Below are 288,358 nucleotides of genomic sequence, written 5' to 3'. Positions count from 1 at the left end.
TTCTCCAGTCCAGAAAATGCATACCATTAAATACAACAACATATTTAATGAGCGACAGCTTGAATCTTTTCTTTTTAGGGAAGTGTAATGTTGATAGTTTATCTTCTTTTTACAAAAACGCAACATCAATAGTTTGTCTTCATTTTGAGAACATGCAACATCAAACGTGTCCTTTCAGGAAAGTGTAATATCGATACTTTGTCTTCTTAAGAAAAAGTACAGCAATAGATTTCTTCTTTTTGAAAAAGTGCAACATAAAAAGGTCTTCTTTTACACAAAGGGTAACATCAATGTCTTCCGTAATCCAATGTGTGTTCTTTTTAGAAAAGTGCAACATAGATAATTTGTCTTCTATTCAGGAAAGTGCAACATCCAAAGTGCTATATCAGTTTTTCTTCTTTTTTATCCAAGTTGGTCACCCTTCAAGTCTGACGTCCCTCAGTGCGATCCCAAAGAATGAATGACGGGAGGTGTGGTATATTATGTCTATGTGTCGTTTAAGTACAGTTCAGTTGTATTTAACTTTTAAATATAATACATTTGCATTGAATCATTCAAAAAAGTTGGTTTTCAAACCTTTGTTTTGGTTAAATTTTTATTTAAGTGTGCATAATGTTCCTTTTTTTCGGAAGAAATCTTCTGCCTTGTTTTTCAATGTAAAACTAGGGCTACTCCAGGTATTATTGATTTTGTATTGAGCTATTTTGTAGCGGGCAGGCGAACCGTGATCCAGCAGGGGAGCACCGTATACCCCCAAAACTTTGGACACCCCGGCATAATTTATAATTTATTTCCTGCCGCATGTAGGTCATAAGTTGCTTGTGTGTGTCGTGGGGGTAAAAAAAAAAAAAAAAAAAATTTTTTTTTTAAATGGCGTAAGGCGTCAAAGGAGCTATTTACCGCTGGGTGGATGGGAACAGGCAATACGGGGCGCTGGCATCCTGTGACCATCTGCACGGGGGTCACGGTCATTATTTACGCAGATGCTGGCTGTACAACGTGGACCTCTATGCGGACGTTTGGACGCATGACAAGACGCTTTAACGCCGCGCTTCACGCCACGTCAAGCCCATTGCTGACTGAACAGGTTTACTTGTGCCTTTCCAACTGACAAAAAAGGGGCTGCTTTGTGTCGCCGCTTAACGTCATCTACCCGGGCAACTTTCCAAGACGTCCGTGACGACGCCAACAGAAGTTAAAGAAAGTCAGACTTTTTCTGTGCATAACACGCTGCGTAAAGACGCTTAATTTGGGGATAAAGTGTCACGCCGCGTTAAACAGCCAAGTGAACATGTAGGGTGCACGGCAGAGGAAACCCGGGGGTTACGAATTCTCGGGTCTGTAGTCGCTAGTTTACTCTGTAAACAAATACAGTACAGCTCAGCCTCACAGCTCAGTTTTATGGCGGTTAACTTCTCCGAAAGTGGGGCGTGACTTTGCCACAATAGGAAAATGCATACAATACATAAAACATTATATACTTTTTTCCCCATTGAAATTGAAGTGCCATTCATCTGTCACAGCCCCCAAAAAGCGCCACCTTTTTTTTTTTTTTTGCACGAAAATAAACCTAACCACATGGCATGCCAACACTTTTTGCACCATGCCATTTTGTCCTCTGAATTTTTCCCCCCTGGGAATAATGAAAGTCCGTACAATATCATAGCCAGGCAAAATAAAGTGAGCTGTTTATCAACAATATGTCGACTATTTTTAACTTAACTGTTGAAGTGTAAATTACAGCTCGCGTGCTGTCTCAATTCACCTCACGTAACATCTTCTTTTCGACGGACACGTCACACATTCAAACTACGTCGCTATAGAAGAAGGCTCAAATCATCTTTCCAGCCATTTAGCCTCGTTTGGCTCAGGTCAAATGACATGGAAGGGTTTGTTTACTGCAATCAGTTTTTGACGTCCTCAGGTACATACTGTATGATATCATGATGAAAAGTTCTATATTTCAGTCGTTGCCTTTCCTTAGTTTCTTCGCATACATTTCAATAAAGAGTTTGCAGTGATGTAAAGCAAACCTAATGACAGTAATAACGCCTCCAATTACTTCACTCGTGCGGTTTGGCCGGACATGGTGTGTGTGTGTGTGTGTGTGTGTGTGTGTGTGTGTGTGTGTGTGTGTGTGTCCCCTCCCCCCCCCCCCCCAACACTCCTAGCCTCCGTCTCTCGAGCTGTGCCGCAGAGGACAGCGGGAAATATTTGACATGTCGACACGTCCAGGGCCAGAAGTAGGATTAATGGCCGCCCGCCTGCCTGCAAGGTCCTCTCGCGGTAATTGCAAGCAGAATCGGAGTCTGTGATCTCAGCAGCGGTATGCGATGTGCCAAAACAACCCAGCCTTTGACAGATTGCCTTCTCTTCAGAAATAACTTAAGCACATTTGTTCTCTGAAATTAGGTATCGGCGCTCCTCCCACGCCGCAAAACGGGAGCGACGGCTCCTTTCAAGAGCGCTCCGCTGAATGTGTACCCGCTCGGAATCACATCTGCTTTTATTCACCACCTCACCTAATTGCAGTGGACCCAAATAGGACGATTTGCTCTCTGGTACAACTACGATATCATTTTGACTCTTGGAATATCATGAAACAATCGACACGTTGGATGGAAATTATCAACAAATCATCTGATATAAATCTGGCAGGTATTACAAATTGATATACAGTATTGCCCCATGACAGGTAATGATACATACATTGGGACATTGGGATATTTTTTTCCACTGTCACTATCAATACAGTACGTCGTGTGGGATATTAATACACAGTGGACCGGTTCGGCGCCCGTGAAGTCACCTATTTGTGGATTTTATTTAAAGTTTTTCAAATTAAAAAGAAAATTCCAATTTAAAAAAAAAAAATTACAAAGTTGTTGTTTTTTATTTGCTTGTTTGTTGTTTATCCCACCTATTCAAGAATTTTGGGGGATTCAAAATAAAAATAATGCAATTATAATGGGTATCAGTGAGTCGCAGATTTTCACTATTCACAGTCCAGCCCAGTTAGAGGGTCAGTTAGAGTCGAACCCTAACCCTAATAACCATTGTATTCTTTTCACCCTTAGTATGGATCCTGTACGATGAGTGATAACAATACCATACTAATAATCAGGATACTAATGTATTTTATTTCACCATTGTAGTATCGATACCATACATCGCGAGACTGATATTTTGTCTCACCCCCAGTGCTCATGCTGTACCGTAGGAGATAGCAATACCTTACATAGCGTGCGATATCGGTATATATTTTTTTTCATCACTTTGTATCGATACTGTACAATGAGAGGCAACGATACCATACATCACAAAGCGATATTTTTTTTTGCCACCCCTACTATCGATACTGTACCATGCGACATACGATGTATGTACACTATACACCGACTGTACATCGCAAAAAATGATGTTTTGTCCAACCCGTGATATTGATACTAAACTTTGCAAGATAACTTCTCGATATTTTATCCCTCCCCTAGTATCGCTACTGAACCTCGAGAGAGATAATGATACGATACATCACAATATCGTTATAGCATATAGTGTGAGTGATAACGATACCATACATTGTGATATTGGACGAGTGATAACGATACAGCGTCAAAATTTTGAAGAAAAATGCCTTCGCAGTCTTCTTCAGGAGGCCCCCTCCTCTTTTTTTCCCAGCCACCGGGCCCGCGCTGGAATAAATCCCCCGTGGTTGTCCCGCCGCTCGCATTCTCCCGCTTGATAGTTTAGCGTCCCGCCTGAGGACAAAGGGATTCATTCTTATGCAGCCCGGCTCTGTGGCTGGGCCGCGTCCTCGGGAGCGGAGAGGCAGCCAGGCAGCCTCTCACCTCGTGACTGTCCAAACACACTTGACTCCCGGCAGCCACATCAAAATCTTCTCTCTGCGCTGACCCCTTTGGAAACCTTTTTACCGCAGGGGCGCTAAACCTATTTACTTTACACGGTTAAAATACAGATTGGAAGGGAGGGGGAAAAAAAAAAGAAGCCAAAATGTGCTCATTAAACCCGTTGGAGGCATATTTGAAGTTTTCAACACGCGAGTGAGTGAGAAAGGACAAGTTCATGAAAGATCCTTTCAGTGCACAAGGCGGACATCCATCCGTATTCTGGAGCGCTTGTCCTCGGCTGACTCCGGGGCGAGAGGCGTGGTACGCCCTGACATGGTCGCCAGCCAATCACAGGGAACGTACAGTGGTGCCTTGCGATGCTGTCGTGGATAAATACAGGAGATGGCTCAAATAAGGCCTTTCAAAAAGTTTTATTGCCATTCCCAGTTGAAGTTTACGGTCTAAACATAAAATGAACCCTCGGACGAGTTTAATGAGCACATTTTGGCTTTTTTTTTGGCTTTCCTCCCTTCCAATCTGTATTTTAATCGTGGAAAGTAAATGAATTGAACGCAAACGGTGCAGCAACCCATGTAGACAGACAATATAACAGTACTCAGTCATGGATTCTTTATCTTCTGCAAAGAACTACTAATATTAGTGCTGTACTGATGAGCTCATAGGAGTTGAGACATCTCAGTGAACAGCGTATCCATATTACTGTATGGGTGGCTGTGGCTCAGGTACAGTGGGTTGTCCAGTGACTGGTTCAAATCCCGCCTACGACTGTCCGCATGTCAAAGTGTGCTTGGGCAAGACACTGAACCCTAATTTGCTCCCAGTGGGCCTGGCAGGGGCTTGCACGGCCGCAGTCGCCCATTGGTGTATGAATTTGTGTGCGAGTGGGTGAATGTGAGCCTTTGTAAAGCGCTTTGGGCACTGTGACGGTGTAGATAAAGCGCTATAGAAGTGCAGTCCATTTACCATTAAAAAAAAAAAAAAAAAAATATTGCAACTGTTTTTTGGGGGGAAGACTGGAATGTATTAACGACATTTCCAGTTATTTCAGTGGGAAAAGAGGATTTGTGTTTTGAGTTATCCGAGTGGTTAAAAAAGAATTCAACTTGTATCTCAAGGCACTGCTGGAATTAAGACTTTGAAGACTTTGATCGTGTCAATGACTTCTCACAATAATAATCAACAATGATTTAACAAGGTAGGAAGCAGATAAATATCAATATGCAACACTTCAAGCGCAGTCAAAGGGACGAGAGAACAATGGGCACAACAACAGCAGTATCAACAACTTTGTTCTGTTTCTGTAAATCTCTTTGTAGATCTGTGTGTGTTTACATTTTCATCACTTGTACAACATTCCTAGGTAATCACAATGTCCCCTACGAACGAAGGTTTACCCATGTCTGTGTTGGATTTATCTTGCCCAACATTATAAAAAATAGACACAAAAGGAATGAAGACGCTGGTTTCTTTTTCTCATGAGGAGGGCGCATGGGAGATTGTTCAGATTACAGCCTCTCAACACGCTCTAAACAATCTCTCCCGTCGCTCCTGCATTTATTTGAAAATAGGGAGGTTTCTAAGTTTACAAGACATAACGTACTAAGCTACAAGACACAACTCACTAAGGGTAGGGTTTCAAGGTGAAAACATGGCACCTGCCACGTCCTTCTCTCAGATGATTCCTGCTGAGTCATCTTCTTGAAGGCGAGACATCTTTCTTTCTAAACATTGTCCATTATACTAATGCAAGCTAAGCAAATAAATGATCACTTCTACAATATATCTAACGGTCTGCTCTAAGCTAAGCTACCGTATATGAACAGTACTTTGCTGAGGTTTCAGACTTTTTTTCAGTTGCTATGAAATTAAAATGTGTGTTTTAAAATTAATCACTGTCAGTCCTCCATGTTAACATGGATATTTGACTTCAACAGCCGTCAATGGCGGTGAATGAGTTAAAATTGGAAAAAGTATCCAACAACATTCCCCGTCTGGGATACTTCATTCACCGCAGACTTCCCCGTGCATACAGGATGACAAAACCATTTTTGCCAACAGCTGAGGAGGAGGACGACAAGGTCGACGTCCTGGCTCGTAACAATAACGCAAACATCTGAACCGCAGCTGGCCGGCGACGCCGCCGGGGTCAACGCGCGGCCAACTCCGATCAAGGCCTCTCGACGGCGGAATGAACGACAGCGTGCGGCGTAAATGCCACAACTATAAATTTCATGACCCCGAAGCTCCTCCAAAGTTTCTTTAGATGTTTAGCCTCAAAGGGCAATGTCATCGCCAGATAGCCGTTCGCGGCACGCGTGCTCTACAGCAACCTGAAACGAACATTTGGCTCCAACACGGTGAATCGTGGTTAGCACATCTGCCTCACAGTTCCAAGGTTCGGGGTTCCATGCTAGGCTCTGGTGACCACTTCAGGATGAATCCCGCTTCTCTCACCAAAGTCAGCTGGCATCTAAAGAATAAAGTGTCCATAAATGTGAATGCGATTGTAAACACGTGCCCCAGGATGGACCGCAGTCCTCTCACCGAAAGTCAACTGGCATTGAAGATTGAGTCGAAAATGTCCTGAGCTAATCTGAGCAAAAGAAAAGTCGATTCATTATCCAGTCCTTTAATAATTATGTTCATTATGTCTGAATTTACACTGTCTATTTTTTAATCAATTTACCTGTTGAAATGTAAATTACAGCTTACCTTCTGTGTCCGTTCCGTTAAATGTACCTCAATTAACACATTCAAACTATGTCAATAGAGAAGAAGGCGAAAATCATAATTGAAGCCATTTAGCCCTCTTTCTCAATCGCTGGTGATGTCATGGCGAAAAGGTTTCTAAACACGAACTAGTGTTTGTAAAGACTTTCACAACCCCGCACCACCGACCACCGTCACACCTCTGACTTCTGTGTTGACCATCCACGAACAGGATGTGAGACGCATCTTCGAACAACAAAAGATTAACAAAGCGGCAGGCCCAGACCTTGTGTCCCAATCCTGCCTCAAAGTCTGGGCGGACCGGCTCGCGCCAGTCCTCACTCAGATCTTCAATAGATCTCTGGAACTGTGCGAAGTACCATCCTGTTTCAAACGCGCCACCATTCTCCCAGTCCCCAAGAAACCTCCAATCTCGCGTCCGAATGACTACAGGCCTGTCGCCTTGACATCTGTGGTCATAAAGTCCTTTGAACGCCTCGTGCTGGACCACCTCAAGAGCATCACGGGCCCCCTGCTGGACCCCCTGCAGTTTGCCTACCGAGCAAACAGATCTGTGGATGATACAGTCATCATGGGACTGCACTTCATCCTAGAACACCTCGACGGCGCGGGGACTTGCGCTAGGATCCTGTTCATGGACTAAAGCTCTGCGTTCAACACCATCGCCGAACTCTTCTCCTCCAAGTTTCTGCAGCTCAGCGTCTCGCCTGCCATCTGCCAGTGGATTTACAGCTGCCTGACGGGCAGGAAACAGCAGATGAGGCTGGGCGAGGCCACCTCATCCACACGCAGCATCAGCACCGGGGCACCCCAAGGTTGTGTCCTCTCTCCGCTGCTCTTCTCTCTCTGCATGAACAACTGAACCTCAACGCACCCGGCTGTCAAAGTCCTGAAGTTACATCGGCCTCATCAAAGACGGTGACGGGTCTGCGTATCAACAGGAAGCGGAGCGGCCGACACAACCTAGAGCTGAACACGCTCAAGACTGTAGAGATGATCGTGGACTTCAGGAGGCATCCTTCGCCACAGCTGCCCCTCACGTTGTCCAGCTGCCTTGTCAACCGTCGAGACCTTCAAGGTCCTGGGAATTATAGTCTCTCAGGACCTGAAGTGGACGACCAACATCAACTCCGTCCTCAAAAAGGCCCAGCAGAGGATGTCCTCGCCGCGGCTTCTGAGGAAGCACGGCCTGCCACGGGAGCTGCTGAGGCAGTTCTACACAGCGCTCATCGAATCGGTCCTGTGTTCTTCCATCACAGTCTGCTTTGTTGCTGCTCCAAAAAAGGACAAACTCAGACTGCAACGGACAATCAAAACTACTGAATGATTGTCGGTACCCCCCTACCCACCCTTGAGGAATTGCACGCTGCCAGAACTAAGACGAACTAAATCCTCTCGGACCCTCCGCATCCCGGTCACCGGCTCTTCCGGCTCCTTCCCTCAGGTAGGCGCTACCGATCGATGCAAACGAGAACTAGCAGACGTTCCAACAGCTTTTGCCATCAACTTCTTAAACAGCTAACCTACAATTCCATTGCAACATGCTGCCAATTTTTTTGTCTTGAGTTTGTTGTCACATTTGTGTGGGGCCAATTATACATTACTCGCGCACTCGCTGTAGTCGTCTCGCCACGCTGCACTATTTGCATATCTGTTGTTGAACAATCGACATTGTCCCAGATTATCGCACTACTCATCACATTAAACTGCATACATTTCTTGAAGTCTCGGGGCCTTTGCACAATGGTCATTGCAGCGGACTATTGTTCTCGTAGTCATTTCAAACTGCTCTAATTGCTAGAGGACAGCTTTTTCCACAATTGTCAAAAAAAAATAAAAAAAAAATAAACATTACATTACATGTAATGTAATGACATTACTAGATTACTGGCAACCTTTTTTATTGCTCAGTGACTTGTTTTTTTTTTTTTTTTTTTTTTTTTTTTTTCTTCCCCTCTCAATGTCTTTGTCTCAAAAGTATTCTGTCAATTGACTGTTGTTGTACTAGAGTGGCTCCAACTACCAACTACAAATTCCTTGTTTTTTTTGACATACTTGGCAAATAAAGATGATTCTGATTCTGCCACTGACCCGGGTGGCGACCGTGCCGCCAGCTGCGCTCCACTCCGCAGCGTGGCGCTCGCTCTTTAAAGGCAAATCAACATCGAATAATGTCAACGCAGCCTTCAAGTGCCAATTACATATTATAAATCGCTCCATTAAACGGCAATTGTGGCTGTCATGCTGCCGTTGGCTTCACTCAGAGGGCTGCCATAAACGCCGCAAAGAGTTTTATTTCTTTCATTATTAACAAACCAGTGACGGCCTATCAGGGAACAAAGACGGCTCTTTCAGCGAAAACTGTGTAGCAGTAAACTGCAAAATAGATTTCTATCCGGTTATCCGATTAATTGACTGAATAATCGATGGAATATTTGATTCTAAAAGTATTCGGTAGTCGCAGCCCTACTTGACATGGACAACATCTCACTTCAATGTTTATTTGCCTTTTTGGGGGCCACTCCCGTTATGTTGCATTTGCCAATGCTCTTGTCGTCGATATGGACCGATGTCCGCTGTCCCTCGGTGCCTCCTCCAGCTCGGGGCCCTCTCCTGACTCGCCTGCTCCTGTTGCGGCGTCTGTGTGTGCGTGTGTGCGCTCCAACTATTAATTTGTGTAGCGCCACCCCGTTTAATTGGTCTTAATCTGAAGTGAGCGGCTTTGATCTGTCTGACAGTTTGACTGCATTAGCGCGAGCACGGGGGCTAATCCTCGCCGTAGCTTGTTCTCGCGGCTCAGCCAGCGGCCTGTCCAAGCATAATATGTCAGCTGAGGGGATAAGCCGTCATCAAACAAGCGCGTCTAAGCTTCTGGAACGCGAGGGTTGAAGGCCACCGTCATGCTGCGCCGACACAACAACAACCGCTGAGACGTTGCATACACCTTTCGCCAACAAATTCCAAGTGGAACGCTTTCAAATTTGCAAAATTTTCATTCTCGGGATTCAGTTTTGAACATGTAGCTGTCATCATAAATGAACCGGCACACCGCACCACAGCAGTGTGATGTGGTATTTCATTTCATTGGTCCAAAAATTATTTACTATAAAAAGAAAAATGCATCTTCGTTCAACTATGCCAGTGAAGTATAGTGAGAGCCGAAAAAATAAAATCTCTTCCACTAAATGGCAGAAGGTACATTATTAGAAAACAGGTGGATGGATTGCAAAAGAAATCGCAAGCATCAAATGTCTCGAAAGGGATTGTATTGTCAGTGTACACGCATGTGCCTTTAAGAGGCGTGGCCTGATGGGGTGGCATGTGATGTCGCCAAGTGTGCGAGGGTCTGGGCATGAGCTGTGGTCCACAGCAGCTTCTGCATGTGTTTCTATGTTCTGCTGGTGTTCAATAAACGGCATTGGCGACTTTGTTATCGATTTATTTTCTGTACTTAAGTAAAATGTTTGTCTGCTTCTTCCAAAATCTTCATTTCCATCAGCGATGTTTCATGTGCAAAACCACGACAAGCCAGGCGCTCCTCGCTATCGCTAATCAAGCTTCGATAAAGTTTTTTTCTAAATAAATGAAAAGCAAGTTAGAACTAGTTGTGTTTCCTCTCTTGCAGCCAGAATCTCAATTTTAACCTCACAATCATGTGCCAAATTTCAGACTGCTCCCTTCTTTCACTTTGAACCTGACTCTTCAACACATAATTGATTTCCCTAACAGTCAACGAAAGCCGTGACCATACAATCGTGTGATGGACTGAACCCAGTGGTGGCTGGCGGAGTTTTTGCCAGTGACAAGTATTGGAGGATGTAAACATCATTAAGTGACATCATTCTATTACCTTTTGAGGGCAGTTATTACATGACTTTTCGAATTATGAAAGGGATTTCTACCCTTTTACAAAGTAAATAGTGTCCTCAACGGGATGGAAATCCCACTAGCAAAATCCTTGACTAGCTCTCAGTTAGCTTAGCTTTGGCACTAACCACTGGGCTAAACACAAACAAAATGTCTGCTTCACACTAAACTGTCACACAAAGAAACGTAGTACCAACATTTACAATCATGATTTGTTATTACCTTAAACAAGAGCAATGAATCACAACTTCACTCGTCTGTATTGCTCACGACCACACCGAGTCATAATCGCTAAGCTAGCAAGCAGTCTTAGCAAAATTACCTTCCGAATTGCTGCGATACGATGAGATGTAAAACGCCAGCGGCAGTTGACATGCCACTGAACAGGGGGCGCCGTGTGCTCGACGCCGAGCCGGGCTGCGACATGACGTAGGGCACCTCGGGGGCGCCGGAGTGTTCCGCCCCCCCGCCTTGGCCCCGCCCTGTCTACGGCGCATGTTACACTTTTAACGAGAGAGAATGAGTGAAGATTTCTGCGCCCCAGACTCCGACGGCAGGAATGAACGAAACAACTTTACCGATCGTTAACTATATACCCTTTATCCTGCTCAGCTAAAAATAGATATACAGCACAAACATTTGGAAATATTTGTATTTTCTATATTTGTATTTCAAGGAAAATAATGTGGTGGCTCTACTACCAGTGGTGGCGCTGCACACTCGCGACCTTTCGGACGGAACCTTGGATTTTGTGAACAGTTCCACCCCTAAGGGCTACTAAAACGTAAAAATAGCGTTCTTACGTAATCACGTATGCTTGTCACCTGTATACAAAAGTTGGAGTGTCGTCTGTTTTGACTGCGGAACGAATAATTCCAGTCAAGTGTTGTGTTGACACTCGGGTCCTGCGACCACACGCACTTGATGCCTGATAATAATAAACATGCTTACATGGCTGCGTCGCCCCCGAGCCGCCGTACAATAGCGTCTTTATCGCACATCTGCACAAACGCCGGCTTTTTTTATGCCACTTTTTTCTTTTTTTTTTATTTTTTCTTTTTTAAAATCCACGCCATCATTTCACATCGTGAACTCCGATTGAACTCTGATGAACCGCGATAGCTGTCTTGACAGTCAACAGTGAGCGCTTTGAGCACGGACGAAGCCGGGATAAAGAGAGAAGTGTTTCGAATGAAGAAAATGGCAACTCGTCAGCGATGCTATCGCGCGTCACGCTGTTTTAAACTGAGTCACTTTTTAGAACAGCCTTTGTTTATCATCCTGCCGCGAAGGAATGTTGACATTTGCACGCGGAGGAGCGATGGTGTCATTCACTGTTTAATTTACGGCAGCATTTCATACTCGGAAATCAACGCTGCAACACTTTGTTGCTGAGCGCAGCTGACATCTGACCTGAGAACAGTTTAAGGTCAAATTTAAAATGTTCTGAAAATTCACATCACACTTGTACTATCCCTTTGGTCGCCTGAAAAACAGGTTTAGTACAATTTATTACTTTTGTAACTTAAAAAAATGGTAACAAATAAAATGCATAACACAATAAAAAAAAAAAGGTTTTCCAGTTTTTTGATGGTTGCAGAATGTTTTAATTACACTCAAGGATATTTCAAAATAGATGTTCCAGTTTTGTGAAAGTTGGACATTTGTATTTCTATTTTTTCATGTTTTATATATATATATATATATATATATATATATATATATATATATATATATATATATATTGTTGTTGGAGATTTTTGGGTTATTTTACTTTATTACACTTTAGATATGGTGTGTGTGTATATATATATATATATATATATATATATATATATAAATAACTGTTCCAGTGTTGAGCTAGTTGAATCACATTTTGTTGATTTTATTGCACTTTATTACTTACTTATTACTGTCAATAATTACATTTTTTTTAACTTGCCCAATTTAGGAGTTTTTGAAATTACGAACCATCACTTCATTTTATTAAATTTTCAAAATTCTTTGTGTTTCAAGTCAAAATGGACTTATTAATGAGCAGCTTGAGTGAAGTTAAAAAATAAAAAGGCAGACCACACTCACTGATGCGCTTTCAGACATTTATTGAACGGGACAAGCAGTCAAACACACAAAGACAAAATGAAAACACTGGCAAGGAGCAAAGAATGGACCCTAACACATGGAAAGGAAAACTAAATGGAAGTGTAAAATTGCTAAATTACTCTTTATAAAACAAGTTTAATTCTGAGTTCTGAGTGCTATTTTTCTTGTTTTTAATTTCACACAAAAATATGGTGGTGTTTTCTTTCGGGGCTGGAACGGATTAATGGCATTTCCGTTCATTTCAATGGAAAGAACTGATTTGACGTTCAAGTAGTTTGAGTCACGGACCCAATTCAACAGGGAAGTGTTACCGATGTGTGTGTGCACTCGTCGGCTTGATCGCCACTTAGTCTCGCAAAAGTGCAGCTGTCCAAGGCCTGACAGCTCGAGCATTAGCGGGGCCATTAAGAGGTGTACAACATTTCCAGGCAAGGCATTTGAAAAATGACTGCCTCCCTGCACTGCCGCGATATTAATTATGCGCGGAGGCCAGCGGAAAAAACACGTGGAAACAGTTGGTGGGACAAAAGACGCCTTGTTTGTGCGTCAGGCGTTCAACTCAAACAACTGTGAGATAATTGTTTGTGCAATGCGCCGGCCTAATTAAACAACACTTGTGCGCGTGTTGGTAATTTGTGTTAGAGTGCAATGACTGTCAATTTTCTCATTATAATTTAATAGGCCAATAGATAATGAATTAAACACTACAATATGATATACATGCCGTATGTATGTGTATATGTATATACGTATGGGGGGGAGTGTGCATATCTCCAACTGTCACAACAATAATACAATTATTATTTTACTATTTGTATGTGAATGTGTTTAAAGTAAAATAAAATGTTTTTCAATACAGTTTACATTTTTCAAATACAGTTTATTCAAATGAAAAATGTAACTTAAAAAACCCTCAGAAAACCACAATGCCGGAATACTTATTTAACAATTTAAAACAATGTTTGTTACCAAATATAAGGTAGGTAGATGGATAGATGGAAGGGGTACAACAGAGAGGATCATAAAGCATCAACACCACACATCTCGCATTTACACAATCATGCACCCATGTTTCCTCTTTAGTAGTAACACAAACAAACCACCTTCATCAACAGTATTAACGAGCATCCATCCATCCATTTTCTGTACCGCTTTCTCTTCACTCGGGTCGCGGGCGTGCTGGACCCTATGCCAGCTATCTTCGGGCGAGAGGCGGGGAACACCCTGAACTGGACGCCAGCCAATCGCAGGGCACATATATACAAACAATCATTCGCGCACACATTCACACCTACGGGCAATTTAGGGTTTCCAATCAACCTACCGTACATGTTTTTGGGATGTGGGAGGAAAGCGGAGCGCCCGGAGAAAAGCCACGCAAGCACTGGGAGAACATGCAAACTCCACACAGACGGGGCAAAGGGTCCAAATTCTTGCTCAGAGTGCACCGCTTGAAGACCCTTGTAGCATAGTAAGAGTGAAGGTTATGAATGTATCATCATCACCATTTAATAACAATTACATTCTTAACTTGAGGCAAAAGCTAAATCTGCCTGTGATGCAAATGTGGGATTAATTTGCCATGTTTTCACTCAGACGCCACCGACGAGGATCCTCTTAATTAAAAGAGCAAATTCCCCAAAGAATGCGCTTTGCGAATGGGATTTCAGCTCCCGGGGTCCGATTGGTTTTCCGCGGGGGGGGCCTCGGGGTCGGCGGGTGGGCGATGACGGCCGCGTAACGTCTGCCGAGTGCAGCGCGTGTTTATCATCACCCCGCCCGAGCGAACCTCCGTGCCAGCGCTCGGAGTTACTTATGCAGAGAAATGCGGCGCCATTCATCATCACCTCCTATTCATAAATAGCCAATAAGTCATCGGCGCTCGCGTACGGCAAGATGAGACCTCGCGAATGTGACTTCAGCACTGTGAGTGTGCTCAAGTGCGTGGAGGGGAAAAAAACAAAACAAAACAAAACAAGCATGAGTGATGCTTTTGCTGGTGTTGTCTTATTCTGCATGTCATTTGCCTGCCCAGCTGCCATCTCCGTAAAGAATCACACTGGAAGCGTTTTATTTATGATTTACAGCTGCTATGTTTTTTAAAAATGATTTATTTCTTTATTTTGCTCGTTCTCGGGGAGGTAACGGCCACAGAAGTGCGCAGACCGATGAGGAAGGATGATATATGTTGCGCCCGTGTCCCTGCTCTCCTCTGGCTCGTTGTCATTAATCAGCGCCATTAGGCTGCACTCTCGTCTCCCTTTGGTCTCGTATCCATAAAGGGAAAAGGCCGGATGTATTTCCACCTGCTTCTGCCGAGACGCTGGCCAGCAAAAGACAAAAATATCAACAAAATAAGCCCGGCATCGTGGGCAATTGCAATTAGAATTTCAACGAGGTTGCGAACCAAAACAGGAACAATTTGTCAGATATCGAAGTCGCTCTTGGACATAATCATAGTCAATATATTTGATACTTACTGTATTGTAAGAGAAAACAATACAGTACGGCGGTACCGTGACTTACAAGTTTAATTTGTTCCATGACCAAGCTTGTAACTCAATTTACCCTTCTTCCAAATCAATGTTCCCATTGAAATGAATTGAAAAGCCATGAATCCGTTCCAGCCGCCCATTTGTCACGAGATACCAGGCGCCTTATTTCAAGGTATCGGGCACTCGCAAAGGCCGCCGATACCAGCCACAGTGGCGTTTTCCGTTCATTTGAATTCGTCGGTTGTTACCATTGAGCTAGCGGTTGTTTTACATACACAAGATGTAATTGTCTTTATTTTGTGCTTAGTTTGACAGTAAACTTGAACTGGGAGTGGCATTAAAAAGCTTGAAAGCTCTCTTTTTTGCTGACATTTGTTGGATTGAGTTGACTGCCGCCGAAAAAGCACTCGTATCTGAAGGCACCACTGTACTTCGTAGTTAAGTACAACTCCAGTCTGCTTAAGAAAAGGAGTGTAACGGATGACGTTTTCTTTTAGCTGATGTAACATTCTGCAGCCTTTCAGCATTTAATTCGGCGATTCTGCGCGTAGCACTCGTGTTCGACGAAGAATCGCCGCTTGAAGGCATTTTTGGAAATGACTTTTTTGAAACGCTGATGTTCATCTTCGGGCCTCCATTTGATCTTAAACAAATGAGCGTTGTTTAATGTGAGGGTGTTATCATCCATGTTGTCGCTAATCAGCAGTCGGTGCAGCGGTTAAGGCCCCCCCCACGCACACACACACACACACCTCGTCATCATCATCATCATCCGTGTCATCTAACCCAAGAGGTCTGATACGACGATAACGCGTGAAAGCAATTCACACGGTTTCATTCCCAGGCGCTCCGTGTATTTGATTTGCATAACTAGAGAAAATGATACTAGATGGGCATATTGATTTAATTTGGTCCGGGCGCGCTGTTAATTACGCTATCGTAAAAGTGTCACGGCTTTATTGGCTCAGTTGGGGGGGGCGCGGTGCTTTACGGCCACAGTCGTTGCCTGGCTGCCGCGTGGCGAGGTTATCGACATTATATTGCCGAGCGTAATTTTTACATTAGTGGGTCATCGTAGAAAAAGTGGGACATGTAATATCAGCGACGCTTTGAAAGATTAACGCGGGCTCGTCTGACTTTGTTCTCTGGTATCGCGCGGATTGGCGAGTGTTTTCCATCTGCCCGAAACCCCGTCTGCGCTGACGTCTTGAGTTCTAGTCGGCTTTTAGCAGGACTACGTTGTTTTGCGTCATACCCAAGAAGAGCAACTTCTCCTTTCATCTTGACTGGGAACACACGGCCAGAGTTGCACGCGTTCCGAGATGATGTCGGCTCACCCGTGGAACAGCGCGGCATGTCACGTGGCTTCGTTGTTAGCTTCTGTTCTAGCGTTAGCATTCGTTGTCTTCTTGATCTGTTTTGTTTTAAACGTGCATTACGTCATTCGAGAACGGAAAGAATGGCATGATCTTTCACGATTTTGAAGCCTTATTTTCAGACCTGCTGATTTAGTTTTGTATTCATTCCAATTTGGCAGGGTTCTTAACACTCTTCTCTGTGGTGCTTCAAAATTAGAAGACTAAATGTGTTCTGGTGGATTTTCTCCTTTTGCGAATACGAATCCCTCACGCGAAATTGTGGGTCGGCTGCATTTTGTGAAGTGGTGACAATTCCACCGCTGTGTCCAGATTTTATTTTCCAACGTTATGCGCATACTGTCGACTCAACGCGGTAATGGTAAGTGGGCGGATGCAGAGTGGATGACGTCGTCGTCCTCCAGCTGAATTTGGATATTTTCAAATGGATTGGCCCGGGCGCAATTCATCTAAATGAGTCGGGCTCATCCTTTGCTTTGAGGATCTCGTTTCTTTGACACTCAGCAAAGTAAGGACGGCCTGTCTGCTCGCTCCAATCTTCGGTTTTCTCTTTTGTCCCGGGCAACATAAAGCAGCGCATAATGTGCAATCTGATAAGTGCGCCACCCCCGCCCGACGTCCCATACATCAGCGGCCGGCTAATCTGGGCCGCGCGGCCGGGGACATTTGCTGCTGAAGTTGATGAATCGGCACGCCAGGGTGAGGAACTCCAGGGGCCGAGCCGCAAGTTAGGCCCCCCCCCGCCCCGACGATGCGCGACGTCGATGGGCCGCGTCCTGAGCGGACATTAAGATTAAGCGACACTGTCGTGTCGCCGAGAAGCGTACTGCCTCACGGCGGCGGGAAGAAGAAAGAAGGCCACGGCTGCGGCGGTTAATCGGCGATGACGGACGGCCAAAGATAACCCTCGGTAACTTCTGCTAAAGATCAGAAACTTTGCCTCCCATCTGTGCTCAATCCTCACTTGAAAATGAAGAACGAGGCTGAGCAAATGCTGGGAAACAAATAACGTCGGCGTGCGATACCGTCCGCCCTCGCGATTCGCTATTATGTTCCGCTCACAAGTGAAAATCTGCAAAATAGAGAGATTTGTTGCGAGATACTCCATACAGTGGTGCCTCGAGATTAGGGCCCGACCGATAGGATTTTTTTTTCCCCGATTCCGATATTTGGCAGAATGCAATTCCCATAACCGATTAATCGGCCAATTTAAAAAAAATAAAAAATAAAAATAATTAAAGGTATATAAAAACGCGGAACCTTACCAAAAACTTGTTGCTGTTTGTTTGAATGTCATCATCTTTGACTTTGTATCTCCTTCATGTGCTTATATATATATATATTTTTTTTTTCAGCATCAAAATTTTGGGGAGAAAATTTTGTTTTGAATGTCAGTATCTTTGTCTTATGTTGTAATATATTGTCTGCAAACCAATGATTTGAAAAGGGCTAATATTGGCCGATTAAATTAAAATGAACTGATTAATCGGCCGGGCCCTATTTGAGATACGAATTAAATTTGTTCCATGACCGCACTTGTGACGCAAGAACTCTTGTATTTCAAATCACCTTTTCCTATTGAAATGAAAACGGAAACGCCATTAATCTCTTCGGGCCTCCCAACAACAACAACAACAACAACAACAACAACAAATGTGGCGTTTTGCGTCGTTTCTTAGCATCGAGCTCAGCGAACTTTCTTAAGCTAAAGCAAAATAGTTGTTTTAGATGTGCAATGTGTAATTCTTGTTGTTTCATGTTGAGTTTGGCAGTAAACGTCAAGTGGGAGTGGCATTAGAAATGATTCGATTCAGTGCCACCATACAGCACTCGTATCTTGAGTTTCCGCGCACAAGTTAAAGCAGAAATTGGCCAAATCTCGCAAAGCTCGCAGGTCGGGTCACTTGTAGCTCGTCGTCACCGTAACTGGCGGCGCACGTCCAATCAACAAGTTCTGGTCATCCTTTTCAGTTCAGGTCAGTGGTGGTCACACGCGTTCTTCCACCAGGAAGTACCCTGGCACTTATTGTTTACAAACATTCCAAAAAAGGTGAGCGACGTGGATTCAAGGTGGAAAATTGTTTTTGTCTTTTCGGGGCTTTTAGAGACCAAAGAATGGCAACGACGCCGTTTGCATCCCCTCTGCGATCACTCTTCTTCTTCGGTCTGAGGCCAACAGACAGCGGTGTACTCAATCACACATCGCGGGTTACGGCAATTCCCGGCGGAGACGACGCATCTCGTTTAAACGGGCCGAGCTAAAGTGCCGGGTATTCACGCGTCCGCGCGCCACGTCGGCATATTTTCCGCTGCTGCCTTTGCGTGTTTGTTGTTTCCGCGATGTTGCTGTCAGGGCGTGATGGATGAAAATCATCACGTAAAGAGTAAAAGCTTTGGGAATGGAAAGACGTGACTGCGGGATCGCTCTCCCCGATCAACGTCCCCGTTTTACATTTTCCTCCCCACCTGTGCTCCGAGTATGCAAATTCACACCCGCCACCCCTTGAGACATCCAGTGGGGATGACATATTCAGCTTGTGCGTACCTAGAGCTTCGGTGACAGTGACATATTAGTTAAGGTGTCTCTCGGAATCGGGATTACTTCAAATTTGTCACCTTGTTAGCTTTTGATTTATGTGAAAGCGCTACCCCAAACCCCCCCACCAGCTCAAGTAATTGGCCCGGGCCCGTTGTAGGAAATAATCAGCCTGTGTGCAGATACGAATGCCGCTCCGATGCTAATGGAGCAGCACGACTGACAGTTATTAATGATTGTTATGATAAACTAAAGAATTGAGTTGTGGTGTGGTGAGCGGGGAAAAAGACCTGACGTGGATGCGTAGTAGGAAAAAAAAAAAAAAAAAAAAAAAAAGAAGAATAATGAAGTAATGCGCCGCGAGGGAGACAATCACGCGTTGTCAAGACGATGTGGAATTAGCCGGCAATCGATGAACGAATTGGCTCTTTGTCGGGGGACGAGAGCGGCGTGGGCTCGGCGTGTTCATCGGGGACGGTCGACTGACCCCGAAAGGGACGCAAGCCCGTGGACTTGGTCTATATACATCCGACGTCCCCTTGAAAAATAAACACACTCCTTGCCTCTTTGATTGGCCATTACTCACATACAGCGGCAACCTGACTTGGGAATGCGCCAAATTACAAGGGTTTTTTGATTTGATTTTTTTTTGCTTCGTGTTGTGAGACAAAATTTCAGGAGGAATTAAGTTGTTGTTTAGTAAACGGAACAAACAGCCAAACACACACATTCAGTACAAAATGAGAACACTCACAAGGAGCTGCTATAGACCACAACTCACATCCAGACGCTCACGTGCAGACTAACCGGCCAACCTGACTCCAGCTTCTGATGTCACTCATTAGGCCACGCCCCTGATTAGGCACACATGCAACACAAGGATACTACAGTTCGTACGCTACATATTGTTTACAAACAACATGATAAGCGATGCAACAAAAGGGTTGAACGGTGAACCAATAGCGGCGGTCCGCACACAGTTGCCATTTTGTTTTCCTGTCAAAACTCTCCTCCTTTGTTTGCCCACTCGAGAAAAGAAAAGAATTCAGCTCCTCGCAGCTGCTTGCTGTCGCTGCGTCCACCGAACACGACCCCCCCCCCCCCGCCCCCCCGTTCAACCTCGTTCAACCTCACCCGTCCCCATCCAGCCGAGCGCTCGAACCGCAAAGAGTCCCAGGCCCATCAAAACAAATTAAAGCCGAGGCTGCGGCGGTCGCGGCGCTGCTCAGTTGTCACGCGGAATTACGCTGACGCAAACGCTGACCGTCTTTGTCAGCTATTATTTCAATACACGAGTACGTCGGCCCTCGTTTGGCGGCCACGTCTTCGCCTCCGCCTGCTGCCGGACCTTCAAACGCCCTCTAAACGCACTTCGTGCACGCTGGACAGTGCGCTTTATGACCTCCACCGAGGAACTCGCGTTTCCCTGGGCTCGGCTTTATGATTTTTGACGACGCGCAAGCGTGCCGCATTATGCTGCTTCGTCTGTTTGTGGGAATTAAAATTATTTCAAAAAATATCGAGGAGCCCTAGATGAGACAAAATACGATTTTATATTCTCACAATAAGGAACAACAACTTAAACTACACTATCAATCATTCGAGCAACAAAACACATGCATCTCCAAATTTGCTTTTTAAATACAAAAACCCCCTCCCCAAAAATAATGTTAAAAATATATACAAAAACCAAAATAGAAGCAAGTATCTCCACTTTTTACAAAATATTCCAGAGCAACAATTTTTATTTGTGTTGCTGTTGTTTCGTGTTTTTTAAAATGATATTTGTATAAGGATCTCCATTTTTCTTCTCAAAAATTAAATAATAAACATAATTAATTAATTAAAACATCTTCATGTGTCTAGCTGTTTTAATATTTTTTTTTATATTTTATCCCTAAATCAAAATATATATATTAGCACCAATGTCCTAAAAAACGTTTTCATGCAAAAATCCCCTCCTCGAAAAATGCTTAAATATATTTTTCCAAAGACAACCAATGAAAAGCAAGTATTTTCATGTTTTATTTTGTATGTGAAAGCTGAACAGCTAATAGAAAGTTTCTTCCCAATACAGAAATTGTACTCGACCAAAGGAATTAAAAAAAAAAAAAGATCATTAAAATCTGTTTCGTAGCATTTTTGTACTTCATATGTACACAGACGGGGACAAAACGTTCCCCAGTTCTTATCGTAGGCTTTTTTTTGTTATTTTTATTTTTTTGTTATTTTTTTATTAAATACGTCATAAGCTTAAAAATGTCCTCTCAATCTCTACCCCCACCTCCATTTTGTCCATTTATCAAAAGAGACAGGCCAGTTAGAGCACAGTCAACTTCAAACTGGAGTAATTGGTTTTCATGCGGAATCGGTGAGCGGGGGCTGCTGCCGTGCGGGCGGGCGGGGGGGCTGATTAGCGCGTCTTTCCAGTTGCTTGCCAGACCGTTTTGACACCTGTCGAGCCGGACCAGGTCGCACTTCCACGGTGTCAGTGAATTGAATACACAAGACCATAATCACGGCGATTATGTGTCGTTAACGACTGCTCATAATCGGAGACCATAAACCACCGAAAGCGTTAACTTGACTGTCTTTTATTTTGTAATACCTACGCTCGCTTCCCAAGGTGTAACCCATGTTACGTCGATTCCCTCGTGACGGTATAGAAACTAGAGACGTCCGATACCACTTTTTTCAAATCGATACTAGTATTCACTGATACCACGAGTACCGATATTACTAGTAGTTTCGATACATACAATTTGAATTAACTCAATGACAGATAATTGTCACGCAAGACCTTTCTTTCTTTCTGACGCTTGTGATGATTCCCCGATGTAGGAAACCGCTGGAGTGGAGCGCCAACTACTGGCCAGGAGGACTTACTCCATGTCCGATTTTTAAATTATTTTTTTGCCTTAAAAATGGGTGGCTGGTATTGGCAGCCTGCACGAGTAGCCCATACCTTGAAAAAAAAAAAAGTCCCGTATTGGCCTGATACGTGGTATGGGTACTCGCCCATCCCTAATAAAAACAAGAGAGACTATAAAGAAATAAACTGATCTTAGCTAATGCCAAGAGTTTAAGTTGGGTCGTCTGGTCAGTCTGCGCGTGAGCGACTGTGTGTGAGTTGTGGTCTACAGCAGCTCCTTGCGAGCGTTCTCAGTTATTTTAATCAAATTATTGAAGATATTCTAGTCATCGTTTTAGCCCTAGAGCAGATGCTTACTTCCCTCTTCTTTCACAGGCTTCACACACGTTTGAAATGTCTAAATTACATATTATTATTATTACATAACACAGCACAAAATGTGTAAAAAGAGAAGCGCTGTAAATACTTTTACATTTGTAAAGTATTCACAGGGCTTCAATTTTTGAAAGTGTAATTCATAGTTGGCTTGGTGAGGAAATGCCGCATCCAGCAGTGTGGTGCGCGACACGACACGGATCCGCCCATAAAATCAGCCAGTTTCACAATCGCAAGAACTGTGCTGTAAAAATATGTCGATATTTCATAACACCTGGGAACGGTTTTCAATCGTGACAAAAGAAGTCTGCTTGAAAAATAAAACAAATAAACAAAGCACGTCAAAGGCGCACTCTCGGGTTTCACAGGCGTCAAATGGAATCGATCATTTTGACGGATGCCGCCTGTTATCTAATTGTTTCATCCATGAGTGTGGCGATCGATACCGATTGATTTACGCTCGTCTCACACTCGCACGCGCACACTTCGCTCGCTGTTCTATACAGGATGTCTGCTGCAAAAGGTCCTATATATGTTGACCAAGAAAAACATCCACATTTTGGGTTTTTTGTTTTATTTTTTTAAAGACGATTTATATATATATATATATATATATATCTAATTTTTTAAAATTTTTTTATGGAGGAGGCCGATCGCTAACAGGAGGCAAATGTACGACAGGACGTGCGGCACAAAGGTGACTTTTTGTTTCCGTAAATGCTAAGAGGTCTTCATTTCCTGCAGATGAGCAAGCATTTACTTTGTGTTGTCCTTCAATAAAAATGAAAAGCCGCTATAAAAGCAGGGGGTGACGCTGGCGGATGACGCGAGCCTGCCGTCATCAAGCAAAAACGCCAAACCCGCTTCCTGTTGTCCCGCAAACGACAAATTATAAGTCAGGAGCTCACGATGGCCATAAAAAGGTGGCGACGTAGACGCGCGTGCCTTTTTTTTGTTGTTTATCAGCGGAATGCGGATAATCGGCCAGGCGGAAGATGACGTCGGCCACGTCGGGCTGTAGTGCGACAATATCTCATCCGTAGCGTTCCATTAAGCAAATGAAGAGTCGGACAATAAACGCTATTGGTCACGCCGTTCATTGACAAGCGCGTCAGTCAACTCATATGTGGAATTACACGTTAGCCGCACGTTGGCGATGGGCCTTTGCCAACATTTCCTTCATCCACAGTAGGAAAATTAATTCATTTTAAAAATGTAGTCTTTTTGCTGTATTTATTTAACATTATTTTGGTCTGTAAGTGTTCATTTTGTCTAATAAAATGTGAAAATTGAAAAAAATTCAACAAATAAAGATTTATTTCAAATGGCATTTTTAAAACGCGTTGATTTTTCTACTGAAATTTGAAGAAAAAAATATTGATTTGTCTCCAAAAATCTGAAAATTAAAATACATATTTAACAATTGTAAAATGTGAATTTGTTGATACTGAAATGTGACAGATAATTTTCTCTCCTAAAATTAGATAATTAAAAAGTACATCTAAAAATGGCATCCAGAAAGTGCTACTACTTTCTCGCCTGATGGAACAAAGTGTTACTTTTGTGTACCAAAATCTGAAAATTCAGATACATATTTCATTTTGTGTCGTGAAGTGTACCACCACCACCACCACCACCACGGTCGGGAAGCACTTTGGCCTCCTCCCGAGTCGAACCCAATTAACGTGTTTTTGGGAAACAGTAAATCTCTGGTGAGCAAAGAGTGGATGTGAAATCACGGGAAAGGACCAAATTCCACACGGCGACACTTTCAATGTGTGCTGATGCCAACCGTGACTCAGCGTTTTCCACGCAAATGACATTTTCATTGTTTGTTTCTCAGCGTATCGCTGGCCAGATCCGGCCCAGCGCGTCATTTTTGTGGCTCAAGAAAACAAATTATGTGTGTCTGTTTCGTGTTTCTTGTTAAATAGATTTGTTCCTTTCATTTTGGCAGGAAATCTCGACCACAAATTGCACAATGTGAACTCATTGAACAATTTATATTTATATTTGGTTGTCACTATTTTTCAATACTTCTCATTTTCTATTTGCTGTTCAAAATATATCTACTGTAATAACAATTTTGTATACTGTGTATACTATATAATTCAACTTTTTATTTTATTTTTTTGCAAAGTTTTGTGCTTTAATTCAATGACGGGAATGGGAAATGCCATAGACGGGCTATCAAATAGCATTCATGTGGCGATGTTATAATGCTTTGAAGAATGGATATTTTAAGGCAAGTGGTGCAGACAGACAATATAACAATACCCTAATGCAAGTTTTTTTATTCTTTGCGAAGAACGACTCATATTACTGTACATAGACAGATTGTCATTTCCATTTGTTTCAATGGGGAAAGATGATTTGAGTGTTTTAAGTTGCGATGGCCACGAAACAAATTGAATTCAAGGCACCACTGTATATCGATTCTAGTTATGCTAGCCTTGTCTATGGGGCTTTGCATTATGTGTTAGCATTAAGCTAGCGGACTTTCGTAAGACAAAATTATGTGGTTTGGTTTAAAAAGACATGCAATTCTCTAAAACAAAAACTCCAAAATAACCGGGGGGTGGCGCCGCCTTGTAACCTTTATAACTTGTAAGTGAAGATAGGTGAATAAGTAAGTAAAATAGTCATAAACTCCTAACTACGACGTGGCCTGCGATAAAAATGCTTTTAACGCCCCTTAAATAATCTACTCGAAGGTCATTTTCTTGCCAGACGTTATGCGAAATTGAGGTTCCCTGACAAGCACCTGGGTGGGCGCAGCCTGATAAGAAGCTTCTATCGCTTGGCCCGCCACATTAAGCGGATCTGCAGTGGAGGTCGTCCCCCCACCCCCGCTCTTTGAACTCTTGACCTGCCGCCATGGTGCACAGTAGCCGCATTTACAAAATGCAAGCTGACTGCATGCCAGCAAAGCGCAATGGACGAGTGTGATAGCATCTCACACCCCCTTTTTGTATTTATGGCCCCAGTCTCATGCTTACCCCCCAGCCATAAATCATGTTAATTGGTTTACTGATAAAATGCCTGTCGGGGGGGTGTGGTGAGAGGGGGGGGGGGGGGGGGCATTCACATTGAGCCTGCTCGGCTCTCAGTTACTGTTTCATCTTTGCGCCACAATAGTTCATCTGTTAACACGCAGCCGAAAATCTACATGTACGGGTCGCACGTTTTTTTCTTGTGACATCACAAGTGCCACAAGTTTTGAGAAAAATCTATTCTTGTACCATCATAGGTGTTTGTCTCGTAACGTTAGACCTTTATGCCAAAAGAATATTAAAATGTCTATTCTCATCACATCACTTTTTTGTGGCATTGTGATTGTCATGTAACATTTTTCTCATAATAACTCAGTAATACATATTTTTGGAAATAATAATAATTATTATTATAATTCTTATTATATAATAACAATATTATTAAAAATAGTACAACTTGTAACTTGACAATTTTTCGTCTTTAAGATGTAAAAAAAAAACAAAAAACATCCGTTCTTGTAACATTACATATAATTTCTCGTAACATTACGTTTTTGCTAAATGTTACTATTCTCGTAACATCACTTTGTAACATGAAATTATTCATGAACGACAATATATCATATTAACGACTCTATAACAACTTTAGTCTTGTAACATTAGGACATTTTTCCACACAGTGTTATTCTCACAAGGCCGGCACGGTGTCCCACTGGTTAGCACATCTGCCCCACAGTCCTGGGGACCGGGGTTCAAATCCCGGACCCGCCTTCTCCTGGCACTCCGGTTTCCTCCCACACCCCGAAAACATGCATCAACATAGGTTGATTGAAGACTCTAAATTGCCCGTAGGTGTGAATGTGAGTGCGAATGGCTGTTTGTCTCTATGTGCCCTGCGATTAGCCCAGAATGTGGATAAAGCGTTTTAACGATTGATTTGAATTTATTTGTCAGGAAGATTATGTTTCAGCAAAGCTCCTGAAGCCCACAGTAACAGGTCAGCGCGAAGTTGCAGCGTTGCGCCCGCGATGAGTGTGCTCGCGAGTGCGCCGCAAATGATTGACACCTTCTGTCGCTGATTGGTTGTATTTGTCGGGCAGGATGGTTTCCCCAAAAAATCTAATGATGCTGTTTTGTTTTTTTTTGTCCCCCCCCCCCACACACACACATCATTGAATTCGTACTACTTTCAGGTCATACTGACAGTTTTAATAAATAGGATGATAAATATTTACAAAAAAATTACAAATACAAAATTATTAAACCCCTAAACCCCTTAAATATTGTACAAGAATCCTCAAATTTTAGCTGTAACTAAAATATGAGAGGAAAAATACAAATTGACAAAATACACGATTAAAATAAAATACAAACAGTAATTTGATGATAAATACACAAACATTCACTGAGAAATTCACCCCAAAAAAAAATCAAAATTGAAGGAAACTAAACTATTTTAAAAAATATACAACAAAATACTCGATTAAAATTCAAAATATTTGTTTAAAATATAAAATAATACACAAATGTTAGAAAGCAATTCCCAAATACTGCTGAAAAATCCACAAAAAGTAAACCAAAAAGTTGGATTCAAAATAGACCATCTATCCATCCATCCATTTTCAACACCGCTTATCTATCCGCGACGCTATCCCAGCTGACTTCGGGCGAAAGGCGGACTACACCCTGAACTGGTCGCCGGTCAGTCGCAGGGCATCAAGATAGACAGACAAATATTTGGAAAAAAAAATATGATATGAGGAGACAAGACAAAAAGCAAAACAACAACAAAACAGACAGCAATATTTGAAAATACTACAAATAAAGTTCCATTTCCTGCCCTCTGTTACGGCCACTAGTCGCCGTTCTGTTCGGGTCACGTAATCTCTTTAAAAGGCGCCACGGTTTTAGGATTATGGTATTGAAATATAAGTGGATCAACTTATTTTTTCCCCAGAGAAATATTGGATAGTTGGCACAAGTGGAAGTGAGTGCGTAAGCAGCGTCCCCTGCCGCTCAAGCTTTTTTTGTGAGACACATCGGGGCAAACACTCCAAATCCAGCAAGCCTGAGCCCGGCGAGGGCCGGCGACGGCGCTTGATTCACATGAGGGGTTGCCTTTGTGTGCACATGAAACCTTGTGATCATCTGACATATACCGCGGTGAGCCAAATGAGCCCAGTTCATCAGAATGACCACCGTAGTGCTAAAAGAGAGGAATTTGCTCAGTAGGACGTGGCAGGAGTCAAAATCTGCTCTGAGAAAAGTCCAGAGCAATCATACTCAAAATATTACAAAAAGATATATGTATTCCACCAAAAAAATGCCCAAATATTTTTAGAAGAAATACAAAAGACACATGTAGTAAGTAGGGGACAAAGGGAAAACATTAGATTAAAAGTAAATATAAAATAGGTCAAATGATATGAAGAATACTCTCATGGGAACAATATTTGATGGGAAATACATACAAAGTAGAGAAAAATAAAGATTCAACAAGATATGCAAATATTGTGGGAAAAAAAAAATATTCGTCGACAAATATAAAAGGCACAAAAATGTTCGGAAAGAATACGCAATTTGTTGAGAGAGGAAAAAAAAACAGAAGAATATGTTAAAAAATAATATATTCATGACACATATACAAATATTATATATATATAAAACAAAACAAAAAACAAATATGAGTTAAAGAAACAAAAAGTAAAGGAACACAAGACTAGGGTTCCTCGTTAAAGCGTAAAGTGTTGATTCCCTTGTTGTTTCTTTTTTCATACCAAGCTGCAACGCGCAAACGTCACCTTTGGCCAGCCACATTTTCATTCCCTCGGCTCGCCTTTGTTCCGACGTCATCTCACGCGACTCCGACTGATATCGGTCTTCCCCTCGCAGATTATTTGCGGCCTTTCGTTTGTTCTCTGACTAACAAATCAGCTGACGGCCATCGTTTGTTGTTGGGCGACGGGAGCGCCGAAGCGAGAATTCTCATTTGGACGTTGAAGAGAGCGATGACGGAGCCCATTTAGAGGCAGATCATTGCCAAAATGTCCGACTCATTAATAAGTCACCCGTCAGTGTCTCATTAGTGATTTCTGCGCAGGCAGTTGCAGGGCGAAGGCGGATAAATGCCCGTGCTTATTCTGTTAGCACCCGTGATATACTGTACAGTTGTACCCTGACTTACGAGAGCCATTGGCATATCCCGCGCAACAAATGCAGCTTCACTTTAGAGCCCATTTGCTACACGTGAAGACTTAAGTTTGGATTTATTTTCCAGCCTTGATGCGTATTAGCGAGTAAAAAGGGGCAAAGTGACAAAGCGGAGGTAAAACGCTCCCTTTCGTCACGTCTGCCGACGCTTTTTTTTCTTTTGCTGGCCTGTGCAATTGAAAAAAAACATTCCGTGTCAGGGGCTCCCCCGTCAGCCGATGCAAATGGGAGGTGAAAAAGCTGCCCGGTGGCAGTCGGGGGTCGAGGGGCCGGTTCTCGGATGTGATTGCCGCCGCCAGGATGAAGTCGGCGCTGACAAAGTGCGCCCATTGATGGATGGACAAAGGCAGGAACTGGATGCGAGAATGGATGGAGCTCGGGAAATTAACGCCGACAAACACGATGAAAGACCGAGAGAAATTACCTGTTCGGGCGTTCGGGCAAGACAAATCCCACAGCAATTTTCTTACTGCTAAGCGAGCACAGTTGGATTCTTTGTGATTTTTCCTGCGACCGTCTCGGAGGTTGCATCATTCAGTCTTGTGGTGGTCTCAGAAAAGATGAGCATGAAATCGATCACGAATGTAAATTAATCGACATTAAAACGTAACACTTATGAATAGGGTTGCAAAATTCCAGGAATTTCCAAAGTTGGAAAATTTCAATGGGAATAAACTAGGATTTTACCAAATTGAAGGTTGGCTTTTAATAGGGAACTAGTTAACAAACTAATTACCTAGCGAGCAAAGTAACTAAGTAGATGACAAATAACTCTCTAACTGGAAAGACAACTCACTAAATGAGTCGATGGCAAACTAACTAGTCAGCAAATTAACTTGATTGCAAGTTAATTAGCTAATGAAATGAGGTCGCCAGCAAACTAGAGCACAAACTAGCTAGCTAGCTAACGAACAAAGTAGTAACTAATTAGCTAGATAGCAAAATAACAAAGCTCGCAAACTAACTCACTAACTGAGAAGAAAGCAAACTCCATTGCTAACTAGCTAGTTAGCTAACAACTGAGTAAATTGCAAACTAATTAGATAGCTTACTAATGAACTCGAGCAGGTAGTAAACATACTACCTAGCTAGATAGCAAACTAACCCCCGCAAGTGTTGCATCATTCGATTCCCTGGTCTTCTGAGGGAAAGAATGAGGATGAAATCGATCGCCAATGTAACGTAAAACATGAAAACGGAAGCGCTAGGACGCTGCGTGGGGAGGCCTCAAGGCACCTCCAGATGATCGTAAGTCGTCCAAACTTTTATTTGCAACCTGCTACTGAGCGAAAAGGGGATCCTCAGCGGGCAGACAAATTGGAAGTGGGGATCACTGGTGCTTTCTGTTAGAGAGCTTAATGAGGAGGGTAGCGAGCGGCATGTGGAAACCCTCGGCGGCGACCACCGGGGTGACCGCCTCTGCCCCGCACTCTGAGATGACGACCGTGGCTTTAAATTGCTCCTATCGCCGCGACTGCGATGAATGCGAAGAGTTCTAGTCGGAGTTCCGGGGGTGTCATGTCACGCTGTCCACCTTGTGCCATAGCTACCCTGACATTTAATGCAGTACTCGTGTACTGAACTTCAGTGGTAATAAGAACTCTCCAGCTCAACCCTTTAAACCTTTTACGTATTATGTCAGATGTGTTTCTGGGTTGCAAGAGCTCAAGCGATCTTCAATTGCCCCACTACTAAACAAACAGACTCTTTTATGTCGTTTGCCCAAGGCAGAGCGATTGAGAAAACAGCGGAAATGGTTTGAATGATGATTTTAGCCTTTTTCTTTACCGCCGACATTTTTTAAATGTGTGAAGTTTTTCGTTCAGGTCACTGGTACACGCTCACGTTCTGTCGTCCGGAAGTACCCTGGTGCCTATTGTTGTTCTTTATAAGAATTCTCCAACTCACCCCGATAGTCCGTCAGTTGATTTCTGGGGTCTGCTTGTTCTCTTCGGGCCTTAAAGTACCTGAAATAGTTACTAGCTTACAGTACCTAGTCGACTGCTTGAGAATGCTCGACTACCACAACCAGAATTCTCAGCACATCTTGCTAGACCTCACTCAGCCAGATCAGAGGATTAACACTGCATGTGTCTTTTGAGGATATTTGCGACACTTTTCCTGAAAGGGTGACTGACAACAGTAAGAAAAGTCTCCAAGAACTTAAGTCCAGCATTAGCAGGTATTTTATCCTTCCATCCATTTTCTTTAGCGCTTATGTGGCAATCATTGGAAGAGATTATCTATTCATGGCAGGGCTCGGTCCCTAACCACTGGATCACCCGGAAAACTATTTTTTGTTGTGCAAGATAATGTGATGAGATGAGAACATGGCATTTTGATTGGCCATTAACATCTGCAATGTTGCAACGCTCTTCACCTGAGATTCAAATTTGGGATCACGGCAAAACTAGATGCGGGTCGTCAGCAGCTCATGCGAACTCGTTGCGGAACCTGCGCAATGCAGTCACGTTTGGCTGCATCGTGCTTAAGTCCCGCCTTCCCGCTGTCCAACTGTAGTGTTATTGGCTGAATTTTTCTTCACTGAATAATCATCATTGGCCGAGGGACATGCCAAGCAAATCGAACTGCCTTTTTGATTTTTCCTCATAGCTTCAGAGACCGAAATGCGTCCCCCTTGTATGATGTCACCTAGATACCGCTCATGTTTGGTTCAAAATTAGGTCCTGTCATTGGAGCTAAGCTACCGTGCTCTGACTATCTTTGACACTCAATAAATGGACCCCACTCCCACCCCCGAGCTCCATAAACGCTCCGGGGACCGTGGCAGTTCTTCGGAGGGGCAGTCAAAGTATTCTGTCAACACACGGGCCAAGCAAAGGAATCGCTCGTAAATCTTGTGATGTAGCAGAATAATTTCCTTCAGCTGACCTTGGCGAGGCTGTAGGATGGGAAGCCCGAGTGGTGGGAGAGGGGGCGGGAAGAAGCGTCATATGATGTATGGGCAAAGGGACCACGGGTCGCCATGAATCATGAGCACTGCGCCATGAAGATTTCCAACATCTGAACTCTCTCCTGGCCGTGACTCTTTGCACAGCTACTGTCGCGCTTGACCTGAACTTTGGAGTCTCTGCCGCTTGGAAAGCCTAAACACGGTGATCCGCTAACTAATGTTCATGAGCTCTGAAGACCTTTTCTAAACTGCATTGTTCCTCTGTCGTTGTTATTCTCAGGCCAACTGAAGTACAGTTTTGAGGCCTACTAGTGTTTGTTCATACAAATACTGTATTTACTGGAATTATGGCCTTGTGATGCATTATGTGGCTTTCTGACTTGGGCACATATTCGTCATCGTACGAACGGAACTCGGATGCAAACTGAAGACTAAGCAGTATTACGGACCGCAACTAATATATCCTATTGTCAGTGATTATCGTATTGCGAGTTACCGTGTAATTCCTAGCCCGAGCGCCCGTCTGTTATCCATGTGACAGCTCCAATCAAAATGGAGTCTTTGCAAAGCCTCTCCTGTGTATGTATCTTGCAGGAGCAGGGAGAACATTTCTCTCGCCCATATGCTTCTCAACAAACCGCGAAGCAATCAATGAGGATAATCTATCTGGAAGCCTGTCGATATGGTAATGACGCCGTCTCATCGTTATTGCCGCGTGGGCACATAAATCATAAGCCCCGCCGGAACGCTTTGCAGCTGTTGCAACAATCCGCCTTTCATTGTGCGGCGGAATAAAGTGGCCCCCTCTTGTGATTAATGCCCCCTGCATTGTGCTGTGCCGCACACTGATTGTTTTCAAATTCTCTGCAAAAAGCCTACAAGAAGTCGATGGGCTCCAGTGTAGAAGTGAAGTGGGACTCCATCACTCACACTCTGCGACGTATCGACTTGCATTTGCATCAAGACAACAGTGCCGGGATGAAGGATCGGCTTTTAATGATCGAGAATGCGTAATGGTGACGTTCGACACAAAGACACAAAATTTGACTGTAGATTTAGCTCGAAAATCGGTTTGCACCAAGTGATACAAATTGCCAAACTAACGTTTGGAAAAGCACGATGCAGTTTACGTTCCCACCTCCGGGTGTGTCGGCCCGCTCACGGTGTCAGCCACAGAAATAGATCTCATAACGTTTGTCGACAATAGGCGTAAATAAAATTTACGACTGCATCGACGTGTAATGCTTGAAGTCGACCCGTTTCTAATCAAGTTTTTTCCATCTTGTCTTCCAATCGGCCAATCTACAGACGGCTTTCGATTCACCCGTCTGGCGCCGTCGCCAGAGTATAACGCTCTGTGGAGCAGTGAAATGTCCAGCCAACAAGCCTTGACAAAGGCTTCTTACAGTCCATTTCGCCTCGCTAGCTTTGGCTGTTCTATCGTCACAAGAGAAGAAGGCTAAAATCGTCAATCAAGCTGTTTATATCTGCATTGGTCATGACACCCAAGCGTTTGTTTATTATGAGAACACTTGAGCTTTAGCTACCCGGAGGTATGTGTGACGTCATGATTAAAATGGTCTGCAGCTGAAAATTGTGATAAAAAGGACGCTGCTGTTGATTTGAACTCCTAAAAGATGGGAGATGGTAGGAAGCGCAACTGAGGCATGCGTGTCAGCCTCCTGTCTGTGGGAGGCAGGAAGGAGCTGCCCACAAAAAGACACTCCTAACTGATAGTGCCAGTGTGAACGGCAGCCCGGATGGAAGCAATTTATTCAAACAATCATCCAAGTACATGAAGTGCGCCCGTGCCGCCGCCGCCTCTTCAGCTTGGATGCAGGAAATTGTGACGCTTGTTCCCCCGCTATGAATCACCGGCGGGCAGGATGCAAAGTGGATTGTTGTGCGTCCTGATAACAATTTAAATCCTGTTATGGATAATGCTCAGTAAAGCCCCGCGCTGGAAATTGAACTTGACACTGGAGCGATTTATGATCCTTGTGTGTTCTTAACCTTGGATGTCAGATTGTTTGTCGAAGCGTATCCTCGTGATCCTGCGCGGAAAGTGCGCTCGATGAAAGAATGTAAGCGAAAAATGAGCGGTGATGAATGTATCTACAAGCAATTTACACGGACTAATGCCTTCACATAGCACACAAAAGCGTATTTACCAATAGGCAAATACGCCAGAAGGATTCATTCAACTTTCAGCATGCAGTTTATTATCCTAGCGAAGGGAACATTTCAGACGTGCAGATGTGAAACCGCTGGCGTATAAATCACTCTTTGGCGGGGGGGGGGGAGACGACCCGTAAGTCTGTAATCACGTCGGCTACGTCACCTCGTTAATGTCAAGTATGAGTTACAGTTTGGGAATAACAAACAGTTCGTCATGACCCTAGCTTGTGTCCAGCTGCTTTCACGAGGCCAGCTGCTACAAAGAGCTGAGGAAAAAAAAGCCCCACAACAAATAGGCCATCCTCATTGTTGCCGAGCGTTTCCTCCCCCGAGTGGCGGCCTGACAACGGCTCTGATTTAAGAGGCTGGCCTGCTGGTGACCCCTCTCTGTCTTTGGCTGCAGCTTAGCTCGACTTTGGGAAATGCTTGCTCATTCCCTCCACCGCTCATTAATCCGCCCAACATTGGAAGCAGCTGAGCACTCTTGTGTGTAATTCCTTAATGCGCAGATTTTTACTCGTGTGTACTTTTGTTTTACAAGGCCACCGCTTTGTGGATTTTTCCTTTTAGGAATTCTGCAAAGGGGCAATGATTGTGTTCTGAGAGGAGTACATCAATGGCCGAAACATGAAACCTCCTTTCTGCAGGATTTTCTGATTGGCGGATTTCACCTTGGTTAATAGCATTCTGCGAGAAAACTTTTTTCTCTCCTTCATTTTCTCCAAAAAGTCCATTTTGTGGTGTCGCGTTTCAGCAAATTGATTGATTTGAAGTTTGAAGGTGTCCGATTTTACGTCTTACAATATAAGGCAGTGGAAAACCGCCACCGCTGTGCGTAACCGTGGTTGCGATTTTTGCAGCGAGGAGGCAAAATGAAAGGCAAAGGGGACAGCAAAGCTGTTACGCTTGTTTAAACATGTTTGAAATGCCAGAAACCAAAAAATCTGGTGACATATTATCTATTCAGCAATGGAATTTTGGAGCATCTAGATGATCGAACAGCTAACTTGGAGCCAGTCACAAGAAGGAGTCGTGCCCATTGCCAATGTTTCAGCTCTGTATTTCCTTGCGTCCGGGTCATTTCAGCGCACTGTGTCAATTGGTGCCGGCCTCTCGCAGGGCACTTTTCTGGTCTTTTCTGAGGTCTTTTCTGTAACTCTGTAATATGCTTGTATGTCTTTCACTTCCAATTGTATCACTTCAAACTTCATTTTGTGCTTGCGGTGCTTTCCCATAAATTCCTTGGTTAAAAACCATCAGTGCTACATAAAATGTAAAAACCCTCTTTTATATGCAGTGCATTGGTCTCCGCCCCTTTTACGAATGCTGCTAACTGCATCACGATCTCAGTAGACCACGCGCACCGTCTGTTAGAGTGAAAACGCAATTTAGCGCCCGCAAATTTGGGATGTTTAAAAGAGTTTAGAGCACGTGAGGGGTAAAAGTATAAAAAATCAAGGGTCCACTGTCCACGTTTAAGTTGTCGCTGTGGTCATTATGAGGACAGGCCCACATTAGCTCCGCCTCGGGGCGCTTCCTGGTCGTCATGCATAATTTAAAAAAGTTAGACGAATGAAAGTGGCCGCGGGAAACCGAAGCGGCGTACATGAAAATGTATTTTATTTTCCCGGCAACTGACAGGAAATCAATTAGACGTGATGTATTGTTTGGTGAGCATGGAGATTGGATACGGCTGTTCACAATACTGAGCACGTACAGTGTTGTACAGGAGGCGTGTGTGTGTGTGTGTGTGTGTGTGTGTGTGTGTGTCACAAAATGGCTGAAGGCCATCAGGCAGGTGCCTCAGACAGTCTTTTTTTCTTTTATTGTATCATATTTATTAGTCACACCTGTACGAGTTGCAAAATGATAAGCGTCGAGACACTGACAATTGTTATGCAGTACAATGAATCACCATCACTTTATCTCTCAGAATGTTCAAATTGCTTCTTACTACTTTTAAGAGCCGGACACAACACTAAAAGTTCAAATAGAATTAAAAAGTGTCGTCATCAGACAGCATCTAAGAGCTCCCTTTACATTTTTGGTGCATGTTAAAGCATACTAAAGTAACCAAAATATTTGCTATAGTATTTGTTTTATTTATTTATTTAAATTGTTAGTTTTAACTCTAAATATTATAATTCCTAATCTTTAAATCTTCAAAATATGAATACATAGTTTTTCATTATTTCAGGGCATGACGGTACCTTAATTGTTCTTAAATGTTACATTATTTCGAACATGAATTATTTTAATTAACATGTCTAAAAATCAAGTTAAAAAAAAAATAAAAAAATGTAATTCTATGTTTAAAAATGATCAGTGGAAACAGGATCCACCTGAAATAAATTTTGAGCTTAATGGCAATGGCTGTAAATATTTATGAACACTTTTTTTTATAAAAAAATTTGCCCCAGAAAAAAAAAAATCACACAGTCATGGGGGATTTCAAATAAATAAATAAAATCGGAAAAAATATTGATTCCTTTTTCGTATAAGGCTGTAACTTAACAACATGAAAAGTGAATTGCTGTAAATGTGTTCCGGATGCACTGCGTAAGCTCCAATCACAATATTAAGAATATGGTTAAATGAAGATTTTTGTGTGTTCATTGATTGGATGCAACAACGTCACGACAAATGAAAGGCAGGAGGGCACGGGTAATCTTTGCTCAAGGGCACGTGACAATAAGATGGAGGGAACCCGTCCAGATTGATGGCGACATCCCGGCGTCGACGCCTGATGAAAACCTCCCTCTCATAACCTTCTCCCGCTTTGCTTTTTTAATGTCGAAATCCGCCGAGCCGCCACATCCGATATGAAGATAAGCGGGCGAGGCGTTCTCAAGGTCCCGCCCACCGCCCGGGTACGAGCCCGCCGGTGATCGACGGCGCCGGTAACGCTGCGAGACCGAGGCTGTGATTGAAGTTGCCGGAGGATGAAAGTCACAAACGAGGAGGAACGTCATGTTTGTTTTGACACTTGCTTACAAACCAACCAGCTAGCTAGCTAACAGACAACCCAAGTACCATAGATAGCAAACTAACTAGCTGGATAGATAAGTTACAAAGTAGATAGCAAATTAACTCACAAACTGGATAGCTAAGTAGATAGATAGCTAACTAATGAAATAAATAGAAAACTAACTAGGTAGCCAAGGTTTACTGTCGTGGCAAAAAAGTATCACGGGAAGTTTGTTTTGACATTTTTCACCGTTTAAGTATTGCGTGCAAAGGCCACGTGTCAGATATTTGTGATCGCTCGCTATGCCGTTGTCCTGGCTTGTCTCGACGGGATGTAACCCAACACGGGCCTCACAGGTCATTGATGATTTGACTGGTCGCTCATCCAATCAGGAGAAAATGTAAATCTTAGCATATCTGTGGCATTTTTTTGACAGCAGTGATGCTGAAGTTGCTAGCAAATTGTCAGAATACCTATCTTGCATTTCATATGAATTCTTACTAAATTGGATGGATGGATGACGGCGAGCTAGAGCTCACCATTACATCTGAAAGAATATGAAAACTAGAGGAGAGGGCTTACCTTAGTTTACCCATGGTTAGAGCTTGATGATGTCATTTCTGCTGAGTCATGTTGCTCACTATTTTTTTTCTCTTCTCGATGGCTCAAAAGGTTTCAGTAAAAATGTGTGCGTGTATGTTGAGAGACACTACTTCAAAGCATAATTTCTACTATTTTAAATATGTCTGTTGTAAAACAAAATGTTTGGACAATGATGAGACAAAATCCTACAAAAAAACCTTCTTTAAAAATTATTTTCTGTTATATTTGATAATGCAAATTGGTCATCAAGTGGGAGGAACTAGAGAAACAAGCCAAGCGGTTTTCTTTAGTATTTAAAATAATAATTAGCAGTCACGTTTAATACAGCTACTGTTACATTTTGTCTCAATAATAATTGACGTTGACATTGAAAGTAAATTTTTCAGTATTTTGTTTATTATTTGAAACAAAATCAGAAAATGTCCTCCAATTCTGTAATGATATATTTACACAGTGCATGCCTAGCTCTTATAATTGTTGCCAGAGGGCATGACAACCCGGCTCATAAGTCGAACGCATTTCGTCAACGCGACGTCGTCATGTACTGTACGTGCGCACAAGCCGTTCGTCATGCTGAACTTTGGCCGTCCCCCTGTTTCGAGGAGGCGCCATCTCTCGCGTGTCTTTGTTAATTGAGGCACCTAACGGGCGAGAAGTGACGTAAGTGTGGCGCTGCCACTGTCGCAAATAGGTAAGAAGAGGCCATGAATGTCCCTCAACATACAGCCTACGCTAATATATCCCACAGGGCTCAGTAGTGGACTCCCAGGTCGGTGTTTGTACCTTGTTTTTGGGACGGAAAGTTGCAGGTATGAAGTGGTACCATCCCAAAAACTCGCCATTGCACCTTGAAACCATCAATAATCTGTAGCGTTTCCCACGGTGCGTACGTTCCAAACCCACCCAGAGTTAGCGTCTGTCTATTAGCACTGTCCTCGGATAACCGTGCTAACGCGCTTTCGTAGTTTTCAATTAAATACTTTTTCTAGAAAACAAACTATTCTGTAACCTTTATGTTGTTTTTCTATAAACCAATGCTAAACGGTGACCGAATGCCATCAGTCGTAACTAACTAATCGCTGCTTGTTGATTTATTTGTAGCGTAGCCGGCTAACGTACGTCACGTCAAATCTCTATGTGCTCCAATTTCTTTAGCTCGTCTTGCTCCTCCCATACGCTTTAAACATATTAAAACACATTTGAACTTATTAAAAAAAAAATTTTTATCGCGCTGTTTTCCCTCAATCAATTTATTCCGTTTTGGAATATGTCTGTAACATAAGAAAATGTGGAAAAAGTGAAGCACTGTGATTACTTTCCGGATGCACTGTATCTAAGTAGCAAGTTAACTAACCAACCAACCAACGAAAATGAGAAATGCAGACACTTTTTGACTTGAGTTGGACTGAACGCAGGAGCACCTGCGAGCGAACATGTCGGGCCTTGCCCCTTGACTGACGTCTCCGCCTTGCAGATATAGATCGCACAACACCACGACGACGGCGCGTATCAGGTCGCCTGCCAGGAACTATTGAACTTTTCCTCGGCGGCAGTGCATCGACTGTACTTGACACGCCATTCACCACACGCTGTTCTTCTTCTGTGGTACCTGTCAAAGGAAGTGGGCCCGCGTTAGCCTGGGGATATCCTGAGAACGCCCTCCTCACACAAAGGCCGAGCCTCCCTGGCTCGGCGCTGTTTATTTTCACTCATAACAGGGAGCGTGGGTCAAGGTGAGGCTAGGACACTTGCAACAGGGGAACAACAAACAGATGTTCTTTGATGATAATTGCAGGGAAGGGAAAAGGAGGTAGGCGGTGCGGGGGCGGTATCGTAAAGGCCTCCCGCCTCCTCGAGCCCCGTGGCGGTATGTCGTTTGGCCCCAGGAGTCGGAGCAGGGATGCCGGCGCCAGTATCGGCCGCTCGCCTCTGGGTGACATCTGTTCACAGTACAGTGAAGCCACACCTACTCGACAATCTTTCTGCAGAATCGAAGGACGCTAGGACCACTTTGACAGTTTTGTGGTAAATAGCTGCTTCTTGTGTTTGCATTTCTAGGAAAGCGTAGTAGTAGTAGTCATAGTAGTTTTCAGGGGCGTCACCTTTTAAGTGTTTGATATATGCCGTGGTCTGCAAAAAAAAATGGATGGTGAGCTGCAAATGTGGGGCATAGTTTGCATAGCCCTAGTTAGCAAGTTAACATGCAAACAAATCAACTAACAAAGCTAGCTAGATAATGAGCCTATGAAATAGCAAACAGTGTTAATTTTATTTTGAAAATTGTGCGTACGCCTTCTAGGGAGCGCATTATGCTACAAGCTAATGTATAAACCAACTAACGAGATGATAGCAATAAAACAAAAATTAAAAAGCTAATTGAAATGGGGTATGCCATTTGATCCTGATAATTAACTAGCAAGTTAAATGACTAATTGATGTCGAGGTAAATACTAACTAATTAGCAATCTACATTACAAACCAGCTTTCTAGCTGGCACGCTAATGAATAAATGAAATGGTTAGCTAACAAACTAGCTAGATATCAAGCCAATTAAAACTGTGTATGCTGCTCAATGCTGTTAACTGGCCAGTGAGTTAACTAATGAATGCAAAAAAAAACAACTGACTAAAGGACTAATTAACTAGCTAGCCGCATAGCGAACTAACTAGCCAGATAGCAAACTAAGGAACTAAGTTGATAACTATCTAACTGATCAACTATGTCATTGAATAGTGTGTCCTTTATTTCTGCTAAAGAGTGAGCAAGTTATCTTAAAAACTACTAATGAACCGTGTAACTAACCAGCTAGCTAGCTAACTAATTTAAATGCTGATTGAACTGCGGTATGCTGAGTAATCTTGCTAACTAGCTAGCAAATGAACTTCGAAACAGACCCACCAACAAAGTACAAACTAACTAGCTAGATAGCAAATGAAGGGACTAAGTAGCTAGCTAACAGTCCAAGGCCTCACCTTGACCTGAGCCGCCTGAGGAAAGGTTTGTCATGCTGGATCTTTTAATCAAGGGTGTCTGTCAGCAGACGCCCCGCAAAAGACAGGTTGCCAGTGTTTCTTGCGCAACTGATTGATTTGTCGAGAGCAGCGCGGGGGAGGGTGAGGACGCCGTCATTGGATTAAGCGCCGCTGCTCCCGCGGGCCGCTGCGAGCTGCGGTGATTAATGAACATCTCGCGGCGTTGTATCAAATCACGTAGGGACTGATGAGGCCACGCAACATCAGCCGCAGCCGCCGCCGCTCGCGTGTCGGCTCCGCCGGCTGTCCGTCAGCCGCCGAGCGTGGTGACGTTTTGTTCGGGGAAAAGATAACGATAAATCAAATTGACTTTTGACATAACGTGAGGAACGAAACCTCTCTGAGGTATTTTTTTTCAATCAATCAACAAATCTGTCCGTCACATTTATGTCAAAAGCACACAAAAAAAAACAACAAAGTGCTGTCATCAGTATCTATCCTTCGTGCTACAGCCATGGCTAACAACTAGTCATGACTGTATTGTCTATTCTATATTTGTATTTTTAGAAATTCCGTCTCATTATTCTGGGCTTTAGCAAATGGAGCTATTTTTGGTCATCTTAATTGACCTAAAACAGGGCACGTTTAGTCTGATTTCATGTCAAACGGGGAAAAAAAGTGTCTTTTTTTTATTGTCATAGCCATGACTGTATCTATCGATCGATCGATCGATCAATTGATAGAAATGTTGTGATAGAAAATCACAACAGTTTACAGGTAACACAAGAAAAAAACTAAATCAAATGAGATTCCCCAGTGACCCTTCAAAACCAACAGGTGCGTGTTTCTGCAGAACCCAAATGTGGTGGGAACACAGACAGTTGTCGGGACAGTTTCAAGCTCCTTTTTAACACTCTTTAACATTTACAGTATGAAGTGTCACAGATTCAAGATTCCCTCGAGTTTCAACACATTGGTCATCTAAAATCCATTTTAGTAGACACGTAAACCCTTTTTAGCACCCGTACGAAAGAATGACATTTTCAAATACTTTCATTTATTGTATATTCTTGGAGAAAATTTATAAAAAAAAATTTTTTTCATTAAGTTTAAGGATGAAAAATGCCATTTACAGTATTTTATTTTTTTTTAATTGCCGCCGAATGTCAAAATGGGTCAAATTTGACCCCAACAGTATGTAAGGTTTAATATTTGGGTATTTGGATGTGTGCTATACCTCTTAATTCTCCGACAGTCCTTCTGTGCTTGTGTTGTCCTGCAACTCCTAAGATTGCCGAGCCGGCAGACGGCAGGGCAAGAAGCGGGAACATTTCCACATGTCGTGTCTCTCCCGAGAGGAGGATTGTGTTTCTCTTTTCCAGCGTTTATTTGAGCGCTATCATTTCCTGGGATTCATCGTTGGAAAAACGCCATCGATTGATATATGGCCGCTGTCCAGCTATCGACGGGCGTATCGACGACTCTTTGTAAGCTTTGCATCTTATTACAGCTCGGTTAAACGATACGCCTCGTTGAACGGCGCTGGTGGGAAGTAATCAAGTATAAACGTGTTATTACGCTACTTAAGTAGATCGTTCAGGTAGCTGTACTTTACTTGAGTAATTATTTCTCGGACGACGTTTTACCCCCTTCATTTGAAAACAGATATTTGTATTATTATCTGTAGGCCTTCTATTTCAAGACGAGCAGCAATCGGCATAGCCGACGCTAGCTAGGCTAACCGCTGTTGTCATTCCCAACCATCTTATTTCCGTACTCGGATGAAGACTGTGTCACCTTGTTGGCCGGACATTTCTCCGCTGCACCGAGTCGAAAAACCTCAACAAATTGGCGGATTTGAAGACGAGATATCAAAAACACGTGATTGGCGATTAGTGGACTTCAAACTTTCAGTGTCGATGCGGAGTAGTAAAGTTGACTAATCGGTGCAACCCCTAATATATGCAGTAGGCCCCCATATTCGTGGTTTGGTATTCGTAAATTCACCTATTCTCTGATTATTATTATTTTTTTTCTGGGGGGGGGGGCTATCCTCTGTTATTTGCTGAAACACGAGCCGTCACCTCAAACCACGTAAAACCAGGCTTATTTGCGTTTTTATGCTATTTGTGTTTGGGCTTGGCCCCAATCCTGCGCAAATGGCGAGGGTCCAATGTACAATCCTTCTGTAAATGGGATTTCTTAGTTTTTTTATTTTTAATTTAATTTGCATACATTTCCAAAAGACTCCTTTCATGTTACCCTAATAGGGTGTTGTGTATAGAACTTTGTGGTAACAAATGAATTTATTCAATTTTGGAATAAGGCTGTAACAACATAAAGCAAATGCAGTTCTTCCTGTTTAAACATAAACGCTGTGATTTATTGACAGTTTGTCTAGTTATATACATTATGGTTTATTTTAGTTGTCGTGATCAAGCAAAAAAAACGGGCGCGTACGCAAAGCTTGCTCTCTTATTAACAAATTCAACATGCTAAGAGAGGAAATAAGGTGTCTACAGGCTTCAAAACGAAGACAAAGAAGCGCTGCGTTGCATTCAGGAAGGTCATATGTTAATGTGAATGTTTCTAAATGCAATAACCCTGTCTGGCAACTTTGCTGTAGCGTGAAAATGACTTATGTGAAGCCCTAAATGTGCAGTGAAACATCTGTATTGTTTGCTACTTTTATTTGACTCCAAGTTTAGTGGGTCTTAATTTTCTCATTGTTGTAGCTGCAAGGACGCTAAGTAACGTTCCGCTGCCAAGCCTGGCTGCCGTCTCCATTTGTTTGAACAGTAATGCCCAATTGAACCTTCACGGGTGTAATTTTTCTAACAAACCCCCTCCACAATGTGATCCGATTGATCTCGTTTTCTAATAATGTGTCGTATTAATCTGCGGCGTCGTTTATGATGCATTACCGCCGCGGTGATCATGATTGACTTGTTCGGCCGAGGAGTATCCTCCTGGTTTTTTGGGAGGGTTTTTTTCTTTTTTTGTGTATGTGTGCGTATTTTGAAAGTAGCACCTTGCGGCTATGTCTGTCGTGACTTTTGTGGGTTTGTGAGTTTGTTGCTCTTTGGTCAGGAGGCTGTGAAGTGTTGTACTTTATGGAGGGTGAAATAGGCTCTTGTGCTTCGGAAACTTGGAAACGGGACTTCTCGTGCTTGATTGCTCCTTGTGATCCGTTTTTGTGGTGTACTTTTGTTTTTTCTTGTAGATCGTGAGAAAACGTTGCAACGTTCGTCACCGAAATAAGACGAGAACATTTTGTAAGTGCCCTTCGTTACAGCTGTAAGACGAAAAAAGAAAATCTCAAACCACTCTATAGCACAGAAGTAAAATGGAAAAAAAAAAGATGGCACAATCGTCGTCACAGATGTAAAACTACAAAACGAGGAAATGTCTTAGCTGTCTTAACTACAAAGCTGTCACTGAAGTTAAACTTAACTGTCCAATATCACAGCCGTGAGATGAGAAAATGTCATTACAGTCCATCCTCGCAGAAATTAAAGTGAAAAACAAGAAAATGCAAGTTTTTAAAGATCACAAAATGTTTTAACGGTCTATAATCACAGAAATAAACTGTAAAAACAAGACAACTTGGTAACCTCCAACCTAACTGTCCATCGTCACGGAAACAAAAGCAGAAAATGTCATTACTGATCAAATCTCTTAAGTATCTATTTCATGGCGGTGAAGCGAGAAAATGTAACCGTCCGTCATCACGGAAGAAAAAACGGAAAATGCGGCAGAAATATTGAGAAAGCAAAAAAAGGAACCGAACTGGAAAATCTCGTCCGTCATTTGGGGCACTCGCAAGCCAAGGTTGCACCGTGATCCGAGTTGCGGCTGCAAACACGTCGTGAAACTAAATTGACGTCATCCGAGTCTCGCTTCCCCCCCCCCCCCCCCCCCCCTTCGTCCTTCAGCCGCCAAGATAAACGAGCGGCGTCGAAATAATGCAGTACACTCTAATTCTCTTTGATTAGTCGCGAGCGGCACAACGACGACGACCCGACGAAATTGGTCATCAGCATAAATAACGAGCGAATGAACTGATAGAATGCAAAGTCCCGGGCCGCCATAAATCAAAAGCGTTCCGCCGAGCGTGGAAGTGGGCGGAATTAGAAGTGGGCGCTCCTATTAATTACGTTGCCTCGTGAAGGTGACAGCGTGATAAATCAGCACTGAAAGGCCCCTTCGCCGCCGCCACACTCGCAGCTCTTGGACTGGCTGCAAATTGCTTTGTGTATGCTCCTAATTGTTTCTTAAATAAGCCTCCGTTTTGGAGGCCAGCGGGAAGAGGAGTCGTCTCCCGCGAAGGGTCGTGGCGTCGCAGCCACCCTATATCACCGATAACGCGCCACCAATCCATCTCGCCGGAAAACTTGACGTCTCGGTCCTTTCTGTACTTCTGTCGTAGGTGAGAGACGCTTTAGCGATCTCGTACGGCACCGCTAGCAAACAAACCCTTCCGGGTCATGTGACCAAGGCAGGGCGGCTGCGAAAATGGCAGCTGGCTCGAATGATGATTTTTGCCTTCTTCTCCACCGCACCAGTTTGGACGTGTGAAGTGTTATTTATCTACATTTATGTACATTTACTGTGACTATGTTAGCAGATGTCTATTTTTACTTTAAAAGGGGAACGTTAACCGTATTTTGTTGTCAAATGTTTTTTAGGCTCCAAAGACACTGTTGTCATGTAAACAGCAGATGTCGTTTCAAGATTGTTTAGAGCCGATAAAGTCCAGAAACCCCTTAATTTTGAATAATACCTTCATAGCTAACATTTCGTTTGATTTCTGATTAAGTTATTTTTGTTTCTCCTTGAAAGTTTGGGGGAAATTTGTAGTTCTTCACTGAATCAAATATAATTTAAGAATTTGGGTCAGAAATCGTCCAAAAAGTTAACCGCTAAGGTATTGTTATAACCATTTTTATTGTTGTTGTTTTGGTTACGGTTCTTTTTTTTAATTTTTATTTTTCTCCTTCATATTTTAAGTTCTATGCTGAACCGTTCAATTTCTGAATTTTGATTGGAAATTATTTAAAAAAAAAAAAAAAAAAAAGCTACTTTTCATTTTGCCTTTGACCCTTTTGCATGCAAAACGCTTTAGGGCGACGTTAACCACTTGGGTATTATTATGGTTATTTTTGTTCCTTTTGTTTCCTTTTTTTTGGTTTGTATTTTAGAAAAAATAACCTGACCCAAAAACTCGATTAATCGCACAGCCCTACTTGGTAGCGTGTAGCATGCGTGTGTGTTAATACAATGTAGGGTGTACGCGTGTCCTTGGGGCTGACATTGAGCCCTTCTCTCGATGTTGAAATAACGCCGGTGTGAGGCGGCGGGAATAATGGCGTGCACTTTGATGACTTTGCGTCAGAGCCAAGGTGACTGAGTGGAGGAGGAGTGATGGCTGCCTCCCCAGCAGCCAGCCGTCAGCCCCTTCTCACCCTGTCAATAGCGAGCCTCTTGTCTGAGGGAGTCACATCAGGGCGCACACCTGACACCGCCGCCGTGTCTTTATTTCCTGCAGCCGTCCCTTCGCAGCACGCGTGGCTGGTGATTAATACACACGCACGCACACAGCTACTGTTACTGAAACTCACCCAGCTACACGAAGGGACACTCAATGGCCACCTGTAGCACACAACTCAAATACAGTCAAACTACTCTGCCTTTGAATACGCTTGACGGACGTCATTTTCACGATGACGCTGAGGCCTTACAAATAGGTCCAGGTGGACCGTGTTGGTGTCGGTGTCGCCTTGATGCATAGCAGTCACGGTGCTCGTTGGTTATAAAAATGAATATTGTGCCATTTACTTTCACTATTTAAACTGTCACCGTTGCGCCTGCCGGCATTGTTCATTTCCTAAAAAGAAGACAATGTTGATGTTGCACTTACAAAAAGTGAAGACAAGCTATTGATGTTGCACTTTACTAAAAAGAAGACAAACTATTGGATTTTGACTTTCCTAAAAAGAAGGCAAACACTTGATGTTGCACTTTCCCAATGAGAAGACAAATAAAAAATGTGGTTTCCTAAAAAAATAAGGCAAACCGTTGATTTTGTACATTCAGAAAATTGAAAACAAACTGTTGAAAAAAAAAAAAAAAAGACAAGCTATTCGTGTTACACTTTTAAAATATGAAGACAAGCTATTGAGTTTGCACTTCCCTAAAAAGAAGACAAACTGTTGATAATGCACTTTCATAAATTAAGAAAAGCTCTTGGTGTTTTGACTTTCTTCAAAAGAATGAAAACAATTGATGTTGCACATTTCTAAAAAGAAGACACACGATAGATGTTTTAGGTAATAAAAGAAAACGTATTTTTTCACACTGAACTGTGTTTTATTTTGGTCCTACAGTCACACTCATTGAGAAGTCTTTGCAACGAATCCAAGCCACGTGAGGATATCGAGAAGGGCGCCGTGTTGGTCGGCGAATGAGAAGACACTAACGACGCTAGCATGCTGCTTTTGCCATAATGCGTAACTGGTGAGTTCTTCCGGGGTGTTCCGACCATTAAAAGGTGCTGATGAGGTATAGTCGCAGTCGATTGGATATCATACGCACGAGGCGTGTCGACAATGTCGTTTGTAACCGCAATCGGCTCGTCGGGGCTGTTTAACGCGCACGCGGCACCCCAAGTGACACTACGTCTGCCGCCGTCTGGCAGATGAGACGTTAATGAATCAAAGTGACCAAGGAACTGCCGCGTATGTAAATCCCCGAGTGAAACCCCATTTAACGCGGAAGACCTTGGCTTTAATAACAAGTAGGTGCGGCCATTTGATTTAATAGAAAAGACATTTTGGAGCGGCGGGAAATCATCAAGTGCCATTGATCGGATATAAAGTGCACCGAGCTTGGCAAGCTGCTACATTTCTGCCCTTAGAATATACAAACACACACCGGCTACAGTTGTAGCAAAAAAAATAAAAATAAAATAAAATAAACTCAGTTGCCTCACCGATTGTTCAAATTCTGTCAATGCTGTATTCACTCCATGTCAAACAACTTTTAAATGACACACGCTTTCAAGGCGATGTCACATAGAACTGGGTTTACAGGTCCTCAGAATGGGGTGGGGGGGGGGGGGGAAGGACGCACAGAAGTCCTGAATCTCAAGACAGACCAAACGAAAGCTCCAGAAAGAAGAAACAAGAGCTGAAGTCTTGAATCATTACATTCAGCTCAAAGGCCATTTGTGTAATAGTCAAGTCTATGATGATAAAATGTTTATTATTTTTTTTTTTTTTTTATATATAAAACGACTTTTTTTTGCTAACTGTGGTAGGATGTAAGTTAGCATAATGCTAATCGGACAACGCTCGAGATCGCTTCTAATCCACTTCAGAGTTAGCAATTTATTTGACATTACAATGAGCTTTGTTAAATTGTTACTATTGTCATCATTTCCATTTGTTTCATTGTTTTGAGATTTTTCTTTGATATTGTATCACATTCGCTGTCTGTTTTGGCATTCACAGGTTCGACTTTATATTAAAATTTTTATTGGTTTTCAGAATGAGGATTCTTAACGTGTCAAGTCAATGGAAAACTCATCTAACCAACCATTGTTTTATAGTGTAATAGTTTTGCTAAAAAGTAAAAAAAACTAATAATAATAATAATTGTTGTGCTAATCATGTTAGCATGTCAATGGGGTTCCCCTGTAAGTTAGCATAATGCTAATCGGACAAGGCTAGAGATCTACTTTTTCATGCGTTAGTAACTTCCATCCATTTTCTGAGCCGCTTCTCCTCACGCGGGTCGCGGCCGTACTGGAGCCAATCCCAGCTATCATCAGGCAGGAGGCGGGGTACACCCTGCACTGGTTGCCAGCCAATCGCAGGGCACATACAAACAAACAACCATCCGCACTCACATTCACACCTACGGGCAATTTAGAGTCTTCAAGCAACCTACCACGCATGTTTTTGGGATGTGGGAGGAAAGCGGAGTGCCTGGAGAAAAGCCACGCAGGCACGGGGTGAACACGCAAACTCCACACAGGCGGGGCCGGGATTTGAACGCCGGTCCTCAGAACTGTGAGGCAGACGCTCTAACCAGTCGGCCGCCTAGTTAGTAACGTATCTTACAGAAAAATGTAATGTTAAACTGTGACACTTATCGTCATTTTTTTAGATTCACCTTGACATTTTGGGTCAAATTAAGGATTCTGAGGGCCTACAGTCTATTGAATTTTCCTGAGTGTGCACTGCGAGTGGAGTGGAACGTGCCATTGTGTCATTTATCAAGCATAAAAGACTCGCCTGCAAGGGATTCATTGCTGCGCGGCTACCTGCAGGGAGATGTTTGCTCTAAATGGCAAGTAATCGAGATCCAAAGCGTGGCCACTACTTCGCTGACTCGTGTATCAGCAGGACACGAGGTGGCCCAGTTGCGAGCAAATGTCACGCGGAGGGCGGCGGCGGCGGCCCCTCCAGTCGCCCAGCTGCTGCTCCCACCTCTCGGTCATTAATTCTCACGCCGAGCTTGTAATTAGGACTCCTGGCGGGCAGCGAGACACGTCGTGCATCGGGACACATTTCCCGAGCTGTCATTCTCGTGACGCGGGCCGAGCCAGGACGAGTCAGCCGGCGCCGTGCGTTGGTATCGATGTCACCTCGTCACGATGACACAGCCCCGAGACGCTCCCGACTTAGTCCGTCTGACCCCAACCTAAATTAACAAACACGGTTAGTTAGTTAGTTAGTTAGTAGCCTGTCTCACACAGAGACCGTACAAAATGGTAGCAGGACATGCAGACATTTTACTGTGCAGTGAAATGCGTACATACACATGCTACAAAGACGCTCCATAACTTCCACTAACAACCCGGGCGAAACTCATCTCCTCCCCGACGAGATGCAAAGATCTAAGAGCAGTCGAGATGTACTGTATCGCCGGAACTTACTTCCATGACGCCAATTACTACTTCCCTCGTCGCTTTGGCACCATCTTGTGGCGTCTGAGGGTTACAGCGTTACAGAAACGTTTATCACGGGGATATGTTCCAGAACTACCCAGAAGGGAAAATCAAATATGACAGATCATATCAAACCATTTTTAAACACATTTTAAATAATTAAAACTTACTTAAATTAAAAAGTTATTTCTCCGACCATTTCAAAATAATACATTTTAGAGCTTGAATTGTAATACCATGAAACAGCGATACATTTTGGAATCTGATATGGCCTACTCATAAGTCAAGGCACTTCTGTATTCTGTTAAAAAAAAAAAAAAACAATTTTCTTTTTTCAAAACATGATATAGCTCGGGAACACGATACTGTATATGCTTCCACGTGCAGTAGGGTTACTTGTATTGCATATCGTCAGAGCGGCGCAGCGAGTAGCGATTGCCTCTCAAGGTCGCCTCAAAAAAAGATAACAGGCTTTCTGGGAATTACAACAAGAGGGCCGGATTCAATTTGAATTGCATTCATAATAGGATGCCGTTGACAATCCAATTGCTCAAGTGTCAAATATCCCGTGTAATAAGGTCGGACCTGTCAGAGTGATTAATGAGTTGTCACGGGCAAAGGAAGCGCCGTTGCCGTTGGTGATTTGTACCCGCGGGCCGGGGCGGCGGCCCGGGCCCCGACACCGATTCCGCCGTATTCCGTCCTCTGCCCTGGACCCGCCGAGCAGGTCTGACAGGCGGATTCCTTTTGTATTGAAGGCACTTTTGCGCCGTGACAGCCCGCTCTGTTCTGCCACCTTCTCTGCCGAGCCTTCACACGGCGGCGGGCAGCCTCTGCGTCTTGACAGACCACTGTCACTTCCCATCACGCTCACGCCGCGTACCCTCCACCCTCCCCGCCTCCCCCACCCTCCGCGCTCTCAGACCCACTTTCCGAGCACTGCAATTATTTTTTTGACAAGCCATCCATCAGCTTTAACTTTAAAGCACTTTTCCAGCAATAGCCATTGTTGCACTTCTTTGCCTTTTTATGCGGGCGGTGTCGGTGGGGGGGGGGGGGAAATATGATACCAGACACCCGCGCTTTCCTGCCATGTACGTCTGTTTTTTAACTGTATTTATTTGTTTGCAATTTTGGCTGAATTTGTTGCTAGCAGCATGCTCTTGTCAGGTTTAAATAATATTGCTGAGCACAAAATGAAAGTTCACTCATGTCGGATGGCATAACTGTCAACTACAAACACAAACCGCCTTTATGCTGCCTATAAAAGATGAGATTTCCACCATTTTTCGCACTGTCACTGTTCTGTGTAAACGGCTCAGAATTGATTGGGGACAAAGTCAAGCCGGTATTTAAACCTGCACTATGTAACTACTTTGTGTTCAAATATACATATTTCGAGGAAATGACAGAGTGCTGATTAAGCCTATCGGCTCCTCTAACATCTTGCTGTATTTTTCACTAATTGATTTTGTTTTAATATTTAGTGAATGCCCGATTCATTTCCCACTTGGTGGCGCGCTGAAAATGCCATCTCATGACGTCACGGAAATGATGCAATTGGCGGAGCTCTGCCCTTTGTCTTTTATAAAAAATCTCATGAAACATGTTATTTTGCCTGCCTGTCAGTCATTTTTATTGTCCCTCAGCATATTTCCAGTTTATGGGCAATTCTACAAATTCGGCGGTAGGTGCATCGTTACTATTTGTTCACTATTCGCGGCAGGGTTAGGTCTCAATCTTGTATCCCGCTCCTTCACGCATCAGCCGTTTGATTGGAGGGATGACAGGCGGAGTGACCTCACCGAGGATCGACGGACAGCTAATAGATGGAGACGCAATTTAGCGAGGACGAGCCGTTCGCCGCTGCCAATACGACAAAGGCGTCGGCGGACGCCCATCGATCCGCTGGCGCGCTCACGCGCGACAGCTTCAAAATTCAGCAATAATCCTGACAAACGAGGAGCGGCACCGTGGCCAGAAAATCATCAATAATCTGCGCCGGAGACAAAATGCCAAGGTTGGAAACAAAAGGATAGTGAAGTTTTGGCCCATATTGATAAAGATATGAGAAGCAAGTTATTAATTAGGGTTTTGGATCCCAGTGGGATGTCCTCCAGTTATGGATTTCTTACCAGTCGCTCTGAATGCCAAGAGCAGAGATTCTGTTTTGTAACTTTTGTAACTGAAGGAGTTGATTGCAACTACTACTTACGATTTTGAGGCTTGTTAGTCCGACTTAACTCATGTTTGAAGTGGCCAAAGTACCCAATGGGGAAAAAAATCTTTTGGATCCTCTTCAAGTTGACCAACTGAATGATGAATCCGATTTCAAGTTGTAAAACTGTCAGTGTGCCTTCAATAATAAATCGCGTGACGAATTCGGTTACTCAAGCGATTGCAGTTTGTCTTGATCAAGAACGATAACAAAAGGTGGCCTGTGTGAAACCGGAATCGTGTGAAACCGGAACCGTGAAACTGGAATCCTGTCATGTTGTTTTCTGTCAGACCAATCGTCCGCGTCTTCCCGTGTTATGCGTCTGAACCATTTCCACGTACTAAGATATAAAAATACCTGTACGTGCTTCTTGGCCAGACCTTTGAGGGGCTGCATGTCTTCAAATTTTCGGAACTCTTTGCAAATATAATTAACTGTGCAAGTAGCCTTGTTTTCAACTATTTGATTTGATTCCGATGTTTTCTCTCTTCTTTTTGCACAACAAAGTCCTTAATTGCAGCGTACAAGGTAAACAAGCGATCGGAAGCTCCCCGCCGGTTGTACGACCTGACGCATTCCGAAAACGCTGACTCGGCGTATGGCTCGTGTTGCGTTTTTTTTTTTTTTTTTACTGCCGTGTGCCATTCACTCCATGAACTGAGTCATCTTGTCTCGCAATCAAGACGCACACTTTCTACTAAATACCGCGAGACATTCACTGTTTGAGTGTAAGGTGCCTCAACTTGTCCGACTTCCAAAGTATGAGTATTTCTCTCCCTCACGCTTGACGGGACAAGCCGAGATCCACCGCCTAATCTTGATCTTCTACTCAATAGCTGTGCTGATCTCAGATCCAAAGCGATGTAACGCCGGCATCTGCAGCGATATGTTTGTCATGACAGTGGTTTAAAAAAAACGAAATTTCACAGACAAGCTTGGACGATGCCCTCTTAAAAAAAAAAAACGCACTGGACGAATACATTTGTTGGTGGCAGTAAACGGTTGAATTGCTGGTGACAACCATAAACCCCCTGTTCACTATTAAACTAGTTGAGTATGTCTGTTGTGTAGCCAAGGTTCAACGGGTCAAGAGGTGAAAAAGCCGAGGCAATCGTTTACCCGCAGTGTCACGCCAGCGTGATGGAGTTGAATCCTGGCTTTGGACCTGCCGTATGGCCTCGCTGTGAAAAGTGCCGTGTGGCTGAAGGTATGCGCGCCCCTTTGGATGTACGCTTTCTCTCACCTCCGCTCCAAACTCGCACGCCGCGAACAACAACTCTGGTTATTAATCGTCGGCCGAGGAGAGAGCCTCGGCGGAGGTGCGAAGCAATTAAGCGTCACTCGATGAGGCGCGTTGGGCCTCGGCAGAATGTTGACGGCCCTTCACATGCAGCTGCGCCCTTTTTTTTTTTTTTTTTTTTTTTTTTTTTTTTTTTTTTTTTATAAAATAAATACCGCTAGCGTCACGCTGCCACATGTAGCTCATGAGGGATGACTGCGTGCTATTATTAGCGCTCCCACCAGTGGTGGGAAGTAATTAAATAACAAATACTTAGTGACTGTACTTTAGTAGATGTTTGAGGTATCTGTGCTTCTATTCAGAAGGGGACGGGGACAGAGCCTTGCCGCGAATAGAGACAATCTGTGAGTAAAACCTAAAAAGGTTTATACTGTGCTGTAATTGTGTACAGATGTGACCAGACGGCGGCAAATAAATATTTTTTGTCTAGATGAAGCTTCTCATTTCACTTCAGTACAAAGGTGCCACCAGATGGCGTGAAAATGGAGGATCGGTTCCCCAAAAATCTGCAAATAGGCAAATTCACGCATACCAAACCACAGATTTCCTGATGACTTTTTACTTTTACTCTGTACATTTTAAAAGACATAAGTACTTTCTATTCCTTACTTTGTCAAAACAGGCGCGACACTTTTTTGTCAGAGTTTGTACTTATTTTTTTGTTGGGTAAAGGACTTGATTTAGTCAGTACTTCTACATTTATCAGAGTACTTGAGTCCAGAGTGTGAGTACGTTTGCCACCTCTTGCACGCACGCGCACACACACACACGCGCTCATGCACTTCCTCTGCTGTAAGGATAAAGTGCAGTTCCTGTTTTTCCGCAACCATCTGTAAAGGAAAAACGAGCCCAAGGTAAAAGCGATGACCGCAACTTGGCACGAGATGAAACGGACGCACCGCAAAAGCCATTAATAATTCTCATATTTTGGAAAGAGAGCTTACATACAGAATCTGCACTATTTAATACCCTCGTGTATGGAGGATGGTAAGGGGGGCGGCCAGCTGATTCCTTCCTCCCCAGCCCGGAATGATGGGCCCTAGCATTGCCAAAGCAGCCCATTTGTCTGTCAGGGCCGTGAGCCTCGCCGCCGATTTAGCTAACGAAACTCACGTCGGCTTGACGATACCGCTCGGCTACAGGGAGAATTTGTCACCTGGAGCTTTGACGGGAAGATAATTGCTGATGGTTAGCGGAGTAATAGCATTTGGCCACATGCAAGGAATATTTGTTCCTTACCCGATACTTTGTTTTAGCGTGAGATAATTCACGTGAACATCAGCAATGACTTTTTCGGTGTGGCTTGAAATTCCAATAAATTGAAAAGACTTTTTAAGACACGCAAAGATGGCGCACCCCTTTTCCCTAACATCAACAATTTCAAAATAAAACCATCTTGTTTCCAGTAATCATCCAAACATGATCAAAAATGAGTTAAAGCCATCGTTGATGGCAAAGTATCATGATAATATCGTATCACGAGTTGTATCCTGTTGTCACTGTTGGCAAAATAAAGTACTACGGTAGCTCGGTTTTTGTATGCCCCAGTTATTGTATGATTCGTTTATTTTACGTATATATTTTGTCTTGGGTTTTTGTATATCTGCTCAGTTATTGTACAAAAAAAAAAAACCATAACTCAGCTAATCATTTCTCAGAATCGACATGCAGTCAAGAATTTGGTAAGTTGTGTATAAAGGTTTCAACAGACGGCAGTGCGTAATCCTCAGTGCAAGCTTTTCCTAACAACTCAAAGCAACATCAAAAGTCAGACTTTCAAAATAAAAGCACGCTGTATAATAACACAGATTCACCACACTTTCTTGGACCACGTGGCGGCTTACTTAACAGTCACACTCAATAAACGAGCGCAAAATCGTTTCAGTGCAACTGCTAAATAAACTATCACAGGGCCAAATGAAGTGTGGTGAAACTCTTATTATACTGGTGCGCTTTTATTTTGAAGGCCTGACTTCGGACACTTATGTTGCCCCGACTTGCCCAATTGTTGCCGAGCAGACCGGGAGGCTCGTGATTGCCTTGAGTTGTTGTTAAAAGCTTGTTTTGTGGAATACATGCGCCTTGCAGATCAGTTGAACCCTTTTTACGCTATACGACAGCAAGTTCCCGATGCTCGCCGATTGCTAAAGAAGACGAGAAGTCAAACTCAAAATCACAATGTGTGAAAGGATAAATGACTTGACCACAATATCCTGACGTACGATTGGACAGTTTTGCGGGAAGTCTCGGTCCCGCCCGATAAGCCGGCCTTATAACGAGGGCAGTTTGTGAAGTCTCCGGCGCGCATTGACGCATTAGCGATTAGGTCAGTGGAATGGCCGCTGGGCTGCAAATGATGGATGACTCGCTGGAATGACTTTCTGCCCGGCCGGCGCTGTTGTGAAATCTTTTCATTGTCACTGACGGTAGGCCAATGAAGGGGTGCTGATAAATGACGGGAGCAAGTGTGAGGAACGCCTGTCGTGACTTCCAACACAGACAAAGCCAGCCTCCCTCTCTCACCTCCGTATTGATCGCAGCCAGTGCCCAAAATACAATACAGGGGTGCCTTGACTTACAAGTGCCCCAGTTTAGAGGTTTTCCAGTTACGAGCTGTCGCTTGTTCAGTTTTTTTGCGCGTTTATTGAAGTTGAAGTTTGCTGTAAAACATAGAACAAAAAAAAAAAAGATTGCGTTGTGAATTTAACTAAAGCGCATAAGTTTGTCGTACGAAGGTCTGCGAGCTTAATGCTAACACATAATGCGAAATACCATAGACTGGCTAACAAAACTAGTATTGATGTTGCGGTAGTTGTAAACTTTTAAACAACTGCTATTTGAACACAAGCAGTGCTTAGCACATACTGACAGCACGTTTAACAATACTCGCAGGCAGAATCCTCGCAGCTCCAAAAACATCTTTTTTTTTTCTTCGTTGAGCCATTAACTTTAAATCGTCAACGTGAGCGAGCCAATTTCAACTATTACTGGTCGATAGTTTGTTAATAAATAAATAAAAATCAACCCCGAAAATGCTTAGTGGCGGTTATTCAATCATTTTGGGGTTTAAAAAAAAAAAAAAAAAAAAACACACACAAATTGTTTATTATTGTTATTATTATTTTTTTAAATACTTTTTTCCCCAATGCAATTATAATTTGCATCAATTATCTGCGAATTTTTGCTATTGGCGGTCCGGCCAGGTCTCCACTGTATTCACTGTTTAAACGTAACGAGTGAAAATCAGCTTTAGTTCAATAAGTTGTATTTGTTGACTGGTTGTTTCAGCACTACAAACATCCAGGAAGGAAATAACCTGAGTAAGGCATGCGTGCGATTATGCACACTTTTTCTTTATTCCTTCCCCATCCTTAAAGGATTTTTTTGGGGTGGGGTGGGGGCTCTGACCTTGCAGCTTTTTGCGCGGCCCATCCATCTCGAGCTGCTTAGCCGTTTCACTGCGTTCGCAGCGGCCAGATGAACACAATTCATCACCGCAATCATCCTCCATTCATCACCCCCCCCCCCCCTCGCCCGATGAATGTTTTGACGTCCAGTTAATTTTCAGATGATGATTTATCAAACGATAATTACCATACTCTGAAGGAGTCATTCGTTATCTTGATGAATGATAATGACGCAAAAGTGGATTGAATTTTAAGCAAGTTCTCTCTGATGGTAACATATGCGTTATTGTGAGTTATGGCGGACCGGGAAGGAGGAGGTGCTGCAAATTTTGAAATACAATATCATGATTTTGCAAATCTTTGCATTATAAATGATCATTTGTAAGGTATTAAGTCATTTTTCTTCTCTTTGCTCTTTCGCTGGCTAATTGGACAAGCAACCCGGATTAGCACCTATGCAATTATTCAATTGTTTTGTCAGGGTATTATGATTGTTATTTGCTAAATATCTCTAAAATATTACCAACATGTTCTATTGTGATGGCAGAATATAGCAAACAATATATAGCATTGTTTGTAACGTGTTTTTCATAAGAATTAACATCCTATTATGACATAATGAAATAGAATGTAAAGAGTTCAACAGTTTTTGCCACATTTCTGGCTTCATTTCAACATGCATTGTGCCGCTCCTTCTGGTGTGCATTCGTTGGCCACCTGGTGGCAGCGTAGTACAGACAGAGACACACAGAAAGAAGTGTTTCACAACTGACTCTGTAAGTTAGTCGTCTTTTGTGGAGGATAAAGAATATATGCCCGTGAGTATTGTTATATTATCTGTCGACACGGGTTCCTCCATTTAACAGTTGAAATGTAAATTGTGGCCGGCATTCCGTCTCCCTTCCAAGCAAATGACTTCATGTAAGATCGTCATGAACATTCAAACTACGGCTCAAAATGTCATTGAAGCCATTTCTCAATGGCTGTGCCTTGCTCAAATGACATGAAAGGGTTTGTTTACTAGCGGTGCCCCTCCTCTGACACACCACGTCCGAAGGAATTCACGGGCTTGTTGGGGGCTGCCGGGGTGGGCTTCATGACCCTTTTGAGCCCTCCCGTGTCCTCTGTGGGCTTGTCAGCTGCGATGTGCAGCCGCTTGCCGTGAGATTGCACGGCTTAATCCGGGCCTCTCGAGGTCGGCGGCTGGTAATTGATGTTGCTTATTCATCTGTTTCCTGTGTCTGTTCTTTTGCCCTTTCCACGCCGCTCCTTTGTTTGGCTAAATTATTTGAGGATTCTCTCCTCTGCTTACAAAAAGAAAAAGTCCCCCCTAAGAGCGCGAGAGAGGTTCCCCGGTTCTCGATGTGTCCCCTTCATCGCAGTAGGTTGAGCACAGATGACTCTTGTGGTCACAGACAAAGGCTTGTTTTTCTCCCCCTTTGCCTTCATAACAATGGAGACACAAAGTGAATGAGACTTCAAGTCACGCAGTGGACTTTGTACGCAATGATCACAGACATTTGCCCCATTCGGAAGTAACACAAGAAGGTAAAAAAGAAAAAAAAACGCTTCATCCCATTTTGACACGGCTTTGAAGTGACAATCTTCTCAGACCCCCGACTCATTGCACAAGAAAGACCACCTCGTATGTAACGGAAGGGGGCGGGGGGATAGGCCCTTTAATTTTAGGCACTTTGAACTCTGAAGGGAAAATTTGATCAGCAATTAGACATTCCTGAGCCGGTTTCACACAGCCATCCTGCAAATTGTCACTTTAGAGGCCTGACTCTTTCTCGTGTGAAAAGCAGTATTGCGATATCATTATCGTAGGCCAAATATCGTGCCAGCCTGTGAAGATTTATGTTAACATTGTTGACGGAAAAATATTTTGATAACGTCTCGATTTGCACCGTGATGTTACCGTTGTGGACGCTCGTGATATGAATCTAGATGGCAAAATGGAAAAGTACGGGGATGGTGGAACACAAGTTGCAATGTGAAATAGTCAAATTTGCGATATCATATTGAGTGTTGTATCGTGATATTGCCGTTGCACAAATATCTTGAATCGCAAGCTCTATCGTGATACTGAAACATTCCAGATGGCAAAATATCACAGCATTGTTCACTACTGTTGCAAAAAAATATTGCGATAATCAACGAATTGCATTGTGATATTATTTTCATTGTCAAAATATTGTGATATCGTAATATTATCGTTTTTGTTGGAAAAATATTTTGGTATTGTGATATCATTCTAGAAGGCAAAAATGGAAAAGTATCGCAATAGGATATCACAAGTTGTAATTAGATTTGATCATTGATAAATTGTTGGGATTTGTATCGTGATACTGTTGCGAAAATAGCGCTATCGTATTTTCGTATTAGCATTGGCAAAGTTTTGTGACATATCGAGACGGTTACATCATCATTTTAGTTTGAACGGCACCACAGCATACGTTTTACGATTGCTCTTTGTTTTCGTGTTCAAATATGTTCGACTTGAACTGTCGAAGGGTGAGAAACGGCCCAGAGTCAAAGGAGCGTTTGTGTCGGCGGTTTTAGTCCTGAGCGGGGATTACACTCCGCCACCTGGGTCGTTATCCTCGCGGGCCCCATTATCGGCCTCCTTATTAGTTTTTGACTCAGCAGAAGAAGAACGTGAGCGCCTCCCGTCTTTTTGATCTCTCACGCGCTGACACAAATCCCTTCTAGCCTGACGAGCCTTCTCGGCTAAGGTAATTAGCGCTAATTAAAAGGTTTCCAGCTGCCTAGTGTGCGTTTGTTGTCGTTGCGTTCGGCGCCGGCCGGCCGACCGACCGTCGCTCGCATTCCTGACTGCCCGTTCACAGTCGGAGATCAAGCAGATTAGGACTTTTGTTGTTTACAAAAGGAGTGAAACTTATTGGCGGTGGAAAGCCGTGAAGAGAGCTCGGCTTATCACACACACTGAAACCTTTTCACTCTTTACCTGCATTTTTTCAAGCGCTGATTTCTGGTGACTTTTCACAGTTTACACTGGTACCTTGACTAACGACGAGGGCCCAATCGATTATGGATGGTTCTGGACCGATGGCGATTCGGATTTTGGCAGAGTCAAATTCCGATAACTGATGAAATTATAAAATACATAATGAATAATAAATGTTTATGATCCCCTCATGCTTACAACATGATATGACTTACAGGGAGAACATTTCATTGTTTTATAACACTACGTGCTTCAGTATTTGTTTAACTTTGCATTGAGAAAAATCGGCAAATAAAATCGGCCGATATTTGCTGATTTGTTTGAATCTCATTAACTTTAACACATTACAACATCAGACAATGTGCCTCTCGCCCGAAGATAGCTGGGATGGGCTCCAGCACGCCCGCGGCCCGCGTGAGGAGAAGCGGCTCAGAAAATGGATGGATGGATGGATTATCACAGTTTATTGAGTCACTGAGAGAAGTGGTGAAAGATGCATTGCGATATGAGTGTTTTGAGTTACAAGTGTGTCTGTGGAACACATTTAACTCATATCTCAAGGCACCGCTTTACAGATTTTTTTTGGGGGGGTGCTGTAACGGGTTAATCGACTTTCAATTCATTTCAAGGGGGGAAATGTATGTGAGATCTGAGTAAAATGAGTTACCGGATCGGTCACGGAACCCGTTCAACGGTAGCACTGCAAAGGCAATTGTCATTTTTGGGGGGGCAGGGGGGCGTTCATCACTTCTTGCGAATGTTGGCTATCCGTACCGGGGCGAGGTCCCTAACCCCCGTCACCTGCGAGCGTTTCCCGTATCGAGGTTACGTTAGACTCCATTCTGTCCGGTATCAGCGAGTGCTCATGCGACGATTAGGTGAAGCTGTCAGGCAACAAGTGAAAAGTGGTGACTACACGAGCCAGAGGGTGCGTCGGCTTGCCAGTCACAAGCCATCAAGTCAGGCCGACGGTGACGGAGCGAGCGCAAGCGGGCGGGCGGGAGTTTTTTCCGCAGCCGGGTCAAATCCTGCTTAAAGTCGCTCCCCCGCTTTCACATCCAATTCTCCGTCACATTCTTACCTACCGGCAACCTCTGCCCAGCTCCGGTCATTAATCAAAGTGGAGTGCTTGTCCTGACCTCAGACGCCCCCTTCCCTCCCGCTTCCCTTTGAAGTGCTCTGTCCTCTGCGGCATGAGGAAATCATTTGCTGCCCGATTCAATGAGCCGTCAGTCCGGCCGGGCCACCTAATGACGTGAGAATATTAACCTCGTACCACCGAGAGTGCTGCTGCCTTCTCTGGGAAGCACTCGATTATTCATCGCAGTTCACAGGGCGGCTTCACTTGTAGTCATGTCAAGAGCTTTTCACGGTGACGTCACGCAAGCTTCCAGGCGACAAAAACTTCAGCGTGCTCACTGTAAACAAACCGCTCTATGGCAAGCTGGAATGTGTGAAGGCTCAGTCGAAAAGATGCTTACACGTGAGGTAAACCGCTCGGAAATGAGACATCATTTTCATTTCGACAGGTAAGTTGATTCAATAATAGACGCGGTGGGAATTTCCACATGCTCATTGAGGGACTGACTTATTAAGTGACATTTCTGTTCCGGATTTCTGGCATTTCTATTCATGACAATGTAGAATGTTGATTTGAGACACAAATGAGCACGGGCGTGAAACGTATTTCACTCACATGTCAAGGCACGGCTGTATTGTACTGTAGAAGAGGCTCGGTCATCCTGGAAGCTGTCAGACTCGAAGCGAGGCATCACGGCGAGCTTCCTCCTTGTCACGTACAGTAGCGCATACGTCCGGAGTGACGCGGCGCGCCATCCAGAGTGACAAGTGACGAAAAAGTGTTTTGGCACGCTCCGTGCCCGGCGGGCCGGCTCGGGCGCCCCGCGGTCGCAGGTTGAGGACATCCGACCTGAAGTGCACGCAAACTAATGGCCGGCGTGACGGACGGCTCGGCCGACGAGCGCCAAGTGTTCGGCGTTGTCGGCGGGAGCTTATCGATAGGCCGTCCGTCTCTGTCCGCTCGCCTCGCCGTCAACGTAGGCGTCGCTTGGCGTTCGCTCAGCTTGCGGGGGCCTCCGTTTGCGAGCCTTTCACCTCGGCGCAGGGGTTGTACGGTTATCGGCGCTAGCGAGAGCGTTCCCGCATAATGTAGTCAGCAAATAATAGATGCTTCAAGTCTATTAAACTCATGGACATTTTTTGTAGTATTTTCTAATAAATCTACGTCATCAGTAATGACAGCAGTGATTTGAATTGATTCGGGAAAACACACACGGAAATGTTTTCCCGGGCCGATACCGATTATTAATAGACAAGGAGGACGATATTTGGAGTCTATATTCATTTGCGCTAAAAGGGGAACTATTGCCCTCAAAATTCGGAATAAAACAAACTCCAACACTTCCTTTAAACGCCTTTAAGCAAACATTTATTCAAGGGGGAAAAAAACTAACGTAACCCTATCCGGAAAACCAGAGTTTAAAGAACAAAATCTGGGAATTGGTGTACATAAGTGCGTCACTGGGCCTGGGTCATTAAGTGACGCCACGTTCATCGGGCCTCGTTTGCGACTTTCGGCCCCGCCGGGACCGACGTAGCGTTTTGCCTTAATTGCAACGCGGCCCCCTCGTCCCTCCTGATCGGGCCGGCCGGCCGAGACGGAGCCGGGTGAGGATAAACGAGCCGCTTCAGGTCTCGTGGGGGCCGAGGGAGGTCTCGAGGGACGCGGGCGAACAAGATTGGACCTGCGAGGGACGGACAGGCCCTCGAGTCATTAGAGGAAACGCGCACACAGCTCATTGCTTGTCGGTGCCTAAGACGATGGGCAAAGTGTTTATTTCAATCTGGCTCACCAAGAATTGACATGATCAAGATTACTGTCATATTTGTTGCATTAATTTAGCCATTTTTTTCCCCAAAAAAAATTCACACGCCACAAAGACTCCTTGAAAATTGCGTTACGAAAGCGCGGCGCCAATGCGATGAACATCGCAGCTCGGCTAATCAGCGTTACACCGACGACGTGTAAATCGCGGCGATCGTGGCTTCGTTGCCACTTACCGGCCGCACGCGGCGCTAAGGCTAGCTCCCGCGGCGGTGAATTTAGCTGATTACATCACCGGGTGCACACAGCGGCTGTGACACCAAAACAACAATTAATAAGCTCGACCACCTCGGAGCACAGCGGCTCTATTTGAAGCAGGCCGCTAATAACGTTACAGTTTAAAAAAGCAAAAAAAAGCAAAACCATAATCAGAAAAGGGATTAGCGTGTTAGCACACAGGGGATGTAAAAACGAATGTACAGCACATCCTCAAACGGTGGCCTTGTGACCTTTTCATGTTGTTTGTAAACAATATGTGGCAGCGTACTTCCCAACCGCAGAAAAGTTAGTGACTACCGCTAACATAGAAAGCGATATAGATGATCGGTATTTGTCCGCCATGGTGGAGAATTTTGAGGAGAAAAATTTGCTTCATCAAATTTACAATCAGGATGCAACTTTAAATGTGGGAAAAGTGAAGCCCAGTGAATACTTTGCGAATAATGCAGTGCATCCGCAAAGTATTCACAGGGCTAAACTTTTAGAGACTTTTGAGGGGGGGAATAATTGAATCCATTTTGGAAAAAGGCTGTAACATAATATTACAAAAAGAATTTGAATGAAAAGAACTCACAGACGTAAATGTCAATGAAGTCCAAGTGGAGCGAGAGAGGGCCACATTATCTATCCGATGAGCTCGTCCGCTGGCGGCCATTTCATCAAGCTAACTTGGTGGCGCAGGGGAACCCGCTTCGCCATGTTCACAGCCGAGGTCCGAAACTCATTACTGAACGGGGGAAGAAAATTACACGGAAGGATGATGGATGACAAGTAAAATTTGCGTCCAGGGACTGAAGGTGAATGGTGAGAGAGGTATTTAGCTTGAGAAAGGGGGTCGGGGGTCAGACCAGGCGAGGACGTCGACAAATTTATCCAGCGCTCGAGCCTTTTTCTTTGTTTTGGAGCCCAAGCCGCCCACATCGCTCTTGCTGCCGCAGCGTGGGTCCGACGTCACCTAAACCACTGAATCGTTTTTTTAAAAGCGGTTTTGAACCTTGAAAACATACAGTGAACCCATGCGTATTTGCAGCGCACTCACCTGATGTATGTCGTATTTTTGTGCTATTGCGGTCACACCCCAACATGCCACAAGATGCCGCCAAAGTGTTGGCTAATACCAAAGTCGTACAGTGAACCCTGTTTATTGCAGATGACACGTTTCAGACCCACCCGGGTGAAAAACCAGCGATATAGGGAGACAAGTGATAAAATATCTTGCGAACAAATCTATTAACGCTCTTGAACACTTGAACTGTATGAGAAGTGTCGTAAAACTGCAGGAGCCGTGTGGAAGTATTTTGCCTATGAAGATTAGAAGTCTGGATGTTTTTGTTGGATTTGAGTAAGCCTGTTTTTGTGCAAAATGGGTCGCTGAAATGCTTCACGGCAGAAGGAATCCTCCTAGAAACGGGAGGCTCATATAGCATCACTTGAGGAAACGACGACTCTTGCTCACGCAGTTCTGCATGCGCGCTTCAGGCCGGTAATTTGGAACTCCAAGTTGAAGTTTACTGTAAAACCGACACGTAAAACCAAAGAAAATTCAATCTTTTTAACACCAACATGTTCAACGGAACTATACTGTTTATAATGAAAGTCAGCTCGCTTAACTTTGCAAACATATAACGCAAAATTCAATAATAGGGCAGTTATAGATACTGTGGCAATTAACAGCAGGGCAAGAGACAAAAAAAAAGTTCGTTTTTTTTCTAATAGATGCCACAAGATCGTGGCAAAGCACTACTTAGGTCTAAATGAAACTCCTCAACTCACATCAACATAAATCCTTGACACCAAGATAATTGGAAAAATAATTTTTTTCCCCTCATATTTTGAATTAATATGTAAACATAATTAGAAAAGAGTGGTACAGTCTGGTTGTTCGGACAACTTAAACAGCCCCAAAGGAAACGACGCTAATTAATATTAATGATTGCAGCCATTTGCATATTAGCGCAACGCGTCTGTGGTCTCATTTTCCAATCAGTAGCACGTCTGCGCTTGATGCCACGTGAAAACACTCGTTTGTTTTGGTGCTTTTGGAACAGGTTTTCCGAGCCTGTGTGACGGGCGAACCACTTAACCACGCGTCATCCATCATGTTGTCACCGCGCGAATGTTTTGGACCCACGCAAGCTCGGCGCAGACAAAACAGTTTAGCCGCGTCGGTGACACCACGACGTTTCAGATCGCGCACATTTTGTGTGTTTGCAGGAAATGCGCTCGGGGTCGATTTTGATCATCTTCCAGATGGAAATAGAAAAAAAAATTGCATTGTATTAACATTTTATCTGTAGAGAATTCTTATGGGGGGGATACTTGTTGTGATAGCTGAAACAAATACTTGAAGACAGTTAGTTTAACTTTGGAAAGTGTCGGCTTCACACCTCCACCTCTCGCTTTTGTTCTTGAGCAGGCGGGCTGGAGTCATTTCTTGTGTATTCGAATTAAAACCAAGAGTTGCGATTTGCTATTAAAGGTACAAAAACACAATAAAACAATAAAGTTTTGCAATATCAAATATGACATTTAGCATTACGGTATTTTCCAGCCAATCTCCAACATTTCGGGATCTGCGACACTGCCAAAAATATGGCATGTAAAAATGGAGGGGAGGATATGGAACATTTGTGAATGGCGTGGCATCTGTAAAGCTGATGTTTCCAGTGGTGTGTTAAAAAAAAACAAAAAAACCTGAATACAGCTTGGAACTTTTGGGAATGACATGGTATCTGTGAAGCTGACATTTCCGGCTGAGAATACAAACCGACCCCTGTATGCTACTTGCAACATGTGGAAAGGATGTGGCATCTGTAAAGCTGACATTTGCAGTGGAGAGTACAAAATTAGCAGCTCGGAATTTTTCAGGAATGTCATCCTTAATATGTTTTAGTACCAATTGCAAGAGTCCTCCAAAATTTCCCTCAACTTCATGTTTGTTTTATCCATCGTACTTGTATTTTTTTGTTTGTTACGTTGATTGTCCCTTTATTTTTATTTTTGTAATAAATGTTCTATTATAATAAATTGTATTTATTTCTGTACATATTTTGTCTTTATTTTTGAGCATAGGGATTCTCAACGTGTGGTACAAGTACCACTAGTGGTATGCAAGCTCCCTCTCGTGGTATGGGAAAGAATCACTGCATTAAAGACAAAATTGACATTTAAAACATTAACTAGAATCAATTATATTAGAATGAAGTTTGTAGTTATGTTTACAGCCTATTTGTTAACTACAGTTCAGTTAGGAAAAATGTTCTATTTAAGTTTTATGTGCAATACGTGTACACTTTTAATCGAATCGTAGTTTTTTTTTTTTAAGCAGTTTTTATTTTCAAACTGTGCATAATGTTACAGTAATGAATGTACCTTTGGGGAATAAAACTTCTCTCATTCTATGTTACTGTAGTTTCATGTTTATGTTGTTACTTGCGGAGCTAAGCATGTAAAAAGTTTGAGAATCCCTCTTTTGGGGGATGCCAGGTTAGATCCAGTCCAAGCGCTCCCCTTGCACGGGGCATTAATATGCTTTCAGACGAGCTTTTATTTCTGTGAAGCGCTGCCCCCTTAAGTGGCGTTTTGAACAATGCGCCCGCCGCCGCCAGTCATTTAGCGTACCGGAATACCTTAAAGGAATTGTTTGCTGCGGGAGATGTTTGATGCCGGCGGGATGACAGGCTGATGGAATATTTATTATCACGTCACGCCGGTGCGCGTTAGGCGGAGAACGGTTCATTGTTTTGTGGGTACGAGCGAGTCAGTCATTGTGAGGCCCGAGCAAAGAATAACCCTCGACGGTATTATCGGCGCACGCACGAAGGTGTTTCCTGTCTGTCGGGCCGTGTTTACATGCGAGTCGTGAACCCCATTGTGGGAGAGAGCCCCCGAAGCCACGTGAAATTTCTAAGGCACGTCTGTTACCAGGAGACCCGCTGAGAGGTCTCAAGAAGCCTTGCCTGAAAAGACAGGAAGTCTGCCGTTTTGGTTCGAAACTACCCGAAGACGACAAATGGGCTCGGCGTCTGGCTGGTGGACGTCAGGGTTAGCCGGTCGCCGCTTTTGGCGCCACGTCAAACTAGTGACAATGCAATTTCCTCAAAAGAAGCCAAACCATCATTGTTGTACTTTCTTAAAAAGAAGACAAGCACTTCCTAAAGTCAACACAAACTACTTTTCTCAAAACAAAGACGCACTATTGATGTTGCACTTTCCTAAACAAAAAGACTTTCCCAAAAAGAAGACACTTTTGATTTTGCACTTTCGTAGAAGATAAAAGTATTGATGTTGCACCTTCCTAAAAAGAAAGACAAACTAGGAATGTTCCAATTTCTTCAAATGAAAACAAACTCGTTTTTGTTTATTTTAACTGCCACCATAACTGTTCCTGTTTACACAAAACATAAGCACTTGCAAGAATGTCAGGCTGTTCAGCACGTTTGACGTCACTACATGCCATGAATATTTACGACAAGCTGTTATCATGACGGACTACAAAAGTGTATTTGAAGTCGTCATCAATTAAGAGTGTCAAAACAAACGTTTACAAGACTCGGCACGTCGGTCAGAGCGCACGTTTGGGATTCTAATTTGAGTCGCTCGGCGAACAATGACTCCTTGAGCTCCACCTGCCAGCTGTGAAGTCTTTGATCCGCATGCGTGACCTCCGCCTGCCCCCTCTGTGTCAACAACAGGCCGGCCGGCCGCCGTCCGGCTCCTTCGTTGTCGTTGCGGCGGCTCTTTGATGCCGACTCCCCTCCGACACGGTGGCCGCGTCGTTTCCGCTTGTTTTGCTTACGATAGCTCGCGAGTGTCAAGAGGACGCTTATGTTTTTTTTATTTTCTTTGCCTTGGTTCAAGCTGTTATCTAGTTGGTGTTTTAAAAATGCTTCATCGTTTTTGTTTTTTATTACTAGGTTCTTTGTAATAACTAAATTGTTTTTTTTTCCCCAATAAGAACTATATATTCTTAAAAATAACCAGGCATTTTTAATAAGTATGTTGGTTTTTTTTTTTTTTAAATAAGGAGTCTCTTTTTTTTATATATATTTAACTAGATAGTATTCATAACAATGAGGACTACATTTTCTATAATAACTAGGTACTTTTTTTATGACTAGGTTTTTCAATAAGAAATTGTTGTTGTTTTTTATAACTAGATAGATTTTAATAAATAGGGATTTTCTATTGGCCGACTGGTTAGCACATCTGCCTCGCAGTTGTGAGGTTCCGGGTTCAAATCCCGGCCCCGCCTGTGTGGAGTTTGCATGTTCTCCCCGTGCCAGCGTGGCTTTTCTCCGGGTCCTCCGGTTTCCTCTCACATCCCAAAAACATGCATGCTAGGTTGATTGAGGACTCTAACTTGCCCATAGGTGTGAATATGAGTGCGAATGGTTGTTTGTTTCTATGTGCCCTGTGATTGGCTGGCGACCAGTTCAGGGTGTACCCCGCCTCTCGTCCGAAGATTGGGGCTATAGGCGCCAGCACACCCGCAGTACAGAAAATGTATGGATGGGTTGATGGTATTTTCTAGTTGCTACACTTTTTAATAATTAGGTACTAAGTATTCTTAATAATAAACTCTCCTGAGTTCCCATGGAAAGTTTCCAACTCGGAAAATTCCTGAAATTTTGCAACCCTAGTGGTAAGTAGCAAGAGTCCAACCCTTTTGAACTCTCTTGCTAACCAATACATCCATCCGTCCATTTTCCGAGCCGCTTATTCTCACAAGGGTCGCACCTATTGAGGATATCAATATGTTTTCGGTGCAACGTGCAGTAGAGCTGATCACACAGCGCATGAGAGCATGAACGGACGTCATTCTTCTACATCCGAAACAAAACCAAGGGCGTGCCGATCGGGCCGGTTGGAAGCGTCGGAGTGCGCCTCGTAAAGCGCGCCGTTAAACATTAAAGCCGGCGCCAGCGCTCATAATTCATCCACGAGCAGCATGTGACGACTCATCAACAGGCAGATGCCGCGGCGTGTCGGTGGTTTTATTACGGGCGTGACACCAGATTAACCACATCTGCTGCGCTAACAATGTTGCATGTTAACCTTTACCCAATGTTTAAGGCACATTTTTTTTACCTAAATTTCATTCTTTCACCCTGAAATTTGATGAATTTTCGTCAGTGAAGTAAAAGACACAAAAGTACTAAAAAAAAAATAAAAAAAATGTAAATGTCATCCCCGATGTTCGTGCCTGATTCTCATTTTAGACTTGCGTGTATGCTAGCACTGAATAAAGATGTGGAGTGCCACGTCAGCTTTTTGCTAGTAACATGATTTTTATCAAAAGTCTAGCATGTTACTGTTTTACGTGACGTTAGCGCTTGATTTCATTTTTCTGTAGCGTAGGCTAGAACGAAATAAAGACGGCGACTGCTATGTTAGCTTCCCGTGCTACGCCCTTGCTAGCCATACAGTATGCTCACTTGTGATCCAAAGTCAACATACTGTGCGACAGGGTAAATTCACGATTGTCTTTTTTTTTCCCCCGCGTGAGAGCTAAATGATGCGGTCAGGACGCACTTCTATTTTAAGTTGTCATCCTTGAGTGTTTTTTCTCACTCCCGACATGTCCGGACTTTCCAGGAACAATTACAGAAAAGAAAGTAAATTGTTCCCAGCTACTTGGAGTGGCGTCACAGTGACATCTGCCCCGTTGATAGATTCCTCCTTCATTAGCCCGGGGTGTGGGATTACCCGTCGAGAGCACATTAATCACCGCTTTTGTGGCAGCCCTCGAATGTGCTGCTTGGGAGAAGGGACATTTTTTTTTTTTTTTTTTTTTTTTAAATAACTTTTTCCTGACGCGTCACTCTTCTTGCGAGGCGGGCCACAATCAATCATGTTGATTGGCAGCACTGATAGCTTACACTGTTTATACAATGTGGAATGAATGATGGAGTTAGCCGCTATTGTTGTTGGGGCGCTTATGTGTAGTGGTACACAAAAGAATCATTGGATTAAATACTCCAACGGTGTATAATGTTAAAGTGCTTTAAACTTTATTTAAATTCAGTTCAGTGCATTGGTTAAGTACAGTTTTTTTTTAAATCGCAGTATTAATGCTCAAACATTGCATATAGCATTACAGTTGTTGTGACTATGAGATTGTCCCATCAGGTTTGGTGCAGTTTTTTTTTTTAATATAATATTCGGAGATTTTTTTAACATCTCCATGAACCAAACATGAATCCTCACGACAAAAATGGGGAAATGCTGTGCATGTGTATTAAGGTGTATATGAGTCCACTTGAGTGACCAAATATGGTTCCACTTAATATGTTTCCAGTTAATATGCTTCCACTAAAATGACCAAATATAGTTCCGCTGAGTGAGTAAATGTTTTCACTGAAGTGACCAAATAGGATCCCATTTAAGTGACCCAATATGGTTGGCCTTAAGTGACCAAATATGGTTCCACTCGAGTGACCAAATATGGTTCCACTTAATATGGTTCCATTCAAGTGACCAACTATTGTTCCATTTAAGTGACCAAATTTGGTTGCACTTAATAAATTTCCACTTAAGTGACCAAATATGTTTCTAATAAAGTGTAGCCATGAAATAGGACACGGTGGGGATGCATTGTGTTCATGTACAAGCACGCATTGTAGTTTTAGGATAATATTTTGAGCTTGTGTTGCATAAAATAAATCCTCTTTGAATTTAATTTACCTCCATATTTTTTTCTGCCCCTCTCGTGTGACCTTGGAGTGGCGCCATCGCAGTGACATTCCGGCGGCGCCTAATGAGAACCATATTAAAATTTCAGCAGTTCCGTCACATAAAGCTCTCGTACATCAGTTTAATGCGGACATTTTGGTAATTGTGCTGCGGCAGGTGCTCAATCAACACCCGCCCCCACCTGGACTTAGAATTACACCCAATGACTTCTCCGCCACACACATTTTACTTTGGTAATTTCATCAAAATCTGAGGAATTTGAACCTTGGAGTCTGTGGGCCTCATTTCAGCCAGCATCAAATGATTAACTTGACTAACTTAGCTAGACATACGCTCGTCAATTGTAACACAAAGGTTGTATGCTAACGTTTCATTTTACACATCCGTATGCTAGCTCTGAGCAAAGATATAAAATGCTACGGTAGCTTCTTGCACTAGCCTCTTGTGCGCCATGGGCTCATCATTTGTGATCAAAGTGTAGCATGTTACCATTTTACTTATTGTTAGCACTTGATTTCATTTTGCACCCTTGTACACTAGCGCTGAGTAAAGACGTAGACTGCAGCGTTAGCTTCTTGCACTAGCCTCTCGTAGCCATATGCTCGTCATTTGGGATAAAGTGAAGTGTTAATATTTTACATGACATTAGCACTTGCTTTCATTTTATATGCCGTACGCTAGCACTAATTAAAGATGTAGACTGCTAGGTTAGCTTCTCGCCGCTGTCTTCTAGCTCTCCTTACGGTCGTAATTTGTGCTCAACAGGCCGTGGGTGAACGTTTTACATGACATTAGCGCTCCGTGTCACCCTGCCTTTGCCAACACTGAGTAAAGATGTTGACTGCTGCATTAGCTTCTTGTGCTAGCATCTTAATAATTTATGATCAAAAGTGTAGAGTGTTACTGATTTACATGATGTTGGCGCTTGATTTTAATTTACACCTTGCTAACCTTCACGGCCAATCCACCATCGTGAGTCCACTTGTGGACGCATGCTAGGCTAATCCCCTGACGCTCCAATCTGGTCTAGAGATCACGGTAGTCACACATTTGTGGAGTTCTCCTTCGCCACCGACGAGGGTTGACGCTTCCGGAGAGCAGTGAGACGAAAGCAAAACAGAACCATAAAGCTAAATGTTGCGTTCAGAAGCCGCTAAAAGAGATTTACACACGCAGTGAGTTCATCCCCGGGATGGAAATTCTTTCACAGCGCTCATGCAACGCTATTGATTAGCACCAATTGTTAACCCTTACATACTGCTCAGGTCAAATGGGAGCTGTTTTGACATTTGACAGCAATAAAACAAAAACTTTGTCATTCTTTCACCCTGAAATTTGATGACTTTTTCTAAACTGACTCAAAATGCATCAATGAAAATATTTTAATATGTCAAATTGTATTCATGGATGTCTTTTTTTTTAAATTATTATTGTTTGTCATCGTAACCAGCTTGGACATGGTGCATGATGCAATTGTTTCAAATGTTTTTAAACTTATGACAGTATTTTTAGGCTTTGATGGCTAATGACTCACACGGCGGTGAATTGTTTGTCAACGTCGGTCTTCATCCTGCGTATCAGAGATAGGCTTATGAGTATTTTCTTTATTTTAGTAGTGTCGTATTCTCAGGTTTACAGAAACAAAGTAGGTGTCCTTGGAATGGGTGGTGAGAACATTATCATGGACTTTATGTCGTGTATTTGGAATCTATTATTAGGCTCGTGAAGTTAACGCATCCAATTTTCATTACTTTGCTGCTTTCATGTGTTGACAGTACGACTTATTTTTAATTTTGAGTTGTATTATATACATTTCTGTCTGTTTTGTCTATACATACATAGTATGTATTTTCTATTTATTTTTTAATATGATCTATAGTTGTTTTATCTATGCACATATAGTATCTCTTTTTATTCATGTTTTTAATACATTGCCGTCCAAACAAAAAGTGTGTCACTTTTGTGTGCATGTGTTTATTTTCATATAATTGAACATATAATAATTCCATAAACTAAGGTGTGATCAGAATTAGGATTCAGCCAACCTCGAGTTGAAACAATATGAGGAGATCGGAGGTCCCGGTTTAAGCTACGATTAAGAAGTATGAACTCGCTCGAAGCTGGGAAACGTCAAGAAAAGCAGCCTTGATGTTCAGCAGTCCACCGCAGGACAAATTGTCTGCAAATGGAGCAAGTTCGTTAAATACAACAGCTTCAGTTCCGCCCCCTCTTTTGCTTAAAAGGGGTCTGTGTGCCTGTAGGGCCCCCATCGGTTACCTGCTGACAGGCCTAGCATGACTGATGCGCCGCCCGAGGCCCCCGCGCCCCCGATAGCCACCCGCCTCCGTGCTGTACTTTGTCAGGCAGCTCATCATTTATACATTTGATCAGAAACAAAAGGCAGAAACGCAAACAGAGACTCGTTTTTTGGCCGCCTGAAGTCGGACGATCCCACCGGGGCGGCACAGGCGAGATGTGCCGACCCGCTCTGCAGAGCCGTTTCGTCAGCCCACACCTCCGCCGCGTGAGTGTTGGACGTGGTTCTGGCACTGTGAGGTCTCTCTTGGTCTCGGGCGACAAAGACATGAAACACAATGTTGTCAACGCACGCTGACGCGCGTTGCTCTCGGCGGACAGTGGTTCTCAACCGGGGATCCGTAGACCCCTCGTGGTCATTGGTGTAATTGCAAGGCGTCTGTGACAAGAAAATATATTTTCCAAAGATCCTTGTTGAACATTGTGATTCGGTATTCGATTTTTCAAGCGAACTGAATCCGAATCACCACTCATTTGTTTATAGTTCTACCGGCGACCACTCCAGGACGTACACCGCCTCTCTCTGAAACACGGCTGGGATGTCGTTGCTAACGCCACGTGAGTGGCCTGAGTTTTGCATCAAAGTATGTCGATCACTTGGACGGTTGGCCCGTTCGTCGCCGCTTCGTCTTTAATTTCCGAAAGAAAGCTTGCTATGACGTGTGCGAACATATCGAAATGATCAACTTGCCAACGGTAATCCATCTTTCGCAGTCACACTGGATCAAGACCAGATTTCACTTATGCGTCGCGTTAACGACATCTCATTTGATTTGCGACGCGCAGTGTTACACAATGTTGTCAAAGTTTTGCTCGGAGGGGAGACGGCTTGCAGTGGACCCCGAGTGCCGAATTTGAGCCTGCTGGCAGGATATGAACGAGTGATACTTTGAGCCAAAATGCAAACAGAAAGTGAGCAGAAGGCCCGACGGAGTTCATGCTTGACTTTGCTTTTTGTATTGTACCTGTAATTCAACGCCTATGGCGCAACTGTATATCTTATTATTAGTAAAAACACATGTTCTTGGCGGTATCAGTAGAAAGCAGCACGAAACGGCGAGAAAACAGGCCGACCGGGCGGAAGAAATAAAGCGCGTAGCCCCCTGTAACACAAGCAATGGGCGCACAACTGGGATGTAAAGTTAGCAACGGAACACGATCACAAAAACTCGTGCTTAGGGTTGCGTTGCCAGATATACTTTACCCCAAAAGGTTGAAGTTTTTTCAAATGAATTTAAAAAAATATATATAAATAATCCAAATCATTCCAGTGTGTGTGGATGTTGTAAATAGATAAATAAAGTAAAAAGATCGCAAGACTGGCGGTTTGGCAGCCATTTTGAAGGCCCGCCGATCACCGCGCGATGCGACCGAACCCGACTGAAAAAAATGACAGTTGGCGACTCATGCATCGAGTGAGTGTTGTCAATATCTTTGCAACTGAGCGGCTGATGTCGAACTCAGCTTTGACCTGGCAAAACTCATTTACACATCTGTCGTTTCGGCTCGTCACAATTTTAGAAATCCTGAATAAAAATTCCGACTCTTCAAAATGTAATTCCGACGTGTCAGAAGACCTGGCTGACATCGATAATGTTGATTGAAGTCAAACTATGAAGATTATGAATTGTCTTATTGTTGTTATTCGTGACGGGTTCCCTGTATTTCATCTTGTTGAAAGCTAAACCGGAGATCATTTTCAAAGAAGGTGGGTGGTCAGAGAGCGATAAACCAGAACAAACACCCCGAGGATCCCTCGCCCCCAAACAACTGCCGAGGCCACCGTCCGTCCTCGTTTTCTTTTTCACGTTTTATCTGCAGCCGGCCCGTTAGACGGCCGCGCCGCTTCCTTGTTCTACAATCGCGCGAAGGAAACGAGCAGATGCTTGAACTCGGCGGCCTGATCCGTATCTCCGATTCTGGATCATCATCCGCTTCAAGAACCCGTGCGAGGGGTTTTGTTCCGACTCGGGCATGTTTGGCGGTGCGCTGATAGATATGATTATCCTTAATGTCAGTGCGCATCCGCGTCCTCGATAACAGATTCTCTCAGTAGAATTCATCGTGCTTATCTGCCGTCGTTGGGATGCGGGAGGTCCTTTTTTTGCTTTGTTGATCAGGATGAAAGATGCGTTTCTTTACCGCTGGGAGATAGTGGCACAGCACCGGCTGGAAATGTGCACTTCCTGATCCAGCTGTCCGGTACCGGGAGTTCCTCGGTTTACGACGTTCTGTTCCTTCTGGGCCGCAACACCAAGCAAAACCTCGACCGAGTGATGACTCGTGACTGGAAGAACTTGTTCAGGACAAGGTGGCCGAATGAGAGTGGCTACCGTGAACCCGAAATGAAATCAGTGACACAAAAGGGTCAGGTTTTTTTGCTTTTAATTTTCTTTTAAAAAAAAAAAAAAAAAAAAAAAAAAAAAAAAAAAAACAAAGACAAAGAAACGATAACTCGAGTAGCTATCATAAATATCCGAGGTCGGGTCGCGGGGGCAGTCGCTTCAGCAGGGCCGCCCAGACTTCCCTCTCGCCGGCCACTTCCGCCAGCTCTTCCGGGGGGATCCCGAGGCGTTCCCGGGCCAGCCGAGGGACATCGGGGTCTCCTCCCGGTGGCGCGTGCCCCGAACACCTCACCGGGGAGGCGTCGCGGTGGCATCCGAATCGGGTGCCTGCTCCAGTGAGAGTTGGAGATCACGGCCTGATGAAGCCAACAGAACCGCATCATCTGCAAAAAGCAGAGACGCAATACTGAGGCCACCAAACCGGACCCCTTCTGCGCCTCGGCTGCGCCTTGAAATTCTGTCCATAAAAGTTCTGAATAAGAAAGTGAAGAAATCTAATATTTTTTTCCCATGACTGTACACATACACAACATGCAACATAAAATGTAAATGAGTAGTAGTTCAGTAGTTCAATTATTATAAAAAAAAAACAAAAACAAAACACGACGCTAGTCAATAGTACGAGCTCGCCTTTGCTTTATGTCTGAATTTCCGCCACGTCTTTTATTTCATCAACGACCATGTTGAAATTTCGATTACGGCCGGCGTTACGTCACGTTTGCAAGCGCTTTGCCTCGCGGGACCTCAGTTTGACACTTCACACATCGAGAAGAAGGCTAAAATCCACATTCAGGTCATTTCGCCCGTTTTCTCAATGGCTCTGCCTCGGTCAAGTGACACCAAATGGTTTGTTTGTTAACGATGAGAATGCCTGATCTTTGGCCACCCAAAAGTCTGTAAACAAGTGTGTATCAAATGGACGGCGGGATATTGTGGCGGCGTGGCGGTGCACTGCGGGGGGGTTTGGTGGATCCCATTCGGCGCAACACTCGGCAGCCTCACCCAGCAGCTCTGAGGGTCGAGGGCCGTCTGGCTGTGAGAGCGGATCGGAGACGTGGGAATGCCGGCTGCCAAACGGTTCACCTGGCACGACGTCCGTCTCTCAGCGCCCACTGACCCGCTGTGTGAAGCCCCCCCTTCAGCATCAGCACGACCGAAGAGTTCATATCCTGTAGCGGGCTGCAAGATAAGTCATATCTCTGGAAGCCCTCCACAGGTGTTCAAGCCCCCCGAAGCCCCCCCGAGACACTTTTCCACACTCGTTCCTCCGTTACTGATTTGGCACGCAGACACTATCGCGGCCGCCATCTTTCCCATCCAATTATGGCACGAAACAAAAGCGACGAGGTGGAAAGTGAGGCATCAAAAGGGCCACCGTGAAAGTTGATGACACAAAAAAGCGGGATAATCTTCCAAGGCGCTCAATGCTGCCATCTATTCACACGCTTTTGATGTTGCTGTGGCGCTAGTGACAGACGGAAGCGTTCAAGCGCTATTGTTCTGCTCCTGATGTATAAAATGGCCCTCAGTGGCCCGTCACGCATTTCCAAAATCAAATGTTACATCCGGTGACAGCCAATAGCAAACATCTGCGATTCAGTGACGCCCGTCTTCAGTTGTTTATTGCATATAGATGCCACAAGGTGGCAGTGGAGCACTTAAAATGGAGAGGATCATCAAGCATCAGCACCATGCATCTAGCGTGAACACAATCGTGAACCCATGTTACATCAACAAATCCAAGTGTATTTAGTCGTGAAATGATTCAACACAAGCTGTTGCTGACGCTCATAATTCTATCCTAAGGGTTTCCATGACAACGCAGAAAATATGTGTAGTCTGTTTGATTTGGATGTATTTATGTGCATTATACTGTATGTACCTTTTATGCTTATAGTTTTTTGTGAAATCACATCGAGGGAGATGAGAGAATATGATCGTGCCGTGTGCGGACTTTAATGGAGATGCATTTTTTTTTGTTTATTTCTTTGAGCACTTGTGTCAAAGAAATCCGAATCGCTGTTGAAAAGATGCCGCCAATTAAGTAAACCAAACAATGACAAGCCAAAGTCGTACTTTTAAGGTGGACACGCGTATTTTCGCCGTTGGGAATTGGTGAAGTCACCTTTCTTGAACCTCTCCCCAGTTTTTGTGGAAGTCCCCGCTGACTTGCATTCTTCTTTACCCGATCCCTTACTTATTCATTATTTTTGACGTCGCTTATCGTGAACGTCATTTACCCGCGGATGCTTGCAATTTGCTACTTCGCCGGTACGAATGTGTTTGTATTTGTAAGTCTGCCCGCCGCTCGAAGTTCACCTCGGAAGGCCTCGTTTCCGAGCGGCGCTCTGAAAGCCGGCCTTTGTCGCATACGCATAATAGCGTTTGAACTACAAGGGCTCCGATCGCCATACAAGTGGCAAAAAAGGCAAAACAGAGCGAGCAACTTCTCAGGGGGTCGTCTTGTACTCTCCCCTTTTCCTCGGGGACATTATTTCATATTCTTTTCAAGTGATGCCAAGCTATTCTCGCAGCTTTGATCAGGACGATGATTTGTGGAGTTTTGGGGGCTCGTGGCTAAGGCGACTGCTGCGCCCCCCCCCCCCCCCCCGCCCCCCCCCCCCCCCCCCCCGGCCTTGCCCTCCCTCCGCTAATCACATGTTGTGAACACAAGACGGACAAAGGCGGCATTGTTTCACGTTTATCTGCGTTTACGTGACATCGCCGTGCCGATGTTACAGATGGCTGATTGTTGAATCGTGGCTATCGCTTAGCACGCGTTGCTCAAGCCTGCCTGGGGGGACGTTAAGTCTTTCAACTTTTTAATCACTCGATGAAGCAAAAATGACCATATTTTTCTGCAAAAGAATGTGGTGAAGGTTTAGGTCATGAGCATTTAAAAAAAAAAATATAGTGTTTAAAAATGTGTCTCATTCTCTGTGCGAAATGTGTTGCCATCATTATAACTGACACCAAAATGGCAGACTTTCTGTTTCTTTTCAGGCATGGCTTCTTGAGACTTTTTTGTGGGTCTACTCGGGCTTGACATGCCTACCAAATTTCATGTTGTTAAGTGAAACTAGCGTTGGGGCATAATTATTTTTATTTCTTTCCAAGGACCCATGAAAACATCCAAAATGTCCGAAGCACGGTTGTTTCAAACCAAAATGGCTGACTCCCGGCGCCTCTTTTTGCGGGTCTACTCACGCCCGACACGGCTACCAAATGTCATGTTGCTGAGAGAAACTGGCTTTGGCACATATTTCATGGAAATGTCCAAACTTTTCTTGAAACACAAAATGGCAGCCGTCCCGTGTCTTTTGGGGCCTGGCTTCTCGAGACTTTTTGGTGGGTTAACTTATGCTTGATGGGCCTGCCAAACTTCACGTTGCTCCCGGGGATGAATTTTCCAAAGCATCCCACTTTTTTTCCGAAATGGACTGTGCTAGCCACTGGTAGATTGTGCAGGTGTACCTAATGATGTGGCCACTCAATGTATGCGCGACGGTTAAAGGGAAAACATTGACAGAAGACAAAAAAGTCCAAAGGGATTCCCACAGTGAGTTTGCAGGAGGGAGCTGCCCGGCCTCGCCCGTGGGTGGCAGCGTTCATAATGCGGCAAGGCGAATTCCGGACAAGCGGCCGTATTATGAGGGTCTCGGTCGCGTCGGGCAATGGTGGTCGGCGGCGGCTGTGATCTGTGAGGCCGAGAGGAAATTAGTCAGGGCGGGGAGCGTCCTTTTCAAAAAGTGTACCCAAGAAAATGAAAGCGCTTCTCGAAGTGAGCAGGCGCCAAAAGGTTGACATTGTTGAGAGCGCTCCACCGCGTTAATGTTCACTGTCAACGTTTTTCACTGAACAACACGTCATTGTTTATTTTCTCATTGAAGCAGCTTAAATACACAAATGAGGTTGAATTGTTTGCTGTCAAGAGGGAAGGGGTGTTACGCCACCTGTTGGATTCTTCTCACATAGCAGCTGTGCTAACCTACTTTCAGGTTTTTATCTCATTTGAATTCAATTGGACTTTCTATTTCATTAATTTATCGCGGTAGCGTCGATGTTGTCGCACACAAATAAGCCGGCGAGGGTGCATTCGGCAGCAAAAAGTGTCAGCCCTCCGTCTTGACGACCGACGCGCCCGACCGTTATCGTCGCTGCCGCGAGTGCGCTTCTTCACCGCCTCGTCTTCATCATCGTCGCTCCGCTGCGAGTCTGTCACGCAGCCGAGCGCGAAATGCGCTGCGAGCTGTGCATCATGTCCAATTATGATTAGCGGTGTCGGGCCCGAGCCCGGGCAGTGCCATGCAGATGATGTGATAATAATACAGGAGTGCCCCAACAGCTTGGTCAATTTTGCAAGCAGAAAATTCCACTTTCGAGCAGTGGCAGTCCTAGCTTGAATGGTGTGCCCCCCCACACACCCTAAATCCTTGAAGACCCCTTGCAAATTCCCCATATAAACAACCGCGAGTACGTGTCTTGATGCCAGGAGAAAACTATTAACAAAAAACTAAACGTAGAATTTGTGTTGCCGCCCTGTGCGGCCGCACATATTGCACATACCGGAAACTGCCACTTTTTACGAGCTTCAGATACGCCGTCGCACGAGTGAAGTGGGGGGGGGGGGAGGAGAGCCACGGCCACCGCTGCACTTACGGCAACGGTCCCAACAGTCAAACACGCAAACGCGAGTCATTCAGAAGTATAAATGTCAACCGTTAATGCTAGCCAATAAGCGTCAAAGGCGTATTGTGCGACCAACATTTGTTTTCAGATGTCACAAGCTCACCCGGCTGCCGGCTCCCAGTTATTACGTTCATCTCGTCCCGTCTTCTCATGCTCAATAAGCGACTACCTGAGGGTCTCCGTCTCCCGAACTGTGATTCGAAGCGGCACGGAGACGAGGAAGACCAGAGAAGGGGCGATGAAGGCAGGAATAAAAAAAGAACAAAGGATTAAAAATAAGTGCGGCGGCCGGGGCGGAGCGGGGCCCATCGGTACCGATAAGCGTTAGCGCGTGTCACTGCGAGACGAGTGTCAAATCACTCAGGCCGCTGCCTCATCTGACCGGCGCGCCTCAATCACCGCGGCCGAATGCGCCGCGACGCGCCGGCACGGCTTCACCTGCGGCTCCCTCATTACGTTGCGTCAGTGTTACCGAAACCTCCCGCCTGTCAGGACATTTCCACATGCTTCTCCGCACTTACTTTTTTTTTTTTTACCCCCCCCACTTTTAACGTCCGTGCTGGCCGCGTGTGTTGGGTATTTAAGGTGAACTCGGCCGGTAAAACATCAGTAGAATTTAGTTAAAATTGAACAAAAAGTAATTCGGCGTATTTTGTAGGAAAAAAACAAATGCGGTGTAATCGGCCCCAAAAAAATCGCCCAAAAAAGTAATTTTTTTCTCAGTCCCTGTGCCAGGTGAATTTAGTATACGGTAATATTGAACTAAAAGTAGTTCTTTCCAGTCCGGGTGTCCGGCGGCGAGAGTTCCCGCTCCACAGCGCCTGAACGAATATTCAAAGTCGACACTGTCTTTTGTTTGACACGGGATGCCTTCAAGAGCCACCAAAGATGTCAATATCCGATGTTTAGGCTTCATTCGTGTTTACATATATCATATTTGTATCAATAAATGATTAACGTATTTCAGTTTTATCAGAGGACACCAGCCATAAAGAAAACAAAATGTGAACTAGTTGGGCTTCAAAGCATCACGTCATCCATCCATAGTTACGCTGATTCTCGCAGCATACACAGGAAGTCAGTTCACCTGTTTTCCGGGGTTGGTCACGTGATGTTCCGCTTATAGCGGATTGGTAGAAAAAGAGGATCTAACAAGCTGTCCGTGTCGAGCGTCACGTTTGGACGCTAACGCGAGGCGACGGCTCCTCGCAGTGTTCAGATCACCTCCAGTAGCTCGCGTATCGGGAAAAATGAGCACACTTCCCCGGCGAGGTGGCCAAACGCACGTTGACTCGGGGCGTCCGCGGGCCGGGTCGCCCCCGGTCCCGCCGCCGCCCTGACAGAACGGGCCTGCCGGTGACTGAGAGAGGGAAGTGTGGCGGAGACGCCACCCAAGGTGATGTCAAGTTAGCTTAGCATCACGCGCGCGCATTTGATTATGCCGGCCACTAATACGTCACCGGTGTCTCTGCTTCCCGTCGCCACGCACGCCGCTGCCTTGCGACGGCGTCCGCTGGCGGTTCACATTTATAGATTCATGTTTGTAAACAATTGCCGCCGAGGTACTTCCGGGTGGTAGAAAGACGAGTGGCTAACGCTAGCTAACCTGAACTGAAATGTTGACAAAAACGGACTTGTATATATAGTAGACCCCCGCATACTTGTGGTTTGGCACCTGCAGATTTATGTTTTTTTCAATTTCGTTAAAAATTTTAAATTAATTAAAAAAAAATAATAATAAATTATAAAATAAAAATTCTGGCTTAATGCTAACACACAATGCAAAACTCCATAGACAGACTAAATAAACCAGCATCATTGTTTTGGTAACAAGCGGCAGCAAAATATGGAGACAGAGCATACAACAATATTCACAGGCATATCTTCTTTATCCTCTGAGAAGAATGGCTACTATTACTGCAGCTGTGATTGTCTTCTTTGTGTAGCTACATATATATATATATGTATATGTACTATACTGCCCCCTGGTGACCAAAATGTACACACTAGAAGGAGAACTGCAATGCTCATTGAATGATCACGAAGCACAAAGTGTTTACAGTGGGGGGGTTAGGGACGGCGCTGGCCAGCCAATAGCAAGCAACAACTGTTCGTTGCAGGCCATTAGAATTACATTGAATTTTTTATTTTTTTTCAACCCAAGAAAATCTTCACTAAGCGCGTATACATCGCCAAAAAGCGTTTTCGGGGTTGGTTCTCCGAAACATCCTTCCATTTATTAATGTCAGACATTTTGAAAAAATCTCTGCTTGATAATTACGAGGATATTAATGGCCTCGGTCAAACGTGACCAAGAACACACTACTATATGGTTGCATGGAAAATGAATAATATTTGTGGGTTATAACAACAACAACAACAGCAAAAATTAAATAAAAAAAACATCCTTTCAAAAATGAGGTGGAACAATTCAAAATTGTTTCCCTCATTGTATCGTCCGCCGTCACGATGACTTGTTGACGTGGGCCCGTCGGGTCCTCGCTGGAACGTGCGACGTGTGCAGGCGGACGCGATCGGCTGCGAGCGCCGCATCTCAGCCGCTGACTCGCATCCACCACCGCCACGTCTTCCTCTTCCTCGTCGTCGCGGTGACAGTAGGAGCACCGTGATGGATCGGCTTGCCGAAAGTGCTGATCAGAGGGGGTTCAAAGTTCACGTCGCCTGAGCAAGTGCAATCACCTCGGATGTCCAGACGCACCCCACAATATTGCTGACGTTGGCTTCGTCATGATTTATTATTATTATTGTTCAATTGTTGTATCTATTTTATTTATTGTATTTGTTTATATAATATTGCTTGTCGTCGTTTGAGTTTGCATTTTAGCGCCACTTGTCAAACACGGCAATTGTACAACATTTCCCACCGTGCTCATCTCCTTGGGCTCCTTTTCAGCTGTACCTAAGATGTACCTGTCCACTGAGTGCTCACGTTCCGCCCGCCGACTCGCGGCCTCCGCTCTAAATTGGAGCGGCCTCGTTAGCTTCGTTGGCTAACACGACCGTTTCATTTTTGTCCACGTATCCGGCCGTCCGCCCCGATCAAGCGCGGCGCTGTGCCGAAAAAGAGCAGACACGTAAAAGTTTGTGACGTGTGTCACGGCGCCGTGCGCGGAGACGACGGGCGCCGCTGATGTAGGCCGAGCTGACAGGCGCAGATGGCTCTGGGACATCGCGGGTTTGGTACGCGTCAAGTCGCATCGGCGTCACCCGTTGGAAGCTGCGCAAATATGTCATTAAAAAAAGGACCATTTGGACTGGTTTGAAATACATTATAGCATTGCTTTTAGTACTCGATGCGGCGGCAGGTAGCGTACAAGCTTATTAGCTTAGCAGACTAAGCTTGTTAGCGCCACAGATTAGCATTTTGCTTCACCACCTCGGATAGCATTAATGTACAGACAATACCTCTATGAAGTTGTTGTTGAATTTTTTCTTTTGCTTTGTGTTACAAACAAAACTTGGACTTGTGCGTCAGACCCTCCGCCACTAGATGGCAGCAGCACTCTTCACAACATCCAGCCACCATCAGTTCACGTTGTTACGTCACAGTGAAAGTACAGTGGTACCCCGACTTGAGAGTTTTTCATGATATGAGCTGTCTCACTGCTTATTTTGATACACACTGCACTTTTTTTGCAGCAGTGAACTTCACATCCCCTTCCCGTGGGCTCACCACCTGCGGGAGGGGCCGTAGGGGTCGGGTGCAGTGCGAGCTGGGCGGCGGCCGAAGGCGGGGACCTCGGTGATCCGATCCCCGGCTACAGAAGCTGGCTCTAGGGCCCGGAAGCCGGGCACGTCCCACCGGGAGGAGACCCCGGGGAAGACCCGGGACACGCCGGAGAGACTTCGTCTTTCGGCCGACCCGGGAACGCTTCGGGATTCCCCGGAAGAGCGGGATGAAGTGGCTGGGGAGAGGGAAGTCCGCTAAAGCTACTGCCCCCGCGACCCGACCTCGGATAAGCGCTAGAAAATGGATGGAACTTCACATCCGTTTGGCAGGGACAACAATTCTTCCGCGGCTTGTGTGCGGCCTCGGCAGGGTCCGGCCCGACTCGCGTGTGCACACGCGAACGACGCGGCGACAGCTGAAGGTCACGTCAGCGTCTTTGTGCATAATGCATGAATCCCGGGGAACCTTGGACGCGGACATTTGACTAAAGTAAATCACCGCAGCACGCTGGCATTTCTATTAACCTCTAGTGTGCCGCAGACGGCAGACGGCGACATGAATCAAGTGTTAATCATGCGCCGCAGAGCGTAAATCACGTTGAACAGCGCAGGATGCGGGAGAGTTTGTACTCTGCGTAGAGGCCAACAAGGAAACAAAATGGTTCATTTCTTTTCATTTACGGTGAAGCCCCGATTAGCGCATTCCAGACCCACACATAAGTGGGGGAAATTGTTAGCATTTTGGGTCAAATAAAAAAAATCTAAATACAAAATTTGGAGATTTTGGTGCATTTCATCGGACAGTGAGACTGTGATAGGGTTCATCCAGCGGTCCAATGAAAAGCATGTACTGTACATCCAAATAGATTTCATTTTGCTGAGAAACATTTGGATGTTTTATGGATAGAAGTGCTCAAATTTTCTTTGGATTCTGAAAAACATGAATGCAATGAATTCAAGTTCATAACATCGTTTCCGGTTGTACAAAAATGCCATCAGGATACTTCCAGGGTGCTACCCTAACTCAAAGTGATTGACTATCGCTAACTTGAACTTCAATCAATGACAAAAAGTTGGTGTGTTTGGGGTTCCGCTGCTCAATAGTCCAAAAAGATTGTTTTGTTTTTTTCCCCAATTATTTCCCCCAAAATCCAGGAGAACCTGTGTAAGTTAGCTAACGCGACAGTTTTGAGACAGAGACTTGAAAAGCGCAGTTTACCTTGAAAGTGGTCACCAGCGCATAACTAATTGTGATGTTGCAACAAATGATGGAAGGCCCGTTGCTTTTGAATCATTCACGCTGTCATTACACGCCGCGCGCGCGAGCCCTCCTCCTCCATTTGCGTATCAAAGGGTAAACTCGTGCAAAATGCATGACGTGCCCCCGGCGCTAAAGATGGCGCGCTTAAGAGCTCCGAACATCTGTGTAAACACATGGCCTCGTTCCAAACGTGGAGACGGTGTTGTCGTAGCCCGCAGATAGATGTTCACCGAGAGCCCTTTGAACGCCACCGGTAGCAATAGCCCCTCTCCGCTTTCTTTCTTTTCAACAAAATTATGACAACATTCAAAATGAGCCATCAAAATGTTTCTTGGCGGGAATGAAAGTCGCTAGATTGGTCAGAAAAGTCGCTAACGCTGACTGAATAGATGGACTTTTTTTTTTTTTTTTTTGGCTGGTCCACTTTTTGTTGCGCTTCTTGTAATTCGCTTAATAGCCCAAGGTAAAGATTTATCCGCTCTTGTCAATTCACCTCAGCTTCAGTGGCCGGCACCAAGGTCACTTTTGTGCAGCCGGCCGGCCGGGGCCCACAGGATTAAACTGTCATGTCACTCTAATAGGCAGCGGAGGGAATCATTAGTCCGGCTCAGCTGGCTGACTGACGGGCATTTCGCTCCAATCATGGGAGTGCGCCGGCCGCCACGGGCCAGCCGCTATTGACACTCGTGTCAGCTGGCGGAGGGCGACGCCTTAATCAGCCAACATTGATTTGACAAGCTGCCGTAATGACTCCCCCCCCCCCCCCTCTCCTTGTTTTGCCGAAGGATCACCGTCGATCCCGGCTGGCAAGGATGCACTCGCACGGCCGTCGTCAGTCATGGAAACCGCTCGGGTTCCCCATTGCGTTCGACGGGATGGCGCCGGCTCGTTTATCCGTTCGCGGCGGTATGTTGTTGGTGTCGGGGAAACGGGAATTCTTCAGTGCGTCGGTCTGAAATTTTGTACGGTTGCCACGAAATGAAATCGTAGACGGAGGCGCTGATCGAACTTTGACCTGAAAATATTTTACAGATCATTGTGGAAACACGTGAGGGGTGGCCACCCTTGTGTCTGGTGGCACCGCTGCCACCCTCTGACTCCGCTCCTGCAATGGGAAACGAAGGTACTGTACATACAGTATAGTGCTACCTCGACGACTTCTCAGCACACACTTTCTTAGGACCCTTGATTCGAAAATAGAAATTTGGCAAAATACTTGATCCTAAAAATGAAGGCATTTGATGACACATCTGTCATAAAATGTTCCACTCCAGTCCAGCAGGTGGCAGAAAGTGCTTACCAATGTACTGCATCTCTGAATTTAGAGTTTTTGTTTTTTTAAATTATATTCTGGATAAAACAAAACAAAAAAGCTTTTTGTTGCCGCAAAACAGAAACGTGGAAGACTACTTGCAGAGTGATTAAAACTGAGGCAGTTACGTATTGCAATGTTTTTGTTGTTGCTACACTATGCAATGTCCACGTAGATAACAAAAAAGCTAAAGACATTAACTTGTAGTCTTATGATAAATTCTAAACATTTTTTTCATAATTGCATGGCAGGCCAGCTCAAACGCTCTGGCAGCCCGTCTATGGCCTACGCCCGGGAGGATTCCCACCCCTAACTAAAAAATGCATAAGAAGACAATAGATAGGTGTTTATTTAATTGAAAATACAAAAAAAAAAGTTTTGTGCTTGACAGTCAAGTGTACAGTGAAACCGTCCGTGCGTGTCGCGATTCGTCGTTCCTGCCCTTTGCTTTATCACCGATTTTTAAGAAATCGCTTGTATTGGGTTTTTACACGATACACGAAAGTCCGAATCTATCATTGAGTGGCAAGGCAGAGAAGGTCCCCCAAAAGCTCCGGTTCCCACAGAGCAGGGAAAAATAACTGGCTGTCAGTATGTTTGTATGTGTTGTGGAGAGTAGCAGTTGTTATTGCTATAGCATTTGCTATTAATTGTCTTGTGAAAATGGTTTTCATGTTATTTCACATTCTCATTCTTAAGACACTGTCATAAGTTGTTGAGGACGTATTTTACACTGCATAACAAAATTTGTATTTCTCTTCTTTATTTTAATCGTGCATCTTGTATGAACCTCAAATTTGAATTAAGATAATTAAAAATATAATCTACACTTTGGTTGAATATTTTTCTGTTTAATTCTCTTACTGAATGTGTAAATTTGACAGGAAACTTCAACTGGGAGCGACAACCAGCTCGAAGCTCTTTTTTGAAGAACTATCTGAATGAGTCTTCTTTTCATTTCCTCAAAGTGATGTTATCCCATTTCTTGACAGCGAGAAAGTGGGAACAGGCACTAAGGAGTACTTTTTAATTTGTGGTAAGTGTAAATGCAAATGGGAGGGGTAAAACGTGGTCTCTCTATGTCGTGTATTTGGTGGACGTGGAACGTATCCCCCGCGGTAAACGGGGGTTCAATGTGCTGTTCACTGGGTTGTCGTAGTCACAAGTTAAGAAGTACGGACACAAAACAGGAGGTCGAACACACTTGAAGCTTCAGAGATTTCCATCGGGGTCTCCTCGTGTTTTTTTTTTTTTAAAGAATTTTCCCCAAATACATTCCGAGCTGCAACGATGGGAGAAGAACATTCGAGAAGCCTCTTTGCGCAGCAGTGGGCACCTGTGGAGGTCCTCCGTCAGCTGAAGCACCGCCTGGCACCCGTTAGCGTAACGAGTGCTAAGGATGGGATGTAAAAAGCGGGTGGAGGATTATGATAGAGCTGGGTTTTTTTTCCGTTGTGTCGAAACGAGAGAGGGGCGGGGCTTGTGTCGGGCAGTGCTTCAAGCCAAAGGAGGACTTAGAGGCCCACTTCATGTGATATATGGCTTTAAATAGATTTGGATTTGGTTGTAAAACAGCTCTATCATATTTGGAAGAAAAATTTGTCAGAGGGGGTTGCCCCGAATATTTCTGATGAAGTAGAAGACAACGTAAGGCTTGCAGCCAAATGCCTCAGAGTCAGGTGGGCGTCACGGCTTTGAAACTCATCATTCCTAAATCGACTTCACACCATTCCACGTCGGCGCCTACAGAACATGGGGGGACGGGGGGGAATGCCGGCTTTTGTACGGGGTGTGAGGGGGCTTTGTGTGGGTGGACATCACACCCGTCACAAATGTTTTGAACAAAGCGCCGAACGGCGAAGTCGGTCGCCGCCACGGAAACGCCGGCGAATGCCGTTCGTCGAGAGCTGGCAAGGCATCTTTGATTTGGTGCTCAGACAATCGTCTTGTGACTTCATTTCCCAGAATGCAACAGCAGTTGATAGTTGATTGTCTCCGTGTGTTTGTTTCCTCGTCGTCTCGGAGGAGTCCCGAAGTCGCCGGCGTCAGCGTTCGTCTTGTGCTTCTCGGATGGGCGCCTTGGGTCAGCCGGCGGGTGTGTGCGGAGCAGCGTGGTGGTTGGAAGCGGCGGCGTGCGTATTGACAGGCTTGGTGTGCGTGGTCCTCAGGTGCGTGGCCCCCCGCTGCTCATCTGTAAACCACGTCTTTTCTGGAACACACCAACAGGCGACCGATTGAAACGCAATAGGTTTTTCGGCCATGACGTCATCATAAGAGAGTCCATCAACAAAAAATGAGTTGTCTGGAAAGCCTTCGTCGAGACGATTCATTTGGTTTTATATGACGAGTTTTTGAAAAGATTACTGGTGAACTGTGAAACGCAAAACAAAAGGGGTTTTGGTCATTACGTCATCATATGAGAGTACATCGACAACCTAATGAGTGATCTGGAAAAGCCTTCGTTGGATCCGTTAATTTGAGGTGCGACTCCACATGGTTTGTTATGACGACATTTTGAACTGATCACGGGTGAGCTTTAAAAGCAAATGAAAAAAAAAACGTTTTTTTGGGTCATTACTTTGTCCTGTGAGAGTATATCAACAAACTAATGAGTGAGCTTGAAAAGCCTTCGTCGGGACCGTTAATTTGAGGTGTGACTCGATGTGTTTTTTTACAAATAGCTTTGGAACTGCCTTTACGTACTTTAACTTGTCCCGGGGGTCCCTGCTCTTGTTTCGGTTGCCTCGGTTGATGGTGGCGATGGAGTGCACCGATGAGCTCTTCTTGCCGGAGGAGTGCGAGAGGCTGGTCCGCGACTGGCCGGCGTTGTGGTCGAACTGCATGAGGCAGAAGATGAGGTCGGAGGGCACCAGCTCAAAGGCGTAGGGCGGATTGGTGATGACGTATCTACGAAGGACACGGAAGGCGCAGATGGAAATAAACTGTGTTACACTTTTGGAAAATGTGGCCATTAAAGACAGAAGCCTCACCGTTTGGTGCATTGATTTTGCATGTTTAGATGCGCGTCACGTAGCCGATAGATGCCAAAGCAGAGCATGTTGTATGTTTTCAGGACTTTACAGAACAGGTCGCCATAGCAACCGCCGTCCTACAAAACAATAACAAGGCAACACTAGCGCGCTATGCTGCATTTTTATCACAGCACAGTGCAGCTCGCAGTGTGTGAATCCAGCCAATCCACACAACACACATTAGCCTACTTAGATACGGCGTATGCGGACATCAGCTTCTCACCCCGAGGTCGGCGAAGGGCCCGTCGTACAAGGCCAGCTGGGCCACGCGACAGCGGTCCCTGTTGGCCAGCGTCTGCGGCGTGCTGTAGCCGCCGCGCAGGGCGTTCTCCTCCGCCAGGAGGCCCTCCAGCTCGGGGGTGGCGCCGCCCGTCACCAGCGTGCGGATGAGGGTCAGGATGTTGTCGTTGAAGTACGTCTAGGGGCGTACAAATACGTTATGACTGTACTTAATTCAATTGCATATCTATAATACATTTTTCATGTACGTGTACTTGAGTATTTCTTTTTCTGATGACTTTTTAGTTTACTCCCCGCATCTTTACTTTCTACCCCTTACGTTGTTTCATTCCTTTTTTTCAACCTATGTGCCTGACAACATGATGTAAAGAATTTTTTGTTTTTGTTTTGTACTTCTAATTTTTCGAGAGACATGTTTAAACAAGGATCAGTAATGCTGCTTAAGTACAAAGTGTGAGTACATTTACTACATTTTTTTGACACACGTATCTGTACTGAGTGAGAGTATTTTTGTGTTGTGTGGGGAGGTGGCAGCGAGCGGAAAGGCCTTTTCCTTGCAGCGCGACACGCCCCCCGGCCGCTTATTGCCTGGCATGATGGATGAGGCCCGTCCATTAGGTGGCATTACCGCCGACGGACGGCAGCTTTGTTCCAACCTCGCTCAAATTGAAAGGCGGACAAATCGAGCCATCGGTCCCGCTGAAACCTCACCTCGTTCCCCCCACCCCTAATAGTATCAGAGAGCGTTTTATTTATTTTTTTATAGTTTCTGTCATGTGATGATTTTGTACAGGTTAACCTTAGGTTGTCCTTCATTTTCCTCATAGTCAATGAAGGAAATGCGGTCGAAACGCCACTAGAAAGACACATTACGACGGAAAACTTTCCGAAATTCGGAGTACTTACAGCGCTCATTAAGGAGTCCAGCACGCTGACGGCGAAGGCGGTGCCGCAGGCGAACGGCTGAGTCAGGTACAACTCCGTGTCGGGGTCGTCGTCGTCGTCTTGGTCCAGGAACTGGACGTTGGAATCGTTAACTACGAATGTTGAAAAATAAAAATGACAGAAATTTCTGATTTCATAATAATAATAATAATACAACATTGGGTTTGTTCTTTAATATACATTTAATATTTTACTTTTTGAACCTTTAATAAAGATTGTTTTATGGTTTTAGTAATACAAAAATGTTAACGGAAATGTGAAGCCCTGCATATCCGTGGTTCAGCATTTGCGAATTCGCCTATTCGCGGATTTTGGGGAAAAAATAAATAAAATCACCTATTCGTTTTTGCACTTAGGCCAAAGCAAATGTATTGCCTTGGTGCCATCTTGGTACCAAAGGAACGATGTTGAAGTGAGTTTAGGAGCTCTGACTTAGACAAAGGTAGCGCTTTAACGCCGTCTTGTGGCATCTTGGATCGTAGTAGTGGTAGTAGTGGTTCTGCGCCATCTTATGGCCCCTATAGGCAATTGTAAACCTTTTTTTGGGGGTACTGACAAGTTTTCACTATTCGCAGTAGGGTTCAGTCCCTATTTGAATTTGTTTCATTTTGCAATTAGGCTGTAACATAAGAAAATGGGGGGGGAGTGAAGCGCTGTGAATACTTTCCGGATGCACCGAGTAACCGTGTGTGCGCAAAGGCAAGAAGAAATGCGTCGTTTCTTACGCAGCTCGGTAATCATTCGTAGGCCGGTCCCGCCGCTTTCATCCTGACCGAGTGAAACGCCAGACACTTTTTGCTCGGCCAATCGCTAACGGGCGGTTGAGGGATAAACAACACGGCTTCCTCCGAGCAAGCCTACCCAGTTCGGTGATGATGGGAATGTTGGCCCCTGTGGTCACGGAGGTCTGCCGCACGATTCCGTGGATCGGGCTGTTCTCCGGGAACGATCGGTCCATTCCTGGCGGCGTGAAGCCTGCCGTGCCGAGCACATTGACGCGCGGTATTAGTACACATAGAATACTCTGTTACTTAAGTGGAAGCATATCAAAAATCGGCTTTGGTAAAAGCATAAGCGGCAAAAGTATTCACACTCTGTACAAGGGATATTCGATATCACTTTTTTTTTCTCACGGATACCAGTACGAGTAATCGTTCTTTAGTACTCGCCGATACCAATACAATGCCGATACCACTAGTACTTTTGATACATCCAAATTCAATTAATATAGTGACAGATATTGGTGAGCAAAAGTCTTTCTTCCCGATCCACATGATGATTTGCCAGTACGTTAAACGACCGCAGTGTAGCGCCAGCTCCTGGCATGGAGGACGTACTCCATGTCAATTGAATAATGTAATGCTATCGGCAGTCGGCACGTGGAGCTGTTACCTTGAAATAAGCCCGGTATCGGTCCGATTCCGATACTCGCCCATCCCTACTCTGTACTTAAGTAGAAGTACTGATAATTGTGTAAAGAAAGAAATAAAAATAGCGTTCAATGCAGAGGTCTGCAAAAATACTCACACTTAAGTAGAAGTACAACTACTTGGAACAGTCTGAATGTGGTTTTTAGGTCATTTATAAGACACTATAATAACTTGTTTTAAATTTCTAGAATAATGTTTCCAATGTATATCTAGATTTGATTTGATTTGTTTTCTTAATTTTATTCTCTTCATGAACCTTGAAAAAACCAATTGAAGTGAACTGAATAATCCTGTCCCGTAGTCCCTATTGTTGCAATTCTGCACTCCTTTTTGTCGCTGCGCGCCTCGCCCTATTGATCCCGGTTGCTACGGTAACCCGCCGAAGACCGCCGTGACCTTACCATCAAACACAGCCTTACCTTGGGAATTGGCCTGCAAGACGCCGATGCTGTCGTCAAACAGCATGGACTTGATGTTGAGCGACGCCAAGATGCACTCTTTGTCCTGCAGCGACGTGTCGTCAATATTGTTCTGATTGGCTGACAGGATGACACACATGTCGCAGAGGTTGATGTTGACAGCCCTCAGGTCGGCTCGACTCAGCGGCGTGCCCTTTTCAAGAAGGGGGGTGCAAATTCCGTTAGCACACCTTTTCCAGAGGAACATCTGTGCAGCTTTTTCTCCTTTCAATGGCGTTTCCTCGTTGGCTTTAAGAGCAGGGGTGGGCTGCAAGTAACGATTACTACAATAATCACTTCATCTGTGGAGTATTTTTTCGATTAATCGGACTAAAAAAACATTTTTAATTTCCATCCCTTTATTCAAAAACAGGACATTATTTCAAATTGCCAGTGAAGTCAATGCACAAACATGAATTGACGACGATTCAGTTCCTCGTTTGGTCTGTAACGTGTCAGAAATTAGGCAAAAATGTTGATCGCTGTTTTCCAAAGTAAAAGCAAATGTTTGCCAATGTTTTTTATCCAACACAAAAGATAATCGGTCTGCTTTCATGGAAGACCGCAGAATTTTCTGTTGAGGTTGAACTTCTGAAGATTTGTACAATTCTAAGTTAAACAATTAATCTTTTCTTAAAATACTTGATTCATTTGATAATTGATTAGTTGTTGTGCCTCTAATTTGTTGCGTTTTCCCCCTGAAATTGGTTAAAGTGGGTGTATTTAATTCATTCATCTCATAAAATAATTAGTTAATTGATTTATTGTAAATATCATTTCCTCGCATCTCCAAAATCACTACTTTTTCAGAAATGTGAAGAAAGAAAAAAAAAAAAACCGTCTTGTTTGAGTTGCCAAACTTGGTATCAATCAAGTTGGTGTTGTTATACCATGTATTGCTAATGCTATCATATGCCATAGCACACCAACACTTCTTTACTCAATCGACACTTGTTATTGTCGAAAGAAAATTATCCAGAATTTCAATCTTGAGGCGACATCATGCAGCACGGCTCCCATGAAGTGAGAGAAGAGTTTTGCAACACTTCTCAGACAGTTAAAGCATCCAAGATGTCTGTTATTTTAAAACATTATCAACCAATTTAAAGTGTCGAAAATACCTTGAGGACAAATAACATGGGGACCGACCAATAGTATGGATCTGTGAAGAAAATCTGAAATTGACCATATTTGGACATACGAGGTTTCTGCCGGACAGCAACGGCATGTTTTAAAAAAACTGAGCAGTGTGTGTGACTCACAGGCAGGATGGAGACCTTGGGGAAGTTGTGTAGCGTCTCCCACTCACGCTTGAGGTACTCGAGCGAGCCCACGAAGACGATGTGCTTGAGCTCGTGGTAGTGGAAGTTGCTGGCCCTCAGCGGCATGACAAAGTTGCGCAGGCCGATCACCGCCGACTTGACGTCACCGAAGATGCACACCACCACGTGACCGCTCAGCACCGTCATGGCCGCCTCGATGCGAGTCTGAGAAGAAAAGAACCGGGATGTGGATTGAAAATCACGTCTAGGCAGTGGGGGTAGGACATGAATCCCATTTGCAACGTTCTTCACACTCACAGTCCTGACAATGTAGTCAGCAAAAATCATTCAGGGTACCCATAATTTATTGTGGTGATGTTGGGAGTTGTAGAAAATCAAGCTCAGCGTTGCTCTTTACATGCATTTATTCCTGTGGATATTGTTATGTGTGTGTGAATGAGCTTCTCTGGCTTGTGTTTAAACGGATAAGGTAATCAGTCATGGAATTAGCATTAGCAATAGCCGCAGTTTTGCTCACACCGGTCAAAAGACCGTCACCGGAAAAAGTAATCACGTGACACAGTCAGAGGAGGCTTGAAGAAATTTCTCCTCAATGTAGAGTTACGTTTTTTTTTGTTTTTTTTTTTAAATTAACTTAAAACGGTATTATGTAACTGTGGTAGTACTGTGAAGATCGCAATTGTCTGTTTCGATACTGTATCGTTTTCCCCAGAGACATGTTTAAACAAGGATCTGTAATTCTGCTTTTGCTTTTTTACTTTTATTCTGGTTTCTTTTGCTGGCCGTTCCTTTTTTTTTTTTTTTAACCACTTTTGCTATGTTAAGGGCAATGTAATAAAAATTCTCAAGGGTGGGAATTCTTTGTCAGATTTTGTAATTTCAAACTTCAGCTCTTTAAATATATCAATAATATGCTGTTTACATTCAATTGTTCCTTTTGCCTCAATCAGGGCCACAAAAAAAAAAAAAGTTAAATCAGTACTTCTACTATTACCAGTATTTATGTATTTTTTTAAGGTGAAATCTGTACTTGTACTTAAGTAGTGCGTGTGACTACTTTTGCCACGTCTGCGTTTGGGACGCTCACCAGGACGACCTTCTCGATGTCCTTGGACGGGCACCAGTGGAACATCCCCGTGGAGTCGTACTTCTTCACGTTCTTGTCCACGCTTTCCATCTGCTTGTTGACGGAGATGGGGAGCGGGTCGTTCCTGACAGAGAAAGAGTTCATCGGACGTTCGTCGGTGTCCCGCGTAGCGCTCGACGCAACCGCCGCTGTCAAACGAATGCCGTAGAGGACGGCGACAGCCAGGCCGGGCGGAAATGACGGCGACGGTGTTGACTGGCACGAGCGCAAAGACAATTAGGGCCTCCTTTTGCATGCCCGCCGCGCCGCGTGCCGTAAAAGCTTTAACAGGCCATACTTTAAATATTTCAGCAATTTGCCCAATCGCGTTGACATCCAAACTGACGGCCCCCATTAATGTTTGAACAGGGCGATGCGGCTACGCCGAGCTAATGTCGCACTGCGAGGTCCGACAAAAGCAGCCGCGGGTTGGCCATCAACGGGGAAAATGTACAAAAGCAAAAGGTTAAAACAATGCAATCAGCCCAGACGCAAAGATTATGTATAAGAAATATTAGAGAATGTTTTTGGAAGTGTGTGGGACAAGTAAAACTATACCAAAATGTTTTCTCTGCATTAAGGCTTTTCACCTCATTCGGACGAGTGTGGAACGTTGACTGTAGCGGCAAGCCGATATTTGAAGCTACTCGGGTAAAAAGAGAACAGCGGTTATCGGCTGAGGGGTTGGAACGACGTCGGCCGCAACTGTCGGGACGACACGCTCCCATTTGCACTTCAAAAGACTCGAGACATCAAAGTAGGCGACGTTATCGGCTTGAAAGGCAAAGACAGCGGCCTTCTGTCTCTGTCCAAAACCTTTTAGAAAACGCCGAGTCCCCCTTGTCCATATGGGCTCTCCAGAAGAATGCGACGTTAAGTATGCATGAAAGTGCGTGCAGAAACGAGCGATCCCTTCAGGCTGCGCCGCAGCCGAGGCGAACGGGTCGCCGCTAGCCCGAGGCGACACCCGGCTGGACGGCCTCGCCTGACGCGCAGCTGCCACTTGGAACTACGACACATTTAATCAAGGGCCAAAAAGACAGAAGATTTCGAAGTATAATAATAGTAATAATAAGTCATTTCATCGGAAATGTGAAGAAAGATTCAAATAAAAGCGTTAACATCTTGGTAGGATTTCTGACCAAATTCAATTCATTCTAGTTGGTAACACATGATTTCCTACAGTATATCGTCTGCCTTCGACACGACGACTAATAAACGTCAAAGCATTTAGTGCCTCTACGCCCGAGCTAAATATTCCGACGTGCTCGCTGTCACTTCGGCTCGCCCGCCGGGACGGCCGTCGCTCACTATCAGCCGTCGCAACCCGGAGTCCCACCGAACGCACCGTGACACGCTAACCATCAGACGAGCTTCCGGAACGGCGTTGAAGGCGAACGACATCAAACGGCGTAATTAAGAGTTCCAAAATGGAAGAGGGCGACGTGCGCGGGACGACGTTGACCTTACCATACGGTTTGCGTCAAATTTGTCTCTTTTTGACATTTGACAGCATTAAAGATACTTTCGATGTGATTCTTTTGTACGGGCGCTACAAAGTTTGTGTGAACTGAAGTTGTCAGGTCAAACGTGAGCCATGTCTGCTAAAATGGGTTACTCAAAGAAAATGGTGGCAATGTTGGGAATTTTGAAACTGTACATTCCAGAACTTTTCTTATGAGATGGTTGTAACAGTGTTGTGGAAGCTCACAACAGTTCTCAGAACTGTCTGCGTTCCCACCACAATTGCACCTTCCCGGCTGCAGAAACGTGCATCTGTTGTTGAAAAATTTACATTTATCAATTTTATTTTAATTTGTGATTTTTTTTTTTGAATTATTATTATTACTTACAAATAACATTATCCATTGTTTCATTTAATAGAACTGTAATGTAAAAAAAAAAAAAAAGTTATTCCTCTAAAATAGAAAATAAAAATAAACCATTTTACAAATACATTGAGTAATGGATTAATTACAATTATAAATGATATTTGAATGAATAATATCATAATAGTAGCTTAGATTTACTGTATATAATGACCTTTCAAGGGACACAAACCCTAAAAAAAATGTTTACATTTATATTTCGTTAGGCTAATAAAATGTCATTTTTGGAAACTGTGAAAAAACAACAAATGCGATGAGAATCTACACGGCCACAAAGACTACATCCCGTTTTTAGCAAGGACGTTTTTTTGTTGATATTGGTAATAGTCATTTTACAAAATGACATCAGCCATTATGCTATCGGGCTAATGATTTTTACTTTTGCTGACCTTATCTATGAATGCGCTGGCCTATCTGTCCCTTTTTAAGAATCCAACGTTAAGCATCAAGGTTTGCACACCCTTGTTATATAGTGTTCCTGCTCCTGCATCAGCTCTTAAAATTGTTATTCGCTCACACACACGCGAGCTCGGCCGTCGTGCGACCTGTCAACGGCGTGCGCTTCAAAACCCAAAGCCAATCTGCGCGCCATGACTTATTTACAAAGGCCCGCAGGCCGCACATTGTCGGGAGATCCGCGTTTCAACGAGAACACACTCACTCGGCTCGCTGTTGCGGCGGAGTCGGCCCGAGGCTACGTCAGGAAACGCGACTGCGGGCAGCGCGACTTCGCCGCAGCGTTGCACCATGCGGCAAACAAACAGATGGACGCGCTCGCTTTGCTTGGTTTCTTTTCAGGTCAGAGGCCGTGCTGAATGTACCCTAACCTTTGCGAGGGACTGACTGAAATACTAAACATATAAATAATCATATTTCAAGTGTAGGCAATTTCTGGAATACAGTCGAAGCCCCCGTACCTTCGCAAATTCACCAATCTGCGGGTTTTGGGGGGAAACGTATCCTCCGTTATTTGCTGAAAATGCAAATGCGCATTTGCTGTCGAAGTGAGTTGAGACACTTCATTAAGACAAAAATAGTGCTTTGCCACCATCTGATGGCATCTTGGTAGCAAGGAACTCTGTTGAAGTGAGTTGCGATGCTTCATTAAGACAAAATAGTGCTTTGCCGCTATCTTGTGGCATCTATAGGCAATTACAAACAATTGTGGGGTTCTCCATTACTTGAAGATTTTGGCCATTAATCTGTTCTTTCGCCCTGAAAATACACAACGATTGTTTTGTTAAGGCGGGTAAGTCCCCACTGAAGGCCCGGGTACCAAAAGCATCGTGTACCGTCTGTCACGGTGCTCCACTGTAAAACCGTACTTGATTTCACGTCTAAAAGTCAAGTGAAGAGCTGCGTCGTCAGCCAAAGGGAAGCCTCTCCCCTCCCGTCGACAACGCCAATTATCGCCCCTCGTGACCGATAACAGCGTCAATGAGCGTCCGCTTAATTACACGGGACAAGATAAAAGCAAGGTAGCGTTCCGGTTAGCCTTCGACGGCTGCTGCGATACGTCTAAGCTGCGGAGAAGAACAGCCCGGGGCCATCCGTCCTGCGATTGGCCGCCGCTATCATTAGTGCCGAGCCGCTTTAATAGCGCCGCTCTGCGCTTGTGGCTTGAAAGCGCCTGGCACGTTTGCCCTCAAAACGGGCGACGGCGGGCAGGGACATCGGGGCTGAGCGCGAGCACAAGCGGTGGCCTACGTTCACAAACTCAATTCCAATATTCCTTATGTTGTTACATTCATTTTGTAGTCTTTTCCCACGTCTGCACTGTTTCCAGTGTGTCTATTTTAAATGATTATTATTAAGTCTTTTTATTGTATTAGTATTTTTACAGTTCATGTTACATTTTTTTCATGTATTTAATACTTTATTATTATAGTTACATAAAAAAAAAAATCACATTTTATATTTGAATTTATTACATTACTTACATAATATTGACTGTGTTTAATATGTTATTCACCTAGAGGTGACCAGACTTGTTTTTATGTTCAAATCACTTTATTTTAAATTAAATGATTACAGATTTTTTTTTAAATTGGTGTTATTACATGGAAACAACCTGTTTGTTATAAATTAGTTTCGTATTTATTTTTAAAATATTGTTAATATTAAAGTTCATATATATAAATCATGTTTATTACTTGTGTTTTGAATATTTGGTATTTATTTACATAGACGTAAACAGCCTTGTTATTTTATTGTATTTTTAAATCACTATGTTCAATTGTTATAGAGGTTTCCATTAAAACAACATGTTTTCCAATTGATTATATATAACAGAAATAACCTGCTTTATTTTTATTTTCAGTATGACAGTTATTTAGATAAAACCAATCATATTTATTGTTACTTTTATTTACATTGAAGAAACTAGCCCGTTTCATGTATTTTATTATTATTATTTGAAAGTTGTTGCCATGTAAGCAAGCAACAGAAGTTGCTTTCAGCGCCTCGGCGAGCCCGTTTGAGCACGCTTGTCCAACTTGTTTTTACCCGCAGCGGGACGCAGTTGAGTCAACAGCAACGACAAAGTCAGCGACTATCTGCTGGACGTAGTGCCAGCAGATAGCAGCAGAACATTTTCATAAAATAAAAAGCCTTCGGGATTGATACAGTGCTTGCATTCATTTAAATACGTTTCTAAAACGCTTAACATTGCGACTTGTTTGCAGGATCTATTAGAACCTGATTGTTATTAGCGAACATGCACAATAACGAAGCTATCCTTTTAACAACCAACAAAAAAGTTTGCATTTGATTTGGCCACCAGAGGGCGGTATAATACTTTTACAGTAAATACGCAAAGGCGACGGTCACAACTGCTCACTAAGCTGCAGTAATCTTCATCGTTCTTTGCAGAGGCTAAAGAATACATGCCTGTGAGTATTGTTACATTGTCTGTCTGCATGTGTTGCTGCAGCGTTTGTGTTCACATATCTGTCGCTTAAAGGGTTTAACAGCAATGGTTGTTTTGTTAGCCTCTCTATGGCGTTGTGCATTGTGAGCTAGCATTAACATAGCAGGCTCGCGTGAGTTATGTGATTGTGTTCAATTCGTAATTCTCTTTGTTTAAAGGGTTACTTTTACAGTAAACAACTGGGAAGAGCAATTTAAAAAATGCTCACAAATCAAGACAAAAAAATGGGCCGAAAGACAGCCGGTATCTGGAAAAACTCGTAAGTCCGGTCAATCGTAAGTGGAGCGCCAACTTCATGTGGCGCTACCAAATAGTTGAGATGTCACTTGATGGGGGAAAACAGAAGAAAAGTCACAAGCAATACACAGCTGAAACGGTTTGGATTCACTGTATTTCTGAATTGTTTTGTATGATTTTATTGCCGGGAGGTTTTGCGATGCAATCGTGACTACTTCTGCCTTCATCTCATCAGTGTCGGCTGCAACAGCACACTTTGTTTTGCGTTACACAATAATGTTCTAAATGCTAAACGCTACCTTTAGCAAGACTGTTGAGCTGGCCACGTTCAAGCGATGTCCTACCTGATGATCTTTGGCGAGGAGTTGGGGGAGCTTCTCATGCCTCCGTTTCGCTGCTTTTTTTTAGACGACAGCACCGACCGCTGGTCGTCTTCGACTGCAACGACAGCGAGGACGTCAGCTAGCTTAACCAGGAAGTCACAACATTAGGTACACATCAAATCACAACACACGTCAACGGAATTTCAATCATGTCGAAACATTTGACGTAACAACACGTTTTTATTGGTTGTGGCCATTCGGATGATCGTGCAGAATGACATCACACATCTGTTACTTCAAAGAAAAATACGGCGGTATACACATTCCATTTCACAGGTGTCAAACTCGAGGCCCGGGGGCCAGATCCAGCCCACCGCATCATTTTTTGTGGCCCGCGAAAGCAAATCATGTGCATGAACCTCCATGATTCTCGCTACAATTTAGACCAAAATTTCAACTCGCCATATGTAATAAATAATAATTTCAGGACCGGTGGAGCGAATATGAAAATGGTGGAGCACAGTACTTTTGGGGTACTTTTTGTTGCTCCGAGGACACTTTTTTCCCGTCTGAAATCAATCGTGGACGGGGGGAGGGAGGGGTTTATATCAAAGCCCTTTTTACAGTAAGCTATTATCCTTGACTTGTGATTTGAAAATTAGCTACCCATCAATGTGTTATATAGGATGAGGTGATGAAACTTTGATATGGTTCCACAGTTATTACGACCCTCTGAGGGAAACCGAAGCAAAAAATGTGGCATGCCACAAAGATATGACTTTGCACCTCCAAATCTTTGTTATCATGTAAAGACTGTTACGTTTCTGTTACGTTCCAATGCAATACTGTAAAGGGCAGAAAACACATTACAAAAAAAAAAATTGTTGGTGTTTTTTTTTTTCTCTCCCCCCTGGAACGATGGATGGCATTTTCATTCATTTCAATGGGAAAAGTTGAGTCGAGATGCGAGTGAGTTACTGTATTTCGATGTGACGGAGCACATGTCGTGTTTATATATGAACGCACACGTATCAAACGCAGCCGACATGTTGGAGTGTGACACCATAATGGAAAAGGGCGGGGGCGGGGGTGGGGTGTGGGAGTTGTTCCAGCGGCGCTCCGACAACAATGTCCGCTCACATGTTGGCGGCCTGTTGAATATTTCATGTCGCGCAGCTGACATCTGCACACGCCGCCTCATTAGTCGGGAATGTTAGCACGCAGTGCTCACTTACTACGACGACCGCCGCCGCCGTCACCACGCCCGCGGCCGTCTGCCTTCCGCCGCCCTGGGAGGCCCGTGGCGCACCTGTCCCGGGACCCGCGGGCATCGTAAGTGAGCTTCCCCGGTATTGTTCACCAACAGGCTCAACGCAGGGGAGCGACACCGTTGCTGGGCCTCGCCAGGAGTCAATTTCGATGATTAGATGATAAACCTTTTCGTCCTTTCTATCGAGTAGACATCGTAAATGGTTGTACAGAAAAGATCGCAAAAGTGCCTGATGGTGGAGTGGCCACTTCGAAAGGGACAGAGTGGGAACCAAATCACCATGCTAGCAAACGTTCATCATGATATGGTTTGATTGAAGAATTTGGTGTATAAATATACGTTTAATTCTCTTCTGTAATATGTGACCGTTTTATAGTTCAACTGGGAGTGAGAAACAACAATAAACGCATGTCTTTCATTTCCTCAAAGTGATGTTATATGATAATCTTCCATCTATTGACAGCGAGACAGTGAGAACAGACGTTGAGGAACACTTTCAAACTTTTTGATTGAGTTTAAATTCAGGGATAAAACTATCTATTTTCTGAAAAAATAAATGTGTTATAATAATATTAATATTATAAAATATAATAATATTACATTGAAATGTATTTATTTTTATATTTAAATAATTATAGTTGTTCACATATAGTCTTAATCTAATTTTGTGCATTTGAAGTGCTTGACTTTAATATTTAAAAAAAATGTGTTCATCGAAGTAACCAATGATACATTTTATTTGGAATTATTATAGTTTACATAAAATAAAAAGCTAGATTTGTGTATTTTATTTCTTACAGGTTGTTTCTATATAATGTTAAAAAAACTACAATAAGTTGAATAAAAAATCTGATTACTTCTATGTGAATAAATATATGTAAAAACATCCCCACAGGAACTAAAGTACGAACTGTCACCATTGTAAAACATTTTTAGTTAAACTAATAATAATAATAAAACAAATGAAAGTAAAACTACTTGCCCTTTAACAGACAGCAAAAAGGTACTTTTTTTTTGTTGTTGTTTTTTTTTTTTAATATCAATATTGTGATTTTGGTGGGTGTAACCCAAGTCAAAACAATTGAAGTTGAATAATATCTGCGCGGTGAAGTATTTGAATAAATCATCATGTGACTCTTATTGGCCATTAAAGCATTCATATCAGCGTAATTCTGCCTGGCACAAGAATGCTAATATGTGAATAATTCAACAAAAGACTCATTTCTATTAAACACCACTTACCCGCCGCGTCGGACATTTATATTTATAACAACCATGAATTAGTAAGTATGCTTTCAGGTGTTCCCGTCAATTGTTGTGCCACAGGAACGCGGGCGGCTGACAATGTGGCTTAAGATTCTCTTCTGCTCTTTAGTCTCCAAATGGGACTGAGAGGGCGAGCTCGCTGTTCGCTTGCCGGGCGGTGATGTCGGAGCACCATCTGCTGCTCACATGACGGATCGGAACAAATTTATGGGACTCGACGGGTTAGCGGTTCATTTACAGGAAGTGAGTTGATGTTAAGGACGAGCTCGAGTGCACTCACTTATTTTTGTATTCACAAAGTATAATACTTAAACATTTTAGTGTCATTTTATAAACTTCACTATTTTTGAAGAAAAAGATTTTCTTGTCGTTGACAAATTTCTTCTTCGGGAGAAAAATAAAGAGAAACGTGACAAGAGCAATGCACACTTACGTGATTTGATGTATCCATTGTAGGTGTTTTTAGCTGAGAATATAAAACGGAAAAACATGTTACAGGGGTGGTGACAAGCGTTTTTACGGCAGTTTCTTGAAGGCAACACGTAAGTGAGCTCTTTATGACTTCGACGTAACCTGTTGATCTTTTCATAATGTTTGTAAACAATTCCATGTGGCAGACAGCGAGTGACCACCGCTGACCAAACTGAAAACGGTGACAAAAACCTCCCCGTGAATTTCGCCTCCAAAAGGATTTCATTTGATCAGAAATGCAAAGAATCATTTTGCTGTTTTTTGTTTTTTTTTGACAAAAACTAGATTCTAGTTGCAAACGCATCATTTCCTGTATCGTTGTCATTCCCTCGATGAGCATTGTAAACATGTCGGAAATTTATTTTCTAATCGGCCAACCTGATGGAATATAAATTACAGACATTTTGATGGAAAGAAATATAACTGGGGATGTTCGATACCCCTTTTAGTCCACCGATACAAGACGGATAGTACCGATACCACTACTACTTTTGAAACATAACATGTCAATTAACACTGACAGAAAATTGTAAACAAAGACCTCTTTCTTTCTGACGCACATGATAATGCGGCAATACGTCAAACGCCACAGTGTAGCGCCAACTAGTGGCAAGGAGAACTTTTTGTTTTTGCCTTAAGTATCGATGAGAGGTTTCAGTGGCCTTCACAAGTGTCTGATACCTTGGTTTAAAATAATGTGAAAAAATGAGGTCGTTTCCACTTATAACGACCTTAAATAACTACAAATAAAGGTATGCAAGTGAAAGCCCACGATATCGCGGCTCACCTTTCTGGCCCCAATTTATATCGCAGATTTTTAAGTGATCGTTTTTTTACGGGGCTTCCCATTCCATGATACAAGCAAGTCCGAAAAAGAAGAAGCGCAAGCTGCGGTCGTATGTGTTGCTGCTCCGTGTGTGTTGGCTAACAATTGCCCGAAGCTTTCCAATTACTGTAACATCCATGTTAAACCCGCCATTCAAGCCATTTACTGTGTTTTTTCAATCGCTCTTCCTGGGTCAAATGACACGTACAGATTTGTTTACTCGTGCTGCGTCTTGTGAGTCTTTGCCACCCGGATGTACATGTGATGTCATCGTGAAAAGGTCTCTAAAGGTCACACGGGGCCCCTCAGGCGGCACGGTGACAGCGGCATTTGTGCGGCGGCCTCGCCCGCGCTGGCATGTGTCGCCAGTAATCGGAGGGTCGCGCCACTAACGGGCTAGCATCTGTCCCGCTGCCTGCTGGTGAGGAACTGTCACGCCGACTTTAGTGACGACCGGTAGCGCTGCCTCAAAAAAAAAATCAAAATGAAAATGCAAACATAATTTTCACGTCAGGCCACGTAAGGCTCCGTCCGCCGCTAAACCGGGCCAGACTGGCAGCGATACACCGAAGTGCACGGACTCCATCAGGAGGCTTTGTTGCTAAAAATGGATGACAGTCGACAAGGTTTCGCAGCCGATTGCACGTGCGGACACATCGTGGATGCCCGGTGCGATACAGCGCGACAATCGCACAAGCCCGCTGGCCTTCAAGCTACGAGCACTCCATCATCTCAAATCCTATCACATCTTCTGTACCTTGTAATAAAACAACTATAGAACATGAATTAAGTGGAGAACTACCCATAGAATCCGCCTACTGTATAAAAGGTTTTCTAAATTGTTTGTTAAAACAACAATAGCAGGAAATTGGAATGATATAGAACCATTGTTAATTAACATGAGTAATACAAATACCACATAATACAGTTGGACTTTTTTTTTTTCCCCTCTTTCTTAAATCTACATATAAAAAGGTACCAATTTAGCGATAATAACTAGTAAGTAATATAACATAATAGAAATATTTGGTACCAATTTTACATCTGGTTTATAAAATAAAAACAAATTGTATTTTTTAATAAACGTAACTACTTTTTAAAATTATTAATTAAATGGATAAAAAAGTGATCATACTACTACTAATAATAATATTAACAATGAGTTCAATAATCAATATTAAGGTATAAGGTGCATGTCTATTTTTAGATAAATAAAAACAGGCATAGGCACTCAGTTATAAAGTTATTTATTTTATTTTTTTAAATTAGTATTAGAGATTTGTATATTTATTAGGCTTTATGTCTAATCATTAATTGTAAATAGAGTTTTTAACTACCAAATTACTGAGCATCATTTTTTTTTCAACTTATTTCAAATATCTTTGCGTGCCCTTTTTCAGCAAGGCTATTTTCTGTGGAAGGACTGTAGCGACCTCTAGCGGTAATTCGGTGTATTACTGACTTAAGTAAGTAGTCATGTTTTCCCAATTAGCAGTAATAAAATTGTCAATGCATACTTGTCATTGCGGCATATGAAGCCTTAGTGTACAAAAGTAAAGTAAACTTACATTTCTTGCATCCGCATTTCTTGATGCGTTTAGGATCCGTGACATCATCGTGGCATGCTTTGCAGTAAAACAGCGCCCTGTGGAGGTCAACAAAATCTCACGTAATCAGCGTGCAAGACATAAAAAAAAAAAAAAGTGTAGATGAACAATGCTTTGTCGTGGTTACCGCTTGACTTCTTTGGCGTCGCTGGCAATGAAGAAGCCCAACGTGCCCTCTTGCATCTTCACGTGGTTGCCGGGGTTAATGAGCGTGCTGCAAAACAAGAGCAATCCAAACCATTTCATTATTATTAGTCGTTATTGTGACATAGTATCCAAGCTAGGAACTCATATCATCTTCTACTTGAAAAAAAACAAAAATTGCAGGCATACATTGATAAAACCTTTGCATACGGTGAATGGCTTCATATTCGCTTCTTTTTGGGGAACTTATGCCGAAGCAATAAAAGTATTACTTGGGCGCCATCTGGTGGAATCTTGGCGGTTAGGAAGTATGTAGAAGTGAGTTGCAGAGTTTCATGGAGACAACAATAACGCTTTGGAGTGGCCAGTTCAGTATAAACGTTTTTAAGGGGGCATAAATTACTCACAGATTTTCGCTTTTCGCAAAGCTAGGTTCACTCTTGTATGCATTGAGTGAAGCGCATTATTGGGGGGCAACACTTTGAAATAGAGTGTGAAGGCAAAGGTGAGGACTAGTTGCTTTGAGCCATTCAGATATTTTCCAAAATTAAATGAATTTGACTTCAGGATTTGCGAGCACTTCATTGTGACGGCAAAACACACTTGCTTGAGCAATTCTGAGATCCCAAATTCATAAAAATCATTCATTCGTCAAAGATGTGAGTACAAATGTTCAGGAGGGCTGTTTCATATAACGTTAGCCTAATAGCATAATTGCCGATGTCATTGTTCACTTACTGTCACAATGTCAATAAAAAATACTTGGATCGTTCGATAGCACTTAATTTCAGATCAATACCAGTACGAGTATTCAAACTTGAGTATTCATGATACTGATACTGAGTACCGATTCCACTAGCACTTTTGATGCACAGTATTTAAATTAGCGCATTGACAGATAATAGTAAACAAAGACCTCTTTCTTTCTTTCTTTCTTTCTGACACACATGATGATTCGCTGATGCGTCCAATCGTCGCACTATAGTGCCAACTAATGGCGAGGAGCATTTACTCCATGTCCGATTTATTTATTTATTCCCCCCCCCCCTTAAATATCGGGGGCTGGTATCGGCAGCCTTCACGTGTCCCCGATACCTAGAAATAAGGCCGGTATCGCCCATCCCTAAGAAATGCCAATGTGCTCGATCGAATGTGCGTGTTTTCTCTTTGCGCGTGTGTAGATTCTCAGTTATCCAGGTCATGGTCATTTGAGAAAGTTGAATCGAGGCAACTGGACTCTTGGTTTTTTGAATTTGTTGCGGTTTTTGTTGTTTTCTGAAAAAGTTTTGAAAAATACAAATAAAAAATAACAGGCTATTATGCTATTTGGCGAATGATACGTTTCCTTAATTGACCCCCTCCAAAACTGACTACAAATCAAATGATCAATGTTAGAGTTAGGGATGGGAGACAGAACGATTGTGCTGTGGATGTGGCTCAAACTGCCACAGCGGACGCCATGTTGTCTTCTTTAGACAGCAAAATAGGTGCTGCTGCTGTTGCTTCTGCTGGTCGCAGCCAATCAGTGCACTCCAGTTGCTTCAATCAACAGAATTCTCGATGATGATCAAAGAATGGGTTACCTGCTCTCCCTCTGATCAGACTTGTACTCGATGGCTATCAGCAGCAGCTTCAGCTTCACGTAGCACAGCCTGCAGAAGAAAAAGAAGAAGAAGAGATTTTATTATGTCAGGAGAGTTTTTTGCTGATGTTCACTGCTTCCACAAACACAGTAAGCAGAGTCACTAAGTACTCACTCGCAGATAACAGGAAAGGACAAGCCCACAAAGGCACTGGACAGGTACTCGGTGTACATCTCGTTGGCGACACCCTCCAGGTAATACTTCTGCCATGTGTCCTCCTCGATCTGCGGGCGACACCGACGTCAAAATAAACGTAAAAAGCACTTTAGGGGGGTTGATTTCGAGCGGCACGTACCTTGATGAAGGACCTCATGGAGAAGAGGTTGGCCAGCATGGTGGACAGGCCATGAGCCAGGCAGCTCTGAGCGATGAAGCCCAGCTTGAGCTCGGCCAGGCAGATGGCGTCGTCGCCCTCCTTCCAGTTCCAGCTGGGGATGTTCAACAGGTGTGCCTGAAAATGTCCAAACGTCAAACATCGAACTGGTCTCAAAAGGATCTATCCAAACGACAGCAAAGCGTAACTCTTGGTCACTTTAAATGCCATTGACAAAAGGTGTTCCACAAGGCTCATTACTGGTTACTCTCCTGCTCACTATTTATATATACTGTATAGCATGATATCCTCCGTAACAGACTACAGCAATTATCCTTGAGCTTTACGATTTTCAAGTGACTGAACTTGGTAAAACCAATTTTAGTTTTTCAGGAATAGTCCACAACAATCACTGAAACTCAAGACATTTGTTAACCATGTATCATTTCAATAGTATGATCGAGAACTAGTTTGCGTTTGAATGTAACTGTTTTGAATGTTTTCTCTGTTGATGTTTCTCTTTCTGTACTATGTCCTCTTGGCATCACTGAAAATGAGAACTTGCACTCAATGATCTTTCAAGATTGAAATAAAGGTTTGAAATGGAAAAAGATATGGTTGACATTGCCTACCTTGTTGTGATACTGCAACATTTGAGTGATGATGCGGATCTTTGGGTGGTAGTTCTTGATGGATATTACCCTAACAGCACATAAAAACAATGTCCAAACTTGCAAACTTGTATGTTCAAAGGTTACTTCATAAAAGTGAAGTAAATTTTTCCATTTACAGTGGTCACCACAAACAGGTTATTTCTATTTCTGTTATTTCCTGTGGCAGGGGGAATAAAAAAAAATCTAATTGGAGAACATTTAACATTTTGGAAAATCTGGGCAAAAACGGAACAATAAATGGTATGATTACTTTCTTAGTTACTTTTACTATCGCAAAATATTGTGACAAAGTTGTGCGGTCAGGTATTGCCATTCCTAACAGCTACGTCATTTTTAATTCAATTGAAAGTCTTTCTACTTCGATGTCTTCAGTTGTTAGCTCTTTAGACATCTGAGAACTGTTTTAAATTGCGAAGAAGAAAACAAATGCATGTCTCCATTAAAACAGTTTAGAATGGCGACAGTTGGACCTGACAATTGGATATTTTTCCATTATTTGCTGAGAAATTAGTTTCGAAATCCAAACTTGCGTTTTGTAACAGATGACAACAGCAAAAGATGATTGATGGTGACGGCAACGGTCGCGGGTGCTTCACCTCATGATGTTGGAGGCGTCCTCAGCATCGGGATCGGCGCAGTATTTGTTCGCTAAGATCAAACAGGCATCGGCTGATTCAATCTGCGGAGAGAAAAAAAAACAAAACAAAAAGATTTCTGTACGTGAATTACAGTTGAGAAAGGCGATAAACGTGTGCTGGGTGTGCGCTTACTTTGACTCTGGCCAGGTCATGAGGGTTCAGGACAGAGCCTTGGTAGAACTCCACCTGGGTGAAGTGACGTTTGAACAAGGCTTCCAGCTCAAGATTAGGGGAAATACTGACAAATACAAAAAGGGGTTGCATTTATTTTTATTTTTTTTACTGTCAAATTGCTGTGCAGTGCATCTGGAAAGTATTTGCAACGCTTCCTTTTTTCCACATTTTGGAATCTTCCTTTCTTCCATCTTCCTTTTTTCCGCATCGATTCCGGGAAATGAACGGCCGTGTCACATTGTTTTGTTTGTTTTGTACAAACCAGGACAACATTTAAATGAATTGTCAAAAACAGAATCATCCGAAAACTATGGCATACCAAACTGAAGTTCCACGTGACTTTACTTCTTCATCTCACATGAACGAACAGAAATGTCCACAACAGGCAGTAACAGGACAAAATGTGGAAAAAGTGCAGCACTGTGGTTACTTTCCAGATGTTATTTTGTTACTCACTTATGGAGAAAAACTATTTCTACATTGACATCATCCCTGTCCTTGTGTAGGAAGTCTTTGAGGAAGTTGGAGACGCTCTCCAACGTGATGTGGCCGCACACCACGATGTGCCTGACGCAAAGCGGACAGAGATTTAGTCACACTTCCGACGGGACAGATGGAGATGAGAGGTTCACGTGATGCGACGGACATGAGAAGCAGTCAGCAGCGTTCGGGTGATAGGTCGGGCCGCGAAACGACGTGGAAGGGCGAACGAGCACTGACTGAGCTGGAGAGAGAGAACGAGTGGGCGTTGGTGGATTGCGAGGGATCAGAGTTGATTTCAGAGGAAATTAGGACATCCACACGTTTTCTATTCTCATTTGTCCTTTGTCCAAGAAACACAATTCATATTTAATACGAGCTTAGATTTTTACATGCTTCTTTGGATTCGAGAAAATTGATTTTTTTTTTTTAAATAAGAGCCTTGAATTGCTATCAAAATAGGTGACCTGGTAGATGGAGAAAGAAAAACTATGTAGGCATAAACCGATGCTCCCCCCCCCCCCCCCCCCCCCCCCACTGCTATTGATCTATTTACAATGAATCATTTTATTTCAATTTACCTTTCTTTAATTTAAACTTTTTGTATGTATTATATTTTTGTAAATGAGTTTTTAAAAGTTTGCTTATTTTTGCATTATTTTAGATTTCATGATTATTATTATTGAATTGAGGATTTAGTTTTTACTTTTTATTGAAGCATTTTATCGTGCAAATATGTAAAAGAAAAAAAACATCCATCCATTTTCTGTAGCGCTTCTCCTCCTCACGCGGGTCGCGGGCGCGCTGGAGCCTATCCCAGCTATCTTCGGGCGAGAGGCGGGGTACACCTCAAACTGGTCGCCAGCCAATCGCTGGGCAAATAGAAACAACCAACCATTCGCAGTCACATTCGCACCTACGGGCAATTTAGAGTCTTCAATGAACCTAGCGTGCATGTTTTTGGGATGTGGGAGGAAACCGGAGTGCCCGGAGAAAAGCCACGCAGGCACGGGGCGAACACGCAAACTCCACTCAGGCGGGGCCGAGGATTTGAACCCGCAACCTCACAACTGTGAGGCAGATGTGCTAACCAGTAGGATCACCGAGCTGCCTTAATAATAGTAATAATAATAATTTGTTTTAGTTATAGTTTATTAAATGACGTTGTCATTTATATTTTCAACTTTCTTATTTCGTAAATATGAAAAGAAATATACTCATAAATAAATATGTAAAATACCAGAGTTGATCTTAAAAATGTTACTTTGAATTTTACTTTTATAAAGCATATCAAGTGTTTGAATTCCAACACTTATGAAATGTATTTTGCCTCCGGATCTCAAATCTTCAAGTCTCTTTGTTTGAATTCTGTCGGCGTGTTCCAGTGGGAAAAGAAAATGGAAGCAAAAACAGAGCGAGGGAAACATGATTCAATTCAATCCAAGCTGATTTCCACATTAAACGAAACTGAAGCAGTTTAATGTCAAGATTCAATGCAGGAAATGAAATTATATCATACATACCTTTTTTTTTTTTTTTTTTTTTTTAACATTTTCCCAATCCTTCGGTTCAGGAATTTACATATTTTTTTTGCTTTTCCACCTCACTTATGAGTTAAAAGAACAACTCCAATGCACACATGCTAATAAACTATAGCTAAAAAAGTGCCATGCTTCCAATAATTGAAGATAACGTAACGGTTTTCTTCAGAGGCAGGTTTAACACTTTGGAAAAGGTGTTTAATTAGCTTCTTGCCGAGAGACGGATGAAAATAAACAACACGCTAGATTTGTGATTCGACTACAGCGCTAGCCTAGCGTAGCCTAGCCTAATTTATATTGAGAAAAAAATGAAAATAAGAGCAAAAAAGCTGGCATTCACTCCCATCGACTATTTGCTTGTTAATCATCATTTAATCATCAGACCATTATCTCTCAACGTTGAACATTGCAATTAAGAGACTTTAGACGAGCCCTTTAAGAATCACTGCAGTCAGCAAATAAAAACGCTACTTATGTTAGCCTAGCATTAGCATGAAGTGAGCCTCGCCTGGCTTGAAATGTGGGTCAAATCAATTCCATTACCTTTCCTAAGTTGACTTATTGTACATCTGTACAATGAACTCTTTTGATAAGAATATGTGGTCGCGTGGCACAAGAACATCTACTATCACTTTTAGTATTTAGTATTTATGATCATTCCTGTGCTGTTTTACTTATTAGCTTGTAATACGTAGACTAAAGCTAATAGTTACTTACTTACTCAGTTGTTGTTGTTGTTGTTGTTTTTTTTGTACACTACCTAGCGTGGCTTCAGCTAGCACGCAAACACAAAACAGACAAGAAAGTGCAGTAGTCTTTTCATCTCACTACCTCAGCAAGAAAACAAAGGAAACACGTTTTGTCAAAAGGTCACCAGCGTATTTGTGCCGAGTCCTGAGGGTGTAGGTCAGACTGAAGATAAAGGCCAAGAAAGTTCCGGAAGCAAAGCGCCAGAAAAGAAGAAGGAAAAACAAGAAAGCACAGCCAAAGCCAATTCAAATTGTTTTTTTCCAGCACTGGAAAAAAACACCAGCAAGTTACAGCACAGAAAATGTAACCTTATTTTCTCATATTAAATCAAATTAAAGTAAACATACATTGCATAGTTTAGGAAACAATTGTCGAAACTAAGCTGCTGCTATTTTACGTGTTTGTGTATATATCTACAGTGCGAGTATTTGAGCTACTTTTGATGGATGTACTGTAAAAGAGGAATGAATGATGAATGAATGCGCTAAGTGATGCACACAATCTGGGAGTGAAAGCAAACACACACACACACACACAAATGCACACTGATATAGGCAGGTCTTATGACATCACAAATATGAAAAGTCTGATGGAACACGTATCGTGGAACATACAGAAATCAAACACCCAAAACCCTCCTCACGAAGCGTAATTTTACGAGAATGAAGTGGAAATATGAGCAAAAAGGTTGGAATAGTACCAAAATCAAATTGCAACTTTATGTGAATGAAGTTAAACTATTACGAGGCGAAATCGGTCATAATTATCCGAAAAATGAAATTGTAAATATTACGAAAGAAATTTACATTTTACAATGACATGAAGGTTATACAAGAAAAAGAACATGAACAGATCGAAAATATTACAGGAAAAAGTAATAATTCAACAAGTACAAGAAAAAAGGTCATTATTTTACGAGAATAAAAGGTAATTTTATAAGACTACGTAGATATACGATGAGAAAAGGGTGAATTTTTACTAGAATCAAATCTAAATATTCAGGCAAACGTAGTAAATTTACAGTAAAGTAAAACAAAAAATACGAGTAGAATAATTCTATGAGAAGAAAGTCAAAATAAGACAAAAATGGTGGAATTTGTAAAAAAAAAAAAGGAATTTTATGAGAATAGAGAGGAATATTACAAGACTAGTCAATGCATCGACTCGTCGGTTCAACCGGCGTTTGTAAAAATGTTTGACAAGCAAACCACAATTGCTAGCGAGCAGACACAAAGCAGCAACAACACAACAAAAGGAACCATGGCCCAGTTCTTCAGTCACGGTGTGACTTGAACATCTCGCATTTCTCACAAAAAGAAGAAAAAGTCACACACATAAACCACACCAGTTCACATTAGTGGACTTACTTTCTGCCTCTGGTCGAGTTATAACTCCCTCCGTATTTCTTCCGATTTAGGATGAGAGCGGCAATTTCTGGCACGTAGCGAGCAAACATGGCCTACATGCGTGGAAAAGAAAAAGCAAAAAAAAAAAAAAAAAAGAAAACAAGGGGTCATGCAACAGGAGCCTCCGCTGCGGCCTCCCGCGGAATACTTACTTTCTGCCATTAACAGCACTATAGGAACCACCGTATTTCTTGCGGTTGCCTATTAACTCTATGATTTCAGGCACGTAGCTCGCAAACATGGCCTAAGGAGGAAACACAAGAGGCGGGCAGAGAAATCAAGTGCAAGCCCGTTAAGATTTTAATTAAATCCCAGTGCAGGAAATGTTTTTGGGGGGCATTCCATGGTTAACAATGACTGGAAAATGTTAGGGCAATGTAGCCTGACGTGAAATCAGTTACATTGCCAAAAAAAAAGTAGGAAAATGGCACAGTGGTACCTTGACTTACGAATGGAACCAGACAGATATGGATTTTTTTTTTTTTTTTTTTTTTTTTTTTTTAGGCTGATGCCGATTCTGGAAATCAGATGGCCGATTAATTTGAAAGATAATTCATTATAATGTCGGTGCCTTCATGCTTGCAACAACAAAGATATGAATTACAGGCAGAACATTTGACTTTTTTAGTAATTGTTCAACTTTACAACACAGAGGAATTTTGAAGTACAAAAACAGGCAAAAAAGTATTCATTGAGGAATGTATCTTTAGATTCAGGCCATAAATGTATACAGTATATAATTGACATCATGAGTGAAGTTAATGGCACAACATTATTTACGCATAGAAATAAATGATACATAATAAATACATGTTTCTGTCTGGACGGTTTGTTTCAACATAATTATCTCACTCTGTTTTAGTGTGTTGTGTTAAAAAAAAAATCTAACAATTTTTGCAGATTTGAAAAGGGCTAATATCGGGCGATGAAATCGGCGAGCCAATAAATCGGTCAGTCGAGTGCCCCAATGTACGAGTTTTTAGAGTGAGGAGCCGTCACTGGATTGATATTTTTTGCTTTGTGTCGAGAGCAGACGTTTGACTTACATGTGCGCTTCACACTTTCTCCCGCTAGATGGCGCCAACAAACGTCACAACATCCGGACACCGTCAGTTCACATTGGTTACCAAGCAGTTGTTTTATTTGTTTTTGGGGGGGGGGCCAAATTGCTTTCTCGTAAGCACGGGTACTAAAAAAAAAGTGAGTGTTCAGACGAAAAGTGGATGATGTCCATTGAATTAAAGCTTGATCTCATATAAAAACAATTTCCAGTAATTGTAAAAAGTTAATTGAAAGTCCCTGCAGATGAAAGTGAGGAAAGCATGGCGAATAGGGCAAAAACAGTAAAGAACATCAGCATTAAGTTCCGTAAGGGGTAAAGTTATTTATTTGCACTTGATGTTATTGTGTTATTGCTTCATGTTTTTATGCAATAAGTTACTGTGGAGTGGTATTTTCTTATTGAAAAGAAATTGAAAAGCAAGTGATTTAAGTTACGAGCATGGTCACAAAAAGAATAACATTTGTAAGTCAAGTACCACCGTATTTGGAAAAAAAAAAAAAAAAAAAATATATATATATATATATATATATATATATATATATCACAAATGTTCTAAAGAATGGTAGCCAATCAATCTGTGGTAGGAAAATGATTCTATATTGTTATAAATTATGAAAGAGAAAGCCTTAAGTGCCATGTTTTGATCAACAAACACACCACATGATGATTTTCAATAATGCCCTCTACTGAAACGTTGTATTTGTTACAAGTAAATATTTATGCAGATACAATTGTGTTCTATTTTATGACATAATTTACGAAAAGGCGTATGAGGGCTGCACTGAAGAAAAGACGTAACACTACAAGAATAAAGTCGGAGATTAAAATAGTAAGCCAGATGGTCAAAAACTGACATTTTTATGTTTTACGGTTTGTTTTATGACAGTAAAGTATCAATATTACGAAAAATGTGTACTCTTACAAGAAAAAGGGTTGCATTTTTGAGAGTTTACCGGAAAAATTCACAATTCTATGCGCGTAAAATTGGTATGTTGAGGCAAAAAAAAATCTGAGGAGAAAAATTATATTAGAAGTGAGAATATGACAAGAATATTCTTCATTTTACATTTTATGTTACACTTTGAGCGTAAAGTTGATTTTATGAGGAAAAATGTGTAAGTTTACGAGTAATTGTACAAGAATAAAATTGGAATATTACAACGGAAAAAAATACTCTTTTTTTTTTAAATATATATTTAATTATTCAGGTAATTTCTTTAATTTTACCAAAACACTCATAATTGGACCCGAATGAAGTGGAATAATTTTTTTGTACGTTATTGTTATATTTTGAAAATAATTCTTAATGAATGTTTTTTTGTAAGCGGGGCCTCAGAAGGAATCATTCCAGTGTGGGTGTTTGTTGTAGTCGAGAGGAAGGTTCGGAGGTTGGAAAGTTTGAGAGGTCGGCAGGATGCAGTAAAAGGGGCGCAAAGGGGCACAAAGGGGCGGAGCCACCTGAAACCGCAAAGTGCTTTAACGACTCACAATAAATCAATCATCAAGAACTAACACAACTCAATTGCGCGAGTGCTGAGAGATGACGTCTGCGTCGAGATGCCCGGAAAAGAAACGTACCCACGACGCAGACGCGGGTGAAGGCGTCACTCGTTAGCACTGCATTCAATATTGCCACAAATGTTCCCAAACCATTTTGGGATTTTTTTTTAGTTCAAGAATAAAGTCAAAATATGGCAAGAAAAAAAAGTCAGAGAAATACTTACTGAACCAAAAAAATATTTTACAATAGAAGACACAACATTGGGAAAATAAAATTGAAATATTCCAAGAAAAAGTTAATCATCATCATCATCATCAATCAAAACATCGGGAATGCGGAGGAACGCTCATCCCTCAGCATTCGCACAAACGAAAACACAACGACAATATTGTGGAGCGCCGTTCTCCGTTATCAATATTATTATTATTATTATTATTATTATTATAATCATTATTTATGAATGAGAGGCTTTTCGTTACCAGACCGCCAAGGATGAAGAAGACCATAAAGAGTCGTCCCAGGGTGGTTTTGGCGTAAACGTCGCCGTAGCCCACCGTGGACATGGTGACCATCAGCAGGTACACGCATTCCCAGTACGACAGCGCCTGAGAATTCTGGAAGTTTTCCCAGGGATCTCCGGAATTTTCCACCTGGAAGTCAAATGTCGGCCCAGAGAGAAAGTACAAAAATCGTCAGTAGCCCAAATACGGTCGCAAATTATTCGTACTCGGTTGCTCGGCGCCTCGGCCCGAAACGCAAACGCTAGCTCGGGATTTGCGGGCGCGCGTACCTTCCGGTGGCGTTTCCACGGCGACTTGTCACTTACCAAATGGATGAAGCCCGCCGCCGTCAGCCACGTGCTGATGAAGATGGAACACAAGTTGACCAGCTTGATGGAGTTGCTGGTGAAAAGAAAAACCTTCGTCTCATTGGATGTTTGATTTGCAGCAAAAAGTACATTGTTACAATAATATAAAAAAAGATGTGATGGAAACTATGATGAGGGGGAAGAGCTGTCATTTTAAAAGATGAAAATCTCAAACACACTACATAAATCATTTTATTTTACAGAAGAAAAAAAAAGATCGATTTTTTTTTATGTTACAATAACAGATATTTGATTTTTATATTTAGATGAATGTGTTGCAATATGTTAAACCTTGAGACTGATTAATTAGTTTAAAAAAGTAGTACGCATACTTCACAAAACTTTTTTAAATGATTTTTAATTTTAAAAATAAATCTCATTTTTATGTGAAATTAAAAAAATGATATTTGAAAATATCTTTAATTTTAATTGCGTTCAATAATTTAAAATTCATTGCAAGCAATCCAAGGCATACCACATCGAGCTAGTAATAGAGTTGAAAACAAAAAAAGACTTACCTCGTCTTGAGTATATTCAAAAACTGCAAAATTTCCGAGAACTGAATCAACCTTAAGGCCCTTAAAAACCTCAAGCCTGCGGGACAAAAAAAAAAAAAAAAAAAAAACATAAAAAGAAATAATATAAGACAACGTACATAAAAAATGAACAAGAATGCAAATAGAAAATGACTTCTCGTCAAATCACACATCAGCCTCAGCGGATTCATTTTGACACTCAAGAAGCGCTTGCTGTTATTTGAAACAAACGTTCAAACGTATATTTGAATGTTAAAAGTCGACTTCTGTTCAAACTCGATGAAGACGATTGAAGAACAGCAGCAGCAGCGGCGGCAGCGCGGACGGCCCCCCACTGTCACGCCAAAATGGTCCAATCGGCAGCCCCGACGGCAAACCCCCAAAACACACACGCAGGCAAGTAAACAACCGAAACGATGAATCGAATGACTAGAATCATTTCATTTGCAAAGTAATAAGAGCGCTTCACTTTCTCCACATTTTATGTGGCGTTATGTTCGATCAGACTAAATTATTATTATTTTTTTATTCTATAATTTGTAGACTTGAAAGAAGAGGAAAGGATTCATCCAATTACACGACTAATTTGATTTGTATATGAAGTCCTTCACTTCCACATTTTATGTTGCATTTTGTTACATTGTCCTCAAATTGGACAATTGTCAAAGTAGACGAAGTATTTGTTCTCGGTTCCATGCGGCCACCGCGATGTTTTTTTTCCTCACCCCAGTAGGAGACGGCACGCAAGGAGGAAGCCAAACCGGAGCCGCGATCGTTCTCCCGCTCGTCTTTGTCGTGGCCGTTGCGGACCCGGTGTCCTTTCTGGAAGAGCTCGCCGGTGGATTTCTTCCGCCGCCCGGCGGCCGACGCGGTCTGCGAGCCGCCGTCGGGCCCCTTGTACGCTAAAATCTTGGTGGGAATCATTTCTGGATGCCTTCGACCCCGAACGAGAAACTTTTGTCCCGCGCGCCAGGCCGCTAGCGCGCTTATGGCCAGTTTAAAGCCGTCGGGATATTAGCGCGGCGGCGTATAAGCTCCTTTGGGATTCATCCGGAGAAGCGGGAAGCGAGCGTGTTCATCGACCTGACCTCCGGGTCGTCCCTTAGAGCCCGCGACAAATGTCCTGTTGCCTTTAAGCTTCGCAAAAGAACAGCATGTTGTCTTTGAGCGGGAAAATGCCGATCACGTGACGTTGCGCGCGTGCGGAACGACGGGGAAAGCTGCGCTGCGGCTTTTGGCTTTTAATCCCGGGAATAACGACAGATGTTGCGCAGTGCCGCGGCTATTGTTGTGCAAGTTGAATAAGAGGAAAAGAAACCGCCGCATTATATTTCATGTTAGCATTACACACGTTAGCCGCAACATTTGGTTTATTACATTGCAATCGTATATTTCATTGATTTTATTTTTAGCATCTGTTTACAATATTAAAAAGGCAATTTTACGTATTCATTTTCATTTCATTCTTTTTTTGTATTGTTTTATTTCGATGTTCTATTTGACACATTGTTCAATATTAGTATTAGTCACAATATTGTATTTGTCATTTATCAATCAAATAAGGCAACCGCAATAATAATTGTATTATATAATTATTATTGAATTATCAAAATATAAGTATACCCTACAGCATATAGAGAAAAATATATATTTTAAAACATGAAAAAGTAGAAAATAGTAATCTAGATATTAAAAAAATAAGTTATGTTGTTTATATAATTATTCAATTTTTTTTTTTTTTTTTTTTTTTAATGTTACAACTGAAATGATCAGATTTGATGATATCAAATCATCTATTCAAAAGATATCCATACAGGCGTACCTAATGAAGTGGCTGGGGAGTTTGCGTGCAGTGGCAATGGCTCAACACGTCCACTCGGCGGCGCCACCGTTAAAACGAAAGCCGACCACGTTCACAGCCAGGATGATATTACGCAACACATTTATCACACTTTGGGTTTGCTTGCGTGCGTGGTTGGATTTGTTCTCCACCAGACAAGATAAAAAAAACATTTAAAGCTGTCCAAAATGATCCCCCGTAATCCTTCATTTCCTGTCACCGCCAAAGCCTTTTTCATCTACTGAGCTTTTGTTTTTTCATCTACTGAGCTTTTGTTTTTTCATCTACTGAACTTTTGTTTTGTTCCCCCCGATCGTGACCCCCCGGGACCCCGAAGGTTTGAGACTCGACGTTACCCAGCCAGCTGCGGTTGAGGTAGACGGACACGAAGACGGGCGGCACCGTGAAGAAGTCCACCACCGAGTTGACCTCCAGCCAGAACCACAACTTGTTGTTGGCGGCGATGAACTGCGGGCGACAACGTTTGGTTTTTGTCACTCGGCGCTGTCGTCCGTCATCGGGACACGTTTCGTCAGGGACACGAGTCGACAAAAGACGAGCGCGCGTTCATTCCACATACAAAAATAATACCCGTGCGCGCAACATTTGGAGAATTTTGAAACAACTGTCAAATATCTGTTGACTGTATTACAATTCAGATCTCGTCATAATTCTGCAATACATTTGATTCACATTTTGATTTGGAATTCTTTCTCAATCGTTACCGTTTGACTTTTATCATACAAAATCACAATATGTGCGTAACAAACAAGCAAAAACTCGACATCTTTTTGAGGTATTCAATATAATCATGGCATATTTATAGAGCCATTAAAAACATATTTATTGAAGCAAAAATGATTTGCTTCCATTTCATTTCATTTATTTGTTTAATTTCATACTAAATGTCGAGATCTGAACCACAAACAAGGAAAGAAAACTCATTCAAAATCTTTTCATTTTACAATTATAGGATAATTGTGATATAAAAACAATACATTTTTGATGATACTTTTGAACATGTTTAAAAATGTATCATGAAATAAAAAAGCATTGATCTGGAATTCATTTATAGTACACAAATGTGTTCTATCTTCTGTGTAATAGGATAAAAAGCACACAAAAAACTAGAAATACTGTAAAAAAAAAAAATACACGTATATTATTTTAGATGAGTCATCTTTTTCACTTCAAGTCATTCCTACGAAAGTGGCGACATCTGTGTAATACTACACTCAAATGCTAGCAAAACACACTCGCAAAATAATACACACACTAAAATATTAGAATGGAATTAGAATAAAATGTTTTGTTTTAAAAATAGGAAAAATGGAAAACTATACTAAACAAGACTAAAATATGCACTAAATATATAACAGTCAGACACAATGGAGAAATGTGATATGCACAAGTAGCAGCAGAGTCAGGAAGTGTTACCAAAACAATAATAAAATCGCTAAATAGGCTAATGTTCACGTTACTGTGAGTTCAGTCTAACACAAAAATCAGAATAATAACAATTTGGTCCTGAGCATTTTGTGGTTTTACTCACTCGTAGGCCGAAGTACAAGAGGAAGAAGATGTTGAAGGCCATGTCGATCTGCAGCGTCACGTCCTTGTAGAAGTTCTGGCACGACTCGATGGGACTGCGCGACACACAAAGCCCACCAAAAAATCCAAATCCACGAGCACGCGATTCCCATTCGCCGTCGACAAAAGTCGTCGTCTTTTTTCCCCGGGAAAGACGTCAAAAAGCAGCGCGACGTCATCGTGACGAGCGCGCTCGGTGCTAACCTGCGCCCGCAAGCATTACCTCGGAATTCAGCGCATAAGCGTCGTTGAACCTTAAAAAGCTGCCACACACTAGCATGGGCGTGCGCGCATTTTTATTGGGCGTCCAAAGCAGCAGTTTAAGGCTTAAGTGCACGCAGAGGTCACGAGAAATGTTGTCGGGGAGCCTCGCCCTCGATAAACGCTCGCATCTGCCACAAATAAAGAGAAATGGTTCAGCGGGCACAAGTTAGTAGGATGCTGCATTGATTTTGTCACTCTTCATGTTCATCATCCAACCTCAAATAAATGCTTGCGGTTCCCTACTCGGGTCAAAATGAAATCCTATTTCCCCTTTAGAAGAAATCATCCGTACCCTATTGCGCAAATAATGACCTTCGCTCAAATTGATGGCGTGTCCCAATTAATCGATCAGCTCTGTTCCGCCCTCACAAAGAAATAAACAACATTCAGTTCTGTATTTCCTGAAATATATGGCCTCCATTCATGGCCCCATTAAGAACTTTTTTTGGATTATAATTATATGAAATTCATTTATTATAATTATCATTATTTACTGCAGTGCCTCCTTTTGTACCTTCGAGAATCTATAATAATTACGGATTTGCGCAAATATCGACATCCATTCTAATTGATGCCATATTCCAATCAATCCCTGGTTGAGTCATTCGCTCGAAGACAAATTATCCACCGCACATCATATTGACTTATTTTTCTTTTGTATGTTGCATCTCCTTCAATTCTTTGCTCTTTTTGAATCAAAAGTGCAATTTTAAACCTCACCATGAGGTCCAGACACTGTACCCGTACTATATTTGGCTTTCGTCCACGTGCATAATCTTGCAATACATTAGAAAGGGAAAAAAAAAAAGTGCATGATAATATATATTTTGAATTCTCCAAAAACTAATTTGCCAATATTCACCCAAAACAAATTGTGAAATAACTGCCTTCTTCCTTGGCCCGCCACACCTCCAAAAGGTTGACCGAAATGACCAATTGCTTACTTTATTGTTTCATTGATGTGCATGAATTGATTATTTGAACAAATCCATGTTTGGGGCGCGTGCCCTGTGACCGACCGGCGACCAGTTCAGGGTGTCGTCTGCCTTTCGCCCGAAGTCAGCCGGGATAGGCTCCGGCGCCCCGCGACCCTAACCAGGATAAGCGCACTTGAAAATGGAAGGATGGATGGATGGATGGATTCAAAACGTGCCCCCGCCGGCCAAAAGTCGGGCGAGATCGACTCCGGCTCGCCCGCCCGCCGCCGAACCCCGATGCGGAAAATCGCCACAGGAAAACGGATGCAAGCTAGGATCGGGTTAGCCGGCGCGGTCTTCTCTTTTCGAGTCCGACAATCATAAACAAGAAAGGCCGGAAGTGGCGAGCTTCGAGCAGAGCCGCCTAAAAGGTTCTGCTGGGTCGCTTCCAGCCAGAGCAGCGCCTGCGTGCCTGCGTGCGTCACGGGGCGCGGACCTCGTCACGCCGAGGAGGGAAGCCGAGGCCGCAAACGCGCTCGGGTGAAAAATGAGCCGCGGGGTAAGGCCGAGGGTCGAAAGGTCAGCGTAACGAGAGCGCTGGGTGAAAGCGGACACCGGCCGCCGCCCGCGTTGCGTAATGTCACGGCAACTTCCTGCTTTGTCTCCTGCTGCTTCCTGTCGTCTAATGAGCGATCGCTTTCAGCCGCAACAGGAACTTTGAACTTTTCCCTTGCCCGGCCGGATCGACGACATCACCGCGATGTCACGCCAACTTTCGGGTGGCACAAGCTCAGACGGCACCGTTACTAAACCAACTTGATTTTTCAATTTTAGCCATCTCGGTTGTGTGACGTGTCATTCGAAAATCACGAGGGAATTTGCATTTGTAATTTCAACAGGTCATTTGATTCCAAAATCGACACGATGGAAATTGCAACATCGTTCACAGGATCGTCGAGGCACCGGCTAATCGCAGGGGTGTCGAACTCGTTTTTGTTTTTTTCGTCTCGGACCGCATTGTAGTTACGATTTCCCTCAGAGGGCCGTTGGAACAGTGAAACCATATAAAAGCTTAATCATCACCAAAATATATTATTAACATTACACAGCAAATTGAGGGACAACTAGTTTTGAAATCAGAAGACAAGGATAATCGTTCCCGTAGAAGAAGGATTTGGTAACAGAAAAATGCAATCTCTCAACATTATTGTTTACTATGATGACAATTTGGAATTTGGGTACAGATTTGAGCAAAAATCACAAAGGTTCACGAGCATGACTTGCTTTCGCGGGCCACATAAAATGGCGTGGCGGGCCGCATCTGGCCCCCGGGCCTTGAGTTTGACACCTCTGGGTTTATGAGTTGACTTTTCTGCACACGAATTGCGCTAAAAGCAATTATCGTATTTCAGCATTTCAGTTACAATGTATTCATTTGTATTTTTGTCCCCAAGTAAATCGAATCAAACCAAAAGCTTTTCCGACACATTTGCTACCGCAACCCAACAAGCATTTTTTTGTTTTCACTTCAAGTCAGCAGTAGCCAATCAAAATTAAATCATGATCAAAACAAATATTATTCTTTATTTATTATGATTAAAACTCCAAATTTGTCCATGTTGGAAAAATGCTTTTATGCGAGTTGTAGTTTATTCTCACAAAATTCTGACTTTATTTTTATAAAAATAAATACTGACTTTATTCTCATCAATTTCTGACTCAAGTCTCGTAAAACCTTTTTCTGATGATGACTTTATTCTCGTAAAATTCTTTTTCACCTTGAAAACACGACTTTTTCTCCTAAGAGTTCGACTTTATTCTCCCTTTTTCCGACTAACTCACATCTGCAACCACTTTTTTGCCACCGCGGCGCATTTTGTTTACGAAACAACATTATGAAAAGATCGACCGCGATCTTTGCGAAGTGAAATCCAAAAGCGAGCCTCGTAGCATCAGTGTTTAACGTGAAATCTATAGCCGCCTCGCCCAAAAAAAATAAAATAAAAATGTAATTCAAATAAAAAGGAATACTCACTCCGAGGAATCGATGAAGTAAATGACCAGAGCGCCGATGCTGAGAGCGAACACGAGCACCACCTGGAAGACAACAAAAGTCGATTGCGTCGGATGTCGTCGTTGACACGAGGTTAGCCCACGTCACAAATGAAGTTTCACCGATCGACACGAAATCGGGCGGGCGGGTCGGTCAATCGTAGCAGGACGCGTGAAAAAGACTCAAGGGCCCGTGCCCCCACGTCAACGGGAAGTCGGCCGTTTTGGCTGGGACGAATTCCGAATCTCGTACTTTCACGAACTCTTCCGAAGGAATTCACGTTGCTGAGCTCGTGACAATTTGGAAGGATTCTGTTCAGAAACTACTACCGGTATCGCAAATGAAAAATTTTTTATTAAATACATTTTTTTAAAAAGATATTCTGGGGTGCACTTTAATATATATATATAGGTTAATAATAATAATAAATACATGAATAACGCTTCATATTTATTTTACTTTTTGAAAGTTGTTTTGTATTCTATAAAAATATCAATATCTCTTTGTATTTTGCTTCCTAAATATATATATATATATATATATATATATATATATATATATATATATATATATACACACAAACACCGGTAATTCATACTTTCGGTGATATTTTGAAAAATACAAATAAAATAAAATACAGTTTAGAGCAGTGAGATCAAGTTTGAAAAAATTCTATTTTTTCATTCAATTACTTAAAACAATAAAATATTGTTTCACATTATAGTATTTATTTCACACTTTTATATTTATTAACACCTAATTATTATTTCAAATTACGGAATTTTACAATCGACGTCGAATTTCAAATCAGATTTAAAAAAAAAAAAAAACTTGTTCCTTCATTGTTCCTTGTTCCTTCATATTTATTCCCCATTTTTCGATGTAGTAATATACAAGAATTATTTTCAGAATCAGAATCAGAATCATCTTTATTTGCCAAGTATGTCCAAAACACACAAGGAATTTGTCTCCGGTCGTTGGAGCCGCTCTAGTACGACAGACGGTCAATTTACAGAACACTTTTGGGGACATAAAGACATTGACAAAAAACAATTGTGCAAAAAGATGCAGAGTCCTCGAGCACTTCGAGCAGTTCGAACGACTAATATTGCAATAGTCCGGTGCAATGACCGTTGTGCAAACTTTGAATGCTAGATGAGCTTTGAGTGAAGGGATCCAATAGTTTGGTTAAAAAAAAATAACAACAACAACGCAATTTCCCGTGGGCGTCGCACGGCGTCTAAGGTTTGCGTGTCACTTCGAGCATCTGCCGTGAAAAATGTTTTTTTCCCCTTTTGTGTGACGCGAGGTGGACGTCCGGTGGTTAACGGTCGCCGGTATTTGTCGTAAATGAGCCAAATGTGTTGACACATCCTGTGTACATGCCATCGTGTAAATAAATACGCGAGGTGGCGGACGGCGGCGGCAAAGAGGAAGAACACACAAGCAGCGCCGTTGTTCCGTCTTTTTTGATTTTATTTTTTTCCAGTTCTGAGGCCTTCACTTGGACATTTTTCAAATTCCATTCCCCCCCCCCCCCCCCCAAGTAAATAATGCTTTCTTAAACTCTCAACTGTTGCTTTCCCGATAGCACGCACGTCGCCGCAACTCTTTTTGTCGTAGTTGTTACGCTTTTCCTCAGAAGTTACAGCACGTTATGCTACGCTACGTTCCGTTATGCTACGTTACGATTCGGGTTCGGTCGCCTCGTCGTAGTATTGAGTGGCGGCCGGTCAACAGGGGGCGCTGGGGTGCCGCCCCGCCGCTGCTGAGTCGCCTTGAAAAGGACAAAAGTCAAATAATGAAAATGAAAAGAAAATATGAAATATGATAATATCTATTTTTAGATGGTATACAGGCAATGATGAGTCAAACGGATTTGTTTAATTCCGGTTTGTGTCGCCGTATGACGCAACTTCCGGTTCGGGCGCGTCGACGTTTTCCCATCGACTCTCGTTTAATGTTTGGCAAGCGTCGTCGGTCCTCGTAAAACACAAAAGATGTTACTGAGGTACGGCGTTGGATTTAAGTTACTGTAAAAAGGGGTTTGCTCAAGAAAAAGCTCAATGTTATTCTTATTAAAAAAAAAGACATTTTTTTTTACAGATGACAATTTGAGATTTTGGTCCAGATCGGAGCAAGAATCGCGGAAGTTGACGCAAATGTTTCGCTTTGACGGGCGGGCCACGTAAGAAAATGATTTGCCTGCGCACTCGACCAACGACTTCTCAGAATAATCAGAATCGGTGTTTCGTGTGTAGAAAAACGGTTGTGACTTTATTGACGTTCCGAGCCCATTTTCGGATCGACTGACGCGGAAATCCGAGTCCTCCTGAAATACGTTCTCTTGTAACTGCCACAAATGTTGCTCCACTCGCCTAACGCGGGGGGAGGGGCGGGGCCGGAGAGGGGCGGGGCTCGCACGCGCGTGAGCCGAGCTGGCGATCGTCCGTTTCCAAATGACGCAAAAGGCCGTCGGGGACAGGAGAGCGCCGCGCATCCATAATGAATGAGCGCGGCACCAATTTATCGCCGCATCGGCGGGGGGGGAATATGAATTTTTAATCAACATTTCTCCACTTTTGGGAGAGAGGAAACGGCTTGGTGGCTCCACGCGACAACCGCAAGTGCTAATGCTGCATTTGCTCTTGAGCAAGGACCAAAACTTGCCATCGAAAGCCGAAGCTGTGATATTACAAGAATCACGTCGTAACCCGCCCACACCATTCAAACATTCATTGTTGTTGTTGTTGTTGTTGTTTTATTAGTCCCAAAGTCAGGTGAGTGCACCACTACTACGCCATAAGTGATAGCGTGATGTAAACAAGTTGTTTGGGCCTTGGAGGCTCATTAGAAGGCGGGGACGCCACGCTGACGCCAGCGAAGCACAACGGGGAATTCCAACGACGCAAACGGGGAAAACGTACCGACTTACCATTTTGGCAACTTACGAGCCACCTCGGTCGATATTTCGCTTTGTGTGCTGAGCGCACATTGACTGCATTATACTGCCCCCTGGTGGCCAAGGGGCGGACACTAGAAGGAGCGGCTCAACGTCCATTGAATTGAAGCAACAAATGTGGCAAAAACAATTTGATTCTTTCCAGTCTAATGAATAACGTCATGACCGTTTGTTTTTAGAAAGTACAACATTTGTTAAAGCGGCGCTCGCACTTCCTGAGGGACACGACGGGCGTCTCGTTCGCGGCAACGAGCTCCTGCAGCCTTCCCGTAAAATGAAGAGACAAAAGGAATCCATTTTGGATGGCGTTACTCTTTGTACGCCGTTTGCTCGGACTTCGCACGAGAGGACGGCAAATGTTCACAAACTGCGGGGCGGGGACCCAAATGGCCCATTAAATGTAGCTCTGGACCACTATTAAGTGATCAGGGTCCCTGATTTTGCTATTTGGGGGTACGCAAGTTGTCGTATGTTGGAGGAAAACGACAACAATTACTGACTACGTAATTCCCTATTTGAAATATTGTCATGTACCGTCTCATTGATTTGGAGAAAATTGCATAAAAAAACCTAAAAATTTTTTTTGCAGAACTGTATGTTTATTTATATTATTCTTATACGCCGCAAGTGTCTAACAGTAACGCCGACGTAACGTCAACGTAGAAAATACAAGTAAATAATTCAATAAAAGTAAGGAGAATATATGAATTTGATATGATGATATGAATATAATGATATTAAGAAAAAATCCAAATACATAAGTCGTACCTCGGGCGAAGGCGGCGGCGGCGCACGACAGACGCCGGCCCTCGCGCTCCGACGCATTGTCGTCAAACACGTTTGTATTCGGGGCTCCCGAGGGCCAAGAGGAGCCGGATCTTCGGCAAACAAAACTTTATTGACTTAAACACTGCGCGCTGCAGCCAGACAACCCAGTAAACACAAAGTGTAACTTTCTATCGATCTATCGAGCGCGCGTGACAAACGGCTTTAACGCGGCCCATTAAAAGGGCCGAATACACATCTGCTACATTTAGCTAAGCCGCCGTTGCCGTGGCGACACTGCTCGCTACTACAACTGTACTTTGAGTTCACGTATCCGTTTGGGGAATAAGAAGACAAGAGAGAAAGAAGTGCGTTTACGTGCTGCTGCTTTGGTCGGCAACAGCACTTGGATGAGCTGGCGTCTTCCAGGTCCATTTTTCCTCAAGACAACTGTAATTTACACAAGTGCATATTTCTGCATTTTGTACATCAATATTTGGACTCAGATATACATTTTTGGGCTTTTTTTTGTGACTTTTTTTTTTTTTGGGTCATAAAATATGCGGCTTGTCGAAACCGAAACAATTCCACTCACTATCCTCGTTTCTTCTAGTTGATGGCATTGGTCAGACGTGCAGCGGTCGCCTAGGCGACCGCCCTCACTCGACCTGATGCGATCGCTCGCTCGCGCTCTCCGAGGGGCATTATGGGATGCCAGCGGCTGACCTTAATACGCCGTTTAAAGCTCTCTCTCCTCTTTTTCTGTCTGCGCGGCGATAAGCCGGCCGGCGACGGTCACGACGACGTCGCGGCCGACCCGACACTCACCAGGACGCGTCCAGTTATCGTCTGCGCGGAGATCATCACTCCCGCCCAGTCCTTCACCGACGTCATCCATCCCACCTCGCCGGCCGCCGCCGCCGCCTCGTCTTTGTCGGCGCGCTTGACGACGCCGTCGGCCGTGGTCAGCCGGTGCACGTCCTGAGCCGCCGGGAACGGGAAATAAAGCGGGACGCCGGCATCAATACTCAGTCGTGTCCGAGTAGTAAGAAGATACAGCGGTTAGAAAAAGTCCAAACACCCCTATTGAAATGCCAGAAGAAGGAAAAGCCTAGTGATTGGTTCATTCCAAACACAGCCACATAAGCTATAAGAGGGTGTGCACACTTTTGCAACCACAGTCTTCCAAAAAGATTTAAATAATTGATTGAAAATTTTTATTGTACAGTTTGTAGGTCACAAAAATGGAAAAGCTTTTGATATCACTCAAACCTTCAACAGGGGTGTGTAGACTTTTTATTTCAGACAACAACAAAAGTTGCGGAACTGCATTTCTATTCATCTGAATGTTCCCTCAATTTCATTTGATACAATTATTGTCATTAATAACATTAACCACATCGCAACTTGTAAAACATTTTCTATTTAGGATTTGAAAAATGTTGTGCTTGTGCTCAATAACATGAATGACATCCGTGCACATTTCTCCAATATATATTCTGGTAATCTTATATTATGGTCTTTATTCTTTCTTTACAAAAGAATCCAATTATTAAAATTTTTCATGCTTTGTTTTTTAATGGACAACACTTTTTTTAATTAGAATTACAATGCGTAACATTTGTTATGTTTCTCATATGCTTAATAATTCCGGTACATTTCTTGAAATAATTGGTTGTTTTTTCATGGTTTATTTGTTGTACGGTGTTGTCATTTTCCTTGCGGTGTGTGTACTTGTGTGTATATGGAATGACAATCAAGTGTGCGTACGATATATCGGTCGCATCGTGTGCAGTATGAGTGCGAAGAGCGCTTCAAACGTTGTTCGCCAACGTGACCTCTGACCTCCGCCTCCATGAAGTCATCTGTGCAACGCTGCCGGCGTGTTCTCGACGACACGCGTGCGCCTTGTTGTCCGTGCCGGCCATCTTAGCGCGGCACGTTCCGCGCGGACGCAGCGTGCCGTGCTTCTCTCTCTTCTGCTCGTGTGACAGTTACAACTAAAATTTCAGCCAAACTCTGCAAGGAAAAATCGACCGTAACCACACCATAAGCGCCGTCGTCTGTACCGTGCTGAAGCACGGTTACCGTAGTTACTGTTGCTAGGGGCTGCCAAGCTGGACAGAAGGCGCTCGAGAAGCACAGGCTGACTACGCGCCGGCAAAAGTATCGATCGGACGGATCTTTAAGCGCCGCGTGGCCAATCCGAGTCGGAAAAGCCATCAGTCGCCTCATCGCTCTGCTGCTTCATTTCGGGGGTAATCCGATTTAAAAAAAAAAAATTAAAAATGTCAAAAAAAGCAGGCAGACGAAAATAGCGACGCGTTAATTATGCCCTAAAGCCGGGAGGCTTGTTCCCAACACGGAGCGTTAATCGCCGACACCGTCGGCGGGCGGGAAAATTGATGGCCGCGCTCAAAAGTTCAATTAGGTGGCGCGGCATTAAGCGGAGGGGAGCACGCTAGCGCCGCCGCCGGCACGCTAACCCAATCGTACGTGAACAACAAGACGGACCGCGGCAGCTTCACTCTGAACATAACGTTGCGACATCATTTCAAGAGCTGCACAACTTTTGATGAAAAGGCCAAATTTGCAGGACATATTTTGCTAAAACACAAATGTTTTTTTCACACTGAATTATGCTGCAAACGCTACATTTTTCCTGAAACTGCCAAATTCCGACCTTTTAAAAGACGTTTTCCCTCAAATGTTCACGACGACAGAATATTTTGTCAAAATTTCAAAGGCGGACACTTTTAGCGAAAGAGTTTTCCTGAAAACGCAATCCAGCGGAGCCCGAAATATTCGCGGTCCGGCATTCAGGAATTCACCCATTTGCGGATTGATTTATTTTGTAATCTCTCTCCTGTTATTCGTGGAAAGCGCCGCTAATTTGCGTTTTTTTTTTTTTTTTTTTAAAAGATCGTTTCTGTTATTATTTGACGACAATGACTGTAATAACGGGCCATCGGTTATTTGCGGCTTTTGGCTATTTGCAGTTGGGCTCGGTCGCTAACCCCGCGAATAGCAGGGGTCACTAAAGGTTGCTAAAAGGTCAACATTTTTCCAGAAACCGCAATATTTGGATCCAAAATCAAATGTTTCCCTGAAAATGTCATCATCTTCCACAACTTCTTCTCAGATGATGGGAGGTTTTCCGACACGCACGCAAGTGCACACGACACCACACGCAGAAGCACACGCACACGCTCCTTGCTTGCTTGCTAGTTGCTTAGCAACAACAACAAAAAAAGATTTACACGTGCAGGTGCCTGATGCTGCATTTCTGACACTGACGCACTTTTTCAACAAGATTGCTGGAGGGGGAAAAAAAACAAAAAACAAAAAAAAACGTGAAAGGACTTTGGGGCCGACGGTGTAATCCTACTAAATCCCGAGACTGGAAATTGTTGCTTTTCTATTCAAATACGGAAGTGACCCCCCCCCCCCCCACCCTTAAAATAAGAGGATGGAAAATCAAGGGTGGACTTTGGGGCGGGGCTTGCCGTGCTCAGACGTTTACAGAAAATGACGTCAACACTTTCTTCCCTTGGCAATGAAGAACTCAATTTGTTTGCAGGATTTCTTCACTTCACCCGCGATCGGCCATGGGAAATTTGGGGCTCCGCAAATAGGTGAATCTGCAAATATTAATACGACGACAATAACTACCGTATTAGTAACAGTCGCAGTCGTAGTAGTAACAACAAGAGGAAGAACGAGAACAAGATGAAAAAGGACAAGGCAAAGGAGAAGAAGAATGAGGAGAACAAGTAGAAGAGGAAGGAGGAAAAGGAGAACAAGGAGGAGGAGAGAGGAAGACCGAGAAGATGAAACCAATTGTGGCGTGCTGCCGGTCGGTTGCCGCTTGTTGCGGAAGCGTTCAAAGTGCGCGGTGAACGTTCGAGAGTGCGGCGAAATTGAAAATGGGCTACTGTTCCACTAAATGCGGCCTTTTTCTTCACGTCCTTCAGTCAATTCCAAATTGTCGCTCCTTGACCAAACACAGCGCATTACTTTTTGCGACAAATCCTACGAAAAACATGTCGTCAAATTTGTTGTTATTTGTACGACAAGCCCAATTCCAATGAAGTTGGGACGTCGCGTTAAACAAATCAAAACAGGACACGATGATTTGCAAATCATCTTCAACCTATATTTCATCGAATACACGACAAAGGCAAGCTATTTCATGTTCAAACTGAGAAACTTGATTGTTTTCGGCAAATGTCCGTGACCTTCGATCCCTCAGGCGGCACCGCATCAAAAACCGACATCAATGTGTCAAGGGCGTCGCCGCACGGGCTCAGGAACACTTCAGAAAACCACTGTCAGTAAACGCAGTTGGGCGCCACATCCGTAAGTGCAACTTGAAACTCTACTATGCAAAGCAAAAGCCATTTATCAACAACGCCCAGAAACGCCGCCGGCTTCTATGCGCCCGAGCTCATCTAAGACGCAAAGTGGAAAAGTGTTCTGTGATCCGACGAGTGCGCATTTCAAATTGTTTTGGGAAATTGTGGACGTGGTGTCCTCCGGGCCAAAGAGGAAAAGAACCATCCGGACTGTTATGGACGCAAAGTTCAAAAGCCAGCATGTGTGATGGTATGGGGCTGTGTTAGTGCCAATGGCGTGGGTCACTTACACATCTGTGAAGGCACCATTCATGCTGAAAGGTACATACAGGTTTTGGAGAAACATACGCTGCCATCCAAGCGACGTCTTTTTCACGGACGCCCCTGCTTATTTCAGCAAGACGACGCCAAACCGCATTCTGCACGTGTTACAACAGCGTGAGACCCCGGACAGTTGAACGGCTGAAGCAGTACATCGAGCAAGAATGGGAAAGAATTCCACGTACAAAGCTTCGACAATCCGTGTCCTCAGTTCCCAAACGTTAATTGAATGTTGTTCAAAGAAAAGGTGACGTAACACAGTGGTAAACGTGAGCCTGTCGCGGCTTTTTGGGAACGTGTTGCAGCCATCAAATTCTAAGTTCAAGTTTGTCAGTTTGAACATGAGAGATCTTGAAATATAGGTCGAACATGATTTGCAAATCATTGTATTCTGTTTTGATTTATGTTCAACACAACGTCCCAACTTCGTTGGAATTGGGCTTGTAAATCCAGCTAAAGTGTCAGGTGTCTAAATTCAGAACTTTCCCTTTTCTATTAAAACATTTTTTGTCGTCAAGCCGACTAAATCACGAGTTGTCTGAATGGTCATTTTTGTACGACGCTTTCTGACGTTGATTCAATTCGAGATTGTCACGCTTGTACTTCCTATATTTTTGTACCAGATTCTACTAAATCGTGACTTTCTAAATTGCCACTCCTAAACTAAAAACAGTTTAACGTTTTGCAACAAATTCTACTAAGAACAAAACACGTTTGGGGGGGGGGGGGGGCGAGCCCGACGGCGGGGTAGCGTAACTCCGCCCCTGGAAACAACCCCCGTTCGACAGCAGATTAAAAAAAAGGCAAAAAGCTCGAAAAAAAAAAGAAAAAGAAAAGAAAGGAAGCCCAAACCTGTTTCTGTTGAGAGAAGACATTGTACTGCTTTCTTTTGGTAAGTTTGGTGTTTACGTTGTCGCAGAGCACAATATTGTGTTTGTCAGTTCAAACGCTGTCAAACTGCTTCAGTGAAGGAGGCGAGGACATTTTTGTTTGTTGCTTTCCCATTTTGTTCATGAGCCAAGCGTGCGAGAGGGTCGCCCCGGTTTGGATGAGCACTTCGGCCCAGTGTGCATGTCGTGTGCTCCTGCTGGTGGACTTTCGGTTTGTGGGCGTCCAAAGTTTTCGAAGCACCTGTTGTTCGCGCCAACGCGGTGCATTTCGGCGCGCCTACCTTCTTGCGGGCTCGGAACCGGCACCGGACGGCGGCCAGGAACTTGAGGCTCCTCCACAGCAGGATGATGAAGAGCCCCCCGAAGAAGGTGACCACGGACGAGGCCAGGAAAGCCCACCACATGCGCTGGCCGCCGCTGTCGCACGGCACGTCGGCCGAGAACGGGATGATGAAGCTCATCCTGGCGATGTGCGCCGACGGGGCCGCCGTCCAGCGCTCGCGGCTCTTCGCCATGCCGGAGGGCGGGCGAGCGGGCGAGCGGGCGGCCTCGAAGCGGCGGGGGGGCGCGCGGTGCTCGCCTCGGCTCGGCGGGCTTCGGGCGGGGAGCGACGCCGACGCCGAAAATAACGACGAGGTGGCGAAAAAGCGAGCGAGAGAAAGACGTCGTCGGTGCTGATGAATCCCACTCACGTGTCCCGCGGGGAGGGGGGAGGGGGGAGGGGGGGCTTCTTCTCGAATTCAAGATGAAAAAAGACGAAAAACAAACAATAATCATCCGAGTGGCCGTGCGGGAAGAGGAGACGCTCGAGTGCGAGCGTCGCACTGTGGATCGTGGCAGACGCACAGGTGGGGCTGGATGGACGGAGGGGGCGGGGCCAAAGACGGCAGACCTGATGCTTATCAGCGGGGGAGGGGGGGGGGACTGGATGGACGAAGGAAGGGGCGGGGCCAAAGACGGCAGACCTGATGCTTATCAGCAGGGGGGGGGGGGGCTGGATGGACGGAGGGGGCGGGGCCAAAGACGGCAGACCTGATGCTTATCAGCGGGGGGGGGGGGGGGGGGGGGGGGGACTGGATGGACGAAGGAAGGGGCGGGGCCAAAGACGGCAGACCTGATGCTTATCAGCAGGGGGTGGGGGCTGGATGGACGAAGGAAGGGGCGGGGCCAAAGACGGCAGACCTGATGCTTATCAGCAGGGGGTGGGGGCTGGATGGACGAAGGAAGGGGCGGGGCCAAAGACGGCAGACCTGATGCTTATCAGAAAGGGGGCCAAAAAGCATCGAAAGAAACTCCAGCGAGCCGTGCTGCGAGTGAAGCAAAAACTGCTCCGTTACGCCGAGGTGAGTGACGAATGCATCGCGCAAGCAGACCACATCGCGGTCCAGACCGGGAAGGTCGGTAGGCAGATTCGGAAGGATTTCCGGGAGCTCCGTGGCTTCCTGCAGGCGCAGGAGGAGGCCAGTTTGTCCGGCGTGAGCGAGGAAGAGTGGGAGAAGACTCGACAGATGACGGAGAGGATCGAAGATCGAGGCTCTCGGCGTAGAAACGGCCGCGCTCTCGGACGTGACCAGAACCGCGGAGGAGCGGCCGACCTCTGACCCCCTGTCCTTCGTGAAGAACTTCCAGAGCGCGATGACCGGCGTCGAAGTGCTGCCCGACGAGCCCCAGCTGCCGGCGGGAGCTCCGCCGGACGAATCCCGACACGTGGGCAACCTGAAGTCGGGCGCGTGGGGACGCACGAACGGTCCCGTCGTCCCGGACCCCAACACGGCCGGTGCGAACGTCGGTCTTTCCGAAGACCTGACCGGCGTGGGTTACGACGCCACGGGGGACAGGCCCGAGAATCCGGAGAGGTTAGCGGAGGCGCTGGCGTTAGGTTGCGCTTCGCCTCCGGGAGTGCCCAGGTGGGATGGCGGACACCGGAGACAACGCGCACTGGGGGTTGGGGCTTCATTTATTGAAATGTATTCATTTGAATCGATATTTATCTCACTTTAATTTCAGTGTGTTTGATGATCTCAATATTGGTTTATTTCAATATTTACAGGTGCACATCATGCAATGCCACAAACAAACAAACAAACATGTTCTCAGTGGTAACGAAAGACATTCAAATAATGAAGAATTGTTAAAAATGCTTCCGATTTGGTTACAAGTTCAAAAAGAGATTTCTCAAAGCCTGAAAGCAGATCCCTGTATGTTACATAATTCAGAATAAACTTGTACAAACATGGCGCAACATAGTTCAGGATTCGTAAACAAATTGTTAGCGGCGATGAACATCGGACTGATTTCCTACACTTGCAGAGATTTAAAGAAATCAATTGTTGAGCATTGATTTTTATCCGATTCCTAAACGATTCTTCATAAATACTGTGAGAAATCATTGACAGGATCAATGTCTTCAACAACAATATGAATATTTTAAAACACTCACATAATGAAAAATGATTTGAGCAAATTTGTTATTTCAGAAGTCAATCTCAAACCGGTAGGCCTCAGCAGTAATCGGTACCGAGTAGCTCACGGTTTCAAAAAGGTCGGTGACCGCATCAAACGGACAACAACAACAACAAAAGGTGGGCCACCACAACTTCAATATTTTTGAAATCATTTATTTTATATCTCTTCAACCGTTTGAGTACTTGATTTTGTCCCACGTGCAGTAGGCTATCATTTGATCGGTCATTGTCTCGCATCCATCTCGGGCTGACTTTTTAAAGATGCGGACAGTGGGTTTTGGTATCCCACAGGGTAGCGTGCGCAGCGCATCGGTTTTTCAAATTGCACGTAATCAACGTAAGAAGCGCTCTTGGAAAAGAATGCGCCGAAACTTGTGACGTCGTCATCATTCGTACCCTTTTTAATCACTGTAAGAAACTTTGGGTTTACATTCCGACAGATGAAATTGTGGAAGATGCGCGTCGCTAAGCCGGACTGCCGGCTGCTAAGCACCAGGCAAAAAATAATAATCCCTTTGAAACTATATATAAGAAAAGAAAGACAAAAGGAACGCTCAGAACGCAATTGGCAACTCGCGTAGAAAACACACACACACACACACACACTGAAAAGCTGCTGTTTAGCTTTTTTGCATCGCATGTATTATAATAAATATTAGAAAAGATTGGCATGATGACATCATAACGTGAGGCGTGAAATGAAAAACAGCTGTGGGGGGGGGGGGGTGTTATCCTCCATGTCAAATACTATTTAGCTACATCTCCACAATTTGATAAAAATGTACATAAATATATCGTATAGCGACGGGAACCCGCTTGCACGGTGGTCCACGGTGTCTTTAAAAGTAGAAACACGTGAATTCAAGTAGTATTAAATACTAGTGTAAACAACTAACTGCAGTGCAGCACATCACTATTGTATAGCGCGCATATTACGTCGACGGCAGTGGCTTCAGGTGAAACGGAAAGAGTTAATGTACCGATTCATGCCTACGATGACATCGTGTGGATATTTTTCTCCCCCCCCCCCCTACTGCGCTCCGTCGGGGATCCACAGAACTTTATTCTGCTCCTGCTCGACGACGGCGACGATCTGAGTGCAAATGAAGGAGACGCTGCCGCCTTGGACGACACCTGCGGGGGGGAGGGAAAAAAAAGTACATGAAAGTGTGCGTCGGGGTAGAGAATTTGCGGCTGAAGCCTCGGAGGAGGCTCTCGCCCAGTTGGTCTGTGAATACAAAGTTTGGAAACCACTGTAATGACTAACAGGTCCCCGTAGATGGACGCATCGCATCGCTTCGGATTTGAGCAGACGATTCCGATTAGCGTCCTGTCGCATCGATTACGAGGGAGAGAAACGGCAACACGCTGGAAGGCGGACGAGTTAAGGCACCTCGCACCCCAACGGCGTTCGTATATGTATGCTATAATCAGATGATGTGTTGCGGTAGCGCCACGACCCGGAGAAAAGACGATTCGGTTCAAGTGGAGAATGCCGAACGCTATGCGAAAAATGCCACCGATGGTCAATTCATGCTTTGCTCACAGCACGTTGCTCATCTGTAAAAAAATATATATTTTGCCATCAAAAGCTCTTTCAGTCTTGTTTTTGTTGTTTTATAGTTTGAGGTGTCACAAAGTCGCTGTCACGAAAAGCTCAGTTTGCCAGCCTTTTGCTCAGAATCTGAAGTCCGTTTTTAGCCAAACCAACCCATGTTTGAGAGCTAACTACGAAAAAAAAGGAAAAAGGTGAAAGAAGAGAACTTGTGCTCTCTTTGGGTAGGATCGATGCTTCTATTGTCACAGGAGACAACATTGTGCAAGTCTGGAAAGATCAGCCAAAATGCTCGAAAACGGCCGACAAAGCTTTTTAGTCAAGACTTTTTATTTGCCTTTTTCGCCACACTTGCTCCTATTTTTCGATGCTTTCCTGCTTTCATTCACTTCGTCGTCTTCTACTTTCTTGGGAGTCAAAGGTAGAGAATGTGGCAGAAAAACAGAGAATGCCAGCACAAAACACAACAGATACTTGTACTTTCACTGTAAGGTAACCAACCGTGTGACCTGATGGTGGCCGCACGACGATTTCTGTCGCCATCTAGTGGCGGCGTGTCTAAAGCTCACCTGTAAGTCCAATTTTTGCTCGCAATACAAAAGCAAAAAAAAATACAAATTTAAGAAATAAAAGCGACAGGTACCGCTGTAAGAAAAATATGTTTAAAAATGCACGCTTTAAATGTCCTCGTACAAACAAAGCATTTCTCTCCTAAGGTCACAATGTAGATAGATCTGCTTTGTTTGGACTGTGCAAAACCTCAGAGTGCTGACAGAAGACCGTTTCTTTTTAAAATGTTGTGGTTTTTTTTTTTTTTTGGGCTGACCTGTGAAGAAGCGGCTGTAGTCCTGCTCCGTCTTCTGGGCTGCCTCAAAGTGCTCCTTGGAGAGCTTCTGGGAGAGTTTATCCCGCAGGTACATCGGATCCTTCTGCTCTCTGAGGAGGACGCACAAGCGGTCAACGTCGTCCGCTTTTGCCCAACATACACGACGACGACAAAAACACGATGGTTGACTGTCATAAATAATAAAGCGGCGGGTGGCCCGAGACGGCGGAGGCTCGGGTTCGTAGTCGACAGTATTTCTTGTCGTCGGCGACGCCGTGCGATCAATCGAAAAGAAATGCAAACACAATAAAAGCTACAAACGGGGATGAAGTTACTCACTTGATCTGCTTGGCGTTTTTGTAGCGAATGAATATGACGATCGGGTAGATGTGGACGCTGTGCAGGCGTTCGATGGCGTGCGCGGCGATGTCGAGCAAGCAGTGCTTCGAGTCCTGCGGGAGAACGCGGCCACAGCGCGCGACAATGGACCGCGGGTGGCGGAACGCGCAAACGCAGCAAAACCAATCAATAGGATGTACGCTGTATTCACAGCGCTTCACTTCGTCAACATTTTTCTTATGTTATTACAGCCCCATAGTTCTATTTTCCTCAAAATTGAATGTATTTAGCGTACTTGATTGATCGACAACTAATTCCTTATCACAATCAACAAACATTGTTCTAATCGTTTCGCAACATTGTTTCAACTTAAAATTGCCCAAATCCTCGGAATTTCAGCCTCTTAACCGCAAATATTCTCTGATTTCTGTAACCTTACATGAAAAGCGAGTGATTTGCACAAAATACGACATTTGCAAACATCGGCTTTTACTTTGGGAAACAATGATCAACATATTTGCCTCATTTCTGACTTGTTACAGACCAAACAAGTTACTGAATCGTCATCACTTCATGTTCGTGACTTTTCTGCACTGTCATTTAAAATTGTTTTTTTTTTTTTTTTTTAATATGGGGATGTAAATTAAAAAAAAATTTCGGACTCCATTAATCGATTATTAAAGTTAACAGATGCAGTTGTACTGCATACATACAGTATGTGCATTTGGGTTCTTAGTTGGTTTATTTTTGATAAATTAGCAAAGAATTCCCAAAGTACTTTTTGGGTGCAGTGCGTAGAATTTCGAGGGGGGGAAAAAATGAATCTATTGCATTTTGCAATTTGGCCGTAACATAAATGACAGTAAAAATGAAGCACTGCAAATAATACTGTATTTACAGGGCTTCACTTTTACAGATTGTTTGAATTTTAAAGGGGAACAAATGAATTGAATCCATTTCGCAAGAAGGCTGCAACCTCAGAAAATGCGGCAAAAGCGAAGCACTGTGAATACTATCTTCCCGACGCAGAGTATTGAGGCGTGTCGGACGACGTACGGAGGGAGCGACAAAGTCTACCTTCTCCGTGATCTCCTTGATGGAGGCCACGGTGGTGACGTCGAAATGGCCGCTGCGTCGCTTGTAGTCGATGAACACGCAGTCCTTCACGCCTCGCTCGATGGCCTGCTGGGACGCTTTCATGACCTCTACGGGGGGAAACGCGTGGCATCGATTGACTGACTGACTCGCGTACTTTTTCCTTCGGCGGGGGGGAGCTCATCTTACCCGGCAGACAGCGACTAAACTTGGCGGGCGCCTCGTTGACCAGCATGTCCTTACTGGCCTCGGCTAGCGGCCCCAGGATCAGCACCGGTCTGGGGGCCGAGCACTCCACCTTCTGGACCCGCTGGTACATGAGGCTCACGCCATCTGAGCGAGCGAGAAGACGATTTGTTGCCGTGTATTGCGACACCTTGAAAAATAGACCAATTACAGTAGCCAAAAGAGAGAGACCGCTCCTTCTTGGGGCATCTCCGCGCCCACACTAAGCGCCGCACATCCACGTCCTACAACAGAAAAACTGCGACTGAGCCTGTATCGGGTTTTGATGCTCCACAGACAACATACCGTACTGTACCCCGACGAACCACAAACCCACGGTGTGTTTGTCAAAGAAGAAAGATATGGCCACAGAGAGGACATTTTGAAGAGGGAGAATATTTTGAGAGTTTGTTGGCAATGCTCAATCGGCCCATTCACTGACTGCACGTGTGCATTTTGTCAACTGAGACTTCCCAAACTTTCGCAATTCGCTGGTGTCGGGCCGAAACGTCCTACGGCCACATTTGGTCAAATTCACATTTTTTCCACAAATCTCTTATTTTTACAAATTATTGCTCAATCTAAAGTGTTGAAAATGCTCTCTTTGATGATGCAATGTCAACGGATAACCCAATATGCCGGTCTTGCGGTTTCCTGAGAAGTCCAAAACCTTTTGGAGATGCCAGGATTCCGCTCGATGCCAGTGCTAGCTAGTTTTAGGTTTCGTTGCATAACACGATATTGACATACTGTATTGTCTTGTTACAGAGAGTCAGCTGGGTCTCGCTGACGCTTAAAACTAACTTTTTGTTGTTGTGTAAATCCGGGTGCATTTTTGATTGGCTGTTACATCTGCGACGCCGACAAACGTTTCCATCTCACCTTCTGTGATGGGCAAGTATTCAGACATCATGGCTTCAGACGCCATGAGGTCCTTCCCGTCCTTGGATCCGTTGTGCTTGTGCTTCAGCCTCCGGCGGAAGAAGGACCGCCGGGCGGCGGCCGACAAAGTTTTGCCCCCGCCGCCGTCGTCTTTCATGTCGCTCATGCCGTGTCTCCTGTAGAACTCCTGGTCCATCCTTGGGAGACGAGCGAGTAGATTCACGACATGTTCCTTAAGACGAGAAGGGGTCCGTCGCATGACTTACATGAATCTGCTGGGAATCTGCCCGTTCTCCAACTTCTGCCCCTTCTCGTCAAGGTGCCACGCCATCCAGTAGCCGAAGTTGCCGTTGGGCAGCGTATCCTCCACGTACAGGATGTCGTCCTTCTTGAAGCTCAGCTCTTGCTCCGTGTCGGCCACCCTCTCGTACAGCGATCTGGCGGCGCGCATTTGAAACCGTGAGTCCAAACTCGCAACTGTCTGCGCTTCCGTGTAACATGTTTTCTTTCGACGGACACCTCACACACTGTGCTGCACAGGAGGTGATCGCTTGTACCTTCCGTGTTAGTCATGTTTATTCAGAACGCAGTGGGGGTCGTGCAGGTTCATGTGTAAAAAGACTCATTGTGATTTTGTATACCTGATGAAAACTCCGTCTCCGGGTGTCTCTTTGACGGCGGCCAGTTCGTCCAGGCAGTTTTGTACCTTGAACGTGACCGTTTCGGCGGGCTTTAACAATTCCAGGTAAGCCTCCTCTTTGGTTTTGTTCTTCATGCTGACGCCGTTGTACTGTCGGGAAAACAAAACTGTTGACTCCTTTTTGGCCAAATACCAGAGAAGTGCGTCAATGTGGAGTCAATCGTTTTCCATAAACGCAAGTGCAATACAAAGGCATACTAAAATACATGAATTACATGACTTTTCTTCTCAAATTGAACTTCAAAATGCCATTAAAGTACGTCGGTACCTCAGCTTAGAAGTTTAATTCAATCCGTGAGCACATTTTTTTCCTTTTCTTTTTGCTAATAGCGAACTGTAGTGAAAAATAGCACTCCATTAGTAGCGTGTAGCGTAGCATTGTATTGTACTGTATCAAATATCCAGTGAAAACTAGAATGTAAGAGTTAAACTGTTTTTGCAACGTTTTGCTTAAATTCAAATGGACATTGTGTTGGAATAATATATACATCAAATGCACAGATTTGATGATGAAACACGACAACTAAGCTGCAGTAATATGACTTGTTTTCTCAGAGCAGAAAGAATGCATGTTTGTGAGTATTGTTATACGCTCTGCATGTATTGCTGCATGGTTCGTGTTCTAATATCCAATATCAATGCTAGTTACGTTCACTGGTTTATGGTGTTTTGGACTGCGTGCTAGTCTTAAGGCAGCAGACTTTCATAAGACAATTTGGTTAAATACACAATGTTGCACCTTTGTTTTCCATTTAGTCTGACAGTAAACTTTGAAGCAAGCACATGTTGCATGCTCAGCGAGTGATTGATTGATTGATTGATTGATTGATTGATTGACATTATCCGCTTCTTCTCAGCACCAACTTTCTTCTGACTCAACACAAAGCAAAAACGACTGAGCCAGAACTTGAAAACCTGCAAGTTAGGGCGCCCGTAAGTCAAGGTCTCACTGTAGGAAACGCCGATGGACAGATACCTCCAGGATCCGGTCTCCGGGCAGCAGGCCATTAGCACTTTTAGCAGGACTATCTTCATCCAGAGTCTCCACAAAGACACCGTACAGGTTGCCTCCGCATATCTGGACTCCCAGCTCCGCCTGGATCCTCTTCAGCCTCACCAGTCGCGAATCCGCGGTGCGACGTAAAGCGGCAACGGGAAGCCTAGGCGGGAATGACACCTTTTCATTGTTTCATCCGCAATATTTCTGAAATTCCCAGCTTAAACTTCCCACAAAAAAGCATTGGACATTTTTCCCGAATGCAACCCTACCAGTGAGTGCTAAATGTGTTCCGGTGTGTACCTGAAGGTGCTGTGGGGGCTGGCGGCGGGGGCGGTCTGCTTGGATGGCGGCGTCACGGTGCCCTCGTCCTGCTCGCTGAGGGCGTCGCCCACGGAGCCGTCGTCCGGGGTGGTGGAGCCGCTGTCGCGGGGGGTCGGCCGGTCGCTGCTGGACTCCATGCGAGAGCTGAGGAGGGGGAGTACGAATGAATGAAATAAATGTCGTTTTGACCGTGGCGTCTCATACTCGTTACCTGGATCGAGAGTGATTGCCCAGCTGAAACATGTGTGGGTTGTACTGAGCCAAAACGGTGACCGTGTCGCACTGCTGCCCGATCACCAAGCGGGCCTGCTGCTCGTTCGCATTCCGCAGGTTGATGCCGTTAAACTGGAGACAGCCGACATTTGTCACGCGAGCCGGCGAATCGACGAGGTGACTTTTTCTGTTTACCTCCAACAGCTGATCTCCGTACTCCAAATGAGCTTGGTGAGCGATGCTTCCCGCCGTGACTTTGGACACAAACACGCCGCCGTTCTCGCCGCTCACGATGGAGATACCCAGCGGCTCGGCTCCTTTCTGCACCGTCACGTTGCGCGGCTCCTCCAAATACGGCCTGGGAGAGAAACGGGATGCAACGTTTGACAGAGTAAAGCTGAAAAATTTGGGAATTCTTACACTCTCGCATTTGTTTAAACCACACCTAGCATGAAACTAGTCTCTGGCCCTACCTCACCCCTGACATCTGGATTTTGGCCTGTTATACTGCTGCTTCTCCTCTCCCCGACCTGTTTTTTGCACATATCGGAGGAAAAGGAGGAGTCTACTTTGATTAAAATAAGATTAAGTCAGTGGAAAGGAAAATATTTGATATTTCTGATGTTTACACTAAAGCTGACATTGTAAGCACCACCAATATGTACACATTTCAGACTTGCAAGCGGTTTTGAACGCAACATAATTCCCATCTCAGGACAGTGGACATGCATCGCTGTCTCAGTACAAGAACAATGTGGGGAACACGCGAGTCGAAGCCATGCAATCAGTCAAACTACAAGTGCCAAGATAATGTTTATGACACACAATATGTGTTATATATTTGTATTAGGAGTATAAGAAAAAACTATTTGAATTGGAAAACCATTTTTGATTCAAAAGATGCGAGTGCAGCGGTACGTGGACTAATGAATCACATCGAACTCAGGATAGCCGGAGCCGGCAGATTCCCCGGTTGAAAATCAGTTTGATGTGGCCAACGCAGCTGCATCTCCTTCTCTGACCCGTCTCCCACTCCCGCAAGACTTGTCGCAGTTGCGTCAAATAGCGCTGTGAGCTTGCAAGGGGAAATTGCAAACCCGGAGAGGATTCACAATGCCCCGGCAAGTTTAAAGTGTGAAAGTCACACTTACGACTAGACACGAGCCGGTTACCGGTTTCAAGTCATTGTTTCAAAACAGCAAAGACTTTCCCTTTGCGGTATGAGTTGAGTTGAGTTGAGTTTTTAGGTTTTTTTTAGCCCCCAGTGGCAGTTGGAGGCAATATTTACAGCATTGTAGAGTGAAGGTTAACTCAGACAACCGCACCCAATATTTTATACACAAATGTAAGAAAATGTGTTTGAGGTTTGGTTCCTAGTCGGTTCCTTTAGTTTAAGAAAAAAAAAATAATACAAATTTTTAAAAAAATAAAAAAATCATCATTAGCGCCTAATGTTCACAAACATGAAAGCAACAAGAAACAAACCTCAAGCATCTCAAAGAGAGGAACTTGGGCCGAGCAGCCAGCCGATGCCTGACAAATCTGAAAGCACGCAGACCAGCAGAGAGGAAGGAGTGACAATAGTTGTAAATGAGCAGCAGAGAGGAAAGCGGAAAAGATGCACATCCATCACACCGGGCTTTTTTTCCCCCCTGCTTTACGGAACAAATGGCGGCGACATGTCACAGTTTGAGCGATGGCGGCTTAATGAGCCGAACGAGGGGGCCGCCTTACCCGTCCTTCCGTCCGTCACCGACCGGTGCGGGGCTGACGGCTATCCTGAGCTGCGTGGAGATGGAGCTCGACGATTGGCTGCCGGCGAAGGACGATGCGTCCGGGCCGACGGGGGACCTGGGAGGCGTCGTCGGTGAGCTGCACTCTGAATGGGAGCGGGAGCCTTGAGGTGGAGAATGCACGTGTCAAACTCCAAACTTTTTTTTTTTTTTTTTATATATTTGCTCCCCAGACTGTGGAGATCAGAGGGTGTCATTTTCTGTGGAAAAATGCGTTTAATAGCCCTGACTGTAAATGCGCTACGTACCTCGATCCGATCCAGCGGAGCACGGATACCGAGTCGGTGGAATCCTAATGCGCTCGGCTCTAAACTGCAACGCACTCAGGGAGCCTAAAAAGCACAAATGACTGAAATGAGAAATTCAAGTTGAACCTTTCAGCTTCAAATCTTAGAATATTTTGATTTTATTGTCAAAAAAATACTTTTTTCCCTTGATAGTCTGACTTTATTCTCTTAGAATTAAATCTTTATTTCTCATATTCCAAGTTTATTTTCAGAAAATTATAATTTTTGTTCTTGTAATATACCAATTAGATTCTTGTCATATTCTATATTTTTATTCTCTTAAATATACAATTTTATTTCAACTTCATTTTTGTAACTTTTTCATGTAATATTTGGACTTGACAGTATTCTAGCCAGCCATTAATGTTCTATTCCATGACGGTCTCGGGTGAGCCGGAGCCGACCCCAGCTGACTCGGGCGCAAGAGACGGGTTGTGATGTCAAAACTAAACCAGGACGGTGGTGTACGTACCCAGTCTGGAGCCGGAGGGGAGGGAATTGGTGCCGTGAGGTGCTCGGCCGGCGTCACCAACGTCCCCAGCGAGCTGGTGGTTGAGGTCCACACTGTGGCGACCGTGATGCTGGGGGCTAAAACGTGGAGTGGGCAAAACGCGATGATTTCATTCATTTATTGTCGGGAAAAACGTGTTCTTAAAGATGTCCACGGGACAGTACTTTGCACGTGAATGCGAGTGGACGCCGGAGCTGGGCCCTGGCGGACAGTTGCCGGTCTGCACTTCGTGACTCCAGGCGCCGTAGACCGGGTTCCTCATCACGGCCGTCTTCGCTGGACATGAAGCTAAGCCTCGCTGCGCGGAGTCTGAAAGGACACCGTAATGTCTGACCATATCGACTCGGTCATAATGTTTACATAGCCAGCTGGTTACTTCCGGGAAGCAGAAAGTGAGCGACGACCACTGATATGAAATGAAACGATAAAAAAAATAAAAAAAATAACGCATAATGCATTCGAGTGTGTTATTTATCCTAAGACGGTATGCTAATTAATAACATTGAGGAGCCTCATGTGACGGTTTGTGTTGAATAATGTAACATGGGTTCATGGCTGTGTGCATGCTGCAAGCATGTTGTTGATGCGTTATGATGGGGTGTTAATTATTCCTGCATTCGTTTTTGCCACCCAGAAGTACGTGTGACATCATTCTGAAAAGGTTTCTATATGGAGCGAAAACACTCCGGTCTGATGTAGTTTTGGCGCCTTACGTGTCACGCCGCCGCTGTAGCTGGGGGGCGCAAAGTGCATGCCGTAGCGATTATTTCGCATCGGAGAGAAGCGCAACAAATCCATCGGCTCGGGCGAGTGCTCGTCTTTTGAGAAATGATGAACCTGGAAGCGGGCAAGAAAAAAAACAAAGAAAACTTCATCTCTTATTGCAACATTGTCTATCCAGGGACGGCACTCTTTTTTTGGCCCGCCCTGTAAAAAAATACAACCAAAATGTACATGAAATAGAAAGTGTATTATACTGTACTTTCAACATACCTGCATGGGAACCGGGATGTGTAACGGCGTCACGTTCCGCCGCAGCGCCGGTGCCGATTTGGGCCGGTACCTTCTCTTCTCCGACTCCCGCGGTTGACTCCCGTCGTCCTCCGCCAGCAACTTGGACTCTCGATGCGAAGCTTCCGCCGTGTAGTAGAGCTGCTTGGCGCAGTCGCCTTCCACGACCGGACTGCTCCCTCGGGGCGGGGAGGCCGGGATGGTGGAGTCTGACGCCGAGCTGTTCTGCAGCGAGTGTTTGAATCTGAACGAGTCGCTCCTGGTCGGCGGGGCGGGCGGACCTTGAGAGGATTCGGCCACCGAGCTCTGCGGCGAGTCTTTGGGCAGCTGAGAAAGCGACATGTAGTCCAGTTTTGGAGGAGCTTCCGGTCTCCTGAATGTATTCATGTCAAAGATGGACTTGCGTTGCTTGGATCTCTTGTAGATGGAAAGCCGCGCACACTCCGGGATAGACGGTCCCGCAATGACTTTGGGCCACGTGCCTCCGCCGGCCTTCCTCGAAGAAGGGCCGCGGTCGGGGAGCACAGGCGTGAAGGTGAAGGGGAGACGCTGGAAGTCCTGCCTCCTGTAGCAGAACTCTGCCAGGGGTTCCGAGGGGCTACGGGAGTGCAGGGAGTCGTCGGGCACGTGTTGACAATGAAGACCGGCGTCTCCGGGCGCTCCGTCGTCATCCCCGCCGCCGCCAAATCGGCACCTCATCTCGCAGGCGCAGCCGTCGGCCTGCGTGGAACAGCTGTGCTTGGAGTTGCGACAGTTTTTGGAGACTTTCTCAGAGTCCTTCAGACCGTCGTATAAACTCTGGCCGGAGCAGCTCTGAGGCAGGAACTGTCCACAAACACGGCTCATTATTTCCCATACACATACAATATTTAATACACATTTGTATTATTACTAAAGCGGGGTTCACAAGTACCGATGATCAGGACAAATTTCGAGTGGCCCGGGCCATCAAAGGCCCGATTATTACAAAGATCCCCGAATTATTATTTGCAGTTCTGCATTTGTGAAATTTCCTAATTGCTATGGCAGGATGATAAATGACATTTTGATTGTGATTTTGATTTGGGACTCTTGTGATCATGGAAACATTATAACCAAAGAAAAACGATTTATGTGCCGCACATGTATGCTAATTCTTGATTAATACAGTATATACATATACAGTCGAGCACCGCTATTTGAGCCGGATGTGGACTGGGTCAGACTGCGAATAGCGAAGATCTGCGAATAATTGATGGCCATTATAATTGCATCGGGAGAAAAGATTTCATTCTTGAAAAAGCGGCGATAGACCTTCGTAAGCGTTTTCCATGTAAAACGGGGGACGGAGCTGTCCTCGGTCCTTTGAGTTTTGGTGGACTTTTGAAAACAACTGCAAAACTCGGTCAGGAGGTCACTTGACGATAAATCGATCAACTGGTGCTTTCTTTTTTGGAAGTGTGCAGCGGTCACCTTGGCGAGGGAGATGCAGAGCGACTCGCGACACGTCCTCAGCAGAGCGTCGCACTCGGGCAGCGACTTGTTATCCAGCGAGATGCCATTAATCTGAAATGTGCAAAACAAAAACCAAAGTTAGGGTTAGGGATTTGTTTTTGTATTGTGCAGCAGGGGGCGCTAGAGGCACGCCATACTCACAGCGAGCAGCCTGTCCCCAACTGTGAGCGCATTGTCTCGGACCGCCGGACTGCCAGGCGCCAGCGAAGCAACAAACACTCCGCTTTCCAGGCAGATGCCGCAGTCTGACAGGACAATGACAAGTCACTTAATAGCCGCTTCAAATTCTGCACTTACACTAGTCACAAAAAGTTCGGGATATTCATTTTACGGGTGATTTTTCATTCGCATTTAATCTTATAGAACTGTTTGTATTCAAATGTTTATTCAGGTGCAATTTTTATGCAACTATGTACAATATATTTTAACTGAATTATTAAGGGTGGATGTCCATTTATGGTTCATTTAATATTTTCTCACTTCCCTCTCTGCGGGAGCTGTGCGACATTATGTCGCCTCAAGATCATAAATCTGGATTTATTTATTTTTTTAGACAATAATGAATGAAATTAGCTAGGTTGGAAACATTTCAGTGAGCCTGTTTTGCTAAAAACGGATCGCTGTAATGCTTCAGTGCAGAAAGAATTGTGGCAGCCAGGATGGTAGGTTTGTGTACAGATTAATTTCCACCTATTAAAGTGCTTAGTTAGCTCATCGTTGTATTTATTGCATGACTCATGGCTTCAAGACCTTTGAGAACGAGTTTAGGAAGATGATGTAATCACACCGCAGCTGCAGTGCATTTTAGGTTCATCCCGAAATTTGCTGAACGTCCCAAACTTTGTGCGATTATGATCCAAAGAGTGTCGGACCTTTGTGTCCGGCGAGGTTAATCTGGACAGGGGTGGCGACCCGCCCCCCAAGCGACTTCCTGCGGCGGACCACCATGTTGATCACGCCCTCGCCACTCAGCACCGCTTTGATGGCCTGCTTCCTGTCCTTGCTGGTCAGGTCCACGTTGTTGATCTTCAGCAGCCAGTCGTTCACCCTGCACGGAAGAGAAGAGGAAGGGGGAACGCGACTGAAATCTCTTATTCTATTTTCACGCTGGTCGGCAACTATTTACTTTTACATAGTAGGTTTGAAAGCAGATATGCTTTGAAATACAAGTTTAATTTAGACCACAGTCTTAACTCAAAACGCTCATCTCGCACATCAACTTTCCACATTGCAAATGCCAATAATGCATTGCAGCTCCCCCATAAAAATGTAAAAATGTAAGTAAAATAGTACTCTATAACACTGTCCTTTATGGAAAAGAACACACACACACTCCTACCATGATTAAATAGAATGTAAAGAAGTCCAACAGTTTTTGCCACATTTGTTTCTTCAATTCTTGAACCTTGGTGACCTGAGGCCAGTGTGATACAGAAATACGGATCTACGTACATGAAACCGGTCAGAAATCCTCAGTAAACTGTAGTTATCTTAGTCATTCTTTGCAGAGGATAAAGAATAGATGCATGTGGGTATTGTTAAATTGCGTTCAAATGTCCGTTGCTTAAAGCGTGGCAACACAGATGCTATTATTTCTTAGTCCGTCTACGGAGTGTTACGTTGTTTTTCTTAGAATTGTGCTCAACAGACTTATCAAAAGCAAAGCTATATACTTGTTTTTACTACACAATGTGTATTTACACTTTGCTGTATGTTTAGTTTGTCAGTAAACTTCATCTGGGAGTGTCAATAAACAGCTTTTGGGTCAAATTGTTCAAGCTGCCAAATTGCTGCTTGTTGTGAAGCGAGTTAAAAAAATAAATCATCTGATCCACAGCAGATGCTTACCTTAATCGTCCTTCTGCTAGACTTCCTTTGTCCACCTTACTGACAAACACACCGCAATCTCCTGGCAAATAAGGATCATTGACCCCCTCTGCGATATCAAAGCCAAGTGCTTTCAAATCCATGTCCTGCAATATGATTAAAAAAGACGTTTCTCGTGTGTTACTCGGTGCTTGGCTGCAGATAAAAACAGGCAGTGGACTTACCCAGCACTTGTCAAACTCTACAACTTCCGTCTCCCATTCAACCGAGTCCATGTCGATGGCGGAATCGTGCGAACTGTGAGCCATGAGCTGGCGGAACCGCGCCTCCTTCTCCAATTGGTCCTCCATTTTTTCCCTGCATGCAAAAAAAAAAAAGAATCCTTGCATATATGCGGTTTGCATTTGCAAATTCACCAAATTTTGGGGGAAGCCATTCTGTTATTTTTTTTGCAACACTTAAAAGTATTACTTTGGTGCGATCTGGTGGCATTTTGGGGCCATAGAAACAATTTGAAGTGAGTTGAGAAGCTTCATTGAGACAAAAGTAGTGCTTTGCTGCCATCTTGAGGCATCTAAAGGCAATTACAAACCCTTCGAAGGTGGGTGTCAATTATTTGGGGATTTTTACGATACTGGTATATTACAATGTAAAGTATGTCAACAGGATTGAAAATAAAAAGGACCCAAACGGGGAGAACCGGGAGACACCAATTCATCTGAGAACTCGGGTGCTGCTGTTTTTGTTAGCAACAGAGTTCAAATGCACTCAGCAGTGCGTGTAGCGATTGTTTTCTTCTTATTCCAGAGTGGGAAAGGAAGGCATCCCACTTGACACAATCTTGAAAGGAATCGAAGAATTTGTCACTTTGGAAATTATGAGACGTTTTTAAAAAATTGACCTCAATGAAAGGAATGAATATTACACGATTCTTCCACCGGGTGGCAGTGAATCCCCTGTATGAGACTCAAGTGTAGTTCCGCTGACAACATGGGGGGGGGGGGGGGGTCTCCGTGAACCCGAAGCAAAAATAAAATGCCAATGACTCACTTGAGTTCTTTGATCTCTCGCACGGCGTCGTTCTTCTGCTTCCTGGTGTCGTCCAGATTCCTCAGCGCCTCCGCCAGATCGCTCACGGCTCTGTCCCTCTCGCGCCTCAGGTTGTCGCACAAGGTGCTAAAAGAGAGACGTCAAACTTGTTCTCGGTGCCAGCACAAAACGCGGCGCGGCGAAAAAGATGAAAACGCGGGTGCCCTCACCGAACGCTTTCCCTCTCTCCCACGATCTTGTCCCGCTCCTGGAAGGCCCAGTCCCTGCGACACTTGGCCACCTCGGCCTCCTGCAGCGCCTCCTTCAGCTCCTGGCCGACGGCCTCGTATTGCTTCCGGAGCATCTCGATCTCCTTGTTGGCCCGCTCCACGTCCAGAGTGACAGAGTCTTGTTTCTGGCCGGCAACATCGGGGGAATTTATGCCGCTTGTATTGAGTACAGACGAATACTGCAGCGACAGGGAAGGGGGGCGACCAAACTCCGGTCCACGGCATATGACGAAAGTGACCTTTGACACGGCCTGCAAGGCTCTTTAAAAACAAAAGGGTGGGGGCCAGCGTGAAAAGAGCGGGTGTCGAAAAAGCGACGCCCCTGACAACAACTAAAGTAAGATGATGATCATTTCATTATCTCCGGGAGGAAAATTCAAGTGTTACAGCTGCGCGCTACAGCTGTTTCAGAAATTATTTGATGATAATAAACAAACAGAAGGAAAATACATGGTACCAAACCGTTTCATCTGATTTTTGAGCAATAGTGGCTTGTGATTTGTTTTTGAGCCACAGATTGTCTATGAATCTACTACTCAATATAATAGTATAGTAGCAGTAATAGTTATTAGTGCATAAAGTAATATTCATTCATTCATCTTCCGTACCACTTATCGTCACTAGGGTCGCGGGTAATAAACGAGTATAATAAAATAAATTGGTTTTATTTCAAGCTTTTCTAGACAGACGCAAATAAACTATTTACAAACAAAATAACATTTCTCTTCATAACACAACGGAGAATCACGATAATGTCGTTTCAGAAGCAAAAATAGTTTGCTCGCCTTTCTGCTCCGTGTCTAGGTCCGATTTGTCAACAAACAACGACCCTTAAGTAACTGCTTTTTTTTATTTATTATTTATTTAAATTTTTATTTTTTTTTTTTTTTTTTTTTTTAAAGTGTCAACATAATCCAGGTTTGCTCGTGTTTTGGTTCTGAAAATGGACATCTGCTCAGTGCAGGGGCGGATCTACTCTAGCGGGATACAGGGCCACGCGGCCCACCCCAAAATCCTGAAAAAAAAATCTATTTTAGCAGATAGCAGTTAGCAGTTAGCTGTGCGGTACAAATTCCCTCATTATGTTTTTGGACAATTTGCCACAGTTGGAAAATGGGTCAGGCATCATACAATTAAGGAGAAATCGCTCAGTGCGCTCGTTCTCCATCCAGAAAATAAACAGGGAGTTAGGGAGAGCATTAATGAAGCCCGTGGCTGAATTGTTTATTGTTTGGATTAATTATTCGGCCTCTAGAGAAAGAAAAGCTGTGCGCACTGATCATTTTCTGATGGAGAGGGTAAAAAAAAAAAAATAATAAAAAAAACAATGCGTGGAAGCGTGCCAGCAGCTGAAGGGAAAAAAATAAATCAACATTTATGACGATTATATGAGATGGGATGAAGGGATTATCGTCAGGGGAATAAATCAATCCGTCCATTTGTAAAAAATAAATCTCCCGTCCGGCCGTCTGTACCTGTCTGGCCTGGTAATACTCGCGCAGCAGCTGGTCCCGCTGGATGATGGCCTCCGTCCTCTCCTTGCGGGCCACGTCTCGCTCCTCGCGCACCGTCTCCATGTCCTCGCAGGCCTGGCTCAGCACCTTCTGCGCCTCTGCCTTGTCCTTCACCTCGTGGCAGTACTTCTCCAGAAGCTCGCTCTTCTCGCACACCGCACGGTCGCGCTCCATCAGCGACGACGACAGTTCCTTATAGGGACGCAAACACAGAAGCTACTCATTGGAAACAAAGAAATCCGCAACGGATTGTTGTACCTGACCGGCCGTTATTCCTTCTGCTGTACGCCATGGCCACCAGAGGGCAGTGTAAGACTGACATACTCTACAGACGACATGGAACCGGTCAGAACTCCTCAGCAAGCCACAGTAATATTAGTCATTCTTCGCAGAGGACAAAGAATATACTGTGTGACTGTGAGTGCTGCTAGATTGTCTGTCTACGCGTCTCGCTCCACCGTTTGCGTTCAAATCTCGGTTGCCTAAAACTTTACAACACTGATGCTATTCGTTATCCCATCTATGGTGTTTCGCATTGTTTGTTAGCACTGAGCTATGCGGACATTCCGAAATGAAAAAGAGACATGGTTGTTTGTAATATACAATGTGTCATTCTCTTTGTTTTCTTTAGTTAGACAGTAAACATCAACTGGGAGTCGCATTAAACAGCGTAACGCCTCTTTCTCTCTCTTTCTTTCTTTTAATTGTTCACTGTTGCCAAAGTGCTTCCACTTGTTGTCGTTAAGTAGACTTTTCGAGTAGCTGCGCTTTACTTTAGTAGCCCCGTTGATATTCCTCCTGACCGACTTTTACCAACTACGGGTAAAAGTCGGTCAGAAAAGTTCGGAAAGTACAATCTCAGAACCTTTCTTTAGACGGAGAAAAAAAAAAAGGTTTGACTTCTTCAATTTGGGTGTTTACGTGTGTTCGTTTTCCAATTTTGTCTTGGCGTGACGCTGGGACTACTATACTGAAAAGAAATCGAGTCTAAAAAAATATCAACGACGTCATCGATTCATCAACTTTGACTCAAATTTCATCACATTATAGTCAACTACAAAATACCTTTAGTCGCACAACTCCAAATATATATCAAATGTTACGCCTCCCACACACTTCATAAACATTTAAACTTATTAAAACATACTTTTTAAACACATTGTAAATGTATATTTACACAAAATAATGGACGTAGAACATAAATGGGGGATTCCCTGTACAGTGGACCCCTGCTGTTCGCAGGATTTAGGGACTGGGCCGGACGGCGAATAGCGGAAATCCGCGGATAATTGACGCCCGTTATAATTACATTGGGGGAGAAAAAAAAATAAAAACACATAAAAATAAATCGCAAATGAGCGGGGATAAACCACCAATAAGCGTTTTAGGGGTTGGTTCTTGCCCTAAAAAAAAAAAAAAAAGGTAATAAATGCAAAACAATAAAGAAAGAAATCAGCGAATAGGTGAATCCACGGTTGTCGAACCGCAAACGTGGGTGTCCACTGTACTCCAAAAATCCTAGCGAGGCTTCGAAGATGTGCCGCGCGTAAGTACGAGCGTGACCTACCTGGCGGAGAGCCTCCAGCTCCTCGCTGGCCACCCGCCGCTCCGAGGACGTGTTCTTCAGCTTGGCCTCCGCCAGCTCCAGCCCGGTCTGAAGCCGCTCCACCTCCTTGATCACCTGGTCGCGCTCGCTCATGATCAGGCGGTACTCGCCCGTGACCGAGTCGCGCTCCTCCTTGTACTTCTCGCACTCCTTGGCCGCTTTGAGCTGCTGCGTTTTGGAGCGCGTGGCCTCCGACTGCAGCCGCTCCATCTCGTGCTGCAGCTCCACGTTCTGGGCGGCCGCCTTGGACAGCTCCTGCTGGTCCAACCTGGGTTAGGCGGGAGTTCGTCACGTATCGTCACTGTCTTGCGGAAACCTCTTATGTCCAAATTTGGTCAATTTCATACTTGCATTCACAAATCGATACTATTGGGCAGTCCTCACATGGGTCTGTTATTTTTTCAGTTGCGAATGAGATTTGACTCATTGTGTTTTTTGTTCCTTCTCTCTCTCTCTCTCTCTCTCACCTGCGTACGGACGACGAGTACTGCTGCTGGTAGTGGATGGCGGCGTCCCTCTGCTTCATCAGCACGTCCAGCTGCTTCTGGAGGCGTCGCTTCTCTTCCTCGGCGCGGTCCAGGCGACTCAGGTCGGCGTTGCGATCGGCCGTCGTGTCCTCGTAGATCTTCCGCAGACCCTCGTAGTCGCTCCTCACGCTCTCCAGTTTGTCCACGGCGGAGTCGTACAGCTTGTTCAGGGCGTCCGACGAGCCCTCCCGGATCACCTGGCGATTAACCCGCAGACTCACTGATGCATCCGAGTAAGACGAGGGGAAAAAAACGGTTTGCGTCTTACGACAACAAGGTCGCAATATTAAGAGGGAAACAAGTTTTTTAATATACAGAAAAATACTCAACTGCCCCATGGAATTTAAGAGAAAAAGTTCAACTATGGCAATAATTCATGAGAATACATTTCAAATACAAGAAAAAAAGTCGGTTTATCAAAATTTGAGATAGGTGAAATACAAAAAAAAGTGAAACAAGTTTAAATGTTATCAGAATAAAGGTCTAAATATGAGAAAAAACTTTTATAAGAATAAAGTCAAGGTACTAAGAGGGGGGGGGGAAATAAGTGCAAGAAAAAAAAAGCAATAAGAATAAAGCTGAAATGTTACAAGAAAAAAGTTAATTTTGTGAGCGTCTATTTGGAAATTAGGAGGGGGGGGGAAAAAAAAAAATCACAAATTTGAAAGTACAAAAAAGTTTTTTGTGAATCCAAAATATTAGGAGATAATTAAGTACTTCATGAAAGAGTCGAAATATTAAGAAAGCAAAGTTCGGAGTATAAAGTTGGACGATTATGAAAAGACGTTTCTAGTATTAATGAGAACTATTTTTGGGAAAAAAGCTTCAATTTTATGAGAATAAAGTCATTATATTATGAGACAAAATTGAGAATAGTCAACATATTGAGGAAGAAAAATGAGAATTAGGGCATAATTTAACAATCAGATTATTACAATCCTATCTTTCTGGAAACACTGCGAACCGATGGTGGGCGGATGTTATGAAGTTGGCCGCCGCCATTTAGCGGCAGTGTGTGTGAAGTCCAATTTTTGCACTTGTCCGCCGGCCGGGTACCTGTTGGTGCAGCGCGCGCATGTCGGCCACCTCCCGCTGGTCGCGGTCGCGCAGCCTGAGCAGTTCCTCGCAGGTCTGCTTGGCGTGGTCGTGCTCGCGGAGCAGCCGCACGTTGTCCAGCCTCAGCGCCTCCAGCTCGTCCTTCAGCTGGCCGTGCTCGCCAGCCAGGCGGCTGTGCAGCGTGCTGACAACATTCACGCATAAACATTTCATTGATTTAAAAACAATATGTCGTACAGCGGTTCGAAAAGTGTGCTACGCAAGCTCCCTCTAGTGGTAGGTGAAAGAATCACGGAATTAAATGTTCAAAGTGTGCATATAATGTGGCAGGTTTTTTGTTTGTTTTTTTTACATTTATTAAGTACAGTTCGGTTTTATGCAACTTTTAAGTACAACATATTTACATATCATATTTTAGACAATTGTTATAAAAAAATCAGGTATATTTATGTGCAATACATTTAGATTAAATCATTATTGAAGTGCCTTTATTTTATTTATTTTTTATAAATAAGCGCAGCACTAGTGACCAAACTGCATAATGTGAAAATTGACTTTTTAGGAATCAAACTTCCGCCTTGTTTTTGATGAAAACTTTCTAATATTCGTCATTATGGTGGGACTTCAAGTAGTAATTATATTCTAACCATGTTGAACTAATATTTGTACAATTAATGCAAAGTGGGATTTATTGATAGTGATATATAACAACATTGGATTATAACACCCAGCTTTACAGTGTATGAAACGTTTACATGTATTTATACATTTATTTCATTGTGACTAAAAACAAACATGAGTAAAAAAAGGCATTTGCGTATACATTTAGCAATGTTGTATCTATTAAATGAATTGTATAATTAATCATAATTTCATTGTGAATGATACCATAACTATTTGAAGCACTTTGTGAAACCACATTTTGTAATCAATAAAATGAGCTAACTTGTTACAATAAATAAATGAGAATTATGTTATTAAAATGAACACAACTGTACTTGACATCACATGTGGCTCCCGAGCACAAATGTCTGTCGACCCATGCTAACAACTAGATCTGAATGAAAGTGCTTTGCCGATTTCACAACCTCCTTGAGACTTGGCAGAGTTTATATAAAAAAATAAAATAAAATAAAAAAGCAGACCAAGTCGCCAAACCAGCTTGAAGAGGAAAAAGGTTCGCAGCGGAGAGAAGATTGTTTTTTTTTTCCCCCAGGAGTTGCACAGGCTAAATATAGTCTGTCAAAAGGCCAGATGTTCGCGTTCGAGCTCATTTTCACATTCATGGATTTCAATTGTGCTGACAGTCAAAAGATCGTCTTATGCAACGACGCTTCAAAGTGCAACTTGGGCTGCGCAGCAGAAGATGTGTTAAAGGAGCGGCTTAGGAAGCACGGCAATAATCACAAATCAATTGGGAATTTTATGTCGATTGTAAATGTCCCGTTTGATGAGATTTTAGGATCAAAAGTTGGAATGTGATGAGGAAAAAGTCCATTTATATGAATAACATTGGAATACTATGAGAAAGTTCCAATTTTATCAAAATATAGTAGCGATATTATGAGAAGAAAATGTAATTTGACCAAACTCTTAGAATATTCCAGATTTGTTGTTTTGAAAAAGTCCAAATATGAGGGAAAAAAAGTAAAGTGGAATGTGACAGGAAAAAGGAAATCTGAATATCATGACTACAAGGAAAAAAAAGAATAATTACAAGGCAAAATTGTAATTTTGTGAGAATAATGTCACAATATTACAGGAAACAAGTTTTGAATTTTTTGAAAAAGTCAAAATATGAGAAAATGTTTTACATTTTTATGAGGAAAAAAGTCAGAATGTGAAAAGAAAAAATGAAATTTAAGAAAATAACATTGGAATAGTACAAGAACAAAGTTATGATTTTATAGAAACAAAGTTATTACTGGATATATTATTAATATTACTGGAAATATTTTTTTAATTAAGAGAATAAAGTCAGAATATTACGACAAAAACTTTCAACTTTATGAGAAAAATGATGACAATAAGATTGGAATATCAAAATAAATAAGTTGGAATTTTACACAAACAAAGCTGCAATTTTCAAGAAAAAAATTAATTTTAAGAAAATGAAGTCAGAATATTAAAGCAGACAAGTATTGAATTTTTTGAAAATAAAGTCAATATATAATGAGAATGTCTTTTTCATTTTATGACACTAAAGTTGGAATGTGTTGCGTAGAAAAAGTTAGAATTTTATGAAAATAGTTTAAGTATGGGTGGGCGAAAGTTGTTAATTCTAAGAGAATAAAGGCACACTATCATGAGGGGAAAAGATAGAAATGCAGGGAAAAAAAGTCGAAGCCTTGATAGGATTCTTTTTTTTTACAGTGGACTCCCACGTTTGCGGTTCGGCACCCGTGGATTCAACCGTTTTCTGATTTCTTTCTTGATTGTTTTCCATTTTTAGTTCAAATTATGAAAGTTCTAATTGAATGAGACTGAAGTGTGAACGGCTTAAGCACGGCAATAATCTTAATAATAATCTCGTCTTGACATCTGTGTGTTTATGCCGCGGCCAGATGTTGCACGGGAGGAGACGCTACGCTCGCTTTTTCTTTTTTCAATCCGTCAAGGCGACAACAAATGCTGCGCCCGTGGCATCTGCGTCGCGACGCTAATTACAGAGGGGCATTTGGCGTGTCTTCTTCAAGATGGCCGTTACTTCCAAATTCTCCCGCCTCGGTGATGTCGGCCTTGACAAAAACAAAAAAGGATTCGCTGGGTTGCAGACGAGCTCTTGGACTATCACAAAGATGAAATGAAGTTGACGGAAAGGCTTTTTAGGGGCTTAACGCACTCGGCAGCTTGCGGACGGCGATGAAGAGTACATCCCTATTACCGTCACAAATAAACATCTGCTCTGTGCAATCTGCTGCGAATATGGATCTAAAAAAATAAATAAATACATGAAATAAAACGAAACACACACACACACACACACACACACACAGGCTGAGCAGCACAAAAGTGCCGTCTTTAAAAATGTAAACCTTCCCAAGCCCAAGTAGTCCAGTTGGCCTACTTCAACACAAATATGACAATAAAACTGTTTTTAATAGGATATTATGAAATGTGAATGCTGAATTGTTACAACAAATAAAGATGGAATTCTATGAGAATAAAGTCTGAAAATTTTTTTTTTTGCTGACATCGGACAGATTTCCGATCTTAAAGATCGGATTCTTTTATATATATATATATATATATATATATATATAAAAGCTTAAAACATGACTGTTTCCCATAATGCACCAGGGTTTGGGCATGCGCAGATCCCTCCAGCGTGGAGAAGACGACGACGCTAGTTTTTGGCGCACAACGCAAAACACGGCACGACACGCACGAACGCAAAATAGTTTTTATTTGAATAACATTGGAACATGACAAGAAAAAAAAGTTAATTTTATGAGGATAAAGTCAGAATATGAAAAGAAATACAATTGTAATTCTATGGGAATAAAGTCAAAATATAATGGCGGAAAACAATTTGGACAACTACTCCATAATTTGGAAAATGCGGACGTGTCGCGGCGGCGGTAGGACAGGCACTCACTGGTAGAAGTCGGCCTTCTTGACGGCCTCCTCGCACCTCTTGAGGGTGCCGCTGTGCTGGTTCTGCAGGGACTGCAGCTCGGCCATGGCCTTCATACACTGCAGCTTGAGCCGCTCGTAGTCGTGACCCGCTTTCGAGTTGGGCCTGTGCCGCAACCCCAAAAACACACACACACACACACACACACACACACACCACCCAACTTTTAAAAGACACCAACATCTATGTGCATTTAAATTTTAACGGGATCCTCGTCTGACCGAGTTTCGAGTAAGTAGTGCAAAACAGCACGCTGTCACATGAGACTTGTTCACTCGTTCTTTTATGCGGGCACTCTCAGCTTTGTGTAATTATTGTATCCGAGTTTAGTTTTAGAGTGAACTTCCAACTGGAGTGTCAATACACAACTTTAAGCAAGTAACCTTCACTCTTCCTCCTTGCTACTACGTTAGCACCTCAGCAGGCTGTTGTCGTGATCGCGTGCGCTCTGAGGATATAAATGCTGGAGCGGCGCACGGACTGGACTGCTCGTCTAAGAACAGTCGAATCAGAGATTTGAGATCCAGTCCGACCAGAGACTCATTTTTTTTGCTGACATCGGACAGATTTCCGATCTTAAAGATCGGATTCGGGACACCCCTAATGAAAACGTTTGAGCTTTTGCTAGCCAGAAGTACGAAAAAATCTCCGATCGCATACCTGCAGTCGTCGAAGGTACTCCCGGGCGAGGAGAGCGCCAGCCGCTTGCGTAGCTCGTCGCGCTCCCGGGACACGTGGCGGAGCTGCAACAGGACGGTCTCCATCTTCTCGTTCACCCGGTGACCGTCCACGTGGGCCAGCGGTGGCGAGGAGGCCGGAGTGGGCGTGCCTGCCGGATTTAGCCACGACATACGTGAAAGACCTCGACCCATTTTCCGACGTTTTTGGAAGTTTATTTGTTTTGGTTTTTTTTGTACCTCATCATGTAATTCTCTGTAATTTGTAACTTCGACACATGCCAACAATCCGGCATAACTTCCTGCACTCACGGCCGCAAGCAAAGCTCAGTTTCTATTTCAGTCGGCATAGTCGAGTCAGGGGGGTGACCGAAAGAAGCAAGTCTGTGCGCGTGTCGCGTCACTAAATCCTTCTCGCATCTGTGTAATCGGCAGCATGTGCTCAGTCTGAACAGGCAACGGCCAGTGGCTAATACGCGGCCCCGGACTCCACCGAGTTCGCGAGCGTGCCGTTCGCTACGCTGTGCTGTGCTTGGTGTTTACGTACGGGACCCACGTGACTGCGCCGTACCCTCTTTTTGGTACCACGCTGTTGCGGTGCCCCAATTGGAGGGTATGCATTAATGACTATGTACTTCCTAACATCTAATAGAAGACCATTCCTTTGTTCTGTCTGTCACTGTCACTGTCTCACTGACATAAAGAGGCACAAAGATACATTATTGATTGTAAATATAATTTTTGGAGCAATTAAGTACACAAGTATATACAGTAAATGAGCAGGTCGTTTAAATAGACACATTGCTCCATCATGCGATTGGATCAGCGATCGGTTATCGTTTTTTGCAACTCGCTGATCGGTCCCAAAAATCCTGATCGTGCAAAGCCTAATAGCTACAGTATATATTACATTTATTGACAGTTTACAGTAAATCCTAACTGATTCGTTAATCACCAACGGCTGACTGGTATCGATAACTGGATCGATACAGTAGCTAATGTTGACATGTTCTACGTATTTGAAATGTTACATTTTTCTATTTATACCTTAAATATACTTTGGCGGGCCTCGTTTGACGATGGATTCGAACAGCAGTCCCCCAGAAACGGCTCCCACCCCAGCTTAACTAACTTCCCATGTAAATTTACCGCAAACATTGCAGAGATTTTCCACCCTTTTGCCACTGACTCAGCTGTTGTTGCCCCTCACGTTACAAACACAAGCTGGATGAGGGGCTAACCTTCCGTACCGTGGCATAGCGGACTGAACTGTAGCGCACGATCGTCAGAAGACCAGCAACTCACCCACGCTGCCGAGAGAGCCGCTGCTCTCGGAGTCTGACGGCATGGTGGACAAGACGCTGTAGGTGGACCCTGCGAGGAGGTAAAAACAAACCACGAGTCACTCAGGTGGTCATTTCCAGCATCGAACTGGACGTCTTGGGTTACATTCAGAAGAAAGAAGGAAAGAAAAACAACAACAAAAAAAGGCCAGCTGGGAGAATAATAAGGTGGGACTTTCCCCGAATCCGGATGACGGCGCAGTGTTGCTAATTATCGGTCGGGCCCGGGAGCTTGAATAGCGACTGGCCGGGGCCCCAAAGAGGCCGCGGCCTTTTATCTCCGGTGACAAGATCACACAGCAGCCCACTGAAAGCCCCCTTCTTTTATAGCCCACTGTGTGACTCACAAGTGACAGTAGGGGATAAACACAAGACACGGCTAGAAAGTCAGTCAGCTGGAAAAGCCAAACACTGTACTTATTGTCAGATGGGAATTGTCAAGTGTGAACACAAATCAATGTGGGTGAAATCTAGAGGCAAAATACTGTTGAATTGGTCACAGTTGGGCAAAAGCACATATAAAGATATTACAGTGGAAGCTGAAGAGCCTATGCAAATCGCCGTTTAGAACGATTTTTGCATTGGAAATAATGGGGGGAATGCTATTTTAACATTTCTTGTTGGGCTTCTTCGGGAGTAAGGGTTAAAAAAAAAAACAAGAAAAAAAACTAGGAGAAGTTGCATGTACAGTGAAACTCATCTGTTTGATGAATTTTTATTAAACCCTCACCCTAACATCCATTTTTCATTGAATAACAAGAAATTAAAGTGTTGCTTTGAGCAAATCCTGTGGCAAGGAACGACTGTAGGTTGAAGTGAGCCGAGTAGTTTCATTTAGACAACAGTAATGACAGTGCAGTATAAAGCTTTTTGCGGGGCCATCAATTACTCGCAAATGTCTATTACCTGTGACAGGATAAACCTGTCGGTACAAGCTAACATTCCGAATAATAAGTTAACCGCTTTATCGTAAAGCTAGATTTAAAAAAAAGAAATAATCAAATCTACTTTATTCATAAAGCACTTTCAAAACAGCCTCAGCTGAAACAAAGTGCTTTACACAGATACAAATCAAATATGAGATAAGAATTTTAAACAAGTTAAAAACAAAACAGTGACGATATATGCTCCCTCTTATGTGCTCCAGTTAAGAGATGAGCAACAGCATTTGGAACCAAGCGGAGACGTTTGAGGGAGGACTGGCTGACTCCAAAGCAAATTTAAAAAATGACAGTAATGACAGACATCACAGAGATGTGATGAATGCATAGACTATTCACGGCTTTTCGGACAGTTTCTTTTCTTTTCTTTTTTCAGAGGAACCAACCCAAAAATGCCCATTAGCCACTTATCCCCTCTTACTCAAAAATTTGGGGGATTAAGCAAACAAACCAAAAAGTCCCCTCTGCATTTATAATGGACGCGGATGTTCACTATTCGTGGTACAGCCCAGACCCTATTCCCTGCGAATCGTGGTGATCCACTGTATGCTGCTCCCTCTCACGTGCTCCAGTTAAAGGACGAGCAACAGTATTTGAAACCAACTGGAGACGTTAAAAGTAAATGAAGTAACACTACTGACCCTTTGACGACAAATCCACGTTTCCAGAGCAGTACCGATGCTGCTCTGGTCATGTTCATGCTAGTCATTAGCCATCATGCTTTTCGCTGAGGTTTTTGTTCAGAGTGGTGCAAACTGTGCGCCACATTCAAAGAAATTCTGAACTTGGGACTACCAACCTAAGAGGTTCCACTGTATTTGCAGTCATACGGAAAGAATAGACGCCAGTATCTCTCCATTTAGGGCTCCAGAAGAGTCCGAACTCCTGCTAGTGAAACAGACTATTAGTTTTGATTCACAATAGTGTCTTGCCCCTCTTTCCCCCCCCCCCCTCAGGCAAGGAGTGATGGATGCGAGGTTAAAAACAAAATTGATGTGCCTCAGGAACCGCGACATCCCATGGATCAAGCCCTCTTTTGTTCTGGTGCCCGCCAAAGTTTCCCATGACTGTTTGAAAGCATGTCGGCGTGCAAGGTTCACCGTGTGGCCAGCTCGCCCGTACGAGTCACGTGCGCGCGCTAGCTTCTGACCTTTGACACTCCAGCATCTCATCTAGGTTCGCCTCCGAGAGCAGTTCCGGCAAAGCGGAAGACGACCGTTCTCGGAGTCGACTTTATGCCGAACTGGTCGGTGCGATCGGTATCGGCCGCTAATTAGCAGTTTATGCTGATCGGCTTTCATGTCATAATTCGCCAATCCGATCAATGACATCATCGATCGGCTCCGCACAAGTCATTTTATGCAGAGGATAAAGAATATATATCCGTGAGTGTTGTTATATTGTCGGGTTCACGGCCACCATACAGCAATTGTTACTCAAAGTCAAAGCAAATAAAAAGTAATAACAAATAAATAAATACATAAATAATCATCCAAATGACGGTTCACATCTTGAAAAACTCATATCTCAATGCACCTTTGTAGACAGATCTTTTGAAATATTTGTATTTTATTCATTCCTATTCAATGTGATGAACGTGGTTAGCGGGCGGGCGGCACCCTCGCGCCCACGATCGGCCGTCCGCCACCGACTGGAAGCATTCCGCGCTAGCACGGTTTCCTACCAACAAACGACGAGTGTCGTGCCGCGCGCGGCACAGTCACGTCCCGGCGCGCGCCCGGCCGGCATCGTGTGCTGCTATTACACGTCGTCGCTGCACTCACAGAAGACGCTCTCTCTTTGCCCTGCATCCAGGCTGCTAGAAATAATATATAGTGTGATCAAATTAAAGGCTCACAGGGCACACATGTGCGTGATGAATGATTTTAGTGACGCAAACAGATCGTGGGTGGTAAGTGGCTTCACACTTCGTTCGCTACGCGTGTCCTCTTTCTGCACGCGCACACCGGAGGAACCTGTCCGCCCTGTACTCAACGGCAACTCTGCCCACTTTTGTGCACCGGCGGGCTGCACCCCTCGCACGCCGTACAAAAGAGCTCTTTAACGTATCATCGCGCGCTGCCCGACTGCGAAATGCAGCGGAAACAAAATGGTAAAAAGGCAGGGATGCTCGCGGCGCGGAGCCCGTCCTCCGAGAAATAACACGTGGAGAATAAATGCATAATTGACACGTCGCCGTCCGGCCCGCTGCCACGAGAGCGGAGAGTCAAAAAACTAGCTGGCGATGCAAATAGCGATGGAAATGGAGCCAGATTTTCCCAACAAAAATGACATTTTTCAAATCGCTATGGAAATCACTTTGGCATATACTTTGGTGTTAAGGTCGAAGTTCAGTTGGCACTCGGTACGACGGTAAGTGAACAACATGCGAAACATAAACGTGACACCGCAATTTTTATGCTTGTATACCCAACTCACCGCAAACAATTTGGAATATTGCCCCAATTCCCCAACGTAACTTCCCAGGGAAGTTTACCGGAATTTTTCCACCCTTTAAAAAAAGGGTGACACCGTTTGCCAAGCGAAACGAAATGGTGTCGTCTTGTATGCGTGACGCCACATTGACCTTTCGTCCATACAAAGCACTGCGGGCGACATTGATTTAGTTAATGGTTAGATTGGCTTTTAGCTCCATTAAAACATGCCGAGAGTGGGGAGGGGCAGGTGCGGGGGTGAGTGGCATTTAGTGGCAGTGGCGTCAGGTCAAATTTATGCCCTGTGATTGACTGGCAACCGATCCCTGGCGAAGGCCCCCTTTTGCGCCAAGTCAGCCGGCGGAGGCTCCTGCTCCACGCGAACCCTCAACCGGATAAACGCTGTAGAATATGGACGGACGGGCAGAAAATTTACTGGAAATAATATATCGCGGGCGTCCGGGCGAAACCTTCTCTGTCCAAATTTGGCCCAATGACAGCCATATCCGTTCGTCCATCTATGCCAGCCAAGTATAGTGACAGGCAGAGCGGTCTAAATGAAGCTCCTCAACTCACTTTGAAACATCCCCTTAGTACCAGGATGGTGATATTAGTTAGAAGATGGTGAGTTTTCAGCAAATAATGGACAATCGTTTAAAAAAAATGAAAAATCTGCAAATTTACAAATGCCAAACCACGAATATGCAACGCTGCAACTGCCGATTAATTCAATAATTGATTACTCGATTGATCTTTTTTCAATTGATCGATTAATCCGATTTAAAAAAAAAAAAACATTTTTCATTTCCATCCCTTCATTCAAAAACAGAAAATTATTTCAAATTGACAGTGCAGAAAATGCACAAACATAAATAGTGTTTCAGTTTCTGGTTTGCTCCAAAACATTCTGGAAAAGAGTCAAAATTGCTGATCATTGTTTTACAAAGTGAAAGCAGATGTTTGCAAATGTCTTATTTGGGTTCAACACAAAGATAATCAGTCTGCTTTCATTGTGGACTAAGGAAATCAGAATATTTACTGTTGGCAGGCAGAAATTCAGAGGATTTGAAGAATGTAAAGTTAAACAAGGTTTCTAACTGCATTATCAGTACAGTTGTTGAATAATTTGATAATCCGTTAGTTGTTGAGTAATCACTTAACTGCTGCACTTCTACTAAGTCACAAGAGGGCAAAAGGACTACTTTGGTTGAAATGAAGATCTTCAACTGACTTCAACATAGTTCCTTGGCCTAAAATGCCACAAGATAGTTTTGTTTTTTGAAAGAGCACCAACATTAAATAAATACGTTTTTAAAAAAGTAACCGAGAGAGTTTAAATTAAAAAAAATGTTTTTTAAAAAAAAAAGCAAATGTACGAATATGTGAGAGTTGACTGTATATACTTACTGTAAAATTTGCGCCTCGGCCCAATACAAGTTGATTTCATGTAGTCGCGAAAGTTTTCGTCTTACCGGTGCAATGCTCCACGGGCCCGGTACCGGTGAGCAGGACCGAGCGCAGGTGAGGGTTGGTCTCCTCCAGGGCCGAGCAGAAGTCGGCGAAGTGGTCCCGGTCCTTGCGGAGCAGGATCTTGACGAGGAGCTCCACTTTCTCCCTGCCGCAGCCGCCGCCTCGGGCCAGCTCGTGGCGCTCGGCCGGGCTCAGCGTCCCTCCCCGGGACAGAACCTCCACGAGCTGGTCGGCGTCGGTGACGGTGACGGACTGGGCCAAGTTGTGGTGACACTTCTCCAGAAAGTCCCTGTGCCGCGGATCCATGGCTCCCCCCACCCACCACCACCACCACCACCACCTCCTCCTCCTCCTCCTCCTCCTCCTCCGCCGGGCTAATCAAATCCTTCCGCGAGAGACTTTCGAAGCTATTTAGGCGAGAAGACGACGACGAACGAGGACGAGGCGGCGGCGGGGAGGCGACCCGGTTCGGTCGGTGCTAGACGACGAGTAGCCATGTTTGTTGACGGCGCCGAGACGACGACACTTTTTTCCCCCTTTCCTTTTCTTTTCTCTCTCTCCCTCCCTCTCCGTCCCTCCCAGCGGAAAGTCGTCCTTACAGCCCCGCTCGGTCGGCGCGACGAGCCGCTGGCGAAGTGCACTCGAGTTGAGGTTGGGACATGCTGAAAAGTGGCCAAAAAGGAGTCCGCTTCGAACGCGCTTCGTGGCTCGTGCCCCGGCGAGCCCCAACACAAGCACAACAACAACAACAACAACAAGAAGAAGAAACAGCAGCACTCATGTTTCCCAGCACGGGATTTCTTTTTTTTTTTTTTTTTTTTGGGGTAAGAGTTTAAAAGGGGGCGGGGCCTCGCGGTTGGACACACCTGGCTCGCCACACGTAATTGTCAACAAAGCATAGAAACACACAGTTGCAAAATCAATTTGTTGTTATATATATGTATATATATTTTTTTATTTATTTATTTATTTATTATTATTTTTTGCAGGTAGTGTATATGTGTTCAGAGTCATAACAGACCTCCGATGGAAACCTTAACTACCCGCCAGAAAAATGAGTTGGACACCCCTGCAGTAGATAGATGCACAGTTGCAGACAGACAGATATTGTGTCCAACTCATTTTTGTCACTGTAGTTATGTTTTCCCTCAGAGGGCCGTTCTGACTGTGGAACCATCGAAATGTATAACGGCCTCATCATATACAGTTGAACCTCGGTTTTCGTATGATTCGGTTTTTGACATTTTTTTCCCCACGTAGATTTTGTCCAAGTTCTTGTCCATCCGCTTTGTTTTTGTTGAAACAGTTGAAAATGCTCCGAAGTCGAAATGCTAAACACATCCACCTTGCCCGCGTCACTCCTAACTGTCCTACTTTAAAATGCTTGCAATTTTCAAGATTATTAAAAGTGGTGACAATTAGACATTTCGGTCCAGAAGAACATGGACGCACATGATTTTCTGCCACGGGCCACATGAAATCATATGGCGGGCTAGATCTGGCCCCCGGGCCTTGAGTTTGACCCCATACTAGAGATAGATGGGTGATGAGACAGAAACACAGTAATAGCAGTCGTTTTTTTTTTTTTTGCTGAGGATAAAGAATATATGCCTGTGAGTATTGTTATATTAGCTGTCTGCATGTGTTGCTGCAGCGCTTGTGTTCAAATGTCTGCCGTTTAAAGGTTTATAACTACCGCCGCATAAATGCTAGTTTCATTAGCCCGTCCATGCCATTTTGCATGATTGCTAGCATAAACGGTAAGCTGAAAAAAAAGTACAGCAAACAAATCGCGCTGACAGTGGCGACGCCTGATGGGACAAGCCGAAAGTCACAACAACAACAACAACTAGAGAATGCGGTCGCCTCTGAAATTTTGCGCGAATGCGAGATCGCAAGACGAGTGCAACGATCTTCATATCATAACAACAACAACGAGAGATTGTCATTACATTGCATGAGGCCCAAATCCTTACGAAAATGCAATAGGGAGCATTTCATCCTTGGTGAAATCATCTCGATATGTCGTGAAAATCTACTTCAACACAAGAGGCTGTGTTATTACAGATCGGAGCGCGTGCGCACACACAACACACACACACAGACCATGTTTAAACAATGAAATGGTTATGTAAGACTTTCCCGCAGAGAAAAGCCATGTGGCTCTCGGCAAGAATTTGGAATGTAAATTCCCCGCGTAGGGGTGTTACGGGCCCATAAAAAAAAAAAAAAAAACGTTTTTTTTTAACTAAAAAAAATAAAAATAAAAAAATAGACACGCATAAATGTCACACTGTTGCCGTGTTGGGTCGTCATTCTGGACCGCCGTTTTTAAAAGAGAGTGCACATTTTTTTTTAAAAGGGAAAAAAAAAAACAGGACAGGCAGGTTTTGTTTTTTTTGTGTCAATTGTGACAAGAAGAACCGCAGGAGACATTGAGGTGACGAGAACCATAGAACAGCAAACCCAACCCGGAACATAAAGCATAGCATAGCAATAGATAGCTAGTCACAAGGGCTATTTAGTCATTCTTTTGGATTATAATATGGAGATTACATTATACTGTTATGTTTAAATATAGTAAACTTCATTCCCTGAAAATCCTTATGCGTGTACAGTATGTACATAAATGAAATACAGCTCAAATAAGATGAATTAAAAATGGGTAATGTTCAAAACAAATGTAATACAAATAAATCTAATAAAATTAAACATTTGACAAATGCCCTGAAACAGATATTAAAATTGAATTTTGGAAAATGTAAAATAAAATTAGATACAATATTTAAATAAAACCAAGTAAAAATTAAAAAATACATGTACATATAGATTTAAAGAGATTTTAGTCAAATAATGATGTACATTGAAATTAAATTAAGTGAAAATAAAATGCATTAAATTAAACTTGACATGCGTTTAACTGATTTAGTAAAATATAAAATTAAAAAGTATGTATTATGTAAAAATAAACTGACATACATTTAAATAGAATTTAGTAATAAAGTAAATTATTTAACAAGTTAAATAAAATGAAGTACAAATAAAGACAAACATTTGAAATATACATTTGAAATTAAATAGTAAAAATATTTGACATGAAAATGTAAATGTATTACACATTTGATTAAGACAAATAATTAAACTACTTCAATAAATTAGGTTATCCCTTATTCTAATCGCCCAACCTGATAACTTTTATTTCTCTTTTGTTTTGTTTTTAAATTGTATTCACATTTTCAGTTGTATCATTCCACAGTGCTGTAACAAAACCCTGTCATGTGCCCCTCTTGAGTTAGCATTCATTGGGTGAAAATGCACAAGTCTAATTCAATTCGAATCAGTTGCAGTTTATTTCATCGATCGATAGCGGACCGAGATAGTGCCGGTGTCCCTAACAACAATGCGAGCTGCCTGTGCACAAACGAGCGTGCAGCTTGCAGAGTTCATAATTCAAGCCCCCCATCCGTGTCTGGAAATCAGGATCAGGGTTTTGTTTTCTCTCTAAAAGCAAGATCCTCTATTTTGAGCGCGGTATCACCCAAAAAAAACTCCTCAATATTAAGATCAAATATTTATGCATCTGCTCCCGTTTGATAATGGATGAGCGCTAGTGAAGGGGAAAAGGTGCGGCAGCACCGAGCTCAGCCATTTGTCAGCCCCTCCGAGGCCTGCGGCCCGTGGACATCCACGCGTCCGCAATATGGACGCTATTTATAGCCCGCAGGACGTCGTTCGCTGTCCTAAATCATTTCATCACACACTATCGCTTATGTAAGGCACATTAATCGCACCTTTAAACGCACAACGTGCAGCCTGGGAAGCTCTGTAGAAGAGAAAAGGAAAACAAAAAAGACAAGCAGATATGATGTAACGTGTGTTTTTTTTTTCCTTTAATTGAAATTACAACTGTGGTATTAGTTTGTATGTTTTGAACATGTCAAGCTTTAAAATGACAAGATTGTCAAGTGGAAAAAGGAATTCAGTTGCAAAATGTGTTGACAGGGCCATCTAGTGGCACCGACGCAGAAGACCACTGGATGAACTCGCTCGCAATGACAAGGAAAAAAAAAGACATTTTTGAGTAACCTAAGCGAAGCGTATGAAGCGGTGGTTACGTTGCATAGGCTAGCAGGCACGGGTATACTTCAGGTTAGTACACAGGCATTAACATTGCAGATATTTCGCACGTAAATCATAAAAGGAAATGTATTGGCGATACAAATGTTTTGAGTCAAGGTACCACTGTACATATATGTCATTCTTTTTCCGCATACATTCGCAAAAAAATGTTTAAAAAAAAAAATACTGTTTCAGGTTTACATGATGGTGCTGTGTGTAGAATTGTGATTCCATTTTAGAATAAGTAACATAAAATGTGGAAAAAGCGCTGTAAATACTTTCCGGATGCTCTGAAGTATTTACAGCGCTTCACTTTCACAGAATTTTGTAATTGCAATGAACCACTTAATAGCATATCGATTAATATATGGACACACAGTGTTAGACATTCTTCTGCATGGTGATTTCATTCAATGTGAAATTACCAGGCACGCACTTCTTCGATTTGGTAACGTTAAAATGTAGAATCTAGGCTATTTGGCAAGCAATGGCTACAACAAAGACGCAAAAATAATGACAACGCGTCTAAATAAGAGACGACGTGGATATGGACCAACTTGCTGCAAGGTCGTATCGAGTGCCAATTGTGTCCCGTCCTCGTGATACGACGTCCGTTTTAGTCGTTACCGCCGCAAAGCTTCAACAACAGCTTCTTGTAGTCGCCGGAGGTGTCGCCCTGACAACGAACAAACACACACACACACGTGCAAGTTAACGCACATTAAAAAAAGACAGATTTTTTTTTTTTTTTTTTTTTACACCCCATACAATCTCCGAGGTCGTCTGTGACGGGCTTCCATCAAAATACATTAATGGGTTAGGAATGACTCTCTTATTTGTATTTAAAATTAATATTTAATTGTTTCTTTTTTTTTTTCCTTTCTTTTTATGCATTATTATTTTGTAAACCTGAAGTTTCCCTGTAGGTTTCAATAAAATATATTATTATTTAAGTGGATTAAAGTATTTAAGTCATCTTATTATATTTTTATATTTTAGTCGAATGATATTTAGTGACATTTATTTTAATATTTTGTCACACTTAAATTTCTCTGTTGTGAAGTAATTAAAGATGTTATTGCGCAGAAATGATCCTGTTTTGAGGGGGTGGTCCTGTCTCATGCAAATGAGCCACCGCTCACCCTGCAAGAGGACGGCTTTCGTTGCTATGGCGACGAGGTGGGCAGCATCCGCAGGGAGAGTGTAAAGCGCGGATTGTGCCGAGGTGGCAAATTATACATTTCTTGGGACATCTTGGCATGTTGAAGTGAGGGGAGGAGCTTCATTAGCCTTTTTTGCTGCCATCTGCAAAGCGTTCTGTGTGCGCGTTAATGATTGGCGCCATTTAAGTCGAGGTGAAACCGGGAGGCAACTCGCGAGTGTGACGACGGCACTTACGGAGATGTGCGTGTACAGCGACTTCCCGTAGGTCCTCACGTACGCCTGCCTGATGTCCAGCATGTCGATCTCGGAGCGGGACACCATGATCCGGACCAGGGTCCTGTCCTTGGTCCCGGCACCCTGAGAAGCGCAACATTTAAATGGAGTCAACTGGACTCTTCCAGTTTGTTTAATTTGTTCTGTTTTTTTTCCCCCCTTGTTTTCTGGAAAAAAGTGAGGCAATGACATCATGAGGCAAATGAAAAGAGGGCTGCACCTGCATGGCCTTGTGCAGTCGCTCGGCAAAGTAGGCGGGGGTATTCTTGATGCATTTCACTAGGGAAGGAACACACATATTCATCATGTTTACCGTACTTACGACGAATTTCTGAGGCCGAGGCTTTTTCCATTCATCCATTCATTCATTCATCTTCCGTTCCGCTTCACATCACGCGGGTCGCGGGCGTGCAGGAGCCTATCCCAGCTATCTTCGGGCGAGAGGCGGGGTACACCCTGAACTGGTCGCCAGCCAATCGCAGAGGCTTTTTTCCAATTAAGGCAGAATAAAATTCCCATAACCCATTAATCGGCCGATTAGTTTAATAAATATATATCATTAATCAAACTACTTTTTAGTCCCTTAACGCTAAGGGACAATAAATAAAGATGAGAATTAAAGGTGGAACATAACTATTTTACAATCCTTTGCCCTTAACTATTTGTTTAATTTTACAACAGGCAGAAAAATCTGCTGATTTTTTGCCCTTTTTTTGTTTGTTTGAATGTTATCTTTGTCTGATTTTGTAATGTGTTAATGTTAAAGAAAGAAAAAATGACTTGCAAAAATGTACCCTATTTTGCCGATTTGAAAAGTGGTAATATCGCCAAATAATTGGTCAGGCCCTACTTATTATGACTATGTTAATATTATGTGTGATAATGTTCAACTTTACACTTAACTACTAGCAGTGACAAAAACAAAACAAAAAAAGCAAGGGCACTCAAGAGTTAACCTACTGGGTAATAGCCAGCATGAAAAACGAGCGAAGCAATTTTTTGGGTTTCCTGTCTGTTAAAGGGTGAGTAGTTTTGACTTTATTTTAGTTGTATTTCTAGCGCGGTTAAGGTCACGGTGCACTTACCCACCGCCACCATGCCAGACTCCACGTTGCCCGACATTTCTCTGCAGATGCTCTTCTCGACGTCTCGACCGCACATCTGCTGGTACTCCTGGAAGACTACAAGAATAATCGGATGTTGGAGGTTTATTTCTAAATGGAACCCCACGCCCTCAAAACTGTGAAAAATACTTTTGGAGGTTTTTTTAACAACATAATGAGGTTATTATACATTCATCAAATTGTCACTGTCATAACTACAATCTGGCCTGCGATGAAAATAATTTTAAAAATAATAATAATAACATAAAATGTGGAAAAAGTGAAGCGCTGCGAATACTTTGGACTCAGTGCATCCTGAAAGTCTTCACTGTTAGCGACTCAGAATTTTGAGGGGGAAAAAAAGAATTCTATTGAATCAATGAATTTAACTTCTTTTGACATAAGGCTGAAAGAAAACAAAATGTGGACCGTGTCAAATGATTTGCTTCAGGCCTAGAACAGACTTTTGAGGGGCAAAATGAAAGTAGGACAACACATAGTGGTACCCACCAGCCTGCAGATGAGGCTTGCTGCGGGCGCACAGGATGGCGTTGAACTGGGATTCGTCTGTGCCCACTTTATTCTCCCCGGCGGCGTAGAGTTTCTGTCGTGGGGACGCGCGCAAACGTTCAAACAGAAAGTGGCGGGAAGACGTTTACTCTTGAAGGTGGCAAAACAAGATGATTGCGGGGTGCTACCTGAGCGTCCTGTTTGGCAAGCGATATGTCGACGTTGTCCCTTTCGTCACGGTTGCCCTGAAGCAATCAAACAGTTCACTTCAGGAAGCTCTTTGATTCTTTTCATGTCCAGTTAGAAAGTATGTACAGTCTATACCTGCTGTGAAGTATAGTCTCTCTTTTTTTTTTTTTACATGTTTAAATATACTATGCATTAGTATTTCTATATTTCAGTCAGAGTGCGGAGTTAACACGACCCACGTTGTTGTGTGTAAATTAAGTTTGTTCCTTTAAATATTTTCTTGTTTTTTTTTTTTACAGCTTGAAACAAGCATGTTTTACCTCATATTTGAGGAATTGTTCGCTATCTGTCAAACTGCACACAACCACTCTTAAAAATACGGCTACTAAATAAAAGTGGTATCGTAACATTTGGACAGCCAAATATCGTAGTATGTTTTAGTAACGGTACACTGCGAAACCCGACAGTATATATGAATTTAACTTCATACTCTGTTGTTGTTCTTTTGACTTGTACACGGTGTAAATAAATCATAGATTATGATTAGTGAAAAAACATGTTATCACTACAATATAACTGATGTTGTGATTGCGCAAGATTGTAAGACTTGATTTATGACTTGCCCGGACTTTGTTGAAATTTGGCGGGGGCTTGACTTGACTTGCTTGACTTTTGCCGCAGTAACTTGGGACTCGAAGGTTAAGACTTCAAACTTGACTGACTCGCATATATGTGATTTTGTCACTCTGTTTCGGACGGTGCTGCTGTTTTGGTTAGCAATGCGTTGAAATTCAAAATCCGTGCGTGAACAATAGCTAAGGATAATTACACTAAAAACAAGTAGCTTTGTTTTTTTCCCCCCCGATGGGAAAAGGAATGCATTAATTTTGGCACCCGGAGACTTTTTTGGGGGGCACATCGTCTAACAGAGGGGAGGCCACTATTTGAGGAAATACGGTGCATGCAGAGCGGTTATCTACCTGGCAGAGAGAAACCAGGAGTCTTCGGAAGTGACCGGAGGTGTCACTGTTGATGGCGTCCTCCAGACTTTTCCCGTACTCTGGAAACAAAGTGTGGCATTTTAGGGAATTGGCGTCAATGTATGTTCAAGTGCAAATGGACAGATAACGTGCTGTAAAGTCACGCAGCCAGAGTGACACTCCCCAAAATATTCAAAGCACAGCAGCACCTTGACACATGAGGTTCATTTGTTCCGTCACCACGCGGTACGAATACGAAATACGACCTGAGGGCCTTACGGAAAATTCAATGCCAGGTACAGATTAAAATTTTATTTGCTTTCTGGACGACCCCTGTTGTACAAAGGAAGCCCAAGTCCTTTAGCTGGACAAGTAATTTTGGAGCATATTTTAATGATGCCATTCAGACACTTCGTCTTTCACAGAAAGACAACCAAACCAGCATACAGAATAAATATCTGCACAAAAATGGAAACTGCGAGCGCAAAACACAATTGTATCTGTGCTTTCACTGCGAAATAATCATGTGAACTGATGGTGGCTGGCTGCCACCTAGTGGTGGAGTGTCTGAAGCAACCTCGTAACACAAAGCAGAAAAACAAAAGAGCAAAAGAACAACCTCAACAACAACAAAATGGCGACGGCTCGTAATTTAGAAAAATAAGTCGAGTACCGCTATATTCAGGTTGTTTCAATATCATCACTAACCTGCTTTGTAAACCCCCACTATTTCCCGAATCTCAGAGTTGGAGCGAGACGAGAGGATCTCGATCAGACAAGCCTCATCTGTCCCGGCGCCCTGAAAGGCAAAGGCAAGATTATCAGTGGAATGTTCAGAATGGTTACTGTGCTGCCTTGAGATACGACTTTAGCCTCTTAAGTGCTTAAATTAACTTAGAATACCCTGATTAAAATGATTAGCTTTAACCTGGAACCACAAAGAAAAAACTCATTTCACTCAATTCCCCCAAAATTTGAGAGCTCCCTCTGCTGGCCGAAAATGGCTACAAACAAGCTGGACAGAATAGTAAAAATCCAACAAGGCCTCGGGGTTAATAAAAAGAAGAGTATTTGGCATCCTGCCGACCTTTATTGCCTCTCTGAGTTCGGACGCGTCGAAATGTGACGGTCTCTTCATCATGGAAACAACAAGATGCTCAAAGTTTCCAGTCAGCTCAGACTTGAGATCGTGGAACAAATCCTGAGGGAGGGAAACGCGGAAAATAAAACCAGAGAGCGATGTCACAACAAGCAAGATTCTCAGTCAACTTAGCGTCCATCAGATCATAAACAAGAGTCAGCAAACAAGCCACCTTTCCATAAGTTGTTTTGTAGGCTGCCACCATGGGAACTCTCTGCTTGTTGGTTCGGCTTCCCAGAAGTTCAATGATTGCATTTTCGTCCGTGCCTGTGTAAAACATTCCATCGTCAAGGTGTGCGTGTGTGTGTGTGTGTATATATATATATATATATATATATATATATATATATATAAAAGGAGAGGGCCAACTTCCAAATAAAAGCTTAAGATGTCAATGCAATTTTAGAATTTGATTTTGAAGTTGGCACCTGAGCGCATTGCCGGAGCCTAATGAAGCCTATATAAAAGACGCAGACAGTGCGACAGTAAGAGTTTATATAGTCTGAATTATTCTACGATATAAATGGCATTATTATCGTTCATATCGCTAGCCACAACGTCCGTGAGCCAGAGACCGGGCTTTGTTTCCGGTGATGACGAGTACCGAGAGTGCGAGGCGGTGACACGTGCCGTCTCTTCATATGTTCCGTGTGGAAGCCAAATGAAGTGACTCACCGAAACCCTTCATGGCCTTCCGAAGAACTTCCACATCCCTCAGTGGATCGGCTCCAGGGAAGTCCTTAATAGAGCCCCTGTAGCCCGTCTATGTATTCAAACAGACCAAAAGCTACAACTTTAAGTGCATTTTGCCTTGTGGGGAAAGAAAAAGGAGTGCATCAGTCACGTTACCGGTATGGCGGGTGCCTGAGGATTGGCTGGACCGCCGCTTCCATATCCGCCTCCGCTGGGGTAGCTGGGCATGGGTTGCTGGCCCGGTGCTGCCCCCCCAGGGTATCCCTGTGGAGCCCCCCCTGGCTGAAAGCAGATGACCGTTGTAAATGCTGAATGCAATATTATGGATGATGTTATACACGATTGAACTCCTGCTACATTGCGAATTTTGAAGCTGTCGTTTTGGGGGATTTTTGACAGCGTACAACCAAGTCTGAATTTAGAGTTGTGCGGCTGAAGCGTAGTACCGCGTTGTCCCAAAACATGCTGGGCAGTAATGACGTGTACTGGAAGAGATGCAGCGGAATTGAGAGCAAGAAGAAGAGGAAAAGAAGGCCCGCAACTAGGCTCCAGAAATAGTTGTGGAGACAAGCTAGCGAGCGCAACAACGATGTGATGATTCACGCCCAAATATTTTGAGTAAATGTGTTATTTCTGTGCATCAAACTTGTACAAATCAGTAATCAAGAAGTAGCTCTCAGTTTTAAAAAGGTTGGTGACTCCTGTTTTTAGAACTATAATATCTGAGCTCATTTCCGTTACGGCATTTTGTATAATACGTTAGCATTACGCTAGCTGACTTCTGTTAAATGAACATTTTGGTGTTTAAAAAGGTTTGATTTTGTTGTTGTTGAGTCAGTCTGTCAGTTGTACAGTAAAATTCAACCGAGAGTGACATAGAAACCGCTTAAAGCAAGCACAATTTGCCTCTTATTTGGGAAACTGTTTCTTGCGAGGCCCAGACACACACACACACACACACACACACACACACACACACACACACTTTATGCCAACACTAGAGTTTTTAGTCTTCAAATACATTTCCAAAGTTTTAAATGTGTGTTTTAATACATGTATCTGTTAAAATGAGTGCAGGAGGTGTAAAACTGCATAAAATAAAACTTTGAATATAGTTTCTGTATAATTCAGAAAAGATTGCACATACCGCGCCGTAGCCTCCTGGTGCCGCTCCCCAGCCGCCACCTGTGAAAAACGCTTACGTTTCATCCATTTTGCTTGACGACGCCGTCCAAATGAACGACTTCAGATCTTACCTCCTGGAGGCATGGACGGAAAGCCTCCTGCCTGAGGCTGTTGGTATCCGCCGGCCTGAGGCTGTTGGTATCCGCCGGCCTGAGGCTGTTGGTATCCTCCGGCCTGAGGCTGTTGGTATCCTCCGGCCTGAGGCTGTTGGTATCCTCCGGCCGGGGCAGGGTAGCCGCCACCCTGCGGCGGGTAACCCCCCGCTGACGGTGGGTAGCCACCACCCGCAGGAGGGTAACCGCCGGCCTGGGGCGGGTAGCCGCCGGCCTGGGGCGGATAACCCCCTCCCGCCTGTGGTGGGTAGCCGCCGGCCTGGGGGTAGCCTCCCCCTTGGGGTGGGTATCCGCCCGCTTGCGGTGGGTAGCCACCCGACTGAGGAGGATAACCTGGGTAGCTCATCTCCACAAGCTGAGGGTGACGGGAAGTTCGGTCATAGCTACTTCTTCAAATCTCATCCAAACAGGTACTTGCTCAGTGGGACATTTTGGTTCCGGAAAACCTTGCATGTTCATTTGTTTTAACACGGCAGCCATAAATAAATGTGGTCGGCTACAGAATTGACCATTGTTAGTTACAGTTACGGTTAGGCTAACAAAAGACTGAATATTTACAGAGCAGCCTAAATTTCTGTTTCACAAGAGCTTGCTGTTGACCTACCACAACTGTTGCTACTGACCGACTAATACTCGCGCCAGTATTTTCACGTCCAATTACGCCTAGTCTCTTATTGTGTTGATTTGTTTTTACCCAACTGTTTGATTGTACAGTGTCCTTGCGTGCTTTGAAAGGTGGCGTTAAATAAATGACATTTTTATTGTAACCTAAGCGATGTTTTCATTCATTACACATTTGAACTATCGAATTATGTTCCTTGCTAGTGAAAGCGTACGTTGAGAAAAAACAACAAAAACATTCATGAGACATTTGATGGTCATCCGTTTCCGGTTTCTGAAGCTTCAAAGCACCGAATGTTCACAAACACGACACTAAAGGGAAGCACAAGGGAGCCCCAAACTATTAGTTTAGAAATTAAAACCAAGTAATAGTGAACACGCCCAAAAATACATGTATAATATTAAGTGAAAGAAGATGATGGTGAACGTGTTTTTACTTCCCGATTTTCGAAAGGTCACGGGAAGGTTAGCATCTCATCACAACACAACACAACACAACACGGCCTGAGATTTGGGAACTGGGCAGCAGCTCGGCTCCGCGACGACGGTCCAATGACGGAAAGTTCATTTTCAAATATTTGATGGGACCACGTATTCGCCTGATGTCATTTCACGTTATATAATTTCCCCCCACCCAGCCCTCGAGGGAGTTAGCTGCCTTTTAGCATCCGCTATTATTAGCTCGTGAGCTAGCTCGCCGATTAGTTCAAAGCAAAATAGCGCAAAAGAAAATTGCACTAAAACGACTCAAAAGTGAGATCCGCTCGTTTGGTCGCGATGCTATTATGCTAAGTTTCCAGTTGCTCTTGTTGTCCGGGCGGAAATGAACCGATGTTCATGTTACACTCTATGGGCAAGTCAGTGGGGGGATTCAACAACAGCACTAACACTCAATAACGAACGCCTTTGTCGTTGCAAAACAACAGCACCACAAATGTGCTTCAAATGAGAGGTGGACGAGCTTGACTTACGTGCGGCTGCTGTGCGCTCCAGGAAGAAGAAGAAGAAGAAGGAGAAGAGGAAGAAGAGGGTCGACAAGGGTGTGTCCTTGGAGCGCAACGACGTTTTGCACTTTGCGCTTTGCTGCTGCCGACCAGCTTCTCGGTTTTCACTTCTTGTTGTTGTTGTGTTGCCAAGCACACTCAAAATGCGGAGAATGCAACAGCTGTGCCAACAATTATGGGCTGGACAATATGCTCGTTTGTGACCAAGAAGCAGAAGTGGCAAAAAGTAAGAAGTAGTAGTGATTCTTGTGTTGATTAAAAAAAAAAAAAAAGAAGAGAACTCCTGAAGTACTGCATCAGCCATCCCTGGTGACAGCGCCCACCCCTCACTTCTCCCTCTTCAGGGATGAGGTACCAGAGTTTCATCCATCAGGCTGTCAAGATTAGGGACAGAACGATTATCGGCACCGATTATTTGGCTTTCTGACACACATCGGCGTTTTTAAAAAAAAAGATCCTGTTGCCTGTTGACACATTCGTTCAAAATTTTTAAAAAAAAAATCATGAAATGTCAATAATTATATAACTTTGAGAAAGTAATTGAAATGGTTACATTACTCTGACATTTTGAACCGGGTAACCTGTAATTGTAACCAACTGCATTTGCAAAGTCACCTTTCCAACCCTGATTGAGGATCGATGTAAAGGAAAGGGGGGGCTTTTGCTTCATGAGATTCATAACGACGCCCCTGGCCACACTGAAGTCAGAGGATGCAGGAGGGCGTGTCTTACCTGGATGCTGCAGCCAATCATATTGCAGCGGCATTAAAGCCTGCCTGTTCAGTTTTCTTACACACACATCTAAATGTTTAGGCTAAATGACAACCAGTTTGTCCTTAAAAAAAAATAGACTTTATTGTTGGAAAATAAAGTTAAATGACATAATGGCTCAAGTTCACATTTCATGGTGAGACATTCAAGTGCATCAAGCGGTTGCCTGACCTAAAACAGTGTGACAAGAGACGCCCGCCCTCGGGACGACAAGAGAGCTTCCCGTTGGGAATTTTAAGAGCGGGAGACTAGTTGAGCTCGCCGCAGTCCGCGATGGTGATCTTCTTGGAGGTGCGTCCCGACCGCGAGCCGAAAGATTCCACTTTCTTCACCACGTCCAGTCCCTCCTTCACGCTGCCGAACACCACGTGTCTGCCGTCCAGCCTGCGTGAGGGCGCCGGGCCGTTAGAGCGGAACATTTACCGCCGATGGAGCTAGTGGCGGCCCTTGGAAAAGCTGCCTAATGCAACCTCCCAAAACTATTTCAGAAAAAAAGTCAGTGGATTGGCGTGGTTAAGGACTCCCGGATGACCCCGACGTGGACAGCATTTGCTACAAATGTAACTAACGGCAGACCTTTGGAAAAAGACGCAGAAAGTCACATTTCCTAGCCTTTGCTGAATCACCCCATCAAGTCCAGGAGAGATGAAAAGTGGTTTCTTTTTTTTCCAAATTTAGGAAAGGACAGCACTGTCGCAAATGAATCCGACTGCACTTTTCCTAACTGATGTCATCACGCGTCGCCATCTAGCTTGCGTTCTTTTTTTCTGTCCTTTTTCAACTCTCGCTCAAAGCTTTAATCCCTCACAGGTTTCTGTATTTTAGTGTATTTAACATTTTGATTTCATGAAAAACAATGTGAGTTTTGAGTGGCCAGCGACTCCGAGATGACCACATAACTACATTCGCTCCAAATGTAGCTAACGGCAGAACTTTAAAGAACACAATAATGTTTTTGCAAAAGAGAAATATGATGAAGTATGCAGTCATACCATTCGGTCTTACTGGTGCAGATGAAAAACTGGGATCCGTTGGTGTTGGGTCCCGCGTTGGCCATTGACAAGATGCCTCGAGGAAATAAACATTTCATCATCAAAATTCTGAAAAGCTATTTATTTTTTGTCAGGAAAAGTGAAGGCCTGTGAAGCTTTCCCAGATTTTGTATGCATGCATAATAGTCCAATTGGACAGAGTAATTTAAGACATTCAAATAATGAAATGTATATATGCTAATATTTTTTCCTAATAATACAGTGAACCCACACTATAATAGCTGAACTTTATATCGGGTCAAGCGGAGGCCCTTTAAACGGTGGCAGGTGTGCGATGATTCCGTTGAATCTGATCGGTTCATTGTGAACTCATCAACGTTATAAGAGGGTGTGCACACTTATGGAGCCATATTTTTTCAGCCGTTTTGAAATGATTTATCTCGGTCCCACTTGTTTTAGATGACAAAATCTGCCATTTGAACAGGGTTGTGCAGACTTTTATAGCCAGCGTATTCGTCATTTTTTGGTCTTTTTTTTTTTTTTTTTTTTTTTAAATGAAAAGTGTCTTCGACATGCGTTTTAGGGTTTATCAGCCACCTTAATGGTGGGAAAAGTTTCGATATGATTTCTCTTCAAGTTGGCAACATTGAGCGTGTCCAGTTGGTCCCTACCAGGTCCGGTGTGCTTCAGCTTGAAGTTTTCATCTGGAAACTTCCATCCGTAAATGGACTTCCCACCGGTTCCGTTGTGGTTTGTGAAATCGCCACCCTAAAAAAACAAAACAAACAAAACAACATATTTCAAAACAAAGCGTGACAAACAAGCTGCTCCAGCAGGTGTGTGCATGCACGCACGCACGTACCTGACACATGAACTGAGGGATGACCCGGTGGAACGTGGAGCCCTTGTATCCGAACCCATGCTCCCCCGTGCACAGGGCCCGGAAGTTTTCTGTCAGAAGGAAATTATTTCCTTTAAATACATAAAAAAAAAAAGAAATGATGCAAGAAGGTTGCGCAATATACTCCCATCTGAAGAATTAACTGACTGGAAAGTTGTCATTAGCAATTACAGTACAACAAAGGTGGGGAAGCATTTTAATTTTAGACACGCCGCTTAGCGGAACGGTGCTCGACGGGTGAGCACATCTGCCTCACAGTCGTGAGGTTGCGGGTTCAAGTCCGGCCTCGTTGTGTGGAGTTTGCATGATCTCCCCGTGCGGCTTTTCTCCAGTTACTCTGGTTTCGTCCCACATTGCAAAAACATGCACGGGAGGCCAATTGAGAACTGTAAATCACAGGTCCCAAACTCAAGGCCCGGGGGCTTTATGTGGCCCGCGAAAGCAAATCAAGTCTATCAACTTCTGTGATTCTTGCTAAAATCTGTACCAACATTTTAAATTGTCATATGTAATAAATAACATGACAATATTACAAGCATTTTTTGTTACCAACACCCCCCCCCCCCTTTTTTTTTTTTTAACAGTAAGTGATCATCCTATTATCCTTGAATTCTGATTTCAAAATTGGTTACCCATCAATTTGTTGTGTATATGCAATAATATGGGGCAATCAACCATGAAGGTTTCACAGTCATAACAGCCCTCCGAGAGAAATCAGAACGAAAACATGGCCCGCGGCAAAAAGGAGTTTGACACCTCTGCCTTAAATTGCCCGTAGGTGTGAACGGATGTTTGTTTATGTGGCCTGCGATTGGCTGGCAACCACTTCAGGGTGTGCACGGGGTACCCTCTTGCCCGAAGTCCAACAACGAGTTAGGCGCCAGCACCACCGCAACCGTGGTGAGGTTAATAAGGTGAATTAAGCGGTTAATAGAATATATGTGTGCTATATACATATACATTTTTAAACCGGTCCTGTTCGGCTGCGCGGCTATGGAGAACGGTCGATCTGTATCCCTTTTCTGCCCGAACAACACCCTTCCTCTTGTATCCGGGCTTGGGGCTGGCAAAGTGACCCAAACGAGATATGTTGCGGGGCTTAGGGGTAAGTTAGCGAGTCAAATACAGCCATTTATTTTTGCGTCTCGCTCTGGAAAACGAGGCAGCTTTGCACACGTGCATTTCATTTGCCGTGTCCTCTGTGCTGTGACTGCCGCGCGAGGCTACCGTGAACCCGACCGCCTGTGCGTGCTTTGCGATGGCGGAGGGCCCACGGCAGCATTGAGGAGATAACCGCAGAGTCATTCGTGCGTTTATGTCTCCACGGCGTCTGAACAAGATCTCGTGAGGAAGTCGCCAAGTTGGCAACACCGCGTGAGTCCCTGATGTGCCAAACCGCCACAGCGTAGCGCCAACTACTGGCAAGGAGGACTGCGTCGATGTCCGATTTGTTTTACTGTTGACTATCAGCGGCCTTAACAAGTACCCGAAAGCTTGAAATCAGGTCGCTTTTGGCCCGATACCGCTACTCGCCCTTCTCTACTTTACGTAAGGTAAACTTGACATTACATTGGGAAGTGTAACATTACAGCTTCATTCGCGTAAAATGAAAAGACCATTGCATTGAAACAACGGTCTTTTAATTTATTGATCTAGTACTCCGTGACCTGTAGCCTTTAGCGACCGCCAAACATGAGTAAACATAGTTATCCGCTTACCTGCAGTTTTTGGCACAACTTCAGCGTTGAGCTTGCCAAAAAAGAGAGACAAAACGCAAGAGGAATGAAAACTGCACTCGTTAGTTGGTGTGTGACAAAACTAGAAACACGTCTTGAAAGTCAAATAAAGGTCAGGTTTTGTTCTCGTGTCAATGAGTCCTCACCTCGAAGGTTACCCTGCCAAGAGGCTCGTTATCGGCCGAAATGTCGAAGTAGACGGACGGGTTGCTGTTGGCAGCCGCCGGGCCGCTGCTGCAGAGCCTCGCGGCAGTGGACGCCAGCGAACACAGTTTCACACGGTTCGATACGAACATCATTTTGTCTTGGAAATGACGAACTGTTTCAATTTGCCTCAGGGTGGCACGAACCGCTTGACGTCACTCACTGGCGCGCCAAAGTCACGCCGCCCGCCTTACGCAGACGCAACTCGGAAGTACATGCCGGCAAAAACGGAAGTCAACAGTACGGCGAGATCGCGTTCAAAACATCGCGAGATGACTACGGTCGACACAATATGGCGTATGGTCACGCACTAATTTGTTTGCTAAATACAACTTTTATTTGTCAAATTGGATTCTTTTATCATGTATTTCTGTGTGTGCTTGTTTATCATACGGCGGCAGTTATGTTAACATTCCATAAAAAGTGATTTGTTGCCAGGTTTGTATTGTTAAAGCTATGTAACGACTGTAGTAGTTCATTTTTCTTTTCGTTTTTTTTTGCATTTAAGGATCTTTTTTTTTTTTTATACTTTTTCACTCTTGCAAACACTTTAAAAGTTATAGTTCTTTTCATATATTATTTTTTTTTCTTGAATCGCTTCATCAACCTCGGTCCTGATTGAAATCATCAAATATTTGTTCAATTTTCAGTCCTTTAAATATCTGGTAATTTTTCATTTCCTTTATCACAAAACACACACAATCAATCAATTATTGTTTTATATAATAAATAGTAAGGTGGATTGGAGTCTTGAATATGTAAATGATTAGCAACAACATTGATTTGATTGCATTATGGCCATAACTGGCAAAAACATTTTAATGAGCAGAAACACGTCACAATTCAGACAACACAGATGAACAAAACGTTGTCATTAACTTTATATTTATCATGTTCATCTAAAAATAGATACACATATTTATTAATTGTTTTATTCAAGGTAACGTGGTGGGCTAGCGCCCTATAGCACTCCATTGACAGCAGCCAGTGGAGTAGCGTAGTAAAAGAGGCAAGATTAAAACAAAACATTTTGGATTCAAATAATACAAATCAGCCCAAAATGATCGCTGAATCAAAACCAGAAAAGAAAAATGTTGAAAAAAAAGTCCTTCATGTTTATAGACTATCTCCTGCCTCATTTCATAGTAGATTTTGTTTTTAATGGTTAGCTTGTAAACTGTGATACCCATTGTTTGTTAATAGTTTTCCTTTTAAAATAAAAACAAATCAAAAGAAACTAAGTGAAAAATAAAGACCAGGTACTATCTGAATACATATTTATTAGATAAATATGAGGGTGTCACATGGTCTAAGTACATACAGCTCTGCAAAACTACAAAAAAAATAATAATTCCGAGCAGTATGAAATGATTGTACATACTACAATGTACAAACACAGACAGTGGCTTTTCGATGATATATAAAAAATGTTACTTACAATCTTTTGGACTTTTTTTTTTTTAAGTATAGAAAGAAGCGACAGACGAGAATGTACTACAACACGGACAGTCCCAAAAAGGGAGGAGAGGGGCATAAAACTACCAATCTTCCACTTCCAATAGAGGGGTTGCAAGCTTTTTTTTATTATTCGGAGGAAACAATGCACATTCCCAGGGAACAGGAATACATTTCTGTTCACGTCTCTATATTCATTTACATATGTACAGACATCTTTAGCACATATGACCTCGCTTTGCCCTCCGCGCTTCATTTTTAAAAAACAATTTTCAAGCAAGAGCCTTTAATGTGATTGTGCAACTACAGATTGAGGGTACACAAAAGTGGCTCACCTGTATGCAAGAAATAAACATGAATTCATCCAACCTCTCCTTTCAGATAGTATAAAAAAATAAATAAAATTATGTGGCAGTGTATAGTCAAAGATTTTTTTTTTGTCAGTGTTCTGAACTGGAAGAAGTGAATTCAATGACATAAAATGCTGAGGGAGGCTACAGTGAGAGACAATTGAGTTCTAGCCTTAGATATGAATAAAAAGAAAGACAAATTACAAAAAAAAAACAAGAAGGGGTTGAAATGTATACAATATAGTAAAAAAGCCAGATTCATTTAACAACAAACAATATGAGCAATACCGTGACAGTCTTTAAAATATGCTCATTAAAATTCCACCGTATTGACAACAATGATGTTCACATTACATGAAAGCCAGTAAGGAAATCATTTTTTTTTTAAACACCCACAAAAGTAGTACAAAATAAATTACAAAAAAGGTGGAATGTATACAGCAACAACAAAAAATGCAATAATAATAATTACAAAAAAAACAGGCTACAGTGAGATATTGAAATTTTAGCCTGCATGATTAATAGTCAACGAAATAAATTTCAAGAAGGGAGATGTTGGGGGATAGCATGTATATGGCAACCAATAAGGCAGAAATTTTATGAAAACAATAATTTAAAAAGTCAACAGTGAGAGACATTTTGATTTCTAGCCTTAGATAATAATAATAATCAAAAAGTACAAAACAATTTACCACAAAAAAGGGTTGGGGCAAGGAGATGACATATAGTATATATTACAACAACCAAAACAACTTTAAAAAATATCTTTTAAAATGTTTTTTTCCTTCAAATATACACCTGATATAACTTAATATACCAACGTGTTGACAACAATGATTAATACAGTAAATACCAGGAAATAAAAAAAATAAAAATGGATGGATGGACAGACAGTTCAGTATCTCTGACTGGCTTATGTGTTTCCTTTATTTAAAAAAAAAAAAAAAAAAAACAGGAAATAACTTAGGAGACATTTTGGGCTTCCAAGTGTGGGTGGTTAATGTGAGGAGGAAGAGGATGAAAGACAAAGTTTTTTTGTTTTGTTTCTTCATCGAGATGATAGAAAAATATTCACAATGACATTTTACAATCACAATAGCATTTCTTAGAAAATAATAATACATTTGCATACTTGAACAGCACTCTTTGCATCAAACAGACAGTCGAGGAAATGTAGCACAAATACTGCGTTTACGATCCATGTTGCGATGGATCAACTAACTTTCAACACGCGCGCGCACGGACACACGCGCACACACACACACACACACACACACACACACACACGTCATTCTCACCCTTCCAGCTTTGGTGAGCAGTTTCCCAAATCATGTTTGCTTCAATGAGACAACAAACAAAGAAAACAAAACAAAAACAAAGAAAAATCCAGTAAATCGGTGCATTAACAATTTGCCTTGTATTGTTAGCGTTTCTATAAATCCAACAAATACAAAACATATTAGCTTAGCACACCGAGCATCATTTAACAGACTGAGCGATACCGTTGTTGTGTAGCAGAAAATAGAGAACGAAGGAATGGGCATTTAATCAATGATTGGGAGTCATTACAAATGAAGCATTGAAATTCTTTTCATATTCATTTTAGATAGAGATTTCCAAGCCTTAATTGATTTACAACTTTTGACAAATTTTAAAAAATATATGTCTGAAAAAAAGCAAATACTCCACAGTAAGAAAATGCATGACTAAGGGTCACTGCAGCAACATGGAGACTATAAACACGAAAAAAAAAATACGTGTTTGCTGAAGTTATCCATGGTGAGAAGATATGTTTTATCCAAGAGGGGACGAATGGCAGAGCAGGAAAGCTGTGAAAACTGTCCTTCATTAAACGCATCAGCCTAAAAGAGACACTGGCAGAACTAGCGTCTCCTGTACGTCTCCAAAATATGGAGAGAAATTGTATCCAAGAGGAAACTAAGGGCCGCTGCAGCAACTTGGAGACTGCGGAGCACAAAACTGCAGCGTCCAGTGTGAGAAACTGTGAATTTATTTACTCATGCGTGAACAATTTGGGGCTTAAGTGTATGTGGAAAAACACTTTCCATTGTATTTACGGCCATCTGAAATGAATTGTGATTTTATTTGATTACATTCTGAAACATGGATTTAACATGGCATAATGTGGAGAAAGTCAAGCGTTGTGAATAGCTTCTGAATGCACTTGGTGCACCTGGAAAGTATTCACAGCGCTTCACTTTCAGAGATTTCGAATTTTGAGGGAAATAATGAATTATCTTGTGCTTTTGAAATGACATACGGCGGGACGATCAAACCCGGTTCCTTCAATTATGATGATCATAAATGCTGCATGTGGAGTCAAAACAATTGATTACAGCCGCACAATTCAAACGTTACCTCGCGACGTCGTCTTTTTTTTTTTTTTTTTTTTTTTTTTTCCCCCCCCCCCCCCAAAACGTCCTTTCTGAAGCCAAACTATACAAGAGGAAGAAGAGAAGGGGAGTGCATCTTTGTTGTGTTCGCCAAGTACTGAGTCTTTTTTTGTTTTTGTTTTCAGTCCACGACGAGCCTCAATTGTTTTCGAAGAGCGACAAGAGGTCGTCGTTGCTGTTGCTGGGGAGGTCCGGCGGGTCCAAGTAGGACAAAAGCTCGTCCGGGTTGGCCAGCTCTGGAAGAAGCTGTGAGAGGAGGAAGCAAAAGTAAAAAATAAACAACTAAGATGAGGTGGTTGCAAAAGTGTGCACACCCTCTTATCAATTCAGACTCCTTAAATGAGAGTCTATCAGTACCTAGCTACCTACAGTATCTATCAATATCAATCTACAGCATCTATCAATCTACCGAGCAACCGACTTACCTGTCCATCTTTCCGTCCGTCTGGACATTCAAAAAGTGTTTCGTGTCACGGTGCAACTCACGTCTAAAGAAGGTTCGGGCATGTCCGACCCGGCTTGGCTGTCCAAACCGCTGGAGGTGTTGAATGTCAGATCGCCGTGGGGGTGGCTGTTTGGACCGGGCTGCTGCTGCTGCTGCTGCTGCTGCTGAGGAGGAGGAGGGGGCGGCGGCGGGGGTTGCCGCGAAGGGGGCGGGGGTCCGCTGTGGTGGCGCTGCTGCTGCCCCGATTGGCCGCCCGGACGCGGCGACCCGTGCATGCTTTGCTGCAACGTGCCGTGCGACGGCTCGTTGACGGAGGAGTGAGGTATCTGCGAGGATGAGGGGAAAATGTCAATACACGTCGCGACAAGACACGCTCAGAAAAATGGAAGAGAACCAGGGTCTTACTTCTCTACTCTATGGAGACACTTCATCCAAGAGGAGACTAAGGGCAAACGCGAAATTCTGACAACCATGTGGCACTGAACTTATTGGTCGAAACAAGACACACTGACAAGAGTGGTGCAGAGTGAGGGTATCCTGCATTTCCTTCTCTACTGTAAGGAGACACAGTTTATCCAAGACAAGACTAAGGGCAACTGTGAAACTCATAATCCTGAAGCATCGAACGCAGCAATTGGAAAGAGACACGCTGACAACCGTGGTGCAGAACAAGAGTCTCCCGTATTTCCTTCTCCACGCTAAGGAGAAACATTTCTTCCAAAATGAGACTAAGGGCATCTGTGACATTCTGACAACCATGTGGCAGTGAGCTTTTTGGTTGCGGCGGCAGCATCCTACTTCTCCTCTGTAATAGGAAATGTTATCCAAGAGGAGACTAAGGGCAGCAAAGTGAAGACTACGCTAATATGCAATTAAGACATGCAAACAAAAAAACAACAGTGGGTCTCCTGTACTTCTCCTCCCAAATATTTTCCAAGAGGAGACTCAGGGCAAAATATCTTTTCCTCAAATGGTCAATGGGCCACCTCACCGTGTCGGGCATGCTGTGGGAAAGAGGCTTGTCCGTGCTCATCAGGCTGTTGGACATATCGGGCGGGTGCGACAGTTGGGGTCCGTGCATAAAATCGTTCACGGACGTCGCGCCCGGCGTTCCGTGCGGGAACTCAAAGTTGCCGTGGCCCTGGTAACTGTTGCCTAGGAGATGAAAACGCCACCTCATTAACGGGCTTCAACCTATGCTCGCTTTCTTTGTCGACGCCCTACCTTGACCGCCGTATTCGCCGTTGATTGCCCCGTGCTGCGATGGGTACGGCGAGGGTCCGGGGCCGAGCTGGGCGATCATGTCCATGACGTTGGGCATGATCATCTGGCTGGGGCTCATGGTCTTGAAGCGCTTGGCCAGAGGACCGTCCGGGTCCTCCTTGATGTGGAGTTCCGACTTGATGGCTACCGGCCGCCAGCTGCACGTCGGGTCGATCGTCACTTCCTCGAACTCGGAGCTGACGACGCAAAAACACGTGTTTGGTAACTGACGAGGACGCATGGTAAATTATTGAAGAAATAAAAGTGCCACTATTCATAAATCATTTGGAAAGGGAAAATCGAAATTCTGCCAACCACAAAAACATACAAAAATGGATCATGGAAGAGGAAAATCATTTTTAGAATCAAAAGACAATACAGCACAGGTGTCAAACCGGTAGCTCCGGGGCTGGATCCGGCCCACCACATCATTTTATGTGGCCCACGAGAGCAAATCACATGCATGGTGTTTCTCGCTAAAATACCAAAATTGCAAATTGTCTTCACCTTGAAAAATATTGCGATATTTTTAGTTAAAAAAAAAAAAAATCCCCTTTTAAAACAACTTGAATAATACCGAAGTTGAACCGATTTTACTGGCTTACTTCCTGCTGCTGACTTACTTTTGAATGGCATTCAAGATGCCCCACATGTACTGGTCCACCTCCAACCCTTCTAACAATGCCGTTTTGCTGAGGAGAGACCCACAAAGGACCGCTTAGTGAAAAACTCAAATAAATCATTCATAATCGAATACTTTTCATTTGCTCCCCCCCGTGTGTAAACGTACTTGCATACAGGACATCGCCACGTGCCCCGCTCGCAGTTCAATTGTAGATATGATTCCAAATCGAAACACTGCAAGAAATCCACATGACTCTTTTGTCATTTCTGGTGACTTTCATGACGGCGTATTCGCCGCCGGGTGTACCTGAACGTGCTTGCAGTCGTGCCCTCTGGCCGGGAGCTGTATTCGCCGGAAAGTGATGGGACATTTAAGTGAGACCTTGATGGCCGTCTGCTCCACGCCGTCCTCGCCGTTGAGGGCGGCGTTGCCCGACGACGACGCCACGCTGCTGAAGTTTCTCTTGACTTTGAGGGTCAGGGGGAAGGAGACAGGTCAGTCAGGAAAGTGCACTGCATATAAATGATACAAATATATACATTGACATTCTTGGCAAATGTTTGCTTTTGCCGTTGGGGTTCACCGTATACCTTTGGTGATGCAGTGCTCGGCCGGTAAGAGCCTCTTCTTCAGTAGACCCTGGAGGACGGAGCGGACCGACGGCCTGTGGACCAGTTGCAGCACAAACAAGTGCGACTGCGGGAGGAAACCCTCACGTTAACTCAACGCCCACATTTGACACACTTTTTCCCAAAAAAAAAAAAAAAAATGTGTAAGTGTTGCACTTACACAGCAGCAGGCTGTGACGGTGATCTGGATGGTGTTCCTGCCCGGTTGGCAGACGTGCTTCAGGTGCAAGGGCTTGTGGGAAGTCTTGTTATCACCGCGCTCGATGGTGAGCGGCGTGGCGTTGACGCTGACCTGCACCGACGCCGGCCAGTTGGTGTTCATCTGCCGGTCCTCGTGGTGGTAGCACTTGAATTGCAGCTCCAGATCCGACCTGGGAAGAGGTACTTCGGATTCATTCTCAAGACCTCAGACAAGATGTGCAAGGATGGCAGTGCTTCACTGAGGATTCAAGTATTGGGACAAAGACCAGCAAATATTTTGATGGTACAGTAGCTTTACCTTCAACTCAATCTTTACCTTTCCTTGTTCTGGATCTTAATCTGCCTTGGTCTTGAGTTCAACTCCATCTAACCTTGCGTCAAGCTTTGGTTTCAACTTGGTCTTGTTCTTAATTCAGTCTCACAATCCCTTGGTCTTGATCTGTCTCGGTGTTGTTATTGAGTTGGTCTCGGTCTTGATCAGTCTTGTTCTCAACTCGGTCTCACCTTGCCTCGGTCCGGGTTTGACCCGTCTTGAGCTTGTTCTTGACTCTCGTCTTATTTTGCGTTGGTCTGGGTCTCGATCTGCCATGGTCTTGAGTTGAACTTTGTCTTACGTTGCCTCTGTCTTGGTCTCACCTTGGTCTTGTTCTCAACTCTCTTTCACATTGCCACGGTCTTATTCTTGACTTGTTCTTAGTCTTGTTGTCAACTCAGTCTCACATGGTTTTGGCCTCACATTGCCTGGGTTTTGGTCTCAACTTGGTGTGACATTGCCTCATCGTGGACTCAATCAAACTTGGTTTTGACTCTGCCTTGATCTACTTCAGCCTTGGTGTCAAGCTGCCTCGGTCTTCGTTTTAACTTGGCCTCAAAGTCTTGGTCTCTAATTAACAGTAATTACATACATCCTACTAACCCACTTCTTCCACAAACCTTTACATGGATCGACCTTGTATCCTGACCGTTGACATTTACCAGATCACATGAAGTCTCACCTCCACATGAGTGTCTGGTGCACCGAGGGCCGTAAGTGGAAGACGTGATTGCTGACTGCCAGGTTATGCTCTAGCCTGAAAGGCTCCAGGACAACCCCGTCACGCACCGGGAAGGTGAGGCGCAGCTCCTCGTTATGGTTGGCTATAGAAGATGACGAGCAGTCAGACCCATCGCAAAACGTCAAGGAGCACACACAATGCCAAGTTCCTCTCTTCAGAAATGAAACAGTTACTGACCGGGCAGTGGAGGAAGAGCAGTAATATTTGGTTTGATGTCAGGAGGAAACGGCGGCTTCACGTCCTGACTGGGTGATAAATACGGAGGGATGTTGCTTCCTGGGGTCATTGGAGGGGTGGGGTTGCCCGGTACTGGGGAGTGGGGGTAGTTGCCCATTGGTCTGGGTGGCTGGACGGAAGAAAAATGAGAACATTTGAGATCAAATCCGAGGATTTAGAAGTGCAAAACCTCGGGTTGATTGTGTGGACTTACCCCATTCATATTGGCCTGGCTGTACTGATAACCACTCCCAGAAAAGTTGGTGCTTTGGCCATTAAAAGGCGGCTCTTGCTGTAGTCATCAAAAAAAGGAGGCCACAATATTAGAAAACTTCTCCCAGTCGTCATAACAATAATCCCCCAAGGGCGAAGCGCTGTCACTCTAATTCTAGTTAACATTGATGTGCTGTACCTTATAATACTGCCCAATGGGACCACTGGGTGGCGGATATAGGGATTGGAGCTGCTGTCCTGGCGTCCGTTGGCCGGGGTAGTTGCTGGACGGCAGCGGCCTGGAAGCATTGGGTGTCGGGTACTGGCCCTGCTGGCTGGGGAACTGGTTGTTTGGTCCATACTGCTGCCCCCCGTAGTTAGGCTGTAATTTAGAAAGACATTCAGAACCGCGCAACGGACAGGAAAGGTTTGCCAAATTCCAGGCTGTCCCTCGGAGAGAGCAGCGCCTTCACGTACACGCACCTCGCCTGGATAGGGCCTCTTCATGCCCTGCATAGGCACGCCCTGAGGCCGGGCTCCTGCATACCCGTGCTGGGGCATCCTTTGGCCGTGACCTCCAAAGGGTCCCATGCCTTGACCCCTGGGTTGGTTCATCCCCATTGGGGGGCCGCTCACGTTGGACGCATTCATGCCTGAGCCCATGTTCCCGGGGTGGGATGCGGGCCCACGTGGTGCTGGCTGGTTCATGAACTGGCTATTGTAGGCCTGGTTCGGTCCCATCTGGAAAGAGGAACTCATCTGGAAGACAAAAAGGGGCTCGGTCTGCGTCTCGGAGGTGTAAAGGTTGCTTTGTTACTGCATTTGGTCTTACTGGTCCGTATTGATTCATGTCCTTGTTCTGAGTCTCCTGCAGAGCGGCTACAGTGGCGGTGGCAGTAGCGGTCGCCGTGGCGGCGGCGGCGGCCACCGCGGCGGCGGCGGCGGCCGCCGCAGGCTGAGCGAAGTCCGACGGCGGCCGCGAGTGCGGAGGCATGCCCATTCCTCCGGGTCCGGCATTGGGGCCCCCAGGGTAGCTTTAAAAGCAACGTAACATAGGACAGTGGTACCTTGACTCATGAGTGCCCCAACTTACAAGTGTTTTGAGTTATGAACCGTGCCTTGGCCGAGTTTTTGCTTCGCGTTGTGAGCAAAAATTTGACCTGCGAGTTTGCTTCAGATACTCACAACATGACAACATTCGACCACCATCAGTACACACATTTGTTGTGTTTTGTGCTTGTACGTTTTTGAACAGCATGTCCATTCATTTTAATGGGGAAAGTGATTTGACAGCCGAGCGTCGTCAGAGAACAAGTGAAACTTGTAAGTCAAAGTAGCGCTTTCGGCGCATTGACCGATCGGACAACTTTTCATGAGCACAGCCCAACTTACCTGCCAGCAAAGCCGCCTCCGCCGGGATAGTTGGGTCGTCCGTACATGCCCTGCTGCATGTAGCCCTGGTTGGCGGTGCCCTTGCTGGGGAACTGCTGCTGCGGGCCGCTGAACTGAGAGGGGTTCATCCCAGGATTATTACCAGACATCCCCGAAGCCATTGGGTTCCCGCCCGGGTTCATGGGATTGTTGTTGGTGGTCATGGGATTCCCCAAAACCTGGACACAATCAGGGTGGGCAGAGAGGCTTACGGGACACGTTCATTCCTGCTCGCTCGCTCGCTAATCCCTAGGGGACTGAATTGTCACCTGGCTCTGCGAGGTGTTGGTGACGCCCCAGACGGTGGTCACCACCGAGAGGGAACCCGGAGGCTGATTGGTGTTCTGTTGCCAGGGAACCGAGTCGTAGGGAAAAGACCCATCTCTGTGGGGAAATCAAGTAAATCGTTTCTGTGGAATTGCACACATTTGCTGTCATTGATTGTGAGCAGCTTCATCCTCTTTGGCGGAGTGTGTCTGATGGTTCTCCGTCTACTCATTCGTTAGGAACAGTGATGGAAACTTGATACAGTCACAGGCGAATTTCTTGACATTCGTACATAACTGTAAGCGTCATAGGTGACTTGTTCATTTGCCATGCACGCGCCCAGTATGATCCGGGTTCAGTGATGAACTAGCCTATCTGCTGTTAATAAATTGAGGATTAATCATCATTCATACAGAAGGGAAATTGTCACGGCACCCCCTGACTTCTGTGTGACTTCCGTTCCTTACGTTTCATATGCATGATCGTTTTCATGCTCTCTTACTCTTTCACCGTTTCAAGATTCTCCCATGACCCGCCGTAAGACCAACAGGCGCATGTTTCCCGCGGGAACCTGTTGAAATGTCGTGGAAACATAGACAATTCTCACGACCGTTTCAGCGGGTGAACACTGACCCGTGCGAGAGGCCGGGCTTCATGGAGCTCATGGGGGGCTGCATGGGCACTTTTCCCGGGGGCTCGTTCTGTCGGTTCTTTTGGTGACGCAGCAGCAGGAGGCGTCCCAGTTCCTCGCACCAGGAGGACAGAAGAGCTAGAAGAAAAAGGAAGCGGAAAGGAGTGGCTCAGATGTTTGCTTATGATCCTTTGTTGCTAAAAGCGACAAGATTGAGTCAATGCAGCATCAACAATACTGTCATGGGTCAGCACATACGGTTTGTCTTTGACACGTAGGCATTATTTATTGATAAATGAAGGAAAATTGTATGTCTCGTGTCTGTGATGAGAAGGTTCCTGCTGCAGTAGAATCCGATCCAGCATGTCTTGCCTGCTCTTGGCCACGAGGGTTCACTCTAGGTCTGCGTCGTACGCCTGCTCGGGTAGTGCAAAATGACGGAGTGATGTCTTTTTCATCTGCAGTGTACACACGACTCATTTTTCTGTCTCTCTCGCTCTCCGACTGCTAATAGCCTCTCGGAGGCGTCAAAATCGGAAAGTGGATTGGATCAAAAAAGCAGCCTCCTCCTCTTGAGCTTCACATCACTTGTCGGCTGGGAGGGGTCGGTGCTTACAAGCCAAGGTCCGTACGCCGTGTTCCCAGGCACACGGGTGGCGACAGAGTAGGTCTCTGACTAATGGGGCTGACGGGAACAAACAGAAAAGCCATTTGGCGCCAACATGGCAACCGAGCGACTGCACCCCAGCGCAGGAGAAAGAGAGAAAACTTGTACACGCAAACACTGGCACAACAAATAGAGGACACGAGCTGTCCTCTGACGGGAGAATTTCCACGGCGAAAGGCACATCCTCTCTCGATCGGTGCAAAGATGACAGATGCAATACAAAAGCCGCGTACAGATGGTGCCGGTAGCCTCCCTTCCCAGAACAAAACAACACAGGGCCTTTCACAATGTTTCTCAGCATTAGGCACCGGGGTACTTCCAGGTGGCAGAAAAGTGAGCGGCTACCGCTGACCTGAACTGAAAACCGTGACAAAACTGCTTGTGTTTGCGGTCACGTAGCCCAACGTAATGGCTAGCCTGCTAGCTAACGTCAGCGCTGTCGCGACAAAAGAGCGCTTCTGTGCCATTCATCTGAGAAACCGAAAAGTCCATTCATTAGTTTGCCCAACAATGATCGTGTTAACTATGTGTGAATTTCCACCAGGTCTATTTTTCAAACATTAACCAACTGTCAAAATGTAAATTATGGCTGAAATCATTCACTCGAGCTCTTTAGCCGGTTTTCTCAAGCAAGAGCTATTGGAGTACGTCCGACTTGATGGAAAAGTCTTCGTGGTTCACTATTTGCATTTTCATTTTTTTTTTTTTTTTTGGTGCTCTTCCTATATTGCTCTAAGACAACACAATATCATTGGTGTCAAGGAAGAGCCTCACATCTGGGTATGGAATAGTGTCAGAAGTGGAATATCGATGCTGTGTCGCAACAGTCACAAAAGTGGACATGAGACGGCTTACGTCGTTCCCGTAGGAACCGAAGTCTGCGGTAAACCGAAGACCCCCTTTACTCGCCGCGATCCAAAGCAGTATCTCACTTGTGAGTCCTGGGCGCTAACTTCCCCTTTACAGAATAAAGACAACGTCGTATTTCTCCAGTGCAGGAATTGCACAAAAGGTTGAATTAAAACAGGAGACGTCTGACTCGAGGGTTGTTTTCTTTTCATCTCCACTCAAGGGCTTGGCCCTCCGCCAGCGTGCAACAGCTCAATTAGGTCCCGTTACTCAATAGCAACAACAAGGGCTAACTTGCACCCCTCTCGCGTGTTGCTAAACACGTCTCCGCTATTTACCCGATAAGTGGGAGCGCTAACGAGCTAAAAGGCGCACTGGGATCATTTTCCCTCAGCTCAATGAAGAGGCGAGACGTTGCCAGTGAGTTGTTTCGCTTCATCTCCTCAAAGCTTTTCAAATGAAGCTTTGCGACACGGAAGCTGATTGCTTCCGAGTACATGTCATTTTCAGTCAGGCACTGTTCAGAAAAGAAACTGGCTTCTGACTTGGCAGCACATTTTTCTGTCTCTCTCTCTCTCTCGATCGGGTCTTCCAAACATCATCGGTCGATCGAAGCCTTTCGTTAGGGAGTCCTCCATCTTTCCCGCGTGCTAAAAGCAGCTGTTGCGGATTCGAGTACAATAAACTTAAGCGAGTCAGGTATGTTCACAAATGCAGACCTTGCCCCCAGCGTTCCTGAAACCTTTGAAGAAAAAAAAATAATCCACAGATTGGGGACTTTTATCATCCTGCAACTGAATTGCGATCCCGGTTCCTGAAATCAAAACTGGGCCCGGGCGTAATAATTGGTCATTTGTTCATGTGTTTGCCTGTATTTGTGTGGCAGTGCACAGCGTGTTCGTGAGGCCGGCTTTCCCTCCCTGGTGGTCCGTCTCCTCCATTAGGATGGGAGCCAGATGGGTCGGTGCAGCACCTCGCCTCTCGCGCCCGCCGGGAGGCATGACAAACGACGCGCGCCTTGCCTCGTCTGCCTTCCATTTCGCCTTCTGTAGCAAAAAGCCTCACGTCCGTTTGAGCTTAAGCATTAGCATACGTGATGCGCTTGACTGGCTGGTTGTCATCCACTGATGCTCATCATCATTATAGACCTTTTCCAAATGTTTGTAAATGATAGGCGCAGGTGAGCTGAACTGTCAACCGCGACGTGTGATGAGATTGTCCTGAGATCTTTGCAGGCTTCAGGCTCCCTGTCCGCCTGAGGATTGATTCGAAAATACACCTGCGAGTGTATAAAGCTCAAAATGGTTTCGGTCCCAAATAGATCACGGACCACGCCATTGAGTGTGGACCTAGACTAGAACGCAGACGTCCTCTGAGACAGGACTGCTCTCCGTTCCTACAGTCCGAACTAAACGGCTTTTCATTTCTATGCCCCCAAATCTGGAACAAAGGCCCAGAAAACTGCAGAAAACCGAGTTAATTTGAATCAAGCTTCAAGAAGGGAACTGCAGCGTACCGAGAGCTGTTTCGAACGAAAGGCAGCAGCAGTGAATGGCTGGCTGGCGGCAGCGACGCCAAAAGGTTCCTCCCTCCTCCTTCCTCATCTCCGGCTCACTACCTAGTGGACACCTGCTCCCTCGTCGACCCCCTTGCGACCCCCACCCCCACCCGAGGCATTGTCCTCTCTCGGCCCGATCACAAACAAAACACCTCGTTTGCGACGCTGCCGACGCTCTCCCGCACGCCTCCGGTCACTTCAACCCGCAGCGTCCCCGGTTACTGAGCGCGCCCGAGAGGATTCACCCGGCGAGCGACGCAAACGCTCGATTGCCAGGATTTTGGATTTCGGAGCTGCCGCAGCCCCTAGTCTCCTCTCGGATAAAACGCGTCCGACGTAAACCGCTGCTCATCGCGTCGTCGTAACATTTGAGTCGCATACGCGGCGAGAAATGGCAAAAAATATGTTACGCTCCACAAACAGTCTCCACTTTGCTGCAGCATCCCTTAGTCTCCTCTTGGATTAAACGTCGTCTCAGGTAAAAGGCTACAGGTTGCTCATTGGTCGAGCAGATTTGTCATTGTAACGTTTGAATATACGCGGCCAGAAATGATGAAAGTAAAAAACAATCATGTTTCAGTCTTTCATTTGCTGTCGGGTCCCTTAGTCTCCTCTCGGATAAAATGTATCAGACTCACAACTGTAATGTTTGAGGATACGCGGCGAGAAATGGCAAAAAGAAACAATATTATCCTTCGCAGTCAATGTCTCTGCCATAAACACTGCTTGTCGAGGCGGTTAGTCGTGGAGGCACGATTGCAACATTTGAGTAACGGCAAAAATGAACACTATATGCTCCGCAGTCCCCACATTGCTGCAGAGGGCCTCTTGGATAAAGTGCGCCTGATGTAAACTACTGCTTGCTTCTCATCGGTCGACAGACTCGCCGTCGTTGCATTTGCGCGTACGCCGCTAGAAAAGAGGAAAGTAAAAACAATCTCATGCTCCGCAGTCTCTAATTTGCTGGTGAACCCCGTAAGTCTCCTCCAGGATCAAATGCGTCTGACGTACTCAAAGTTATGACGGTGGTACCCGGAGAGCCGAGTCTTTCTTTAAGCTGGTACGAGTTTTGTAAGCAACCGAAAGAATGTGTTTCGCACGGGACGCGCTGACTGCTAAATAGGGCAGACAAGTGCAGCTCATGTTTGTCTATGCCTTCTTTTCATTTTCCGGTGCCGCTGGAGTCTGGTCAACGGGTACTTAGGGCTGTCGCCTCACGGGACGCCAGACTTGCTGGCTGGCAGGCTTAAAGCCTCCGGCCTCCTGCTGGCCACAAACAAAGAGGAAGGGCTGGACGCTTGGACCACAAAAAGCAATTATTTGTTTGGAAAAAGTGCTCCGTGGACCAAATGTCAAAATTCCACACATCAATGTGACGACGCGTCATCTCGTGTTTATGGCGACGCGTGACAGGCGGCAGCTCGCGACGTTTGCCACCATAATCTCTCTTTGGCGCACGTAAATCTCCTCATTAAAAACAGGGCAAGCCATCCGGAGCTCCGATAAAGCAAGGAGGTGGACATCTATCGCATTTCGCCGCCCCGCTGAGAAATAATTCCTCGCGTGCGTGTCAAAGGCAAACGTGGCCCGACCCCAACCCGCCTTCAATCTGTTACTGTAAGCTGATTGGGAAGGGAAGCAAAACCGCCCGCAAACCCGCAACTTGCCTTCGCCAATCTGATCATCGGTATTTGATCAACAGGCTTCACGGAGCGTACATTTGCGCACACGCCACAAAACCAAGAAACCCAACAAACACGATCGGACCTGTTGTTGTGGGTGATTTGAGTACATCTCGTGAGACTTCAGGCCAGTTATAGATCATTGAATTCTATTTTTCTGTTCAAATGTTAAAAAGTATAGTTTCAAATATTTTATTTTGCTCATTTTATTGTGCTGTAATTATTATTATTACTATCATTGTAATCCGTTCAATTGTAATGGAACAATTATTTAATGACAGAAAAAAATTATGAGAAAGACTTAAAATGTCTATGGAAATATGTAAATTAGTTTCATTTAATAAAAAATGTATTCTTATTTTTATCCGTTATTTTGAATTGATTTGGTTAGTTATAAACTTAAAATTAAATGAACAATTATTCAACGCAATGTGTATATAAAATTGTTTTAATAAAATAATGTATTTTCATTGTATTATTGATAACAAATTTCATTTGAATTTATCAGCTATTTAATCAACTGAAGTGCCCTGAACTCGTCGCCAGCCAATCGCAGGGCACATACTTTCTAAACAAACACATTCACACCTACGGGCAATTTAGAGTCAACCTAGCATACACGTTTGATTATGATTATGCAAATGCTAACACGCTTGGCCTATCAGGCCCTTGAACAAAAACAACTTTATTGACCAGAGTTGCAGAAACCAGCGCTCCTCCACCCAGCAACGGCTTCCAGAGCGTCGCCCCGAGCGACGGGCGGCTCGCTGTAAACCGAGGCCAAAAACCGAGCGCCGAAGCTAATTAGGCGAGGCGCAGATGCGCCCGGCCCCGCGTCCACCTCGGGGTGCTCGGGACCAAACCGGCCCAGCCCGGTTCACCTGAGACCAGTCTGCGACGGGAGCCTGGCGAGGGGGAGTCAAAGACCCCAGGGGTCGCGTCCAGGCACCCCTGCGGGCTCATTAGCGTCGTCCATATGTGCGATCGCTTGGGATTTGGGAGGAAAGTCGGGATTGGCGCTCGTGCCAAATGGCAACGATGCAACTTAAAACTTCAACATTCGTTTCTCAAATCATCTTTCCCTATTGAAATGATTGGAAACCTGATTCAGGCCTTCTCCGCCCAAAAAATGTAATGTGTTTTAAATGAGAAAAAGTAGAACTCTATAATAATGTACTTTATAAAAAAACAGAGTAATGACACAATTAAACCAAATGGAAAGTTTTTGCCACTCTTTTTGCTCCAATTCAACGGACATTGCGCTGCCCTTTTGGTGCGCGGCTTGGGCAGCCGCGGGCAGTATTAACAGACGTACGAATATACATAAAGGAGACGGTCACGCTTCTGTAAGCTCTAGTAATATTAGTCCTTCTGCGCAGAGGATGAAGAATATATGCCGGTGAGTATTGTTATATTGTCTGTCTTCATGTGTTGCTCCATCATTTGTTATATTGGTCACAACACCGCACCATCAGTGCTATTCGTTAACCTGTCTATGGTGTTTTGCATTGTTTGTCAGCATTAAGCTAAGTGAGCTTTAAGGCAAATTTATGCGGTTGTTTTAAATACACAAACTGCTGCTCGTTGTGAAATGAGAAGAGTTGCGTGCACTGACGGCATACGGCGCTTGTGTCTCCAATTTTTGCGAGCAAGCCAAAGGGGAGAGGGAGGGGGGGGGGGGGGGGGGGGGGAAAGAAATATCAACCCAATGACAGCTCATATCTAAAAAAAACAAAAGCACCTTCGATGGGTGACTCGCATCTCAAAGCACCGCTGCACAATGTTGTTTTGCGCCTCTTTGTTCAGATATCGGTTTACTCACTTGTACAGGTAAAACCACTCGTAGTGGAATGCTTAAGTACCTTTCCAGTGAACAAACAATAAAACATAACTCGCATATAACAGTATCCACACACATCGCCTAAATAAACATCATCAATAAATAAATATTAGCGTACGGGTTCAATTTCCCCGTTTCTTTTGTCCCTTAAAATGAATCATTATTATTCTAGTTCCTCAAACAATATACCAGTCAAATCTACTTTTATTTCAATAATTATACCTTATGATTCAGTAACTATCACTATTTTAGTTGTGGTTAATTGTTGTATGGACGACATGCATTCATTATTTGTCTTATTAAAAAGGCAAATTTTTAAAAATTTATTCCTACTTTTGTATTATATATATATATATATATATATATATATATATATATATATATATATATATATATATATATATATATATATATATATATATGAGCGTCAGCCTCACAGTTCTGAGGTTGCGGGTTCAATCCCCGTCCCCGCCTGTGTGGAGTTTGCATGTTCTCCCCGTGCGAATGGTTGTTTGTTTCTCTGTGCCCTGCGATTGGCTGGCAACCAGTTCAGGGTGCACCCCGCCTCCTGCCCGATAATAGCTGCGATTGGCTCCAGCACTGCCGCGACCCGCGTCAAGAGAAGCGGCTCAGAAAATGGATGGAAGGATGGATGGATTATTGTATTTGATATTTATTATTATTTAATTGTTCATCATTTGTTTTATGCCACATAATTATTTCATTTATTTTATATTATTATGATCACCTTGCTTTGCTGATTGGCCGAGGGAGGGAGGAAAAAAAGAATAACAATCACATTGTTCTCCTGTCTTAGTTGATGTATTATTATTATTATTTAGAGAGAGAAAGTGACCAAATATGAGCGTTCCTGTATCCGTCTTAATAAATACACTCCCTAGCCAAATCATTAGGTACAGCTAAACCATCCACAGAACGCCGGACAGTATATGACACACACACACACACACACACACACACACACAAACTGTCAGTGCGTGAGATGAAACATGACGCAGGCAAAAGCTTTGGACGCACAACATCAGCACGTGCGACATGCACCACACCGCAGCAGCCAAAGAAGAAAAGGAGAACAATACGGGTGATGACATCATTCCACGCAGCCACACTGTACGGAACGGCATGATGATGATGATGACGACTGTGTGCGTAACAGTTTCCTGCGCTGGGACACACAAGCAGTACCTGAGTCGGACCGACACCTCCTGCAGCAGTTGATTTCTGTAGGGTTCAAATTTTACATTTTTACTAGGCTGCGCACGCACACACGCACGCACACAAGCACGCACGCACGCACGCACGCACACACACACACACACACACACACACTTACACACACTTACCGGTGGGCCTAGCTTACAATCTGTCTTTTTTTGTTGTTGTTTTGTGTCGCAAACAAAAATGTGATTTTTCGAGTGAGCTTCAGAAACTCCACAACGAACTTCGCAACGTCCGGCCGCCATCAGTTGACGTGGTTACGTCGCAGTGGAGTTCAGCTACAGTTGTGTTTTGTGCTGGCACTTTCCATTTTTTCTGCAGTTATTGTGCCGAAATGCTTTTTTTCTATCCATCTAACCTAAAAAAGTAAGTGCTGAAAAGAAACAGACAATGTCAATTAAATGAAAGCATGACATGGTAGAAAGATATGAGTGAGAATGGAAAGAAAGGCAAAACAAAACAAAAAGTCCGGCATCTGCTGTATTCTTTATCCTCTTCGAAGAACGATTCGTTTATTACCGATACAAGCTGGGCTCTCAAAATCAATAAAGAGGATTCAATAACTGTAACCCGGAACTAGAACTTTTCAAAGACGGCTGTGTGTTTGGACTACATCGAAATTTAGTTCGGGGGTCATTCATCCGGGCTCAAAAGAAGACTTTTGAGAGGCCCAAGAACCATCAGGGTTGGGATCCGCAGTGTCGGACATGATTGGACCGTTCGGTGAGCAGAAGTGTCCAGGTGCCTCCAAGGGGTGGGGTAGTACTTTCGATATTTCCAGGAACCAGCCGGAGCTCTGGTCACGGTTGGAACCTTTTCATTCCAGGAACAACAGAGACCAACAACCGAAAGAAGACCCTGCCAAGGTGTGGGGTGCTTCTTTTAAGAGGTCCAAGAACCTCTGGGGCGGGGTCTGCAGCGCTGGAAGATGATTGGAAGCTTTTAGCTCCAGGAACTACAAGAACAAAGAACTCGATTGGTGCTTACAGAAGACCCTGTTCGGGTAGTACTTTCGAGAGGTGTACGAATGATCCAGGGTGGATGGAGTCTGCAACTCTGGACATGACTGCAAACTTGTAGTGCCAGGAACTAGAAAGTACCAAGAACTTTATCTGGGTCATAAGATGCCACCGTCAAGGAGTGTGGTCTGCAGCTTTGGACACATCTGACTGGAACCTTTTAGTTCCAGGAATGATCAGTACCAAGACCATTATCAGCGCCAAATGAAGAAGTGTACTGTACTCTTGAGAGGCCCAGGACCTTCTTGGAAGTACCAAGAACTGAACTTGCCTGGATGGCTTGAAATTGATTCTTTGACACCCAAAAGGTCCAAAATGACAAACAAATCTAACAAATCATTGGAAATGTAAAGACAGGAGTGTGGAACCTACAAATACTCAAGTAAATTGACAAAATCTTTCTTTTCATAACAGTTCCTGAAGTTGTCTCTATGAGTGCATTTTATGTCCTGATCAAGTTCCCATTAAGACCTGTTGTTGCGACAGCGTCACAAATCTCCAAGACCCAAACGCGGGAACTCCTCCACTGGCCGGGCCAACGCAGCATCTGTGAGGTGAGGGAGGGCGGCGACCGTCTGGCTGGAAACGGCGCCTCAACTAGGTCGGCATTTTCAACCCTCGTGCGCAAAGCGCAAGTGGGTCAAATGCGCCAGTCAGCTGTTACGGCGGGCGGCCCCGCAAGGCAAACGCGACGCCGTTACGCTCACGTCGCAGATTTCGCCTTCACCGCCGAGCAGCTCGGTGCTCGTTTCGTTCGTTTTTGTGTTTCCTTTGTCAAGAGACAAACTGTCGATGCCGCGCTTTCCTCAAAACAAATCACACTGTCGAGGTCGAATTACACAAATTCGTGTTGCACTTTTCTCAAATGAAAACGAGCTATTATGAAGTGGAAGCACTTTCCTAAAGATTTGACAAATTCCTGTTGCGCTTCCCTGAAAAGAGCACCAACTACTGATGTTGAACAACCTTAAAATACGACAAATTACACTTCCGAAAACAAAGACGAGCTATTTTTGCTGCGCTCTTCTAAAACTTCGAAAACCTTCATGTCGCACCGTCCTGAGAAGGCGAACGATTGACGTCGCCCTATCCTAAAAAACGAGAGCAACTATTGACGTTACACTTCCGTAAAAAGAGCAAATGCTATTCATGTTGCGCTTTCCTAAAACGAAGACAAACTCCCGAAGTTACAAAGCATCGATTGCCCCTCGTGTGAAAAGCAAGACCCTGACCGAGCCTTTCCGAACACCTCGTCGCACCGAACTGACGGTGGCGACAGCGAGCGAGGGTGTCAAAAAGGCAGCCCATCTCAAGGCCGTTCCCTCCTTTTCTCTGTGACATTCTTCCTCTTCCACCTCGTTTCTCTGAGCGTCTCGCTTGGGGCAGCGCCTCCTCCTCCTCTCTCTCTCTCTCTCTCTCTCTTTCTCCCCCCCCCCCGCCATGTCCAGTGCCTGACTGCACAATGCACATCCATTATTCATGGCTGGCTTGCAAGAGAGAAAAAAAAAAAAAAAAGGAAAAGACAGCAACGCCAATCACAGATGGAGCCGTTGCTCCACTCGCCAGCGGCTCCCGTGCACGCTGAAAGCCCCAGAGGCGACCCGGGAGGGAAGAACGCGGCGCGGAGCAGGAGAGAGGAGCCATGTTTGTAGTCCGACGAGAGGAGGTCACAAATGATCACCAAAGCAGTGAAGGAAGGAAGGAAGGAAGGAAGGAAGGAAGGAGAGAGGGAGCGAGAGTGTCAAGGGAATGCTTATCTCCTCACCTCCGTCTTGACGTGGCTTCCGTTTTTCTGTCTAGTGATCCAGTGCATGCTCTCGCAATACACACATCACGCACTCTCACGCACACTCACTCGACCAGCAGACACTTCTCGCCAGCCAGTAGGCGGGTGGGCGGGCGAGGGGAGGGGAGGAAGGAGAAAAGGAAGGGAGAGAAAAAAAAACACACAGGCGGCTCACATTTCAAACTTGCAAAGAGAGGGGGTGGTGCCTCATGTGCAAGACTGTCTCCGTCTTGGCCTCACTCCAGTTAAACCAACCCCCTCCCCAAATAAGCAACATATATATATATATATATATATATATATATATATATATATATATCCCAAAAAAATGTTAGTGACTGTTCTTCACGGGTGACTCGATCCATCAAAGATAGTCATTAAAGGGCAATAAGAGGAGGAGGAGGGTAAATGTTCGTGTGGCTTCCTGGTGGGCGAGGGAAGGGCCAATTAGCGCTCACGACGCTTGGATAAATAATTACGCAAGGAAAATAATAGCACTACTAGCAGCGAGCGCCCGAGGCCTCAAATGTCACGCGCACACAAGAAGGAGAACAAGACGACTTAGTGAGCTTCAAAAAAAGGCACAAGAGTTTAACGCAAGGGGGTCAAACTTGTCGTTCGGGGGCCACATACGGCCTAATTTGATGGCCGTGCGTGGCCACTAAAATCATGACGTCCTTCATATCATAGGAAATCTCTTGGCCCTTTGTTTTCATGTAGAACAAAACAAGTACACAAGGAAACTCTTTACATTGAATGACTTTTTAAAAATTTTTTTTGACAAAACAACCTCCGACTCGTCATCCACATGTGTTGCAGAATAACTGATCTGTATTTGCTCACAGCTATTTGGAAGTGAAAAACAGTCTTGCACTTTCAAATTGAACCCTCTTATGATTGCCACTCCGCTTTCTACACGAGCATAAAAATGAGTCCCCACCGTCACAATGTCTTACAAATTCATCCCGCGGGCCGTAATGCACCTCCTAGCGGGCCGGTTTTTGGCCTGCATCCCGTATGCTTGACACTGGCTGTGGGTTCGTTTGAAAAGGAATGTTCACGCGAGGCGATCACCTGACTCGCCTCCCGCTGCTACAAACCCTCTGGTTGATGACCAACTTGCATATCGGATATAAAAGGGATGGCTTTGTTGACAGGACCTCCTTGTAGTTGGTTTATCGCAAACATATTTGGAACACGCACTATTAATGATGCTCTGAAGTCGCGTCTCAACTTATATGCCAACTTGTTCCGAAAACCTTTTTAGCCATCTGGAGGAAGAGGAGAAAAGTGAGACACACGACTCAGCAGAAATGACATCACGAAGCTAATTGCGTATAATTGGCTGGACCCAAGGTACGTCCTCTCTTCAGATTTTGCGCCATCGCGGTTTGCCTTTCGCAAACAACTAGTTTGCAATCCGCTTTCTCCTTGACAATCACACCATGTTTTTGTGGTTGAATGAAATAGTATATCAAGACATTGTTTTCTGATTGGCACACGGGGAATTGCAGTTACTAGGTAGGCTAATTGGTTTGCGACGGTCCAGTTCCGTCGAGCGCAGCTGCGCACCGATGCCGACGTCCGCCGCGCCAACGCAGATCCTGAAACGGCTGACAAACCGTCGTGTGCGGGAGGCAAAAAAAACCCAACAGCAACGAGCGTCGAAGAGCAACGAGCCCCGGCTGAAAAGCTTGTTCACCCGCCCCGTTTGTCCGCCACCCCCTCGTCCTTTTACTCTTCTGGAGCCAGGAATTCCGAGAGCCTGTTGAGGCGCAAACAATTGGGAGTGTACCGTCCTGGAAAAAATGGCGCTGAAGCCCCCAGCTCTTTTACTTTTGGGGGACCCGAACTGACGCCTTTTGCCATCGTAAAGCGTGACGACGACACGGGGGTTGTGACGACCTTACTTTGATGTCTCCACGTAATCGCGGATTAACGCAACAGGCTAATCTTGCTCACAAAGAGGTCACGACTGGCACCCATCCCCCCCTTCTCCGCCGCCCGCCCCGGTGCATTGTGGGCCCTCCCCTCCCACGTCTCACTCGCTTCCCCTGAGTGCAGCCATTCAAGCTATCGCTTGTTCAACCTACTAAATTACACCGCCGCCTTTTCTGCTCTTGTCAGGCGAAGCTCCATTCAACGGTAAAAAGCAATTACGCTTAAGTACAACACGCATCGCCAGGAAAACGCGCTCGCTTCGTCGCGGTTCAAATCGAGTTTTTGCCAAGATCGACGTTTATTTCCACAAGTCGTGCACGTCCGAGCAGCGGACGACGGCCTCAGACGGGCTTTTCCGCAACGAAGGAATACGCGAGCATCGATTTCTCCGGCTGATTCCGAAGACTCGACAGAATTGCAACGGAACGCTTCAAACAGAAGCTGAAATTCATTTAGCGGGGCTAATGTCCACCCACTAGCGTCGCTTGTGGGTTGCAACTTTGGAGAAAAAGAAAATAGGGCTACACCAAGGTTGGGCCAAGTCAGGGGCCACATACTCGCTTTACATTTTTAATTGGTGCCTTCCAATGCATTTCGTCATTACTTACGATCTTACGTATTAAAAACGGATAGACTCGACGGCGGCGCACTTTGAATTCGATATCAGCGCGGCTTTTGAGTTGAAGGTAAAGATGAAGCGGTGACTCTCGTCTTACGAGGGCGGGAAACGCCAACAACGTCGAAAGTCGGACAACTTTAGGATCCTCGCGCTCCGACAGAGTACGTATCCAGTGTGTACGGTATAAACGGAGAATGTGTCGCCATCATGAGAAAAGAGCACGCAATTCGTGGAGGGAGTGGCAAACGGCATGTAAAAACAAACAAACAAAAAAAAAAAAGCCACCGCCGTTCAACTCGACCCATGCGCTGAGTCAGCGTTGCTTCATCGTGTGTCTGTCAATAAATGGTGATTTTGACATCACCAGTGCTTTCTCGGTCTTGCTTTGTTGTTTTATAGTTTGGGGCGTCACAAAAGCAAGCAATATTAACGGCAAAGTCGCTCTGCATTCTGCTCGACATGTTTCCAAAAGCTCGTTTTCTCCGCTTTTGGGGTCAGAAACTGATGTTTTTGGTGGAACGACCCGTGATCCACTGCCGATTCGTGAAGAACGGAACTTTTTTTCTGGTGAAAGAGAGTCTCCTCTTTCTTTGACACTGATTTTCAAATGGTATTTTTCCGTGATTTGACAGCCAGCAAAACTTTCAAGATATCAACTGCTCCAGCTTTCTTGGAATGTTTCCGAACAAATGAAAAACGTCTTTTTGGGAAAAAATACAAACCTTAAAATGCACACTGTTCCAAATTATTACGGACAAGAAAGTTTCAAGACATTTCATGGGTTTTAAGAACTGAAAATAGTCATACGTTGACTTTATTTACTAAAATCAAGCCGTTTTGAAGACAGAGCTCTAATTTGCAAAATAGCAGCTTCCCAACTCTTACATGAGTTGTCGTCAGCTTTTACATTCTCGTTTCCTGCGATCACGCCAGAGTCCTGAACTATTTGCAGAAAGCTGAGCTGGAAGCAGTCATTCTTTAACGATAGAATTGCTTGTTTACTTTGCTCAACGGTTTGGATTCAGTGTGTCGGATAAACAAGCGGGCCCCCCGTACCCTTCAATTTTTCTGTCCTCGGTGGCAAAAACGTTTCGACACCCCCGCCGCCGTCAGTCGAGCGGCCGGCGCGTTTCTGGATGCCGTCGCGTGACTCGGGTCGCTCGGCAACGGCCCCGCTGAATGTCAGGGGGACGGGTCCTGGCCCTGAGGCCTGCGGGGGAAGAGCGGGTGAAGGGCCGTTTCCCTGGCTGCCACAGCGGCGCCTTGACGAGGGCCTCCCGAACCCGGAGAAAACCTACGCAGGCTCGCGCGGGCAAACACGCTCGCTTTTAAACAGGACGGCCGGATTCCGGATTTGAACCCCCAACCTTAGAAGTGAGAGGCGGACGCGCTAACCACTCGCCCACCGTGTTCTGTAAACCACCGCCGATTCGCGATACACATTCGCACGGACGTGCTTGTGAGAAGTGGGGGACTCGAGTCAAGTCACATGACTCGATTCCACATGGCCTGACTCGACTCACGTGACTCGAGCCGGACTTGCCGAAGAGAAAAAGTGACTGATGTTCGTATATGCGCTGTGACCGCACAAGATGGTGTGACTCGACTTTTGACTTGCTTAAAATGAAGATGGCGCTCGACTCGACTCTGCCGCTAACCCTCGCGACGAGCGTGAAGCTTGACGGTTGAGATTGAGGCTCGAGGCCTCTTTATACTCCCGCGCTCGCGTTGCGTCACGTGACCGACGCATTGACCCGCGCGGCCCGTCCGCGTAGCTTGCCGCGCACACGGCAAAAATTGTTGCTGCGCGTCGAACGCCTCTTCCGATTGGTCCGTTTTAGCCACACGCTGCGACGACGTACTCGGCGTGCCCCTCGGTTCCGCATGGCACCTACGCCGCCGATTTCTCGACGGATTTTGCTGCACCGTTAAACGTATCGTCTGGTCATCCAGGTCCATTTGTCCGAGCAGACACCGTTCCACCGTGGGGTGGCCGTTGTTGTCGCGTTGTTCCTTGTTACTGAAAGGAAAGGAAAAACGGCTAGCGGAAATGCCCGAAGAATGCAGAGCAAACGCCACCCTGCGGCGTCCTAGCCAACACCAGCCGTCGCGACACCTCCGACTTGGAGGTGAACTGCGGTACGTTTTCCAAAGTGCGCTCGAGCATAAAGGCAAACGACGCGCCGGAAGCCTTTACTTATTTATCGTCACTGTTGGGCGGTAACCCCGTCTGTCCAATTATGGTCAATTTCCTATTTTCTCCACCTATTGATACTATTGTTGTGTCCTCATGTCGTCTATTATTTTTACGCATTATGAACCATTTGAAAGTGTTATAATAGCTCGATAGCAAATCAATTAACGATGTTAGACACTTCTAATGTCTGACTAGTGTCCTAAAACTCCGCCTTTGCGGGAGCCAAGTGACATTATGTCGCCTCAAGATTGAAAATCTAGATTTTTTTTTTTTTTTTTTTTAAGACAATAACGAGTGAAAAGTTAGCTACATCCGAGCAAGCCTGTTTTGTTCAAAATGGATAGCTGTGCTGCTTTGTTGCAGAAGGAACTGGTCAGCCTCGCAGGTAAATTGTGCACACGTGAATTTCCCTTATGCACCGCTTCGCCAGCTCATCGTTTTATTCATTGCATCACTCATGGCTCGAAGACCTTTGCGATGGTGATGTAACCACAGTCGTTTGCTTTTGTGAAGTATTTAAAGCTTTTTGTCTGGTCAGGGCGACGTCGGCGTGAGCACAGACTTTGATGTGGACGGCGGCGTGGCGGCGATTCTGCACTGTTTTATTAAACCACTAGATTAGCTGTGTTTTAGCATTTAAAGATGATTTTGATGTTGGCGCACAACGGGTATATTATATACCAACTAGAATGATGTGGTGTTGACGATGCATTTTCTTTGAATTTGCTGAGAAGTAGCGACTTTGGAGATGCGAGGATTCCGCCCGAGAGCGACGACGCGCGACTTACTCCCACCCGGACGCGTCGCGGCAGAGTAGGCGAGACAGGCGGCCGTCGAGGGCCCCGAGCCGAAGGGGGGCCCCGGAGGACGGCTGACATCGATCAAACGGCACGACGACAACATGTGGCTGTCAGCAACCCGCGCAAAGGGGGCCCCTCACTGGTGGCGGGCCGCTGGGCCCTAACGCTGACAAAAGGGGGCGATATCAATGACCCAACTCCAAACCGACACCGCGATGACACGTCGGCCGTCGGAGAGCTCTCTAATTAGCGCGCGTGTCGGAAATACAGCGTACGTGGTCAGCAGCACAAAAGGAAGCCAACGGATCGCTCAGGACACGCGAAAAGAAAAAACAAAAAAACCACGAGGGGGACAATACTCAAAAAACACAATTTTCCCAGTTACACCAGTGACGCATCACAAAAGTTCACCGCACATTATAAGCTAACATTAGGTCAACGGCAGACTTGAACGGGTTGCCTATTGTCACGTATATTATTATGATGTCATTATTTGCCATTCTGCAAGAAGTCAGCCCTGCGGTTGTTACACCGTTGTCATGCATATGGGAGCACATCGTTGTGTTTGTGTCGCACACCGGGATCCTCCCCAAACGACTACCGTTGAGTCCCGGCAGAAAATCAAGGATCGAAACCCACAAAAACGTCAGGAGATTCGATTTCACGTCACGTCGCAAAACCGGCAGCCAAAGTTCATTTGGGCTAGCATAGAGTGAATCGAGGCCTCGCGTAACCTCCGGGATGAGCTGTCAATCAGTATTTGAAAAAATCTAAACAAAAGGGAAAACTCAAATATCAAACAACTGTAAAGGGGGCCAGAAGCAAATCCCGGGGAACCGGCCTGCCGCCGACAGCCTCTACGTCTTCATTAGCGACACGCGACAGCAAGCTTTTCCCCGGGATGATGAATCTCATCGCGGCCGATGCGGTCGCATCTTTTTTAAAGGCCGGTGTCGGCGAAGACGGACGGACGGCGGCGGCGGCGCTTCTCGGAAACGATAAAAACCGCCGTTCTTACCTGCCGACTTTGGCGTGAACTTGTCCCGGTTGGCGGCGCACACGGCCAGGAGTCGGTAGCCGAGGTCCAAGTCGAAGCCCTGCTGCGCTGCCACGCGGCTCACCACCTGAACGGGGGGGGAGGAAAGGCGGGACACCGCCGCTGAGTCCCACGCTTTTCACATCAAACTTTCCAAAAATTCATCCGTCCGCAACATGAAAACGAAACCCGAAATTCAAATCCAGAACTGCCGACGGTCAAACCACACGACCGAAGCGCTCTCGTCACAAGTGAAATCCTCTCACGCGCAAAAGCTGAAAATCTTGACACACGTACGCTCACATAATATTCTGAAAGACGCATTTGTATCGAGTGGATGACAGCGTGTCCTTACTGCATGTGAGCGCAAAGCAAAAATTCCGTTGTGAATCTGAGAATGTTTCAGCGGAGCGCTTTCCTAATGTGTACAACCCCGATTGCAAAGACGTTGGCACGTTGTGTTACACGGAAATCTAAACAGAATACAATGATTTGCAAATCATCTTCAACCTATATTTCGCTGAATACACGACAAAGACAAGACGCGTCATGTTCAAACCGATCCACTTGCTCGTTTTTAGCAAACTTGGAATTTGACGGCTGCAGCACGTCGTTCCCAAAACGCCGGGACAGGCTCATGTTTAGCATTCAATAAACGTTCGGGAACTGAGCCCACGCGGTGTTATCCTTTACACATCGTTGTCGGTTTTTGACGCAGCGCCACCTGAGGGATCGAAGGTCACGGGCGTTCCGTGTCGGTTTTGGGCCTCGCCGCTTCCATGCGGTGATTTCGCCAGATTCTCGGAACCTTTTGACGGTATCATGGACCGGAGATGATGAAATCCCTCAATCCCTTGCAATTGTACGTTTTTTCTCACACGCTTGTTCACAAAGAGGTGAACCTCGCCCCATCTTTGCTCGGGAACGACGGAGCAATTCCCGCCCGTTCCCAATGAGCCCGTTCGCCTGTGGGATGTTCCAAACACGCCTTTGATGAGACTTCCTCAACTTGATCAAGTTGATCAGTTTGAACATTAAATACCATTTGAAATCGACAAGTGCAGAAAATAAACATGATTACGATTCAGTTTGTGCTTTGGTCTTTGCAAATGTCTGATTTGGGAGAAAATCCATCTGCTTCCATGAAGGACGACAGAAAGTGAGAGGCTGAAATTCCGAGAATTTGGACAATGACTTTAAACGTCTGATATATCAATCAATTAATCGAGTAATTGTGACACCTCTATTTGTGGCGGACCGCCGTACCGTGCTGAAAAAATATCGATGAATCAACTTTGACTCGACTTTCATTCAAGGAATGTACTTATTAAATAGTCTTAAATGTTATTGTTACTGCCACATTATATTCAACAAAACAAAATATTTTCAGTTGCTCAATCCCTACTTGGCTTTATAAACACATGCAATAAAGGCTTGAAAGGACTTCACTCGAATCGATTTTTTATTTGTATTTTTTTTTAATATATGCCACGCTGAAGTAGTTTGGAGCAGTTTGAAGAGTTTTAAAGGAGGCTTTGGAAAGAAGTTCTCGAGGGTTCCCATATGTGGCCTTCACTTACTTTTTCAAGCTACTCTTGTCAACAAACGGCGTCCGAGTATGCAAATCGTCCGCAGCTCGCTTCTTCCTCAGACGTCTTGCGATGCTGATTACTCAATGAATCAGCAAGCTTTCAAAGTCGACTTCCTTTATTCCGCCACTCGTCGCTTTGTGCTTTGAGGACTTTATTTTGCACTCGAGCGCTGAGAGGGGGCGCCACAGCCGCTCTTTTTCGGGAAGGGGTGTGTGTGTGTGTGTGTGTGTGTGTGTGTGCGCGCGCGCGCGGGGGGGCGGCGGCTTACCGTCAGACATCCCATCAGGCTTTGCTCGAAGGGACGCTGGAAGGCTCGGGGGTCGCCGCACCAGTCCAGCAACTCGGTCGCCGCCGTTTGGAAATTGGCCGGATTTTGTAAGTGCTGCGGAGGGTGGGGGAAAAAAACAACAACATTTAAATAAAATGCTTCCCAAAAGTTCGAGAAAAGCAAGGAATCACATACAGTAGGACTAGAAATGGAACTTTTAACTTATGCATACGGGCCAATGAAATCACAAAATGTCGTCAGATGACTTGAGCATTTATTTGTGGATCATTTACTAGCGTAGCAAGAGTGGAGTTTCTGCACAGCTAACTTCATATTCGCTGGAAAATGGGAACTTTATACATATGGACAAAATTAATCACGTTAAATAAATGAACAAAAAGGTCAAAATAATCATGCGAGGAAATGGTAGTTCATTTATTTCATTTGAAATAAATGGAAATAAATACATGAAATACCATAAAATACCTATAATAAACTATAACAAAATAATTTAAAATAAACCAACAAGAAAACAATAAAATAAAATGTTTTTAAGTGAGCATTAAATGAAAATAATAAAATAAAATGATTGTATAAGTTATAATAGAATATAAATCCTAACAGTTAAATAAAAATGCTAGTGTCGTTTTTAATTGAATGGAAATTCAATAAATAATTAAATAGATGTAATGAAACTAACATTAAACGTCTATGTCTTTGTTATAATCTCATTGAAAATGATTTCATTAAAATAATAAAATAAAAATAATTACAAAATACAACAGACAAATTAGTTAATTAGCCTTTTTTGTAGATTCATTTGTGGGATGTAGGATAATCCTGGAACCAGAAATGGAATTTATACCGCATACATAAAGACAAACAATAACAAAAAAAAACACACACACACATTAAACACACACAAAAAGAGCGTTTCGTACAAAGCCGACTAAATTCTCCCACGTGCCGCCACTGCTGCGATTCCGTCATTTAAATGACCTCAAGTCATGTTTAAAAATTGAATTAGCGTAATTCAGCAGCATGGAGAAATTAGCAGCGTAATGATTTCTGATTTCGCGTCGGAGCGCGTGATTCAATCAGGCTGACAGATTCCAATTTCCTCCATTTTATCATCCTGCTCGGCGCTAATTCATCATCACCGCAACAAAATCAATTTGTCCCCCAGACCGAGAGGTTTTTCTTTTGTTTTTTTTTTGTTTTTTTTGGGGGGGGGGGGGCTACGGGGGCTACTTAGGCTGGCGTGTCACCTCTCACAGTTTGTGACACACAATGAGCCAGGCTTGATTTGGATTCCAAACACTGTGACTGAAAGCCAACAGCTGGACTGGCTGGCAGTCGTTCCTTAATTATTTGAACGGCTTGATGCGGCACAATGTGCGGGGGGATGGGGGGGCGCAAAAGACAGCGAGTTAATTGTTCCGATCTCCCCTGATGCTCATCTTTGTGTGCGAGGAAGGCGAATAGACGGGTCGCCGATGATCTCATTGGCAGATTATGTATTATGCGCCCCCCCCCCCCCCCCAAAGAAAAAACCATAACCTCGATTGTTGTGAAATGATCCCACACGCTAAATCGTTTAACACGCGCGACGGATCGAGCTAATTGGCAAAAGACGCTAACACGGTGTTTGTTTCCATTTTGGCCTCATCGGGGTTCATTCGCTTAACCTGCCGCACACATTTACACACGAACAACCTGGACGTCGGGGTGTCCGACGAGTGCCTCGAGTTTACAATCGGTCGATTCTTTTGTGTTTCAGACACTCGGCCACCAGAGGGCGCCAGCAAACTTCACACGTGTGCCCACCATCACTTTACATGGTTACCTCAGAAGCAAAGTGTTGTGTTTTGTGCTCGCAATTTCCCATACTTGTCAAATGTTTTGGGGTTTTTTTAAACTATGGGTGCAAACAAAGTGCTGAGAAGAAATGGATGAATTGCATGGAATCAATGTTTGACATGAGAGCGGCAAAAATGGATTGTATAACTATTTCTCCATAGTCTCCAAACGATCAGTCGTTCAAAGACATTTCTTTTACTTGTCCAAATCCTCTAAATTTCAGCTTTGAATTTCACAGTAAATCAAACATCTGCTTTGACTTTGGAAAACAATGGTCAACGTTTTTGCACATTTTCTGATGGATGTTACACACCAAACCAGGAACTGAATCATAATTTTGTTGTCATATTTTTGTTTGTACATTTTCTGCACTGTCAATTTCAAATCATGTCCTATTTTTGAATAATCGGGTGAAAAACATTTTTTAATTTCCATATTAAAAGAGTTTTTTTTTTGTTTTGTTTTTTAAAATCTGATTCATTGATGAATCAAAAAACTCATTGACTGATCAATCAATTATTAAAATAATGGCTAGTTGCAGCCGTACTTGAAATTATAGAAAAACATCAGCAAAATGTGCACAGTCGACTTGGCGAAGTAGCACTTCTACGACACGCACGATACTGAAGCGGGAGTACAGTGAAATTGAAGTGGGGGAAAATAATAATAATAATAATAATGTCCCAATGAAGGAATAACTTTATTTCCTTACATTCTACTTTGTTATAACTACAGTATTTCTTCTTTTTCTTTTTGGCGTTGGAACCATCCCCGTAAACGCATAGCGGCGGTTTATCCCCGCTCGCTCAAAGAATTTTGGGGTTTAAAAAAAATAATCATAATAATTCAATACAATTCTAATGGGTGTCAATTATCCGCGGGTTTTCGCTATTCGCGGTCCGGCCACCGCATATGTTTTCATACAGTACGATACCGTTTTGTGCTATTTTTCTTATTCCAAACATGTTCCTATTTTCGGGGGTGCACATCACTCCCTCGACACGAATAAATTAGGCGGCTTTTCCGTGCGCCACAGCTCACCTGTTTGATACACTGCAGCCGGTCATTGGTCTGCTGGATGTGTCTGTCCATGGACGGAATGGAGTTCATGTTGATTGTCCCTCGTTAGCCTCCTCGCGCTCTACCTGCCGGCCATCGAGCTGAAACACAAACAACGCGCACAGTGTTGTCACATGCGCGCGACGGGGGACGGGAGCTAGCGGTCGGGCGGGTGACGAGCGAGCGCGGACGACGACGTCCCTCTTAGCTACTGTGGCGCCCGCTAAACGAGGCCTCGCCCCCCCCCCCCGCCCTTCTCCAAGCACGCAAGAAATAGGACATGAAATGGCAACAAATATTAGCCAAAGAAATAAAACATGGATTCAAAACATAGGGAAATATTACATTTTCAAAGTACACATGAGAGAATAAATATGAGACCATTCGAAAAGCGCACACTTTCTGGGGAAAAAAAAGTACACTATAAGAAAAAAAAACTAATCATAAGAACAAAAAAGAAACAAAAAAACTTACAAAGACAACAAAAAGAAGTAGAAAATGTGAGCCGAAACAACATACTATTAGACACAAAAGTAGAAAAATATAAAGAAAAGTAGAAAACTATTATTAAAAAAATACCAAGGATAAAATATAAATCTATAAAAACACTCGAACATTGGATGACAAATAAATGTTTAACAAATAGGCAAACATTCTGAAGTAGATGATGACAATTACAAATATTACATGAAAAATATACAAACACCGAAAAATGGAGAAAAATACCAATATGACAAAAAGAACTAAATAATAGGCACAAATCCAAGAATATTGGATGGAAAATAGACACATTTTTCTAAAAATACAAATTATTTACAGTAGATTACAAAATGAAGGAAAGGAAATATGAAAAAATATAACAAAATATTACAAAAAAACTACTGCAGTAGTAGACAATTTCAATACTATATAGACGAAATGACCAAATTAGCTGAAAAATACAAACTATTACTCAAAAAGAGGCATCCAGAAAAGCTACAAAATATTTGACAAATATTCGAAAATACAACAAAACAATTAGAAAATCACAAACAAAATACGAAAATAATAGCCAAAATACAGTGCACAAATGTTAGCATAAAATAGAATATAGGAATTTTAGTTTTTTAGAAAAATTAGATGAAATACTAAAAATAAATGGATAAAAAAAAGAATAGCAGAAATGATTAGAACTAGACATAAAAAATTTGAAAATACAAACTTATTGGATAAAACATAATAAAATATATAAAAACAAACAAAACGGTAGAAAAAGTAGAACAATATTTGAAAAAAATGAAAAATATGAAATGAAATAAAACGGAAAATAAAATGGACAAAATAAAAAAAATAAAAAAAAAAGTGTGGTTTTTTTTCTCAATTTCATAGAATATATGTATTTTCAGAAAAAAACACTTTGCCAATAGCGCACCGACCGGTACACTCTGCAGTTGAGTAAACAACCCTGGCTACGACAGTATATGTCGCGCATAATAACATCTTTTCAGCGCAACGGGGGTGTGCTTCCATCTTGGCGTCCATTACCGCACACAGCCAGAAAGTTCCAAAAATATTATAGAGGGATATATATAATACAAACCTCAATTATTTGGATCATTTTATCATTGAATTGAAATTGAATTTCATTTTGTCATTTTTTTTTAGGATGTATTTTCAATTCTATTTTGTACTTTAATAATGTATGTATGAATTATTATTCATAATACAGAGGACTCCTGCCGTTACTTCCCGCTTGCTAAATATTACAGCAGATAATTCTAAAAGTATTGTTACAAAAAGACTGTTTCGCTCATGTAACTACGAAGAATCAAAGTTGTTTATTGTTGAAAGTCATTTCAAAATGTTTATGTCGTCAAGCGTTGATGCCGAGCATTTTTGTCCAAGAATTGATCCGGGTCGTGCCCCGGGCGCTTCTCTAATCCAGCCAGCAGGTGGCTCCCTCTCCCCCGGCCTGCCGCACGGTGGCGCTGGTGATGGCGATGACGTTGGAGAGGCGTCGCTTTAAGCCTTTTAAACAAGCGCGGCAAATCCTCGCGCCTGCCGGTTCATAACCCGAGCCGCCTCCGCCGCCGCCGCCTCCCTTCGCTCTCCGCATGCCTGGCCTCTTCGCGCTGAGTTATCGGAGGCCCCGCCACTTTGCTTCCGCGTGCAGCTCTTTGAAGTGCCGCTAATTGAGCCACTTAAAAGGACAAGACAACGCCTCACACTCAAATGAACGCCTCCTCCTCCAATAAATGCCTCCCCCTCAAATCCACGGCTCCTCCCCAAATAGATGCCCCCCCCCCCTCTCAAATGGACGCCTCCTCCTGAAATGTACATATGCCACTCAAATAAACACCTGGTCTTCAAATACATGCCTACTCCAAAAATAAATGCCTCCCCCTCCAATAAAGGCCTAACTCTCAAATAGACACCACCCCCTCAAACAAATGCAAAGTGCAAATAAACCCCTCCTCTCCAATCAACACCTCCCCTAAAAATGGACGCCTCTTTTCAAATAGACACCTCCCCCCTTGCTGATTGCACATTATTTATTTTCCTTCTTCTTAGTCTATTGTTGTTTTTATTTTCATTTTTATTACTACCATCTATGTTTTACGTCGCACCCAGAAAAATTCCTAGTCGTGAATGTAACTTTCACTGAAAACGGCAAGAAACGGATTCTGATTAAGTCCCAAAATAAATGATTGGGACAAGAAATGTTAGGAAATACTAAATATTAGACATAAACACAATGATTAGAGGGGGAAAAAGGAAATCAATTTGAAAAATAACCAGTAATTATTGGAAAGTAATATGATGACACATATTAGACAAAAATACAGAAATAATCGACAAAAAATGAAAAAAATACCTCCTGAAAAATATTAGGAAAAATACAAAGCAATTTCACGTGACAAAAAAGAAAATATGCAAGCGCGCACACACGTTGTAAGGAGCGCCGTGCCAAGCTCACGATAGCCTAACGGCCCCTGCGTCACTCCTAACGTGCGCCACGGCAACAGCGCGGGGTGATCGATACACCTCCGCAATAGCGGCTCAAGCAACACACGCGAGCGCTAGCTGACACAATTGAACGGGAGGGAGGCGAGGCGGCCCCGGCCGGCGCCACGTGGAGACGCGTGGCTCAAGGCGCCGCCGTCCGTCGAATGGAGGCCAGCGAGACGCAACTGAGGACTAATCCGCACCGTCGCGATATCTCGTTTCTCCCAAACTGCGCTCGCCTTTCATTAGGCGAACGTCGACGGGATGCCCTCTTTCCCTACTCTGATGTTCGGGCAAGTAAAACGGAAAGGTCAGATAATCTTCGTGCGCTGATGACGCCTTGAGATGCGACCGACCCGACTCACGATCTTTTTGAGATACGAGCCGTCATTAGGCTGATTTTGTCGCCGGCGAGCGGTGGCGCTAAACGCAGCCCGCTCCCAGTCGAAGTTTACGTTCGAACTCATCGTAAAACCAATTGAAGCTCATATTGTGCATTTCAAACGACATCGCCACTTTGGCTTCTGTCAGCTTAATGCTAACACACAATGTAAAACACCATAGACGGGCTAACGAATAGCATCACCGTAGCAGCGTTAAGCAACAGATATTTGAACACAAACAATATAATGAATCTCACAATGGACATAAATTCTTGATCCTACCCAAAGAATGATTAATATTACTGCGGTTTACGGAGTCAGTTGCGAAACTCTTCCCACCGCTGTCGACGGCGTAGAACATCACCCGCATAAAGCTGCGAGAAGTAAACCAAAGTATGTAAATGTGCGGAGCTTCAGCGAAGCGACGATTTGAGAAAACACCAAGACGACGTTTTTCCGGGGTGCTCGAGGGGATTAAAGGAATTTCCATCCATATTGACAGATGAAAAACTGGAATCTGATTCACAAAACTCACGTAAGCGAAATGGATTGAATCGTGTTCCCTCGGTATATCGTATATTTGCCATATCGTGGGGTTTTGAGTGAAAATAAATGCTTACTAGCCTAAAACATTACAACCGTTAAAAAGAATAAGACCCAAACTAATTTATTTGTAAGAGATAAATCGCAATTTTCCGAGCAATTTAGTGAAATTGGATACTTCAAAAAGGGCTTTTCAACATTTTGCGTTTTCAAGCGCCGATTTGTGCTTTTGAGCCATCGTCACTTGAAAAAAGCGTCAACGTGTAAACAACCTCCAAGCTGGCCTTGAATTAAGTTACCATTGTGCTGACGTTTGAGCAAGCCGAGTGGAAGCGTGTGGGGGTGGGGGCCGTTTAGACGGGACACTTATGGCGGGTGGGGGCGCGGGGGATGTGTGCGCCTCGTCCTCCTCCAGGTGCCCGCTCGAGGGACAAGGCTGCGTTTGTTCCGTGCGGGAGAAGCGGCAAAAGGAGGATGGAAATGTGGATGACTTCCATTGTTGCCTCACAGAATGTGCCCTAATCCCCAGCGGGCTCCTTGCAGAGCTGGCACAGAGGATAATATGAGCCCGGGCACCCCCGTGCCCCCCACGTATGCACACTCCCACTTCCCCACACGGCTCCTTAACAGGCCAGGGAATGGATTTATTTCATGCGGTTGGGTGTGCAGTGGCAAAATGTGAGCGAGGGCACGCTTCACTGATCTCCACTACACCCCGGCCCCCCATCCCTGACCCCGCCCCCTCTCTCACATAAGAGACCCCTCCCAAAATTCCTGCGGGAGCCCCACACGTTCGGAAGCGCACCAGAGATTGTTCAGCCATCACGCACATCTGCAGCGTGATTGCAAAAGCGAAGGGAGCACAGCAGCGGTGGGGTGGGGGGGGCTTCGTGGTGGTGGGTACCTCCACAACACACACACACACACACACACACGATTACTAGGCAAGGAAAACAAGAGGGGCCAAAGCAATATGTCCTCTCCAACCAAGTGTAACGCTTCACATAGCCCCTCCCACCAGCACCAGCACACCATCATCATCTCGCATGGGGGAGAAGGTGGTCCATCCTGCTTCACCCTCAACCCCTCCTCCCCCACAGCAAACAGCTACTCTTTTAATTTGCTTCCAGCCCTCACACTAATAGCAAAATGGGTGAGGGGAGAGGGGCAAGTGGGGGGGGGGTCACAAACAGATGAGCCACCGTAGGAGGTGGAAGCAAAAAGCTACTTTAGCCTGGAGCTCCCCAAAAATAGTCCCACACAATCTGCTTGGATTTCAAATTTCAAAAATCAATCGTCAGTTTTTCTAATTGGACAAAAAAAAAAAAAAAAATCTCTTTTAGTCGGCAGCATGTTGTTCATTTATTCCACTTTATTCATTTATGCAATTTGTTGACTTTATTGGACTAGATTTGCCTCCAGATTTTTTGCACATACAGGATTTAAGTTTTATCTGATTTTATTCGTCAAATTTAAATTGTATCTGTTTTTTAAATATTTTATTTTATTTTCTCATTATTTTCTTTATTTGTTGACTGCTACTTTATTCTGACTATATATTCATTTGACATTTTATTGTATTTTATGTCTTTACTTAATTGGTTAATTTTATTTGCTGATTATATTTCATTTGCAATTAAATGTATTTTATTTATTTATTCAATTGGCCTTTTTTTACGCGACTTTGTTTACTGTACCTTTAATTTTTTTAATTGGCTTCATTTCACTTTATTATATGACATCAAATTTGATCGAATTATTTTATTTCATTCTACTTCAATTTATATGTCAAAGTCTGTTATTGTATTTTATATGCCGTATATCATTTTATTTGTAATGATTTGATTTTATGTGACTATTCGCCAACTTTTTTTCCATTTCAAAGTTTTGGTTGGTATTAGTAGGAATTTGTACAAAAGGCACAATCCACATGTACATTCAAATACTTCGGGAAACCATCAGGAAATGACTATGAAACATAAATAAGCAATTAAGCAGTGGGATTTTGAACAAAAAATATATATATATTCTGCCTTCATAAGGCTTCCCTTGCAGATGCAATAACATAAAACGCTACAAGAGTCCAGTCGTGCGTGGAATTGGAATCTTTACTTTTTGTAGCGTTTGCAATTAAATTCTGCCGAGATGGCCCGTGTCATCGAACTATTAAATGGTACAATGTGTGATATCAGCAGCTCGTTTGATAGCCTCGCTGAGTGGACTGATCCTAGCAGCTCGGGCGTTGGTGGAAAAAGGGGGAGAGGGGAGGGGGACTCGGCGGTGACGGTGGGAGGGGTCCTCGTGCTGCAAACGTGCTCAATTAAAAACAACAGGAGGCGCCGCGAGCCCCCGGCCTGCACTTGTTTGATGCGGAGCTCCTAATTGGTCAATGACAACACATTAGCGGACATGCAACTCAGGAGGCTTTTGACCCCCCCCCCCCCCTTCCCCTTCCCCTTCCCCTTCCCGAGTGGGTCACTTAAAAGTCATTCACTGCCAGCCTTCCCAGTTAACATGGATATTTGACTACGAAAGCCGTCAATGGCAGTGAATGTGTAAAAAAGGGAGGCCCGGAGGGCGGCGTTGATCTTGAGAAGAACCTATTCGGAAACTCACACATTCAATATAATAGTACACACAGTCATATATTCTTTATCCTCTACGTGGAGCAGAGACGAGCGACACGGCACAGACGTCCATGTACGTATTTCCGTCCGTCCGTCGGTCCCCATGTCTGTCTTATCCTGCTCCCAGGCGGCCAAGGCCGGCGGCAGCACAATGGCACAACACATAGACTGGCTAATCTGAGCTAACGACAGCGAGTTACACTCTCATTCGCCGACTCCCGCGTCACTCCCCGGGCCAGGCCCACATTCAAAGTCACAGATACTACAGTGTAGAATGTGAGGATGGCAATCCCAAGTGCACAAAAATGACTACCTTCACCTCAGAAGCATATTTCGTGTAGGTACCGTTGTTTAATGAAGCTTTTTTTTTTTGTACAATTACTCCAATAATCAATAGGATAATAGGAATAATAAATTCAAAGTATTTGATACCTAGTCGAATCATTCATCATCAATACACAAGCAGTAGATATCAAAACTACCACCGTGACTGAGTCTCTCCATTGACTGTACTTATGGACTGAAGATGCAGCTCACAATCACGTTACTATCGATATCGTATCTTGTGTCGATATCATTGTGGATCGTACCGTTATCGCACACGGCACAGTTTCGATACACCGGCATTAGATATCAATACGGCTACGCCTTCTCCTTCAAATCTGCAGCAGTGCTGTACCCTTATCACGATATTGTCAGGATTGTGACGATACCCTTCAACAGTATCCAAATCCAAATGTAAAATCTTTTAACACTTAAGATTGATTTAAAAAGCTTCAATCGTAAGCGTGCAAGGAGTCCGAGCGGATCACACGTTTGCAGAACAGTACGTCTCATTTCATGTAATTGTACGGCGTGCTATAAATAGCATCAAATAAATACTGTATGCAAGAGGGTTGTGGGTGGAGGGGTGGGGGGGGGGGGAGGTCTTGTTGCAGCACGCGTGTACAATTTATGCTGTCAAATGAAGCAATAAGAACCCCTTCAGCGCGCACAAATATGCCACTTGTTTTTTTGCAGCCAGATGCCAGAAATATGCATTCCGTTTATTATACGCCGTCGAAGTAGGAGCAGCATGCCACACGATGCAGATGAAAAGGTTAGCAAGTAGTTCGTTGCAAATGTGGACGTTACATTGTGGCGCGGTCAAGTACAGTGGTCGGGAGGCAGAGAGGATTTAGTGCTAAAAGATCCACTGACATTAGGAGAAAATCAACGTCATCATAGTACGACACCAGCAAAATGGAGATTTTTGTTTTCATGGAAAAATGTAATGTTACGATTGAACTGTAATTTTGAATTCATGTCATGTAAATGTGTTTTTAGATTGTTTTATTTTGATTTCTGGTTTTACTGCTTTTATCTCTGAAGCACTTTGCGATTTTCATTTAAATGAAACAAAGCATAATCAATTAAATGTATTTCATTTTTAATTTCCTACTAATTTTGTACGATTTCCTACTAATTCTTTGCAATGGCATTAGTAGAAAATGTGAAATCTTTCGGGTGTTCCTTAAAGAAAATGTCTTTTTTTTACATGATTAAATTAAATTCACGAGGTTGGAATGCAGTTGAACACTGTACGATTTCCTTCTAATTTTGCACAATTTAATACAAATTCCTTGTGAGAACACCATTTGTAATAATATTGTAGCCTAAATAGCTAACTAATTGCTAACCCAGTAACCCGACCGTTCAGCCATCGGGCCGACATTACTTTCTCCACGACAATTTACAGAGCGAGCTTATTTCCCACCTCGGCGTAATTTAGTGACGAGCCGTCAGCGGCTGCGCGGCGACCCGGCGACCCGGCGACCCGGCCCGCCGTCCATCAGGCGAGTTGAAATGGAATGACGGCTGAACGTAAACAACGCTGCCTGCAGGTGGATCTCGGCACGCTGTGGCACAATAGCATACATTGCAAGTATATCGCACGTACAGTCGTAATTGGGGCCCGACCGATTAATCGGCCTTTTTCAAATCTCTCTTCTTCTTTACATCTCAGATTTTTTATTTTTTTTTTTTTTTTTTTTTAAAACACGTTGACACAATACAACACAGGACAAAGATAATGACATTCAAACATACAAACAAACAAAAAAAAGGCTTGGTTCTAAAGTTAAATACTAAAGGGCAAAATATTATAAAACAGTTAAATGTTCAGGCTGTAATTCAAGTTTTTGTAAGCATTAAGGGACCAAAAATTTTAAATGTTTTAATTTTTACATTTTTAATCGGCCAATTCATCGGCTATCGGAAATTTTACTAATATCGAAATCGGCATGGATCTCAAAAAAAAAATAAAATAAAATAAAATAAAATCATACATTGGTCGGTCATAACATAAAATAGAATGTTCAAAAATAAACATAACTATGTAACTGTGTAGGGAAAACTCAATTTAACCTTAAAGTCGGAAGCACTTTCAAAAAAAACCAAGAAATGCAATAGCAAATGAGTATTCCAGCCTGTTGTTCAGAACGCCGCCTCCGCTCCGCATTGTGGCACGATGAAATGTTGGAAAAGGCGCCCGTGAAGATGCGGCGATCGCCGAGGAGCCCGGCCGGCCATTGTGTCGCTAATCTCATTAGCGGCTGCGAGGATCCCGGCTGCTCACTGAAACCCGCACGTGCGCAAACACATCCTTTTCTTGTAATTATTAACAAAGCCACTTTAATGCCTTTCTTCGCCTTTATTCATTGTTTTGAAGTACCAGTGCGCTCATCTACCTTTTGTAGCGCTTGAGAGGTGGGGAACAATATCGTCGTCGGCACAGATTCGAGACAACCTGCGCCGCATGCAGCAAAAGCACAACGTAACCGAGCGGCCTTCGCGTTTCCCAGTCGCTATATAGCGCATTGACTATTGTGAGTACAGCAGCGAGCGAACTATAACGGAAAACTATGAGGGAGGCGGCGGCCATTTAGGGCTAGCGGTGACCAGAACCGACGGGCTCACTGAACCAATTCAATCGGTAACTAGAGTTCCGCCGTATTTTGTATCGACACCAAAGCTCACGATACGTTTTCGGGAGTAGCTGCCGACGTATATCGTTTGTTGACGACGTTACCGAAACGACGAGAGTTTCTGTGTCATTTGGCAGCACGGAGGTAGAAGCGCGCCATCGCTCCCGACTGAGCCGTCGGTACCGGCTCGCCATTAGGAGCCGCTTTGTTCCCGCCCCCCCTCTGGCCTCAGACCGGCCAGACTTCAGCCTCCAATGGCCGTAACCATGGAAACTGCCTTCATTCAACAGTTGCAAATAATGAAGACAATGTGTTTTCCATTTAGATGAGCTGCTTTTTTTTTTTTTTTTTTTTCTTTTTAAAGAAGATATGAGAGTCCGTCCTGACTGTTTCATTAAAGGGGCTTAATAGTGCGAATCCTCCTCGCCGGAGCACAATCGCACATTAAGTTGCTCCGACGACACAACAGACGTCATGAAATATGTTCCGATGACTCCACTCGGGAAGTTGTTTTTACATAGTGTATTTGTACTTCCCTCCATCTTTTCACAATGTTTGTAAAGGTCTGAGTGGCAGAATGTGAAAACGATGGCAGAAACGTCTTGTTTTTGGGTTTGAGCTACCAAATATACCCCAAACGCTTTAGTTTTGTATCAATTTGCTGAAATTTGTATTTGATTTTTTTTTAAATCAAGATTAATCCTGCGGAACCATTCGCCAGCCTTGATGACAGACTGGGAACCAGACCTTGAAGGAATTTTCTCTCCGATATGTGGAAAATGTTTGGTCGGGTTGTCTTTGCGTAACTTATCAAAAGAAGAAGTCTGCCAGCTGTGTAGTGCGCAATCCGTTTCAGTGTCCAAAGAGTTCCTCCGCGTCATTAACCTGATCAACAGATAAGTTCATTTCAACTCGTGGTGCGCAGCCTCCCTCTAGTGGCACACGAAGGAATCACTGAATCGATTATTCAAACTGTGCCCAATGTTACAAAGTGGCTGAAACTCTTTTTCAAATCCAGAAGAGTACATTTGTTACAGCTGAACCTCGGTTTTTGTACACCCCGGTTTTCGTAAGAAAACCAAGGTTCCACCAAACAGTTCAGTTGTATTTAACTTTTAAGTACAATACATTTGCAGTTAATCTTTTAGAACCGTTTGTTTCCAAACATTTATTTTGGGACAACTTTGATTGAACTTATGTGCAATACATTTTAATCGAATCACTATCTAAGGACATTTGTATTCTCCTATATTGAAGCGCTGTGCTCCTGTTCAAACTGCGCATCATGTTACAGTGCCTAATATTCATTTTCAATCTTTTGAGGAATAATGCCTATGCCTCGTTGACCTAGTGAAAATAAATGTCTTTCTACCTTGGCACAAGTTCACACACAAGAGTCATTAAAGCCTTTCCAATGAATTTGTGCGTAAGCGTCGGGGACAAGGGAAGGGGCGGGCGTGTTTCCGCTTTCATTTCTTCTCGCAGCACCCGAACGACTTTATTGTTTCGCTCCCATCCAGCCACCGGCCGCTATTATCCTACAAACACCTGCCTTATCTCAAAAGCGCCGACAATTTCCTGGATAATTTAGCAAAAAAGATGCGACGATATCTTGATTTGCTCTCCAGCTGGCCACTTTTCAGACTCTCTTGCCGGCGCCGGGCGGGGCCCATATGCGAGCTGCCTTAAATGGCTTCGGCGGGAGCAGAACCGTCGCCGTGCCTCATGCAATCTGGATCGACAAAAAACAAACAAGAAAAGGGAACGCTTGCGTAACGCAAGAGCCTGATGTTACCCCAGCCCAATCGGAGCGCTTCTCCCTCTTCCTCCCCCTTCGCCTTCCCCGGTGGCGGTCACACTAGCGGGATTGTTCCGCTCGGGCCCGCTTGGCAGAGGCCGCGGATGGGAAGAGTGCAGCTAACACTTCCTGCCCGGCTGAATCGCAGCGTCAACCTTCGGCTGGGGGAGGGGGGGGGGAGGGGGCACAATGGTCCGTCCTTAGCCAAAAAGCACCGCTTGCCCGTCGCCAGGCTTCTTCCTGTTTGCCCACCGCCCTTTCTGTCTTGCTCTGTCCGACTCGGAGTTAGAATCTGCGCAAAGGCCGGAGGAGTCTAAACGGAGGATATATTTTGGCCCGCCGCTTCGTTCGGTAATATCGGATCAAGCGAAAGCTCGGAAAGACCTTTTCATCTTTGTCCGCTATTTGCGCCAGCACCATGACAACAATGACAAAAACGTCGCGGTCGGGTGGTGAAAGGTGAAGTTCCCAAAAATTGAAATCCTTCCAAAAAATCTAAATGAATCCAGCGGAACCTGTCGGTGACGAGGATAAATCGAGTGGGTGTCGTAAATAGTTGCCGCGCGCTCGCTAGCCATTCCGGCGTCAAAAGAGAACGTCTGTGCCATTAAGCCGAGCCGCTGAAAAGTCTCTCGACTTGCCAGTCCCTTAACCATCATTTCAACTACATTTCTCAATTTCCACCGCGTCTATTATTATAAAAAAAGAATACTATCAAGAAATATTTTAAAACACAAAAATATTACCGAAAGAAATCAATCGAAATCTACGAAAAATTGCAAAAACATAAAAGATATGTATTTTTTAAACATTTATTAAAAAAAAAAAAAAAAAAAAAAAAAAAAAAAAAAAAAACTCCCAAACACTAGAAACATTTTAAAAACTACAAAAAGATGAGATGGAAAAATACAAATATATATTTAAAAAAATACTAAACTATTAGAAAATAAGATGATCTATACTCCCATATTTTAAAACATACATAAATGTTAGGACAAATCCAAAAAAATATGTTCTAAAAGACTAAAGAAGAAAATACAAAAATATTACTGAATACAAAAACATTGGAACTAATCTGATAGTATATACACATTTTAATATACATATATATTTTGTATATAATGAGTGACTCAAAGAAATCTGATTTAATACAAAAATGTGACAAAATACAATGTTGCTGAAGAAAAATATTCGTAGAAAATACAAAAATATTAAAAACACTACCAAGATATTGGAAAACAATACAAAATATTACAGCAAAATATAAATAGATTAGATAAAATATTAGATAGAAAATCAGATATTAGTTTATATGATTAATTTATTACATTTTCCTGATTATGGGGGACATTTGAGTGATTGTGATGAATGCATTTGAATAATTTAAATGATAATTATTTGATTTTTTAAAATGAAAAGTTGAATTATTGTTCTATTTTTGTAAGATATTCTAACATATGAGAGAAAATACTCCAAAATACAGAAATACAACCACAAAAAAAAGCCACAGCCAACAAGGGAGGAACAAAGCGGTGCTGGAGGTCAACTGAGGTCAGCTGAGAGAGGGGGTGACCCCGAGCTCGGGGTCACGACCTTCGACACCGATCGCCACCGAGGCTGGAGAAACCGATACGGTGGCTCTCCTTGAGCAAGAAACACGGCGCGAGCCTCCGTGATCCCGAATTCTGTCAATGACTCAAAGCAAATAAACGCTTCCCGCTCGCTACCCAGCAAAACTTTTCATTTCCTGTCCTCCTCCAGGTGCCACCTGCAAAACGTTAAAAAGCTTCAAGGCAACAATCGACACGCATTACGCGCAGAATTCTTCGGACTCGCTCCCTCTCTGATGTTCCCATTCCGTGTTGACCAAATGGGGAATCGAGTTCGGGAAATTCGCCAGTTCCTGTCCCTTGGGAGTAAAAACTTTTGACTGCACGACTTCTCGACCTTTGTTAACATCGTACGGCCTTTCGAAGCGCAGCTAAAACGTCAGAGAATCTATTAGTCCTGAAAAATAAATACATAAATCAAATGAAAAATGTAGGCTCCGGCAGTCCCGCGACCCTTGTGACGATAAGCGGCTCAGAAAACGGATGGTGGATGGAAAATGTTGGAACAGACTGCGCTGACGCTTGGAGGACTGTTGAATGTGGTGGCGTTTCCACATTCCTGAGGGTCCGTGAAAGCAACGCACGTGCATGTTTGTGATGATTGGTGGAGAACCAGGAAGTAACAGCTCGGAGTGACGCGTGGCTCTGACGAGAGCCAAAGCAATAAGGCTTGTGATATTACAAGACAAAGATCTCAAATTACTCAATGATTTGAACAAATAATACATTAATATTCTAATATATTATTCGCACAAAAATTGAAATGCACAAAAATAAAACACATTAGGTGGAAAATACCAAAATATTAAAAGGCAAATACAAAAATATTAAAGAACACAATATAGTTGGGAAAAGCTACCAAAGAAATTACATAAAAACATTTGAATAAAAAACAATATTTGGCGGGTTTTTTTTTTTCCCCTCCCTGAAATATATATTAAGAAAAATATTGGACTAAAATACAAAAGGATGAAAGGGAAATAAAGACAAATATAACAGATGAAAATACCCAAATAATGAATGAAAATATTCTGACAAAAATATTCCAAAATGAAAAATATTTGAGTATAGTCAAGAAACTATTAAATCAACATAATAACACTAAAACATTGGGAAAGATACAAAAGTATGACTAAAACATCCCAAAATATTTGAAAAGATATTTCAAAAATATACGAAGAATAGCTAAATATGAGAAAGAAATACGAAAATATTGGTTGTCGGCGTGCGGGCGGGCGAGGGTGACGCCGCGCCGAGGCCAAAGCCCAAACCCGAAGCCCTCGCGGCCTGCCAGGCGCTCGGACAGACAAGCCCGCGGCGCTAAGAGCTTCATTGGCTCATGAATAAGCAAGAGCCGAGCCAAAAATAATGTTCGTGACGCGAGAAGTAAAGCCGCATTCTCCGGCTGGCTAATGAGGCTCGGAGAAGGTTTTTTTGGAGGGGGGGGGGGGGGGGGGGGGCAGATTGTGCAGGAAGTGTGTAAAGGGGAAGGAGTTCATGCAGACTGACATCTGTGATATTTCTTCACGTCGTACTCCCACTATCCCCCAAGACTGAAGCCCCCCCCCACTCCTTCACCGAGGGAGTGCCAAATGCTAAATTGGGCCTTCAGAAAACAGATTTTTTGTTACGTTTTGTTTGGTAAGAAGCGTCGATTGCCATGTGCCCGGGAGACAAAGTCAATTCCAACAAACATGACTCGATTGCACTTTGTGGTTTTTGGTAACTCGACCAAAACCACCGGGATCCTTTAAACAATCAAGAAAGGCTTAGTAGAATTCATTGAACATTTGACAACATTTGGTTTTTTAACAAAACCAAACCAAGACAAAACCCAACATGAATGCAAATATTAGTCGGTGGTCGCTGAAGATAAAGAATACAGCAAAGAGAATTGTTTACCATCTTCCAAAGTGCTTGCTGCTTGTTGAGTTGAGTGAAAAGCAGTTAAATGTCACGTTGCATGCATGGTTTCTTCTTGTTGTCAGGCTTGTTTGCTTGTTTACCCAAATGTCTCATTAGCAGAGCTAACATGCTAAGCAGCTTCACGTTAGTTAGCGGGGGACGGGGGCGGGGGCGGGGGCGGGGGGCACGAGCACATATCAAATGGCATTTGGCTGGTGGGGTTTGCGTGTTTAATGGGGTTTGGGCACGCTGTTCCATGTGTTCCGGCTTAGCGGCTAATTAATTAAAACCTGCTCTTAAGACGTACACAACCCCCCAAGCATGAGGCAAAACAAATCTTTTTAATAGGCAAAAAGAAATACATTGTCAATGACATTTTGGGCCACTTTTGAAGAGCTAATAAATGATGATTTCTACCAACAAAACGGCTCATACGGTTGCGCCCTCCGCCAACGTACATCCATCCATGCTTGCATGCTTGCCCCCCCTCAGCAGGGATGAATCTAATAAAGGCTCCCTCAGCCACATGCTTAAATGCGATGCAAATGAGGCGCGCCGTCTGTTTGGCGAAAACGTCCCCCCGCCCGTCCAAAAGCCAAAAGAGAGAGAAGGGGGAGGGAATTGATTTATTTCATTAGGCTTGCTCCCGGTATTTGGTTTAAAAAGCTCTAATGATGATCGTGATTAGGATTAATTCATGACACGAGCAACAAACAACACAAGCACTCAGGCAAAGATGAACTTGAACTGTGATTTACGGCCAAGAGCGCCACCAAATTACACACACTTTTACACAGAACGCACACATTTTGATCTTAAACTTCAACTTTAAGTCAAAAAAAATACAGAACACAATTTGTTCTGTTTACTGTATTTTATTACATTATTTTTAACGCCTGTATAATTCTATGTATTGCTTATCATCAGAGATTATGTATGCGTTTAATCATATATCTAGAAATAAAGATACATTAAAATTAGGCATTATTACTCTTACTCTAATATCTGGGATGCATTGTAAAAATATATATATTTATATATTTTATATATATTTTTAAATTGACTATTTTATTATTGTTATTATTATTTTATGTATTTAATTATTAATCCAAGAAATACAAATACATTAAAATTTGGCATTATTAGTCAACTGAGAAATTTTAAAAATTGCTTACTTTTTTATTTGTTTAAAATATATTTATCTAATATTTGTAATGACTTGTTTTTCTTTTTGTAGTTATTGTATATTATGTATATTAAATGATTAATTTTTAAAAAATGAAGTAAACAAATTTAAATAACTAAAAAAAATAAACATTTTTAAAAAATCTAATAACTGCATTATTATTCAACAAAGAAAAAAACTTTGGAAAATGGAGCCTTCTCGACAGCTCTGAAATAAAGGAAGAGACCACTCCATACAAAATGATCAGTTTCTCTGATTATATATTATATATTTGAGTAAACTGAGCAGTTTTGTTTTATTCCATAAACATATTGCCATTTTAAGCACTTTTTTGAAATAAATGAAAAATGGTCAAAATTACAAAAGAGGTCAAAGGTTTTTTTTAGTCGCTGAATTTTTGTGTGTGTATAATCCAATAACTATGAAATGATAACCCCCATATCCTGCATACGAGACATTTTATACAAACGAGTCAGCAAAATGTTGTTATCTTGACGCAGACATTACCGATCCACACGTAATGGAAACGGTGACCGAGATGACCCGCGCGCACAAAGAGCGGATCGTTTTGTTCCGACGAGGTGAGCCGTGACGAGCGGCGGCGGAGGTGGGCGGGGTTAGAGAGGGAGTCCGAGCGCAGGACCCCGACACGAGCCGGGGCCGGGCGGACGTGGCCCGGCGCTTCCTAGCCGCTCCCTTTAAGCTCATCCCTCGTGATGTTTTTTTTTTTTTTTTTTTTTTTAAACGGTCTGAATTTCGGAATCAACGTACTTATTAAAATGCCCAGCGTTAAAACAGAGGAGGCGTCGATGACACCCTAATTGTCGTCCTGACCTTGAAGTAAGCGCGACTTACGCTACGAGCGACGCCGATTAGCATAGCTCGTTTCTCGGCCGGCCCACATTATCGCCGTCAAACTTCCAAACGGCCTACTTCCAGCACCGGAAGCAAATCCTCTTTTTGAGAGCCGAGACGTTGTGTGGATCCCGTCACGCGTGATTCGTAGCAAACATGACTTGACTCGAGTCAGACTTGAGTCACCGCTTTCTGGTCTTGGGACTTGCTTGGCTGGAACTTATGAAAGACTCAATTTGATGTGGACTTGAACTACATGACTTGACAAGTCTTGCTCGTTTACATTTTGTTTTTTACATCTTACATTTACATGTTGAAAATCTGCATTTTTGTAATAGCGTGTCATTTGTTTTGCTTTTTTGATCTAATGGGTATGAGCCACACTGCTTTGCCTTAGGAAATTCTGCTGAGCTTAACACTCACAGAAGCGCCATCGACGGGCTAACGAATAGCAACTATGTGGCGGTCTTATAAAACTTTAATTGATATTTAAACGCAAACGCTACCTCAACACATGGAAACTGGCAAAATAACAATACTTAACAGGCATATATTCTTGATCCTCTGCGAAAAACGGCTAATATTACTACAGCTGAGTCCCTCACAGTAGTTGTGTAACTCTTCTTCGTTTGTATCTGCACGACTGCATTATACTGCCCCCCAGGGGCCGAGCCCCGCACACCATAAGGAGCCGCAATTAATAAATCATCATCTGCATACTGTTAAATTCTTTACATGCCATTTATTTTTTTTGTTATTCTAGGTTTTGATTTTTAAAAAAAACCATCATACTGTGATGTTATTTTTGTGCTTAAAAAAATATAAAAAAGTCTTTTTAAATAACAGATTTGCACCAATTACATTTAATGTTATTCTAATTATATTTATTTATGTGGAAACACTCATCATGTTAATGATTTCTCACAACAATTAGGAAACAGAAATATCAAAATATGTCTAAAACTCTCTGCCAGTGTTTACATTTTCAAATGATCACTTACTTCCGCAACATTCCTAGAAATTCACAATTGTCTCATGACGGGTGAGCAATTCTTAGAAGAGGCCCGCGTGTGACTCGTGTGGTCTCTACCACAGATTGGTTTGGGGCCGTCAAAAACGTGATGCTGCGCATGTTTCCGTACAGCTAACGAAACACACAAGTACGACTATGGAATGCTAAGTGGCCCGTGTGCGAATAGATCAGCGATTTCCAACCTTTAGGGAGCCAAGGAACAGATTTTACAATTGTAAAATCTCACGGCACAACAGCAAACAAAAATGAAGACATTAATGACTGTATGCACTTCCTGCCATCCAATAGAATAGCATTTAGTTGTTCTGTCTGTCACTATGCCTCACTAGCATAAATAGATGAACAGAGATACATGATTTCTTCCGAATAATTTTTGGAGCAATTGTGTAAAATGTGCTCATTTTCCACGGCACACTGGTGGACAATCACTGGAATAGATGTTGTGACCGAGCAAGAATTCTTGGACTCGCTTAACGAGACTTGCTGGAAATTTAGTTGGGACTCGACTGGACTTGCTAGATTTTTTTGCCACAATAGCTTTTGCTTGAACTTGAAGGTTAAAGCCTTCTTTAAATTCCCGCTGTCCCGCGTACCAGTTTGCCTTTATACTCGAGTACACTTTTGAAAACGTACTGCGGTTCTCCTCCAAGTCGGGGGCGTCGCTCCGGCTGGTGTCGGCTAGGACGCCGCAGGGTGGCGTTTCCTCTGCATTTTTTGGGCCGTTCCCGCTAGCCGTTTTCACTTTCCTTTCAGTAACAAGGAACAAAGCGACAACAACGGCCACCCCACGGCGGAACGGTGTCTGCTCGAACAAATGGACCTAGACGACCAGATGATACGTTAAACCGTGCTGCAAAAATCCATCGAGAAGGCGGCGGCGTAGACGGTACGTGGAACCGAGGGGCACGGCGAGTACGTCGTCACAGCGTGTGACTAAAACGGACCAATCACGAGAGATGAACGCCGCGCAGCAACAATGTTTGCCACGTGCGCGTCAAGCTGCAAATAGAGGGGCCGCGCGGGGCAATGCGTCGGTCACGTGACGCAACGCGGGCGTTGTCGGCCGCGCGACCGCGGGAGTATAAGGAGGCCTCAAGACTTCCGACTCGCGACTCGTAACTCACGGCCACCTCTGCCATCGTTACTGGTAGATCCGACCCGGATGGAGCGGAGGAACGGTCGCAGCCCAAGCAGCAGCCTCTTTTTGTCGGGTTGGTGAGGTCATGTTGGTTCTTAGCGCAGGGTGGGCTATTTACAGAAACCGCCACCACACCAACTCACTGCTACGCTACAACCCCCTCGAGCGGATCGGCCGCCACAAAGCTCCATGTACCGCGCAGTCATGCGGACAGATGGAAGGGCTATTCAGAGCATCCAGCTACGTCCTCCATAACTGTGACATATTTACCCCCTCCCGCTCCCCTTCTAAAGCAACCTTCTGACTTCTTAGTAAAGGAGATATGATTGGCTGAGGCGGAATGTGATTCATGGACGAGAACCGACAGACAGACGTGATTTAACGAATGCAGGACGTGACGGTACGCGGGTCAGCGCACGCGTCGGAAGCGGCCAGATCGCTCGGAATACGCCGAAACGCTCTGAACTGACACTTAACGAGCGCAAAGGCCGCGCAGCTCGTTCGACATCGCCGCAGAGTTGGCCAAACTTTCTATCGGAATTAACGGGAAATGATGGGAATTTGTTCAAAATTTGCCTGTTGACGCATTCCCGAGCGTTTGGCCTGATCTTTCAAGAACCACAGAATATTGTGTTCTGTGACAATAGAAGCACGGAACCTGCCAAAAGAAAGAGTAGACTCTCCTTCCTTCACCAGATGACAAAAAAGTTCATTTATAGCTTTTTCCGTTCTTTAGTAATCACCACGAGAAAATCGGTTTGATCCACCAACTGTTTGTTAAAAGAAACATGTCAAGCAGAACAGTGACTTTGACGCTAATATTTTTTGCTTTCGTGACGCTTCATACTATAAAACAACAAAAATGAGACCGAGTAATCATTTTACATCGATTCGGATACACAGAGTGATGTGAAAAAAAATATGTGCCAATTAAGGTACTGTTATGCCATGGCACGTGGGCAAGGAGAGCCACAGTCGCCGATGCACTTTCAGCGGTTTATGAAAGACGACAAAATGTAAAACACACAAATGAGAACAGTCGCAAGAACCTGCTGTAGGCCACAACTTCGCACTGACCGGCCAATCCGACTCCAGCTCCTGATGCCACTCAGTAGGCCACGCCCCTTGAAGGACGCATCCAACACGTGAAAACTAGAGTGCATACAGTAATTACACTGGAGGTGCAACAACTCATCAATTAATCCACAACTACTCAATTATCAAATGAATTGACAACTATTTCGATCATTGATTCATCGTTTCGAGAAACGGCTGAATTGAAAATGTCCAAATCTTCAGAATTGCAGCCTCTCAGCAGTAAATATTCTCCCATTTTGGAGCCCTCCTTGAGAGCAGACTGATTACGCTCGTTTATTCAAAATAAGACATTTGCAAACATTTGGCTTTACGACAACTATCAACATTTTTGCCCATTTTCTGACGAACGTTACGGACCAAACCGGTAACTGAGTCATAATCAATTTATGTTTGTGCATTTTCTGCACGGTCATGTCCTCTTTTTCAATAAAGGGATGGAAATTCAAACTTTTTTTTAAATCAGATTCATTTAAAAAAAAAAAAAGACAGATGAATCGATTATGAAAATAATCATTAGGTGCAGCCCTAAATTACACTTTACAAAACCAGTCTGTTTCGTTCCACACTGTATTTTTTTTTTTTTTTTATACAATACAGTGCTATTTTTCTTGATTAAGAACACCTAACCGGGCTGAAATGGATTTACGGCATTTCAATCAATTTTAATGGTAAAAAAAAATCCAAGTAAATGAAATGAATGAAACTCCTGAATAAAGCTATCACTGTAGTTATGTTTTTTTTTTTTGTTTTTTTGCAATTCTAAAATATTTTATGGGGGGCAGCGTCAATCGGTGTTTTCCCGCTATTAGCAACAGGTTACTGCAAAAGCACCCTCGCTGGCTGTATCAATGACTTCCCTTGCCCTCGCCCGTCCGGGGTCACATCCTGCTGCCCCCGTGTCCACCACACAACCGCGCCAAGCTAAAAACCTCAGCGCACCGCCACAGTCGGGGGAGGGTCGGCGCAGAGGGCGGGGCATTGTTGTCTGACAAAAGACCGGAAAGCTGTGTATCTGGCAGAACAAATGCAGATTACAATATTTGAGGAAATCGAGTCTTTGGGTTGACCTACATAATTGTAATCCCCCGAGCGGTCGCGCGGCTTTTGAACTTCGACATTCTGAAGGCTAACGCACGAAACCACTTCTGGCGGCGACCGATGGCAGAACGTACGGAAGTGGAGGCGATGAATGAAACCCTCATTCGTTGGGCGGCTACCCGACTTCAGCGCACTCATTGAACGCAACTCGTTAATTTCGCACTCTTCATCTCCACACCGAGCATGTTACGGGTCAGGTTTGACCGAGACCAGCCTCTTAACAATTGTCTATATCAAATTATAAACGAGATCAAAATATCTACGGCCCCAACTTTTTAGAATTTAGCGTGCATGATTGTTCTCATGCGGTTTTACTCGCTCACTGTTTCGAGCAACAGGTGCGTGTTCCTGATGGAACCTGTGCAAATGTGGCGGGAACGCAGACAGTTCTAGACGGTTTCAAGCGCCGGCCCCACTGTCCCGTGAAAATATACAGAAACATGACAGTTCTGTTCATTTGCTTGGATTGGCCTTTCCTGCCGTTCACAGTCACGCGGCTCCTTCAACATCCGACAGAGTTGGCGCCCACCCTGAAAAAACGGCACTGCAGAGATGGAAGGTATTTTTTTTTAGTAAGAAAAATAGTGCACTATAACATTGTACTTCCTAAAAACATTGTACTAACAAAAATAAAATGTGATGAATTCAACAGTTTTTGCAACATTGTTAGCTTCAATTGAATGGACATTGCGCTGCTCCTTCTGATGTGCGCCCCTTGGCCACCTGGGGGCAGTATACAACAGATATACGTGAAGGAGGCTGTCACAATTGCTCAGTAAGCTGCTGTCATGGTAGTCATTCTTCACTGAGGATCAAAAATATATGCCTGTGAGTAGTTAGTGTTCTATTATCTGCATACATGTTGTTCCATGCGTTTGTTGCTTAAAGGGTTAAAACACCGATGCTATTTCTTAGCTTGTCTACGGTGTTTTGCATCGCTTGTTAGCATGAAGCTAGGTTGTTATTAATACACATTAGTTTTATGATTAGTTAGACAATAAACTGGGAGAGGCAATAGCCAGCTTGAGAATTGGTTGCGAGTTGAGTTGAGGTCACTACCCCCAAACAGAGCTCGTTGTTTGCTCTCAAATCAAAGCAATAAATGACGACTCGTATCTTGAAACATTCACAAGTTGGGTCACTCGTATCGCGAGGCGCCGCTGTTGAAACTTGAAAATCATAAAAAGCCAGTGCATCCAGAGTTTAAAAAAATCAATACAAATGTGTTTCTCTTAAATGAAGCTTCTCATTCAGAAAAGGTATTTTACATGGAATATAAACACAAGCTGCATTGTGCTCTTTTTTTGTAAACATTCACCATTTTCCTTCCCTTTACCATCATATTATCGTTTTATTGAGCGGCTGACGGATGGAAAGAAAGAAACGGGGTCCGTTTGTTTATGAACCGTCAGGAAATACCAGTACAGGCACCATGACTCTCTTTGCGAGCCCGTCCAGCCCATGTGACTGGAAACACACACACACACACACACACACACACACACACACACAGGCCAGATTGTTTGCATGTTTGCTCCGAGGCCGACCGATAAGAACATTTGGATTGGGAGAAATGTCAACGCGGAGCTCACGTCTGAGAGCGGTTTTCGTATTTGCTTCGAATGGCAGGAGGAGGTCACATACCGCGAGTGCGAGTCAGAAGTACGTCTCGGGTTTTCCGCTTCACGTTTCCAGCAAGTCGCGAGTTACTCGTCAAGTCACGTACGTCACGTCTGAGTCGAGCCGAGTCGGAGGATAGACCGATTACCGGCGGGCCCGATTAACGCCGCAGATATTCGGCCTTTTAACACGTGTCGGTATCTGTCTTTTTTAATCCGACACCCGATAAGAGGTCAATTTCAAACTGGGTAAACTTCAGGGAACGACTTATTTCTTTCTTTCAATGTTCTAGTTTACATTAAAAGAGGTCCTGCTGGCGCTGGGAACTGCCTCCACTTTTTGGTTTTAAGTGAAAGATTACAATTTCAGAGACATTTTGGAAAACTTTATTTACTGCAGAAAACTTTAGGGAGCTATTTATTTGTTGAGGTTTTCCATAGAATTTTCTAAGACATGCTGCTGAGCGTGGGAGCTTCCTGGATATTTTGTTCGAATTTTCAAACTTTAACATGTTGCAAATCTGAGAAGCTGTTTAATAAACATATGCTTAAAGGCATTTAAACAAAGTTAAGTGTTTGTATTATTCAAAATTTTGAAGCCAATATTTTCCCTTCTACTGCAAATGAACATCGGTTATCGGACTCTGTGACTTCTAAAAATCGGTATCGGCCATGAAAAAAAACAAAACATATCTGTTTCTCTCTCGTGGAGTATTTTACAAATTTTGGCAATTAAGTCCCAAGTCCTAAAATTAGCGACTTAAGTGTGACTGGAGTCAAGTCATGTGACTTTCACAATCCAGCGTGTTGCCATTGAAACGTGAAAAATCAGGAGCACCATGCTGCATGAGGTTGTTCATTTTCATATTGAAACCCCTTTCATCAAAGAGCTCGCACGCACGCTTGTCTTCGTTTGGTGCCTGGCAAGCGGCGAGCGCTTTTGCTGGAACTTGACTGGCTTTTCCGCTTTGATGCCTCCGTGTCGCCACGTTTTTCAATAAGGTGAGTCGGACGTACGTGCGCCTCGGCGGAGGTTCTACCAGGTCACCGCCATTCTAGTTTTCTGCTTGCTCTTAAAAAGGTCCACATTCAGTACATCCACACTATTACCAAAAAAAAAAAAAAAAAAAAAGTCAAACTGATGCTGGGACCATAAAAACAAAGCCTCTTTATTCATTTCAATAGGACCTTTGTGCTAATGTTCTCTGGGCACGAGCGGAAAAACATAATGTTGGACATTTAAAAAAAAAAAAAAAAAAAAAAAAACGGGGGGGTGGGGATGGAACTTCCTCATACAATCAATTTCATCACTTGCTTAAACAGTTGCTAATACTTGGAATGACTAGAAGGGTGCATGTATGGAAGCATGGATGCGACTCTGATGCCTTCACATTACTACTTGACCACCGTGTCATCACGGGGCTCTTCTACGCTGCGACAACGAGGCACTCTAAAGGGGCCACAACAGCGCAAAGTCGTTCGTTAAGTCGAACTTTTTTTCTTCGGCTTTTCTATCTGTGGGGTGCGTGCACTCACGGCCGAGAACGAGGCGCTCTAAAGCGGCCACACCAGCGGAATGTGCTGAAGTTTTTATATAGTGGGCGAGGAGTCTATGAGTCTCAATCTTTGAACATTTCCAGCAATTATCTTCAAAGGTGTAATGTGTTTCGAAAACAAATCCCTGAATTCACTGAACAGGGTCTTTAAAAAGAGTTTGTGTGGTCTTTTTTTTGTTTTGGTTTGCACATGACAACAAACATCTCTTAAATCTTGGGAAAACAGGAATAAACCAACCAAACAAGATGGAACCTGCAGATGCGCTGATGCCAGTTTGCTTATGACCGGTGACCTTTGAAGTCACAAAGTAAGCGAAGACCGCACAAAATGAACAACGCAAGGGAGAAAAAGAAGAAGCCGTGGCCCAATGGTTATGCCGCCATCGCCTGCCACCGTGGGCACCTAGGTTCGAGACCCCGACCGGACCATCCGCCAAGATCCCCCGGACTCACGGCTGCGGTGACCTTGAGCGAGACACCGATACCCCGAAGTGCTCCCCGGGCGCTTCGGCTGCCCCCTGCTCCGGTGTGAGTTTGAAAAAAATGCAGAGAGCAAATTCCGCGTGCATGCATGCATGTTTATGACAATGAAGAGGATTCTTCTTCTTCTTCTTCTTCACGCGAAAACGGCCAGCAACAAAGACGCCAAACATAAGATTTCCAGTAACGCCAATGAAAAGATTGCAGACTCTTGTGACTCGGCCCATTGTGAGCGGCGGCTTACAAAACACAAAAGCGCCGTCGCCTGTGAATCGGGCCAGTCGGCCGCCGTGCGCTACCACGAGGCGGACGGCCGGGCCGTCTCGTGCAGACGCCGCGAAGACGTTACGGAAGCAGGACGGGTAGCCGTTCCGCATTGATTTGCAGCCGCAACATTTTTCTACAGGACTCGCTTGAGGGTTTTTTTTTTTTTTTTTTTTTTTTTTTTTGCATCTGCCAAACGTTTTTAAGCCATACACGATGATCACATTTAGACATTTGACAGCAACAAAAAGACAGCGAAAACAGCCGTTTTCCGCACAGCGCCCTGACGCCCGCCCGCGACAGTAGCCAAGTGTAAGTGAGCCCGAGCGACAGCGGCGCAGTCGCAGCGTCCTCGGGGGAGGCGGGAGAAAGGCCGAATGCCAAGCGCGCAGGAAGCGGCCGGCGTGGTGCCCATGAATCATTCATGCACCTGGGGACAAGTTGAGCACCGATCAAGTCAAGAGACCGCCACCTTTTCGGGGATGCTTGTCCTTTTAGGTGCTTGATTTGGGAAATTTCCAGAATAAAGTCCAAACATTACCAGCACAAAGTCCTTATTTGAACAATAAGAAAGACAGAATTTCACAAAAGAAAAGTTGGAATCTTACAAAAATAAAAAGGACTTTGCATGAGAATAAAGTCTTCATTTGAATGTGGAAAAAGTTGGAATATTTTGAGAATATACAGTAGTTGTTAAAATGAAGAGCTTTTTTCTGGTAATGTTACAAGAACAAAGTTTTATGAGAATAAAGTCTAAACTCGAAGTCGCACGAGAATAAAGTCATCGTTTTAGCGTGAATAAGTGTGGCGGAGTGCCTGAAGCTAAGTCCAATTTCTTGCTCGCAACACAAACTGTTAAAAATAATAATAATAAAATGGAAAATAATAATTTACAAAAATCGGCCAAGCAAAGGCTTGCAACTCGAAAACAAAAACCTTTTTTAGGGGATGCGGCAACTCTGTCTGGATGTTGAAAGAAGAACGAGGTTTAGGTCATTTTAGCTCATCCCAACTACGGTTTAGTGTCAGCCGGGCAAGTGACAAACCAGCGGGTCTCGATCACATTCATTGACGAGAACGCGGCCGCTTAATGAGAGCGAAGGGATCGGCTTGAATGATGACAAAGAGCGACGCGATATTCCGGCAGCGTTAACCGCGCGGCAGGCTTGTTAATGCGCTCGCAAAGAGCCGATAGCGCCTCAATGCCAAGTGTTCTCAAAGCGTATTAGCCTCAGACCGTTGATTCATTTGCTGGCTCTCCAAAGCGCATTTGAGGCCCCGTTCACCACCGGTGGGAAATTGATGACTTATCCGTGGACAAGATGTCAAAGGGATATCGGCGTAATACAATAACGCATCAAAGGCAGACAGAGACAGACTTTGTTCATAATTCTCCTTGCCACGCGCGCGTCGTCTTCGGTCCAGAACGAGACGTATATTTGAGTGAATTGACCAGATTCCACAGGGAAAAATTCCCACTAAACGGGGCCTCAAGTATTAGCACGCGAGCGTTGCCAATCTGGGAGTCGCACTCCACTGACTCGAAAAGTCCATTGCAACATTTATACAAGACATAATGTCATGTTTATTTTTGAGTTTTCTCATTTAAAAAAAAATAAAAATCTCTTAAAAAAAGATGACCTTTTTTCTTTTAAAAATATGGATTTCATCTTGCATAAGACCTCTTTTTCTCAAAAACAAAAACCTTCAATAAGAATACAACTTTTTTTTTTTTTTTAATGCAGACTGTCTAAGAAAAAAAAGGGTATTTTTTTCTGAAAAGATAAAAAATATGACTTCACTCAAAAAAATAATGTTTTTATTCATGACAGATATTTTTATTTTGGATTTTGAAGTCAGTCCATCGGGCCTGATTTCAAGCTGCCTTTTTCTGGTTGCAGCCAAGTAGCTGAAAGCTCCTGGTGTTCTTCTTGACAAAATTTGCACAATTTGCCTTTTTTTCCTCTGCGAAATGTGACTTTTTTTCTTTAAAAAAAACTACTATTTTCTTGATAGAAACTATCCTCAAAAAATATAACTTTTGAGTCAAAATCAGTTTAGTTGCATTTGTGGAAGCGCCACACTAGAACATAGTTGCAAGAGTTTAGCAACATACAAACAACATACAATTCACAACATCAACAATAAAACGAGGCTGACAAAACATGCTCACATGTGAGAAAAGCAGATAATCAACTCTTTATTTGAAAAAAGACATTCTATAAAAATATAACGTTTCTCCCCCCCCCCAAAAAATACATTCTTCTGAAAAAAAGTCTGCTTTTTCCCTCAACTTTTTGCTCATTGGAAGAAGAAATAAAAACCAATCTTCGACATAAACAACACTTTAGAGTTTTGACGCTATATTTGCGATGTTCGTCTGCTGCTTGTTGTAAAAGCCCAGTTGCTTCAAGGCGTAGGGACTACAAAACGTTACCCCGTTGATGCTAAAAAGGTCATAAATAAAATGCCCCCCCCACACACACCAAAAAAAAGCAATGAATCACGTTAACAATCCCTATCCAGTGCGCCAACTTGTGTTATGTTGCCGGCTTTTGCCAGCGCCGCGACGGCTCCGACTCTGCTCCCTGACCTCGACCTCGCGGCTCCTACGTGAGTGGGAGAGCCTCGCAAGATTCCCGGGCCCCAGTTAAGGGCAGCCTATCTCGACGGGGAAACGCACACACACGAAAAGCTTTGATGGATGCCATGTTCTTCCACCCCTTCCTCTCTGTGGTGACTAATGGGCTAATAATTTATCGGTCACCCTGGACGGCGTCGTTGTGATGTTATCTTGTGTCTTCTCGCGGCGGGGGCGCCGCCCCGAAACGCCGCCGACGTCAAGCCCGGGAAAATATACGACGGAGAATCCCAAAGTATTGAAGTCAACGTTGCCTTTGTGAACAGGACTCGAGGGAACTGGAAACCTCTTGTCGAGTCACATTGGGAATCAACAGAAACAAACCGGTCAACCACAAAACGACCCAGAAAAACCCGCTGTCCATTTCACGACAACAGTTTTGTCTTTGCGAACCTGACTCCAAGTTTTAGTGAAAACTACCCATGCAGCTATCACATATTTCCAAAATCAATTATTCTACCAATTATCCCTTCAATTAATCGGACATTTGATTATTAAGCAACGATACAAAATATGCGTGAGGTGTGCAGGTATTATTTCTGTCCACTTGGGGTCGCCATCCTCACGTTCGGCGCTGAAAGGTTTGTGATTTTGAACGTGTGTGGGTTTAAACGGCGGTGCCTGGCCTGGTGAGTGACGTGGGAGCCAGCATGTAAAAATACAATTGGCTGTTGACAGCTCAGGTTCACCGGTCTGCCCGTTGAGTTGAACTTGCTCTTCCTTTTTTAAGTGTGAAACGATCCCAAATGTCGGACATTGTCCGTCTTTTACGTATTCTTTTCTCCTGACTCGGCGCCATCGTGCAAACGTATTTCTACGCGAGTCTGGGAAAACGGTCATTGATTTTGCTTCGACTTTTTTTCTAATCGAATTATTGGAGCTATGTGGAATAATCAATGCCGCCCTACTTACAGGAATATTAAATATCCGTTTTTGATGAACACTTAAGCCTACTACCTACTGTATTTTGATGTTAGCCATTATGCTGGTACTTTGAGAGCGAAGCATTTTTTTGAGGTGGGAGGCTACGGTCGAGAACAACTGTTCTCGGACATTCTGACGGTTGGGTCTTCTTAAGTCCTCCCCCTTCCCTCTGACGAACAGGGCAACGAAGGACTTTCACTTGACTTGCTTCGTGCTATCATCCTTCGAGTGGAAAAGCCTCGTCCTAACAACAACAGCAAGCCTCGGATGTTTTGCGACCTCAAGTGTGGTGGCAGGCCCCGCTGCGTTTGTTTGTGCAGCGAAGGTGGACATGTGTGCAGAGGCGGAGGGGCGGGACGGGGCTCCAAGGCCGGACCCTCTATCCTTCCTGTTCGGTTACCAGAGGCCTCTCGCACTTATCAGTTCCAGATCTCACCAGAGCAGAAAAGAAAGAGAGACCACTGACAGGAAGGGGATTTTTAACTCTCCTCCCTCCCTCCGCCCCCTCCACGTTTTCCTTGAACAGAATGTCTGTCCCTCACATTTCACAGAGGAAAGCAATTATTCATTAGGCCTACACACCGCCGCCGTCGACAAACAGCCTGGAAGGCTTCAGACGTCACCGATGAAGCCAAGTGCCACTTGCACATGGGCGAAACAAAAATCATGAATTAAACCTTTCACAACAAAACGCTTGAAAGTTATATTTACAAGTAGGCTCTGGTGTGAAATTCACGATAGCTAGAAATTAGGGGCGTAACAGCTCAGGTTGAAAAGGGTGGAAGTTTCCGGTCATTTTTTAAGTTCAAATGGGCAATTTCAGAAGTATTCCAAATTGGAAGTCAGGGTAATTTCATGTAAAGGTATCACATTTTGGCATGAATTAAAAGAGTGTTGCCATATACAGCAAATAGGTATCTCTCCTTGTCCACATGCGAGAGCATTTCAGTGACTGAATTGCCATTTCAACCCCCCCCCCACTTTTTTTTTGCCCCACTGGCATACGCGAAGCTCGCTCAAATTTTGGCTTGAAACCAAGAGACGGCTCGTAACTTCAAAAACACGTAAATCGGGGCTCTTGTAAGTCAAGGTACTACTTGCATGGAACGTATTTCTTTTAGTCAAGATTATGCTCAAATCTTGATATATATCTTTGAGTTCCCAAATAGGAGCCAATCTTCTCATTTGTAATCGTCCTGTTATCCTACACATTAATACGAATTTATGTGAGAATCTTTTTTTTTTTATTGCAGAACTTACCGCTAGCAGTTTGCATATTTTTGTTTTTCCATTTGAAACGTCATTAAATGCATTCCTGCTTGCAGAAAAAGAAAAGCAGTTTTACATCATACATTTAGATCCTTTACTTTCAATGTCCTGCGGCTTTATAACCAAGGTAGGCTACAATTGTTTATGGATATGTATCATAAAAACAGTAGAAGTCATAGTAGTAGTTCCAGACGTCCCAAAAAGAACAAAATACCGTGCTTTAAATGTCATGCTTGATTCTCCAGGGAACAGAAATGCACAGTAAAAGAACAGAAGTTGAAACCGGACCGGACAAAAACAGGGAAATAGTCATTAATCACAGTCGGGCACATGTTTCATTTTCCGGAGACAGAATTTCACAAACTGCAGCCGTCCATCGACAAAAGGAAAAAAAACACCACTGGCTCTGTACTACCTCGCACGACATTTTTCACAATAATCGCTTCGGTTTATCCCACTCAGGCAGATGTTTGTCAGTAGAAGTGTATTATTTCTCAGCATCCATCAAGATTAACTCTCATCTACGCTGTGGATGCCCCAATTCTTAATCCACGAAGCCATTGCCGCTATTGTATAACACAGTGGTTGACTAACCAACACCAGTAAGGCTCTTTTATACATATTGGAGCACTCAATTTGTAACTATCGTCAGTTCATTGGCGTGAAAACATTCTAAATAATTCATCCCAGCTCAAAGAAATGTACTATTCATCTCAAAAACATATTTATTCATTTATTTTCATTATCCGTTGATTAGATCCAAGCTTTTCTTGAGGCTAATAGCAGACCTTGCATAGCTGATGAGCTAGCATGTTAGCAAGCAAAGACCGTGTTTGCTCGCCAATAAAATCACACACCTGCACAGTTTATAAAAAAAAAAGGGGGAAAAAAACATTTGTTCTATCAGTGATTTGGATTCGAGTACTTTTCAAGGCTATTTCAAGTGAAAGCGTTCACAAAAATTGATCCCTAATGTAAGATGAACTAGCATGTTAGCAAAGCAAGACCAGGATTAGCTAGTTAGTAAATCACAAACCCCTCAGAATTCATCCCAAAAAATATACTGTATTTCATATCATACCCATTGATCACATGCCTTTAAAATGGAGCACGGCAACATGAACAACCATCCAACGTTACCTCGAAGGACATTACCTTCTGATGTTAGCTTAAAATGTAGTTCCCAGCGTTAGCTTCCAATGTTAGCGTCCAACGTTAGATTCTGAAGTCAGCAACAACATTTCCTCCAACGTGAGCTTTCAAAGTTAGCACCAATGTTGGCCTAGCTTCCAACGTTAACTTCAACATTAGCTTACCACCCTGCTTGCTCAGCTAGTTGGCCAACGCTAGCTACTCCTCCACAAATTATTATTATTAGAAATATATTTCATGTGGTCTAATAATGGTAAAATGAGGCAAACCATTTGTGGACACCCAGGGTCAAAACACAGCTTCTGACCAACAACAAACACATTTCCTTCAGAAACAGGGACAAACTCAAAATACAGTGGAACCTCATTTTAACGGAACGATTTAACGGATCTCGGAAGCGACGGACATGGGAACGCACGTGGCTAAATTTACATGCGCCGGGACGCGTGCAAATTGCATGCGAATTAGCCATGTGCTTGATGCACATGGCTAATTCCGGCTGGAGGAGCTAAATTTCGAGAAACTAAACTATTTCCAAGCTTTATTTAACAGTAATTTTGCACGGTATGTGTGTCTTAGCCCATGGGGAAAAAAAAGTATAAAAACAACAATTGGGTACGGTATGGTTGTATAACGGCCATGAAAAAAAAAGCGACTCAACATCACGGTCAATCGGCTGTAACGGACGAAATCGAGGTTCCGCTGTAAACCCAGACGCGTCTGCTGGATGCCAAAAAACAACAACAACAACAACTCACCTTTGTTGCCGTTAATCCTCACTTCTTCACCTCGGAAGACCCCCCCACCCATCCACACACCAGGAGGAGAAAAACCCCAGCACCGCAAGTCTTCCAGACCTACGGAGAGATTAAAAAAGTTCAAAAATAATCCCATCAAATAAACGCAGCAAAGCAAGATTTAGGCCTCCGCCGAGGCCTAAACACGGAGGATTCATTTTTGTGCTTTTTAAGTTTGTTGGTTTTTTTTAGGCTACTTCCCGGTTCACCGCATGAAGCAACATGGTGCAAAAGGAGGTACGGTACCATTAACGACGCGGTCGGAAATTGGCGCCTTTCGCATTTTTCTCCACATTACTACTTCCCACTTCTGTTGCTACCGACTCGGAATGCGAGTTTGATCCAGTCCAATTTCACAAATGAGCATCTATCGCATGTACTCGCTCCGACAATTCTCAGACTAAATCGCACTTCAGTTTGCATCCTGTTAGGAAAACATGTCAACTGCACTTTTTTGTTGTTTTTTTCTGCTGCAGTTCTACTACAATTTCCCGCTTGAGTTGCAGCCTATTAGGAATATCACATCATCAGACACCAAAGATTGTAAAAATCCACCCAAGCCGATCACCTCGACAGGACAAGGCTAAAAGCTCCAAGTATAAAAACCACCAAAACCCAGCAGCAATCCTTTATGTCCTGCACTTTTTGTTTTTGTGGCAAGTTTTCTTTTCGCCCTCGTGTTAAAAAAAAAAAAGAAAGTATAGAGGGGTCGCTGTGGGGTGGCTCAATGGGTCAAGCAGCACTGGATGCCCGTGTTTTAAAGCCACACTCTTCCCCCTACAGACACCTCAGTGCTATTCATCAACATCGTTTCCTGGGTGAGTGGTGAGAAAAAAACAATGTAAATCAATGCTCTCCTTGCGGCAAACAGTTTACAATAACACGGGATGGAAAAAGCTCAACTGCAAAAGAATTGATTTGTTTAAGCACAATAACACAGCTCAGCAGCACAGACTTGAGAGACGTGAATCATTGGCACCAGCAAACCAAACCGCAAGCAGTAATTGAACGGCTGACTGACTGCTGGCAAAGTGCATATGTGAAATACACACGCTTGTCATCTCATTAAGGAACTTCTTTTATTGTCCCGACTGAGAAAAATACACTTTGATTTAGCCCAATTAAAGACAATAAAGACTAAGGAAAACACAGCACACTCTTCATTGGCCGAGGAGATGTAAAGTAAATGTTACAGTACTTCCTGTTTGGGAAACGGGTGAAATCAGGTCATGTTTCACAAATGGGCTCATTAAAACCAAAATTCATATGTCCCTTTAAATTCATGAAAACAATTCTGCCAAAACAGAAAAATATTCCCAATGTGCTTTTTTTCTTCAGCAACTTTCCCTGTAAGTTTACTCACTCATCTGTTTTTCATTATTTTTATTACTTTCATTATAAAATAGTTTTCTAAAGAATTAAAAAGTTTTATTTCATATTTAATGAATTATTATTATTATTATTATTATTATATAGTTTTATTTGACTTTCCACATATAATGTCTTTGAAAGATTGATGTATTGTTTCATTTTTAAAAACATCCATCCCTCCATCCATTCTCCGTAGCGCTTACCCTCATACGGGTCGCGGGCGTCCTAGCGCCTATCCCAGCCGACACCCTGAACTGGTCGCCAGCCAATCGCGGGACAATTTTTTTTAAAAAAATTCAGATTTGTTTATATTTTAAATCATATATATTTAATAGATTTTCCATTTCTTGTATCTTCTATATTTTAATGTGTTAAATTCAATCTATTTTTAATTCATTTATTTTTTTGCATATTTTTATATCAAAGTATATTTACAATAATAACTCATTAAACACATAAATATTAATTGATCTGCTTTGTTTATTTCTTATATTGTGTGTATTATACTATTATTAATAATCTTCATTTTTTAACTATATTTGATTAAGATGTAATGTATCATAGATTTTTAGATTTTATATGTATTTACAGTACATGTATATATTTAATATATTTTTTATATTTTCTACATTCTTCTGCATATTTTACACTTACACAAAAATATATCTAGAACAACAATTCAGATTTCAAATATATTAAATGACCTGTGTTGTTGATTTGTTATATTGTATGAATAAAAGCCAATACATAAACGACTAAATAAAAAGCAGGTCATTTTTGCAATCCGAAGCTCGTTGTCGGGTACGAGCGGGAAGCTCACGCGTGACCGTACCCATAATGCATTGCGACTCAGACCACAGCAGCGGGTGGTCCGGCCCCACATATGGGGAAAAGAGTCGCAACATCCGGAGCAAACTGCGATACGGTGCCGCGTGGCGCTGACTCATCAGAATTCCTCGGGATGGTTCCATTTGCAACCTCCTGATGTGTGCAAAAAAAAAAAAAAAAAAAAAAAAAAAAATACTATCTGAAATACAAAAATAAAAACGCAAACCGGGAGAGTAAATTATGTCAAGACATAAAACGCCTCTGCCCGCCTGCCGCTTCAACGGCTGCCGCAAAGGTGCATTCATCATTGTTATTATTCTTCCGAGAGGCCCCCTGCATTTAATTGGGTCCTCGTGGAGTCCAAATCCCTGCCGGTTGACTTTGGCCGCAAGCGGTCTGCGTCGGGGCTTTTTTGCCGGCTGAAGGAAGAGCAGTCGTCCGGAGCAAAGTGGCCGTGAAAAGCTCCGCTCTGCAGCGCGCGGGCTGATGGACTCTTAACTCACAACCATCACCCTTTTCTTCTGGGCGGTGGCTGACCCGAACTAAAAACCACGACAAACAAACTTTACCTTTGAGGGTTCAATGGTCCCCAACAGGCCCGTTATTTTGTTTTTTTTTGGGGGGGAGGAGGGGGCTGTCATCCATTTTTTGCACTTTTTTGCCAATAGCGAGTATTCATTGCACATGCTAAAAACTAACTTTCTGTAAAGTTTGCATAAGCATGATAAAGGCCCAGTAAAGGGACCAAAAAAAATCTTGGAAATTTGAAGCACTCCAGAGAAGAGTGTTGTTCACAAAAAATAATAATAATGATTACCAAGTATATGAAATCAGGCTTCAAAATGGTCAAGAATTGAGCCATTCCTCCAACTGTACTGGATTAAAAATAAAAAATAAATAAATAAAGACTTTTAAACCACTATAATTTAGGAATTGGCTATTTCAAATTTGGGAGTTATGTTAGTAGTTTATAGACTAAAACACACCAAAAAAATGATTTTACTCAAACAGAAAGGTATAAATAGCAAAATTAGATTTTTTTTTTTTTTTTCAGTCCTGTATGTTATAAACTTTGTTATCCGGGTTCAGCAGTGGAGTGTGACGACCCAGTGTTTCCTAAACACACACACACACACACACACACACACACACACACACACACACACACACACACACACGCTGCAGGTCTGTGACAACACGAGCGCGGCGCGATTAGATAAGGCGGCGGAGACGCGCGGCGACGTTGTGCAAAGCCATAAAGAAGGCAAAGATGAATGGTTGCGGTGCCGATTGCAGGTTGGCTCGCTCCGTGTTGATTCGCTCCAAATGCATTTTAAGCGCTGCTGCTGTAATTGCAAGAAGCATGACGTGGCTGTCAGGTAGAAACCCCGTATGTCCAAATATGGTCATATATTTTCACAAATTGATACTATTGGTCTTTCCCCACGTCTTCTGTTATTATGAAACATTATTAAACCAATTGAAAGTGTTGAAAATAGCTGGAGAAAAAAACGATTAACTCTCTTGGACACTTCAACTGTCTGGGAGGTGTTGTTTCAATCCACTTCTTCAGTCTGCGGGAGCCTTGCGGCATTATGTCGCCTCAAGATTGAAAGTCTGGATGCTTTTTAGAAAAAAAACGAGTGCACATAGTTCGGTTCGATTAAGCCTGTTTTGAGGAAAAAAATGGATCGTTGGCATGCTTGGTAGCAGAAGGAAGGCCATCAGCCACAAATGTGCGTGCAGATTAATTATATATATATAATATTATATTATAATAATATCTACCAATTATCAGCCAACTCAGCGTTTTGTTTTTATTTCATCACTCATGGCTCCTAATAGACCTTTAAAAAGTGTTTGGGAAGATGATATAACAACATATTCTCCACATTACGATAGTGAAGGGGACCAAATAATTAATAGCAATAGTTTGGCAAATGTTTAGGTTCATTACCACTTTCTAAACCTTCCCTTTCACTTTAGCCGCTGCTCTTCTGTCACAACTCACCCGTGACGCTTCCCTCCGCTCCTACTCTTTTCTGCACCGCTCGTCCACACTCCCCAACACAAAACACACATTTTTTTTTTAAATAATGCCGCACATTACAACTCGGAACTACCAACAACAAAACCATGTTGTGGAAACAAGTGGAATCAGGGTTTAGGTTCCCAAACGCGACTATGGCTAAATCAACTGGAATGCTAGCGGCCCTATATTAACATCTTTTTTCCTCCGTAACCATTCCTTTTTGTAAAAAAAAACAAAAAAAAAAAAAAAAGAAAAGAAAAACCTAAAGAAGAAGGGGGGGGGGGGGGGGGCATGTCCTCTGAGGAATCCGGGGCGGGAAAAGGCAGCACATGACTATTGGGAGGGAAAATGATTAAAGGCTGAGATGAACACAATCTGCTGGTGCCAGAGGAAAGGGGGAAGGAATTTCCAGGGCCAATAAGTGAAGCATCACAGGGGGGATGTGTGTGCGTGTGTGTGTGTGAGGGGGGGGGGGGGTCCTACCTTTCGCCGCTACTCAACCCTGACCGCGCTGGCCGAGTCAGATTTCTTACATCCGCTCTTTAAAATAGCCCTCAGCGTGCATGCTAGCGGTGCTTGGAATATTGATTTTTGCAGCAGTCCCGCAGCTCGGCAGAATCGAGAAAACGGGGATCGAGCTGACGGGCTTTGTGGCGGAAAACGGCAACGACTTCGGCCACATCGATAACGCTACAGTGCGTTTACACTAGGTTTCCGGCGGCTACGGCAATCCCGTTTCTGGCCGTCGTAGACAAAACGGGACGGACGTGACAACGCGGGGGGACGGGATCGGCAAACCATTTCTAAACTGTCGAAAACTTTGACGCGGCAGTCACAGTGCCGATGCGTCTGCCGTAGGAAAACGGGGTGCTTGCAACAAAACCTGGAAAGCAAATTGGAAGCGGGAAGCAGATGAATTACTCGGGACGTCACGGCCCTTTCAAGATTTTTCCCATTCTGCTGCGTTCGATGACACGATAACACTCGTTGCGTCCTACTACGGTCTGACACGGCGCGTACGGTCCGGCAGTGAGTCGAGAGGCCCGGCAGAGATTCATTCAAGTCTGCCTCGCCACAAACAAGCTGCAAGAAAGCCTTGAACATGAAACATGAAAATCGCGTCAGACCTTGATCAGAACGTGGCGGGCCAGGAGGAAACATCAGAGGTAGACCGCGGCGCGGCCCCAACAGTAGTACAGCCCCTTCCCGTCACGGATACCTCGATTGACCGTGAGAAAACTTTGCAAAACTTGGAATCGTATACAAAATCCCAAAGCGCACTACTAGGCCAGCAGGAAAAGACTGTAAACGTAGCACACGCGGAAGAGAACAAAAGGCGCCCGTAACGAACTCCAAATCAGCCGAAGCATCTCATCGCGTCGGGGCACTAACGACAATCAATTAGCACTTTCTCGGCAGCGGCGGAGTGGAAGGTGTCTTAATGAGTCCCATTTCCATTAGGCGCTCGACTCCAGAGGCACCGCGAGGAGCCTTCTCCCGCCAGCTCCTCGGTCTGCGCGCCTAATGACGGCCAGAGTGGATTACTCCCGTCGGTTCCTCGCTTCTCTTTGTTCAGCCGCGCTGTAAATAATAGTCAACCATTACGACGCATTAAACAGAAACACTCGAGGCGGAGAAAGAAATGCTTCCGCGGTGGCCAGCAGTGATCTCCCCCGAAAAATCTGCTGAACTTGCAGAGGACCACTTTAACATCCTGGCTAATCAGAGGCGCTTAATTGGTTTTAAGGTTCGGGTACTGTGCGGGAAGGGAGAAAAAAAAGAAGAAAAAGAAGGATCGGTGTAAACAGGAACACATTTAATGACAACTGCGTACTGCTAGCAGTAGTGCTGTTACTATCCAATATTTTTTTCTGCCATTAATTATTGATGGAATAATCGAGTAATAATCGCCCCCCTCAAAAAACAAAACCAAAAAACAATATGCATTCGATTCTCATTTATGAGGGATTGACTTCTATCCTTAAACTGCATATGTTGGTAGTTAGTGAGCGTATGGCATAAATTCAGTGTACAGAATTTGACACCACAAAATGCTAAATGCTAAACGGTTGGCAATTGCAATTAGAATTAGCAAGCTAGCGATTAACATTTTACTTCAAAAAAATGCTAATTACCATTAAGCTCACTCATACATCATATTATATGTACATTACATATCTAACAGTGTCTTAAAAATCACTTACAGTCGCTCGGCTTTTATCACTGGCCCAACACTGCGTCCGTCTACAATAAAATGGGTTCTGGCAGCGTAGACATGGTTACATGGTTACATGGTTCCGGGCGGAACGTTTTGGTTTTGTTTGGTTCTGGCGGAGCTTCGAGGCAGAACGTTTGCGGCGACCCATTTTTGAAGTCGACTTAGTTATTTGTTCGTTTTGTTTTAGGAAAGGGCAGCCTTAGAGGTTTGTCTTCCCTTTACGAAATGAACGGTGCAGACAAGTGCAACACTTTCAGTTTAAACAGTCTGAATTATTTTAAAATGAACACAGTGGCTATTGGCGAGGGACCAGGCCGGACCATGAATAGCGAAAATCCCAAAACACCCATTTTATATATATATATATATATATATAATAATTTTGATTTAATTTTTTTAAACCCAAAACATTTTTTAATAAGTGCTGATGCACCACCAATAAGTGTTTTCGGGGTCGGTTCCCCTGAAAAAAAATAGGAAATTGGAAAAAATTCAAAAAAAAGACAAAAAATTGCAGGTCGGTGAATCCGTGGGTTCCAAACTGCGAGCTTGAGGGGGTCCACTGTAGACCGAACTGAGAGGGCAGGGCGTCTTCTGCATCACCTATCTTGATTTCAGGGTCACAGTTCGGTTCATATTCGGTACAGTAAAGTAAACAAACAAGAATAAATATAATGATATTTAGAAATGTTTAAAAAACTACAACACAAACTCTTTTCTTTTGAGGACAACCTAAATAGCTCGTCTTCTTTTTGGGAAATGAACAACAAAGTGCAACGGAACAGTCAGAATTGTGCTATGCATACACCAGTGGCATTTTTGCTTTAACGCTTTATATTCATTTGCATGACGCCTTTTTTTTTTGGGGTAGTTTTCCATACTACCAAAAGCATATCGGTCCGCAAACCAGAGGCCGAACTGCAGTGTTTGTTTTCGGTTACAGTTACACTTCCTGTCCCCTTATCTTGTATGTTCCGCCTCCACACAAAAAAAGAAAATACATATACCCGTTAATAATGACCTTAAGCAAAACTGTGATTGGCCAATTCTGCGTTTCAGGTTTGTGGATTAGCAAAAGGTCAATTGTAGCGTTTTTACTATTTCCAGCGCTTGAAGCCTGGCCTGCACTGATCGATACGTGCTCGCTCGCTCTCCTTCTCGAGCTCCAGCGTTTTTGTGCCGCGCCTCGGCACAAAAACGCACGCAAGCGGAAACCGTCCACGGCCGCTCGAGTCACCAATCGAGCTAACTGCGCTCGTGGCGCCGGCCGCCGCCATGAGTCTTCATTGCGGCACTCGCGACTCGCCTTCACGAGGGACGGCTCGCGTGACGCGAGGTTCGCCGCGGGCCGGGACGCTCGTCCGTCGGGAAAGCCGACCGCGGAGCCCGTACAGCTAGCGGAGCAAACACGCTCTTACGCTCATTAACGGCCACAAACGAGGGAAGAACGGCATTTCGAGATCAAACGTCCACACCGCAAATGTGGCACCTAAGGTTCAACTGATGGGAATAAAGGCAAGTAAACCAGAAATTTACAAAATTGAAAGTTGGCTCCCAATAGGCAAGATGGTTTTCTCAAATCGAGACCTCGTTTGAAGGAGACTGGGGAGCATTTTCGTTCATTTTCGGAAAAGTCTGAATGTTCCTATGACAATAAGTTAACTATATTGGAATAAGCTTGTTTGTTCAAAATGGATTGCTGTAACGCTTCAGCACAGAAAGACGTGTGTCAGCCACAAAGGTACGTTTGTGTGCAAATTCATTTCCGCCAATTACACTGCTTAGTCGGCTCACCGTTTTATTTATTGCGTCGCTCATGGCTCTAACGACTTTGGGAAGACAATGCATTCATTTTTTATTTATTTTGTTGTTCAATGAAAGAACCGATTGTTCAATAAAATATTTAGAAATTGATAAAGTCAAATACAGTCAAATCTGGGAAAATGTCATGCTTTAAATTGCATATTTATTATGCGGGTGGCACGGTGGACGACTGGCGAGCACATCTGCCTCACAGTTCTGAGGTTGCGGCGGTTTCCTCCCACATCCCAAAAACATGCGTGCTAGGTTGATTGGAGACTCGATTGCCCGTAGGTGTGAATGTGAGTGCGAATGGTTGTTTGTTTATTTGCCCTGCTATTGGCTGGCGACCAGCTGGGATAGGCTTCGGCACACCCGTGACCCTTGTGAGGACAAACGGTTCGGAAAATGGATGGATTTATTATGCTCGACTCTGAATTTCCAAAATCCATCCATCCATTTTTAGCGCTCATCCGAGGTCGGGTCGCGGGGGCAGTAGCTTTAGCAGGGAAGCCCAGACTTCCCTCTCCCCAGCCACTTCATGCAGCTCTTCCGAGGCGTTCCCGGGCCAGCCGAAAGACGTAGTGAGAGTCGGCTCCAGTGAGAGTTGGAGATCACGGCCTGATGAAGCCAACGGAACCGCATCATCTGTAAAAAGGAGAGATGCAATACTGAGGCCGACAAACCGGACCCCCTCTAACGCCTCGGCTGCGCCTAGAAATTCTGTCCGTAAAAGTTATGAACAGAATCGGTGACAAAGGGCAGCCTTGGCGGAGTCCGACCCTCACCGGAAACGAGTCCGACTTACTGCCGGATATGCGGACCAAACTCTGACTCCGGTCGTACAGGGAGCGAACGGCCCGTATCAGGGGGTTCGGTACCCCATGCTCCCGAAGCACGCCCCACACGACCCCCCGAGGGACACGGTCGAACGCCTTCTCCAAAATCTCCCATGGAAATTTGATGGAACTCAAGTTTGATTGCAACTCAAGTGGCATCAAGATGACACTTGGACAGAGGGTCTATTTGTAGGGGGCTTGGGGGAAACTAATGAGGGGGGGGAATATATATATATATATATATATATATATATATATATATATATATATATATATAAAGTCAGTGATGAAATCTCGTGTTTCCATCTGACACTAAAACGCTCCAAGTCCCCTTCATTATTAACGTCCGGGCGATCCGGAACAGAAAGCAGCCGCGCGTATCAATCATTCATCCGCTTTCCATTGAGAAACCGTGCCGTGCCAATTGGGACTTGGACCAGCGAAAACAACACCAGAAACAGGGATCCAAGCAATCTGTACCTCTCTGTTCAGGAAAACCCATTTGTTGTTTGTTGCTGACCCTTTCATGGCGCTAAACGAGGCAACCAAATTGTAGAAACTCTAAACGGGACAGTACAGCTCAGCGTCGGCGAAGACTGCGGGAAAGTCAACGGAAACTGTGTCAGACAGAAAAAATTAAAGAGAAAGAAAGAAATACAACAATAAATAAATAAAAAAAGAAATTAAAAAACGACAGCAAAAGACGTCATCACTTTAAAAATCAAAGACCGAGACAATATTTTCATTTCAATCTGATGCTAACAAAACTCTGACCTGTGTTCTAAGTACTAAATATATAATATCTAAACGACGATGTATCCAGCAGAAAAGATGTCAGAAATATATTTTCTGGTCCACGTTTAGGTCGCAGGTGTTGCTTCAGACAAACTAAAATTGATTGGGATGCCAATAAAAAGTGTTGAATGCACAAAATTGGCTCTGCGGGCACAACCGTGGACAACTGACGATGTCTCCTACAGAAAAGATGTCAGAACTTCACTGAGGAAGGCCAGAGATCAAATTGCTGTTCCACGTCGAGACCTCAACTGCTGTCACAAACGCACCAAATACAAACGGGATGCCATTGAAACGGACCAGTGCGCTACAGACACACAAAACATCGATGGACACGACAGCACAAGACCGACTCTGAACAATGCAGAAAAGATGTCATAACTTCATCAAAATTGAAGCCAGAGCAGAGATGCCCTTTTTGACCCCGGTTGGGAGCTCAAGTGCACAACATTTGAACAGGAGAAGAATAAAACATTTTCGGCCCACCCGGCTATTTCTGCAGCATGCTTTTCCAGATACTCCAATACTTTTGTCGTAATTGTGCACCATCAGTGTGCGAATGTGTGAAGCCCTCCAACTTTTCCGTTAATACCCTCAGGCTTCCCCCTCCTTTGAATGCTAACCAGCAGCAGCACAGCCGACCGTGTCATCTGCGCACCGCAGGGGAGAGCTTTCCAAGCGGCAGCAAATTCCTCATTTTGTCTGGGAAAAAACATTCTTTACAAACCACAGGTGCGTACATGAACCGCCACCAGTGCGCTACGGTTTTCACAATTACTCGCAAGGTCAACCCCCCGCCCCAGTGTCTTTTTAAGAGGTAAAACACCGAGCCCGGCGGGGGGGGAAAAACACTTCCTCTTGACCCCGACAGGAAATGTTTGAGTTTGCCACCGTGCGCCGGCAACGCCACTAACGCAATTCTTCCCCAGCTTTCACGTCGGCTTTGGGACACCAAAATGAGGGATTATGTGAGCTAGCTAACACGCGGTCGAACCAGGCCGATACTCATCAATGGAGAAACGTAGACGGAAAATGATTTTTTTCCCAACTCGGAACCAAATCTTGAATAAATTAGCACCGAGTAAGTACGGTACATCGGAGGCACGACAACATCACGGCCGTCGTTTCTCGACGAAGGCTGAGCAGACTTTGAGACTTTGTTTGGAGACGAAACGCATGAACGAGCGTTCGAGAGGCGGGACATTCTAGTGGAGGTCAAATTGTGTGGAAGAATATAATGTTATATATAATATTAGACTCAATATATCCATTTCATCTTTTTTTTTTTTTTTTTTTTTTTTTTTAAATCCAGGTAAAAGACCAGTTATAACCAAGGTCGCATTTACGAGGGGTCCTGGCCAAGCGGTCAACAGCATGTTTCACCAAAAATTCAAAACATTACCTGGACTGGATTTATATAAACTAACAAAGTGCAGGAGTTGTGAATGTGGCAACAATTAACAGCTTCAATTCACTGCGCCGCCAGCCGGTTTAGAGCATTTGGACCGATCCTTCAAGACCCACACAATATCGTGTTCGAGAATTATCTAAGCACCAAAACTACCAAAAGAAAAAGTAAACTCTCTCCTTTCACCTGAAAAAAAGTTTGTTTCTACCTCTTTGTGTTCTTTAGTAATCAGCAGTAGAACATGGGTTGTTTTCACCAAAAACACTGACACCTCTAGCAGACCAATGACTTTGACGCTAGTATTTTTTGCTTTTGGGACACCTCAAAGCATAAAAGGACAGAACCAAGACTGAGAAATGACTTCTCGTGGCAAAAACAATCCTTTATTTACAGATACACAACTAAGAAACGACGGTGACTCACCGCATGGTTCGAGTTGAACGTCAGCGGCTTTTTATGTCATTAGCCAGTCGCTCCATGAACTGCGTCGTGTTTTCCTCACGATCGCAACCTACTCACGTTCACCTACCTAGCGCGGCAAATACTCTGTTTATAGTGCCGTACATATACATACTCTCTTCGAGTGTGAGGTGCCGAAACTGGTGTTGGGATTTCGCTCTCATAATCGATGTGACAAGCGGAGATTCACCACCTAATCTTTAGCTTTTCAACTCAAAAGCTGTGCTGATCTCAAAGCCAAAGCGATGCAATGTCGCCATCTACAGGGTTCTGTCGTTCATTGCAGCGGTTTACAAACTTGATATTCACAGACAAGCTGGGGGAGACCAGCTTGTCTTCCACGCCCACGCGCTGAAAAACCTACTTGACAAATATATTCGTCGGTGGCGGCGAACGGTTGGATTGCACCTAACCGATAGAAACATCCACAGCACCCTCTGTCTCGTCTTTTGAAGAACACGTGGTCCTACGACCTGCTGAACTGTACTAAATGTTGGTCATGGTGTTTTTTTTTTTAGGTGGTACTTGTTGTAAAACATTTGAGAAGCAAGAGGCTTTTTCCTGCGCGCGGCCGGCCGAAGGCTGCCACCCGTATTAGGCTCATGAATATCGAGTGAGCAAGTAAATGAGGCATAGCACGCTTTGACATGTTGAACATCCACCTTTGGCCCGTGCCTTCCACAAAGCCAACAAGGTGTAGCAGCAGAACAAATTTGTGAGTTTGTTCGGGGGTGGCAACAAACGCTGCCGTCTCTTCAAAACAAAAGACCAAATGTCGGTGAGCTACTTCACAGGGATCGGATTCCCTCTGCGGAATTCAAGTTGCTACTACTTTCTTTAACAGGCTGGTATTAAAATCATAAACTGCACTGCATTCTGCCTCGCAAGATGCTGACATTTAAATTCATAGAAGACAGAGGGGGGTGGGGGGGGGGGGGGGGGACACACGTTTTCCCCTCTATGGTAATCCCTGCTGGTATCAAAATGTTTGCTCTCAAAATATTTACCCACCCAGAGTCACATCTCAAGCTCAACGCACGCACCTTGAGACATCGTTTTGCGAGTGTTGCCTCCCAAAGGAGACGCGACGAACGCGCTGCCGACAGTTTTGCGAGCGACTCCGCTCTTGTGAGCGCTCGGCACACGCAATCCTCCCGACGCCTCAAACAATTTGGGGGCGGAAGAGGTTTTTGCCGCTGACAAACGGTTCGAATGCCTGTGTGGAGGAAGGGTGGCGATTCATCTGCAAAGATATCAGTTAGCAAGTAAAGATTGATACTTTGATCCACTTCATTGACAGGGTTTATAGAATCTGGACCGTTTCACAAGGCTATATCGAATAACTACCGGACGAACCAACAGTGGCGCAAGGTAAACCCGCCACGTTCCGGAAACATGCATGCAAGTAAAGCAAAATAAGTCCTTAAATCTAAGGTCAATATAGTTTGCACTAGAGGAGCAACAACCGATCGATCATCACACACACATATATATATATATATATACACACATACATATATACATACATGTTCGTCAAGCAACTTGTTTGATGGAGAAGGAGAAGTGCTTGTAACAGCTTGTGCTTGATTCTGCCTCAACTAGTCTGCTGGGTAAATTAGTAGTGCTTGTGATTCAGTCTCAGCTAGTCAGCTGATGAAAGAAGAAGTGCTTGTAACCTGTCGATTCAGTCTCAACCAGTTTTCTGGCTGAATGGATAAAGAACCACAACTGCACTTTGGACCTCTCATTGGGGGTTGTAAAGCTCGCATTGTCTTTCTCTTCAGGGCCGCCGCAGGGATCGCAACCTGCCAGGCACATGCTCGGAGGACAAGCGAGGATCGCGCGCCCAAACGGTCGCCACGATGCGGAACGGTCTGCGACGTTGACCTTTTACAAGGCGTTATTAAACATAACAAAGCTGGGGCTGATTGCCATTCTTGAGTGCGTTTAACTCCATTGAAAAAAAAGCAGCAGAGCCGCCGAAACAACCTCGCTGCGCTCAAAAAAAAGATGATCAATCTTAACAATCGTCTCGGTGTCTGTCTGCTACAAGGCTGCCTCGGCGGAGGCTGGGACAGAATTTAAAAAATGCGCAACATGACTAAAGCAGAAGGAGGAGGAGGAGGAGGAGGAGGACAAGGGGATGCTTTGGAGCCAAGATCCTTCAGGATGGTTGTAAACAATCGTTAAGGTGCCGTCTTAATGATTGTTTATGAATAAACTTTCAAGAATTGGTTTGCTGGCTAAGGTTGAGGTGGTTCGGTCTAACCTAGTCAGCTGTCTTAACGGCTGTTGATTTGGTCTCAGCTAGTCTGCTGGCTGAAGAAGAAGTACTGTTTGCGAGGGCGTTTGTTGGACTCTATGCTAGTTTGCTTGTTAAAGAAGTCGTCGTTCATTCAATCTCCAATTCTATGGAAGCCCGTTGCAACGGCTGTCGATTCGGTCTGAAATAGTCGAGTGGCTAATTTCGAGGGCTGTTGATTAAGTCGTAACTAACTGCTGGCGAAAGAAGGATTGCTTGTAACGCCGGTGGATTTAAGCACAAATGATTTGCTGGCTAAAAGCTCTTGGTTCAGTCTCAAATAGTCTGCTGGCTGAAGGAGACGGAAGAGAAAGAAGAAAGAGAGAAAGACAGATTTGGTGAAAGAAAAAGAAAAGAATGCCTGTTGAGTCAATCTCAACTAAGTCTGGTGGCGGTAATTCGCTCTCGAGTCCGCTAGCTAAAGAAGTGGTAATATTGTTGAGGGGGGGGAGAGAAAAAAAAAAAAAAAAGACAATCAAATTCTAATATCCAGACACAATCCACATATTTGATTGCGGCTCTCAAGCGTGACGAAGACTTCGCTTCTCGCTTCCCTCACGGATTTTATGACTCTGGTTAAAATGCAAGCATTAAATATTCATGCTGCGTGAGGGCTTTCACCCATCAAGCGGACTCCCACGTCGCCTCGTCTTCTCTCTCTTCACGTAAAGTCAGAAACTTTTTCGGGGGGGGGGGGGGACGGACGTATTACGGGTGCCCTGCCCCCACCACTAAAGAGTCATAAACTACCACAAGTGGCGACTCCGAAGGGTCGTTCTCCAATCGAACCCCCAAACGCACACCGCCGCCCTTTTTTATGCTCCCTCCAGCCAGCACTGATTAGGTTTCACATTCCAACCTCACAATTGACACACAAACAGACACTGGGGAGGAATGAGACACCCCCACTTTTGTTTTGGACGTCTTGACCCGGACACGATTTCATCAGCGAACACGTTCGCCCCGTCCATCAATCAAGCCTCAGGACGCGTCCTCGACGTCCTCGCTTTTCTCCGCCCGGCTGCGGTGTGGATGACTAACAAATGAATTGCGTTTTACGCGGCGGACGGCTCCAAAATAGAGGCTGGACGCTGCCGACGCACAACTCGGCACGTGTGGCCGTTAAAGTTTGTTTGTCTGCATGACAAAGCGGAAAGTATGACCAAAAAAAAAAAAAAACATTCAGGTCTCTCTTCTCACTTTAAAAGTGACAATGTTTGTCTCAACGAGTTTGCTGGCTGAAGAAGTGCGTCAGTAAGGACCGAGTATCGATTAGTTTGTCGGCCGAGGAAGCGGTGGTTGTTAACGCCGTTGATTCGGTCTCTACTAAGTGGTAGTAGAGACCGAAAGAAGTGGTAGTTATGAGGGCGGTTGATTCGATCTCAACTCAACTGCTGGCGAGAGAACTTTTTTCCCCAAAAGTCCAAAGGGCGCTACTGATCGTATCGCATTTAAGAAGTGGGAACAAGCGCGCCTTGTGTTGCGATTTAGGTTAACCAGTCAAGATCGCATCCGCAGGGTTATCTCCCTCCACCCCGTCGGATACTTCATGCACTTGAAAACAAACCCCGCGAGTGACATAACTTTAAATCGCGGCCGGACCCCCGACCCGGCGGCACGGCAACACTGTTTACGACTATTAATCACAAGAGTGTGTGTTTTGTGTCGGCCGCCAGCGCGGCTGCAGCCGTACGAGCAGGCGGCTCCATTGTCGGCACTAACGAGGGGGCGCGGGGGTCACTTGCATTTTCACAAGAGCTTTGCCGGAGGGGCGAGCGGCACGCTAGTCTGTTTGGTATGGATCTGCGCTAAAGCTCCCCGTCTATAGAGTCACATCATCGCCGCTCTATTATAGCCGGGGGATAGATTAGATTACGTGAGATTATGCGGCAAAAGGGGCTCCCTCAAAAAGAGAAAACATAACACACTCGGGGTTTAGCGCGCGCGAGTCAACAGCGGGATTAGGTGAAGAGCGCCGCGTTCAAATCCAATGCTAATATGCACGAGTGTCAAAAGCAACAAATGTGGCCATGTCCGATTTGGGTAAAGCCCGCCGCGCATCGAGCGACGCGACTGAGCGACAGTGTGCACGGCGTTCTGCCTCTAGTTTTCGGGAGTTTTGACATTTGAATAACAGATGATGGATGAAGCAATGTCGCAGACATAATGGCTCATCAAAATGGATCACATGATCTTTCCCAACAAAAGTGGCATTTCTGGGTATCGAGCGAGATCCCGCTGGCCGCGGCTAAGCCGTACCACTGCAATATATACGGTAGAACCTCGGTTTTCGTACATCCGACTTTTTCCCCACTTCAATTTTGTCCCCCGTTCTGGCTTTTTACAAACAAAAACACAACACGTTACTTGGCCATTCGTTTCCTGGAATCGTTCATCCGAAGCTGCGTATGAATGATTCAGCAGACAGCACGGCCGATTTCACAATGCAAGCTTTTATGAACATCTCAAGGCAATAAGCCTCCCGGGCTGCTCAGCATACTCAGGAGACATCCATGTAGCACATCCTGTGAAAAGTCAAACCTTTGATGGCATTTTCGCACAACTTTTGAGTCATATTTTTATATGACAATGTTATTTTACCCCGCGCCCCTGAACAGGATAAGCGGTATTGAGAATGAATGAATGAATGAATGAATTCATTCATTTGACATATTTCGTCTTTCAATTCATTTCAATGGAGGAAACAAATTGTAACAAGCTTGGTCACGGAATGAATTAAAAAGTCACTGTATTTTATATTCACGTTAGAGCCTAGAAAATCCTTCAAAATGAGGCGCCTTTTTTTTTTTATTTAAAGCAAAATGCAGAAGCCAAGACAAACGGGAACTGTGCATACAGTTACAGTACAAAAACAACTGCTATCACCGATGTAACCCAAAATACAAACCGAGTGGTTGCACAGTAACGTGATTAGACGATTGTGCGGTCTGGCGACATTCCCGGCACCCCGCCCGCCGCAGATTCTCCTTCCCCGAGTCGTGTTTTCAAAATAGAAGCCTCATATTAACAGTCAACAGTCAAGACGACAGCGTTCCTCCGTTGTAAAAAAAAACCCTCGGCGGAGGGGGGCCACAAATCACCGCAAAAGTGCACACATGCCCGACATGTACTCACACATGCAAGATGTATCCCCTGCTGTCAGGAGATAAATCAGCGGCAAAGAAGACACACTTTCCCCTCCGACTGTATGGATTTATTCAGACGCTGACATTTTCCCCGTGAAATCTTGAAGAGTCTTGACGATAACACGGGAGCTCGGAGGGAAAAATTACACACGCTCACTTCAAGTTGACGGGGAACGTTTACAAACACCTGTTTGATGGATCGCGCCAAGTACTAGCATTTTAGGGGAGGTACAAAGGCAAAAGAGTCGTATTTCCCAAGACTAAACGCAAAAATGCGTCTTGAACTTATACTGTGGTCACTTTTTATCACTTGATAACAAAATCATTGAATGATCTAAAACGTGTCAAAAATGCCTCATAATGACTCATTTTAACGAGAGTGACTCTTATTTTCCACCCTTTAATCACTAATCATTGACTTTACCTATGAATGAAGGTTAACCGCAATGGAAAAACTGTGACCCTGTATCGGGTTTTGAGGCTCCCCCTACAATGTACTGTACCGTCTTATTTTTTTTTATTGAACCACAAAAACATGGTGTGATTGTCAAGGAAGAAGCGGACTGCCCCTCGGGGTTGAAACGATCGTTAACTTTACTACCCCGCATCGACATTTAAAGCTTGAATTCGACGAACTACTCATCACGTCTTTTTGGCACCTCGTCTTCCTTTCGGCCAATTTACAGAGAACTTGCAACCGCCTGCTGCCGACGTCGGCGAATTAGAACGCCGCTCCGTGGAACAGCTGAATGTCCAGCCAACGAGGCGACACGGTCGTCATACAGCTGCGCAGATCTGAGAGTACAAATTTGGAATCGCAGCGACTTTGTTGTATGGTCAAAAATGTATCCAAAATGTCTGAAAACGGCCACTTTGAACTTGAGTGACTTACTTTCTCGCCGCTAGCCGAAACTCACTTGACTTGACCACAATCACAACAACGACGATTCATCCATTGGAGTTGAGCTCTTCAAAAGGAGCCAAAATCTGTTCTTGATCTTCACTGACTTGACGACAACCAAATCTTTCACTTTATCCTTAAATCCCCCTGAAAACTGCAGTGGAACGGTCTCAAATGTGTCCAAATAATGCCTCAGAACGACCACTTATCATCGAGCGCTTAAAAATGATTAAGCAAATAACTATAACTCTATCCATGGCTCACATGTCTACAATGTGTGAAAAAGATGCATCAAAGTTACTTTTAAATGTCACCACTTCACTGCCAATATTTAGCGAACGGCCCTTCATCTTCTTAATAAGATTTTTAACTGTAATTAATTGCTTTGTTTTCATACATGATACACACCCAATCAATCGATGATGAGAATAACACTCCGGCAAACGGGTCAGTGGCGCTCATTAGATTTCCCGCAGCTCGACTTGGCACCTGAAGGCAACATCCTCGGGCACCTTTTTGCAGCTAAATATCATCAAGTACAGAATTGAATCAGCCGATTCTGGAAGGCAGAATGTCCTCAATGAAGAACTTCACTTCATATGAGTTTTCTTTTGGGGTTTTTTTTTTGGGGGGGGGGGAAGCCGCTCCAGACGGCGTCTTCCTTCCGACCGCGTGATCCATCCCAGGAGACGTGAACCTTCACAAACCTCCTATGAGCTCAGACCGCAGACACACGGAGGATTTTTGGTCCCTTTTTTAAAACAAGGAACGTAAGAGGAGATTCCCAGAATGAAATCAATAAAAATTACAACGTAAGACCCAAAACGATTATATGGGGAAAATATGCCCCCCCAAAAAAAAAAATATCACTCAGTGAGCATCGGGTTTGCTTTTTCTTTGGCTTTTTTTGTGGGGACGTTACCACAAATGGGCAATATGGCTTTAAAATAAAATCTTAGATTTTCCTTCTGCATAAATCCAATTTCCAATTTAATCATCAAAAGGCAAATGATATTGTTGAAATCAAGTTTTGCTTTTCCAGATTTTTATATAATTTAAAATATATAACCTTTCAAATTTTATTGCCGTTTATTTTTAAATCAGCCTGACCCCCCCCCCCCCCTCCCCCACCCACCCAAAAAAAAAACAAAAAAAAACGAATTAATCAATTATACCGACGAATGGCCCAGCCCTGCATCGTGTTTCACTTTTTCTTTGGCTATTATCACCAGCAATAAATGATAACCACAGAAATGTAAAGTTGATTGGTTTCAATGTCGCTGTAGTGCAGCACCAAAAGCAGTTCGCGCGCACATAAAACAAGCGGCCTGACAGGAATCAGACGTCATGCCGAAGAGGACCAATAAGATGGCATCCATTTTTGCCAGGTGAGCTGATCGTGACGTAGCGTTAGCTCTGGGAGAGAATTTCCATGCGCTTCGGTCGCCGCCGATGTCAGCAACAGATTTGCCGGGAAGAACCCGAAGTAACCGGAGAAAACCCACGCGGAGTTCACACAGGAGGACCTAAGGCCAGATTCAAACCCTGGGCTCCTTCGCTGCGAGGCACGACCGTGCGATCCACTACGCGGCCGTGCTGACAGTGCGGCCAAGCCAACGGGAATGTACGCTGCTTTTAACCTATTTTTTACACTCGTGTGGCAGTTTAGACCACAGGTGTCAAACTGAAGGTGTGGGAGCCAGATCGGGCCCGCCGAGTCATTTTTTTGCAGCGCACGGAAGCAAATCAAGTGCGTCTACTTCATGTTTCTTGCTAAATTGACTTGTTCCTTTTCATTTTGGGAAAAAATGTGAACCACCACAATTTCTAGCTTTCAACACATGTTACAAGCATTTTTTTTTTATGTCACAAAAGTATTTTGTGACATGAATGAAACAATAGTTGTTTACTTAACTGCTTCGCTACCGTGGACGTTTATGTTTGTCAACTGGTTTCCAGCCATTTATGTCCACTGATTAATATAGTTCTCAAGTACATTTCCCAACAGGTAGGCCTGCAGGATGACCTCGCCCAGTTTGTCTGTGACGTTGGGGTTTGTACAGCAATGTAATGGCTAACACAACCCTGTAGATGGCGGCGCTGCATCGCTTGGGATTTGACATCTGCACAGCTTTTGAGTAGAAGATAAAGACCAGGGGGGGGGATGTCATCGATTATGAGGGAGGCAAATGCCAACACGTTGCACGATCGCGGCGGAATTTGAGTTGCGGTAGGAAGAAGAAAGCGTGTGTCGCGATGGTGACTTTTCCCTTGTATATGACACACTTGAATGTGGGAAATGAATGAAGACGCAGTTTATGGAGTGAAAGGCGAACGGCGTGTAAACAAAAACGCTGATGTTCAACTCGAGCCATGCGGTGAGTCAGGGTCGCTCACGGCGCCTTGCTCAGGTGGATATCTGTAAAGCAAGGATTCGTTTGCCATCAAAAGCCCTCTCTCGGTCGTGTTTTATACTTTGAGGCGTCATAAAAGCAAAAACGGTCGCGTCAGAGATGATACGCTCCGAACGACATCGTGACGTGTCACGAAAAGGAGTTTGACGCCCCGAAACAAATTCCGCTATTTCCATGGCGAGGACTGCAGGTAAATTGAGAACATTTGGGGGTTTTGAAGGCTGCCAATTCTACACGCTGACACTTTCCAGTGGCGGGGCAGGAAGTCAAGCAGTTCATAAATAGTCGCACGTGCTGCGTTGCAGAACCTGCGCCTCAATGTGCCTTTTGTGCGTTTCCACTGGCTCCGCTTGAATGGAAGAAGGGCAGGCGGGCCCGGGGGGCGAGCCAGCTTATTCGGGATCCCCCCAAAAACCTGCTAGCGGGGCCTCATAAAAGCTCATTTAATATGATAATGAAGCCACTGGAAGTTTGACTGTTGCCAGTGAAGGGGGCCAGGTGCAGATATCAGCAGCCATCCTGGGGGGTGGGGAGATTTTGGGGCGACATGACACAAATGTAAACAAGCCTACAGGAGATGGAGATGGACACCGACAGCAGCGGCGGCGGCTCTGGATGCTGCACCATCACCTCATCAACATCAAAAACAAGGCAAATATGTCTGCAAATGTGTGTCACTGTCTGGGAGGCACTCACTGCTGCAACAGTGGATGCTCATGAGCAAAAAAAAAAAGACACCTTGGCCACCGAACCACGATTGAATTAGAAACAAATCAATAATTGACTTCGAATGAAGCACAGAGACATCAGTGCAATGCAGCCCTCGTGTGTAGAATACCTCCGCACTGTATGCATGCATGTGCTGCTGCCAAATTGGGGGGGAAGCATTCCATTCCAGTGGAAATCGAATCGTGCACTGCAGTTTACCACTGTGGAGTCTTTTCCAGTCATCCTGCAGCGTGCACACAACATGACGAAAGCCTTTTCAAAATCAATCCCCCCAAAAAATGGGAGTCAAAAAAGCCTGCACACCGCGACGTGTGAATGAATCAAGCCGGATGCACGCGAGCTATTCCCGGTCGAGCCTCCGAGCCGAGAGCCCGGGAGCCCCAACCGCGGCTAACCCGAGCAAATGACCCCCTCGCCGGGCAGCGAGCTGGTCGGATCCCGGTGGCAGCGAGAGCCACGCGAGCGGAGGTTTTTCCTCCTCGGTGCCGGTCCGTCTCCCATTGTTGGAGGTCGGACACAAGCGGCGAGGACAAAACAAGACGAAAAAGCTCCCCGAGACGAGCGAGCGTCGCGGCGCGGCGGCTAAGTTGGCGGACACTCACCGGCGGGGGAAGCGGAGAAAGTCCTCGCTAATTGTCGCCTCTTGTTTTGAAAGAGGGCTCGACGTCAGCGGCGAGTGAAGTGGATAGACTCCGGCCGAGCGCAGTAAGTTGAAGTGTCAAATTACATCGGCTCTTCTATTACCGCTGGGACTCGAGCGCCGCGGCGGAGACGAAATCCCGGGCCGGAGTTCGGCGCTCGACGCCGGGAGTGGAGCCGGACTCCTCGTGGAGATCCTTTGCTTTGTCGTGCTAAATGCAGTGCTGGGATTTGTTGGTGGACCCCCGCATATGCGCGGAAAGTTCACTTTTTATTTTTTCCTGTCTTTTTTTTGGGGGGGGGGGAACCCCAAAAAAACTCTTATTGGTAGTTTATCCCTGCTTATCCAATAATTTGGGGGGAATTTAAAAAAAACATGTTGTTTTGTCAATGCAATTACAACAGCGTCAATTACTCGCAGATTTTATGACGCGGTCCCTAACCCCGCGAACAGCAGCGGTCTACTCTACAGTAATGACGTCATTCAATACAATCTTCAATTGTTTGCTTCAATTCGATGGACATTGCGCGCCTCCTTCTGGTGTGTGTGGGCCTCGGCCACCCGGGGGCATTATAGCACGGACCCGTAAGTCTGACCTGTATGTCAAAAACGAGCACGTTAGCTTTATGACTCGAAATCAGCGGGCGGACCACGAGGAGCCCGCGGGCCTTTTCTAAAAAATAGCTCACCAGTTAAGAGACGGTATGATTTCCGAGGGATGTTGTCGGAATGACCATTTGAAAATGTTAACACTTGCGGTCAAGTGAAGTTCGTGGCTTTGAAAAATTGCCAGTGAGCGAGAGTTAATAATATCCAAAATAGCACTGCCCTTTTACTGAAAAAATACTAATAACCTTTCGTACAATCTGGCAATGTATTTTCGAAGAATAGATGAAAGGTCATATCAACTGAGCAATAAATCATTGATTCACAAAGTGTCGTACGAGTAGCACTCGTAGTGCGCAGGCTCCCTCTAGTGGTCTGCAAATGTATCACTGAAACAAATGTTCAAACTGTGCATAATGTGAACCATTATTTTTTTTTAATCCAGTTCAATACATTTGTTAAGTACAGTTCAGTTGTGTTTTTAAGAACGCTTTGTTTTGAAACATTTATTGAGGTACAATTTGCATTCAACTTTTATATGCAATACCTTTGAATGGCATTTTTTAAATGCAGTTTTATTTTCCTATATTTAAGCCCGGTGTCAATGTTGGAACTGTGCACAATGTTACACCGGCTTGGAGACCTGAGTATTTATTTTATTTTTTTTACATGGGACTCGATGTAAAACGTTTGAGAGCCGCTGCCATAAATGATTTTGTTTACCATAACCAGATTGAGCGCAAGGCAACGATGAAATAAGGACAGAAGGTTAAGTTAGGCTCGGTGTTCGTTATACGATCCAGTCAATCTACGCGAGATCACGCCTTGTTCGCTGACAAAAACTTTACACGGTATGTTACCAAGAAGTCAATGTTACGGCGGTGAAAATTGGCAAAAATAAGTCAAACAAACGTTCTTCCCAATTGCGGAAGAGCGGTAGGAAAACTTTCAATGTAATCTAACGTTACGTGGAATTTATTTTTCTGACATCTTTTTGGTTCACTGATTGGTTCAGTTAACTATGTATTGATTTTTAATTCGTTTACTTTATCTTAATAAAACATATTTTATACTGTAAATAATGTATTTTCTAATGGTAATCATTTGGATTAGATTGCATTCACAATTACGGCTGGAAACAGTGAAAAAATAGGAAAGCTAGAAGAGCGGATTTTCCTATGGCTTGATGTCAGTTCTGCTGAGTCACGTGTCTCACGATTTTTTTCTCCTTCTCTAGAGGTCCGAAAAGGTTTTTAGGAACAAGGTTGCCTTTACGTTGAGAGACAACTTCTGCAAATAATTTATCCGATATAAAATATGTCTGTGATAAAACTAAACCTTTTAACAATTGCAAAGGAAGACGACAACAAAATCATCGCCCCCCCCCCCCAAAAATAAAAGATTTAAAAGCATATTTGATCTGTTACATTTGATATAGGGGCAGAAAATGTCCTGCAATTCTGGAATGATCCTTATACGTAGTATGTTTATGGCCACCATTTACAAAAAAAATATCAAATAAATAAAATCCCATGTTGTGTGTGACCGGCGCTGCCTTGTTGCAATATAAGCAGTCGCCCACGCCACGCCACGCCACGCCACGCCACGCCACGCCACGCCCCCCTCCACTGTGCTCCCCCCTCGGGGTCCTCCATCCTCCATGTTTTGCGGGTGGCCGCTCTCTGATGGAAAGCTCTGAATAACAAAGACATGTTTGAGAGCAGCACACTGCACAGGCATCAGCGGCACAGGCAGCCATGACGGTGTCAAGCGGCGTCACGCACACGCACACGCACACGCACGCACACGCCTTGTAAGTTACAAGTACTGATACTTAAAAAAAAAAAAAATCCTGCGAAATTCTAGGAAAATTGACCAAATTGCCTCTTAAAAGGGAACTTCAATTAACAACAATTAATCGATGAATCGACAACCAAACGATGATCAAATTGATCGGCAACTATTTTGATAACCGATTAATCGTTTCGGCACCTTGTTTTGCTTGTCCAAATGTTCGTAATGTCAGCCTCTCAAAAGTAAATATTCCCAATTTCTGTAGTCCTCCATGAAAGCAGACTGGTTATTTTGGTGTTTAAGGAAAAGAATACATATGCGAACGTCTTTGGCTTTTACTTTGGTTTTGGCAATTTTCTGATGGATGCAAACCAGCAACCGGATCATAATCCATTTGCATCGATTTGCATTTTTCAATTTGAAATAATGTCCTGTTTTTTTTAATAAAGGGATGGAAATGAAAAAACATTTTTTCACAGCGTTGGGAATCATTCACTCATTCCCTCCGCCCCGCTGACTGTCGAAGGAGTTTTTTATATAGCGGACTATGTAGATATCGACGACAACATCGATGAATCGACTTCCACTTGACACTCATCACATCATAGTCGAATACAAAAAAAAATCTAACGCTGTTCAACCCCGAGTACCGTGTTACTTTCCACCACTTCACACATGTACCCTCCCCACACACACACACATTGACCCACCGTGGCCCCTTTAGAGCCAATCAAAAGTTACAAAGCAGCCTGTGTTGTTGTCATTGACTTTAAATTAGGGATAGAAGGAGAATGAAGGGGGGGTTGACTAGACTTGTGTGTTGGAGCCCCCCCCCCCCCCCCACACCCCCACCCCTCCCCCCATCTCTGCCCCGTGTGTCTACCCCAGCTGTCTAAAGTTAGGGGGAGGGAAAGGCCCGGGACAATAGACGCCATTTGTCCTGCTAAAAGGTGACAGGAAGCATTGATTCCAGCCCACGTGTGCGCTCGTTGTAAATCCTCCAATGGACCCACGCTCAATGTTTAGCTTTACAAGGCCTCCAAAAGACATCCTCCATTGAGGAAATAGGAGGAAATACTCAACTTAAACTTCACTGATTTTTTTGTTTTGTTTGTTTGTTTTTTGCCACACTTTCAGCAACTTCATCTTCTCATGGCCAGACAAAAACATCAACACTGGTAAATCTGGAATCCATTTCAGATCAGTAGTAGATTTAGTAGACGCCGATCAAGTTTGACCTGGAACAGCCTCAGTGTACACAAACTTTCCAATGACATTTTTCAATATTATCATGTTGCTGTATTTTGGCCCACTTAAGAAAATCTATCAAGTTTTAGGGTGAAATAATGACATTGAAGTTATATTTTGTTTGTATTGCCGTCACATGTCAAAACAGGTCAAATTAGACCTAAACATCATGTAAGGTTGAAGAAAGATTTGACATATCATTGTTTTTAAGAGGGGGGGAAGCCATCCTCTAAGATGAGAGCGCATTTATAGAAATGTCAGAGCACGTGAAGAACTCTTCGTTTTTGTTTTTTTTCTTGCCGCAAGTTTCATTCAATGTACTAACACGACGCCGGTAATAAAAAGTTCACATTTCCAACAAGAGTCAATGGCCAAGCTGACAAAGGCACTTACGCTTTGACCGTAATGGACTTTCTTTCCACTCTTTTCCCGGGGCTGGAAAACGCTTGCGAACCTCCTGTCGGGCAACACATAAAAGAAAAGAAAAACACATTTATTCACGCCGTGGCGATATTCCCAAACATCGGCAGCGGGGTTTTACTGAGCGGGACGCCCGCTGTGAGATGCCGTGCGGGGCTTGCGGAATGCAAATAATCAACAATCCGACGCATTCGAGAAAGCGTCTGCCAAGTTCAAATCAAGTTTTAGTACGGCAGAACAAACGAGCAAACAAAAACAAGCCACCGGAACATGACCATATATATATATATATATATATATATATATATAAAACGTTACGGAAGACATATTTTGCATTTTTGTCGCAATTTAAAAGGCGTCTTAAGAACGTGAAGTTTACTGTCAAACTGAACATAAAACAAAGAGAATTACACGTTGTGTATTTAACCAAACCACCAAACTTTGCCTTTTGTGAAAATCTGCTAGCTTCATGCTAACGTACAATGCAAAAAAAAAACACCATGGAGGGGCTACTGAAACTAGCCTGGATGTTGCAGTTGTAAGAAACCTTTAAAAACAGATATTTGAACATAAACTGTGGAGAAACACATGTAGGAATCACTATGAATGAATGGCATTTCCTTTCATTTCAACAGAGAAAGATGACTTTTCAAGGCACCACTCTGTTATAAAGGCACACATCGAACACATCAATTCTACAGTATGTACAGTAATTGCAATTTATAAAACCGGTTTATTTCTTCACCTTCTTTTGAATGACTTTTTATCAGGCCTTTTTATACAATGCAGTACGATTTTTATTTATTAAAAACAGGTAAAAATTGCAGTGGTTTTCGAGGGGTTAGAACGGATTAACGGCATTTCCATTCATTTCAGTGGGGAAAGTTGATTTGAGATACCATTCAAAAGTCAGTTTTCCAGAATCAGAATCCTCTTTACTGGCCAAGTAATGTTTCTCCGGTACTTGTGTACAACCATTAAAAAGCCCTTTTCTCATGTCCTCTATAAATAAACTCAGCTGAGTGACGTCTTCCCAGGACACTCAATCGCATAATGGACGAGTAACGACGCAACAATGAGTCATTTTGCCACGACTGCATATGATTTATGACTTTCCACAGAAGCGCGCCACACTTTACGACACAGGGTGACACAGCGCTTTTACACTTTTGACAGCAACCCAAAGCGACTGTATTGTTGACTGAAAATGGCGCGTGCTGCTCGAAAGCATGTATGTTTTTAGCCCTCTTTAGCGTGGGAAAATTGGGAATTATGAAGGCGTATTAGCACCAAACTGATCAGAAAAAAATAAGGAATATTGTGAGTGAAAAGTCATTATGTTAGCAATTCAATTGAGAATAACATGTCAGAATACGACAATAAACTGGACTAAGAAAAGAAATGCACATTTACAAGAATAAAGGTATTCATTCTAAGTGAAAAAAAGTTGTGATTTTACTGAAATACATAATTGGAATATTAGAAGGGGAAAAGTTAGAAATTTGTTTTTATTTTATTTTTTTTTTTACCTCAAAAGAAGATAACATGTCATTTTATGACAATAAAATATTCCAAGGAAAAAGTTGAATACTCAGAGAAAAAATTGAAACTTTCCAATTCCAAAAGTCTGAATATTACAAAAATATAGTCACAATTTTACAGCAATAAAGCATTCATTTCTCTCGATTCCAATTGTAAACCTACAAGGGGGGGGAATCATTTTCTGAGAAGAAAGTTGTAATATTACGGGACTTGATTTGCGTAAGGTTATGAAATGGAAAGTGGAAACGTTGCTTTGATTGTTGTCCTACGAGCGTTTGGGTCACAGCGGAGAGCACGAACGCCCGCGGACGCTTTCCACTTTGCTCGTCGGGAAAGCCGAAGCGCGAGTCGAGGGGAAGTGCAACGCCGCGTTTGGACACAAATAGAGGAAGTGCGAGGTGGGAAGTTGCAGGCATGAAGATTTCAACGTTTGCAAAGGAACCTGACAAAAAATACGCTATTCTTCTTCATATGAACATCATCAATACATACGCTACATTTATAATACTGTATCACGACAATGATAATATCATATCAATCAATGACATACATATAGCGTATGACATCTTTCTAAACATGCAGCTTAACAAAGAGATACAGTATATAATTTCCATGAGTACGGTTCCGTGAAATTTGTTGGAACTAGAATTTCTCACCGAGGACTAAAACCCTCTCTCTTGGAACGAGAACCTCACTGGGTACCATAACGTCTGGCTTGGTACTCGAACTTCCCACTTGGGACTGGGACTTCACTTGGGACTAGAACCTTCTCTCAATAGAGGAACCCTCTCACGTAGGACTCGGACTTCTTTTGGGAGTGGGATTTCTTGGACCTAGACCCTTTTTCTTGTGACTAAAAGGACTAGGACGTTCTCTCTGGACTATACCCTTCTTTCTCTCAAGAAAAGAACTTTCTTCTTTGTGACTTGAACCTCTCTTGGTACTCGAACTTCCCTTGGGACTAGAACTCCACTTGGGACTTTTGAGACCAGAACCTTTTCTCTTGGGACTAAAACCTCCTTGAAACAAGACTTTACTTGGAACTATAAACTTCTCCCTGTACTACAAACTTCTCTCAAGGGTAGAACTTTCTCCCTTGGGACTAGCACTTCCCTTGGGAGTCAAACTTCTCCTGGGACTAGCACTTCCCTTGGGAGTCAAGTACTTTAACTCCGAACTATAACCTTCTTCTGGACTACAAACTTCTCTGACGAGAAGAACTTTCTCTCTTAGAACTAAAACTTGTCTTGGGAATAAAACTTGTTTTAGAGCTGGGACCTCCTCTCTTGGGACTTAAACTTTCTCCCTTGGGACTTTCCTTGGAACTTCTTTTGAGGCTAGACCTTCACATGGGACTAAAGCCTTGTGTCATCAGTCTGGTGCTTACCTATATGCTAAACGTATAAGGAGTAAACATTTATAATCATCATTAATCTGATGTTTATAAGTGATGTTTTTTTTCAGTTTTCCAAATTTAAATGTGCATCATTTTGAGCCAGTAGAGTACTTGAGGTAGCAGTTAGCGTACCTCCTAGCCTAGCCTCTTTATTTCCCCTTTGGCTACTTCGGCACGTTGCCATAGCGATGGGCCTTTTCCGCAGAGTCGCCTTTTCAAGGAGAGGAGAGGCCCATCGATCTTTTTCTGACAAAGTCAGATGGATTTCATAGATCTACTATGTGCCGCCACTAGTCCCCTTTAGCGGAGAACGATTTGCTGCCTGCGGACGAGGAGTTAGCGAGGGCCGGCGAGCATGGAAAGGTTGCGGCGCCGGCCCAGTTGTCTTCGGCCCAGTTGCTTTCGCTGTAGCCAGATGTCCTACACAGTGGTACCTTAACTGACTGGTTTAAATTGCGTCACGTGACCAAGGTCTCTCAATCCATTTTTTGTTTGAAATGCAAGTCTTCTGTTCCAGGCCTCCAAAAACACCACAAATTCTTTTTGTGCTTTTTGGAGCAAAAATAGCGCTTAGATGATGGAAAAAAAAAAAAAAGTTTACTAAAGTGTAAATACTGTACATACTACAGTATCCGTGTGTTGGTTGTCTGCCTTTAAGGGGTGTGGCCTAGTGAGCTTTTTTTGATGCCTTTTTTCGTCTAAATTGTATCCCAGTTTTCATACGTCCGCTCGTTTTTTGCACACTCTGGTTTTTGATGATTTTTTTCATCTAAATTTTGTAAAGCTTTTCGTCCACCCACTCGGGTTTTGTATGAAAAAAAACACAACAATGCAATGCAAAACAATGCAATACAAAGTTGTGTATAAAGGGTTCAACAGATGGCAAAACATTTCCCACAATGCAAGATTTTATGGACAACTCAAGAGTAATAACCCTGCTGGTCTGCTGGGCAAAACGTGGGCAACATCAGCGTAACACCTACAAAATAAAATCATGCGGTTTACGACAATTTCACCACACTTGGTGGCTTATTTAACAATTGCACTCAATAAACAGGCCAGAGTGGTTTATTAAATCCACGGTGGCGCTGATGTGACGACAGCCGATGCATTCACGAGGTCCAGCAGGACACGTGACAGTTGACCCCACCTCAAGGGCATCGTAAGGGCACGCCATCCTTCCACACACATGCACTTTATTTTGCTACCAACTGTCTCCCCCCCCCCCCCCCCCCCCCACCTCCTCATCAATTTTTCCTTGACATGATTCTCTCCTATATATATATATATATATATATATATATACACTAGATGTGTATTGTTTGACAAGACGTTGTCACCTACAGTCAGTCCCCTGACCCCTCGTTGAACACGACACACGCCTTTAATGCAGCGGTAATGCGGCGGTGAGACGGGCCCTGCACTCTCGGCACCACAGTGGACCCCTGGTGTGGTCCAATTCTTGGTGGTCCAAATTCTTGATTAAGCCAGGATAAACTGCCTATACACTTTTTGGGATTGGTCCACCCAAAAAAAGACAAGAAAAAGAGGGGAAAAAAATCAAAAGTTGAAAAACAATTGGAGAAATTCAGGTATAGTGAACACGTGCGTATTTGCAGTTCGACAATGGCAACTTTAAAAGGAACACGTCTCTGCTTTTTTATTGTTATTTATTTATTTTACTTAGGCTAAAGCCATGCCTGATGTCAAAATATTGCTTTCGTTCCCATCTTGTGGGATCTTGAGGCCAAGGAACTATGTCGATGTGATGTATAAAAAGCTTCCTTTTGTCAGGCCATCGCCTTGTCTAATAGGAAAAAAAGGTCCTTTGCTGCCATCTTGTGGCATCTATAAGCAACTACTTTTTGGCTGGGCGTCAATTACGTGGAAATTTTCGGTCCCTTATTCAAATGATGTGCCAAACGTGTGCAGCTGAGTTGTTAGCGACCAGTTTTACACCGGCGACGTGTCGCTGGAGTCCATATTGTGTCAGCGGTGCTAAGAGGCCTCGCGGTGGAGGATCCGGTTTCAAGCCAAAATGGCTCCTAGCTGTCGGGACGCAAAAGCGGCCTTTTCTCGTCACAACTCCGTGGCGTTGAGTCTTCAATCGACAATTTGTCTCCATGGCAAAAAGAATCGATACCAACTTGGAAAATGATTCAAGGATTCAAAGAATTTCTTTGTCATCCCAACACACATTTCCACATCATATGGCGCCAAATTCAATACCCAATGTCCTCCATTAGACCAGTAAGTCCCGAGACTTGTGAAATAAAAGTAGAATAAGAAAAAAGAAAAGAAATAAAACATAAAGATAAGAGATATTTAATACTATTCTGCAGTTAAATTTATCTTAGCTACTGTTCGTATGTGTATCGGTCGGTGCTGCTGTGCAACAGAGTTGAAAACGCAACCTTGTGGAGCAACCACATCATCAGAATCCACTGGAGCGCGAATCATCAGAAAGACCCCATCCCCATACAACATCTGGTCATCTTTACAATCAGACTCCAGAATCGCTGCTGTTTTGGTTAGCAACTGCCCTCGAATGGGCTCAGCAGTTAGCGTCCATAAAGTATGACGATTGCACTTCCTACCCATTTTTTTTTTCCTGGTGGAAAAAAAGGAGGCGTTTATTTGGGTTGATGTTAGTTGAAGGGCCCCCTCTGGTGGCATGTGGAAGAATGACAGCCACAGAATAGTTCAGTTGTATTGAACTTTTAAGTTGAATACATTTGAACATACATTTTGGCATTTAAGACATTTTTGTTTTGGAACAGTTATCTATCTCCACTTTTGCTGCAATGCATTTGAATTGAATGAATTATTGAGTACCGTGTTATTATTTTCCTGCACTTAAGCACAGTCATGTATGCAGAATACTTACAGTACATTAGCAGTTTTCCCTTCAAGGTTATATCATATAGCGTTCGTGTGTGTGTGTGATGAAACGAATCGACTAGACTGTCGCCGGGAGGCTCAAGCTGAAGCGCACGAATGAAAAGATTCCGGCTAATGCAAACTCGGAATGATGACTTTTCCCCAATTAAGAGCGTCTGGCGTAGTTGTACTGCTCGTTCTTCTCGCACATAATCTCTGCTGTCCACACAATCATCGCACTTGTTACTCACGTTTTGTTTGAAATTAGGAGCATTCTCACGAGTAATTACATTCTGCAAGATCTGCTATCAATGCGATACCGATGAAATATAATTGCCGATATGAAGACTTTCTATGCCCTGTAAGTGATTTTGTGATGATGAATTACTTAATAAATAAACCCAGGACCGTATTTGGGCAAATATTGGTGTGAATCACGATCATTATCGATGATTCAGATCATTCGGATCGATTGAAAAATGGGTGTGTTCATGAATGTCATGAAAATAAAATGTCCACAAATCTTCCATTTTGATATATTTTCAGGGTGTTTGCATTTTTTGTTTCTGTGCCCCCGAAATTTTGTTTTTCTGATCAAAATGAAAAATCACAGAATTGATGGACATTTTTGCAGTTTGTTTTTTCATCCAACCGCCCCTCCTCAAAGTGTTGCTTCTGATTGGGGGGGGAAAAAATCACATTTTTTAAAAACCTTTTGGGGACTTTTTTCGGCACAGTCTTCTTCTATTTGATTTAGCCATGTGTTATAGATGTGAACGTGTTCATAATTGTTCATCCTACACAATTTTCCCTCGCGGAATAATCGTTCTTTACAGAGGAGGAAAAAAATCAAATGGGTGAAGCGGGGGTCCCCATTTTTCTCCACCTCTTTTATCCTTAAATCCAAGCTGGTTTCCATGAAAACCCAGAAGGAATGTGTTTCATTAACATTCTTTGTGGAATGCATATGCACTTCTTCTTCTTCTTCTTCTTTTTCTTGATCCAATGTAAAAGCTGCCCCGCCACCTCCCTTAATGGAAAGCAGCCCCCAGTCGTGCTCAAGTGTCAGGCTCAGGTTTGCTCCACGGACATTCGCGTTACCAGGCCAGGGATGTTTGTGGATTGTTATCGGCGCAAAGTTCAAAAGCCAGCATCTGTGATGGTATAGGAGTGTGTTAGTGCCCAAGGCATGGGTAACTTGCATATCTGCGAAGGCACCATTCATGCTGAAAGGTACGTCCAGGTTTTGGAGCAACATATGCTGCCATCCAAGCAACGTCTTTTTCTTTCAGGGATGTCCCTGCTTATTTCAGCAGGACAATGCCAAGCCACATTCTGCACGGGTTACAACCGCGTGGCTTGCTAGTTTAGGGAGCGCGAGTATTAGACTGTCCTGCCAGCAGTCCAGACCTCCCGTTGAAAATGTGTTCAGGTACAATGTGAAGCGCAAAATACCACAACGGAGACTCCGGACTGTTGAGCAACTCAAGTTGTACATTAAGCAAGAATGGGAAAGAATTCCATCTCCAAGCTTCAACAATTCGTATCCTCACTTCCCAAACGCTTCTTGAGTGCTGTTACAAGGAAAGGTGATGTCACACAGTGGTAAACATGCCCTCGTCCCAGCTTTTTTGAAAGCTGTTGCAGGAATCAAATTGAACATGAGAGAATATTTCCACACACACAAAACAAAAACAATAACGTTCATCAGTTTGAACATGAAATATCTTGTCTTTGTAGTGTACTCAATTGAATAATGGTTGAAACGGATTTTCAAATCATTGTATTCTGTTTTTATTTCCGTTTTACACCATGTCCCAACTTCATTGGAATTGGGATTTGTACTTAAGTACAGTCACCGAGTAGTTGTACTTGCCAGCACCGCTCAAAGACCGGAGACGACGATGTGACTCAAACTCGGAGGGACCCAAAATGGAAGCTGCCGGGGGGTCGTGTGAGGTGGGTGGCGGGCGGATGCACGAGGGGACCAGCCCGTCCCACCTCCTCCACACAAATCAGACAGCAAGCCATTGATTTCCCCGCGACGACGTCACGTCCCCGACCCCCGCCGCCTGTCCTCTTCCAGAGTCAGACGGCGGGCGTGGGGAACATGCGTGTCACTCCTCCTCCTCCTCCTGCAAGCCCCCTGCCCCCACGGCTCAGGCTGAGACTGGCAAGCGCCCCCTCCCTCCATCGCCTCCATCGCCTCCCTCGCTCCTCCCGTCTCATTTGGGCCTTTGCGGAGCAGCTGCTGCCCACACAACGCAGGGAGCGCTATTCACATGTGAGCACATTAGTCACCAGATGTCACCTTTTGCTGCCAGCCCGCTCCACATCCAGCCACACAATCGCACACATGCACATGAGGAGGGAACATCTGACTGACGTCCTTCAGAGGGTTTGGTTGGACTCCTGACTGGCTTGGGAGTGGAGACTGACACCTACAGTCCACCTGGCATGTTCACACACGCTCATCTTTCAAGACCCTGGAAAATGAATTCAGAGATCGGGGTTTGAAGATCATTTCTGAAAACATGCGAAGACTGAGAACTCTGTGGTGCTTCACTTGTGGAGATATTGCATAAAACAGTTTTTCGGATTTTGACTAAAACGAGGCTTAATTACTTGAAGGATCTTGAGTGTCTTCGTTCACATCGGGGGGTTATCTGGCGCAATTGTATGCCCACACCCCAAAAATGCATCTTGCCTTTGGATAGTCCGGTGCCGTGGCCGCTTTAGAGTGCCTCGTTGTTGGCCGTGAGTGCACGCACGTCACTCAAGAGAGAGGCAGAATAGCAAGAAGGTGGATCTTTTTTTTCTCAGATCTTCCCTCCGACAGCCGCAACAGATCCGCCGCTGTCACCTTCAGGGCATCAAACGTGCGCCTGCACAGGAGACGACCCTGGTAAATATATATATTTTTTATCTTTTTTTTTTTTTTTTTTTAAATTATTGTGCCAGGCAGACATAAGGAGACACTTTTGTACGTTGGAGCTCGAGAAGTAAACCCTGGCAGCGGTAAAAAAAAAAAAAAAAAAAAAAAAAAAGAAGGAGGTGTAAAATATACAAAATGCACTTTTTTTTTTACTACCTTCATGTGAAAGTTTTGTTTTCTTTGCGCTTAAAATTGACGGCAAGGGCACGCTTACTCAATACGTAGTTAGAAAATATGTCAATGAAACATAAAACAAAGAGAATCAAGACATTTTGTATTTCAGACAATTGATATCGCAGTGTTGTAATCCTTTAAGCAATGGATATGTGAACAGAAAGGGTTGTGCAACACAAGTAGATAGAGAATATAACAATCCAGGAATATATTCTTCGTATATTCTCCTCTGCAGAAAATGACAAATACTACTGCAGCTTGAGGGGAGTCGTGACCGTCTCCAAGTATAACCCTATGTATGTATTATACTGCCCCCAGGTGGCCAAGTTGCACACACCAGAAGGAGCCGCAATGAAAATGATGTCATTATTTGATGGTTTCCAAATGACAATGGTGCTATTTTCCTTATTGAAAAACACGTGACACAAATTTCCATTTGAGTGTTTTGAGACACGAGCGTGTTTACGGAACAAATTAAATTTGTATCTCAAGGCACCACTGTTTTCAATGAAATAGTTTTTGCGCGCATTGTTAAATAATGAAGAAGAGAAATATTTGACCGTCAGAAATAATAAACTAAATAAAAATACAAGTATAATGAATAAACAATGAATAATTACGAAAAAAATATGATTACTAATATTTAGGGATTAAACAAGTAATTGTAATATACACACACATTTAGAAAATAAAATGAATTAAAAAATCTAATTTGTTTAAATGTATTTGTATTTCCTGGATTATAACAATTGTAGCTAGCTACTAATGTATCTATCTTGCTAGGGAGTTATCGACAGAATAATATTCATCTTATTATAATGATTCTGTCATGTATTGTTGTTTTCCAGGGCCGAGTGCCAAGCGTCCTTGTTTGTGTCCTTTCCCGTATTCAGGTCAGCGGTCGTGCGTCCATTTCACGTGCGGTCGCCTTGGCATTGGCCGGCAGGCAGGTGCCACGACAGCCACATTTTGCTTGCGACCTCGGCAGCTATGAGGAGAAGTGACAGCGCTAGCGTCGCTAAATACGCTTTGCCTGTCATTTCTGCGGGAAAGACGAAAAACCGCCGGCAGGGAGCCCGTGATGAAATTGCTATTCAACCTCGTGCACGTCGCCGAGGCCCCGAGCTTCATTAGCATCGGCTTCACGTGACGCACAGCGGCATTAGATGCTTCGGAAGACACTTACTCCGTGTTAATAATTGGGGAGGGGGGGGCGCGTTCATGATTCAAATGGCGTGATTATGAGGGGCATGTATTTTTTAAAATGGGAGAAAAAAATTCATGCTAGCATGCCGGACGCAGGGAGAAAAGGAAGCACTTGATACGCTGGTGGTTCACAGGAAGTGTCAGGCCACATTAGAAGGATCAAAAGAAAGCGCGCCTTGAGCTAGCGCTACAACAACACTTCCTGTCAGCGTTGAATGCAATGTCGCAGCATGTACAAGATGGACATCCTACACCACTGTAATAGTTTTTTTTATTCCACAACTGCTGCTATGTCACTTTCAAACCCGTCACTTTTCAAATACGTCACACAAATATTGTTGGTTTTTTTCCTGAAAAACTTTAGCGTCGTAGAATGATCTTTTCATTGAATTACTGCTAATAAAGACTTGCAAAAATGACTGAAAATGCTGTAAAACATGTATCTGCAAATTTTGTGAGATTTTTCATTTCGATCTAAAAAAAAAAGAACAAAACACATTGTCTTTACATTTCATAAACAAACAAAAACTATTCCTTATTTTTCAATGTGTTTCGGGAGAAAAAAAGCACACAAAATGGAGGTACGCGCTTTTTTGCCACGCAATAGCGTTAGCAAGGATATGTGCGTTAGCCGCCTGTTCGCGCCACAACATCTCGGGAGGCGCCCAGCAAATATTCAAAGACATCATCGGCAGTGCAAATAAATGAAGCCACCGCCCCCTTCCCACCCTCGACCTAAACAGATACTTGATCCCCGGGGACCAACATTGCAATCTGTGCCAGCTTCCTGTACCCCCCCCCCACCACAAAGGTGCCCCTCTCCTGTCTCTGCGAGAAGCAAACGCTGACTTTGAAGTCTGCGGGGCTGATGATAAATATGCTAACGAGGCTGGGGGGGGTGGGGGGGGGGGTGACCCCATGTAGCAGACAGCGCTGTGAGGGGAAAGTGCCACCCATGGTTAAAAAAGAAAATATGGAAGCTTGGAGGCCAGGTGCTCTTCTGACAATAAACAGGTGCCCTAAACGGAGCCTTGAAGTCCCTGGAAGGCGAAAATAAATGACACACCACAGAGGCGAGTGTCCTCAACAACCCTGAAGAACTTCAATCATTTAAAAAAAATCACAATGTAAATAAAATGAGGCTTGAAAAGCCTGAGCAAAAGCGCATTACTGAGCCCCATTTTAGCTACGCCCCAAAAATCAGGAAAACCGAATGAATGAAAAATGGCTTGAAGTTTCAACCTGAAAGCCTCCAGTGGATTTATCGTGAGGCTTTTTCACGCCGTGACAACGAGGCGCTCTAAAGCGGTCACGCCGGCCCGAAGACCTTGCGCACACGCTGCTGTCAAGTCAGACTTAAATAAATAAATACAAATCTGCCCTCCTCACTCTTCCGCCTTTTCTCCATGAAAGGAGAAAAGGCGGAAGAGTGCGCACACTCACGGCCAACAACAAGCCACTCTAAAGCCGCCACGCTCGCTTTATAGATACAGTGCTATTTTTTTCTTAAATTCAGCCTTACTTACTCTTGGGTTGAATTGGACCTATTTTGACATTTAAAAGAAATCAAAATACTTTAAATATCATTTTTTTTTCACACCAAAATTTGATGAGTTTTCCTAAAGTGATGATGAACACATGAAAATAACAAATATTTTAAAATGTCATGTTTAGTACAGTTGCTACAAAGTTTGTGGACACTGAGGATTTTCCAGGTCAAATAGAAAAAATAAAATCAAACTGGTCTACAAAAATGGATTTGGCTTTAGCCATGGTCACTGATGGTGTAGTGGTCCGCTCGCCTGACTTTGGTGCGGGCAGCGTGGTTTCAGTTCCCACTCGGTGGCGCTGTGAATGTGAGTGCGAATGCTTGTCCGTGTCTCCGTGTGCCCTGAGACTGACTGGCGACCAGTCAGCTGGGATAGACTCCAACGCCCCGTGACCCTAATCAGGATAAGCGCTGTTGAAAATGGATGGGTGGCTTTACCAATGTGGGTTCAATTAAGACAAATGGTGGGAATGCCATGAATGTATTTTATATGGGAGAGTGGTAACTGTGCTCAAGAGGGAGCTTGAAACAGTTTGAAGAACTGTCTGTGTTTCCACCACATTTGTGCAGGTTGCCGCAGAAACAACAAAAGGGAATCTTGAAACAGTGAGAGAGTAAAAAACAACAACGGAAAGATGATCATGCATACTAAACACTAAAAACTACTGATAGATATTTTTTATCACAAAAAGAACGTAGTGAAACATTGATGAAATGATTATTTTTCCATTCGTTAATGTCATCAGCCTATGCATACAGTTTGAAAAGATTGACAATTTGTATATTCATATAATAATTCATAGTTTGATAGGCATAGACAATTATGAGGAGATTCTTGAGTGACCATGTGCGGAAAAAGAACAGTGTGTAAACGTGAAATAAATTCTTTCCAGTGGCAAATGATGTTCATTACCTTGACTCGTACAATTGAATTGCTTTGACATAATCCCTCCTTGCTCCCCAAGGGGGCGTCGGTGGGGGGGAGGACGAGCGACAATGATGAGATTGGGGTGTCTCGATGCAGCCAGCATGACTCCACTGGTGAACGAGCGCCACCTGTTGGCGATAGTGACACAGTCTTGGGTGGTACAGCATTGTTTCAAATGTGTTGGATTATTGACAATAAATCAATTCACTGTTTGATTACATGAATCGCTAAAAAAACATTTTAATTAACCAATGTTAAGGAAAAATGGCTGAATTGCAACAAATATTACAGGATTCTTGAAAATACTCCAATAATTCACCATTTGAAGCACATTATTTAAAGTTATTTAAATTCTGATAAACAAATTACTTGAAGAAGTTAAATGTACATGCACAATTGTTTATTTTACCAATGTTGTATTTTATTATTTACAGTGAAATAATAATACAATGAATCAATTCTTTAATTAGATCAATTAATTTATTCATAAAAGAAATCATGAATAGATTTCAAATATGAAAAAAATGCAAAAAATGAATCCAACAAATATTACAGGAGTCTTGAGTCACGTAAAATGCTCGGTGGGCCGGATTAAAGAAGAGAACATACATTACTGAGCCAATTACTTGTCAACTCTAATCCTACTGCACTTTATTCGCATGATTCAAAATGCAAAACCTACACACAGTAAATAGTATTTGTGTATTCTCACATGCGATTAAGACGTGAAGGTGTTAACGCGCTCTCGAGACGCCGAAATGTTCGGAAAAGTGCTGTCTGGCTGTGTGTGTGTGTTCGTACGTTTATATATATATATATATATATATATATATATATATATATATATAAAAATATATATTATATGATGAACAGATTATTGTTAAATGCTAACATGTAGCTTCCTAGCATCGTGATTTAAGGGTGGAATGCAGGCATGAAATGTCCCTCATACAAAAGTAGCGCGAGTACTCGATACCAAAAGTGCAGAGAACCTGGTTAGTTTCTTGTACTTTTGGTAGAAGTGCCACTTTTGTGAGACCTACAAATTTTGGTGAAAATTGTAATGCTACCAGATAGCCATCTAGCAACATGATGAAACAGTTCAATGAAAGTAAGAAATCTCCCTCGTGCTAAAGTACGAGTACGCACTTGGTAAATAAAATACCAAGTTGCTGGTTAGCCTCTGGTACTTTGGGTAGAAATGGAAATTTTGTCGCAACTTCAATTACGAGTACCTTATAAAAGCGTAATGCTAACACATAACCACCTAGCATTGTCATGTACAATACAAACAAAATCTCCCGAGTGCAAAAGTACCAACTAGTACTTAGTACCAAAGTTACTTGATAGCAAACGCACAGGGACCCTGATTAGTTGCTGGTACTTTTGGTAGAATTGTGCCTTTTGTTAGACCTTCAAATTTCTGTTAAGTTTGTTATGCTAACACGTAGCCAGCTAGCATTGTCACGTAAGGCTGCAATACAAACATTAAATCTACTTTAAAAAAAGTACCAGACGTATTTGGTCCCAAAAG

At 43.9% G+C, this 288,358-nt stretch overlaps 5 protein-coding genes and 1 long non-coding RNA gene across 19 annotated transcripts in view; 1 reads left to right on the top strand and 5 right to left on the bottom strand.

The window, feature by feature from the left end:
• LOC133417564 (uncharacterized) overlaps positions 1-46,632 on the top strand; it is a 92,801-nt gene extending 46,169 nt beyond the window's left edge. Inside the window, exon 3 of the long non-coding RNA XR_009770369.1 lies at positions 46,448-46,632. This is a non-coding gene — a long non-coding RNA (uncharacterized LOC133417564). The remainder of the gene's footprint in view (positions 1-46,447) is intronic.
• Positions 46,633-85,674: 39,042 nt separating this feature from the next.
• LOC133417562 (calcium-activated potassium channel subunit alpha-1-like) lies at positions 85,675-132,960 on the bottom strand. 4 transcript variants are annotated; one of them, XM_061705352.1, is made up of 29 exons: positions 132,644-132,960; positions 127,625-127,777; positions 123,052-123,113; positions 119,798-119,891; positions 118,602-118,713; positions 116,388-116,463; positions 115,828-115,903; positions 115,481-115,651; positions 112,590-112,681; positions 108,717-108,827; positions 108,219-108,324; positions 108,045-108,127; positions 107,407-107,476; positions 106,757-106,912; positions 106,576-106,685; positions 106,402-106,470; positions 104,802-104,888; positions 104,636-104,712; positions 102,204-102,236; positions 99,256-99,349; positions 93,818-93,941; positions 92,710-92,934; positions 91,409-91,601; positions 90,421-90,534; positions 89,521-89,651; positions 88,598-88,792; positions 88,333-88,451; positions 88,046-88,249; positions 85,675-87,551 (listed from the first exon to the last, which is right to left on the bottom strand). In XM_061705352.1, exons 1-29 carry the CDS (start codon positions 132,875-132,877, stop codon positions 87,530-87,532), a joined length of 3,393 nt encoding a protein of 1,130 aa, XP_061561336.1. In that variant the 5' UTR covers positions 132,878-132,960; the 3' UTR covers positions 85,675-87,529. The 4 variants fall into 4 exon arrangements, with proteins under 4 accessions (XP_061561336.1, XP_061561333.1, XP_061561335.1 ...); XM_061705349.1 differs by lacking the exon at positions 112,590-112,681 and adding an exon at positions 112,399-112,490; XM_061705350.1 differs by lacking the exons at positions 85,675-87,551; positions 88,333-88,451; positions 112,590-112,681 and adding an exon at positions 112,399-112,490.
• Positions 132,961-134,215: 1,255 nt separating this feature from the next.
• On the bottom strand, positions 134,216-165,741 carry LOC133417561 (disks large homolog 5-like). Of its 5 annotated transcripts, none has more exons than XM_061705344.1 (34): positions 165,434-165,741; positions 160,548-160,616; positions 159,226-159,394; positions 158,527-158,670; positions 154,929-155,112; positions 153,813-154,069; positions 153,307-153,613; positions 151,701-151,931; positions 150,166-150,350; positions 149,957-150,082; positions 149,131-149,263; positions 148,928-149,052; positions 147,952-148,127; positions 147,221-147,324; positions 147,038-147,130; positions 145,568-146,410; positions 145,288-145,411; positions 144,739-144,883; positions 144,536-144,651; positions 144,025-144,108; positions 143,718-143,880; positions 143,469-143,525; positions 142,179-142,341; positions 141,982-142,115; positions 141,750-141,914; positions 141,426-141,609; positions 140,391-140,539; positions 140,016-140,186; positions 139,750-139,946; positions 138,832-138,975; positions 138,625-138,752; positions 137,548-137,660; positions 137,209-137,318; positions 134,216-135,961 (listed from the first exon to the last, which is right to left on the bottom strand). In XM_061705344.1, the coding sequence occupies exons 1-34, from the start codon at positions 165,735-165,737 to the stop codon at positions 135,858-135,860; spliced, it is 5,901 nt and encodes a 1,966-aa protein (XP_061561328.1). In that variant the 5' UTR covers positions 165,738-165,741; the 3' UTR covers positions 134,216-135,857. The 5 variants fall into 5 exon arrangements, with proteins under 5 accessions (XP_061561328.1, XP_061561331.1, XP_061561330.1 ...); XM_061705347.1 differs by having other exon boundaries at positions 165,369-165,439; XM_061705346.1 differs by lacking the exon at positions 165,434-165,741 and adding an exon at positions 162,326-162,400 and having other exon boundaries at positions 153,813-154,092.
• A 3,553-nt stretch (positions 165,742-169,294) lies between these two features.
• On the bottom strand, positions 169,295-178,700 carry LOC133417595 (annexin A4-like). The gene is made up of 15 exons (XM_061705431.1): positions 178,494-178,700; positions 176,860-177,256; positions 176,751-176,788; positions 175,760-175,885; positions 175,586-175,673; positions 175,083-175,177; positions 174,857-174,970; positions 174,478-174,568; positions 173,770-173,849; positions 172,789-172,845; positions 172,601-172,694; positions 172,073-172,168; positions 171,208-171,266; positions 170,949-171,071; positions 169,295-170,226 (listed from the first exon to the last, which is right to left on the bottom strand). Exons 2-15 carry the CDS (start codon positions 177,245-177,247, stop codon positions 170,167-170,169), a joined length of 1,509 nt encoding a protein of 502 aa, XP_061561415.1. The 5' UTR covers positions 177,248-177,256; positions 178,494-178,700; the 3' UTR covers positions 169,295-170,166.
• A 662-nt stretch (positions 178,701-179,362) lies between these two features.
• ppifb (peptidylprolyl isomerase Fb) lies at positions 179,363-183,340 on the bottom strand. Of its 3 annotated transcripts, none has more exons than XM_061705432.1 (6): positions 183,073-183,340; positions 182,909-182,939; positions 181,152-181,261; positions 180,961-181,057; positions 180,290-180,365; positions 179,363-179,681 (listed from the first exon to the last, which is right to left on the bottom strand). In XM_061705432.1, the coding sequence occupies exons 1-6, from the start codon at positions 183,223-183,225 to the stop codon at positions 179,546-179,548; spliced, it is 603 nt and encodes a 200-aa protein (XP_061561416.1). In that variant the 5' UTR covers positions 183,226-183,340; the 3' UTR covers positions 179,363-179,545. The 3 variants fall into 3 exon arrangements, with proteins under 3 accessions (XP_061561416.1, XP_061561417.1, XP_061561419.1); XM_061705433.1 differs by having other exon boundaries at positions 181,152-181,240; XM_061705435.1 differs by lacking the exon at positions 179,363-179,681 and adding an exon at positions 179,689-179,873.
• Positions 183,341-184,393: 1,053 nt separating this feature from the next.
• LOC133417725 (zinc finger MIZ domain-containing protein 1-like) lies at positions 184,394-270,193 on the bottom strand. 5 transcript variants are annotated; one of them, XM_061705763.1, is made up of 24 exons: positions 270,109-270,168; positions 269,616-269,729; positions 248,226-248,324; positions 216,320-216,438; positions 213,419-213,532; positions 211,541-211,646; positions 194,328-194,463; positions 193,697-193,811; positions 193,389-193,606; positions 192,829-193,030; positions 192,480-192,755; positions 192,196-192,378; positions 191,998-192,075; positions 191,745-191,913; positions 191,508-191,649; positions 190,472-190,682; positions 190,273-190,378; positions 189,989-190,149; positions 189,848-189,915; positions 189,681-189,749; positions 189,019-189,254; positions 188,786-188,949; positions 187,836-188,120; positions 184,394-187,595 (listed from the first exon to the last, which is right to left on the bottom strand). In XM_061705763.1, exons 4-24 carry the CDS (start codon positions 216,386-216,388, stop codon positions 187,488-187,490), a joined length of 3,216 nt encoding a protein of 1,071 aa, XP_061561747.1. In that variant the 5' UTR covers positions 216,389-216,438; positions 248,226-248,324; positions 269,616-269,729; positions 270,109-270,168; the 3' UTR covers positions 184,394-187,487. The 5 variants fall into 5 exon arrangements, with proteins under 5 accessions (XP_061561747.1, XP_061561746.1, XP_061561748.1 ...); XM_061705762.1 differs by lacking the exon at positions 269,616-269,729 and having other exon boundaries at positions 270,109-270,193; XM_061705764.1 differs by lacking the exons at positions 211,541-211,646; positions 213,419-213,532; positions 216,320-216,438; ... (1 more) ...; positions 269,616-269,729; positions 270,109-270,168 and adding exons at positions 202,128-202,533; positions 204,945-205,099.
• Positions 270,194-288,358: the final 18,165 nt, after the last annotated feature.

The sequence above is a fragment of the Phycodurus eques genome, chromosome 19, assembly GCF_024500275.1.
Source record: "Phycodurus eques isolate BA_2022a chromosome 19, UOR_Pequ_1.1, whole genome shotgun sequence".
Lineage (NCBI taxonomy): Eukaryota > Metazoa > Chordata > Actinopteri > Syngnathiformes > Syngnathidae > Phycodurus > Phycodurus eques.
Note: the sequence above shows the minus strand (reverse complement) of the source record. Positions and strands in the feature narration are given on the sequence as shown.

Bases quoted from the DNA above. Each gene is read 5' to 3' on its own strand.
- LOC133417562 (XM_061705352.1), bottom strand. From the start codon at position 132,877: ATGGCGAAGAGCCGCGAGCGCTGGACGGCGGCCCCGTCGGCGCACATC. The intron at 112,682-115,480 runs GTAACGAAAAGC...TTTCCTCCTTAG, and splicing joins TCTTCATCCTTGGCGGTCTG to GCCATGTTTGCGAGCTACGT. The intron at 90,535-91,408 runs GTAAGGCTGTGT...TCGGCACGGCAG, and splicing joins CTTGCAGGCCAATTCCCAAG to GCTTCACGCCGCCAGGAATG.
- LOC133417561 (XM_061705344.1), bottom strand. From the start codon at position 165,737: ATGGATCCGCGGCACAGGGACTTTCTGGAGAAGTGTCACCACAACTTG. The intron at 145,412-145,567 runs GTATGTTGAAAG...GCCCGCTTCCAG, and splicing joins ACATCCCGGTTCCCATGCAG to GTTCATCATTTCTCAAAAGA. The intron at 137,661-138,624 runs GTAGACTTTGTC...GTTCTCCCGCAG, and splicing joins TCAAGGAGATCACGGAGAAG to GACTCGAAGCACTGCTTGCT.
- LOC133417595 (XM_061705431.1), bottom strand. From the start codon at position 177,247: ATGAGCTACCCAGGTTATCCTCCTCAGTCGGGTGGCTACCCACCGCAA. The intron at 176,789-176,859 runs GTAAGATCTGAA...CGTTTTTCACAG, and splicing joins TCCGTCCATGCCTCCAGGAG to GTGGCGGCTGGGGAGCGGCA. The intron at 174,971-175,082 runs GTGGCTTGTTTG...TCCCTCCCTCAG, and splicing joins ACAAAACAACTTATGGAAAG to GATTTGTTCCACGATCTCAA.
- ppifb (XM_061705432.1), bottom strand. From the start codon at position 183,225: ATGATGTTCGTATCGAACCGTGTGAAACTGTGTTCGCTGGCGTCCACT. The intron at 181,262-182,908 runs GTAAGCGGATAA...ATGTATTTAAAG, and splicing joins AGTTGTGCCAAAAACTGCAG to GAAATAATTTCCTTCTGACA. The intron at 179,682-180,289 runs GTATGACTGCAT...GCCCTCACGCAG, and splicing joins TGCACCAGTAAGACCGAATG to GCTGGACGGCAGACACGTGG.
- LOC133417725 (XM_061705762.1), bottom strand. From the start codon at position 216,388: ATGAACTCCATTCCGTCCATGGACAGACACATCCAGCAGACCAATGAC. The intron at 189,916-189,988 runs GTACACCCGGCG...GATTTCTTGCAG, and splicing joins ACGACTGCAAGCACGTTCAG to TGTTTCGATTTGGAATCATA. The intron at 188,950-189,018 runs GTAGGGCGTCGA...TTCATCTCCTAG, and splicing joins CGGCGAATACGGCGGTCAAG to GCAACAGTTACCAGGGCCAC.